This window comes from Lissotriton vulgaris, chromosome 9 (genome assembly GCF_964263255.1).
Source record: "Lissotriton vulgaris chromosome 9, aLisVul1.2, whole genome shotgun sequence".
Taxonomy (NCBI): Eukaryota; Metazoa; Chordata; class Amphibia; order Caudata; family Salamandridae; genus Lissotriton; species Lissotriton vulgaris.
In genome coordinates, this window is record NC_141697.1 from 561,805,736 (window position 1) to 562,094,093 (window position 288,358).

General features: G+C 46.0%; 1 protein-coding gene across 1 annotated transcript; it reads left to right on the forward strand.

Moving 5' to 3' along the window:
* The first annotated feature begins 79,204 nt into the window (after positions 1–79,204).
* On the forward strand, positions 79,205–217,424 carry PYGM (glycogen phosphorylase, muscle associated). The gene is made up of 20 exons (XM_086938092.1): positions 79,205–79,614; positions 126,397–126,498; positions 127,560–127,638; positions 127,975–128,078; positions 130,562–130,693; positions 139,307–139,418; positions 143,409–143,491; positions 143,802–143,945; positions 149,105–149,197; positions 150,008–150,154; positions 161,942–162,105; positions 173,907–174,021; positions 176,948–177,049; positions 177,314–177,461; positions 187,428–187,486; positions 212,998–213,139; positions 213,489–213,696; positions 214,489–214,623; positions 214,729–214,795; positions 215,928–217,424. The coding sequence occupies exons 1-20, from the start codon at positions 79,372–79,374 to the stop codon at positions 216,078–216,080; spliced, it is 2,532 nt and encodes an 843-aa protein (XP_086794218.1). The 5' UTR covers positions 79,205–79,371; the 3' UTR covers positions 216,081–217,424.
* The last annotated feature ends 70,934 nt before the right edge of the window (positions 217,425–288,358 follow it).

Below are 288,358 nucleotides of genomic sequence, written 5' to 3' on the forward strand. Positions count from 1 at the left end.
ATTACTGAGCCATTACTGGAATGGGGTAACCCAATGTGGTTTGAGGACCTGGGTGATCAATGATATAAGAAAGAAGGGGTCCTAACCAAATTGCTTCAACAATCAATATATGCACAACTTTAATTATTTCAGTGGGCTTCTTGAGTTGACCTGCTACATTGAATAAATCAAAAAACTTTTTTGCTACTGCCAACAGCAATACGCAAATGATAAAGTACCTGACACAAACCAGAGATTATTTGGAAAACATATGGAGTTTAATGGATTACTCCATCTGAAATAGTCATTTTTATATACATTTTTACAGTTATATACATTTTATTCTAACGGTAAAAATAGAGAGCCATCGGCTTCTAAAGGGGTGCAAGAAGAAAGAGAAAAGAAGTGATTGTGAAAGAAGGGTGTAAGCCTCAAAAGAAAAATGTGACAAGTGAAATATTTTAAACAATTTCAATGTTTTTGCAGCTGTGTTTAATTATTCAGCTTATTTAGCAAAAGGCCACAATAAATGACTGCTGTTATTTCATTTATACAGACATGTATGACATGTATAATGTTTTTCTAGAAGGTGGTCCTATTTGCCTGGATCTGAATCAGAGGATCGGTGTGGCGGAGGCAAAACGCGAGAAGGAAAGCGCTCAGCGGTTGCCCTTTAAATGGAACGGGGACTTTTGTAAAAACGCACGGAGGTTCCAGAGTCCAATTGGTATGACGCCCGGGCGACATATAAGTGCCTGGGACGTTCCCCCCTTCTTTTGAACTGTGTCTGTATCTACTTTGGAACATCTCACACAGACGCTAATCCACCCAAGTTGGGTGGTTTTTTACGTTTATCTATACCATACATACTATACATCTATCCCCGAACAGGAGGACAGAGGCCACCCATTAGCTAACAGTGGGTTAATTTTGAAGAAGTCTACGGTAAAAAAACGGGTCCGTATCAGTCCTGAGGAAGACCCGCAGGTCGAGGCTCCTAATCGCCCTTGTACCAAAAGACGGGTCGAAACGTCGACGCCCCCTTGTCATGTGCAAATAGGACCACCTTCTAGAAAAACATTATACATGTCATACATGTCTGTATAAATGAAATAACAGCAGTCATTTATTGTGGCCTTTTGCTAAATAAGCTGAATAATTAAACACAGCTGCAAAAACATTGAAATTGTTTAAAATATTTCACTTGTCAAATTTTTCTTTTGAGGCTTACACCCTTCTTTCACAATCACTTCTTTTCTCTTTCTTCTTGCACCCCTTTAGAAGCCGATGGCTCTCTATTTTTACCGTTAGAATAAAATGTATATAACTGTAAAAATGTATATAAAAATGACTATTTCAGATGGAGTAATCCATTAAACTCCATATGTTTTCCAAATAATCTCTGGTTTGTGTCAGGTACTTTATCATTTGCGTATTGCTGTTGGCAGTAGCAAAAAAGTTTTTTGATTTATTCAATGTAGCAGGTCAACTCAAGAAGCCCACTGAAATAATTAAAGTTGTGCATATATTGATTGTTGAAGCAATTTGGTTAGGACCCCTTCTTTCTTATATACAATTTATTACTGAAGCAAACATCCTGGATCCCTCACAGTACGGTTTCCGTGAAGGGCACGGCACCGAAACAGCCTTGCTGATGGCAGTAAAAGTGCTCAGGAGCGTACTGGACGCGGGGGGGAAGGACGCCTTGATATTATTAGACCTATCGGCGGCCTTCGATGCGGTGAACCATGGTACGCTCCTGGACCGACTAACAGCAGCAGGAGTCCATCAAGACGCAAGAAATTTACTGGCATCTTTTCTGGACAACAGGGTGAAAAAAATCTAAACCCTTCAACTCCCCCTGTGGGGTCCTGCAGGGGTCTCCGTTGAGCCCAACGCTTTTTAACCTATACGTTACACCGCTAGCTGTAATCATCAGGGCATATGGCTTTCTGCCAGTGTCATACGCAGATGACACACAAATTGTAGTCTCAATTAAAAACGACACCTCAGACATGGCAGATAACTTCAAAAATTGCATGAAGCAGGTCAGCCTGTGGATGGAGCAAAACTGCCTAAAATTAAACAGGGAAAAAAGCGAGGTTATGCTATTATGAACAAATGCAGGAATCTGGTCCCCAGACTGGTGGCCGGCAGATCTTGGCAATTGGCCATCACCGGTGACCAAAGTCAAAAATCTAGGCATCTTGCTAGATAACAGACTCACTTTTGAGGCCCAAACCAACAAACTAGTATCCACGATGTGGTTTATCCTAAAAATGATCAGGAAACTAGTGCCATACATCCCCATGGACTCCTGAAAAATGGTGGTGACCACCTTAGCCCTATCAAGACTCGATTACGGAAATGCATTATATGCCGGGATGCAAACCCAACACCTGACCAAATTACAATGCTTGCAGAACTCAGCAGCACGACTGATACTAAATATCCCGAGATCAGAGCATATATCGCACCATCTAGACACGCTACACTGGCTCCCCTTGGCAAAACAAATTATATTTAAATCACTGTGTTTAACATATAAGGCGCTTCAAGGTTCGGGATATCTGTTCCTTAGAACCCACCTAAAGCCATACGTCCCCACAAGAGACCTACGGTCCAGCCACGCAAAACTGATACAAGTTCCTAGGTTCGAAGAAACTAGATGGGGGGGCAGAAGCTTCCTACTACATGCTGCCAAAGACTGGAATCGACTCCCCCTCGCGATTAAAAACAGTACCTCTCTAATGTCATTTAGGAAAGCTGTTAAAACATGGCTGTTCAAGTCCCGATAAACCAGCTCTCACCAAGTTTCAGGACACCATGTCTTTTCTACAGTGCCAAGACGCCCAAGGGCATATGAGCGCTTTACAAAACCACAAATCAAATCAAATCAAATCAAAACCATTGACTTTCTAGGGGAAACGAAGAAGTTACAAATATGCAATTTAAGGACTCTTCCGAATGGACTAGGATGGAACCCTTTTAAACTAGGACACTTCGAGAGTCAAGACCCACAGGAGCACTGGAGTATTTGTGTTACCTCACCCAGGGAAGCCGGGTGCATAGGTGTCTTTTCGTGTCGGGTTTTGTCGTCATGTTCTATGGAGAGCTGCAAAGAAGTGCTGCAGGCGACCAGAGGAAAAGTGTCCGGGTGGATCCAAGGGTGGATTGGAGATGTGAAGAACCTGAAAGCAGAGGGGACAGAGTCTGGGTCACTAGCCAGTGACCAGGAAGGTACCAGGAAGGAACCAGGTGATGTCAGGCGCTTGAAGGTGAAGAAGGTGAGTTTGTCTCTTCAGCCGCGAGGTCCAGGAGGCATCGACGATGACCACGGGCTGGATTTGAGCTGTCCCACGATGGATCTAGATGAATGCGGTGTCGGTATCCGGATTGGACCCAACAAGCCTTGGCAACCGCAACCCATGCAGGATGTCGAGATTGGCTCTGTTGCAGACCAGCAAGGTCTGTGGCGCTTCTCCTTTTTAGGGAAGCTGGACCAAGCCTGGAGCAACCAGGAAAGCAAAGTAAATTCAAGATGGCGTCTTCAGGGGGCTCACTAGCCAATGGGCAAGGAACCGGGAAGATGCGTCAAATTCAAATGCAAAAGTGGGATCCATGGGACACTCGCGGAGCTTCAGTGCAAATGGTGCTCGGGGCTGGGGCTTCTCGGACCCCAATGCACAACTTATTGAGGCTTCAGGAAATGAGTGCAGGTAGCAAAATGCAGTATGTCCAAGATATCCGGTCCCACGTCTCTCGTGTCCACCACTGGTCTCAGCTTTGCTGTGGATGTGGGTCGGGGTCAGAGAAGTCTGGAAGTCCAGTTCTTGAGTCGTAGAGTCTTTGGGTTCCGACGGGAGCCTTGAAACTGCAGACCGGTGAAGTTGCTGTTGGTGCCTGTTTGCACAGGGTGGTCACTCCTTGACCACAAGGGAGATATTTCCCGTCTTCTAGTCAGAATGGAATGTCGAAGGTCCAAGATATGTCTTTCAAAGATTCGTCCAGGATAATCTAAAGTCCCAGGGACACAGCTCCTATACTTATACTAAGAATGGGGGCTGGATTACCTGACTAGGTCCCTCCTATGGGTGGACCTGATAAGGGGGTGGTTACACCCCTTTCCCTTTGTCCAGTTTCATGCCAGAGCTGGGGCTGGAGTGCCCCATCAACTGGTTTGAACCGGGCTATGTATGGAGCACCTTGTGTGCCCCAGGCAGTGTCTAGATGCAGTCACTGAATTAAGCCCTCCCTGCCCCAAAACACAAAACCCCATGTCTGGGGAGGTGCCAGCACCTCCCTGGACACGAAACCTATTGTCCAGGCCTCCCCTGCCGGAGTTTCGTCCAGCAACAGGAGGTCAGACTCGTGTCTGTGGCAGCAGCATCCATTTTGTGACGCTGAGGCTCTGTTTAACTTTTACCGGGTAAAGCAGTAAGCTACATGTCTTTTCCCTCTAGAAAGGTGGAATGCTACCCCCGCCGCCAGAATTGGCGGGGGGTAGTATTCCAAAGTGTTTGACACCTTACACGACATGTTTTGATAAAGCCAAACCAAAGTTAGCATTAACTGCAAGGATTATAATGCACTTAAGAGTATATGGTATGGCTATATCATAGAACAGCTATAAGGAGATGGTTCTGAAAGCTGCACAGGGGCTCAGCTCATGCTAGGGCACCCTCTCACATAAAACCAAGCACTCTGCCGCCAGGATTGTCGAGGCCTACCATAGGAGAGGCTTATAGGTGTATATGTGTCTATATATAAAGGTAGATATAGGTATACTATATCTAAGTAAAGGGTGATTACACCACCTTACCCAGGCTGTGTGAACAGACCTGTGGTGTGAGTTTGGAAGGCCAGCCAGGGGTGGCATAATACATGCTGCAGCCCCTGGTAGGCTGGGATGCACCTATGCCCTGGGTACCTATGGTACACTATACAGGGGCTCACAAGGGTGACCCAGTAACCAATCTGGTATGTACCTAAAGTACATGGAGTCCATTTTATAGAGAAAGCAGATAGACTGGGGCCCTGAATAGCAGGGTCCCAGGCCAACTAAGTCGGAAACCAGCAAAACACCAGGAAAAAAGTGGGGGTAACCATATAGCCAGATTCCACGTTTCTACAGTAAATCTCTTGTTGTAAATGGGCATTCCCAAGGCTGGAGCACAACAGAGACTCTCTTGCAGTTCAGTAAAAGAGTGCATGCAATCATCATGCCACGGTACCAGGTCTGTCAATTAACATGAAATATACACCTGTCCCACTCAGACCTTTCTGAACTGCCTTTATCTGAGCTGTCATCAGCTTTTCCTTGAGCTTCTTGTATTTCGAGTAAATTTCATCCCCACAATATTTCGCATAGCGGAGAATCTACAGGTTTACTTTGCCAACAAATTAAATGCTGCTGAATCATGCTGCTAATCTCAGGTCTCAGTCCGTACGCAAACCGATAAAAAAAATGTCCCATATCTTTTTGGACATGTTCTCCGTCCTATTGTACAGCTTCAATGCCTGCAATAACCTTTCATAGTAAGCATGAACTGTTTCCTTCAATTCTTGAGTCATCCTGTGTCAGCTGTTGAGATATTGAGATGCCCAAGAAAAACACTAGAAGGGCTGTTGTGGTCCTTTGTCTCTTTATTTCATCAACAAAATAAAGAAATAAACTCTTTCTTTTAGTATTAGACAGTGATGTCCATAGGAGGAAACAACAACAAGACTTAAAGTCGTCTTCTTTCTTTGCAGGGTCTCCGGAGGTCCTGTCTGCCAATACCTTTGGCAGAAATAAAATATAGGTAAGAATTCGTTCTTGGGGGATACTTAATTACTTCTGGTGGATTAGTAAAGGATTCTGGGTGGAGAAGATTAGCTTACTCTGCTATAGGATATGGCTAGTGCTGGTTAGTGGTAGGGAATGAAAAGGGAAGAGAAGGAGTTTCTTTGCGTTCAGGGTAAAGGGGGATTTTGCCTGCTTTTTCCTTCACTAAAAGGAGTTCCAAAACAAGGGTTCAGATATATGAAGTTTCTCATATGCTTTGTGGGTTTAAATTGTAATTTTTCTATTAGCCAGGTTTGGTTATTCCTTGCCCATCCCGTCACCCATAACTGCCCTCCGACCGTGGGTTTTTCATGCACCTGGTGCAGCCACGTCCCTACAGGGGCGTGGCGGGTCGGTGTGGCTCTAAGTGGACAGGAGGAGGCTCCTTTCTTCTTCTGGGATCTTGAGCCGCTGTCTCCGACATCACTTCTGCGCCTGCCCCTCTCCTGGGTAGGGTGACCAACTGTTATGGGTGCAAATTCAGGACGGTGACTGTAAAAATTCAGGACAAAGGTTCAAAATTCAGGACACAAATTCAGGACAGTAGGTCAAAATTCAGGACAAAACTTCAGGACAATTGGATAAGTTTTACAGACACATCAGAGGTCGCGCAATAGTATATAAGTAAGCCCAGCCATATCCAAACATATTCAACCATTTGCAAACCTATTCATCATGTATCCGTCCATCTATCATTTCACTCATCCATCCCTTCATTCATCCTTTCACTCATCCATCATCCATCCATCCATCCACCCTTTCACCCTATCCATCTGTACACTCATCCATCCTCTCTTCTACCCATCCATCCACTCATCCATCCAGCCATTTACCCTTTCACCCATCCAGCCATTCTTTCACTTACTATCCATCCACCCAGTCACTCATCCTTCCAACCATCCATCCTTTCAGTCATCCATCCATCCTCCCACCAATTTACTCATCCTATCATGAATCCATCCATTGACCCTATCACGCATCCATCCTTTCTCTCATCCATTTATCCTTTCACTCCTTCACTCATCTATTCATCCTTTTGTCCATCTACCCTCCGTTTCACTCACTCATCCGTCCTTGCATCCACCCTTTCACTCATCTGTCTATCCATTCACCCTGGCACTTATCAGTTCATCAATCATCTATCATTTCACTCATCCATCAACTCACTCACCATCCACGCTTTCACTCATCCAGCCATCATTTTACTGATCCATCCACCCTTTTACCCATCCAGCTACCCTTCCACCCATACATCCAGCTATTTACCTTTTCTCTCTTCCCTCCTTCCACTCACTCATCAATCCAGCCATCCTCTCTCATTATCTTTCAGTTCAATCTTTCATTCATCCACTCACCCTTTCACTAATTCATCCAGCTATCCACCCATCCCTTCACTTACTCACTCGCCGACCTTTTCATATTCATTTTGAGCTGAGCCTTTCTGAGAAGAGGCTCAACAAGAACTTCACCCTCGCTGCAGGAGCCTTTCAAGGACTGAGGACATTTGACGTTCTAAGGCCCATTCTAATTTCCGTTGTCTTTTGACCAAGTGTTGAATTAGAGCATCCATTCTTTATGGATCACTGAAATATTATCGACGGTCACATTATCGACTTACCAAAATATCGTAGAAAAATTATCGACGACAAAAATATCGACTTTCTATACTTATTACACAAACTACAAAAATATCGAGTAAAAAATATCGAGTACTAACTATATCGAATACATAAATATCGCTTAAATAAATATCGACTACAAATATATCGTTGGACATGAAATTAGCCCTAACACTAAAAAAATATTGACTACAAAAATATAGACTACCAAAATATCGGAAAAAAAAAATATCGAGTTCATGTTTGTACACTTTTATTTGTAAAATACCATCTTTATCATCAATAAAAGTCATTTCTCAATAAAAAATACATTTCACAAATAATACCTGTTACTTACATAAAATTACTATTAATCCACATTTGCTATACATTCTATTACATGCTTTTTATCTTTTTCTACATATTCTTTGCATTTAACTAACATTTTCATTACTTATTTTCACATATAAATATATTTCATTTAAACACGAACCTGCTTTAATGCGGGAATAACCACATACCACCATTCTCACATCAACAAACACTCCAATTAACTAAAAAAAATTCAAACTAGCCTATACTATGCTTCCTTACATCCTACAACCAATCAAATCAAAGCACACATAACACATATACTATAAAAGGGATACATGCATTCTACCATTTGTTGCTGCTACCTCTCTGGAAAGTAGATGCCAACACTCTGAAGATTTTGTTGCAGAATAAACATCTTTAAAGATCCAGCTCACTAGCTAATTAATCAAGTAAGTAACACAGCATTGTTGTAGAAAACAAATTTAGAAGTGCACTATTTTCCTTAAATCTCCTAAGTCTTACACTTATTTTATTTCCATCTCTTCCTACTTTTCTGATAGAAACTACTCCAACACAATTCCTATTACATGGTCATATTTCTTCACATGCAAAACGAGATAGTAAGTATATAATAATTCTCTGTTATTCACCAACTGCTGTTTTTAAACACTAATTTACAAGAGTATTTAATTTTTAAAAACATTATCTTTACAGATATACTGAAATTGTGCTATTTCTACAGCCAAAACGATAAAACTACACTAATTACACATGTAAGTATAGATGTGTTTGTTATAAAACTGCCAATTTCATTAATACACATTTCGAAACAACATATTTTGCTTTTTACATCTTCCCTATAGATCATTTGAAAGATCCAACATCAACTATACCAAAACACAAGAGTACCCTTCTGAAAAAGTAAGTATAATTGTAATTTGGCAAAAAGTGGGCACAAAAAACGCTAACTATATTCCTAACACCATGTTATATATTTTGAATTGCCTCTATAGATATTCAGAAAACATCATACATCTATTCTACATATCATATGAAAACATCCTACACAAAATATACCAATATACAAGAATAGCCTTGTAAAAAATGTAAGTATATTTGTCATTTCTCAAAAACTGCCGAAATTAACACAGACTATGTTCTTAACAAAATGTTATCTATTTTATATTTCCTCTACAGATATTCTGAATACATCATACAGCTATTCTACCTACAACAAAGAAAACGACATATTTAGAAGTTAGTATACGTTTAAATCTGTTACATTTCCAAACGGTTCCATATTAAAATTATAATATTTTGCTTTTATTTCTTCTATCTACTCTACAGATCAGACCTATACTAACTTGATGTACTCCAGCAATTACTACTATTCTACTATTTAAACAAGTAAGTATATGTAATGTTTACATCAAATGCACTAGTAAGCAAAAATGACAACAGCTTTTGAGTAGAAAATACGTTTGTTATGTGTAAACATTAACGTTGCTTTTCTATATTTTCATACCAACAGCAAATAAAGACATACATACAAGAACATCATTTAAAAGACATTTCTGCTTCTGTGACTACTACTTTGATTAACTGTAAGTATAAATGCATCAATAATGATGTTAGCACCACAAAAGTAAAAAAATGTGTTCTGATTTTGTTTCTTTCTACTCTTTCCTAGAACAAATAAATCAAAATGACTGAAGGTGCAGAATTTGTCATGTCTCAGAAAAATAAATTGCTATTATGCTACATGGGTTATGTGTATAATCAGGAGAGACAAAGTGGTAGGAAGGTTTTTTGGAAGTGTACCAAATATTACTCCAACAAATGTTATGGGAGGGCCACTACTGAGGAAACTAATGTGCTATTTACTAGAGAACATAATCATCCCCCAAATGTCACAGAAATTGAAATTAGAGATGCTTTAGAAAGTATTAAAAGTGCTAGCACACAAAGTGACAAACCAACCACTCAAATCCTTAAGGAAGAACTGGTAAAAATCCCAGCCCATGCTTCAGGTCAACTACCCTCTATTGACTCCCTGAAACGCACAATTGCACGCACTAAACGACTCACTAGCACAACCCAACCCAACCCAACTTGTTTTGAGGAAATTATTATTTTACCCGAAATGGCCATCACACACAATAAAGATAAATTTATTATTTTTGATAATGAAAGCAGTACTAACAGAATAATTATGTTTGCAACTGCAAGTAATTTACGAAAAATCCAACAGTGTCCCCAATGGATGATGGATGGAACATTTAAACCCTGCCCAAAACCTTTTTATCAACTGTATTCCATCCACGGTTTATACCATCATTCTAACATACCTTTCATTTACTGTTTGCTACCCAACAAACAGCAAACAACTTACACCGAAATTTTAAATGTTCTCAAAACGGAAATCAATAATTATTTTCCCGAAAAAATAATTATTGATTTCGAATTAGCTATGATTAATAGCATTTTGAGAACATTTCCCCACACAGCAATCCAGGGTTGCTATTATCATTTTAATCAGAGTATATGGAGGCATCTCCAAAAATCTACTTTAAGTATACTATACTCTACAGATAGCACCTTTGCCTATCAAGTTAAAAAGTTAATAGCCCTGGCCTACGTGCCTGTTACAGATGTTGCTGAACATTACAATTTATTAATTGACAGCGCATATTACAAGAGGAATGAGGATAAACTAACACCATTGCTAGACTATTTTGAAGACACTTGGGTGGGAAGGTTGCACAGATCTGGACATCGACGCCAGCCCAAATTCCAAATCCCTTGGTGGAATGTCTATCTTAGTACTTTAAACCAAGAGGCTAAAACCAACAACAGTGTAGAAGGGTGGCATAATGCTTTCCAAGCTACTACAAACAGAGGCAAACCCACATTCCACAACCTTCTAGAAGCTTTGAAAAAAGAACAAAGCTATCAGGAACTAAGAATGGAACAATCAGTGTCACAAATAGGTCCAAAACTCACTAAACAAACCAAACAAATGTTCCGACTACTTCAAAGTCAAGTCACACTATACCCTACAACTAGAGGATTAGAATACCTGGCAATAATAGCAAAAAGTCTACTATAAAAATGTAAACTAAATATACGAATGTCTTCTTACAATAATAGTAAAAATTACATGTAATAAACATATACAATGAATTATAAATAAAACATATTTGTTTGACAAACTTATGAAATTTATGTAAAAAATTTCGTAACAAATATGCAATGTTTATAATTGTTTAACACATACACATAACATTAAAAATCGACATTTCCCACCCAATGAAAATTGTAAAATAAATACTTACAATTTTTGGAGATGAGAGACGCAATCAAGGAAAAAGCAATCCATACAATCCAATCCAATATCTTACTATTCCAATATGGGAAACCCTCAAAAACCCGAAAATAAAATGTAAAACTTAAAAAAACGCTCCAGGAAATCCCGTAAAAAGTAGTGTGGACACTTTAGGATTTAAAGTTATATACACACAATTTAAAAAAAACGGTCACGCATATCAATGTATCAATCCGAATCGAAACCCTCAAAAAAACCCGAAAAAGGTTTAAAAAGTGTTAAAACCGCTCCTGGCAAACTTGAAAAATAGGAGATAACTGTCAAAATATAAGCATAATAACTTAAACATTTGTTTCTCCGTTAAAAAACACGCTTCCTTCCATGTAGTTTTCATGCGAGGAACCGAAACCTGTAAAAGAACATACATAACAAAACCCACCCACAAATACCCCCTTCACATGTGTAAATATACTAACAATTAACATTAACCATGTAAGAAGACATTTCCGAACACTTAAAATAAGACTTGAAGGAAAAAAAGCACGACACATCTATAACGGAGACTTTTCACCCAAACGCTACTTAAACTATTAATACATACACCATAAAACACTACAAAGTTCGATTATACCCTCAAACATGACCACTTACTTATAATTTGTAGTTAAAAATAACCTTACCTCTCTCCACGCGAAGCAACTCCCAACCGCAAGCTTCTCCAGTCCTGAATGGAGCGCAATAACCTTACGCGGTAAAAAAGTAGTCCCCTTAACCCATTTGTGTAAAAGGATAATAGAATAAACAATGTAATATGTAAAATATATAATACATACACATGTATAATGTAACAAATTAATACACTATACTCATGACAATTTTCCTTTATTATGAAAAATAAATATATTTAATATACATTAATATATAATATTTATTATATATTAATAATATTAAATAATGATGTAAAACTTTGAATAAAAGATGTAAATATTTTGTTATTGTGTATATTTATATGAAAAATGTTGTGTTTAATTTTAATTAAACATTATAAATGTTTATGTTAATAATTAATAATGATAAATAATATAACTTATTTATTGTTATTAATATAACAATTTGAACCATTTACTATATAAAGAATGGCCTGAAAATAAGTATCTATTTTATCAGTGAATGTATATATTTTTGAAAATAATAAATGAATGTTTATGTTTATTAATTTATAATAATAATAATTAATAAAATAATTATTATTTTTATAAATTATTACAAAACGTTTTATAATAATTTCTAACTATAACAAAAGTATATAATTGCTTTACTAATATTTGGTCAATACCAGATATTATAATTCAACATATTGTTTCCCTATACAATTATAAACTTTACAACCAAATCGATTTTTATGTTTAATGTAAAAACAACATTTTGTGAAATATACACCAAGAAAATATTTTTTTTGTATTTCTATTTATCCTAACAAATGTAATAATATTCATGTTACTTGTTAAAAATAAAAATGTATTATATATATTTAATTATATTAATATTTAATATTAACATTATTAAATATTAATGTAAGAAATGTATAACAAATCATTGTTTTATGTATTTCTATATAAATACTTTAAACTGTAAGTGACTGATGGGAATATGTAAAATTTACCGAAAGAATGTTGTAAACAAATTTATTTTTTTCATTGACAACATGTATATAAATGTGAAGATGTTATTCTGTGAATACTAAAAGTCAAAAAAATGTGAAGGTATATTTGTTTGTGATTGTATTGTAGTACACAATAAAAAATAAAAAAATTGTTTAATAAAGTTATTTGAAAACATCCATGTTGCATTAATTTTTAATATTAAAATACAGTAATGAACAAATGTATACAAATGTGCTGCACACTGACCAATTTTATATGTATTATTACTACTCCAGTCAATCTAATATCATAGAAGCTGCAGGACACTAGCAAAAAATGATTTACTATTCCTACTACACTCAAGCTAATACCATAAAATGTGGTGGAGACTGACCAATGTTTATTTTTTAATCTAACTCCAGTGTAGGTAATATTACTGATGGTGCTGGACACCAACCAATTAATAATTAGAATTCCATCTCCACTCTAGCTACTGTCTAGAAACATGCGAATACATATATTCTTTTGATGAAAATAAAACGTACTAATGTAAAGTTATAATATTGTCTATTTTCGTGTAATAGATTTAATGTATAAATGTTTTATGTTACACTATACATCAGCACTCTAAAATACCCAAAACTGTCCCAAAACACTAAAAATACCCCTTCACCCTAAAGGCCCAAACTGACCCAGAACCCTACAAATACCCCTTTATCAACAAACTTAAAACTGACCCAGAACCCTACAAATACCCCTTACCCACAAACTGAAAACTGACCCTGAACCCTACAAATACCCCTTTACCCACAAACTGAAAACTGACCCTGAACCCTACAAATACCCCTTTACCCACAAACTGAAAACTGACCCTGAACCCTACAAATACCCCTTTACCCACAAACTGAAAACTGACCCTGAACCCTACAAATACTCCTTTACCCACAAACTGAAAACTGACCCTGAACCCTACAAATACCCCTTTACCCACAAACTGAAAACTGACCCTGAACCCTACAAATACCCCTTTACCCACAAACTGAAAACTGACCCTGAACCCTACAAATACTCCTTTACCCACAAACTGAAAACTGACCCTGAACCCTACAAATACCCCTTTACCCACAAACTGAAAACTGACCCTGAACCCTACAAATACCCCTTTACCCACAAACTGAAAACTGACCCTGAACCCTACAAATACTCCTTTACCCACAAACTGAAAACTGACCCTGAACCCTACAAATACCCCTTTACCCACAAACTGAAAACTGACCCTGAACCCTACAAATACCCCTTTACCCACAAACTGAAAACTGACCCTGAACCCTACAAATACCCCTTTACCCACAAACTGAAAACTGACCCTGAACCCTACAAATACCCCTTTACCCACAAACTGAAAACTGACCCTGAACCCTACAAATACCCCTTTACCCACAAACTGAAAACTGACCCTGAACCCTACAAATACTCCTTTACCCACAAACTGAAAACTGACCCTGAACCCTACAAATACCCCTTTACCCACAAACTGAAAACTGACCCTGAACCCTACAAATACCCCTTTACCCACAAACTGAAAACTGACCATGAACCCTACAAATACCCCTTTACCCACAAACTGAAAACTGACCCTGAACCCTACAAATACCCCTTTACCCACAAACTGAAAACTGACCCTGAACCCTACAAATACCCCTTTACCCACAAACTGAAAACTGACCCTGAACCCTACAAATACCCCTTTACCCACAAACTGAAAACTGACCCTGAACCCTACAAATACTCCTTTACCCACAAACTGAAAACTGACCCTGAACCCTACAAATACCCCTTTACCCACAAACTGAAAACTGACCCTGAACCCTACAAATACTCCTTTACCCACAAACTGAAAACTGACCCTGAACCCTACAAATACCCCTTTACCCACAAACTGAAAACTGACCCTGAACCCTACAAATACTCCTTTACCCACAAACTGAAAACTGACCCTGAACCCTACAAATACCCCTTTACCCACAAACTGAAAACTGACCCTGAACCCTACAAATACCCCTTTACCCACAAACTGAAAACTGACCCTGAACCCTACAAATACCCCTTTACCCACAAACTGAAAACTGACCCTGAACCCTACAAATACCCCTTTACCCACAAACTGAAAACTGACCCTGAACCCTACAAATACCCCTTTACCCACAAACTGAAAACTGACCCTGAACCCTACAAATACCCCTTTACCCACAAACTGAAAACTGACCCTGAACCCTACAAATACCCCTTTACCCACAAACTGAAAACTGACCCTGAACCCTACAAATACTCCTTTACCCACAAACTGAAAACTGACCCTAAACCCTACAAATACCCCTTTACACAAGAACTGAAAACTGACCCTGAACCTCAAATATATATAAATTTGATTAATTAATATTGTTTAATTCCAATTAATTAATTAACATCAACATAAATTTAAACATTACATTTAAATGTATCCAATTAATGTAATTAAGTCATTATTAAAAATTAATTACCAATTAATTATTAAAAAAATATGCAATATATTAATTAGATCATTAACTAATTATAATTAATGTGTTAGCAATTTATAAATGTAAATAATATGCTAATTCTTAATAAAAAACAATAATTATTAATAATTAATCACCAATGTATCAATTAAAATAATATACAAATCATATTATAAAAACAATAATTAATAATAATTAATTATTCAATTAATCAATTACAATATATGCAAAATACTTAATTAAACAATTAACTAATTAATATTAATTAATTACCAATTAAAATCTAATTAAAACAATTACCAAACATATATTAAATCATTAAATATTATTAAATTACTTCCCACCCTATTCCCCTATAAACCCACAACCCGCTCCTAAACATTAAGTACTATTTATGCAAAATACTTAATTAAACAATTAACTAATTAATATTAATTAATTACCAATTAAAATCTAATTAAAACAATTACCAAACATATATTAAATCATTAAATATTATTAAATTACTTCCCACCCTATTCCCCTATAAACCCACAACCCGCTCCTAAACATTAAGTACTATTTATTTATATATTATATATATATATATTTTTTTTATCATTTTTTTCTAACATTTTCTCGATATTTTTTACTTTCAATATATTTCAATATTTTTTCTGGTCGATATTTTTGAGTCGATATTTTTGTATTCGATATTTTTTTTTCATTTTTACAGTCGATATTTTGTCCAACGATATTCCTATTGTCGATATTTAGTTAATGTCGATATTTTTCCGTCGATATTTTGTCCATTCGATATTATGTAGTCGATATTATGTCCAGTTACCATTCTTTATCAATGGATTATATCGCCTGCATTCTCCATCACTTGTCAGCTGTTGAGATGGTGAGACGCCCTAGAAAAACACTAGAAGGGCTGTTGTGGTCCTTTGTCTCTTTATTTCATCTACAAAATAAAGAAATAAACTCTTTCTTTTAGGATTAGTCAATGTTGTCCATAGGAGGAAGTCTACAACATGAGTTAAAGTCGTCTTCTTTCTTTGTAGGGTCTCCAGAGTTTCCTGTCCGCCAATGCCCTCAGCAGAAATAAAAATGCAGGTAAGAATTCGTTCTTGGCGATACTTAGTTACTTCTGGTGGATTAGTAAAGGATTCTGGGTGGAGTAGATTAGCTTCTTCTGCTATAGAATATGGCTAGTGCTGGTTAGTGGTAGGGAGTGAAAAAGGGAGAGAATAGGCTTTTTTGAGTTGAGGGTAAAGTAAAGGGGGATTTTGCCTGCTTTTTCCTTCATTAAAAAAGGAGTCCCAAAGCAAGGGTTCAGCTATATGATGTTTCTCATATGCTTCCAAATTCTAAATTTGCTTTATTCGATAAACCAATTATCATAAAAGCATACTACATATATATAAAACCACATTTTAGGATCTTAAAAACAGTTTTCATAAAAGCGTACAGCATGTATAAAAGATCATATTTTAAAATCTTAAAATAGAAAAACAATGTCCTGTATATGAAAGTTATTTTTGTACAATTTTGCAAAAATAGACATGCAGTTAAATCCATAAGAAGCATCTGTAAGGACAGGTCATTGGCAATGTAGGATCGATAGGTTACTGAGATAGCAAGGATCGGAGCTTGTGTCTAATTATCCAAGCATAGCCCAGGTACTTGGCCACTCCACAAACCAAAGTTAGAGAGACAGTGTTGGTTTTTAAAATGCGTAGTGCGACACGATAATTCGTGCAGCCAAGTTCTTTGCATACTGGTTTGAGCCATATGGCCCTTGCCGACCTATACGCAGGACATGCAAAAAGAAAATGAGGGATGGATTCTTTTGGAGCAGCATAGCCTGGGCGAGATTCAAGTGATGCATTGGATCTATTCCATGCTCCGTTCATTGTGTTGAGTGGAAGTGTCCCTACTCTCAACTTCATGAACAGAGCCCTGTCCCTAGGAATTTGTATAAAATCTAAATAGGGTTCTAATCTATGAATGGATTTGTGCTCGAAGAACTCCTCAGTAAGTTTCCCAAGCTTGGGAGTACATATTTCTCTATTCTGAATCTGAACCCAATTCCAGTAGGCTTTTTTAAGGTCCTGCTTGGTCGGAGGAATCTGGCTGGCCCAAGCCTCCCCAAACCAAATGTCAGCTAAGAGCTGCCTAAGGTTGGTCAACTATCGAACCCTGTTCCCTGTGTCAGCTAATATCACTTCACTAAGTGCTGCTGCATAATTGGCAAGCTCTGGGACCCTTCTAATGCGGGCCCAGAAAAGTAATGGACGAAGACGTGCAATGTCCTGAATAGAACGCCTTCCCATATCATAGTAAAGGGGTTTTAGCGGAGTAGATATCGGAAGGGAAACGAGATCTCTAAGAAATTTGTTCTCAGATTTGACAAGCTCGCCAACATTTTCGAAGCCCCATAATTCGGCCCCGTAAAGGGCAGAAAGCAACTGCGGGGGCTACTGGTCTACTCAAGGAAAGATGTTGCTCTCGTGCTATGGACCCCGAAACCCGTTTATGACTGAGGAGTATTTTGGCTAGCTGGGAACTCCATATCATACCATTGGAGACCCGAATTACCAGGTAGTCAAAAGACTCGACAGTGTTTAATATGGTATTGTTAAGAGTGATATTATTTCTAATGCGTTTGGATGGATTGATTGCCATGAGCTTTGTTATTGTCAGCCCACGGGATTCACAGAAGGAACTAAACCCTTTTTAAAAGTTTTTGGAGGCCGCCTGGTGTTTTGGAAATCAGAAGAGTGTCGTCGGCGAAGAGAAGCGTTGGTGTTTTTTCCCTACCAAAATAGGGGCATCTGCGGGGTCCTCTCTGAGGTGGCTTACCACCCCGTGTATATATAGAGAGAACAGGGTGGGAGCCAACACACACCCTTGGCGCACGCCCCTGTTCACTTCTATCCTCTCTGTCAACTGGCCCTGAGAACCCCACCTGACTCTTGCATAGATGTCCTTGTGCAGACGTTTTGCAAAGTCTAGGATCTGTGGAGAGATGCCCATTACCTGTAGGACCAACCAGAGCTTGTCCCGTGGCACTAAATGGAAAGCAGTTTTGAGATTGATGAATGCCAGGTACAAACTGCCCTTTCCAATTGTCACTACTTTCCAATTAATCAAGAAGAGCCTACAGATCTGGTCCATTGTGCTAACTTTTTGCCTAAAACCCACTTGGTAATGGGAGAGAACTTTTTCGTCCTCAATCCAGGACCTTATCATCATAAGGAGAACCCTGCCTACCACCTTCTAGATCACATTGATTAAGCTGATCGGCCTGTAGTTGGCAGAGTCCTCCCTATCTCCTTTTTAGGTCTCGCTAGACCTATTGTTACCGAGTTCCTTGTGAAGCGACCTAGATCTGGCCACGAGCGCCGATTACATCTCGTGGATGCGCCCCCTCTGGCCCCGCCCCCCCAGCCGTGCACATCTCTTGCTCCAACTTTGCACAGCCAGTCAGCCTTTCAATCGCGCGCGCACACACACACACACACGCACACACCACACACCATACGCACACACCATACACACCTCACACACAGGTGCCAAGCCCCACTTACCGCCTCAGCCGCCTCTCCTGACTTCTGCTGCCATCCACTCTGAGGGCGCGGGCTTCTCTCAAAGTCGGAAGTCCCGCCCCACGACTGCCGTGAGCGTGCACATCCCGAGACCGGAAGTTCGGGAGAGTGCACGCTCGCGGCTTTTTTTTAATGTGCAAATGATCCTTTCTCGGCCGTGCAGCTTTACTGCTGCGCAGCCAATGCTTGTTTTTTGTGCGTGTGTTTGTCTGTCATTGTTACCTCGTCTTTTCAGCAGTACACGCAGCAGTTTACAGCTCGGGGCAGACAATCTCGCCTTTTATTTATCTTATGGCAAAACGTAACTATTTCCCAGCACATCAAGGTACACTAGTGGGGGGACATACCCACATGCCAATTCAAATTGTCCTCGGCAGGGAAAATGTTCTTCGGAGCAGTGAGAGCAATAACGCCGGGCCTGTGCACCAAATAGCTTTTAATTTGGGGATTAAGCAAATCGGGCTATTACGGAAGCATGGTGGGGGGCGGAGGAGGCAGCGCTTTGGTGCAACGACGTGAGGTGGTGGGTTTAATTTGCTTGTTCTTCTATGTTCACAGCGTCGTGTCACTGGTCCATTAGACACAGAAGGGGGACAACTTTATTCGTGAGCCTCCGGCCTGGTACTGGGGTGGAGTGGTGACGTTTCTCTGCACAGCCGCGGCCATTGAATTTGTGACGCCCAACAGAGGCAGGCGCCTGGGTGGAGCTCCCAGTTCCTATGTTCTCCGTGCACAGCCTTGTTGTGTCAGTCCGACGGCGCGCCCGGGAATGCCAGGCTCTTGCTTTGCGGGATGTATTAGAACACACTGACCTCGTCCAGATGGATGCTGTTGGGAGTCTGGCAGAAAGCGGCTCTAAAGCAGGCCCAAGTAGCGGCCCAGCGGCTGCGGGAGCTGCTGGGCCTCGGTTTACATCACACACAGTGAGCTAGGACTTGATCTGGGACTGGAACCTGCATACTTCCCTTCCTGGGCGCTTCTGCTGGTGACCGCGCTGCTGCTCAGTCTGATATTCTTTGTCGCGGCCTGCGCAAGCAGGAGGAAGAGCCGGGCCAGCCCGACTGAAGATGTCAGAAAAGTCTCAGCGGGGTCCAAGAGCACTAAGAGCGAGGAGGCCAGGAAGAAGAGCAAGAGAAAGGGCCCCGAGAAGAGTAAGGTGAGGGTCTAAGACAAAGTAGCTTTGGTACACTTATTTAATAGAGCCTCCTTTTCAGGAGTATTCCGCATTTATTTTTGGTACAGATATGGCTAGTTTTGAGTGTAAAATGTATGCTTGTAGTGCAGTATATTTCAATGGGACTTTGAAGGGAAGAGCCAGTTAAACGTAGCAGGGCCCCAATTGCAAGTGTAAATGAGATGTATCTCTGCAGTAGTACTCTTGCTTTGGAGGTGATGATATACGGGGGCAGTTTGGTCCTGCCTTATTGGTATAATGGGTCTCGGGTAGTTTGGGGCTACCTTATCGGTGTGATGGATCTAGTAAACTAGTCCTAAGCGTTTGAAAGTGTTAAAAGCTGATTTTGGGTGGGTGAGTGGCAAGGCATAAAAGCAAGTGGCTTTTTTCAATCAAAGCAAATGGAATTTGTTCTCCAGTTTGTTAATTTGCTTCCAAAGATCCACCATTGGACAGTTATTTTGGGTGACAGTGAACATATTTGACCACGCATGGGACAAGGCCAGTGTTCAGTAAATCTCTGCATGTTAGCGAGTGGTACGGCTGCTTTTAGGGGAGGAGGTTCATAGTGGAATTCTAAACCGTCCATAGAAATCCAATCCGACCGGTGTCAGGATGCGTGCCCTCTTTAAATGCGCACCAGGTCATAGGTGTTTGAAAATATAGCTGTACCCATCCCTAAACAACCCCCCTCGTCCCTCTTTATTATGCCCTAGTTGTGATGCGCACATGTTTGATTCAGAAATTAGGTATGTGTTAGCGAGCATGTGAAGGATTCCTGTGGTTTACCCTTGTGAGTGTGGCAGATGGGTTTCTTCCACTTTCAGGCCTTCACCAGTTCGTCTTCCTTTAGGATTCCATACCAAGATAGGTAACATTGATGTAGTCCTCAGCAGTGTGCAGTCAACAGTATAGTATTTCAGCATCTGTGGTCCTGTCAGGATTCGTTTCTGTTTTTAATTAAACAAATTTTGGGGTATTTTTACCATTCAATTTGAGATACCGTTGTTCTACTTACATTTAGGTGAACGAGCCAACAAAGTAGGTCTGCCCTGTTCCCATGATGCACTGGGCAAGGGACAGACTAATTTGCATATAGCCAGGTTCTGAGCTGTGATGGTGCAGAGAGCTAAAAAACGGTGATGGATCAAGCCCTGATCTTTCGACTGGGTAAGAGTGGTCTGCTTAATTCAGACACTCTGTTCATCACCACCCCCTTTTCAGAATCGTCGTGTCAGCTAAAGCATTTCAATAACAAGAGATCCCCATGCTCCGGTCAAAAGTGAAAGCGGACTGTGCTTATTTTTATTGAAATGCTTTAGCTGACATGACCAAATTAGGGTGGTAGAAACTGTATGTAGCACTGAGTCTTTAAAAAATAAACAGGCATGTTTTTATTTTAATATGGAGTCAGAATTGATACTGGTGGATGTCTGTATATTGTGAAGTATCTGTGAAGCAAGTGGGTGGGTGATATTAAAAGAGCTCCTGAGAACAGCAGGTATGGGGAGAGGCTATGCTGTTATCATACTTTATGCAATGTTTTTAACACCCCTTCAGCCCCCTTCCTTGCCCTCCCGTCACCTGTGGACTTCTGCTGGCACATATCAACAAAACCATCATCCGCGTGCAAATGAACAATCATTAAAAATGCAATAGGTCTCACCTTTCATTAAGTTAAAGCCATTTGCTTTGCCATACAATACCATTAGCAAAGCAAATGGCTTTAACTTAATCAAAGGCGAGACCTATTGCATTTTCAATGCTTGTTCATAGATTGGGACGACCTCAGCTCCTCTCCATGAGTCGGGAATTGCAGCTCCCCTGGCGATTGCATTCATTAAAGATAGAATAAACTGTACCCAAGGCTTCGGATCTTACAAGAGAAGGTCACCAGGGAGACCGTCAGGGCCGGCAGCTTTTTCAGGAGCGATGCTATTTACTGCTAATTGTACCTCATGAAGATCAGAACAATCTAGTGGAGAAGAGGTTAGGGGAAAAATAGTGTCGGCCCCTATTTGGACTGAGGGGAGACCTTCATTGCCAGAATATAGTTTAGTGAAGTGTGCTTGCCATATCTGCCCAGTGATGTGATTCCGGATGGGATCTAATCCTTTCCTCTCTCCCTTTTTAAGTAGATCCCAGAATAAAGTTGAATTCCTTAATTTGGATGCCTGTTTGAGTTCCTGCCAGTGGTCCTCATTCCAGCTACGTTTAGCTTCAGCAAGTGTCTTATTGTATACTTTCCTTGCTGATCGAATCGCCGAGGGGGCTTTCTTTTTAAGCTCCTCAGTCAGAGCCTGCCTCTTCGCCCTGCACATATGTGTATACCATAGGTTTGTAGTCCGGACAAGATCTCTATTCAGGCCTTGTTTCCCTTTGACGATAAAAAGGATCCTATCTTTTCTGTTGTTTCTAGATCGATCGCAGGGACTTGGGGTAAGCTCTCGACTTCTCTAGGCAGCTCTTCAAGCTCTGTAATCTTTTGTTCCAGGATTTCCCTAATGCTTAGTATTTTGGATTCTTGCTGTGACACTCTAGGCCACTTGAGCCGTCTATTGCAATGTGAGGGGATTACTTCTCTTGTGGACATTAAAGGGGTTATGTGAACGCCTGGGATAGAGGGTGACCAGACATTGTTCATTTGGAGACAGATCGGATTGTCGTCGCTTACATCAGTTGGTTTAACAACTAGGTCCAAAAGGTCCCTCCATAAACGAACATCAATTAAAATATAGTCTATCCAGGACGGGGAGCTTATCCTAATAAAGCTATTGGAGCCCATGAGATCGCAACGTGCCCTCCCATTTACAGCTCTTAGGTTGAATTCCAGGGTGAGCGCATTAATTTGAACTGCCATCTGCGACCATTTTTTAATTGGGGCTAGGGTAAGAGTCGGAATGTCCCATTTGCTATCCTCCTCGGCAATTCCTAAAAGGTCGTCTGCACTCAAGGGTTCGTATGCGCAGTTCAAGTCGCCAGCTACTATGATGTTGGCGCTTGGGAGAGTGTTGGTCAACTGTTGCTCCAGTGCTGACATGGTCAAAGATGTTTGACCTCCCACAGTTCCCCTAGCATATACATTAAAAAGCTCTAAAATGTGTCCATTTGGTGGCCCTCTGATAGTCAGGTGAAGGATGTCTGGAGACAGGCAGGTGTGTGGTGTGACTGACCAATTCAATGAGATACTAATCCAAATTAATAAGCCCCGGAACGGGCAACCCTTGCCTGTGCTGGTGGCTGGCACGAAATAGGAGGTATAGCCAGATTTATATATAGGAACTAAACTCCAAGTCTCCTGAAATAAACAAACATCGAAGTTCTCGACGAACTCGTTCCAGTCGGGCAACGATACGTTCTTCTGGAGCCCCACTATATTCAAAGAAAGAAGTTTAAGCACATTTATGTTTGGCATATCTACTGGACCTTCACTGCATGGAATACGACCCTGAGAGCATTACTGGGTGTCGGACCATACCTCTCCAATGCTTCTTGCCATAGGAGAAAAATTCGGACTTGGAATGGTTATCCTTCTACTGGCTGCATTAGATTCAATAGCATTAGTCTGGTTGGAGCCCTTATTTAGTCAGTCGACCACGTTCAAATCAGACTCGCCTCCCTACATTCCTAATCTTCCTGGGCTTCGGAGGTACGGAACCATAAGGCCAGCAAATTATCAGCTAAGTTGGCATCTGTCAGGGTCAATTCTATAGAATCACAATGAGAATTGTACACTGTGAGTCTCCTTGCTCTGACTATATCATCCCGGATTATGGACCTACATCCCCGCACATGACGTATCCAATGTACTGCTTTGTTTCGTAAGGACTTGTTACTCTCGAACCTGTGCGTAGCAGAACATTTTGGGAGTTTGACCATATACACCTTTGGAGGATTACCCCCCTGGGGTGTGGTGAGCAGTTAAGTTGCCGGTGGTGGTGGGAAGGGCTGGAGTAGGCAGCTGCTTTGCCCCACTGGATCCTGGGGTCAGAAGTCCTTTGGCCGCAACAACAAAGAAGCCCCCAACTAGGCTGCTGGCGAAGTGTCACCCACGGAGTGGGTGGCGTGAGCAGTTAAGTTGCCGGTGGTGGTGGGAAGGGCTGGAGGCAGCAGCTGGTTTGCCCCACTGGATCCTGGGGTCAGAAGTCATTTGGCTGCAACAACAAAGAAGCCCCCAACTAGGCTGCTGGGGAAGCGTCACCCTCATATGCTTTGTAGTTTACTTTGTAATTTTTCTATTCGCCAGGTTTGGTTATCCTTTTCCCACCCCCTCACCCAGTTCTTCATGCACTTGGTGCCGCAATGTCCCTTCAGCAGCGTGGCGGGGTCGGTGTGGCTCCAAGGGGACAGGAGGCTCCTCTCTTCTTCTGGGATCTCGAGCTGCTGTTTGACGTCACCACTGCGCTGGTCCCTCTCCCGGGTAGGTCCGCTTCCTCCTCACTTGACGGATTGGCAGCTTTGTTACTCTGCAACTTCCCCGTCTTATGTCTTTTCTTCTTCGCGCGACCCAGTCACCATTGCTAGCGTGTCCTCTCCCAGTTTTACGGCCTCACGTAGGGTTCCTTGACTCCTCACTTCCGATTGACTTCCGGGTCGAACGAGGAGGATCTGGTCAGTTCCTGTCTCCGGAGCACTGGGGATATCAGGTCGGTGACCTCCTGTCAATTTTTACCCAATCAATTTCTTTAGGAGAAATCTTCCCTTTCAAATAGGTGATGGCTTAGTTCTATTTCATCATCCCCTCAGGAGAAGGTGCACCTGTGCAAGCATAACTAGCTGGTTCTGTTTCAGGCCAATCAACAGCAATTTTACATTCTGCCCACAAATAACTTAGGACTACGATGTCAAATAAGGTATCCAAATCCTTCAACAAAACCTTTGATACCTTCACAAACAGTTCAACTTGTCTCTACCATTTAACAGGATTCTCTCTCAATTTCGGTAAAACATTTGTAAAGGAGAATATGTCTGGTCTAGTCCAAGGGACTTGCACATATCCTCCTCCAGGCACCTCTCTCATGGGAAGTATCCTCACTCTCTCACTCCCATCATCCTCAATGACCGGAAACATTTGCATAGTAACCCTCTTTGTTTCCTTTTTTTGGCCAATCGATCTTCCCATTTTTCTAGCTCTCCCCATTTCCTAACAGTAGCCAGTAACTGTAGTCTCATTCCTGAGGGAATCATGTGTTTGATATCCTTTTCACTATAATCTACTCTAGTGTTTTTGCAATTTTTTTTTGATCGTTGTACATCCACTCTGTATTTCTGTGTCACTTCAAATAACTTTTCATGTGTATTTCTAACACGTCTTGTAATGTCTTTGCAGAAGAACAGTAGTTCATCATCCTGAAACATGACTATCCTAGCAGGGGTTATGGCTCCTATATAATCATTTCTTTCAATTCCACCTTCAGCCTTGCATCATCAAGGGGCCCATCCTTTTTCGTTCATGGGGTATTTGTCCATTAATTCCAACACCTATGTCATTTGCAAGAGTAGCTATACCTTTAAGCCAGTCATTGAATTCTTGAGAAGTTGGACCTGTTTGTACTTCTGGTGCATTCCCTAATAAATCCTCATGCTGACCTTCCGTACTTGCAACAGGTATAGAATTTAAAAGGGACTCTTCAGAATCTGGTGTTTCACTCAAAAGAGTATTTCCATTTTGTTCTGTGTTACCTTGGTGGAATTACCATGCCATTCTCATGTAAAAAGAAAGTTTGGGCCTCTCCTGTCCTTACACTAGAAGAATTTAATCAAGTGGAACACACACTCAAATCAGTGCTAGTTCCACAAGGAATATCAGCTGGAATTGGAATTACAGGCATCTGGGTGGGCTGTCTCAATCTAGAATCTGCAGGAGTAACGGTTGAACCATTTACCATGGTATGGACCTTCAATGCATGTATATTTTCCTATTTATTCCCAGGCTGATATATAGGAACTAATGGGCCTATAGCCACTTGGAAAGTCAAAGCATCTGGTGCATTCAAAACAATCTGACTGTTCACATCAGGTATCCCTGTATTCCAACCCACTAGTGTGGAACAGGCTCAACTGGCACAGCAGGAGCATCAGGAATTATCCCCGAATAAGAGTTTGTTAAACTCTGGGGTTGGTTTTCATTATAAGGTGGTGGACGACTTGGTAATAATTCATTAAGGAATTCAACATCAAATTCATTATCACCATCTCCAGCCGGATTTAGTATTTTTGACTCTTCAAGATGTTTTTCTTTTCCTTATGCTTATGGAATACATTCTAGTGCCCTCTGCTATATCTGTGCTCCATGCCTTCTGTTGGGCATCCGATCTAGCCTCGACGTATCGGTTTAGAGTATTCTAGTACCTTCCATTTCTGTTTCTCCTTTTGATGAGCTACTTGTACCCATTCACTAAGTGCCTCGAACGGCAGTTTAATCTCATGTAATTGTCTCCTCAAATTTTCAAGAATTTTGACATTAAATGTTCCATATTGCGGGAAAGCTAATGGTCCGTCATTTTCAGGGTATTTCATCCAATTTTCAAGCCATATACACTTGTGAGATCCTTCTCTTGAGTCATATATAATGCTGTTGTACCAACGGGTGGCATTGGTACCCCTCCCTGACTGGGTATGGGTGCATCCCCTTGCAATAAACTCTTCAAATTTTTCAGAATTCTCATTTTTCTCTACATATTAAAAGTTCACCCTTTACAGAAAATTCTCCTAAATCTAGTTCCCCTAATCTTCCTTGTTTATCTCCCTTACAGCCAATAACAGCTAGGCACCCTGTGACTTCAACCTCACTCCTCACAGCGGCTACCCCTCCTTTACAATCCTTTGTGTGCGTTCTCTGTAAGCAAAATCTGCACACAATGCAAGCTTATTTTAAAAACTCTGACTGCTCCACTAAAAAATTATAGATCCTATGACATAAGAAGTGTAGACAAGTACAATGGTCCAATTTATTTTCCCATACACTTCAAGTGAGATCTAAACCAGAGCAATCTCACTCAAGCTGATGCAATATGTTCCTCGTACACTGAAAACAATTGTGCAACCCTCACTCCCACAAAGAAATTGCCCTTCTGAGGTAATATGAATTTTCATGGTCAATTGTGTCCCCTAACGTAGACCCGAACGGCTCCATGTACGTGCTTCAAGTACATGTATGTTCCCTCCACAACCAGCTATGAAGACGCAAATACATTTGCGTCCAACGTTAACATGTCCTCTTTCAGATCCACCATGAATGGGTCGGATATTCGGTTCCTAAGTGTGCCTTGCCAACGTCTTTACCTGGTGCACTTTCATGTTTTACTAGCTCTGGTGAGTTAGGCCCTGATTCCTGCCATCGAGCCCTTTCTGCTTTCTGTTTCTAAAAGCTGCAGTCTGCTGCTTCCTGACCCTTGCCTTACTCCCTGTGCGGCGAGCGGTGCCTGGCTCGACCTGCTTGCCTGCCAAGACTGTATTTAGCCTTCAAGTTATCTGCTCCGCTCCTCGAAAATACATTCCTGTCTAGTAGTTTAGGAAAACATCCTTCCCAGCTGCAGAGCAAAGGGCCCAGCCTTTCTGTCTCCATGCAAGTAATTCATAGCTCCTGTTACCATGGTAGGCCCATGGCCCCCTTGCTTTACACGTAGACACGAAGTCACATATGCACGCACTAGCAGTTAGTATAGAATAGCCTCTGCCCGAGAGACCTTTCCTTCTAGATAATACAGTTCCTCAAACACAAGATATTAGATATGATTTGGGATTAGGTTGTTCTGACATCCCAGACTTCTGTCTCCTCATGTAGGGCTAAATGTCAAGTCCCCTTCACCCTCTGGTTCCACGTCAATCACACGTCATGCTGCTGCGCGCGCATCTCTGCCATGTATTTCTGCTGACACTGCAGGATTCGTCTATGGATCCACCTACCTGTGATACGTTTCAAGTGACGTTGTCTAGCACACACCTCCGTGCACGCCCTCATGCACGCTTTCTGTTACGTACATGTGTTCTTATCTCGTTTCTCTCAGCTGTTACGCCTTCTGCATTCAACACTACTGTATGCATTGACTATATATATGATATCCTGTTAATAAAGTATTGTACATGTCCATGTCCATTCCCTTCCTGAACCCTTGTGGTGATGGAACATGATACCTGGTTCGAACCAATTCCTTTTTAAGGAATAAAACCTTCATAAAACTCAGATGCCACGGACTCTGCCTCTTATTTTTTGACTGAGTTATTCTTATTGAACTTTACCGCATAAATTAAGTATAGGTAATTTAAATTTACCACATAATTGGCGCCCAAACAGGAACCCCTCCGACACCTTAGGCGCCGGCGGTGCGTTGCAGGCCTAGCCCCCTGCCACAGCCGGACGGACAACTACGCGTACCCGCAGGATTTCCTGTATCTCCCTCAGGCCAACGGAGGTGACTGAGGCTGCGATCGACACCCAGACGAGGCGGTGAGGAGTGCGGAGGATCCCGACCAGAGCCTAGCTGAGAGAGCAAAGTCCGAGGTATTCAGAGGCCCACCAGTTCCGAAGTTCCGAAGTGCCTACGTCACGAGTCGAGTCGAGTCCAGTCGAGGTCCAGTCCAGTGTCGAGTTTCCGAGGCCTTCTGTTCCGTGCTTCCCGGTGAGTACCGTTGCTGGGGACGCATCTAGACGGGTGCATTAGTTTGTGCCCGGTCAAGACGGGTTTGGGTACACAGACCCGGTCTGCACTGTTTAGCGGTGTATCTGTACTGTTTAGCAGTATATCGAGTATGCAGGTAGCTAGTTTTATTCTAGTTATTATTGTTCGTTTTTCAAAATGTTTAAATGTGTTTTAATGTCGTGGTATGAGTGATTGTTCGATCTACATTATCGTGTTTATTGTGTTAGTTGTGTCCGAGTAAGTATCAAGTACCAAGTAGCACGGCTGAAACATGCCGCTGTTTTCCAAACTGAAACAGATAGGAACTAGAAAAGGGATACTCGAGGAAGCTGTTCCCATTCCACCCAGGGACACTCCAGGGTATTTTATGTACCACAAACACGGCTTAGATGCTGTATTATATCTCGACTTGTGGGTGGATTACACCAAAGATCTAGCAGAGAATCAGAGATGGCCTGCTACAGGGACATGGGATGCCGAGTGCATCATGAGAGTAGAAGAAGCATTATGGAAAAAGAAAGCCAGACAGTCACAGAAAGATGCCATTGAATTATGGCGTAAAGAATCACACAGACGTACAGAGAAAGAATTCAGAAAAGCAGAAAAACATAGAGAGGATTCAGACAAAGCCCGAGAAAACGTATTAGTTGAAGAGGGGATACGAGTAAAAGCAGAACAAGTAGACCGACAACGAAACACTCTTGTGAATGGTATGTATCCTCTTCTGGCCGAGGGTTTACCTAAGGCCACTCCGGAAATACCGAAGGATCTGCCCCCTCCATTGGTTCCGACTAAATTACGCCACAAGACCTCAGCAGATATTTTCCTTTCTTCCTATCTAGACGATGTAGCTCCCTCATATACTTCTGCACCTGCTCATGTACCCGTACCACCTGCTCCTGCTGACATCTCCCTACCCCTACAGCATCAGCTCCCAGGTCCGCAACTGCAGATTCCTCCGGGTCCGCTGCCCGCACCTGCTCCCGTTGTTCCCCCCGGTATTCAACAACTACATCCATTCAATCCTTTTGGGACTGGCGTGGCCCAGGACCCAACCCAGCTACAGCCAGTACAGTCAGGTTATGCTCAAGCCTCCGGTTCAGGAGGTGCTACGGGAGGTTATCAAACACCCCCACAGATACACCGAATTACGATGAGAGATTTAGCAAAGGCACGGACACCGAAAGGCGTTCCGGCCGAACTACTTAGAAGAGAGCTCACAGACTGCAGATATGACCCAGTGCCTGGTACGTCAGGCCCCATGTTACTTGCGTCCCTACGTTTGAGACGCGTTACAGACTATTTAATGTTACTACCAGGAATGCCAGAACATCTAGACAAATTGTACGATTTTATTAGAACAGGAGAAGGGCCGGAGTCTGTTGCTGAAGTCATGTCACGTCAGAAAGTTGAGACTAAAGGTTTGATAATGCGATTTTTGGTTAATTGTTTAATAAGAGAACACGATCAGGCAGGTTTTCCGCAAAGTGAGATGGATAGACTGATTAGATGGAGCCAGAATATGTCGGAGGGTAAACATGATAAGGAAAACCAAGTACATCATATGGTTAGAAAGCTCCGTAAAGAAATAATAGAAATACATGCCCAGCGAGCACCTGACGAAGATCTTGAATTAGACGATCCAACTTCCTCGCAAGAGGAGGAGGAAACAGAGGATCTAGCAGAAACTTCGCAACAGTCAGACAAAGGGACAATAGCATATGTAGGTAAGGGAAAATACCTTAAGAAAATAATACGTCCAGAAAGCAAAAGACTTTTTCTCTCTGCTATATCAAATCCGAAATCTCCTGAACATATGTTTCAGGCTACCGATAAAATACTTCAAGAACGAATGGGGTACCATGTACTCGATTCCATGGATGAACAAGAATTGGCCAGGTCAGCAGTACAATGGGCTGACAATTCTGATAAATATAGTGATGACGCCTTAGCGCAGACCTTTTTGAACCTTTCCCCTGATGAACAGAAATTAGCTGGAATATATATGATTCAGCATCTCATTACGTTGTTCAAAGGCCAACACTCTGATCCAGGTCCCCTACCTGATATTTTAATAGAGCTACTCTCGAATAGATGGAGAGGTCTAGGTACCGACTTAATTAAAGTAATTCTAGAACATCGACACAGGTATAATGCTTTTCTGAATACACAGTTTGTTCCAGCTCCACCCGTAGAAAGAAAAATGTATTACATAGACAGACAGAATCCCTTGCGAGAAGTGCATCCAGTTAGGAATGATGATAATACCTTTAGACGTGTGTTTGTGTACACGCCCATAACAAAAATGGAACTGTTAGAAATGAAGAAACTAGTGCCTAGCCATGACAAAGACCCAGCAGGTTTTCACCGTGAAATAAAAGACATGTTACTCATGGGTGATTATACCTATCCCGACATCATGAAAATATTAAAAGTATTATTGCCTGCCGGTATTTACGAGAAACTCAAAGAAAAAGAATGGGAGGTGGGAGAGCAAAAGATTGATTGGGCTGCATTAGAGAACGAAGAAAATACTCGAACCCCAGGCCTAGGGCTTGGGGACAAAACTAAAGCATTACCAGGATTGTTAGTACAAGTATTGCCACGTTTATTAGCAACGAAAAAGGAGGACTGGGATGCAATCTCAGCCTGCAAACAGAAACCCGATGAAGACACTAGTGATTTTTTTTCCCGATTTGAGAAATGTTTTGTTATTAATAGTGGCCTGAAAGCAAGTAGCGAGTCATATCCACACCTTTTTGTATCCAAATTGGTCGAAAATTCTCTGCCCCAAGTTAAGAATCGTGTACTAAAAGTCGAGAGCACATGGCAAGCAAACACGCCTTCACAAATGTTACAAATGTTACAGTACCACCAGAACAGAATTAGAGAAGAACATGATCACGAACAAAGACGTATGAAAGACACGAAAATGAAAATGTTAGTTGCTCAGTCAGTTCCAGCTGACGGTCAGAAAAAGGGCATGACACAGTCCAACAATTCAGCAGCCCCTGTTAAAGGGACATGCAACTATTGTAAACAGCCAGGTCACTATATAAACGATTGTGCAGTTTTGAAACATAATATAGCTACAGGTAAAACTAAAGAAAGACCGCGTCCTCCTGGACAGGACCAGGCCCAACAACAAGTATCACAGAATATCCAGCCTATGCAAGCTTCACAACAGACAGTACAGACCATAGCAGTACCACAGCCACAGCCCATTGCCGCAACACAACATGCAACGCAACAGATGTACCAGTATGCACAAACAGATTATCCCGATTATCAGCGATACACATGAAACAGCCTAGAGAGGGAAGTTGGCTTGCCTCTTATTGAGGTTCCTGTAGATCAAGAGGGTCCTTATGTACATAGCCAAGTATTAGGGAAAGATAGAAAGTTTTTGATTGATACAGGGGCAAGCAGAACAACGATAAGTCATGACGAGGTTCCAGGGGCACCCCTCTCAGGCTCCCAGAATGTTTCCCTTGGATTTTCAGGCAAACCTATTGTAAATGAAGTATCGAAACCAGTACCTCTTTTAGTTGGTCCATTGTCTCGCACTACAGATTTGTTATTAACGAAATCATGTCCAGAAAACTTGTTAGGTATCAAGACACTGAAAGCTCTAGGAGCTGTTATTTGCTGTTCTCCGGAAGGAGTAAGATTGTTCTTACGTGACTTTAAGGGTCACTATGTGTTGAGAGATATTGATCCCAGATTACAGAATGTTCCTGCGAATTTATGGGCACAAGGCCCCACTGATGTAGGTTGTATGCACATTACACCATATCGAGTCACACTCAGGCCAGGAGTAGTCTTACCACGAATCCGACAATACAAGTTACCTCCAGATGCTGTAGCGGCTTTACTGAAAATCATTGACGAGCTCATTGCACAAGGAGTGGTTGTAGAAACCGACTCGAATCTATGTAACTCCCCCATCATTCCAATTCTTAAACGTACTGATCCAAATGCACCCCCAGTTTATCGATCTGCGCGAATTGAATAAATGCATCGTACCACAGTACCCCGTGGTCCCAGACATCTCGTCTTTATTGACTGCCATTGATTCCGAAGCAACGTTCTTTACTGTAATTGATCTGAAGAACGCCTTCTTTAGTGTCCCAATTGATCCGGAAAGCCAATAACTTTTCGGATTCTGTTTAAATGGTCGAAGCTTCAAATTTGCACGCGCACCTCAAGGATTCACAGAAAGCCCCAGCATCTATAGCCAAGCACTGAAAAGACAACTAGACAGTATACACATGCCTGACAACACTGTCCTGTTACAGTATGTCGATGATCTACTGATCACCGCCCGCAGCGAACCTGAATGTGAGCAAGCGTCACTGACGGTTTTGCATTTCCTGGCTGACAAGGGACACAAGGTGTCCCCTTCGAAGCTGCAATTCTGTGTTCAGCAAGTGGTTTACCTTGGGCACTTGCTGTCCAAAGGGGGGAGACAGCTAACACCTGACCGCATTCAGTTAATTGTAAACATGTCACGGCCCAAGACACAAAAGGAGGTATGAGCCTTTATAGGCCTCACTTCTTACTGTAGACAATGGATCCCTCAGTATGCATTTCTAGCGAAACCACTCATACAGTTGACAACCCAGGAGGCAGCGACATCGACTGCCCTCCCTTGGACTCAGGAACACACACAAGCTTTTGACGACTTAAAGAAAGCCTTATGTCAAGCACCAGTTTTAGCGACACCATGTTACAGCAAGCCTTTTACACTTTTTGTCACAGAACGTGAAGGTACCGCATTGTCAGTACTCACTCAGGATCAAGCAGGTTCACACAAACCGTGTGCTTATTTTTCTAGTACATTGGATCCAGTAGCCCAGGCGCTGCCTGCGTGCTTGAAATCAGTAGCAGCAACAGCTCTAGCAATCAGACAAAGTGATTCCATAGTGTTAGGACATCAATTGACAGTACAAGTTCCACACTCCGTGGAAGTTCTTTTAAACCGAACACAGACTCAGCACTTGACTATAGCAAGACTGACAGGTTATGAATTGACATTGTTTCAGCCACACATAGAAATCAGACGTTGCAACACATTGAACCCTGCTACACTTCTGCCATTAAGTGAGACAGACCCATTGGCACATGATTGTATTGAAGTCATTACCATCACGACGAAACCCAGACAAGACTTGACAGACACCGCATTACCAGATCCAGACCTGACACTTTATGTGGATGGTTCATGCATGAGAACAAGTACAGGAGAATTAGTGGCCGCCTACGCAGTCAAGACAGAAACTGAAGTCATAGAAACGGATTGTATAGACACCCTGTCAGCTCAAGCAGCAGAGCTCATCGCTCTGACTCAAGCCTGTATTCAAGCAAAGAACAAGAGAGTTAACATATACACAGATTCACGTTATGCATTCGGAGTCGTACACGACTTCGGTGTCCTCTGGCGAGAGAGAGGTTTTTTGACCTCTCATGGAGCCAAAATTCAGCACGGTCCCCTCATTCAAACTCTGTTAGATGCAATACATCTGCCTACAGCAATATCCATCATGAAGTGCAAAGCACATACAAAAGTCACAGATACAATTTCCCAGGGTAACGACCTGGCAGACCGAACAGCAAAGCATACAGCCCAGACTCAGACTCACGCAACTGATCCGACAAAGACAATAGTCCAGACACCGACACATTGTATGACAGTTAAGGATCCCGCCCTAGATGTAATTGATATACAGACACATGCTACACCAGACGAAATCAAGAAATGGATTGAACTAGGAGGGGTCCAGACAGAACAGGGATGGATGACGAAGGGAAAATCTACATGGTTTCTCCCCGACTCTATGGTCCTAGTAATCATTAATACAGTACACAGTCCTGCACATTTAGGAGAAAAAGCCATGTTAGACAGTATTCAAAACCTCTGGTTCAATAAACATTTACGAGCAGCAGCCAAACAGAAAGTGCGTACTTGCATGATCTGTTGTCAGTTCAACCCAGGTAAAAGCATTCCCGTAGAGCAAGGTGGATTTCATCCTCCCGATCACCCTTTTGAAGTCCTCCAGATGGATTATATCCAGATGGAACGTTGTCGAGGATTCAAGTATGTCCTCGTAGTTGTATGTGCGCTCTCCCGTTGGACAGAAGCATATCCAGTCCCTGATTACACTGCTCCGACCACTGCCAAGCAGCTGGTTCGTGAATTCTTCCCCAGATATGGTTTGCCCCGCATCGTATACTCAGATAACGGTCAGCCATTCTCGTCCGAGCTTATGAAGCAGGTATCTCTCCTGCTCGGCTATCAATGGAAATTCCACTGTGTCCGACATCCCGAGGCAGCAGGTCTCGTGGAACGTCATAATCAGACTCTGAAAATTCATCTTGCCAAGATCTGTAGAGAGAAAGGTGTCGACTGGATAGTAGCTTTACCAGTTGCACTCTTTTACATGAGAATGGTCGCACACTCAAGAACAGGGCTATCCCCGTACGAGGTGGTCTTTGGTAGGCCACCGAATATGTGGGGGACGCCTCTGCCTCGCAAAATCACTGATGTTGACTGTAACATGCTGACAGATTACCTTGCTTCCTTGATGTCTGCACTACAATCATGTCGTTCACAGGTCGCTGCAGCCTTTCCCGACAACACCGAGGTGAAGCCGTATGAGGTTGTTCCGGGGGATCTCGTCTTCGTAAGGAACTTTGACAGGAGAAGTCCGCTGGAGCCCCGTTGGCAAGCACCGAAGCTAGTACTTTTGACCACAAGGACAGCGATTAAAGTCGAGGGCCCCAAGGGCTGGCTTCACTCGAGTCATATTAAGAAATACCATGGACTGCCGCCAGATCTAGACTCCCAGCCCTGCCCTCCTCCACAGACTGACTCAAAACTCCCCCTGGTCGAGAAAACTTCTTCTCAAGAATATAAATTAAAATTGAGGTCTAGCAAGTCAGACAGTTTAATTGTTTAAGTCCTCCCCTAGGTGAATCGGTTAGACGAGTTTCTGACATGTATCCCCTAGACCCCAACAGAGAGAGAGATAGACAGAAACAGCTCAAGAAACGTGAATATTGTAAATCTCTTCGCAGTCACTGTATTGTGACACTTTTGATTATGTTTTTTCTGAGTCTTATGATTATTGCTGCAAGTGTACTGTTACATATATATTACCCTATTTTCAAGCGTGCACATTCTTCCTTCAATGTCACTGCCGAGCACTCTTTCAGTGAACTGCCCCCGCATGAGTTATCTTACCGACTTGCGCTGCGCAACAACACATTCATTAGTATGTTACATCATTCCCATCAGACCAGCAATGCTACCAATTGTTGGATATGTGGCCGACTCCCTCCCTATCAGAAATACAAGGGAGTTCTGCCCCTCTTCCCGTACCCGTTCACACACAATGGTTCCTGTGGTGCATGGTTTAGTTTAATTAATTCCTTAGATTCTGATTCCATAGTTTATCAGGGCAATTGGGTATGGGGAAATCTGAACACAGTTCTGCATAAAGTATGTTTCCCTGACAAGGAGGGTCTTCCTAAGAGGACAGGGACCGATCTAGAAAATGAAGTATATGGATTAGGTAACTTTACACTTAACCTCATGATACTGAGTGTTGAATCCGAAACAGAACCAGTCTTGCCCGCTATGTCCGTACTACCAGTCAAAGGTGAATTATGTGTCAGAAAGAATGGTTCAGTACACCTGGGTCATAGTAAATGTACTACTGTGATCGAATTCAGTGATAAGGGCAAGTCTACGTTTAAAGCTTCCCGTCATTCCTATTTCATTTGTGGTCATACCGCATATATACGCTTACCTCTAGATTGGGATGGCACCTGTTACATTGCATTCCTTCTGCCACCCGTTTTCCTAGCCCCTCCTGATTACCATAGGGACACCCATCTAGTACACAATAGACCACAGAGAGATCTCCCGATTGTCGACTACACTGAAACGGCATGGGAACAATACACAGACTTCAATAAAGGTTTCTTTCCCTACTTAGGTGCTGTCTTTAATAGTAAATTGATACGTAAATTAACTAGAACCCTCGAAGCAGTAGTGAATGAAACTACTTCCGCCCTAGGTAACTTAACGGAGGAGCAGTCCGCTATGCGGATTGTTGTTCTTCAAAATCGTCTTGTCCTTGACGTCATCCTGGCCGATAGGGGCGGAGCTTGTAGAGTCATCGGATCGAGCTGCTGTGTTTTCATTCCAGAAAACGCGCCATCAGTATATAGAGCCATAACCCGTCTTCACAAGATTGCAAGTCAGATACACCAGAATCCAGGCACCTGGACTTGGTCCGGTTGGTTCTGGAGCGTGTTATCAGCCTGGGGATGGAAGGTCCTATCCTTCCTAGGTATTGCCCTTCTCATAGTATTCAGTTGTTGCCTATGTCTGCAATGTGGGCCAGCGATTTGCGGCTTGTGCGCCACATCATGTATTCCGCATTCAAGTACACCTTCAAAACACCGTAAGAAGAAAGAAGAGCAAATGATGTTACATGAACAGATTGATAGATTAATGAGGATTGATATCTCATGAAGGGTCCGTAGGGGACAAGGAGGGATTGAGGTAATATGAATTTTCATGGTCAATTGTGTCCCCTAACGTAGACCCCAACGGCTCCATGTACGTGCTTCAAGTACATGTATGTTCCCTCCACAACCAGCTATGAAGACGCAAATACATTTGCGTCCAACGTTAACATGTCCTCTTTCAGATCCACCATGAATGGGTCGGATATTCGGTTCCTAAGTGTGCCTTGCCAACGTCTTTACCTGGTGCACTTTCATGTTTTACTAGCTCTGGTGAGTTAGGCCCTGATTCCTGCCATCGAGCCCTTTCTGCCTTCTGTTTCTAAAAGCTGCAGTCTGCTGCTTCCTGACCCTTGCCTTACTCCCTGTGCGGCGAGCGGTGCCTGGCTCAACCTGCTTGCCTGCCAAGACTGTATTCAGCCTTCAAGTTATCTGCTCCGCTCCTCGAAAATACATTCCTGTCTAGTAGTTTAGGAAAACATCCTTCCCAGCTGCAGAGCAAAGGGCCCGGCCTTTCTGTCTCCATGCAAGTAATTCATAGCTCCTGTTACCATGGTAGGCCCATGGCCCCCTTGCTTTACACGTAGACACGAAGTCACATATGCACGCACTAGCAGTTAGTATAGAATAGCCTCTGCCCGAGAGACCTTTCCTTCTAGATAATACAGTTCCTCAAACACAAGATATTAGATATGATTTGGGATTAGGTTGTTCTGACATCCCAGACTTCTGTCTCCTCATGTAGGGCTAAATGTCAAGTCCCCTTCACCCTCTAGTTCCACGTCAATCACACGTCATGCTGCTGCGCGCGCATCTCTGCCATGTATTTCTGCTGACACTGCAGGATTCGTCTATGGATCCACCTACCTGTGATACGTATCAAGTGACGTTGTCTAGCACACACCTCCGTGCACGCCCTCATGCACGCTTTCTGTTACGTACATGTGTTCTTATCTCGTTTCTCTCAGCTGTTACGCCTTCTGCATTCAACACTACTGTATGCATTGACTATATATATGATATCCTGTTAATAAAGTATTGTACATGTCCATGTCCATTCCCTTCCTGAACCCTTGTGGTGATGGAACATGATACCTGGTTCGAACCAATTCCTTTTTAAGGAATAAAACCTTCATAAAACTCAGATGCCACGGACTCTGCCTCTTATTTTTTGACTGAGTTATTCTTATTGAACTTTACCGCATAAATTAAGTATAGGTAATTTAAATTTACCACACTTCTCTTAGTGGCACTGCTGATGACGTCTCACAAACAGCACCTTCGAAACACAGCAGACAACTTACTCAGCATATGCCACACTGAGACCACCCGTAGGTGTATATCTCGGGATCTTAGGTCACGATGGACCGGATAACACCTTCAACTTTCCTGCACAAAGTGCTTCAATTAAACATGGACTCAGACCACTTTGCATAACCTCATACAGCCAATTCACAACAACACACTCTAAGCTTAAAGCATTTGTAACGCACAACCCTATTGATACTCACACCACTGCTTTAAACCGTCTTCGTCGCACTCCTCCGTCGGTACCGGCATTTGTTCTCCTTCAACTAGGTAGAGCTTTGAGCTTGGGCTTGGGTGGGCAATCTTTGGGCAGGGGACTTTAATAGGTATCTCAGAAGGGACCCCGCTATATCCTAACTTCATCGGACACATAAACCATCCGACACGCTACAAGAATAACTGTTGTAGCGCCACTGGGCCCATTTACTTTGTCTCACTTTACCTCCTGACACTACACCTCAAATTCATTTAATTGTTCCTCCGATGGACCTTGAATCATGCTAAGAGGGGTCGGATACAGGGGATCCAATTCAGTTATCCAATGAGGACCAGGAATGGGGTAACTGACCTACAAACTCAAAATTAGATTAATAAATATGCCTCTCAAAATTACACTATAGAAATTCAGTATTATCACAGCTAGGCCAAATCTCCTGAAGAAATTCACCCAAACTAGAATCATGCAAACCAAACAATTCAATTAGAGCTATGCAGAATAATAACAGTAGAATCTGCTGTCCATTGGTCTCTCTATTTAGATTTCCATTCCTCACTAATACTATACTCAATTGGAATGCACAATTAATAATTTGAGACAAATCATGGTGAGACAGAAACAGGATTTAGTTAAAGGTAGATTTGTATCAGTAAAATTAAGAAGAGTAAATACATCACTGTCAGGCATTAAGTTAAGGAGTACAGAATAATCAAATGAATCTCTTAAGGGCCATCAATTACCAAAGTTCTAGAACAGTTCAGGCAGGGAGCTGAACCATATCAGCTCAAAAGTTATCACCCATAAGGTAAGAAATCTGGGAATAGTGCACACAGGGTATGCATCAACCAATGGAAAGCTAATTGAGTCTGCAAGGAAATGAATGATGTATCTCTCAGTCAGCAAAATAGCAAGATGTCTCTGAAGAAACAGAATGAATGAATGATTGTTCTTTCCATTACTTCAATGTACAATATAATTCCTCAAGTTCCGAGGTGACACATCCTGGGACTCCCCATCTGGTTAGACCACTCAGTCCATTGGTCAATTCGTATAGGGTGATTGTTGTTAGACTCCTGCCCAACCCACACACTGCAGGAACGAGGAATGTCCCAGTCCACTTCCCCGACTCACCAGCCACTCACAGGATGGTGCATATGAGTAAGCTGATGACCCAGAAAAGGGGGTGGAATATATACAGGCACCAAACCTTCCACCCCTGTGAAGTACAGTATGATGAACACCCTCCTCCTCCTTCTGCACCTGCATAAACAGTGAGACAAAAGTACACCTTTTGATAATCCCTCAGTCCCCAATCCTACCTTTGCACAATATGACCTTATCCAAAAACAACAACCACACATACACTTACCAGAAGCGAATGCAGGGTTTGCTTCGGGGAGGTTCTAGTCCAGAGTAACGCTATCCCAAGATAACTTCTCTTGGGCTTAATGAAAATCAGGACTGGTCTTTTGGGTGCTTGGTTTGGGCGAGTAAGAAATGCAGGGTAAAAAACACGCCGCATTAGATGGCATGAACAAAAAACCCCTGTCCTTCTTGTAACAATAATAGGGTCTAAGAGAATCCAGGGAACGTAATAACTCTCTCTCCGTAATACTCGAATGGCAATACCCAGCCGGGTTTCCACTCGCGGAATGGCCCAAATCGTCACTTCCGCTCAAAACGAGGCGGATAGGTTACAATCTAACCAAATGTACCGCGCAAAACCGCGCGTACAAAGCTAACCTCTCAGCGTCTCAGAAAACATAAAATAAGACGCGGAAAAGGCAACGAACACCACAGGAGCCCCTGGATGTTGTTGACAATGCAAAATAAAGGGCAAAGGGGGAACGGGACAAAAAACGAAGGCACGCTAACTGACTACCTACAACCTACAAGGGACAGACTCTAAGTAAAGGGAAGGGAGGGTAAGGACAAATACAATAACGGAGCTCCAGGACACGGGAATAGGCAAAAAGGAAGAATGAAAAGGGAAAACTCCAATGTCTCTTCACGAGCCCGTGAAAGACAGCAACAGCCAACAGGATACACAGGAGCCAGGATGCAAGAACCCACAGGTTAGCAATAACAAGCATCAACATAATAGTAGGACTCTCTTTTATATTTTATTATTTCTTTTTCTGTGTAACCATCTCTGTTTGTCTAATAGCTATTGCTCTCTCATTTTGCGCCTTTCCCTCTCTTTGTGCTTTCGTTTCTTTTAAGTAACTCAGGTATTCTTGTGCCACTACCTCTGAAAAAAAAACTCTGAACTGGCCGTTGTGACCAACTTTAAGTCGGCATGGAAACATTAGGTACACTTCACACCCCATATTCTGAAATGGCGTTATTAACTGCCTCATTCGCCACCTCCTTTCCACAGTCGTGTGGCAAAAGTCCGGACGGGTGAAAAATGTTATACCATTATATGAGCGCTTAGCCGTAGGCTTTGCTTTTTTAATTATCTCCTCTCTTAATAGGAAATTTCCAATATATACTAAGATAGCCCTTGCTTTCTGATTTGTACCTTTCTTCTGTGTTAAGGGAAACCTATGTGCACGCTGCACCTCTTTGTCCCAATCCCACTTATCAAGTTCTGGAAATGCTCCCTTTAGCAACTCAACAACAAACCCCCTTATGTCCGAGGCTTCTTTCTCTTCGTCAACGCCCAAAATTCTTATATTATTTCGCCTCTGCCTGTTCTCAAAGTCTTCAAGTTTCCACAGGACATCAGACGTTGTTTTTTCTTGATCATCCTTAAACTCTTGTAGCTTTACCACTTCCTCCTCCACTTTACCTGTCCTCTCCTCAACCTCCGCCAGCCGCTCAGCCATTTCTGTATACAGTTTATCCACCTTACGTAAAGACCCTTGTATCTTTTTATTCGCCAGTTCCGCTCTTTGACTCTCCTGGCGAGCCTCTCCCTGAATCTGCTTTAGCGTCGTAAACAGAAGCTCAAAATTTGCCGCATTATTATTTTCCTTTATCTGTGGGCATATGTGTGTCTGGGGGTGTGATCTATTTGACTGATCAAAACCTCCAACTGCACCTTCAGGATGTACCTGTGAGGTTAGTGCATGATCCCAGTCCAGCTTTTTCGCCACCCCGGATTGTGTTGCGCTTCCTCTTTTCTTTGTTCTTCTAGAAGTTCTCCCCTTAGCACCCTTTTTCCTGCTCAGCTTAGATCCCAGATTTCGTTTTAATATAGTGTTAAGTTCTTGTGTTGGCTCAGACTCTAGTTCTGATGTATCTGAATCTGATGCACTTTCTGCACTTATATCTGTTTTATCAGAGGATAAATTAGGAGTCAACTCATCTGACTCCTCAGATTCCAGCTCCTCCCTGTCATCGTCACTCCCAGTAAAGAAACAGTCATCGCTGGGTGAGCCAGCCGCTACTGGGAGAGCCACATCTTTTCCCTCCATGTATTGATCATCTACCCTTCTGACAATTCCTTCGGGACTATCCTGTAACCCCTCCACATACTTAATGGTAGCATTGTCCTTGGTAGCCCCCTCATCTTTCCTCATAGGGGTATTTGAAACAATCTCATTTATATCAGCGGCGTCGCTCATGACGCTAATCATAGGTTCAGACATAATTGTTGCTCCGTTGTTACTATCCAACTGTAACCGAAGCTCTTTTGAGTCAGGAATACCTTTATTAGCGCCTTTGTCAGTACCAGACACGCCCTCTCGCTCCTTACCTACCGACTCAGCCGCTGCAGTCAGCAGAGATACAGGCTCCATTACCCCTCGAGTGGTCAGATCCCTCGCACCAGTCGTTTGTTCAGAGAAAGCCATCAGATGTTCTGCCTCCTGGGGTGCGCCAGTCTCTGTCAAGCCTGCCTGGATTTCATTCCTATTTCCTTCCTCCAAAGCTGACGATGCTATTAGCAATAAATTCTGTTTCTGCTCCATATTTACTGCCAGGCCGGTTTCCTTAAGATTTCCCGCATACTCGGCATTCTCAGCGCGTCCCGGTATCCCAGCCCAATCCAAAACCTCACTTAGGTTGTCCCTGACTTCCGCCTGTCCTTCCGCCTGACCTTGACCGGCCGTCCAATTAGGAGACTCCATTCTTCCTCCACCAATAGGATTATCCGCAGGCACCACCGAGGGCTGTAATTCGCCAGAATCCGCTACAAACCTTACTCCGGAGATTTGCTCTGTAACCTCCGTCAGAAGAGTACAACCACCACTCGAACCAGGTATGCCGGGGGTGTCCTCCGTTCCAAACCCCGGGAATGTTTGAAACAATGTCTTTTGGCGGAAGGATATTTCCTTTGCTTTTACTGAGCCTGCTTCTATATTCCTGCCGGCACCTTTCTTTAGCGCTTCTCTTTTTTTTCTCTTTTCCGCGGCCTTGTCTTTGTCTTGCTTCCTTCTCTCTGCCACAGAGATTCTTGACTCCTCCCGGTCTTTTAGAGTCTCCCTCCTTAACTGTGCCCTGCGTCTTGTCCTTACTTTTAGGGCTACCGAAGGGTTCTCAGTCTCGCTGAATAGTAACTCCTCTTCCTCTGACATATCCTTGGTGGCTCGTGTCAGGTTTAAAGGCATATATTTCTTCCTTTCATGCCAGGTCTTCCACGCTCGCTGTATTGGTACCCCTATTAACAGCCGCAGGTTCCAATATTCTTTCTCCAGGTACTCCAGAGCTTGTGAAGCAGACCACTTAAACCCCCTGGCCCAAGCCCAAGCTGGTAAAGTCATAAACATACTCCAATATCACTTTTCGATTTTTCTCCCACATCCATATGGTTGGTGTGGCTGCTCCTTTTTTTTCCCTCTCTGTGCTCTTCATTCATCAGGGTTTTGCAGTTTCTAACAGTACATCCACTCAAATTCGCTTAGAGATCCGTATCACCTCAGGAGAGCGGACAGGAGCTGCTACCTCCTACGGACCGTCGGCGGCCATCTTGCCAACAATATAGAATATAAAGAAGAATATAAGGGTGGAGCAGGGTGGAGCAGTACAAGAAATGATATTAAGGATATAGATTGTTTAAAATGACACCTCGGGAGGGTGGGAGCGGAGAGGCCTTCCGGTGGGTAGCGGCTGTCAAATAGAGGTCATTATTGACCTCTTTGCCAGTAGGGAGGGTGGGGGGGAGGGGTGCAGTCTTGGGGTGGGGGAGGGTGGGGAGGAACAGGGCACGGCAAGGCAAAAAAGACAGAAAAGACAAAAAAGATTTATAAAATTGTTATTGAAAGCAAATACAGAGACAAGAGAAAAAGACAAAGTAGATACAGACATAGAAAGATATGAGATAAGTGAAGCTATGTTGCAAAGAAGTAAAAGCATAAGAACAAAAAGATATAGAGTGTTAAAGTTTGAGTATGAATATAAGTGTAACTGGGTAAATAACAGAACTGTAGAGAATCACTGATGGGTACGAAATACGTCACATGGAATGTATGTGGGCTAAACGAAGCCCAAAAAAGACTTAAGGTATCAATATTATTGAGGCAAATGAATGTGGACTTTATTTTCATACAGGAAACACATGTCTTGAGTTCACAAGAGTTTCTTTTAAAGCAATTGGGATTTCTGGTCCTGGTGGCTTCGCACCAAAATGTCAAAAGAAGGGGTGTGGCTATATTAACCAGAGATAAAAATATTTGTGTGAGGAAAAAGGCACAAGACCAATGGGGGAGGTGGGCAATGGTGGAATGTAAGATCGATGGGGAGTGGACAACGTTAATAAGTGTATATGGATCGACTGAGGATGACCCGGAAATTTTTCAGTATTTGGATGTGGAACTGGCTACTTGGGCTCCAAAAATTATAATGGCTGGGGATTTGAATATTAACGGGGCTGATGGTCTGGGTTTAGACTCATTAGGTAGTTATTGTGGCAGGAAAAAGCGGATGTGTCGCGCTCTTCAAGAACTAGCAAAAAATAATGCTTTATATGATGTATGGGGGAAAAAAATGATAGGAAATAAGGGTTATACATATTATTCTGCCCCACACAAAATATGTGTGAGATTGGATTATTTTTTTTGCTTCAAATGAAATCTTAACAGAATCTAGGATGGATAGGCTTCCCCGAATTTTAAGTGACCACAACCCGCTAATTCTTTCGGTGAGAAAGCTAAAAACTACCAAGCAGACAACTCAATGGACTTTTGAAAGAGCATTGCTATCAGAAGAAAAATATGTGGAGCATATGAAGGCATGGATAAAAGAATTCTTTGAGAATAATAGGGGTAGCACTTCTGTGGGGGTAGTTTGGGATGCATTTAAGTCAGGGGTACGGGGAGAGACTTTAAGCTTTAGCTTATATAGGAGAAAGCAGGAGCAGAGGAAGAATGCAGAGATAGCGGAGTTAGTGCTGAAGGCTGAGGAGGGTTTAGAGCAATGTATTTTGAGTGGAACCCCTGTAGAAAATGCATATTTGAAACTGTTAAAAGTGAAAAGTGAAGCCGAAGGAGAGATTGCTAGAAAAGCTGCAAAAATTTATATTAGCAAAAGGGAAAAATGTCATGAGTTTAGCGAAACAGTAGGAAGAACTTTAGCAGTTCGCACAAGACAGCAAGAAGCATTAGGTAGGGTGAGGGAGATTAAGGACCCCTCTGGTGCGATGCATGTAGAGACGGGAAAAATTAGGGAAGTCTTTAGATCTTTCTATGAGGAGCTATATGAGGAGCCGATAAAGACTGACCTCGGGAAAATTAGAGATTATCTACATGACATTCCCATAGCTAGATTTACGGATGAGGAAGCAGATGGGCTAGATGAGTCCTTTGTGGAGGAAGAAATAAGAAATGCTATAGCAAACTTACCATCTGGAAAAGCAGCTGGCCCGGACATGATACCAATAGAGTTTTATAAAGTGTTCTGGGAGGTTTTAAAAATAGACATGCTTCTGACAATGCTAAAAGCACAAAGCGGGGACTCAATACCTAAGACCTGGGGTGGTGCCGAGATAGTTATAATTTTAAAAAAAGGGAAACCCCCAGAAGAACCAGGCTCATACAGGCCCATCACGCTAATGAACACGGACACAAAAATTTTTTCTAAAGCATTAGCAACAAGATATGCCAGGATTATAGATAGAGTGGTGAGCAAAAATCAGCATGGTTTCATACCCGGGAGAGGTACCACCCATCACACGCGTAAAGTGATTACATTGCTTGATGCTGCAACAGTCTCAGGAGACCCGATCGCAATTATGTTACTAGATGCGGAAAAAGCATTTGATCGGGTCTCCTGGGACTATCTGTGGTTTACACTGGAAAGGGTAGGAGTCAAAAAGGGTTTCCTTAAGGCAGTACAAGCGCTATATGTAAACCCTGCGGCTTCGGTTAGGGTGAACGCGGGGGTTACCACACAGTTTGCGATAAGGAGAGGCACAAGACAGGGCTGTCCTTGCTCCCCATTGCTATTCGCAATGTATATGGATCCTTTAATTCGAAAAATAGAAGCAAGTCTCTTAATAAAACCCCTACTTACTCGGATGGGCCATTGTAAAATACTGGCATATGCCGATGACGTTGCGGTTATTACACCAGACCCAACGGAGGCTATACCCCAAGTAGAAGCGGAAGCCATGAAATTTGGAAGAATTTCAGGTTATAAACTCAACATTACTAAGACGCAGATTATTAAGAACTCCCACACCCCATGTATAGATGGGCGAGTAATTAAGTCTGGAGTATATTTAGGGGTGACCATATCGGCGGAATTAGATACCTTAGTAGAAGCAAATATAAATCCTTTAATAAATAAGGTACGAAAGGACTTAGATAGGATAGATAATTTGCACCTAACAATCCTGGGGCGGACTAATGTGATAAAAATGTTGGTGTTGCCGAAATTTTTGTATTTTTTTAGAGCTATTCCTTTACTTTTTGAGAATAATATTTTCAAGAGAATAGAAAATATGATCAATAGGTTTATATGGTCAAAGGGGAAAACCAGGAGAGCACTCAGGTTTATGGTCTTGCCAAGGGAAAGGGGTGGATGGGCATTGCCAGATTTAAGGTTTTATTACTGGGCAGCAGTTTTTCAGAATATGTTGGGTTTGGTGGGTGGGGGAGAATATGAAGTAGGGAATGAGCTAGGTTCACTGGCAATATATGGGTTGTTGTTGGGACCAGAAGCGGAAAATGCCTTGCTGAGGTTCACTGAACCCAGTTACTACAAGAGAACAAGATTCAAGACACTCATTGCCGCACATACAGTATGGAAAGCTTTTACAAAAAAATTTGGGCTAGGTCGATACAATGCCTATACAAGATTGAAAGGAAATCCGAATTTGTCTGAGGAAATTACGTCGGGGAGTGTATTGAGAGAATGGGAACGAAAAGGACTTAGAAAGGTTGGTGATATCATGGGACAACAGGGAGTCTTCCAGTTTTTGGAATTACAAACTAAATTTGCATTGGATAGAAGGCAATTTTTTAAATATTTACAAATTAGGAGCTTTTTGCATGACAAGAAGGGCGGCCGGCTAGGATTTAATAAAAATGAAATTATGGAAGTGATACAGGCAGGGGAGGATTGTACTATCAAGAGATTGTATGCAGAATTATTAGCTTCAAGAGAGGATGATATAGAGAAATGGTCAAGCAAGTGGAAACTTAGCTTGAACATTAGTGAGGAAACTTTTGATACTTCCTTAGAAATGGGGTGCACACTGTTGTGTTCAGCGCCCCTACAGGCACAGCACTATAAAACATTATTTCATTTATATCATACACCTGCAAAAATTGCCCAGTGGGGCGGTATAACGGGAACTAATTGCTTTAGGTGTGGGGATTCCGATGCAGATCTACTACATATTTTTGCAACATGCCCTCATTTACAACCACTGACAAAAAGCATTGAGGGTTTTTTTCAAAATCTAGGAATAGACCTGATTATTACAACTTCAATTATACTCTTGGGGGTAAAAGAAGAAGGGGAGGAACATCAACAAAGTAGCTGTAGACCTGGTGAGACATGGAAATATTTTTTGTTTATGGCTATGGCAGTATTAAGACTCACCATTGCATCGGCATGGCTGGATCCTAAAGCTCCATCATACCACCAATGGCTGGCAAAGTTGCTTTCAATATATAATTTGGAGATAGAAATTTACGCAAGAAAGGGGAAAAGGCGTAGGAAAACTGGTAAACAGATCTGGGGACCTCTTATACGATGGAAAGAGGAGAGTCTGGATTGAAGAACGTAGTCAGATATCTTTGTTAGAAGGAATAAGATAAAAAAATGCTATGAATCTTTGTTATCTATTGAATGTACAAAACATTGTATTTTTTGCCTAATTTCTCTTGTATATATTTCTTTATTATTTCTTTCGTTTTTCTCCCTTTTTCTTTTTTTATGATTAGATGTCTGTAAAGTAAATGCTATTGTCGTGCCCTGTCTGTAATGTAAAATATGGGAAAAATTTGCCAATAAAAAAAATTAAAAAAAAAAAAAAAAAAAAAAGGACTCTCTTTTATGCAACTGGCGTGTCATGTGACGGCTAGGACATGGTCAGCAAAAGAGGACTGGGGACCGAATCCTAACAGTACCCCCCCCCCAATGACCCTCCCCACAGGTCGTGGCTTTCGGGGATGCTGTCTATGGAATAGCCTCACCAAACGAGGCGCATGTACACCACCAGCTGGTTCCCATGTCCTGTCTTCCGGGGCATAACCCTTCCAATCTACCAGGTAATACAACCTACCCCTCCTTCGCCTAGAATCAAGAATGGCCTGTACTTCGAACTCCTCCTCGCCATCCACCAATACCGGGGCAGGAGGGGGCAAGACCTGATCTGACGGAACAAAGGGCTTCAGCAATGAGGTGTGGAATACTGGATGGATTTTATAGTCCGATGGCAATAACAGCTTCATTGCCACAGGGTTGACTACCTGTACAACCGGAAAAGGACCTACATACCGGGGCTGTAGTTTGCGAGACCCCTGTAGTCTCAGGTTACGTGAAACCAACCATACTTGATCGCCCACCTTATAACTAGGGGCCGAGGCTCTATGGCGATCCGCCTGTACCTTCATAGCCGCCTTGGCTTCCTGTAATCTGCCCCTAGCCACCTCCCAGATGTCACCCAATCGTTTACACAATTCGTCAATGGCTGGCATGTGCCCAGTGGGTTGGATAGCTAGGGCTCTAGGATGGTATCCCATAGAACAAAAGAAAGGTGTCATTCCCAGGGCCGTGTGGACACTATTGTTATAAGCAAATTCTGCTATGGGTAAGGCCATCACCCAATCACACGACAGAGACGTAATCAAGCACCTCAGGTATTGTTCCATTGTCTGGTTGGTGCGCTCTGTCTGCCCGTCTGACTGGGGATGATACGCAGATGACAAACGTATATCCATCTTGAGCACCAGACAGAGCTCCGTCCAGAAATGGGACACAAATTGCGCCCCCCTATCTGAGATGACTGCTGTGGGTAACCCATGTAACCTTACGATCGAAGTCATAAACTCCAAAGCCATTTCCTTAGCTGTGGGAATTTTCCTAAGTGGTATAAAGTGAGCCATTTTGGTGAACAAGTCTACTACCACAAGAATGGCTGTGAAACCGGAAACCAAAGGAAGGTCCGTGACGAAATCCATGCTGATGGTATGCCACGGGGAAGGGGGTACCGCCAAGGGCTGCAAAAGACCAGAGGGCTTACTATGTGAGGGCTTATTGATGGCACAAACAGGACAAGCTGTCACATATTTCTGGATATCCTGTGCCACAGTCTCCCACCAAAACCACCTCATGCACAACTCCTTTGTCTTCCCTATTCCTGGATGTGCGACCAATGAGGAAGAATGACACCATTCCACCACCTTAGGTCTCAACTCGGGTGGAACGAACAACCTATCACCCTGATATAACAACCCCTCCCGGACCACCACCTGAGACAGCTGTAACCATGGGGCCAAATCCATCTTGCGCAACAGATCTTTCACCCTGGAAGCAAACTCTTCCACCGAAGCCACTCCCACAATCCTCCTGCTATCAAGCATAGGTCTACTTTCCTTCCCTGATTTCACTTCCTCCGGATCAATATGAATCCGAGACAGTGCGTCTGATTTGATCTGTTGAGCAGCGGGTCTGTAGGTTATGATGAAATCATATTCGTTAAAAAACAAGACCCACCGCACCTGTCTTGGTGTCAACGCCCTGGCCGATCTAAAAAACTCCAGGTTCTTGTGGTCCGTATAAATCGTGATGGTATGACGGGCCCCCCACAAATAGTGACGCCATTCCTCAAAAGACAGTTTCACTGCCAACAACTCGTGTTCCGCCACCGTATAATTGCGTTCGGCAGGCAACAGTGTTTTTGAAAAATAGGCAATAGGATGCATATAGCCTGTGCCCTCCTCCTTCTGGGACAATACCCCACCCACTGCACTCGCGGAAGCATCCGTCTCCACAAAGAAGGGAAAAGCAGGATCAGGATGGGCCAACACCGGAGCGGTTGTAAAGGTCTTCAACAATAACCGAAAAGCGCCCTGAGCTTCCTGGGACCACACAAAAGGAACCCCCTTTCGCAACAACCGTGTCATCGGTGCCACGATATCTGAAAAGTGAGCGATAAAGCGCCGGTAAAAATTGGCGAACCCCAAAAGTACCTGTATGTGCTTCACCGTAGTTGGTACTGGCCAGGTCAAAATCGCCTGTATCTTTTTTGGGTCCATCCGTATACCGTCAGCGGATATGAGGAATCCCAAAAATTCCACCTCCACCGCATCAAACTGGCACTTTTCAAGTTTGGCATAGAGCCGATGTTCACGCAACTTCTGCAACACTTGTTGCACATGTGTATGTTCTACTCTGGTCTCTGAGAAGATAAGGATGTCATCCACGTACACAATTTTTTTTTTTTTTTTTTTTGGAAAACCTTTATTGTGCATCAAGAAAAGAACAAATACGGGCCCACAACCAACAGGCCGGCCACGGATACGTCTGAAGCACCAAAGCATGCAATACGGCGACACAGTAACATCTTGTTACAAAAGCAAGCATTTGAAAGTTATACTATCGGTCATAATGATACCGTGTCCCAGGAGTAATAAAGGTTCGTTTTATATTTTTTCTTGCAACCATTAAGTTCAACATTCGTGAATTTAGCATAAACAAAATAACTAAAAGAGCGGAGTCCGTGCAGGCGTGACGTGACAGTAACAACAATATTACTATGCAATCGTCTACCCAAAACTCAATTCCTCCCAGGCGGCAGAGCGGCTCTGAATTTGTACAACAGGGTTACCATGTCTAGCGTCATAGACAATGTTCATCGCCACCCACCCATCAGCTGTCCCAAACACGGACCCAAGATAGAATGAAAGAAAAAGAGACGAAGGCGAAGAGAAATAAGAAGAAAAAGAAGAAAAAAGGGGAAAAACAAGGCACCATAGAAACCGAAATCGAGAAACTAAAATCCCATCCCCCCAACCCCCCACCCTACACGCATGCAGAGGCTACGGCCTACCCCCCCCCCCCCAGCAGTGTGTCTGTCGCCCCATAAACCCAAAATATAGATCAAGAAGAGGAGGAGAAAAGAAGAAAGAATTATAACATCTGAAATATAGAGAGTAAGAAAAGATTATTCTAATCTATAACTCCCATAAAAGAAGAAAAGTGGGGAGGAGCCCAACGAATATTAGGTCTCCCGGACACCCCAGCCATACAACACCTCCTACCCCATATACAATAACAAAATTAGACAACATACAGTACGGAATAAAATAGGGAGAGGCCTCACATATCACAACAGCACGCATTGAGGAAGTGTCCCATCCCGAATCACCACCCGCCAATCAGATCCAAGTCGTCACCCCCCCTCATGTGTATCAGCAAAAACAGTGAGCTGCGAGTGTATTATAAAGTGGGGAGAGTCACTACAGTCCGCACCATTACACTGTAAAGAAGCGCCTCAATCTGAGACCTCACCGGCCAGGAATGCACAATTCACCATGGTAATCCTCTAACCCTGGCCAGTCCGCACACGTCCCCCCGACCAGAACGCTCGTAGGGCAACCCCCAGTGGCAGAACGAAGGAACAAAATGGCCGCTCTCGACAGGGAGATGTTGTTCCGAGACAAAATGGACGGGTCCATTCTCGACCAGTTCCATGAACCCAACGGAGTGATGTTAATAGGTGCTCCCAGTGTTGCAAGATGACATAGGACAGAAGCAGGGCCAGCTGAGTGTGGGCAGTCAAGCTAGCTAGATGCAGCGCCTGCGGCGCCGTCCTCGAGGGCAGCAAAACCACTGCAGGGATCGTGAGCTCCAACAGGGGTGGAAACAGTGTAGCGCTAGTGGAGAAAGCAGGCAACAAGCCGCGTTCGCTAACACTGCCGGAGAGCTGAATTATAGAGCACTCGTGCGGCAACAATGTAGCCCGGGCAGGAGTCAGGATAGGCAAGGTGTTACAGTGAGAAAAGCAAGCCGGCGGTGTATCCTCCACCCTGGGCGCATCAGCCTCAAGTCTCTCACACAGCGATAGGAAGTCTTCACACATTTCTGCCCGCCAGTCGGCAAGTGCAGCGAGGATCGAGCCATACGTTAGAGCAGCCGGGGGTTCCATCCCCTCCATGATCACAGGCTCGGCTCCCAAGTCGGTACAGTGCCCAGGGCCTCGCGGTACAGTCCCATGCTGACCCGAGGCATCGTTAGTAATCACCGCGCCCGGACCAGCCATCTTTGAAGCTCCGCCGGGAGAATCACAGGGGCGCGTGGGCACAACCAGCACAAGACGAGAGGGACTGAGGTTGCTGTACCAGTCGAGGTCTTTTGGCAGCGGGCGATCCCTAAGAAAGCCACCCGTAGATCAGAATCAGGCTTGTGGGGGAGCTGCGGTAGTCAGATGTCCGCCATCATGGGGGAGGCGCAGCGCACCTCACCTGTAGGTCCTGGCAACAGCGGCACCCTCGAGGACTCCCGGTCGGCAGGCACGCCGATTACAAGTTAAGGGCAGGCGCGGACAGTAACAGAGATCAACACCGGTCAGGACGCCAGGGTCGCTCCGCATCCGTCACCCCTCGTGACTCCAGCAGCCGCCATCAATGCATCCCATCCTGGGTCTCAGTCACGGGGGTAGAAGCGGCCAACCCGGACAACTCGATGGGAACTCAGGATCGCAGACAGGCAGGGACACCGGGGGAACACCAGCCAATGCGGCGCACTTTCGCCGTTCTCCCGCTATGACGCGACGGCAGGATAAAGATCAGGATGTCCGTGCGGGGAACAGAGGCTCGAGGAGCCGAGAGACTACACGTCCGTTCCCGTCGCCATCTTGGCTCCTCCCCAAGTACACAATTACAGTCTTATCCAAGTACTCCCTCAGGACCTCGTTAATGAAGTACTGGAACGCCGCTGGCGCATTGCACAGGCCAAACGGCATCACACAGTATTCAAACAATCCGTGTTTAGTTTTAAAAGCCGTCTTCCACTCGTCCCCGGGCCGCGCACGGATCAGATGGTAAGCTCAGCGCAAGTCCAGTTTAGTAAACACCGTGGCCTTGCGGAGTTGATCCAGCAACACGGAGATGAGAGGAAGAGGGTACCTGTTCTTCACGGTGGCCTTGTTCAATGTCCGGTAGTCCACACACGCCCTCAGGGTGCCTTCCTTCTTCGGTATAAAGAAGATTGCTGAAGACACGGGCGAAGAAGAAGGACGAATGAACCCTAGTTCTAGCATCTCATCCAGATATTCTTTGAGATGTTTCTCCTCCGGTTCGGACAGAGCATAGACACGACTACAGGGCAAAGGACCCCCCTCCACTAGATTGATTCTACAGTCAACAGACCGATGTGGTGGTAAACTCTGAGCGCAGCCCTTATCAAAGACATCGGCGTACTCCACATACTGCCTTGGAACCCCACTTTCTTCCATGGCTGCACAGTACAACGGAGGGACCTTCTCACTGGCCTCGCTATAACAATGCTTCAGACAATAATGTGAATCTAGAGTGACTAGACGTTGCACCCAATCAATCCTGGGATTGTGCTCCTGGAGCCAAGGCACCCCTAATACCAAGCCGAAGGAAGGTGCATCTATCAGATCAAACACCACGCACTCCGAGTAACCATTGTCACATACCAACCGTAGAGGCATCGTCTGTCTGGTGATGCACCCAGATGACAACTCTGTTCCGTCAATCGCTCGTACCGGCTCCGGTTGTTTCTTATACTGACAAGGCACACCTAGCTTCTCGGCTAGGGAGATATCAATAAAATTGCCAGTGGCACCCGAATCTAACAACACAGATACAGGCACCCGTTTATGCGCTGCCAGTAGAAGCTGGGCAGAAATAACAAAATGTCTGGGCGCCAAGTCCACTGCCCCCAACACCTCATACTGACCCCTTCTATGCTCAGGAAGAGGCGACCTTTCCACCTGTACGTATGCCACCTTTTTACCATAACCTGCTCCTGATGGTTTAACGGGACACTCCCTTGCGAAATGACCACCCTGTCCACAATAGAGACATAGATTCTTATCTCTTCTTCTTTTCCTTTCTTCCGGAGTCAGAGGCACCCTTACTCCCCCTATTTCCATTGGTTCAGGCTTTGTTTCCCCAAGGAGCTGTTTCACTTCAGTCTTTATGAAGTTTCCTCAGGACACCTGAAAACGTCCACGATCCCCGCGTCGCTCTGACAGCCTATGGTTCAATTTAACTACTAGGTCTATAAAAGCGGCGCACTCCTCCGGTGGATCCACTACCTGTGACACCACGTCCTTCAGATCATCATTAAGACCCTGGTAGAACAATGAGGTCCGCTTATCGGCTGGCCAATGTGTCTCTGAGATCAACCGGTTAAAGGTCGCTATATATGTCAGGAGATCCTGTCTACTCTGTCGCAATTTCAGCAATTCGGAGTCGCTGGCTTGCATGAATGCATGTTTGGCAAATAACCCCCGCATCAATTCCTTGAAAGCATCATAATCCCGCAACACCTGATCATTGCCTTCCACTAAGGGGATAGCCCACTGGGCAGCAGTACCAGCCACATATGAAAGGGTAAAGGCTACCTTCGCTGCATCGTCAGGAAAGGCACCAGGCCTACACATAAAGTGTAATTGACACTGATTCATGAACATCCCATATTTCCCACTGTCTCCATAGAATCCTTCAGGTTGAGCCAGGGGAACAGGAACAGGGGATGTCACAGTGATAGCGACAGGGGTACCGCCTCCAGGGTTACTCTGTCCCGCCCCACCATACTGGAACGTAGCCGGCTGTATAAGGGGGGTTGGAGCTCTAGGTTGTACATGCTCCCGCGCCCTCACGGCAACCAACTCTTGTCTCAACCCTACGTTCTCCTGTCTCAAATCCTGCACCTGAGCCTGTAAAGCAGCTAGGGCACCCATTACGTCAAGCATGGTGGGGGCTTCAGCCCCTGCCATGGTCCCTGTATCCACATCCATCCAAGTTCGGGCAGTGTAATTAAACATGGGCTTGTTATTCTGTTAGACTCCTGCCCAACCCACACACTGCAGGAACGAGGAATGTCCCAGTCCACTTCCCCGACTCACCAGCCACTCACAGGATGGTGCATATGAGTAAGCTGATGACCCAGAAAAGGGGGTGGAATATATACAGGCACCAAACCTTCCACCCCTGTGAAGTACAGTATGATGAACACCCTCCTCCTCCTTCTGCACCTGCATAAACAGTGAGACAAAAGTACACCTTTTGATAATCCCTCAGTCCCCAATCCTACCTTTGCACAATATGACCTTATCCAAAAACAACAACCACACATACACTTACCAGAAGCAAATGCAGGGTTTGCTTCGGGGAGGTTCTAGTCCAGAGTAACGCTATCCCAAGATAACTTCTCTTGGGCTTAATGAAAATCAGGACTGGTCTTTTGGGTGCTTGGTTTGGGCGAGTAAGAAATGCAGGGTAAAAAACACGCCGAATTAGATGGCATGAACAAAAAACCCCTGTCCTTCTTTTAACAATAATAGGGTCTAAGAGAATCCAGGGAACGTAATAACTCTCTCTCCGTAATACTCGAATGGCAATACCCAGCCGGGTTTCCACTCGCGGAATGGCCCAAATCGTCACTTCCGCTCAAAACGAGGCGGATAGGTTACAATCTAACCAAATGTACCGCGCAAAACCGCGCGTACAAAGCTAACCTCTCAGCGTCTCAGAAAACATAAAATAAGACGCGGAAAAGGCAACGAACACCACAGGAGCCCCTGGATGTTGTTGACAATGCAAAATAAAGGGCAAAGGGGGAACGGGACAAAAAACGAAGGCACGCTAACTGACTACCTACAACCTACAAGGGACTGACTCTAAGTAAAGGGAAGGGAGGGTAAGGACAAATACAATAACGGAGCTCCAGGACACGGGAATAGGCAAAAAGGAAGAATGAAAAGGGAAAACTCCAATGTCTCTTCACGAGCCCGTGAAAGACAGCAACAGCCAACAGGATACACAGGAGCCAGGATGCAAGAACCCACAGGTTAGCAATAACAAGCATCAACATAATAGTAGGACTCTCTTTTATGCAACTGGCGTGTCATGTGACGGCTAGGACATGGTCAGCAAAAGAGGACTGGGGACCGAATCCTAACAATTGTCATGCTGCAGGACATATTGTAGCAAAAAGGTGGTGATCATCACATAAGCTGTCGAACCATCCAGTATGTTTAGAGCAAGCGAGTTCAAGAAGTCAGTTTCTCACGGCAGATGTTCCCAAAGTAACGAAAATGTTGCGAGGAGTCCTAGCATGCACATGAGAACACTCCCTCTGAGACATTGGGCCTCACGTCCGCCAGCCATCGTCTCGGAACGGGAACCGACCACCCACGAGGTGACCTACCCACACTCCGAATTACAATGCGACTGCCGCCATGGCGGTCGCATTGCCTATATTTTGTATTTTGGCAGGGATGCGTTCAGCAGCCCCCACCACAATACAAAAAATAAATTGATTACATATCCCAAGACTGTGGCAGGCACCATGTGGTGCTTGCCACATGGTACAGGAATATGTACCGTAGGTGCCTCCCAGGGGCCATGTACCATCACCATGGGGTAAGGGTGGCCTGCTACAGGGTCCCAAATTTGTTTCCGACAGCCGTTTCACAGCAGGTTGACCGCCACAGACAGAACGACCGTAGGAAAGGGATATTGCAATCCCCCCGGCCGTGCCTGACGGTCACTGCTGCCATTCTGGGGATGGAGTTGGTCTGCCAGGTGGTCAGAATGCTTCCGACCAACGGGACCATGTCGGTCGGTCTTTCTTATGGTGGCCTCCTACATTTCCCCCTAAGTCTTTTCATGACCTGTTTTATAAAATGTTTAATGTATCATTAGCACAGATGGTGCATGTTTGACATTTTTCTTTCAAATTGTTAAAATCGTTTTTGTTTGTCAGCTAAGGGATTCAGCAGTTTATCTGCTTCATCAGTCCTAAATGCCCAAACAGCATCAAGATACATAACGGATATAACTCTTACCTGTGTAGCTGTACACGTCCTTTTGACACATATGAACTCTTTATATGTGATCTTCTGAACTATTATGCGTATGCGTATTAATAGTAAATACTTTTGTACTTTGAGTTTCTGATTTTCCTCATTGACCGTATTGTAATTCGGTGTCACCATATTTGACCTTTTTACGTATGACCAAATACAATACAAGCTTGCAAAATAGGGAGAAAAAAAGCACACCACTAAAAAAACACCAGTTCCCTCTGTAAGGATGACCAGCCAGGCAAGTAAGTTGTAACACCTTTATTCAAGTATAGTCCTGACACCAAGGCACGTCTGTGTGCAGTCACCACTCAAGGCAACTGTCAACTCTAAACTGTCATCCTGCCGGTGGTCAGGTAGAACACCCTGACGTCACAACGCACCGGCAGGTCGCGCGTGCAATGAACATGTCGCGCGTGCATTACATTAGATGAAAGCACAGGCTTAATAAACATAACACATCTCCCTTCCCAAAACAACAAGAAGGACCGTGGGTGCACGACTGAAGCTTATAGGTGAGGAGGGAAAACCACAGCTAATCACATATGTAATCTTGTAACTTAGCTGGAGGTTTGACCACTCTCCCATATCTGCTCACAGTGGGTTCATCCTCACAACTGACGTCCTGTGATGTAACATCTTCATAAACAGAATCATCTGAATCAGAATTAGTATCGCTGTCGGTCTGATACCTGTACTCTTCCGATGTCTCCTTGCTCTGCCTACTACTACTGTCTTCCACCCGTGAGGCATCAGACGTGTTCTCACTCTCAGAAGATACTTCGTTTGTACCTAAGGATACAATGTTAGTACCATCTGGCCGAGACCCTTCAATTTCTTCACGGTCCAGAATCCAATCGTAGTCTTGAGAACGGGAAACTTCATTATATTCCGGGGTGAATTGAGAACCAACCATTCCCTTCCCCTCTTTGCACAATGATAAAGCAGAAAAATGCCAAGTTTTTCCATCACTCAAAAGAGCGGAATTACAAAACACTTTCTTTACCTGCATTGGTTGTGAGTAGTGATTCTTTCCCTTGCAAGTACTTCTGGTATTTTTCACTCTCACAATGTCACCTGCTTTTATGACCACCTTTTTACATGCATGCTTATTGTCATAATATTTCTTTCCAATGGTTTGTGACCTTCGTAAATTCTCTTTTATCTCCTCTGGGGACCAATTCTCTCTTTTGGGGGTAGCCCAACCTACGTTATCCTTGGTAATGGGAGTCCTCCCTCTCAAGAGTACAAAGGGACTGGTACCTGTTGATACACATGGTGTAACCCTGAATGACCAAATATTTTTGATAAGTTGTTTTCTCCATGACATGTCATTCTGATTTGCTAGTTGAATGATTCCTTTAATCACCCGATTGAACCTTTCAACGGCACCATTAGCTGCAGGATGATAAACAGACGTGGTTTTGTGTTCTACCCCATGTTTCATCAGAAATTCTTTGAACATTTTTGACGTGAACTGTGGGCCATTGTCTGACACAATGCAATTTGGAAGGCCCTCTCTTAGGAATAGCTTGCGCAAAAAACTTACAACACTTTTAGCTTCTGCGTCTTGTACCACTTCAACCTCTGGCCATTTTGGAAAATGGTCTACCAGTACAATAAGATATAACAGTTCTCCTTGTTCACAAATGGGCTCGCAAATGTCAATACCTAATCTGGCCCAAGGCATGTTTGGACACAATAGGGGTTGAAGAGGTGGTCTAAGTGTGTGTTTTGACTTGTCAGAATTTTCACAGGCTGTACAATTCCTGACACTACTTTCAATTTCTATGTCATAACCTGGCCACCAGTATGAATTCCTGACTCTACTCTTGGTTTTACCAATGCCAAGGTGCCCCTCGTGGCAAATATCAAGGAGTTTGCTGTGTAGACCCTTGGGAGGAACAACCTTGCCATTTCTCAAAATCAAATCACCTTCGATAGACAACTCGTCCTTTAGTTCCCAAAATGGTCGCAATAGAGCAGGTACTTTTTTCTTATCAGGCCAGCCCGCTCTTATGTATTTCTTTACCTCAAGTAGAACATCATCCTCCTCCATATGTTTTGACCACTCTGCACCAGAGATACATGGCATTTCTTCTAAAACATTAGCTATGCAGAAAGTGTCAATGTCTGAAGCCTGATCTTCTTTGTTTGGTAGAGGTAAACGGCTTAGACAGTCCGCAACCTTGTTTTTCATACCAGGAAGATGTTCAACTTCATAGTTATATTCTAGCAGTTTCATTGAAATTCGTGACAAACGGGGGGAAGCAACTTGAAGTCCCTTTGTAGAAAGCACTTTTACTAAAGGTTTGTGATCACTTCTAAGGGTGATTTTGTACCCCCAAATGTATTGTCTAAAATGATTCAAGCCCCATGCACATGCTAGTGCCTCCCTCTCAATCACAGAATACCTTCCTTCTGTGGGCGTAATTGAACGTGAGGCAAAAGCAACGGTAACTTCTTTACCTTCTCCGTTAACCTGTGAGAGTACCGCTCCCAACCCCTTATTGCTTGCATCAGTGGTCACTATGCTTTTTAAAGAGGGGTTGAACCCTTGAAGGGGTGGGGCATCACAAATGTCCTCTTTTATCTTGTTAAATGCTTCTTCACAAGTAGCATTCCACTCAAATTTACTCTTCTGTTTTATGAGTTCTCTTAAATGTAAGGTTTTTGAAGAAAAGTTCTTTACAAATTTAGCATAAAATTCTGAAAGACCTAGGAATGCTCTGACCTCTTCCTTATTTTTGGGTGAGGGGGCTTCCCTAATTGCTGATAGCAGCTCTTTTTTTGGTTTTATGCCATTACCATCTATTTCATGCCCCAAATAGGTGACTTTATTTGCGGCAAATTTGCACTTAAGCAAAACCGCTGTAAGCCCATGATGTTCTAGCAACCCTAGGACTCTGTTAAGTTTGGCATCATGTTCACCTCTGCTTTTGCCTGTTACCATGATGTCATCTTGGAAAATTAGGAGATTTTTTTTCCCCTTAAAGAGTTCACTCATCAACCTCTGAAACATGGCCGCAGCAGAGGCCAGTCCAAATGGTACTCTCTTAAACCTGAAACACCCCAAAGGGGTTACAAATGTGGTAAAGCTCCTGCTTTTGGGATGTAAAGCCACTTGGTGGTAGGCAGAACTTAGATCAATGGTAGAAAACCATTTAGCACCATTAGTATGGGACAGCATCTCACTAATTTTTGGCAAAGGGAATTGATCCACCAGAATGTTTTTATTTAGCTCGCGTAGATCAATGCATAGACGGAGCTTGCCGTTGGGCTTCTTGGCGATAACTAATGGCAAAACCCACTCTGCTGATTCAACCGGCTCAATGATGCCCTCTTTCTGTAATTTTTTAAGTTCATCTTCTACCTCACTAATGATTGAAAACGGTATGTTTCTAGACTTGTGTATACAAGGCACAGCATCTCTTTTAAGTTTAATTTCATGGACAAAACCTTTAAGTTTCCCAATGTTCTCTGAAAACACTTTTGGATACCTTTTCTTGAAGAAGTTATTACATTATTCCTCTGTTTGTAAGATGAGGACGGGATCCGGACTGTTAGGATCCAGAATTATACCTAATTCTCCTTGGTCAATCCACCCTAACACAGAAGGACCCACTTTGGAGACATACAGCTTTCCAACTGTTTGGCGAGACTTAAATTGGAACTGTAGTTCCCTTTAACCTAACATTTCAATAGGATCAAAATTAAATGATTTTGGGAAAATATCTGAGTTCTTTAACTTCTTTCCAATGACTGGAACAAATTTCTCTAACCATACTTCTTCATTTACTATAGTATATGATGAGCCTGAATCAGCAACAATAGATATATCTACCCCGCCAATGTTCATGTCACATACAGGTTTCTTTTTTCTGTTACTACCATCTTCCACATTCAACACAAATAAGTTCATATCATCTTCATCAGAAGATGTACAATTTTCTTCATCTTCATAAATTACTGCTTTTACATTCCTTCCCCCTTTTTGTTTTTTAGGACACATGGCACTGAAATGTCCTACCATACTACAATTTGAACATTTTTGTCTTACCGCTGGACACGATCTGTCGTTAGCCAAATGGTATCTACTGCCACATCTATAACATTTCCTGTCATCAGAAAGCTTTGCTTTATGGCTAGAGTCTCTTTTCTGTACATAACTGGAATTAGGCTTACTATTTGCTTTTCTAGAACTAATGACTTTTGCCATCATAGATTTGTCCTCCGTAAAGGATTTTTCTTCCTGTAACACAGCCTTGGCACACCTTCCAGTTAATTCAGTACATTTTACAATTTCTACTACTTCTTCTAATGGTAATTCACCTTTTGCCCACAGTTTCTCCTGGACATGTTTATTTAAGGATCTCATAACGACCTGGTCATGAACCAGCTCATCATGTAATGCCCCAAATCTGCAAGTTAGTGCTAAATTTTTCAACGCAGCAACGTAATCTTCTACAGACTCTTCAGGGGCTTGCCTGCGTTGAAAAAATTTGAATCTGTTGACAGAAATAAAAATAGTAGGTTTGAAGTACATGGTCAAATCTTCTAATGCAACCGTATATACATCACCTGGCCTAGTTTTTTTGTTGATGCGGTTGTAAATTTTCATTGCCTTTGCACCTAAACAATGAAGAAGAATTTTCTTTTTCTTCTCAGGGGTCAATGCTTCATCCCCCTCAAAAGTGGACAAATAGTTCTCAAAGTACTCCCTCCAGTCTTCCCATTTAAGGGCATCATCGCCTGTAGAGGGTATGAAAGGTAAGGGTGGAGATAAATTCCACACATTACCTGAAGCCATGGCTAATTAACTTTTATATTTCAAATGAGGACAGATTTTGAAGTAAGTAATATTTTTTTCCTTGTAAATACCAATTTCAGACCCACAAGTACAATTCTATGTTTGAACTATCTTTTAAGATTATAATCCAAAAACTAGTAAATGTGTTTTTTATATAATTGTATCCAGACAATGCTTCAATGTTCCAAACCTTGGGGATAATAGTAGTGTTTCTGAACAGATAGTTCTAAGCTTCCAAACGCATTCTTTTAATTGTGTGCGCGTCACCGCTTTGAGCAACACGCGATTCCCACCCTATTAGCTTTTTAGTGTTTATTTACGATCAAAAGACATTTATTAGCGCTAGAACCAAACGCTTGGTTAATGAGGACTGGTGTTCGTATCACCGTAAAAATTACAAGCACGAAACACAGCGTCCGACTTTTCCAAGATGGCCGCCCGACGTCGTTGAACGTTGCGTTCCACTGACGTCACATTGATGGAGCAAGGATTCGCACGCATAGCGCCTTGCTCGTATGCAAAACCCTCGTCTATAATTGCATAATAATATTAACACCATTGTTCGTCATTTGTAAAGTGTTTTCCCCTACACGCGGGTGTCCCTAGGATGCTTGCTTGTTTGTCTTTTCACGTACTAACGAAGCTTGCACTGAAAATGGCTGCTTTGCCGCAAATTCAGTCTGCGCATGCGTCGGTCATACCCATGTGATGTGACGCACTCGCATTCTGGAGGGATTCTGTGCTCATGCGCATTGATGCTAAATATGGCCGCTTGTCTCTTACCACGCTCTCTGCTTACTGCAGCAGCTTTTAGCCTATCTATTCTTTCGCATTAATCTTTAACGCTATAGTCATTATAAAGTAAGGGTTGGTTAAGTTTTAGCTTGGTATACAGTGCGATCATTTTATGTATGATTCTAATTTGTCTTCGCTTACTTTTCATGTACCGCGTCTTTTGGGCTGGGGTGATCATGAGCGGAGCCATGCTTGAGGCTCTGCTGGGCACCGTCACGTGACCGGAGAAAGTTCCAACTGCGCAGAAGCTAAACCTAGCCAGCTGGCTCCTGAAGCACAATGCGCCTGGGAACCTCGCTGGGAATACGGAGTCTTACCTTGAAAGAAGCGATACTGTTGCTACCTATTGTAAAACTGTCCTGTACTGCTGTATTCTATGCATGGGAACGTGAACCTGGGGGGCGGGTATACAAATTTGAATATCAACATGTGAAAACTGAATTCTAGGAGGTGGTAAAGACCGCACCACCTCTCCTGACCAATCACAATGTGGGAAACTGTCACTTGCAACATTAGTGGGTGGTCTAAGGGTCCCCAAACTGTATAACTACCCTAGTTTAGCTTAGGAAAATTGTCCGACTTGTCCGAGTAGCAGACCTGTCACTGACCCTACGATCTCAATAGGTGCTCATTCTGAAAGTGCTGCGGAGCACTTTGTCCATACTTTCCACAATCTCCTAAGGGGTGGAAAATCCTAAGTGCTGGCGAAGCACTTTGCTGGGGAATTCGAAAATCCAATCGGGGTTTCTGGCGGATTACTTGCAGGAGGGGGTAACGCAGGCGTTGCTGTCCGAAGCTGTGGGTGTTGGTCGTACCCTGGGAGGCCCAGTCCTTGACCTGAACCTGAGGGGTATCCTGTCCTTACTGTCCGTGAGCTGTACCTGCTCGCATTCTGGCATTCCTTTTCTGAGGGTCCCTGTCCCCGTCTTTCCAACTGACCCGTGGCCAGGGTTGGTCTTCAATCTGATCTAGGTAAATATAGATTGTGGGTTTACGTCTCTCTCTCTCTCTCTTTCTCTCTCTCTTATCCGAACTGGTAAAGCATTCTTACCTGTATTTTTGCTTTATTGCCATTGCAATTATATGTGTCTGAATTTTAGTTGGTTCCTTCTCTCCCCCCCCCCCATCCTTTAGAGAACTCATTGATTTTATAAAACCATAGCATGTTCCCGTTTTTCCCCCTTTCCTTTAGTGGTTTGCAGTGAACTTAGCAAAGAATAGCTTAAATACTTAGGTTAAGTACATGTTCTAGGTCATTCCCAATCCTATGTTCTAGTATAAAATTGCAGTGACTAGTTTTGCTCTAAAACTCCTACCTTTAGTCTCCCCATATATCCTAATGGTCATATTTTTGATACAAAGCTACCTATTGGTGTTGATTTTAATGTTAGATATATTACTCTGTGTATCGCTTATTATCCTGGCATCTTCTCTTTGAATACTTATATAAAAATTTTAACTTCATCAGGTGTCTGTGGTCATTTTACAGAATTGTGGAAAGTATATTACTGATTTTAAGTGTATTGGATGTTAGGCCTGTCTACTATTTTCCCTAATAGCTCTAGGTCCGTCGGAAGAATTGTGCCTGTGGTAAGTCAGGTGCATGGTAAGCAGAGGTAAATCCAAACTTTATTACTCTTAGCAGCGTGCAGGAGGAGAAATCCTCACCCGGATCACCCAATAAAATTAGTTAAATAATAAATAGTGTCTTTTCACGCTAAGGGCCCAGTGCGTGTGAAGGAATTGGTAACTCGGGTGACCTGGGTAAAACTGCGCGCTCTAGCAGTAATTTCTGGTAGCAGAGGATGGTTTGGACTAGTTAGATTAGGTAGACAGGATAGGCATAAACAAACCGTGAAAATAAAACGTGCTGCTGATTTCTACTGTATTTTTTCAAAATTTATGAAATGTGTTTTTTATATATATAAATGTACATGATTTTGCATTACTGCTATAAATATTGCATGTTGAATTAACCCAGAATTGTTTGTAAATGTTCAGTGTAGTCCGAATCCCCGGGGAAGTATTTTAGCTAACGGTGAGTAGAATCCGGTTAGCTGTTGAAGTCACTAAGTTTGAAGTATTAGTGCAGGGTTAAGGATAACTGGAAGCACTAATTAGGACCTTTTTGTTTCTGGAGTGAATGATAGCTACGAGTCCATTATAAAACTTTCATTGCGATATCACCTAGTAAGGGTCGCATACGGAAGGAGTAGTAGGGTCTCCGAGGCTTGTCTGGTAAGTAAAATAGTCCGCTGGTGAAATCCTGGCTCAGTACATATCCCCGATCAAGGTGGATGAGTCAGAAGAATAACGGGTTCTATATTTACTAGTGTGAAGGGACAGGCAAAGAAGTCTATCCAGAGTGAATGAAAAGTAGACAGAAGTGGTTTACTAGTAGCGAAAGAAAAGTCTTTTCTCTCTTTAGAACACTCAGACATAGTGGCAAACGTTGTGTGTTATTGACTAAAACTTGCACTCGCACTTTAGAGAGAGTAAAAAGTTTCCGTTACCTTGTGAAGGAGGGAGTCAGTCGGAGAGCTGCTCTGACGTCACTTCGTGCCGCGCTAGTATTGGTCAAGGTAGCGGAGCTGAATTTGTAAAGGAGGGGTGAGTACCGAAGCGTGAGACTCTGTCTTGCGAAAAGGCCGCGCACCCATTGGTTAACCGTAGTTGTATTCTCGGACCTGATTGGGTGGTGCGAAATAAAAATCGCGCTAGCATTGGAAGCACAAAGGTAAACAAAATTAATCCAGCCGAGATAGAAGCGAATCTGGAGAGTTGTATGTGGTATCCAGATTTCATACCAAATCCAAAATACCTAGGATTTTATAAGGAGCAGACTTTACGAGGTAGACCGCACATGATGTATGGAATAAAGAGAAAATTGTCATTCTCGGATAAAGTAAAGAATTTTTTCAAAACTGACAAGCCCATTAGAACGAGGGAAGGCGTACTCATTCCCCCGCCAAATACCCCTGCCTCTTTCATGTTGTTTGATAAAGGGTATCACACTTGTGTCTGGCTAGAAAATTGGGCAAAGTATACTGTAGATGACGGAGTCCTAGCATTCCCTGTTGAAGGTACATTTAATGGTCGGATCCTGTTTAACTTAAGGACCCGCATGAACGAATTACACCCTAGACCTAGGTTGACCCAGTACGAAGCTTTGGAGGAATGGGAAATTGAGGCTGCAGAGCGAGATAAACCACGAATGGATAAGGGAGTGAGTAAGTGGTATCCCAGACTTCCAACGCCAACCAAAGAGCAGAAAATGAAACAGTGGAGGCAGTCTATGTTAACTGAAGGGCTGTTCCCCATGATGGGGGTATTAGAGGAGAAAAGAGGAAAATGTAAAGAAAAGACCCATCACCTAGCACCTATGGGGGATATGGAAGATGAACACCTGGAAGACTTGTTAATGAAGGATCCACCTCCCTACGTAGCAGAATCAGATTCGGCGCATTCCCAAAACTCTGTTACCAATTACCCCCGAAGTAGGAGGGAAAGTGATTCAGACGGGACAGCTACAAGCAGTAAATATAGTGGAAGGGATGAGTTTTGCAGACCTAAGCCCACAGTCCCGAATTATCAGCCATTCGGGGAAAGTCCCCCTCGATTGGTTGCCCCGACTGCCCCGAATATCTATCCGTCCTTAGTACCTCAGGTATTGCATGGCAACTCTGCTGGAAGGGGGTTGCAGGAAAAGGAGAGAGAAGCCCTGACTAAACAGCGAGAGGAATTAGTCAGAACCATTGCCCAGATGCATCCCCATCCTGAGGCCTTGACCATTCCGGTAACTATTGGTCCTGCTATCCCAATGTACAAAAATGACTTGACTAGTCCCCTTCCTCCTGTTATCACCCCAATACTGCCTACTCCTAGCTTCCAGACCCCGAGGAAGGAAGTATTCATAGATGAAGATCAGGAAAGTGAGTGTGAATCTGGAAGTTTGATGGATCTGCCCATAAGGGAGTCAAGGGCCAGTGTAGTAGGGACAAGAAGTCAGCCCAGGCAAAAGGAAGTGGTGATTGAAAGTGCATCTGGAATTAGGAACGCCTCTTTAGTCTCCCCTGAAGAATTAGACAGATGGACAAAGGAGATAGAGAAGGAGACCGCTCCCCAAACTAAAGCATTGGAAATATATAAATTAAGAATAGAAATAGAAGAAATGATGGCTGGGAATGTGGGAGTTGAGCGCCTGAGCTCGTATAATGAAGAAGAGTTACTATTCATCAGTAAAAATCTTACCCGGAGTGCTAGGGTGCTCCATGAAAAGATAATGGATGCCGCCACAGAAATGGGAGTTGATGTTAGTCGCTCAAAAATTCTCCAGAAACCTTACAGAGTAGACTTCTCAGACAAGGATTTAGAAAGCCTGAATGTGATGGGAAAACAGATCCAAGTAAGAGAATTGTTGAAAATCTTGCAGAAATGGGGCGAAGTGGGAAAATGGAGAACCAGGTGGGCAAAGAAAAAGGAAGGCAGCAGGGCTGGGTCCGTAACTTCAGAATTCGTATTAAAAGAAGTAACCCCAACAGAAAAATTGTGCCCCATGAGAGAGGTCCCGGGAGGAAAATATGTCCATGTCCCTTGGTCCAGACAAGACATTGTGTCATTTACAAACGACTTCCCGAAACTACGTGAGAAACCAGTTGACTGGTACAGACAGGTGGAACGTTTCATAAAAGTTCAGAAATGTCTGCTGAAAGACCTGGATGGGTTTTTCGACATTGTGGTCCCTGTAGATCTATGGACCGAATGTAAGATAGAAATTGATTGGCCAAATGATGAATATCCCAGAGATGAGAGAACGGGGGCCCCTTCACCGGATGTAATGAGGAAATATGACCAGGTCATACAGTACCTTAAGAAAAAGGTGCCAGCAAAGGAAACAGATTGGACCAGAATAGATAGAACCACCCAAGAACGGGATGAAACAGTGCATTCATTTTATGAAAGGTTACTGCAGGTATTCAAAACTTACAGTGGTATCGATAATGTAGACATGAAAGACATGACGCATTTCAGTTATAGGTTTGTGCTAGGATTAAGGCCTGAAATCTCACAATGGATTCGAGATAACAAAATCAGTTGGCAGGGGAAACCAATAGATGATGTCCTGAAATATGCAAAATACTGCGAAGATGAAATCGAAAATAAAAAGAAAGCCCTCAAGGAGAAAGTGATGTGGGCTCAGGTAAAATTAGCTGAACAGCAAGAAAAACAGTTAAGTAAAATTACTTCTGATAATAATGTTCCGAATACCAATTCTGGGGGGGGAGGAAAGCCCAGACCTAAAATGAGTCGTGAAGAGGCCATGAAAAAGTTTCCGTGCCATGGGTGCGGCCAGATGGGGCATTGGAGAGACGAGTGTCCACACCTACAGGCTGGTAATGCCCCTGTAAATGGTTTAAATCCACAGGTGCCGAAAGAGGGGACAAGAAAAACCCAGCAACAGGTAAAATTACCTCCAGTACCTCGCGCTCCTAGACAGAATTTTAAGAGTCAGGGTCAGCAGAATGAGAGGGCGGAAGTATGGGAGGTTGAGAGTGAAAGAAATGCAGTCATTCCACAGTACTTGCTAAGTGATACCTTCCTTTGTGAAGATCAAGATTGACGGGGCCTGAGAGGGGAGGATGAGGAGTGCGTACTTGGCGCCTCCTTACCGGTAGACCAGACTGGACCATACATTGAAGGAAAGGTTGAAGGAAAAGACGTCACCTTTCTGTTGGACACTGGTGCTACCAGATCTACTGTAAGAACAGTGGATGTTCCTAACCTACCCCTCTCGGGAGAAGCGATCCAAGTAGTGGGAGTCTCGAATCAGATAATACGTACCCCTGTAACTGAACCCATGGAGATTTCCATAGGAAATTTCAAGGAAATGCACAGATTTGTGGTCTGTGATTCCAGCCCTGTAAATCTACTGGGACGTGATTTGTTGTGCAAGATGCGTTGTACCATTTACTGCACACCAAATGGCGTTGAAATTCAGACCCCCGATGAAGATGGCCTGTACAAACTGATGTTAGTCAGACAAGATGCTGATATCAAGCCTTTGACAATTGAGGATTTACCTGAGGAACTCCAGCTAAGAGTAGTACCTGAAGTGTGGGATTTCACGGGAAAAGATGTAGGCCTGATGGCAAATGTGGACCCGGTTAAAATAGCAATAAAAACAAATGCTGTATACCCCAAAACCAGACAGTACAAAATGAGTGCAGAAGTGAAGGCAGGAGTAGCGACTGAAGTCACGAGGCTGTTGGAAGCAGAAATAATAGAAGAAGTGCTGAGCAGCCCCTGTAATTCGCCTATCATTGGGATCAAAAAGCCTAGTGGGAAGTACCGGGTGGTGCAAGATTTGCGCAAGGTAAACCAAATTGTTGTGCCTTGCTGTCCTATTGTACCCAACCCTGCAGTGATACTCTACCAGATTCCTTGGAACGCAGAATGGTTCACTGTCATCGATCTGTGCCACGCATTCTTTTCCATCCCATTGCACCCAGAAAGCAAGTTCCTTTTCAGTTTTGAATTTGACAGTCATATCTATGTCTGGAATCGTGTCCCTCAAGGGTACACTGAAAGTCCATCGATTTTCAACCAGATACTGAAAAAGTGCCTTGAATCCCTAGTGCTGCCAAGAGAGTCTGTTTTGGTGCAGTACATAGATGACCTGTTAGTGGCATCTAAAACCCAGTCTGACTGTGTCACTGACACAATTGCCTTGCTGAATCACCTAGGAAAAGGAGGACATAAAGTGTCGCCTGACAAATTACAATTCTGTAAAAACTCAGTAAAATATCTGGGGCACCAGATAGAAAAGGGAATCAGGAAGGTCACTACCGAAAGGATCAAAATAATTAAAGCAATGGAACTGCCCACCACCCAGAAAGAAGTGAGAATGTTCTTGGGAGTTGTGGGTTACTGCAGACAATGGATTGTAGGGTTTGCGGCTCTAGCCCGACCCCTGATAAATATGACAAAGAAAGGAGTGGAAGACCCCGTCCACTGGGACAGTGAGAGCATGAATGCTTGGGTAACTCTGAGAAACTGTCTATGTACCGCACCTGCATTGGGTATGCCTGAGTACACTAAACCCTTTGAACTGTTCTGTGACACCAGAGAAAATTGTGCTCTTTCAGTCCTGACCCAGGGGCACGGATCAGTCAGACGACCAGTAGCCTACTTTTCGGCCACCTTAGACCCAGTGGCCGCTGGACTGCCTGGCTGCTTAAAAGCCGTTGCTGCTACTTGTGTCAGTCTAGAACAGAGTGAGAGCATTGTCATGGGACATCCCGTCACTGTCTATGTTCCTCACTCTGTTGTCATCCTACTGACTAGAACTAAGACCCAGTACCTCACACCTAGTCGGCTGACTAAGTATGAGAGAATTTTGATTGGTGCTGAAAATGTAACTATTTCCCGGTGCAATGTCCTAAATCCTGCGACACTGTTACCTGTTCCTCTGGATGCAGAATCTGATGAGGACGGGGAACATAATTGCATCGATCTGACTGAATATAGCACCAAGCCCCGTCCTGACATCCGTGAAATAGCACTACGGGACGGGGATAAAACAATGTTTGTGGATGGCTCGTGTTTGAGACATGAAAGTGGGAGTCTGAGTGCTGCCTATGCTGTGGTTACACTGACAGGAGTCGTCGAGGCATCTTACATGCGCGAGGTGAAATCTGCACAAGTGGCGGAGCTCATCGCGTTAACTCGAGCATGCAAGAGGGGAAAGAACAAAAGAATTACTGTTTACACAGACAGTCAGTACTGTTTCGGGGTTGTTCATGACTTCGGCCAATTGTGGTTACAAAGAGAATTCATGACTTCCTCAGGCACACCTATCCGAAATGGGAAGGTGGTGCATGAATTACTTGAAGCTATCCAATTACCCAAAGAATTGGCTGTGGTCAAGTGTGCTGCTCACAGATCTGGAAATGATGATGTGACTGCCGGTAATAGGTACGCTGACCAAATTGCACAATTTTGTGCCCGTCACCAGATGTCCCTACAAATTGCCCGGTGGGATGGAACCAGCTGCCAACTTATGTTGTTTGATAATGTGTCAACGTGGGAAGAATTAAAAGAGATACAACAAGCAACAGACAGGCAAGAAAAAGGCAGGTGGGCCGCAAAGGAATGCGAATTGCGAGAGGATGGTGTGGTGGTAAGTCCGGATGGGGTGCCTGTACTGCCTGATAGTCTGATAGACCCCATGGTCAGAATGATACATGAGCCAACACATATGGGAAGAGACGCAATGTGTCGGGTGTTTGAACAGGTGTTCTGTAATTCAAAGTTCAGGGACCAGGCGGAAAGGCTTTGCCAGAGGTGCCTAGTGTGTCAGCAATTCAATGCAGGAAAGAAGACAGTAGTGAAACAGAGTACTATTGGAAAGGCAGTAGGTCCCTTCGTTAGAATGCAGGCAGACTTCATAACCATGCCCAGATGCAAAGGATATAGATATGTCTTAGTCGTAGTATGTCTATTCTCCAGGTGGGTGGAGGCGTATCCAGCTAAGAAAAATGACGCTGTCACCACAGCCAAATTGTTGCTCAGGGAGTTGATACCTAGGTATGGGATCCCAGAGACGATCGAAACAGACCAAGGTGGGCATTTTGCCAACGATGTCCTATTGGAACTCTGTAAAGCCTTCAAAATGAAGCAAAGATTGCACTGTGCCTACCACCCAGAGGCTTCTGGGGTAGTGGAACAAATAAATGGCACTCTGAAGTCCAGACTGGGAAAAATGTGTGATTCCACAAAAATGAACTGGATAGAAGCTTTACCCCTGGTGCTGATGAGTTTGAGAAGTATCCCGAATCGAAAGACTGGCCTGAGTCCCCATGAAGTGTTGATGGGAAGAGTGATGCGCCAGGCATGGGTACCCGGAAACAAACTGCTAAGCATTTCTGATGATATGGTGCTAGAATACTGCAAGCAGCTGGGTGACCAAGTGCGTTCTCTCTCTCAGCAGATTGGAGAGACTGAAGACGAGTGGCCAAAGACTCCAGCACACAACCTGCAGCCAGGAGACTGGGTGGTGTTAAAGAAACACACCCGGAGCAGCTGCTTGAAACCAAGGTGGGGAAAGCGACGACAAGTGATCCTCGTCACTACCACTGCTGTGAAGTGCGCTGGTGTACCGAAGTGGATCCACGCCAGCCACACAAAGCGGGTATCTGGAGAAAACGCGACTGGAGCTGAAGGCAGCACAGCTGAAGAGACTTCCGAGGAGGAAGGTCCGGAACTAGCTGACATCGAACTGCCGAGCACAAGTCGAGACGTTGAATGGTATCCCGCCGACGAACCAGTTCATGATCCAATACGAACAAGGAAATATTCCTACTTAGACAGTGAGTGGGATAGTCCAGGTGAGTCAGGAGTAGAAGGAGAAGGTCAGGTCAACGAAAGCCACAACACACCTGATCAGGACATAGGCCAAGTAGGGTCAGATCAAGATCTCGAGACTCCTCCTGAAACTCCGGAGCCGAGAAAGGGACAGTTAGAAGTTAGAGTTGACGTTCATGCAGAAGAAAACGAAGAGATCGAAGAGCATGAACAGGAACAGATAGAACTAGATCAAAGTGCTCAGACAACGGAAACAACAGTAACCAGAAACAAAAAGAAAGTGCGATTTGAATCTGAGCAGGGACAGAATAGGGACCAGGCAGAAGAAATAGACGAAAGACCTGGAACTAGTCAGACAGGCAGGGAAACAGAAGTGCCACATCAAAAAGTGAAAAGAGTGCACGAGGAAGGCGAAGTCTCCTCAACCACTGGGAGGCACGGAGGAAGAAGTGAACCCAGATACGTCAAGAGACTAAGGCTCAGACTAAAGACAGTCGGAGAAAACGATAAAGACCGAAAAAGGGCTCAAAGTGAAAGAAGTGCAGCCCAAGGAAAATCGCTGAGAAAAAGCGACAGAATAAAGAAACAGAACCGACTGTATCGGAGCCCTGAATGGACGTACTTTGTGTTGGAGGAGATTGACGAGCCTCACCACAGTGGCAACAGTGACAACGAGTCTATTGCTGATCGGAGTTCGGACGAAGACCCTCCGTAAGAGAACCCCTGAAGTGAGCCTTTGGTGCAAAGAAACGAAGAGGGGTAGCAAAAGCCACCTGTAAGCTAAAAATGTCTGATCCGAGTGTCTCTGGGAGATCCCGGTGTGGGTGTCTCAAAACATGTTGTAAGATATGCTTGTGTAGTGTAGCTATGCTAATAGTAATGTGGATAGGACTAACAGTTTTTCTGCCCTTTATGATAAGTAGAGATCCAAACTTGTCCCCTACTGGACCCGAAGCAGTAGATGTAGGGGTTGTACAGACTGCAGAAACACCACGTAGACTAGAAAGACGCGACAAAAGAGTAGGACTGACACACACACGACCTAATTTAGAAGCACCAGATGAGGATGGACTACATTTTCACAGAATGAAGAACAGGACGCATCTAAATGTTTTTGCTAACCTGTTAGTGCATTATGTAGAAGCTATGGAAATAGAGGACTGTTATGTCTGCATGAAGCTACCAACCTCAGTGGCTGAAGGCGTGACATACCACCATCTACCTTTGACCTATGGAATCTCCTGTAGTATATTAGCTAGCTTGTTCTATAGAAGCACCTTGCAGTACTATTATTCAAACGATGACGTAGTATTTTCTGAACTTCCTGTTAGAGGACATTTGAACCGTGTACATACTACAAGTGATGTGACCCGCTATATGGGAGAATATTTCCTGACTATAGGTAACATAGACTTAGATCAAGCAAGAGAAGACAATCTGACCTGTTCACTGCAAGAGCAGGAAAAGATGTTTATAAAGATGGCAGACAGAAGGAGAGAAAAGTTTCAGAAGAAGGCAAATGACGAGAAGGATAGAATCCCTAGGTGGGCTGAGCACATGGACAACACCTCAGAAGGCGAAGCCAGTCCTGCCTTGTTGCTGGATTTTGAAAGAAAGGGGAAACTTTGTATCCATAGGGAAAAGACAGAGTACTATAACAATGTATTCATCGGTTCCAGCGAGTGTGAACATAATTATAAGGTAATTGGAGGTTGGGGTTTCAAAAACGGGTCAGAACCTGTGTTTCCCGGAATATATTATATATGTGGGAACAAGGCTTATTTCAAATTGCCGGATCACTGGTATGGAAGCTGCTACTTTGGCATTGTTTTCCCGAAAATATACCATGTGAATAACGCAGCTGGAAGCGATGATGAAACTAATGGCTTAGTGCGTAGTAGACGCGAAAGTGTAGGCGAAATTGTAGGTGATATCTTCAGTGCACTGATACCTGGAATGGGGGTAGTTCTGAACACCCATAGAATCTGCAAACTGTCTACAGTAGTGGACCGGTTATCAACGGACACTGCTGCTGGTTTCCTGCTGGTCAATACTGAAATGGTTGCGATCAGATCAATGGTTTTACAAAACCGTCTTGCCCTTGACACCCTATTAGCGAAAGAGGGCGGAGTCTGTAGAATGCTGAAAGCGCAACATTGTTGCACCTACATTCCTGACAAAAGTATCGAATTAAAACAATATGTGAAGAACATAACTAATTTGGAAAGAGAACTCAAACCATTGGAGGTTGACAGTGCCTGGACGAGACTGACTGGAGGTCTCTCCTCTATAGGTAGTTGGTTTACTAATCTAGGTAGAAATATTTTGTGGAAAATACTGATGCCAATAGTCATAATAGGTGTGATTGTATTGATCATTTTTATCTGCTGCAAATGTCAAAGGTGTAAAAAGAAATATACAGTCAATCCGAGGGGGGTGAAAAGAAACATTGATGAATTAGAATTAGAAGAGCTGAAGAGTGCAATTTATAAAAAGGCGAAAAATCACCACTCTCATAGGGAAGCTGAAAGAAAACTAAACAATAAGTTTATTGAAATCGAAATGGACGATATGAATGAATGAGAAAAGTTGGCATCTGTTTCCTTCATGTAGTGATGATAGTAAATATCATCAAAGAGGGGATTGATGGAGCAAGGATTCGCACGCATAGCGCCTTGCTCGTATGCAAAACCCTCGTCTATAATTGCATAATAATATTAACACCATTGTTCGTCATTTGTAAAGTGTTTTCCCCTACACGCGGGTGTCCCTAGGATGCTTGCTTGTTTGTCTTTTCACGTACTAACGAAGCTTGCACTGAAAATGGCTGCTTTGCCGCAAATTCAGTCTGCGCATGCGTCGGTCATACCCATGTGATGTGACGCACTCGCATTCTGGAGGGATTCTGTGCTCATGCGCATTGATGCTAAATATGGCCGCTTGTCTCTTACCACGCTCTCTGCTTACTGCAGCAGCTTTTAGCCTATCTATTCTTTCGCATTAATCTTTAACGCTATAGTCATTATAAAGTAAGGGTTGGTTAAGTTTTAGCTTGGTATACAGTGCGATCATTTTATGTATGATTCTAATTTGTCTTCGCTTACTTTTCATGTACCGCGTCTTTTGGGCTGGGGTGATCATGAGCGGAGCCATGCTTGAGGCTCTGCTGGGCACCGTCACGTGACCGGAGAAAGTTCCAACTGCGCAGAAGCTAAACCTAGCCAGCTGGCTCCTGAAGCACAATGCGCCTGGGAACCTCGCTGGGAATACGGAGTCTTACCTTGAAAGAAGCGATACTGTTGCTACCTATTGTAAAACTGTCCTGTACTGCTGTATTCTATGCATGGGAACGTGAACCTGGGGGCGGGTATACAAATTTGAATATCAACATGTGAAAACTGAATTCTAGGAGGTGGTAAAGACCGCACCACCTCTCCTGACCAATCACAATGTGGGAAACTGTCACTTGCAACATTAGTGGGTGGTCTAAGGGTCCCCAAACTGTATAACTACCCTAGTTTAGCTTAGGAAAATTGTCCGACTTGTCCGAGTAGCAGACCTGTCACTGACCCTACGATCTCAATAGGTGCTCATTCTGAAAGTGCTGCGGAGCACTTTGTCCATACTTTCCACAATCTCCTAAGGGGTGGAAAATCCTAAGTGCTGGCGAAGCACTTTGCTGGGGAATTCGAAAATCCAATCGGGGTTTCTGGCGGATTACTTGCAGGAGGGGGTAACGCAGGCGTTGCTGTCCGAAGCTGTGGGTGTTGGTCGTACCCTGGGAGGCCCAGTCCTTGACCTGAACCTGAGGGGTATCCTGTCCTTACTGTCCGTGAGCTGTACCTGCTCGCATTCTGGCATTCCTTTTCTGAGGGTCCCTGTCCCCGTCTTTCCAACTGACCCGTGGCCAGGGTTGGTCTTCAATCTGATCTAGGTAAATATAGATTGTGGGTTTACGTCTCTCTCTCTCTCTCTTTCTCTCTCTCTTATCCGAACTGGTAAAGCATTCTTACCTGTATTTTTGCTTTATTGCCATTGCAATTATATGTGTCTGAATTTTAGTTGGTTCCTTCTCTCCCCCCCCCCCATCCTTTAGAGAACTCATTGATTTTATAAAACCATAGCATGTTCCCGTTTTTCCCCCTTTCCTTTAGTGGTTTGCAGTGAACTTAGCAAAGAATAGCTTAAATACTTAGGTTAAGTACATGTTCTAGGTCATTCCCAATCCTATGTTCTAGTATAAAATTGCAGTGACTAGTTTTGCTCTAAAACTCCTACCTTTAGTCTCCCCATATATCCTAATGGTCATATTTTTGATACAAAGCTACCTATTGGTGTTGATTTTAATGTTAGATATATTACTCTGTGTATCGCTTATTATCCTGGCATCTTCTCTTTGAATACTTATATAAAAATTTTAACTTCATCAGGTGTCTGTGGTCATTTTACAGAATTGTGGAAAGTATATTACTGATTTTAAGTGTATTGGATGTTAGGCCTGTCTACTATTTTCCCTAATAGCTCTAGGTCCGTCGGAAGAATTGTGCCTGTGGTAAGTCAGGTGCATGGTAAGCAGAGGTAAATCCAAACTTTATTACTCTTAGCAGCGTGCAGGAGGAGAAATCCTCACCCGGATCACCCAATAAAATTAGTGAAATAATAAATAGTGTCTTTTCACGCTAAGGGCCCAGTGCGTGTGAAGGAATTGGTAACTCGGGTGACCTGGGTAAAACTGCGCGCTCTAGCAACACCATAACCTGACAGGAAAATCTTCTCTTCAGGACGCGTCGTGTAGTTTGGTTAGGAAAGCGGCACACGCTTCGCATCCGAACCGCAAAGTTGTTTCTTCATTTAACCGATCCTCTCATGCCTTCGCTCCTCACCGATCCCCTCAGGCATCCACTCTTCTCCACAAACGGAGGGAAGAATCTCAACACAAGCAGAGCACACCGTCTCCACACCCACGAAAAACGCCAAACAAGCCAGAGGATGTGTGGAAAACAGGAAACAACTCCACCGACCGTGGCTCAAATCTCTTGAAACCTCCGGTGGTAATTTCTCAAAGCACAGGAGATCATTCAAACTTCCTCCACACTTCCCTCATTTGTACCGGAGGGGTGAACCATTGAAACCCTGACAGCGTGTAGGTCTAACTCAAGCAGCTGGACACATCCAACACCCGTTAAACAAAACGGTGTATAGAGCGACTTCCAGAATGCTGCCTCCAGGAATGTTCTTTTTCTTTTTTTTTGAACACGAACACTGTAGTGCCGCTTTTACCATCCGCGACTTCAACACCACACGCAATTCTTGCTTGGTGGAACAGCTGTCATCCTGGAGATTCCGCTAATCACCAATTCCTCCATAGCGGAACAAAGATGAGATGGCAACAATTCGCAGCACAAGACGCACCCAAACAACAGATTCCAAGGCTTCTTCGTGGTGTCAGGATACCCGTCACGTCGCCAACTTGTAAGGATGACCAGCCAGGCAAGTAAGTTGTAACACCTTTATTCAAGTATAGTCCTGACACCAAGGAACGTCTGTGTGCAGTCACCACTCAAGGCAACTGCCAACTCTAAACTGTCATCCTGCCGGAGGTCAGGTAGAACACCCTGATGTCACAATGCACCGGCAGGTCGCGCGTGCAATGAACATGTCGCGCATGCATTACATTAGATGAAAGCGCAGGCTTAATAAACATAACACCCTCCTCTTACTTGAAATAGCTTTGCCTGCCGAGAAGTAGCCATTGTTGGGCCTTAAATGGAAGAAAACACTGACCACCACAACATTGTCTGGAAACATTCCTGCATTCTGAAAAGGATGATTGCGTTCCCTCCTCAACCAAACTGCTCGTCACGCAGTCCGTTTTCAATGGTAATATACATGGAAGACAAAAAACTGCCCCCAGGGAAACCGATACATTTGCCAAAGTGGATATTTTTTAATAGAATTCATATTAACGGAAATATGTGCGTTGCGGGCGTTTTGTAGTTTAAAAAAAATAGTCTCTTTTTCTCAAGTTAACCTACACAATTCTTATTTTTTGCGAGCAATTAGGTTATATATCTTCTTAAAACCTATGGATGGCGTTTAAGTACATTCACAGATTCGGAATAGGAACTGGAACGACCTTGAGGGGTCGTTTGGTTCTGCATAATAAATAATGAACGCTGAAAGCGAAAGCCGATTGGCTGGCATTGGACAGGGACTTCACGCAACTGACAGCATAAAACGGTGACGTTCGGCGCCTGCGCACTACTGATTCCAGATGTAAGCAGCCTGAAGGCGTGGTCTTCGGCTGAATGAATACTTGTTGTCTGGGGATATTTTTATGTTTAACTAACCTGTAGAAAATCCGCACAGGTTGTTAACTGGCATATTTAATTTTCTGACTGTTATCCTGGGCTGGTCACAGCTATGCCTAATACGTTTTTGTGAGATTAATTACTTTATTTGTAGAAAACGAGCAATACGTGGTTCAAGTGTCAAAGCTTCCCCATTGCCCAAGCGACTTTATTTAATAGCAACAGCAGCAAAAATGTTCGGGAACGGCATGGTTTTGATAGTGAAGTGATGAAAAAAGTGACAACTGGCTAGAAGTGTGCATCGACTGAAGGAATGATATATTTTGTGTGCGATATAATTCGGACAAGAATGCGCGTGAGCTTTAGTGCGGGGGCGACCTCTACTGAATTGTAATTGGATTTATACAGCGTTTACTACCCCTGGCGAGTCGTCGAATCGCTTAACGGCGAGTATTTGCTGATATCACTTAATAACCACAACTGTTATTGATTATTGCATCCCCGTATGGATTCAGCCAGATATGGCAAGCTGTAATGCCGTGCTCATCAGCGATATATGTGTATTCTGTTGTGTAATATCCTGACTGTTTTCCGTGCGAAGCCTCCATTGGTCTCCAGTAGGACTCACACAGGGCTGTCATTGGTCAGGGATTCCTACGGTGAAGCTAGACCATGATTGGCGGGGCAGTGTCCAAGGAAAGTCTGTTATTTGTCTGGACTTGCTGCTCGCAGGGCTGTGTGACCTGGGTGGTTGTGGGCGGGGCTAAGTGCTGATTGGCTAGAGTTTCCTGCCCTGCAGCAGCCCGTGCTGTAATTGGACAGGGCTTGCTGGGCCAGGGGTATTCTTTAGACCCCCTTCGCTCCCTGTCTCGGTTGTCAGCTTCTAGTGCCTCCGCCGCAGTCGGTTTACCTCTGCCTCCGTGTCCTCCCCTCTCCAGCACCATGTCGCGGCCTCTGACTGACCAAGAGAAGCGCAAGCAAATCAGCGTGCGCGGCCTGGCAGGTGTGGAGAACGTGACAGACCTGAAGAAGAACTTCAACCGGCACCTGCATTTCACCTTGGTGAAGGACCGCAACGTAGCCACCCCCCGCGACTACTACTTCGCCCTAGCCCACACTGTGCGCGATCACCTGGTAGGGAGGTGGATCCGCACCCAGCAGTACTACTATGAGAAAGACCCCAAGGTAAGAGCCTTGAGAAGTGGGAGGTTAAGAGACCTGCTTTTGTAGACCGCAACCAGTCTTGGCCCATAACCTCTCATAGAGCAGTGCTGGTGCGAGGTGGTCCACCAAGAAAGGCTCAGTGGCGAAGTATTGAAGGGTCTGGCTAAAAACCTAGTAGCCGTCATCCCTACTTGTCCAAGGAAGAACATACAACTTACCCGCGGTAAAGTATTGCATCTCACCCCGCAAACTATACACCCCTGCGTTCAAGTGGAGGCTGGAGGGCATCTTTGCTCATCCTAGAGACCAATTACTACTCTGATTTCTAGCGGTGAGCCACCAGAGCACTCGTGTGTGTCTCTCTCTCTCTCTCTCTCTCTCTCTCTCTCTCTCTCTCTCTCTCTCTCTCTCTCTCTCTCTCTCTCTCTCTCTCTCTCTCTCTCTCTCTCTCTCGTATAACCATCCTTTCTTTCTCTACCCATTAGAGAAGCTTGGGGGGGGGGGGGGCGCAACCCTTAAAGGGGGCTCCGATTGAGCTCAAGGTATATCCGTAAGGTACGGGAGACGCGGGGTCCCCCCCTTCCATCACATTTTTGCAGGGGAGTCATCGATTTATTTTACACCACTGGCTTGAGGGCTACCTGGCGTATCCCCCGCTTGGCAATGGGCTTTCCGCCCAGTAGAACCTTTACGTTACAAGATTCACAGAAGAAGGAAATAAAGGGGGCATCCTTTAAGAGCACGTAGGCCAGGTCACCGATGCAGCACCTACATGGTGGTGGCGTTTTTTTTTGTTTGGGCACATTGGTCCTGGATAATAGGTCGCAGTGGATTTCACCAGCATCCCAGCACCACTCTCACGCGAGCCGTAGTGCTCAAGTTTTGCTCTGTGTTTGTCAAAGAACAACTCATGCACGTTTTCAAAAATGAACAAGTATGCGTTCGCGGATACAAACGAGTTTTGACACCATATATGGAATTGTGGTATTGGTTTGGGAAATCAGAAGGCACAGCTAGGTGGAATTCATTACTACTGTTAGGTTGCATTCGGGGTTCACAAGAGTATGAATCAAGGACATGAAGTGGCTACGATAGATGTATATTTTTTTTACGTTGTGATAGCGGAGTTTATGGGAAGAGGATGCCATTTCCCACGTTGTCTGTCAGCATTTAAGTGCCAGTCTCAACATACTGTCAACAGATCCCGCTTGACAGTGAAGGACTTGACAAAAAGGGTAAACGGTTAATACTTCTCAGATGGTGGTTTGCTCGAGATCACTGAAAATCCAATTTTATCATACATGTGCGTTTCTCGAGAAAATAGTTTGCAGAAATGGGTAGTATGGGATGGTGGGTTATTCATACTACAGTGTTACGTTATGATTTGGGCTTCAGTTTGGCAGGGTATTTTGCAGGTAGCTCCCTTCATTGACGGTGATGTCCCAGCATTTTGTATTTATGGTTGTTGTGAATATTCCTACGCAGAACCACGTATTTGATTGTGTACAGTGAAAGCTGTACCGGTGCTTACCCTGAAGCATTAGTGTACATGTTCACCTCCAGTTATCACTTTCTTGTGTATGTTACATGCTCCTCGATCATCTGTGCTGACTGCCGAGGAGCTGCAAAAGAGTTACACGCACTCAAAAACGTGCTTTTAAGCTGCTGGACTGCAGCGTTATATACCTTCCTTTTGTTGGGTCGGATGTTATGAACCCTGGGATTGCCTTCAGCCAGAATAATTGATCAAACCAGAAGACGTGAAAATTAGCACGCTGGATTAGGATAGTAAAAAAGTATCCACACATGCGTGATATTCTTAAACTCAGTCAGCAACATGGTAAACTTTTTGTATTCAGTGATTTGCTGACACTTTTTAGTCTGGCTTGTCTGCTCTGCGCTTTTTGAATATGCAGAGCATCATAAGACTTTAGTAGTGCTTTGCCATGGTACTCAACATTAATTTGCTTTGTGCGTTTGGTGTTCTGAATCCCCTGCTGGCAGTCCAGGTCCCTCCTTGGCAATTCGGGCTGGCCTGTTCCCACGTGGGACAAGGTCAAGACTGATTTGTTTATAGCTGGGACCAAACTGAGGTGGTATGCTGAGCAGAAAAATGAAGGGTTGAGATGCTACCCCGAGCGATTGCCATTGGTTTGGCAAATTGCAAGCATTCCTCCCATTATTTTTTGTGTGCTTCATGTGATGTCACACATGTCATGTTTGAGATTACCAATTTAGCAGTCTACTATGTGAGAGAAAACAATATGAAAACCTAGCATGTCATAGGTCCTTCTCATGAATGTCAGTCAAGTACTGTAAGTGGGTTAGAGCCTCTCTTCCCTGAGACTTGCTGCAAATATTACCTCTTTTAGAAACTGCTAATCTTTTGCTTTCCGTCGTTCCAACCCATTTGTTCCAGTCTCCCATTATGTCATATACGCAATTCTCAAATAGAATTTCATCGGTCTTCTTGCATTTGTGGAACCTCTGTAAGCACTGGGGTGGCTTCGGCCCAAAGAGTCTAATTGGAGAATCCTTTCTGCAATCAACACTTCAGGTTGGCATCTTTCCAGTGATCTCCGTCCCCTCAAGAGTAGCTTCAGTAGAGCATGACCTTGGACGTATGAGTCAGATTTTGTGTCATACGTGCAATCTCAAAACTATGGAACCACCCTAGAATGTCAGTGCCTGGTGCATAAATGTTTATCGGCTTCTGTGATGCCTTAAGGGTGGTTTCCTGGAATTTTGAGGGTGAATAGTCTTTCCCAGATGTATCCCTGTATCAGCTTCTAACCTGTGCTTCTCTTCTTAAGGGTTTTCCGCTCCTTCTCCAGTTACCGGTCTCTTTTCCTGCCTCTCTTGCTCGTTCATTCTTTCTCTCTCTCTGAGCTCACCCATCTTGCCTATTCATTTGCCACCCTTTTTTTCTGAACGGCTATCCTTAATAACTATCCTGCTCTTTCTTACCCTTGTGGCGCTCTAGTTCAAGTTTCGGGGTCTGAGTGAAATGTGGCCTACCTGAAGTTGTGATGCATGGGACAGGTGACATCGGGTACTGTAGAGATGGGTGGAGAAGACTCCCTGTGGTACACTCTGGAGAACAATCCTGGGGTTTACTGTGGGGAACAGTCTAGGGGAAATTCCACTTGGGGATTTAGAGCTTGTGTCCAGAGCACTGTCCTCTGGGGTATCATCTAGTGAGTCTTCCCTGGAGTTTCCTGCACTTGTTCCTTCTGTCTGTCGGGCTGCCTCAGACAGCAGAGGCTCACTCTGGTCGTAGTCCATATCACAGAGAGGCCTTACCACACAGGCATGGTTGTTGTATGGGCGTATGGATTCCGGGGAGAGGTCCGAGACAACACAGCTTGCTATGAGGAATACAAGACTGGTGTGCAGGCTTTCCAGAGCCATGCTTGCAACCCTTTACTGACCCCACATTCTTATAATCTGTTCCCTAGTCACATCCTCTGCTAAGGGTGTACCTGCCTGTGTGCATAGATGCCATGCTGTGTCAGCAGTCTTGTATCTAATTTACTGTCCCTTCTCTTAAGTCTCCCTCACTCAGCATGTTTCTCCTGCCACCACACTGCCAGGCTTAATTCAGTCTGTGGCCACATGTTTTGAGACTCAGACAATTGAACTTATGCCTTACGATATGTAATGTGCACCCTTTAGTGAGGTTGCATTCATTAGCTTCTGCTGGCTGTTTGGCCTCCTGCCTGTGATAATCTCGCCTACCCCATCTGCTCCCTTTCGGTGCATACTATCTTAACCTTTGCTGAACTGCTACCAGGCACTGCTGCGCCACCAAGCTCCGAAAGACTGTCCCTCCCAAGGCACCACATTGAGTTTTGCCTCACATTTATAGTCTATGTGCCTTACACCTAGTAACACTATTGAGATGTTTTCGAGAAAGGTCTTGCCTCAGAAGATTTTGATCAAATGCTGATAGGTATATTCCTTCAGGCATTCTAGGCACCTCACGTGGGAGAATATTCACTACAAGACTGGCATCCACAGGCTTTTCCTCGTCTTTCCAGTTGCACAGCTGGGGCAGTAGCTCACTCTGAAGTTCCGAGTGGCTGCCCTGACATACCAAAACTCTTAATTTAATTCTTTCTTCCCAATGTTGCTTGTTTGGTGCTATGTTTGCAGGTGCTACTAACTTCAAAGAGGCAATATGCTCTCTTCATAGCACACACTGCTTTAAGTGTTTCCTCGCTAGGTCTCCAAGTTGGTGATCTTGGTTAGAAGACTGATTTCCCTTCAGCTTTGTTTTTTTCTCGATTTGTTTTGGACCCTACCTCGGAGGTGGCCGGACAAGTCCATGAAGGGATCATGACAGACCACGAAGAAGTAGTTATGACTTCAATCTCTCTCTGCATTGGAGGTTCTAACGTTCTTTTATGTAGTGTTCGGGTGCATGTATTCCATGTCCGGCAGTTGGGCTACAGTTGGTTGGAGGGTAGCCAAGTGTCTGGCAGGCACCATAAAAAAAAAAAAAAAAAAAAAAGCTAATCTACACTGTGTAATTGTGTTATTGAGGGTGATCTCCATACTTGGCGATGATCTGCTAGCCACCTCCTGTCGGTGTGGCTAAGGACCCCTTCTGTGAAATAATGGACGAAAACTGGTCCGTACAGCGAAGCGCCAGCTTTTATGTTAGCGTGCTCAAGGACCAGTGTACTATCAACACAGCTCATGGCTGCTTATGGGCAGCGCTTGCCTCTTTAAAGCACAGACGGCATTTTGTGGTGGACGGGGGGGGGGGCGCAATTTCAGTGCAAGCATCAACTATTTTAAGGTTGCTGCACAAGGTGCATTGGAAATCTGGTTCTTTACTCTCCTCATGGCAACAGCATCCATTTTAATATATGTACAATCCTATCACACCAACTTTAGATATTTCACAAGAAACAATGTCACAAATTTCAATTCACAAAATTAATACAAATTGAATTATATATATGGTTCATTTAATCTTTAAGGCTTTCTCCAAGTCCAGCCAACACGTGTTTCGTCGAATGGGCAGGAACCCACGACTTCATCAGGGCTGGGAAAGAAAATCAGTGTTCACCTTTGTTATTTATTGAGAAATCATCCTCACCCCAGCTGTCGATCATGTGAAGGATCATGTGAAGGAAAGAAAATCACATATACGGAAAATCGTTAATGTTCCGTAATACCGTTGGTCTCTAACTTGGAGCATAATTATCTATTCTATTCCGATATCTTACCTTCCTATTTTGAAGTCATAAGGCGGTAATGCGGCTCTGTGTCGAGCAGGTTCTTCCGTATTTTGGAAAGCCCGCGTCTATTACCCGGAAGTATATATCCCTCGGGTTCGCCTTCCTGCGTATAGATACTAGACGGTCTATGTAAGACGTGTCGTTTCTGTCCGCCAACTACAAATAAAAGCATAGAAACAGAAACTGAAAGTGTGACTCGTGTAATACCAACAATACAAGATATTAGAGATTGTGAGATACTCCTATCTATTGTGGATGATGACAGAGACCATATGTCTATAGATGAACTATTATTTGACCATGATATAGATCCAGACAACACCATCTCAAGTGGTCTAATTATGCTCTAAGTTAGAGACCAATGGTATTATGGAACATTAACGATTTTCCGTATATGTGATTTTCTTTCCTTCACATGATCGACAGCTGGGGTGAGGATGATTTCTCAATAAATAACCACGATGAACACCGATCCCTCTAATAATTGGATCGGAACTTCAAAATATCTCGATCACGTCTGAGATTACATACTTACTACTAGTTGGAAGGTAAGCTCGTTACCCCATTAATGATATGAACTTAAGAATACACTAGCTGTACTTTAAACGTAATAGTATTCCACCTGGATAATACACATTATATACATTACATATCTCTCTACAGCTCGAAACAAAGGATAAATAATCGGGGTCAAAAGAGATTATCAACCCATGCCACGTGAGGCTGGGTCGGAAGTATAACTAGCCAGAAGGTACGTCTCTGGACTGGTTTATCTAATGAAACTATTATTCCGTCACTGTAATGTTGATCATGAATCTTGATATGAAATTCATTGTGCGTACAACCTTTGATAATTTACAGGCTTAAAATATACCACTAACGAATATCAGGTAAGCCTGAGTATTCAAACTCCGCCTCAATAACTATGTTAGGCACTTCACATTGGAGACATACACACCAATATTGCGAAAAACTAGATCCGGCACGGGCACCTATATAAATCACTTAATATGGCACGAAAAAGGTAATACTCGACTGTGGAAACACACCGCCGGTGAGAGATTGGAATTCTGGCACAACCTATGAAGTGAATGACTTCACGAACTGTGGGGCATCGTTATGTCTCTATAAATGAGGCAACCTTCACCCTTTCTATGGGAGATATCCTCTCTCTCCCACCTCTTTTTCCTAGAAAGTTTTTCTCACATAATGATAAGAGATATACAATATATCTGTCATGTACGGGAAATGCTATGTCCTTAAATATAAACATTCTCACTTGCATGACATGTAAATATCCAAAAAAGTAACAACATGTACAAATTGTGAACACGAGACAATGTATCTCGAAACTCCAATATTGTTTGTATTATATTTTCTTTCCCAGCCCTGATGAAGTCGTGGGTTCCTGCCCATTCGACAAAACACGTGTTGGCTGGACTTGGAGAAAGCCTTAAAGATTAAATGAACCATACATATAATTCAATTTGTATTAATTTTGTGAATTGAAATTTGTGACATTGTTTCTTGTGAAATATCTAAAGTTGGTGTGATAGGATTGTACATATACTTGAATCTACGGATTACTGGTGGGTAAGGATGACAACCCATACCTAGGCACCCAACAACCAAAAATAATAGTGAAGCTGGGATTGTTTTGCCTATATAGTGTTAAGCGCCAAAACCACCTAGAACTGTCATCCTTCTATTCCCTATAGCATCCATTTTAACGCTGCCTGTTTTCTTGGCTCATCAAGGGATCACCCCCCCGATTCCGTACGAGGATTGGATAGATATTTTTGAAAACCCTTTATTAGCTCTTGATGGTAACAGTTTCAATGCTGCTGGATAGAAAAAAGCTTTGTTATTAAGCGTGTTGGGGAGTGAGGAACAGCACACATTTAAATATCTACCTGAGGTATTAGGTGCTAACGAGCCTCCTGGCGATGTTTATACGGAAGCAAGGTCATGCCTGGAACGCAGATTTGCAAAAGACTCTAATATAGCTATGTTGCGATACAGATTCTACACCCATCCTCAAACAGGAGTCCATTGATGACTTTATGTCAAGACTGCGTGAGTTGTCTGTGAAGTGCCTGTTTGGTCAAATGACCGATGAACTAATAAGAGACCGACCGATAGTACAGTATCAAAGTAAAAAATTCAGGAAAGGGTGGGTAGCAAAGAATCCGTTGCTTAAGAATGCTATTAAGATTGCGAAAATAGTGGAGGTGTCAGATTCCTGTATGCGTGAAATGGGGAAAAGAGATAGGGCAGAGGGTGGAGGTGTTTCTGCTATATATAAAGATAAAGATGAAGAGGAACATGATTGTGCGGATGTGGTGAACAGGTTTAGGAAAATGTTTAGTAACTCTCCCTTTTCAAGGCTTACAAATTTTAGTGTTCAGTTAAATTTCCTTTCTTATTTTTGTTTTATATTTTTATGTATATGGTTTCGATATATGCTCTATTACAGTAAGGGAGAAAGATGTGTTATGCCTTCAATCTTTCTCTGCATTGGGGGTTCTAGCGTTTTCATGTAGAGTGCTTGGGTTTGTGGATTCCATGTCCTGCAGTTGGGCTACAGCTGGCAGGGCGGAAGCTTCGCATGCACCATTAAAATAAGTTAATCTACACGGAGTAATTGTGTTATTGATTGTGATCATTATAAGTAGCATCGAACTGCAGCCACTGACTCCATGCAGGTCACAGTTCTGGTAATGCGCACTGGATGGAATTCCAGGTCAACTACACATGGGATCATCTCCTAACCCCTCTTCCCTGCCTAACCTGGAGCAGTCAAGAGTGGTACATGTAAAATGGAAGGTCACCTACTAGGTATTGTAAGTAGGTCCACCCTCTCTGGATCAGGTCCCTCACTGCCAGGTAAGTGATAATGCCTCCCTTTTGGTTTCTGCCATTGAGCCAGGGGGAGGAATCTACTTCTTCATTCACCATAAGTGCTATCTAGCACTCTCGGGAGACCCTAAATTTAGCTAGTGTGTGCATGCCTTCTTGCCATGAGCATTATGGCCACCAGTGCCGTTGTTAAGAAGGAGACAGAAATTACCATGTATTCAAATTGCAACTTATGTACAACTATCCCTGATATGTGAAAAAGATGCAAGTGACTTAAAATATGTAAAATAACTTTTAATGTCTTTTCACGTTTCTGCTGGTAATAATAACCAGGTCTTTGTTATTTGTCTGAAGGGCATGCACAGTCAGGGTGCTGCTTCAGAGGACGAACATGTCAAACCTCTGGCAACGCTGCACATAAAACTGTACTCGTAGCATGGCACTTTATCTGTAATGTATTGTGAATCCGTGCTTCTGACAGAATATGTAAGCCTAGAGATGAACGTGCTACATTCTAACCATAAAGAAAAACAGCGGTAAATAGCTTCCTGAAGCAGCAACCCCGTTCCTGCATGGCAGTTTTGAGTTAAAGTTTTTAGATGCTTGCATTATTTGTTCAGTTTAGGCTTTTTTATTTATTTTTCTTAAAGCATTTACTGTTTTTTGGTGATGGGTAGATGAACATGAAGGTGTAGTTTGTTACATTGTCTATTACATTTACATACTTGAATAATGTACATTACAAAAAAGTGACACTCTCTATGACTCCAGCCAAGGGAAAGAGAATGTGGCAGCCATTCGTACGATGAACTTGTATCGTTTTAGGCCTGTTAAAATTAGTTCATATGTATTTTGGGGATTTGTTTCCGCTTTTCAGGTTCAGGGCAGACATCTAAGATGTTCAGCACTGATTTGTTTGTCCTATGCAACATTAATAAGTGGCTACGAGTTGCACTTTGTTGGGTTCCTTTGGCTTATACTAAGGCGTATTGTATAATATCCATTCTTGTAGACTGAACAATGCTCCCATTTATGGGCTGCCTAAATAATCAGTTCCTAAGGGTCCTGACACTACGGAGTGGGCTCCTTGGACGTATACTGCAGCTGATCTTATATGGGTAACTCTTCTTTTGCCTCGTGATGGACCTTTCAGGGCATATATTATGGCTGGTTGTAAATGTCCATGCTCCTTGTTGCTCTTAGATGGACTTCTAACGGGATACGCAGTGGTTAATCGCATATTGGCTATACCAGTGGATTGCTCATGTGAAGACATCAGATTGATGGAAGATTGCACCGCCCATAGAGGACACCCTTCCTCTTTGGGTATTTTCTCTCCTCCATGTTCAGTGTGGTTTTCACTGTATGTGCTGATTGCCCCAAAAATGATGGGCATCTGCATGTGTCACTGCATCTATTATTTTCTATTAGACCCACTTTGTTGCTGTGTCATGGTTTGATCAGGTCTACTGTGCACGGAAGACGTCCAAACACTTCTACATATGCCACACAGTGTCCACCCCATGTGTCCAGCCGAATGCCTTAGCATCCTAGCTTCCCTGTTCTCACCAACTCTGACAAAAAAACTAGAAGAGCATAATAACCGGTCCTCAAGCTTGACACTAAAACACCATCCATATATGCAACCTTTCTTGCTCTTCATTACCAATCCTTACAGTCCCATCAATCCTTGTCTAGGTAATGTTATAACATTTGGGATTTAAACTGCTTTGCTCTGTATACTCCCTCATTAGCATATTGGGCAGTGTTGCCGGCCAAGGTTAAGGTGCGCTCACTGAGCTGTGTGCGGGTCCAGTACTGTAATAACTGTGGACAATGACTGGGGTATTTTTAGGACTTCGCCAGGAAGGATTGCTTCAGTAAACAATGGTTGGATATTAGAAGAAGGCTGTCTGGGCCTCAGGTTTGATGCGCATAGGCTGAGCTCTGCGGAGCCCCAGTACTTTTCTAATAGGGCAGGATTGGGGCCCATTGGCTGAGATGTGTAGTGTAAGGAATGATACCGGAGGTCAGACCTGAGATGAATACTCTTGTCACCGCTGATGTTCTAGTCTCAGTACTGGACTAGCCGCGGGTGACCTGGATCAGCGCAGTTACATTACCAGATCTGTGTGTGGCTCCCAGTACCGCAGTAGCAGAGCATGGCAGGTCAGGACCTCGGCCCTTTGACAGAGGTGTCCATGGGTCACATTTTAAAATAACAGGAGGTGCAGTGGTTCCGGTTCACCCTAGTACAGGGGTATGTGGGTTCTATTTCAGGCACAGTCTCTTAGGGTCCCGGTGCGCTTTTCTCCAACCCTCTGCCCTGGAGCTGCGCCCGTGTCTCTGGAGGACGTCGGCTCCATTCGTGAATGTCTCTCAGATGTCCTTGGGGCTGATCGCTGTGCGAGAGTGTGGATTCTCTGGAGGTCTCACGCCGGAGACGTCCTTCCTGTTAGGGGCAAGGCCTCCATCCGTGCTTGTCACTCTCGCACTGGGGTGTGGGCCTGGGCTCGCGCTCCTGCTCTGCAGATACCGTATATAAATAGCAAGGGAGCATTACATGGAATTCTACGACATTAATAACTCAGCACTGGTGGAGGGAGGAGGGTCTGGATGGCAGAGGTTATCGAAGGCCTGTGTAGAACCGGATACTAAGAGGGGGCGGGAGGCTGTGCGCTCTAGCACGTCCTTCCCTGCTGTCTCCCTCGAGCATTTAATCGATATTGTAATATGTGTCTAAGACCACTGTACCGGAGTTAGCCAGGCACCTTCACCCCTCTATTTCTCTATATTATTATTTATCACAAGGAATGAAGGCCACCTCCGTTTTGATTCACTGGACACTTGATGAATTAGCAACCGCTCTGGCGTTTATAGACCTCCATCTTTTCTATCTCACTGGGGAGCACACCATGTGGTGTGTTTTTTTGTTGTATTTATTTATTTCTACCGTTTCGCCGCACTGGAAACAAACATTGGCAATGGCATTAGGCCTAGCCTATGAATGAAAGTGCCTTTTGTGTCCTTGATTTTGTTTAGGTACTCAAGCTGTCCTACATGCACTCTGTCGCTCATCTTTTTGCTCATACATTAACCCATTGACTCGTTCTTGCACTCACCCACTGACACAACCTCTATAAAACACACACAAACTGGGCAAAGTATGCAAGATAAAGTAAAGGATTATGGTAGAAAAAAATTATGCAGCTGTCTTAACAAAGTGGGCATATCCTTGCAATAATGGAGGAAAATAGCAGCTGTGTGTCTTGCAGAGATATTGCAAATAGTCTGTTATACAGTTGCAGCATGGCTGCAACATTTAGAACCAGCATGTTGGCCATTTTAGCATGGTAAACCGATGATACACTATGGACAGCAGCATTCCTGGTTTAGAGTAAATGGCCACAAGGGATGCGGTGCACTGCAGATAAACGAGCAGCAAGCAATCCATGCATTACCACTGCCTGGAGAGCTGTGCTACGCTTTTAAGAAATATTAAAGTAAAAAACAGGAAAGGCAAAGGGTAACTATAAAAGGAGAAGATTGAAATCTACAAGACTGGCCAACAAACCCTGACATGGACACTTGCTCACATTCAGGGGAATGTACAACTGTGTTGTGAATATGGCATAATTTACAGGGAAATCAAGCCAGTGATTTTTTTAACTAATCCATTCCCCTATGAAGTACACTGTCATGTATGGAAGCAGAGCATACATTATTCTCAGGCAGACAAATGGGAGTAAATACAATCCACCCATTAAAGCCTACTGCTTTTAACATATGCTTTACATAATCTGTGTCAGTTCTATTACAGTTATCATAACTTCATAATAAACTGATTTTACCTATGGCACTGGGGATATTTTATCCTTCCTAGTGAACCTATCTGGCCTCTGTTATTATAGGCTTGTATCCATAAACAAATGAGGCTCCATATACTGAGTTTAGGCTTTCTCTCAAGACCACCATCAGGCATACAGTCATAACTTACATTGTACAGACAGTTACAGCTGGCAAAAACTAAAATACTCTCTCTCCTGAGAGGGCCTAACAAATATTATGACCGTGAAAGTCCTTTAGACCCACGGTTTGTAAGAAGGGGTAACCAACGCCAAAACCCTAGCCTACTATGGCAATCTGTGAGCTTCCACTCACAAAATACTGACCTTCTGCAGTTGAAACTGTGTAATAACTAGCCACCTTAAATGTCTTTAATATAAGCTTTTCACAAGCAATATGTCAGGTCTACTGCCTTTATCATAACTTAATTCTAAACAATCAGGCTGATAACCTTTATCTTTGGCTTGCCACCAGAACCAACTCAGACCTACTGTGTTGCTCATACGTCTTCCCAGAAGGTAACCATCCGGTATATTATAATAAAATTAGAAATATGAACGAAATACAGTTGTCAAAACAATATGAAACCTCTTTCAATAGAGCCTAGTAAGGATTTCCATAGTCAGATTGTCTATCTCCATGATTTATTTGGGGTTGTCACCAAAACCCTTCCAGATTACTGTAATCTGTGAGATTCCATGTAAAAAAATACCTGCCTACAGGCATAAGCACAGTATATTAACAATCCACCTTTAAAAGCCTATTAGCTGAAACACATCCTTTTCACAGTAAGTAAGATATACTGCATTGTCATTGGTTTTCATTTTAAATGGATCATACCTAAGGAATCTGATATAACTTTTCCCTGTGAACCGATAAGGCCTCTAGCCTTTACCAATGGATTGACATTATATACAACACAGGTCAGGTCTACTGGGTTTGTCCCAATGATTCATTACAAACAGATCAAACAGAAAAATGCTTTTACCTTTCCGAATTAACTGATGAAGCTGTTACAATTCAATTTACTCCTTACCCAACACCAGCCTGTTCAAGTGCACAAAATCTGGCAAACCTCATGTGTATATACTTTTAAAATTACAAATATGTAGAAAAAATACAACTTTCAAAAACAGTATACAACCCCTGTCAAAAGGGAATAAGAAGAATCATCACAGGGAAAACCCTAGAGTTTGTCAGGGTGGGTGGCCGATACCCAAACCTACTACGGTAGTCTAAGAGAATACATGTAATAAAATAGGTCTATAGCCTGTAACACAACTGTTAAAGGCAAACTTGCTTGAACTAATGCTTTTCACAATTAATAAGCTAGACCAACTGTATTTGTCACATTTCATCACAAGCAGGCAGACCTATGACTTCAGACATAGCATTTCCCAGTGCACGAATCAGGCCTACAGTTTGCCGCCATAACCAACACAGGCCTACAATTTTGAGTGTAAGCTTTTCCACTAGGCAGCTAGCTAAAATACAATCATAAAATTAGGTAGGTTTACAAAATTAGTTAGTTAAGGAATATACTATCTCTACTAAGAGAGCCTAACAAGGATTATCACAAAACAAACCTGCTATATCCACCTTTTGTCTCGCGGGGTAACCAACACCAGAACCATTGCCTACTGCAGTAATCTGTGAGATTCCATGTAAAACAAAACTATCTATAGGCTTCAATATAGAGTAATAATAATTTACACTTAAATGCATTTTGACTTTAACATATGTATTTCACAGTAAATACATCAGACATAGTGCCTTTATTATAACATTTCATAGTAAACAGATCAGGCCGATGGTCATAATCAGTGGTTTTGCTTTGTTCGCCATAAGTTCGCAGGGTATGCCCAAACTTGGGTCCCTTGCTCACTTTGCCACTGGATTCAAGCTAGCCTAGCTGATGACGGCTGAATAGCCAGAAACTGGTCCCAGGATGCTTGCTTCCGGTCCAGGGAAGACATGGTTTGGTAGTTTGGGCTGGACTGTTCCCATGAGGCACAGGGTCAGACTGATTGCATATGGCCATGTCTGAACTGCGGTGGCAGAGTGAGCTAACGAATAATGATGGATTAAACCCAGATCAGTTGTCGGAGGTGAGTGCTTGCAATGTTCAACACTTCCTCCATCACCCCCTTTGGTTTTGCTTTGTTCACCCTAAGTTGTCAGGGTATGCCCAGACGTGGGTCCTTCCTCACTTTGCCACTGGATTCAAGCTAGCCTGGCTGATGACGGCTGAAAGCCAGAAACCTGTCCCAGGATGCTTGTTTCCGGTCCAGGGAAGACATGGCTTGGCAGTTTGTGCTGGACTGTTCTCATGAGGCACAGGGTCAGACTGATTTGCATATGGCTTGGTCCAAACTAGATTCAGAAAAGGGGGTGGTGATGAACAGAGTGTCTGAATTAAGCAGACCACTCTTACCCAGTCCAAAGATCAGGGCTTGATCCATCACCGTTTTTTAGCTCACTGCACCATCCCAGCTCAGAACTTGGCTATATGCAAATTAGTCTGACCCTGGCCCAGTGCATCATGGGAACAGGGCAGACCAAACTACCAAGCCAATTCTTACACTGGGAAGGAAACAAGCTTCCGGGGACCGGTTTCTGGCATTTCAGCCGTCTTCGGCCCGGCTTGCTTGAATCCTGATGGTGCAATGAGCAAGGGACTCACATCTGAGTATACCCTTCCACGCTTATGGTGGACAAAAATGATTCAGAAAAGGGGGTGGTGATGAACAGAGTGTCTGAATTAAGCAGACCACTCTTACCCAGTCCAAAGATCAGGGCTTGATCCATCACCGTTTTTTAGCTCACTGCACCATCCCAGCTCAGAACCAAACTAGGATGGCGGAGGGAGCTAAAGAATGATGATGGATTAAACCCAGATTAGTTGACTGGGGGTGATTGCTTGCAATGTTCAGCACTCCGTCCGTCATCTCCTTTGGTTTTGCTTTATAATCAGTGGCTTTCCATCATCATCAACTCAGTCCTGCTGTATAAACTTTGACTCAAGCCAAAATGTACAATGCAGTCAGTCTGTCCTGTAAAAACTCACAAATCCAGCCCAATTCAATGCTGTACTCTGGGTTACCAACATGTGGGTGGAGTTGAAGCCCCTCTCTCAGTAATACTCTGAAAGCTCTTTTGTTGTTCACTTTGTCTGGCGGTAGTTGCACTGTCAAGGCAGATATAAAAATCCATGTAGATTAGTACAGTCTGGGGCTTCCCATACTGCTCCCAAACACAAAACTGCACTCTAAAGTCTAAAGTTAATGATAGAATTGGAGAATGCTACGACTGCAATACCTACCTCAAAGCTGCCACTCCCATCTGAGTACTGTCTGAGGGGAAACACACACTGAAAATGACTTCAACAACATTACAATGTGTGCCCCTGAAATCTCAAGTAGTCATACTGCTGCAGGCTCAGGCAGCTGGATAAATAAATAAAATAATGACTATGATGAACCCCGTCACATAATTTTGTAACCGCGTAGGCATTTATTATTTTTATTTATTTACATATTCAAAATGAATTGGTAAATACAAAAAAGTATAGTGAATGTGGGTTTTTAAAATTTAGCTTGAAAGCACTTTTGAAAAAAATTAAACTGTTAACACGGTTGAGGGAGCAGGGGGTTGGGGAGGGTGTGTGAGTGAAGCAAGACTGCAGCATGGAGAAGCAGCACAAAGGGAGAAACCAGGGCTAAAGGGCAATGTGGGGCATGGAGGAGGTGGCACAGGCAAGAGTGCAACATGAGTGCAGGTGGCGATAAGCACATGGACGAGAGAGCAATATGGAGGGGCAGAAAGAAAAGCACATGAGAGAGAGACAGCTGGAAAACACATGCACGCCCCTGGAGTACTTGAAAAGGAAATAATGAGAAGTGGAAGCATAGCAGCCAACCCATAAGGAGAGATGGTAAAGAAGCTATGCTCCATGTGAAGAACAACACAAAATTGACTAGCTGGGACCTGAACACCCATTGAATAAGAAGGGTGCGAATGAGGGTGACCCCCAAAGCCAACCAATGGCAAGCAATGGGTGGGCTGACAGTCTATGTATGTATTTAGTAAGCCCACAATATGTCTTTTGCAATCGGACCGCTTTCACTGTCTGGTAGGCTTAACCAAGCAAGCATTTGCAGTGCAATAGATCTCACATTTGCAAGAGTTTAAGCTATTGACCTTGTAAATGACAATGCCTTTTATTTATCTGTTTTGCTAATTAACACATAAGTAAAAGGCATTGTCATTTACAATACCGATAGATCAAACTTTTGTAAATGCGAGACCTATTCAAAGAAGCGGCCGCCATTGTCCCGGGCTGCTTGGAAAGAGAAAGCACACATGGTGTGATGAATGTTGCAGGAAAGCATGTCATGCCTGCAGTAGGAGAAACTCATGAAAGAAAAATAGTGCTTACAGACTAAAAAAAACACCGTATAGTGTAACACCTGAAGTAAAAGGGCCAGTTCTCATGGGAGATTACAAATGAAGACAAGGCGGTACTGAGGAGAGACTAACAAGTCTATTAACGAATCAGAAGCTAGCTTTTACGAAGGGCAATTACAAATTCGCCACTGTATCACTAAGGGATTTGAAGAGAACCGACAGACATTTCTGTCCTTCAAAATAGCTGACATAAGAACACTAACTTGGTTTATCTCTTCAAGCATCACTACAATGAATAAAGGGCATGAAAGGTGTTTCAATGTCTTTAATCAACAAATGTCTCTAAATGAGGCTTGCAACGCCAAACAGGCAGTTTGGCTTCTCAAAGACGCTAACGCCAGAAAATATAAACTACTACAGGTTACAGATTAGGAACCGTGCATAGAGCACTGTTGAGTCGGGAAAGCCCATGGTGTTACAAATATCTGGAAGACAGTCAGCTAGTAGGAGAATCACTTAAGATTTACCAGGAACACGTGGAACCTGTGTCAACCAAGAGCACACCCTGCATTCTTTCTGAAAGCATTGACGACCTCTTAGCTTTCTTTGATAACGTTGTTGGTTGCAGTTATACAGACACAGGTCAGAACAACAGAAATTGTCACTCAAGGTACCGTTTAGCTCCACCTTTCTTCTCCCTCTTATTTCAACCCCAACATCTAGACCGAATGTATGCTGCCAAAATGTCTTGGTAAGTTACTTGCTTGCAGCTGACCTCTGTGATAATGAGTGCAAATCCGCTAGTATCACGTGGACCTTTCATGAATAAACTGAGCAACGGTAAGTGGGTTGGATGATACACCTGTTATTTTACACTACTTTAAAATAGTGAAACAGTGCCTCATGATAAAATGTTTTTAGTTTATCACTTAATTCAAAACTTCAGGTCCCAAGCAGTCTTAAATCTTTAAATATCCTAGTGTATTCAAGCCCAGCATCCTTCATAAAAACCTGTGCTCCAGGTATCTGAGAATCCTAGATTTTTGTTAATGGGTAAGAGTCCAGGATGTCTCAATAGTGCCCTCTAAAACTATTTCGACAGTAGCCAATGCCTGCGTCAAACACTTCTACCAGTACCAATTCCTTACACCAGCCACATTCTGGGAGGAGAGTTTAGCACTCCACTTTAGATGTAGGAACCCATTTGCTGTTCCACAACCGATATTAGGGTTGCTGAGCCATGTGGAACATACTCGTTCTATTTGACAAGAACAAGAGGGTTCTGGGACTACTTGACCTGTCACCAGCCAGTGCCCCATTGACCTTTGAATCCCACAGGACAGATTGAAACCTTGATTAAGGCTGATGGTCCTTCTGCTGGAAGGTTCATTGTCCCTCTCTGACCAGCCCAGCACATCTGGACTGGTTCCACTATGTTCTCAACACAATTTTTTATTTTTGCCCCATGTAGGTTTCCCTTCGCAGAGGTGACATTGCAGCCTATATCCTAACATGGAAATCCATATGCTCTGATTAGAGGTGGCGCTGTCTCAGTTAACTGCACTGAGTTTTAGAGGGCATTCGACTCTGGATAACACAAATTAACTCTTCCATAAAGGGGCCTACTCCTTGCGATGGTAGATGCTGCTAGTACAAAACCTATTGACAGGCCTCGGTGCCTTATCCCTCTGGGGAGTAAGCCCCCTCCATGCCCTTCTTCGTCTTTGCACAGAATAGATAACACCTCTACAGTTTCCTTTCTCACTATATTCGAGGGCGATATGAAGGATACCCTCGGACACTGTGGTCTGAGTGCATTGAAGAACATCCAGACATGTCTGCCCCTCTGTCTCACTGTATGACTGCTTGGAATGAAGACTGTTTCCGCTTCCACGTACTGGCCTGCATGAAAAACTCTACCAGACACTGCAACGTCACAGCATGGAATAAGAACAGCACATGTACGTTACTGCATGGAATCCAAACCATGCCTGTACAGTGCTTTCATGTATTGCTGCATTAAAAGAATAACTTCCCCCGACGTCTGCAGCTTTCTCTTGCGCTGCCTCTCTGCAAAGAATAAAGACGCCAACCCGTTTCTATCCCTCGTCCTGCATCAATGGAGGGAATCAAATACTTTTTCCCTTTCAATCTGCATCACCGCATGGTCTAAAGAACATTCCTAGATCATTCTTTTAGACTGCATCCCGGGGCTGAATTTAAAAACACCCCGGGCATTTCTTTCTCACTACACAATAAAGAACATTCCCAGACCTTTCTGACTGACCTTTGTCGTTGTGTCATTCTTCGAATAAAGGGAACTCTAGGCTTTATGGATCAAAGAAAACCCGAGGTACTCTAGGCTTCTGTCACACTGTATCACTGCGCGTAATAAAGGACACCCCAGACCCCTCTGTCCTCCTTTGCCTCACTGTGCATTATTCACGAATTAAAGAAACCCTGAGGCACTGTAGGCTTTTATCACACTGTATCACTGCATACATTAAAGACCATTTACAGACATGTCTTTCTCGCTCAACATGAATGGAATAAAAAACGCCCCAAGACATCTCTTTCACTGTGCGAGTTGAAGAAATTCACAGACATTTATGTGCTGCTTTGCACTGTAGCAGTGGACAGATTACAGAGAGGATTTATGGGCTTTGATCACACTGTGTCACTGCAACGTACATCCCCGTCATATCTGTCCCCCTTTCTTGGTGCGTCACACGGTTTCCCCGACGGCGCATTGATTCGGCGCGGTTCAGTCTCTGTCTAGTTGTGGATGCCCTCGTGACCTGCGCCCTTTGCTGTACCCTTACAGAGGTCGTACCCTAGAACCGCCCTTCGCGTTCCTTGCTGCCTGCCACCTTTCGTCCCTGTCCTGACACCGGCTGCTTCTTCAATGAAAGTTATTCATGTCTCGGATTGACATTTTCGGTGACCGCTGGCATTTGACGCTGGAGCCTCTTACAGGCCTGGGGGACTGACGGGACACCAGATACAGGGGCAGGTGTACCACTGACCCTGTCAGAAATAGTTCCAGTGACCCCCTTCAAAGGTCGGACTGAAAGGAGAGAAATGTCGACCTTGTAGGCAGACCAAGAGGCAGCTGGAGGTCACGGAGGGTGAGCAGGCAATGGGGCGCTAGATGGAGGTCCTCTGGGCTGAGGGAGGGTGATGGGGTGAAGGACAGAAAGATGGGAAGTTCGCTTTGGGAATTTCCCTTCGAGGGACTATGGCCTAGGATAAAGTGAGTATCATAGATGAGATCTTGTGAGACCAGGTCAGCGGGCATATGGATTGCTCACCTATTGGACGCTCCCTGTGCCACCCCAGGTCAGGGGGAGTGGCTGAGTAGAGATACAGATTGGTATTGGAGAATATTGGGTTGTGCGTAGCCAAAATGGTGGCTTAGGCTTCTCACTTTATGAAGTCAACCTTTAGTTCAGGCCGGAGACCATGGAAATTCATTTTCACTTCCTAGCAAGCAAAGTTATTGGGCTTACAGGTGTCTAGGCCACCGGGATTATGTGTCAATAGAAGATAAAAATATGCAGCTGTCTAATTATGGAGCAGTAAAAGGCAAATTAAGATTCCCAACGTACCACATTCTAAGGCAATTTTTCTCTATTTTGACTTTTTTTATTTAAAAAAATAAATATAATTTTGTTGCTCAGTGATTCATATAAATGTAGCTACTGGCCATATGCAGCCTGTCCTCACAAATCTCAATATGAGAACGTTCTCAGTGTTTTGCACAACAGATACAGGAAAAAGGGAAAAACTTATTCTCTCGCACTGTCCCACACCCCCTTTCAGCTTCTCCCATCCAGAATGGCAAAGGAGTTAGTAACTAACAGCTAGATTCATGAAGCCAAATTGCGATCGCAATAGCTGCGAAAAAGCAATTGCGATCGCAATTTGATGAAAAGGAATTCAAGAAAGTTGAAATCCAAAAATAGCGAAATTGCAATTTTTTTTGCGAAATCGCAATTAAATTCACAGAATCCCAGAAGAAGTCCGTTAGCGAATCTGTAATTGCGAGAAACCATGGATTCTGCTTATAAAACTGCGATATCGCAAATAAATCGCTATCGCAATTCATGAAAAATCGCAAATAACGAAAACCCCCAAAATCGCATTTTGCGACACGCAAATTAAGGAGAACCCAAACCAGGTGGTAACCAGTTAAAAAAAAATATTCACATCTGAAATAAACTCTAGCAAACTACCAACAGGTGCAGGCTTGACCAAACACACTTCAGGACATGCAGCTGGAGCCTGAGGACTCACACAATGCCAGGACTCTACATGGTGGTCAGGCGGCGAAGGCTACAGCGAGCAGCACGGAACAGAGGACGTATCCAGGAGCGGATATTCCGTCAGCGGGTCACCCTACTGGGCCAAACCAGGGATCAAATCTACGCCAAGTACCGGCTAAATGGGGCAATGATTATCAAGCTGATCCGGGACCTAGACCCCCCTCCTGCAGCACCCAACAAGGAGGACCACTTCCGTTCCTACCCATGCGCAGGTATTGTGCAGCGTGAACCTACTGGCCTCCGGAAGCTTCCAGGGTATAGTCGCTGTTGCAGGGGGAATATCCCAGCCCACCATGTCCCGCTGCCTAAGGAGTTTCCTGGAGGCCATGCTGATCCGCCTACACCACTACATATCATTCCCCACCAGCCAACAGGACTTGAATGACACCAAGCTGCAATTTAACAATGTAACACAATTCCCACACATCATAGGATGCATTGACTGTACCCACATCTGCCCACCAGCACAAACGGAATACATGTATCGTAACCGCAAGTCCTACCACTCCCTCAATATCCAGATGGTGTGCAACGCTAAGACTATCATCACGGACATAGTGGCACAGCACCCGGGGAGCACACATGACTCCTTCATATTCCGGCACAGTGGCATTAACACACGACTGGCCAGGGGAGACTTTGGTGAAGGACACCTACTGGGTAAGTACACATGCCACACAACAGTACAATTTGATAATGATGCTGCACGGCACAGGCACTCACCCTCTGCTACTATCATTCAGGTGACAGCGGCTATGCTCTCTGTGAGTACCTCCTCACCCCATACCTCAACCCTGCAACACCACAGCAACGGCGTTACAATGCAGCACACCTATGCACAAGAAATTGCATTGAGAGGACATTTGGACTTTTGAAGAGCAGATTCCGCATACTGCACAAGACTGGTGGGGCCATCAAATACGAGCCTGAGGTCTGCTGCCGCATCGTGGCCGTGTGTGCTACCCTCCACAACATTGCTACCAAGCGCAGGATACCTGTAGACATCTCTGGCAGTGAGTCAGAAGGGGACAATCGACCACCTGCACATGTGCGTCACGCACACGGCGAGAATCCTGCAGAAGGACACAGGCGCCGCAACCAAATCTGCATGAACTATTTCTAGTGCACCCACTCCACACACCCATTACTCAACTCATGCATGACAACATAAATAATGACATGAGTCAGATTAAGTCATTCAGAATTTTAGTAATTGTTACTGCACAATAAACTGGGCATTCTGAAAACTGGGAAATGAATGACATATTGCGTAATTTGTCTGTAGGGCATGCTTGTAGCGTCAGCATGTACCCTCATGCTAATGTACAACAGTTCAGTGGCGCCTCCGGGTAGTTGCCCCTGACCTCCTCTCAACGTCCTCCTCCTGATTCTGCCATGAGGCAGCAGAGGGCCTGCTGCTGTGGCAGGGTGCTACAACCGGTGGAAGGGACTGGCTGCTATGGCTTGATGTAGCCTCACTGGTGTCGTCTGCCCCCCCCTGCCTGGCCATGGCCGGTAGCCTGCATACCCTGCATAGCTGTTGATATGTTCTCCAGGGCTCTCGCGACGTCCTGGCAGCACTGGACCATTTGGACCTGCATGGCCAGGGAGCGTCGCGAGAGCTGGGAGGTGGCGTTCCCAATTATTTGGTTGGATCGCGTGTACGCCGACAGGCGGGTCAACAGTTGGCGGTGTCTGCGGCGATTGAGATCCCGCTGGCTGGACATTGCCTGTGTGTTGGCCTCCAGAGCTTCTGTCATCCTATCCATATGGTCAGACATATGTGCCACATTACGTGTGGTCTTGTCCAGTTGGAGGTGGATGGCAGCTAGATGTCGAGCCTGGGTCTGGTGCACACGTAGCATCCTACGCTCTATGGAGAGCACGCCTGCAGGCACGATTCTGCCCCTGCCAGCGCGGGATGTGTTGGTGCGTGGCTCCCTGACCAGTCCGCTTGTCTGGCTCCTCACAGCCGCTGTGCGGCGGGTTGGTTGGAGACCTGCTGCTGGTGTTGCAGGCCCCACTGGTGGCTGTGTGCTGCGTGGTGGTACAGCAGCGCCTGTAGTCACAGGGGTGGCACGGGCCACAGGGGCGGGTGGTGGGATGACAGCTTTTGCGGCAGCTTCCCCTGATGGTCCGGGCTATGATGTGTGTCCCCCTCCGTGTCCTCCGTGTTGTCCTCAATCACCAGGGCCTCGCTCTCTGTGCTGGGGACATCAGCGCCACCTGTGATGTAAAGCGGACGTTGATTAGTGACATGTTCCGTACACAGTTAGGCTTGCTACATGCATGCAGACTACCATTCCCTGACTCGCTGCAGGATTGACTCTCACTGGACATGTCAGGCTTAATGGTACAGGATGGTAATTGTGGGCAGACTACATGTCCCACAATGCAATAGCGCTATAGTGGTGTTCTTTGGCTGCATGATTGGGGTTTGATATGGGATGCACTGGAGTCATGGACATTGTTAGGGGACAGGGGGTCGCAGTCGCATGGCACTTACCTGGTGTGTCTTGGGTGAGTTGGGAGGAGTCAAGCTGGGTCACACCCACGCAGGCCTGTGGATTGATGGTCTCCTCCACTCGGTCCTCCAGTGGTGTGTTCGGTGGGACAGTGGGCTCCCCTCCACCTGTCTCCAATTGCTCCCCCAGCCTCTCAGCAATTTTTTTCCTTTGCCCGCCCTCTTAAGTCATACCAGCGCTTTTTCAGCTCGTCCACCGAGCGCTGGGTCACCCCCACGGAGTTCACTTTGGCGCGGATGCGCAGCCATATGCGCCTTTTGTCGCCCTCTGGCACCCTTTGGGAGTCTTTGCCAAATAGGCGGTTGTGGTCCTTTGAGACTCCTTCTATGAGGTGTTCGAGCTCCTGCTCTGAAAACTTGATTTTGCGCTTTCTCCCACTGGTGGAACCTCCTGCTGCATCCTGTGACATGCTTGCCACTGTGGTGTCTCCTGCTGTACTCCTGTAAGAACACTGGAGGGGAGCTCTGACACTACTGCCTGTACTTCAGCCTCTCACTGCTGAATGAGGGTGGAACCTGCCTACTTCCTGGTTGTGATGTCATCACTGTGCTCAGGATGCGACTTCCCGTTTTTGCGATCTCGCAGTTAGCAAGATCGCTATTTGCGATTTCGGTAATTGGGAAATCGCAATTTCAACATGGGTATCGGCGGATTCTGCGATTATTTACCGAATTCTGGGGGCTCGCAATCGGCGATTGCGGCCGGTTGCGATTCACATTTTTTTATCGCAAATGTTCATGAATGCCGTTCTGCGATTTCTAAATTGCAATTCGCATTTTCTCGCAATTTAGAAATCGCTGAATTTGACATTGATGAATCTGGCTGTAAGTTTTAGCTCCAGGAGTCAACTTATATCAGTAACATGCGGGATCAGTTCAAATAGTCACTCTTGTCCATCTCCTCGCACAGTCAGTGGAAAATATTCAAAGTTCTCAATCGTGGTGGGTGTACCTTGTGGGATGGACCTTCGAGAGAAAGTTGACTATTGGAGTCCAGCAGGCCTCGAATTCAAAGAGTTAATTTTTAATATTTCTAATTAGGCGCTCTATCTCTACTATTTCTCAGAGCCTCCCCCATAGCAGTGGTAAATCGATGGAGGATCTGCTTTCTTACACCACACTGCTATTGGCTAATTTCACTTCTAGACCGCTGTAGAGTATTGCTTTGTCACTAAGCATTATGCGTGTTTATGCTCCCGGTGTATAAGCCCCAGTAGAAATAAGACCGGTGTGAAAGATCATGGGACGCCTATGATCTCCTGAATGGCTTGACACATCTTCCCAAAAAGGTAGAATTTCTGGGAAGCGCCATCGGATATGTTCAAAAGTCTCTATCTGACCACACTTCCTCGATAACAACGGACTAGACCTTGGAAACCTTTTGTGAAGTTTCGAGGGGTAGAGGTGCCAGTTGTAGAGCAATTTGTAATGTATATCCTTGGTTTTGATGGAGATCGAACATTTGTGTAGGTCTGACCACAACCTGTCCCATTTCTTGTCAGTACTTGTTCAATATAGTGCTCTGGTAAGCCCCCCTTGTGCGTAGGACTGCTTCCCTCAGTGTTGTGTATAGTTTGGAAATGAGCCCTCTCTGTTTTCGTAAGCGAATTATTAGTTGGCTACCCAGTGTTTTAGCTGCGCAAATCTTATGCTTTATATTTTGGGCAACTGAAAGTCTAGTTTACATTTTGAGAAAGATTTGATTTCACCCTGGTGGAACAAGTCTGAAATGTATCTACAGGCCCCTAGGTGCCATCGCGGGAAAGGCAGTCCTTTCCAGTGCTGGAGTAAAATCTGGGTTTGCATATATTGGTGCTGATGTTGTTAGAATTTCTTGTCTATTAACCATGTCCCATATCCGACTGGTTGTTCCCACTGGTGTACTCCACGTCTGTGAGGTTTATGGAGCCAGATAACTTCTCTTAGTGGTCTTCTCATGACCGCTCTTTCCGTATGAGGCCATGATATGTCTGTCATCATTTGAGACCATTACACTAAGGTGCGCCATTGCAATAGTATAAATTATAATTTGGTATGGCTAGTCCCCCCTCATGGTTGTATGTCGGAACAACGAGTTCCTCAACCCTGCATACCTAAAAAAACGCGGTCTGTATAACAACCGTGTCTAAACTACGCATTGCTTTACCACACATTTTCATGGTAAAGACATGCATGGTAAATGGGTATGCGTGGCTAAGGTTACTACCCCCCTCCCCCGTCCTGAAGTGCAGATTCTCCTACCCCCTCCCAACCCCGACACTGTGTCCTCCCCCATGCCTAATACCCTGTCCTAAATTCTACCCCGCCCTCCCCTAAGCCCTAAAAACGTACCCAACCTCCCCCTGAGCTCTAAAAACGACACTCTCCCAATATCCCTAAAAACGACCCCTTCCCCTTCTCTGAGCCCTGAAAACAACCACTAAAAAATACACCAAAGCCCCCTGAAAACTGCTACGAACTCTCCCACCCCTAGAAACTATCCCGAACCCCCTCCACCCCAGGAAAATTACAGCGAACCCCCCCCCCCCCCCCACCACCCCTGACCACTACCACCCCTGAACACTACCTCAAACACCCACCACCCCGAACACTATCTGAAACCCCCCACTGCCACTTAAAACTATCCCAAACCCCCACCACCCCATAAAACTATCCCGAACACCCAACACCCTATAAAACTACCACAACACCTCCGACCTAGCCCCCCTTACCTTTCTGCATCCTGACGCTCCTCTTTTCCTGTTCATTCTGAACACTAGAGCGCATTTGCCTTAACCACGCATGTGCGTGGTTAAGGCCAAGTCATTGTTCGGGAAAGCGTGGTTACACTTGCAGGCTTCTGAAACTCGTGGCTCTGGCTTCGTAGTTCCGGATGTTCCCCCCCGCGCTTTGCTTTGCTGCAGCAACCTCGGAAGGATTCTTGGTATTGAATTCCTCCATATGAACTTAATTTATGGCAGTTTGTCTGAAGACAAAGAAAGACCTCAGTCGTGACCGAGAGGTCCTGGTGTGAGAAAGTACCATCTTTCTTGCATTGGTATGCCCCCACTTTTTAGGTCTTGCGCCTGCGATGCATATGGCGAAGCCATATGCCATCGCGCAGGCGCGATACTAATGCTGTCGGGTCTGCTTCCCAGGAGACAGGAGATGTCACGCGCACGCTCTGGAAAGCGATCGGCGCCGGCCGCGCGCGTGCGTTTCCCAATCTCCTGTCTCTCTGGGAAGCACACAAGCATGCCCAGCAAGCCCCGCCAAGGTAACTTTGAAATAATCTTTATTTCTTGTTTTCTATTCTAACTGGTCAGCATGTTCTTTCACAACCGTATCCTTCTCTGCATATTTCTGTCCGTGGGGCTACAGAATGCCAAACATCGGAGGTTTATAGCCTTTCCTAGTTTATCTTAACTTCTTCCCACACACTTCAGCCTTTCGTCCTGCCTAAGCCGCTCACACTTTTACCCTGCCTCCCCCTCCGCCCATCACAACATTCTTGCAGGTCTCCCCCTTTCACCACTGTCAGCCATGCCCTACGGCTCCACCCGGGCTCCCTCTACTCAACCACACATCCTTCGACCATTGGACCGTTCCACTCCTCCCCCCACCCCTTAACACTTTCCAACCGCTCATTCCTCCCCAAGTAGTCACTCCTCCGCTTTTCATCCCTCAATTTGTGCACTCACCCATCAGCCCTCCGCTCCCTCCTGCAGTCCCCCATCCACTTATCGCTCTCACCTCTGCACCCACCTCTCTCACTTTTCTTAACTGCTTCTCCTAATCATCTCGCCTCCTCTCTCTCCATTCTACCCGTCAATCACCCGACCAGGACTCTCGCCGGTCTATCCGTCAGTCCCTCACCTATCCACCGATTCCCTCACCCATCTACCCTTACGGTGTCTATTACTACCCCAAACATCTCTTCCCCACCCGCTTGTTTCTTTCTCAACTCATCCACCTCTACCTCCACACTGTCTCAATCCGAACTCCTCGGCCACTGTTCTTTATTTCTCTCACTCATCCGTCCGGTTCCTTTCCCTCTCCTGGTACCTCACACTATTGTTACTTTCTTAACTCTGCGCACTGTACCCCATCCCCAGCCTCCGCACCCCGCTCCTATATGTCACATCCACCTCACTATTGTCTTCCTCTCATCTTTGCACCCTCTTCTCATCACTCACCCTCCACCCATCTCTCACTTTCACCCTCTCCCGTTTCTCATCACCTCCAACCTCTTCTCACCCCTCCGCCCTGTTCCCACCTCACACCCTCCACTTTGTTTCGATCACTCACCCCTGCCCCCTCCCCCTGTTCCTATCTCTCACCCACCATGATTATGCTTGTTTTTCTTTCTGCTGCATGGTGGTGGGCACGCCCAAGGGGTTATGTAAAAAAAGACCATGCCCTTCCAGAACCCTCACCATTGGAGCTGTCTTATAAGTAACAGCGACAGGGTTTCACGTTTTATCTGAAATGTCTCCTTAGAAAAAAAAACACATCTGTAGTGGACCAGAGGCGTGATACGCCCACTGCGGAGATCTTTGTGGTCACACCTACAGGCTCCAACCCTTTAAAACACATGTGTGGGGGACTTTCAGCCACAGGTTCCAACGCAGGTAAAACATCTGAGCGGGTAGCCCCATCTACAGTGTGCAAGTAGCATGTTACAATGCGAGTCACTGCTCAAAGTTTCATCTTACCTCAGTTGATAAAATAAGCACTACTGCGTTGATTGGTAAAACCGGTGGCTATACACTATTTACGAAGGTTAGGTAGGAAACTGCAAAATCGGCGGCAGTGGCTCGCGCAGAATCAGTTTTTTAGGTGTATCTATATTACTTTGATATATTATGTTGTCAAAAATCGAAAATAAACACGTTTTCCTATAAATGCATTTCTCTACCTACCAGCAATCAAGCAGTTGTTTTCCAGTCTCTGTCACCGTGTTCATATAGGGCAGTTGTAACCTATGTAAACCCATTGATTTTATTTTTGTTTAAATGTAAATCATTCCATGTCAAGCCGTGTGCTTCCAGCCTGCAGGCGGCTGCACCGCTCTGCGACCAGACGTTTGAAGCCCATGTTTTGGGCCAAGCAGAACCCCGTCACATTTAAACACAGCCACGTGTATTGGAAATAAATAAAACAACAGAATGAGTCTTGTGACCCTAGAACTGGATGTACAGACGATTCAAGGGCTTCCAAGGGGTTTATAATCCTGCAGTGCCGGTCTAAATCTAGCTGCTATGAAGTGCAGGTGCGTCATTCATGCTGAAGTAACCAGGGCCTTCCACACATTGGACACTGCGCTGCCTCACACACACTGCGCTGCCTCACACACACACACTACGCTGCCTCACACACACACACACACACTGCGCTGCCTCACACACACTGCGCTGCCTCACACACACTGCGCTGCCTCACACACACTGCGCTGCCTCACACACACTGCGCTGCCTCACACACACTGCGCTGCCTCACACACACTGCGCTGCCTCACACACACTGCGCTGCCTCACACACACTGCGCTGCCTCACACACACACACTGCGCTGCCTCACACACACACACTGCCTCACACACACACTGCGCTGCCTCACACACACACACACACACTGCGCTGCCTCACACACACTGCGCTGCCTCACACACACACTGCGCTGCCTCACACACACTGCGCTGCCTCACACACACTGCCCTGCCTCACACACACTGCCCTGCCTCACACACACTGCCCTGCCTCACACACACTCTGCGCTGCCTCACACACACTCTGCGCTGCCTCACACACACTCTGCGCTGCCTCACACACACACTGCGCTGCCTCACACACACACACACACTGCGCTGCCTCACACACACACTGCGCTGCCTCACACACACACTGCGCTGCCTCACACACACACTGCGCTGCCTCACACACCCACTGCGCTGCCTCACACACCCACTGCGCTGCCTCACACACACACTGCGCTGCCTCACACACACACTGCGCTGCCTCCCACACACACTGCGCTGCCTCACACACACACTGCGCTGCCTCACACACACACTGCGCTGCCTCACACACACACTGCGCTGCCTCACACACACACTGCGCTGCCTCACACACACACTGCGCTGCCTCACACACACACTGCGCTGCCTCACACACACACTGCGCTGCCTCACACACACACACACTGCGCTGCCTCACACACACACTGCGCTGCCTTACACACACACTGCGCTGCCTTACACACACACTGCGCTGCCTTACACACACACTGCGCTGCCTTACACACACACTGCGCTGCCTTACACACACACACACTGCACTGCCTCACACACACACTGCACTGCCTCTCACACACACACACTGCGCTGCCTCTCACACACACACACACACTGCGCTGCCTCTCACACACACACACTGCGCTGCCTCACGCACACACTGCGCTGCCTCACACACACACTGCGCTGCCTCACACACACAGTATGGAGCCACACACTGCTGTGTGTCACTCACACTGTCCTATCACACACACTGCGCTGTTACACACACACACACTGCCCTATGACACACATACTACACTGCCTCACACACACACTGCGCTGCATCACGCACACACACTGCGCTGCCTCACACACTGCGCTGCCTCACACACACTGCGCTGCCTCACACACACTGCGCTGCCTCACACACACTGCGCTGCCTCAACACACTGCGCTGCCTCACACACACTGCGCTCCCTCACACACACTGCGCTGCCCTCCCTCACACACACTGCGCTGCCCTCCCTCACACACACTGCGCTGCCTCACACACTGCGCTGCCTCACACACACTGCGCTGCCTCACACACACTGCGCTGCCTCACACACACTGCGCTGCCTCAACACACTGCGCTGCCTCAACACACTGCGCTGCTTCAACACACTGCGCTGCTTCAACACACTGCGCTGCTTCAACACACTGCGCTGCTTCAACACACTGCGCTGCCACACACACTGCGCTGCCTCACACACACTGCGCTGCCTCACACACACTGCGCTGCCTCACACACACTGCGCTGCCTCACACACACTGCGCTGCCTCACACACACTGCGCTGCCTCACACACACACACACTGCGCTGCCTCACACACACACACACTGCACTGCCTCACACACACACTGCACTGCCTCTCACACACACACACTGCGCTGCCTCTCACACACACACACACACTGCGCTGCCTCTCACACACACACACTGCGCTGCCTCACGCACACACTGCGCTGCCTCACACACACACTGCGCTGCCTCACACACACAGTATGGAGCCACACACTGCTGTGTGTCACTCACACTGTCCTATCACACACACTGCGCTGTTACACACACACACACTGCCCTATGACACACATACTACACTGCCTCACACACACACTGCGCTGCATCACGCACACACTGCCCTGCTACACATTGCACTGCCTCACACACACTGCGCTGCCTCACACACACTGCGCTGCCTCACACACACTGCGCTGCCTCACACACTGCGCTGCCTCACACACTGCGCTGCCTCACACACACTGCGCTGCCTCACACACACTGCGCTGCCTCACACACACTGCGCTGCCTCAACACACTGCGCTGCCTCAACACACTGCGCTGCTTCAACACACTGCGCTGCTTCAACACACTGCGCTGCTTCAACACACTGCGCTGCTTCAACACACTGCGCTGCCACACACACTGCGCTGCCTCACACACACTGCGCTGCCTCACACACACTGCGCTGCCTCACACACACTGCGCTGCCTCACACACACTGCGCTGCCTCACACACACTGCGCTGCCTCACACACACTGCGCTGCCTCACACACACTGCGCTGCCTCACACACACTGCGCTGCCTCACACACACTGCGCTGCCTCACACACACTGCGCTGCCTCACACACACTGCGCTGCCTCACACACACTGCGCTGCCTCACACACACACACTGCGCTGCCTCACACACACACACACTGCACTGCCTCACACACACACTGCACTGCCTCTCACACACACACACTGCGCTGCCTCTCACACACACACACACACTGCGCTGCCTCTCACACACACACACACACTGCGCTGCCTCTCACACACACACACTGCGCTGCCTCACGCACACACTGCGCTGCCTCACACACACAGTATGGAGCCACACACTGCTGTGTGTCACTCACACTGTCCTATCACACACACTGCGCTGTTACACACACACACACTGCCCTATGACACACATACTACACTGCCTCACACACACACTGCGCTGCATCACGCACACACTGCCCTGCTACACATTGCACTGCCTCACACACACTGCGCTGCCTCACACACACTGCGCTGCCTCACACACACTGCGCTGCTTCACACACTGCGCTGCCTCACACACACTGCGCTGCCTCACACACACTGCGCTGCCTCACACACACTGCGCTGCCTCAACACACTGCGCTGCTTCAACACACTGCGCTGCTTCAACACACTGCGCTGCTTCAACACACTGCGCTGCTTCAACACACTGCGCTGCTTCAACACACTGCGCTGCTTCAACACACTGCGCTGCCTCACACACACTGCGCTGCCTCACACACACTGCGCTGCCTCACACACACTGCGCTGCCTCACACACACTGCGCTGCCTCACACACACTGCGCTGCCTCACACACACTGGGCTGCCTCACACACACTGCGCTGCCTCACGCACACACACACTGCGCAGCCTCACACACACTGCACTACCTCACACACTGCACTGCCTCACACACACTGCACTACCTCACACACACTGCGCTGCCTCACACACACTGCACTGCCTCACACACACACTGCGCTGCCACACACACACACACACACACTGCGCTGCTTCACACACACACACACACACATTGCACTTCCTCAAACACACACACGCTGCCTCACACACACACACTGCGCTGCCTCACACACACGCTGCCTCACACACAAACACTGCCTCACACACAAACACTACCTCACACACAAACACTGCCTCACACACAAACACTGCCTCACACACACACAATGAGCTGCCTCACACACACACTGCACTGCCTCACACACACACACTGCGCTGCCTCACACACACACACACACACACACACACACACACACACACACTGCGTTGCCTCACACACTGCGCTGCCACATAATTACCCAGCTCGCAATGCAACATACACTCCAAATACCACTCAGTGCCACATAATTATATGCTACATAGTTACACTGCACTCAATGCCATATACACTCCAAACAATACGACTCAGTGCCACAAAATTACATATTACATATTTACACTGCACTCCATGCAACATACACTCCAAATACTACTGAGTGCCACATAATTACACACCACATAATTACACTGCACTCAATGCAACATTCACTCCAAATCCCACTCAGTGCCACATAAGTACACTCTACTGAATGCAACATACACTCCCCATATTACCACTCAGTGCCACGTAATTACACCCCATATAATTACTCTTCTCAATGCAACGTAAATACACTTCACATAATACCACTCAGTGCCGTATAATATGCTACATAATTACACTGCACTCAATGCAACATACACTCCAAATACCACTCAGTGCCACATAATTACTCTACTGAATACAACATACACTCCCCATATTACCACTCAGTGCCACGTAATTACACCCCATATAATTACTCTTCTCAATGCAACGTAAATACACTTCACATAATACCACTCAGTGCCGTATAATTACACACCTCATACTTACACTACTCAATGCAACATAAATACACTCTATCTATCTATCGCACTTAATCTATCTATCGCCATCACTCTATCTATCTATCGCCATCACTCTATCTATCTATCGCCTTCACTCTATCTATCACTTCGCCACAGCATCACTCAGCACCACCACAGCATCACTCATGGGAAATACATCACTAGGCGCTACCACAGCATCCATGAACGCCACAGCATCACTCGTTGCCACCACAATATCACTCAGCGCCACCACAGCATCAATCTGTGCAACCATTCAATAACTGGTTCAAATATGTTCTCTCAATGTTTCAAGCTTTATTACAAATGTCATAAAAAGATGTTAATATTTCACTTCTGTTCTTGGATTTTCGTCAAAATAAAATACAATTAACATAATCTTCACAATTTTTTTTACAAAAGTTTAAGCTATTGCTATTATAAATTACAATAACTTTTATTTAAGTATTAATTATTAAAAAATGTAAAAGCCATTGTTATTTGAAATATCAATACATCTAAGTCACGTAAATACAACACATATTGCATTACAAATGCTATAGGTGTCACATTTGCAAACGTTAGAACTATTGGCATTGTAAATGACAAAGCTATTAAATTTGCTATTTTCAAAACCAACACATAAATAAAAAATGTGTCATTTACAATACCAATAGCTCAAACTTTCCTAATGCGAGACCTATTGCATTGCAAATGCTTGTTTCTGACTGCTGTTGTGCTTTGACTGAGTTTGGCCTGGGCTTCTGACAACCAGGTACAGAGGGCCTGTGTTCCTTCCCTAAAACTGTGTTGAAACTAAAACCCAATTGGCATCTCTGGCCACCTGTCAGTCCCTAGTAAATGGTACCCTAGGTACCCATGGCATGGTGACCAGAGAAGACCCCTAAGGGCTGCAGCACTTATTGTGCCACCCTTAGGGGCCCTGTACCCTGGCACCCACACACTGCCTTTGCAGGCTGAGTGCATAAGTACAGAACTAAACAAAGGGTCGTCATGGCACACATCCCTGTGTGCCATACCCACAAACCCTCTGCCCTGGCATAAATCAGTCACCCTAGCTGGGTGCCCTTTGCTAGTGGTGTAGGCACAGGTGCATGAGACCTGTGCCCCTACAGTACCCAGGGTCATTCCTGGGCACTGTAAGTGCAGTGATGCCATTAAGAGTATATGGTGCTATCAGGTCGACATTACGAACTCCACAACACCATAATGGCTACACTGAAGACTGACCAGTTTGGTATCCAACTTCTTAGCACATTAAATTCAAACTGATGCCAGTGTGGGATTTAATGAAAAAATGCACCACAGAGGGCATCTTAGAGATGCCCCCTGAAACCTCAATCCACGTCTGGACTGAGAAGCTGCCTAGGCTGCCACACAGCAGACATGTTGCTGGACCCCTGGGTGGAGAGCTACCCGCTCTCCTGGGCCTGCAACAATGCACATCCTGGGCGAGGTGCTAGGTCTCCTTCCCCAGGATGGTCAGGGGGAAGCTTCAAAGCCTCTGTGAGCTTCTCCAGACCACCAGTCCTGAGCCCCACTCTGGCGGGAAAAACTACGTCAGGAAGGGGGGGGGGTGCCTAGTGCTCCCTGCCCTTGCCCTACCTGTAACACCCCTAAATTCAGTATTTAGGGGCTCCCTGAACCTTCCTTCCTCAGATCCCGATACGAAAAGAAGAAGATCAAGAGGAGGAAGTCCCGCCGTGCAGCTGCTAACAGGATGACCACAACTGACTTGGCCCCAGCCCTACCGGCCTGTCGATCATGGAACCTGCTCCTGCCCAAACCTCGGCGAGCCAGCGGACAGCAACCTCTGGACACCCAGAGGACCTACCTGCCTTGACCCTCTTAAAGACTGGGACTCCCATCAGTAGAGTCTCTGCTGCAACAACACCCCTGGTGCCAGCCAGGAAGCTCCGGACCAGCCCACTCTGCACCCGCCGAGCCCGGCCCGTGCCCAAGTTATCCAAGACCACGAGGACGTCCCCCCGGCGACTGGGACCCGAAGTCCAGTGCCCAAAGACCCTCCTCGACGAACCAGACGCCGACTGCAGACTCAGAACCAGGGCCCCTCCAACAGCGACCAGCCGAGGGTAAGCTTTCTCGACAGCTAAAGACACTACGGCGCCCTACAGCCCCCTGTGCCTTCCTTTGGGGTACCTACCTGTGTTCCAAGATCCCAAATTACCTCTCAAAGTGGTGGTCGCCCCTGAAGAGTCTCTGTCCCCGAGCCTGCAGCCTTTGTGCTCAAAAGCACCCTGCACCCAGCCCCCCGAGAGCCGCTGGCCGTGCCACCTTTGCCCTATCCTACTTCCCCATTTGCCCTGAGTAAGTGACAAGGCACTTCGCTCCCACAGCCACATGGCCTGCTAGTCAGCAGCCACCAACCGGAGGCCCCCTGCCCCATAATGGATAACATTGGGCCTAACTACCTCTGCACCCCGCCGCCCCTGTGCCGCTGAGGGTGAAACAATTGTCCCTACCCGACACTGGGGAACCCCTGAGTCTATGCCCAGAAACTTAACTTCACCAATCGAGTACTTACCTGGAAACCAGTAACTCACTTACCTGGCATTGGATAACATTGACTGGTTTGACTCGAAAAATCTTTTAAGTGCCTACTTTTGAAAACTTTAAATATTCCTATAAAATCAGCCGAGTAACGAATTCCGAAGTACTCACCTGTGATCAGGAGAGAAGCCAATACTATACCTTGTAGCCCAGTATTGAACCCCAAAAGTAATCAGAACCGGGTTTACCCATAATCTGTATTTTCTCCATAGGAATCCATTGTCTGCTTTTCTATGAAATTTCTACGGTCTACTTTTGAAAACTTGAAATATTCTTTAAAAATCATATGAAATACTGAAACGTAATTACTTACCTGTTTTAAGTTGAGATCCCAGTGCTGGACCCAGGAGCCCAGTACTGGATTACAAAAGTAACGAGATCGTACTTTACCTGCAACCTGAATTTTCTCCCATTGGATAACATTGCCAGATTCATGTTGAAAAGTTTTTAAGTGTGAACTTTTAAAATGGCTTTATATTCCTGAAAAATCACTGCAACCACTAAAACGTTTTTACTAAATTGTTTTCAGCTTAGACCCCCGGACTGAATCTAGGATCCAGTCCTGGAACTACCAAAGTAATCTACAAAGTAATCAACTGTGTTTACATAGAATAAGTCATTGAGCTTAATGCTAAATTGTGTGTAGAATTGTGTTGCCTACTGCAACCCCTGTACCTATTGTGTTTACAGTCTATTGCCTTTCTGCAAAGTACTCATCTTAGTCCTCTCATATTGAGAGCAGTATATTTTGATACCTGTTGGTTCTAAACATAAAACCACTATATCTTTTGATATGAAAACAATTGGCCTGAAGGTCAGTCTTTGAGTGTGTGAAACCCTTTGCTGACTGAGTGCGAACAACTAATGCTTTACACTGTCCTCTGGTACTGCCTTACTGCTCGACCAAGCTACCACTTTAGAGAGTAAGGTCATACCAGGCTTTAACCTCTGTTATACCTCTGGGGTTTGTTTGTGGACTCTATACACACTGTACCTTGTTCTGGTCCAGTATATATAGAACCACTTTCTCACACCTGGACACCATGTTCATCTTGATAACATTCATTTTTCCCATCCAAGAAAGGAAGAGGGATGTCTGTTTCTGTAAATCCTGTTTAATTGTATTAAGCAGCAGTGGGTATTTGGTCTTCTACAAATCCTGGACTCTAGGCCTGAGATGAATCCATGTGGTATTTTCACAATTTAACCCACAATGTTGTTTTGGTCAAGGCTTCATGTTATTAATACCAATTAGAACATTTTAATGTTGAGCGCTCCATTGAATACAGTGGAGTGCTCCAGGATTTTAATGGGTGGTAGAAGCCCAGAGCAGCAGCATTCCAATGTATGTTCTCAGCTGTTGCTGTGAACAAAGGCTGGACGGAGCCCGAGGCAATTTCAATCCCTTTGGGCTCCGTGAGGCCTTTGTTTTACAGATTAGAACATTCTGCCCTCTAGAGGCGGAATGTTCTAATAGCCTTAGAGCCCTCCATAGCAGGCTCTGCCGGCCATTAAAGTCCTGTTCCCTTGTTAAAGGCCCTCTCCTTCGGCTCGGGGCTTTAATGCTGGAGCGGGCCCTTGATGGCAGAAAAGCCTGCTAAGGCAGGCTCTAAGGCTATATTACAGACTGAAATACAGCAAACAACAACTGAAAGGTGAGCAGTTAATTTTGCAAATGGATTGCCATTGAGTGAGTGACTGGCGCGTGGGATTACCAGCTCAATAAATCATACTCCCCTGGGCCCATAAACATTCACACCTTTGAACCGGTGCTTCTATTTCCTGCCTATCAGGATTTTTTTATTTCTTAGGACTTATACCTGTACACCATGACTTACTAATCCTTTATCACCTATGCTATAAGTCCTAGGGATCGAAAAGGGAGTTAGCATAATAGGTAACAATTTAATAATTTACCTTTACTCCAGTATTGGAACTTTCATAGATTCCCATTGCTTGTATCATTCTCCGTCGTCGGAATGGGAGCCTCGGTAATAATATATATATATATATATATATATATATATATATATATATACCTAGGTAAATACACCCTAATAGGTGTAAGAAATTAGGCCTAGGCCTCATTATCTTTTGTAGCCTATTGGTGTCATTATGTAAAAAGACCCAAAGTCACCTTAGCAACCAATCAGATCAGCCTCACCCTGTAGAACCTTCCTGAGAAAGCTCAGAGCCTCAGATTTTCTACCGCATCGTTGGTGACAGGGAGTCTCCTTAGAGCTCTGCTCTAACTTCTACTTGAGGTACTATTTAAACAGTTTTTCTGACAGGATTTCTTTCAACCTTGACATGGCTGATAAGGAAAAGAAGAGCCTTTTCAGGTCTTGTGCCACTTGTGGCAAAAAACGACTTTATGCTGAAGATCAACATAATGACTGTATATACTGTCTATACCCAGACCATAAGGTCGAGGGGTGTAGTATATGCAGGAGGATGCCAGTGAAAACCCTCCGTGATCGTGAAGGAAGGCTACTTCTGTGGCTCAGGAAGTTGGAAAGGAGGGAAGTAGTGGTTTCTGGTGATGAGGAAGATGCCAGATCATCATCTTCTAAGACATCGTTGAAGAGAGGTGGATCATCTGTGGAGGTTTCAACTGAACCCCCCTCAAAGGCTATGCGTGGGACCTCTGATAGGTCTGGCAAGCCAGGGCCTAATGAATCTCCTCACGTGAGTGTAAAGGAGAGGGAAAGGCAAGCACCACAGGTGCAAAAGGCTAAACTGGATGAGAGCTCGGCTGGGCCTCCCCACCAGGAAAAAGTAGCCAAGTCCTTCAAAAAACCGACTGTGGAGGCCTCTACAGTGGTCAAGAAAGACTCTAAAGCATCTGAGGTGAATTTTTCTCCTCAGTCGTCGATGAGCCATCCAGCGACGACGAGGACGACGACGACGAGAGCGTCAACGAAGACTTCGACGTCGATTCCGTCGACGAAGACTGGATCGACGACAGCGTCGACGACGATAACCACGTCGACGGTTACCACCTCGTCGACGAAGACCATCCCGTCGACTATGACTATTCCGTCGACGGTAACAATCTCGACTGCGACGATCGCGTCGACGACGACGAGCCCGTCGACGAGGACGGTTCCGTCGACGAGCCCGTCGACGATGATGAGCCCGTCGACGATGACAGTTCCGTCGACGATCCCGTCGACGGTGAAGGGACTCTCGTCGACGGTACCGTCGACGACGATTCAAAATAAGGAGAATGTGGATTTGTTTTCAACGCCGTCGACGGCAGGGGCTGCAGAAAGCATCAGGAAGAGGAGGATAACTCCAGATATGACTTCACCTAGAAAGGTGCCTTCATTACCTCCAGCCCTTTTGTTGGATGAGGAGGACTACTCAGAGGAGGAGAATGAGATGTATGGGGATGCATACAGTCCATCTCAGTTGAATCTAAAATACCATGATTCGGACTTGGATGAGGAGTATTATTATCAACAGGAACAGCGACCACAAAAACAGGTCCCATACCAGGAAACCCAACCACAGCAGGGCATGGTAACAATGCCTATGAGTCTTTTGACAGACTTAAGGGCAATGCTGGAGGAGTATAGGAGCAGGCAAGGGTCGCGACCAGTGGAAGGTCAAGCGCAGGTTCAACCGCAGGTGGTGGCAGCTCAGTCAGTACTGCCTGCACAGGAGGAACATGAGAGGGAATATCCTCGGCAGACGCAAGTCCAAGTTGATACCTCGGATGAGGATGAAACAGGGCAGAACCAAGATCAAGACCCTGATAACGAATGGAACCAGTATATAGCTCCGGATCCGGCTTCACCAGTGCCAGACCCGGTCGATTCGCCTCCGGCAGATGTAGGAGGTTTCTTCAGTTTGATGGAAAGAGCCACAGCACGCTTTAAGCTAACAATGCCTACAACATCTACGGATTGTTTCTTGTACGATTTTAAAGAGGCATACCGTAAGGCGGTGCGTTTGATTCCCATTGTAGAACACATATGGGAGGAAGGAAAAAAGGTGATGCAGTCCCCAGCGACGGTCATTCCAACTCTTCCGCGCTTGGAGAAAAAATATAAAGCTCCGGATGACAGTCCCGCCTGCTTGATTGTACAACCTAGACCAGACTCGGTCATATCGCAGGCGGCGCAAAAGAAGTCGCGGAATCCTTCGGCCACCCTCACAACTCCACCAGACAAGGAGGGTAGAAGGTTGGACAACGCGGGGAAGCGTTTTTCGTCGATGGCTAGCTTATTAGTCAGAGCGGCGAATGCATTGGCGATCCTAGCAAGATACGACTGCCAGATGTGGAGTGATGTGGCACACTATGTGGACCTTCTAGCGGATGATTCTAGAGCCGAAGCACAGAAACTTCTAGAAGAAGGGCAACGTTCCTCTTCGGAAATGATAGACTGCGCGATGGACATCGCCACCATCTCTTTCCGTGCTCTGGGCAGCGCGGCGGTTCTTCGGCGACAAGGGTGGCTGCGAGCGACTTACTTCCGGCCAGAGGTCCAGAATAGGATTTTGGACTTACCCTTTGATGGGGACATGTTATTTGGGAAACATGTCGATGAGACCCTACAGGGTATAAAGAAAGACACAGAGACAGCAAGGGCTGTGGGAAACCTACAATATAGGAAAACACCGTTCCGTGGAGCACGAGGAAGAGGTTTCACTTCACCAAGAGGAGGTTATCAGCAGCAGCGATACTCGCAGCAGTCGCAGTCGTACAGACCTCAGTACGGCAATCAGTACTATCAGCGACAGTCGCAAACCCAATCTTTCTCTCGTCAGAACGCTCGTGGACGACAGGGGCGTCAGGGCAAGGACGCTGGCAAGCGTCAATAGCGGCCTCCTGACTCTGCCAACTGTTCCTCCGCTTCTGGGGTCTCCAGTGGGCGGCAGGATATCACAACATCTGAGCAGCTGGGAAGATATTACATCGGATCAGTAGGTATTGAACATCATCCGAAATGGGCATACACTAGAATTCCAGGAATTTCCACCTACAAGAGCTCCCCACGCCACTACTTCGAAACATCTAAACCTTCTACAAAAGGAAGTTCAACAAATGCTTCTGAAAGGGGCTATCCAGCGTGTTCCCCTATCACAAAGAGGAGAAGGTTTCTATTCAAGATTTTTTCTGATCCGCAAAACAAAACAAAAGTGGTGTCCTATCCTGGACTTGAGGGAGCTCAACACCTATCTCATGAAGCTGTCGTTTCGGATGATTTCACTTCAGGACATATTGCGCCTCTTGAACCCAGGCGACTTCATGGCGACATTAGACCTGGAAGATGCCTATTTTCATATCCCGATCCATCCAGCTCACAGACGTTTCCTTCGCTTTACAGTAGGCAAGAGTCACTTCCAGTTCATGGTGCTCCCATTTGGATTAAAGTCCGCTCCTCGGATATTCACAAAAGTGCTGGCCCCGGTAGCAGCATTTCTGAGAAGACAGTCACTGGAAGTATTCCCGTACTTAGACGACTGGCTGCTGAAGGCTCCAAGCTTACAAGAGGCATCAAAAGCAGTGAACACATGCCTAAACCTCTTTATTCATCTGGGTTTACAACTCAACAAGGAGAAATCGGTTCTTCAACCGGCAGGTACGGTGAAATTCTTAGGAGCAATACTCGATACTCAGGTGTGCAAGGCCTTCCCATCGGAAGAGAGACAGATGAAACTCATGTCGTCAGCCACTCGTTTGCAGAAGAAAAGTTGGATGACAGTCAGGATGTACAAATCTCTTCTAGGGTCGATTTCATCCTGTATTCAATTGATTCCGCACTGCAGGCTGCGAATGCGCCCCTTGCAGGAAGAACTGGACCTTCAGTGGAGACAAGTGGAAGGGTCGTTCGACGACAGGGTGACGGTTACCCAGCAGATGAAACGGTCGGTTTCATGGTGGATGAAAAGATCTCACCTCACTGTGGGACTCAGTTTCAGGGCTGCACCGGCTCCTCACGTCATTACCATGGACGCTTCTCTTCAAGGTTGGGGAGCGGTCATGCAAGACCTCCAGGTCAGTGGTCACTGGACTCCGGAAGAACGTCGCTTACATATCAACGTTCTGGAGCTAAGAGCTATTCGATTGGCGATGTTGGCTTTCCTTCCAAGGATTGCAGATTCGGCAATCCTGGTGCGGACGGACAACACCACCGCAATGCATTACGTCAACAAGCAGGGAGGCACAAGATCGCCACTGCTTTCACAGGAAGCCCAAATACTGTGGGAATGGGCGATATCGCAGAACATCACGCTCGTGGCAGAACACCTTCCAGGAGTATGCAACACAAAGGCGGATACACTAAGCCGCCTGAGAGCAGTCTCGCACGAGTGGGAATTGGAGAGCACAGTGGTCAAGGACATCTTCTTCCATTGGGGGACCCCAGCGATCGACCTGTTTGCAACACCAGGGAACAAGAAATGCCGGTGTTATGCAAGCAGGGAACACCATCGAGGGTCACTGGGGAATGCCCTTTCGATGTCTTGGTCAGGCGCGTTTGTTTACGCCTTTCCGCCATTTCCCCTGATTCCTCGAGTCCTCAAGAAGCTCAAGATGGACAGGTGCAGGATGATACTAATAGCGCCTGCCTGGGCTCGCCAGTTTTGGTACAAGGAGTTGCTTCTTCTATCAGAGACACAGCCCATTCATCTGCAACCCAAACAGACACTTCTGTCAATGTACAACGGCCAGGTTCTTCACCCGAACCCGAGCTCGCTTCAATTAACAGCTTGGCTCCTGAATACAGAGAGTTTAAGGATTTAAACATCTCAGAAGAATGCAGGAACATCTTGGCACAGGCACGAGCTCCTAGCACTAATAAGACATATAGAGCGAAATGGAAGAGGTTCTATTTGTGGTGCCAGAGAGAAAAAGTACATCCATTCTCTTCAGCTCCGCATCAACTCTTGCCATACATTCTATCGTTGGCACAGGCAGGCCTGGCTCATGCTTCTATCAAGGTCCACTTGGCAGCTATTTCCAGATATAGAAGAACGAGATCGGGCCCTTCTCTATTATCAGCAAGAGTAATAAAACAATTCCTGAAAGGACTGTTTAGAGATTTTCCGCCAGTTAGGCCCCCGCCTCCGGTGTGGCACTTGAATGTGGTCCTGGCTCAACTGATGAGATCGCCATTTGAGCCAGTACATAAGGCGGACCTAAAGTTCCTATCATGGAAAGTGGCGCTTCTTTTGGCACTCGCCTCTGCAAGGAGAGTAGGAGAGCTTCAGGCTTTAACTATCAAAGAACCCTTCTTGCAGTTCAAGAATGATACATTGATCCTACGAATGAACCCCAAGTTCATTCCGAAGGTACCGACAGACTTTCATCTTAACGAACCAGTGGTTTTGAAGTCTTTTTTTCCTCGACCTTCAACCCAGGCTGAGAGGACACTTCATTCTCTGGACGTTCAGAGATGTTTGAAATTCTATCTACAACGCACAGCTGGATTTCGAAAGACACCCCAGCTGTTTGTGGCTTTCGGAGCCCCAAGGAAAGGATTTCCATTGTCAAAACAAGGGATTTCTAGATGGATAACAAGTGCGATCTGGTTCTGCCACCAGGCGGCAGGCAAGCCTTTGCAAGGACAGGTGAAGGCACATTCCACAAGGTCAATCTCCGCATCAACAGCGCTGTTTGCTGGAGTATCCATAAAGGATATTTGCAGAGCGGCCACCTGGAGCAGTACGCACTCATTCACGAGACACTACTGCCTGGAGGCGGCTGCAAAGGAGGATTCGGCTGTAGGACAGGCAGTCCTGAGAAATCTCTTCCAATAAGAGGTGAGCTTTCCTCTCTTCCCTCCTCCTGTTTTTTCAAACATTTCGTTTCTTATGCTTTTGTTACTGCTTTATGGTTGTTATAATCTGTGATATCATTAGTTTGTAATGATTCTGTAACTGTGCACGAAATGTTTGAGGTATGCTAACTGCTATCTACTCTGATACAAGCAATGGGAATCTATGAAAGTTCCAATACTGGAGTAAGAAACAAGTTACTTACCTGTAACTTTAGTTCTCCAGTATTGGTAACTTTCATAGATTCCCATGCGCCCACCCGCCTCCCCTGGGAAAGCTCACTTTAGGGCTAGGTGATTATGTGGCAAGACAACGGCTACGAAAATCTGAGGCTCTGAGCTTTCTCAGGAAGGTTCTACAGGGTGAGGCTGATCTGATTGGTTGCTAAGGTGACTTTGGGTCTTTTTACATAATGACACCAATAGGCTACAAAAGATAATGAGGCCTAGGCCTAATTTTTTACTTTTTTACACCTATTAGGGTGTATTTACCTAGGTATATATATATATATATATTATTACCGAGGCTCCCATTCCGACGACGGGGAATGATACAAGCAATGGGAATCTATGAAAGTTACCAATACTGGAGAACTAAAGTTACAGGTAAGTTACTTGTTTCTTCCTGAAATAACCACAGACTCAGGAGAAGTTTTAAACACTTTATCTATGCACGTTCTGTCAGCGGCCACAATACAGTGACCATGAATTTTACAAGTAAGAAAATGATTAATAGGACATAAAGTTTGCAAGAAATCACAGTAACACCTTTAGACATTGGTACCTTGGAAGGGTGAGAAAGGGAAATAGCACAAGGACATACCACATGGATTATATTTACCTAGAATGGTGCGAGGACAAATCCTGACCACGGGCTGGGGCAAAGAAAGGGCTCTCGACTAATCCCGTGCCAACAGGATAGGTGCAAATCAGGACAGGTAATCTCCACTAGTGCAATGCCAGCGTCGCACCCCCCCCCCCCCCTCTCTCTCTACGCCAAATTCTGATACCCCGATTGGGTAATCGATACTTCTTCCTCAGCAAAACGTCGATTCTTCTGACAGAGTGCTCCGCCAGCACCTCTGCTCTCGATCTCCTATAGCATGCGTTGGGTCAGTGACCGGTCAGGTAATCTGACAATTTCTCTAACTAAGCCTACCTTAGTTATACCATTTCCAGGGCAATGTACCACCCCTAAATGATGCAAATCTATGTGTTCCCCTTCAGTTCATTTGCCACCCGAGTGGGATGGGTATGCTCAGACGTGAGTCCCATGCTCGCCACACCACTGGATTCAAGCAAGCCGAGCTGAAGACTGCTGGAATGCCAGAAACGGGTCCTCGGAAGCTTGTTTCCGGTCCAGGGAAGGCATGGCTTGGCAGTTCGGGCTGGACTGTTCCCATGAGGCACAGGGTCAGACTGATTTTCATATGGCCATGTCTGAACTGGGGTGGTGTGGAGTGCAAAAAAACGATGGATTTAGGCCCAGAACTCTGTACTGGGGTGAATGTATGACATTGTTCTGCATTCTGTCCATCAACTGTGGTTTTTGCACCCCTTCAGTGATTGGCCAGAGAGATGAGGAGAGGTCATCACACCATACTAAGATGAGGTCATTTTCATTGACTTATATTGCTCAAGTTCCCGCCCATAATTTATTTTCCCATGAGTTTTATTCCACCCATCAATATTATTTCATTTTATTATACAAAGTTTCAAGTCTTTTCCTTTCCCAGGTTATGAATTCATGGTTTCCAGGCGCATTGCTGGAAAGACAGTCACTGGCACCAGTTCAATGCCATTGCTTGAGGCTTCTCAAAGTTCTCGGCTCATGCGCAGAGCGGTTTTCTGTATGGCTGTTCATGTCACCCTTAGACCCAAATACGAGCTAGTAACAGTCAAAGAATAAACGCATATTAGAATACAAAAATAAATGAATGCACTGTATACCACTCATCTCTACTCTAACACCATTACTTTATTTATACTATAGAATTAATAGTTAAGCAGAACAAACAAAGTTTAGTTGAAGCAATAGCAGGTGTTTAAATGTGTGAGACATAAGGCGGCCATCTTGGCACTAGTGCACAGCTGCAAGAAATTCCCACCAAGAGCAGAGATGCGTCACACCACATAGATGTGGCAGACGCATGCGCAGAAAGATGCCCGCATTTTCGGCGGCTATTTTAGGACACTCTGGTTACTGTTAGTAAAAGCACATAGACAAGCTTCCCTTAGATGCTAGAAATGTCGTGAAAATGCAAATATTAGTAAACAAAACGTCTTGATTAATTAGTTATATGTTCTTTCGAGAGGGCTGAATACAAGCAAGTTTCTGTACATATGAAACCTTGCTCCATCGTGACTACATGTGGCACTTGTATTTAGTAACCTTCCGTCTATTTGAGTTAGAAAGATTTGTTTTTGTTGAAATCCGCAAACTATGCAGTCGTTGTTGGATTATGAGGTAATTGTAAATCCATAATTATATGGAAATCTCCACAGAATTCCAGTGGCCCTGCAAAAGGTTATGAGGGTGAGGAACCCTATATAATATGAAGAATTGGCAGGGTGAGGGCACCGTTCGATAGAGGTGCTAAGAAGTGGAGGATTTTATTTGGAAGCTGGTTTAATGAAGGGAGAGAGTTGAGAGTTAAACAGAATATACTCACACCAGGCATTCCCATAGGACCAGAAATGCATTAGCATGATCCTACCCTGTGTACATAATTTGCCTTTTTACCATTTTATAGAGAGCGGTTTAGTTTTGCTAGTGTGATGATGGCACCCATCATTGCCCTGCTTGTTAAATATTTCTGGGATAACTCCATCGTGATTTGTGCAACCTCCTAAACGTTTCAGTTTTTGCATAGACTCCGCTTAGTTCTAATACAAATTGTTAAGGTTTGGAAATTGAATTTTTTGGTATATTCAATATCCTTCACCCACCCTGTCCCCGATGTTTTATAGTGTCTTGCACAGTTTTACATTTGCTGCTGTCTAGTTTCAACGGTCTACTTGCATATGCCTTTTTTTTTTTTGTAATGTGCGTAACCCCAATGATTTACTTGGTAACCTATTTTAGTTTTCACATCGGATGTGAAAAGGGACCCTGAACTAACAAAATAATGCTGTTACAATTGTGAAATACATCTGATGGTCTCATCTTCTGTAATGCGGGGACCTTAAAGTTGCCACTTTTTTGTCACTGTGACACAACAGTCTCAGTCTAACCACTAAACATGTTTTCAATTCACAATGTGTGTAAGGCCATACACAATTTTCAACACTAACCTGATAAGCAGCCTGGTCTGTGTATTGCTCTGATGCGGTGTCCTTGACTTTACTTCCATTCTCCTCCTGTCTTGCTGCAGGCGTGCCTGCTCACGTACTGTGCATGTGTCCCTCAACTTATCCACTGCCTGTCTTTCCACAGCGCATTTATTACCTGTCACTGGAGTTCTACATGGGCCGCACCCTCCAAAACACCATGGTGAACTTGGGGCTGGAGAACGCCTGCGATGAAGCCACCTACCAGGTAAAAGCACACCTAGGTGACTGTTCCTTCTTTGTACCAATGTTGAGGGGAGAGTGATGGTTATTTTACCTATGCTGATCTTTATGAGGGAAAGTTTGCTGCGAAGAGTGACTGCAGTGACCCTGTTGAAATTATGCTTCCATGAGTGCCAAAAAGCTATGTACTTGCTTTTGGGCTAGTCTGGGTGAATTGAAGAAGAGTTTCAGTTCCTTCCATGTGTGATGTCCTCTGAGTAAAACAAATTGTCACATTCTGGGCCTTATTACGATGAGGTCGGAGGCTTTCCAAGCCTAGTTGTGGTTTCAATTCCGACCGCCTAATTACAGTCTAGGTGGTCAGAATTGAAACTGGCCTGTCATTCGGCTGGATTCTGACTGGCTCAAGGAGCCCACGGCCAGTCAGAGATTGGCCTGTAATCCCTATGGATGGCGTTTCCGCTGTAGGGATTATGATGCTCGGTTTCCGACAGGCTTTCAGTGCCTGGCTCTCCAACATGGAAAGCCTGTCTGAAAGCGAGTTTATGGGCCCCTAGCAGGAACCCCTCCTCCTTGCGGCCTTCGATTGGGGGCCGAAGGGGCATCTATGGTGTCCCCCTGTTAATCCCTGCACCAGGTGGTGCAGGGATTGACACAAGCTCCCATAGAGAAATGGGCACCATGTGCGGTCACATTGTAATTGCGGTGTTGGGACCGGAGGCCGTAGGTCCCGAAACTGCGACGGTGTTGGTCAGAGTTGCCTCCGATATCGTAATTGAGCCCGCTGTGTTCAGTGCACAGACATCTGTGTTTAAAGCTTCCTAGTGCAGAGTGAAGTCCACTCTCTTTTTGTGGCTTTACCCATTGTTCTGGTTGGTCTTTTCTGCAGGCTGATCTTTTTAGAAACTGGAGCAGGAGTTGTCTTAGCACCTATAGAGGTGATATATGGGTCCTGATGCCTTTTTGAACTCATACGTTCATTGTTTAGTTGACCGTTACAGGTGTTTCTAGAGGAGCAGCCTCCTACCCTGGTCTGAAATTAAGCATTGCTTTCCACCCATTTTGTTTTCCCCCCTCCTTTCACAGCTCGGTCTGGACATGGAGGATCTGGAGGAGATTGAAGAAGATGCCGGGCTTGGGAATGGAGGTCTTGGGCGACTGGCAGGTATGAAGCAGAGGGGTTTGTTGCGTGCGTTTTACCTTACAGGCGAAGCCACCTTGCTATAATTCTGCTACAGTGGTGTCTAATTAATATATGCTAGGCTTGCAACATGAGTAAATGGTACAAAAACACACACACTCTCGACTGACACTGCCCATGGGACAAAAGAAGAAGCTGCTCGCTCATACGAGTGCTTCACGCACCGTGGTGAGCGATGCAAACTCTTAAGTGGTAGCCCATGTGTCTATTTGAATGGTCTTTCACCTGCGACATTTCTCAGCTTGCCTTTTCCTGCCCCCTCTGTAAGCTCTTTCTCTCTCCTTCCTTCTGTCGCTGCAGCTTGCTTCCTTGACTCCATGGCCTCGCTGGGTCTAGCTGCCTACGGATATGGAATCCGTTACGAGTTTGGGATCTTCAACCAGAAGATCTGTGGTGGCTGGCAGGTGAGGCAAAGGGTTGTCTGGGGGGTGGGACGCTGAATGGGGTTTTGTGGTTTGCTTGCAAGTGGGTGGTTGATTATGGATGTCGGTTTCTGGCAGAAAGTCAGTGAAGTTAACTTTCCCTGTGTGTACCTTTGAAGGAAGTGTAGTTGGAATGGTGGTATCTATCTGTACATGTACTCTACCAGTTCCGGAAGTAGTGTTCCTGCATGAAGTATCGTAGGAACAGGATTATCATAGCTGTCGGTCTTGTCTCCCACCTACTGAACAGCTTCCTTTGTGAAACTGTAGTAGGCGCTGCTGACCAAATGGACGCTGGCCTATGTTTATGGACGGGGAAAAGTAAAAACTGTGTTGAGCAGGCTATAATAGTTCAGGGGTGGACAGATATGTTTTTCATCCAGATCCTCACATTTTCCTTTACCGGCAGTGTATGTAGCACTATATCTCATGATCCATATTTTCTTGATTTCAACACACACACACCGTCAAGAGAAGAGGCAGGACTACTGCACATTCAGTCCAGTTCTACTCTTTGCTGCACCGGACGCATTCTGTGCAAGAGGGCTTCCTAGAGGCCTAGCACTTGCCATGACTGTCTCTCCTAAGAAAGGAAGTAAATATGCGAGAAAAGTGAACCAGATAATTTAGGAAGCTTCGAAATAGGTCAACCCTGTGATGAACTGGAACTTGTTCCTCACTGTGGTTAACTTTCATTCATTTAGTCCTCATTCCCACACCCCTACCCATTCTTTCACATGGCACGGATAAGCTTCCCCTTCGGGCATTCCCTCCTACCTTAAATTTTTGAAAGAAATACCCAAGAACATAAGCAGTTCTGCCCGCACACGTCCACATGGTATTCTCAGCCAGATGTTGAAATATTTTTAGAATTTGATGTGAACTAAGAGGGTATCTGCCAATTGCATTGGCTCTCCTTTTTACCTGTGGTGTGGAGACTTTCTCTCCATTTCTTGGCATTCTTGATGCCTTTCTGTGTGACGGGGATGCTGCTTTGTCTGCCTGCAAAGCAGCGCAGAACCAAAATATTGCTTCACTGTGCATAAAATGTTTTTTCCATAGCGGCTTGCATCCTTTCCCAGGGACAATGGAAACGGCCATTAGCCAATCTGTGATCTTACACAACAGCCTTGACCTGCTTGAGGGAGCCGCTTAACAGCTGCCAGTGAATACCAGGGCCTGGATTTCCCACCACTGATATTGCACCCCAAATGTCCCTGTCCAGAAGAAAGGCTGCAGTGGGTGCTTTAGGATGAAACCTTTTCTGCCTTCTTAAGATGGAAATTTGAGACATCCATGGTAAAGGGAGGTGTATCCATGGCAGCAGCCAGGCTTGCTGGACCTGTGCTTAAGGATAAAAAGGGTCTTGAGGTCCTATAATGAGATGGGGGGGGGGGGGGGGTAGTAAAGGTGTTGGGGGCGAAATCTGTTGACAGTAAGCAAAGTGGCTGCTTTTGAGGGCAATCAAGGGAGGACCTGTATTGGAGGAAGTGGTGTGGGTTCTGTTTGGAATAAGGTGACAGAGTAGTATGTCGTGAAGGGATTTGGTTAATAATATTGGGTGCCTGGAAGCAAGCGGAGGGTTTGGTGCAGGTAGTGTTAGTATTTGGGGGTATTTGTGTTTTTGGGACAGCAAAGCTACCTTGTGTGTACAGCAGCGGTGTTTTGTGAGTAGGTGAAGGAGAAGGATCGTCATTATATGGTCAGCGGGCCATTTGCCGAGATGTTGGTTTGTTTGTAGCTATATATTAGGTAAACATGGACATGTTTTGTTGGTGGGAATGTCGTTGTTCAATAAATGCTTCCTCGGTGGCAGGCGAGATTAGGACTTCTGCTGGCTAGCAAGCAATATGGGACTTGTGTAGAACTTAAAGCAGTGCTAGTTAATGTTGTACAGGAGAGTCTGGAGGCATAATGGATGGAAGCAGCAGATCCCTGGGATGTTCTGCCTTTGGGACTTTGTGCAGTAGATCATGGTGCACTGTGGCTGAAGGACCTTCTTTCATGAGGGATGTTTTGAGTTACTCCAAAAGCCTGAATTTAAGAGGTTGTCTGTTGGATTCCTTTCACACCCAATTGGTATCCCACCATGGGAAACCAGTATGGGATTAATTGAGGAAGCGTTCATTACTGTTGCAATTGTATTTCCTGTTTTTTGTTGTTGTCCCCTTGGAGTGGTGGTGCTCGCTTCCTCAGTCCCTTTTCTAAGACCCTTAAGGACCCTCATGTATCGCTGTTGGATATTGGAACCTTTTTGTCTTTTTTGCGCCACACCAGGTGGGGATAATTGTACTTAGTGCAAGTTTCTCAGTCTTATGCTTATTTCATATCACCTCGGCCTTCATTTAATGTAAACGTTATATTTAGAAAGTCAAAAATCTCTGAGCCTGCAATAAGATGTTTATTTAAATGTCTTTTTACTGGCCTGGTTTATTAACACCCCTTTGTGTATGTGCTTTTCATAGGTGGAGGAGGCTGATGACTGGCTGCGGTATGGCAACCCCTGGGAGAAGGCGCGCCCTGAATACATGCTGCCTGTTCACTTTTATGGACGTGTGGATCATACCAATGAAGGCATCAAGTGGGTCGACACCCAGGTAACGTGGAGCTTTTGTATTACTTGCTTTTCAGGGACTGTGTGAATGCAGGGGAGAAAAAGAGACCATTGAAGAGGATGGCTGGGTGCCCAGCCCAAGACTATTAGGTCGGATGGGCACCGACTTGGCATACATTCACCCATGGAGTAAACTCTTAGCTTTCATCATTGGAACTATAAATGTGCCTGCCAAACACTTCTTGGATTTTTTCTTTTAAGTCAGAGAATCATTTTACTAATCAATAGACAGAGCTAAAGCTGGGTAGTGGTAAAAAGATGCTTACATTACTGATCAAAAAAGCAGACTAAAAGATGGAAAGTGATGAAAAAAGATCGAAACATTAATAACCACAAACTCTCCAGTTTAGTTTCTACCAGTCCCCTTAACCTTTTGAAAATCGAGTCAAGGCATCTCCTTACACAATCGATTGCAGAGACCCAGTGGCGGTGAAAGATGAAGATGGTGTCTGCAGTCTGGGTATTATGGGTATTAAATTGACTTCATAGTGAGTTACACGCGACAGGTTAATGGTAGACATTTTTTTTTTAATTTAGGAAAAAGCAAGATAACATTTTGAGCCCCAACATCACATGGTGCCGGGAAGTACAAGTGACTGCTTTAAACTGAAATTGCAGTACTGTTGTTACAGAGAAGTAACTTTTCCTGTTTTACTCGTGTGTTCACCGATTGGAGCCACCAGACTTGTCCTTTGTATGGCAAATAGCTTTTTCCTTACTAAAGACCAAGCCAGAGTTGTGGGGGTATTGTTGACTAATCTTTACTAGGTATAAAACGTTAATATTGGGGGTTTAACTCCTTTAATTAACCCTGTGGGCATGTATTTCACAATATACAGAGTTGTTATGATCTGCTTCTATGTTAGCTGTCTTCTTTGTTCAAACATCCATTTCTTAAATCCTGTTTAGGGATGTTTTTTATTCCCAACCATCTCACTTTTGTCAATTAAAATGTCAGTGCAGGTGTGTTGCAGGGCTTTCTGAGTAGAGCCAGTTCAGCAGGCTCTGCAAACATTCAGAATTGCCAGCAGAAAACAGAAGTCAGACAGTAAACAAAGAGGCCACTTTGCAGTAAATAGCGTACTTTAGGAGGTCCTAAGTGCCTGAATTCCCCGATAACTTCCATAAAGCTTAATGGCCTTGAAAAACAAAGTTCATGCATGTAGGTAAGTGACATGTGTAGGAGAGTAGGGTCTGCTTCCTATGGTCACCCCCACTTTTTGCTGTGATTCTCTGGTTTTTCGACTTTAGTGTTGGTGTGGGCCTGCTAATCAGACCCACAGCCCAGCTGTTCTCTCTCTAAATTGATACCATGTACTTTAGGTACATACCAGATTGGTTACTGGGTCACTCCTTGTGAGCACCTGTTTAGTGTACCATAGTTACCCAGGGCATAGGTGTACCCTAGGCCTACCAGGGGCTGCAGCATGTATTGTGCCACCCCTGGGTTGCCTTCCAAACTGACACCACAGGTCTGTTCACACAGCCTGGGTAAGGTTGTGTAATCACCTCTTACTTAGATATAGTATACCTATATCTGCCTTTACATATAGACACATATACAACTATAAGCCACTCCTATGGTAGGCCTCGACAATCCTGGAGGCAGAGTTCTTGGTTTTATGTGAGAGGGTGCCCTAGCATGAGCTGAGCCCCTCTGCAGGTTTCGGAACCATCTCCTTACAGCTGTTCTATGATATAGCCATATCATATACTCTTAAGTGTATTATAATCCTCGCGGTTAATGCTAACTTTGGTTTGACTTTATCAAAACATGTTGTGTAAGGTGTCAAACACTTTGAAATACTACCCCTGCCAATTCTGGTGGAGGGGGTAGCATTCCACCCTTCTAGAGGGAAAAGACTGCTTTACCCGGTTAAAGTTAAACCGAGCCTCAGCATCACAAAATGGATGCTGCTTCCACAGACACGAGTCTGACCTCCTGTTGCTGTGGGAAACTCCAGCAAGGGCGGCCTGGACAATATGTTTCCTGTCCAGGGAGGTGCCAGCACCTCCCCAGACAGGGGTTTTGTGTATTGGGGCAGGGAAGGCTGCATTCAGAGAATGCTTCTAGACACTGCTTGGGGCACACAAGGTGCTCCATGCATAGCCCGGTTCAAACCAGTTGCTGGGGCACTCCCAGCCCTGCTCTGCCCCGAAACTGGACAAAGGGAAAGGGGTGTAACCACCCCTTCTCAGGTCCACCCATAGGAGGGACCTAGTCAGGTAATCCAGCCCCCATCCTTAGTATAAGTATCGGAGCTGTGTCCCAAGGACTTTAGAACTGGACAAATCTTTGAAAGACATATCTTGGACCTCCGACATTCCATTCTGACTGGAAGACAGAAGACCTCTCCCTTGTGGTCAAGGAGTGACTACCCTGTGCAAACAGGCACCAACAGCATCTTTGCTGGTCTGCAGTTTCAAGGCTCCCGTCGGAACCCGAAGACTCTGCGACTCAAGAACTGGACTTCCAGACTTCTCTGTCCCGATCCACAGCAAAGCTGAGACCCGTGTTGGGCACACGAGAGATGTGGGACCGTACATCTTGGACATCCTGCATTCTGCTACTTGCACTCCTTTCCTGAAGCCTCAGTAAGTTGTGCATTGGGGTACGAGAAGCCCCAGCCCCGAGCACCATTTGCACCGAAGCCCAGGCCTCCACACTCTGCGAGTGTCCCGTGGGCCCCGCCTTTGCACTCGATGCGTCTTTCCGGTTCCTTGCCCGTTGGCTAGTGAGCCCCTGAAGACGCCATCTTGAATTTACTTTGCTTTCCTGGTTGCTCCAGGCTTGATCCAGCTTCCCTGAAAAGGAGAAGCACCACAGACCTTGCTGGTCTGCAACAGAGCCGATCTCGACATCCTGTGTAGTTTGCGGTTGCCAAGGCTTGTTGGGTCCAATCCGGATACAGACACCGCAGTCATCTAGATCCATCGTGGGACAGCTCTAATCCAGCGCCTGGTCTTCGTCGATGCCTCCTGGACCTCATGGCTGAAGAGACAAACTCACCTTCTTCACCTTCAGCACCCAACATCGCCTGGTTCCTTCCTCGTACCTTCCTGGTCACTGGCTAGTGACCCAGACTCTGTCCCCTCTGCTTTCAGGTTCTTCACATCACGGATCCACCCGGACACTTTTCCTCTGGTCGCCTGCAGCACTTCTTTGCAGCTCTCCATAGAAAACGATGACAAAACCAGACACGAAAAGACACCTATGCACCCGGCTTCCCTGGGTGAGGTAACACGAGTACTCTGGTGCTACCGTGGGTCTTGACTCTCGAAGTGTCCTAGTTTAAAAGGGTTTCATCCTAGTCCATCCGGAAGTATCCTTAAATTGCATATTTGTAGCTTCTTTGTTTCCCATAGAAAGTCAATGGTAACCCGTGCCTGTGTTTAGACACTGGACGCGTCTCCCGTGGGCCTTCTACTTCCTAACCTTTTGGTTGTTTAGTGTAGCTCCAGCGATGCCCCAGGCCTGCTTTCTAACTCTCACGTGGTACTTATACCACTTTCTTAGTATATGGTTTGTGAGGCCCAGAGGGCATAACGTATACTGTGCAACTTATCGTATAGTAATTGTGTGACTTGTATTGTATTTCGACCTCTGACCTCATAAAGAGTGCAGAGGGGTTTTGTTTAAATTAAATACATATATATTTGATATATACCTTTTGTGGTGTCCTTTCATTTGGAATTCAAGGGATTATATATGGTAAAACAACTTGCTTAACTCGCCTACTGAAGTCTTAGCCTGAAGACTGCTGGTTCATGCTACCACTAGGATAGCTTTCTATAAGGTTGACTTTACAGCCACCATAAATAAGGGCTGATTAGACTGGTGCAAGGTGCCCACTAGAACTAGTGGACATCATATGCCAGGCTAACTTCTCACAACAAGGAACTATAGACTCATTCAGTTTATGATGAGCTGCTGTCTGAGAGTTTTGTCATGTCAGTACACAAGTGTGGCAAGTAGCCTTTTGGGGTTGTTCTGCTCATAGTGGTGACCAAGCTCATCTTGGCTGTAGTTTGGAGTTACTCTCAACATCCAACTCTATTCTACTCCCTTTGTTGCATTGACCGCCTTCTGTTTAAACGGTTGAAGTTTCACCTCTAAATTATGTAGGTGATAGATCAGCATACAGAGCAACTGGGTCATAGCTAAGAGGTTCTGCGGTTACTAGAGTTGGGGGGCTGTGGCAAAAATGAGTGAAAAGAACACCAGAAATCGATTTTAAGGGAGTAGTTGATGTCTGTATATTGTATTGTAATTATTTAGCACTTACTAACCCATACGAGGTGTTTAAGAGCTTTTCTGGTGAGTTGCATGCTACTCCGGAACCTATAAAGGATTAGTGTTGAATTAGTATAGTGAAATATGAAAGTCATTTGAGTGGTGGATAGTTTAGTCAGTTATTTGGATTCAGAAGGATAGCGGAGGGATAGAAGAGGGAAAAAGGTTTGCATTTATATAGTGCTTGCTACATCGGGGATGCTGTGCAACGAGGATAAAAACCATTTGCACAGCCAATAGGTCACCGAGATAAGACTGCTTGGCTTTGCGGAAGCTTGTATAAATTGTTAGAACAGCGCAGACCTTTTTTTATGATCAGAGATTAGCATAGTGCCTACAGGCCCCACATATGTAAGATTGTGCTTAAATGCAATGCCCAGACCCTGCATTGACATTCCTGTATGAGTTTGTTCTTTGCACGTTGTGTGATTAGTGACTAGTAGCAGGACTCTGTATTGTTTGTGAATGTGTAGCTACAGAAAGCATTGTGCCCCATTTTGGATACCACTGGTAAAATCGCATAATTTGGAGGTTGAAGTACGGTCTCCCAAGACGGCGGGAGTATATTGTTTGAAGACCTAAGAGGTTGTAGCCGCTAACAGTGAAGTATGGGAGAATGGAGAATTGACTGTTATTCAGACATGTTAGCAAGGATCTGACAATTGTGTTTTCTTGAGCGCTGCCACACGGGTGAGTAGCTGTGCTTTATAAACCCCTGATTGATTGATTGATTGATTGCCGTTCAGGTTGATGTTAGTGAAGGAGAGGTGAGTCAGCTGGTTCTTTTGTTCAGGAGAGGTCATATTCTAGGTAGTGCAGGCCCCTTTGTTACCTGTGTGCTACTCTAGGTGCAGTGTTGTAACACTTCATGGTGAATATGTTTTGGGTGCTTCTGTGGAGTCAGCTTCCTATTACCTGCTGTGAAAGCTGTCGCCATTTAGAATGAATGTCAGCTCTGCAAATGGAAAAATGAACCATGAAAAAGGAACTGCTTCAAACTGATTCCTGGATGTTACAGTGGGATCAACGTCCTGGAAAATGTTCATAAAAGTGGGGGACAAACTCTTCCCCCTCGGTTCCAGTTCTGAGTTCTTTCCTGTCCAAAGGAGGGAGTGCAATACAGAGTACTCGAATGGCTGCTGAGCTACAGGGCTGATAGTTTAGATAGCCAGTTTTGCAGCGGGGAGTGTACACCACATGAAGTCTGCAGATCTTGCTGGAGGGCTGTGGGTCTGTCCATGGCCTGCCTTGCTAAGAGAGGGGCTGGAGTTCCTGCCCCTCTAGGATTCCTTCAAGATGCGAAGCCCAGCTGCTGCACCTAGAGTGTGGACAGCCCAGAATGAGGGAAGTGAACTGGGGAATTTAACTAGTGCCGACCAGAGTCTGGAGCGCGTCTCCTGGCCTCCTTACCAACTGTGCAGAAGATTCTTCTGTCCTGGTTGAAACACGCTTCTAATGTTAAATTACATCTATTCTCCGGTGCCAAGGTTTCTTGTGTGCAACTGGAAAAGACCACTAACTTTAATCCTGGAACAATTATTCGTGTGAGCTAACACTGATGGTTTCCTTGGGTGCAGACCAGTGTAAAGCTTATGTCCCAGAGGGTACTCTAATAAACGCAAGTTGTAATCTAAACTTCACCAAAAATATTCAGTTTGTAAAGCGCTTTATTAATGTCAATTCATACATCCCAATTCTTTCATCATTCTCTTTTAAAAATAGATTCTGTGCAAATCCATTACTGTTTCCTTCAGCTTTTCATTTGCATTTCAGAAAGTTTGGCCCTTTGCCAGGAGGCTGTTGTAAACCCTCTCTCTTGCTAAATAATGAAACACCTACACTGCCCCTAGGAACAACCATCCAATGTTTTCTTTTTTTTTTAAAGCACTAACCTCCTAAATAGACTTGTGTTTTCATCTCGGTTACGTTACGAACCATCAGTGATGAGGATCAGAACACACATGCAACTATTTGATGCAAGTTGCGCTAAGCTCTAAAAATAAATTAAGTGCTTTTCTGGTCACTGTGCTTATTCCTGGATGTTTCCAGGCATTTCTTACACTCTAGCCAGCCTTGATACTGACCGATGGAAAGCCCTTGAGGCCGAGATTGGACGTTAAAGGGCAACCATGAGGGAAACATTCAAGAAGTCTGAAAGATTTCCTGTCTTCACTTATCCTGCAGAAGATGGCTCAACGGCAGGGTTTTTCTTGCTCTTTCCAGATGCTCATGCAGATTTGCTGTTTAGTGGTCTTTAGAAATGTTGTTAATTTACCATTTGAAATAGTCATGACTAACGAGCTGTTGGATCTGTGGGACAAGGTTATAAAAGAGGACCGCACTAGAATGACCAAGTTCATACATCAGACTAAGAAGGTTTACGAGTGATAGCACCTATCTTATTCACCTGCATCGTACGATTAAGAAAGGGAACAGCTCCCTCCCTTTATAGAATGATAACGGAAGGACAGCCCTTAAATGTTTCTCCCCAAGTTTCTTCCATTCCTACACATTGCATTCTGATAGAAGCAGGACTTTCAGATTGTTCAGCCTTGTATCTTCTAATGTATAACCTTCAGGAGGTATGGTAGGAAAAAGGTGTAATCTACTAGTTAAATCGTTTCGTATATATACTCCAGTCCTAATCCTGGCTTCGCAAATTGTCCGATCCTGAGTAAACCAGGTAGTCTCCCTCATCTCGGATTCCTCATCTGTAGAAATTGGAAATGGTTTGAAAAGGGCTCATATTAATTTAATCACTATGTTCAATTTAAGCTTGGACAAAACCCCCCCGTGCTTTAAATATGCTCACATTTGGACTGCCAGAAATGTCTCCTCGAAGATTCAAAGAGAAAAAAATAATTATTGAGTGACAAACCCATGCTAGTTCCGCTGGTCCTCAATAAATTGTTCACTAGAAACTCAAAATTGTAATTTTACTCATCAATCAAGATCCCTCCCATAGCTCATTACCTCTTAGGAGTGCCTATGTCCACATTCTAGTAGGAAAGAAACATAAGAAGTACTCCCAAAAAAGAGAACTATCTATTCCGCTGTTCATTTGCACTGACTTCTGCTTCGATTAGTTTCGCCATATTTGGCTGGTTTTTTCAAATGAGGCATTTTTTACACTTATCCTGCCTTATGCGATTGGATAAAAAAAGCATTTGCTGAGCAGGCAAAAGCATGAGTTGACTCGCAAGGACCTGGAAAATATAATTTGTTGGCCGGCCCCCTTGATGTTGCACTCCTTGTAATCTGCCAGTGCTTTTCATGCAGGAATTGAGCCTAGATGCTGTAGTGCTTGAAGTGCAGAGACTCTCTCAATTGCTAGATTCCTGTATCATTCTTCACTAGCCTTCCGCTCATCCCCATTTCCTGTGTTCCCAGGACGCATGAGCAGCTGCAGCTAATAATAGAACAACTGTCCTTTCAAAAATAAATTGACCTTTTAGCACCATCTGCATGAAAGACTGAAACTTCGTTCTGGGTCCTAATATCATTTGATTGCTTTCATATGAAGGATGATTATTCTACCAATCTGCAACATTAACAAAGCATAAAAAACATGATCCAGATATTTTATTTTCAAAACATCCATGTGAGGCAGTCGGATTTCTTTTTTTTTTTTTTTTAACTTTTATTTTATTGAAACATATATATAATCTCCATATAAAATTAAATGTATATGTATTTATTTTTATCACGCCTGCCAATAAAAAAAAAACAGAACAGATCCCACTTCAACGTTCCATATTGTGTCCATCTTTTGAGTTCTACACCACTTGTGAATTTAAATTTCTATCTTGAAAAGTAGCTCTTCTGACACAGAAAAGTCTCATAGTGCCATGGGCAGCAGGTCAACTCTCCCAGATTCCTTGGGAATTGAGGCTCAAAGTTTAACAGGCAGACAAGACCATTGTGTTTGTTGGGCATTTTCTGGCTTTGCTGCCTTTCTGGAGTTCACATCATGATCTATGATTTCCATCATGCTTTAAAAGGAATAAAGATGGCGCTTGGCGCACTTTGACTTTTATCCCTTCCCGGATATAATGAAGAATTACTGGAGGAAGTGTTTTTTCTTACTGACCGAAAAGCTGCACTAGTATTTTAAAACTAGATGGTCTGTTTTGGTATGTATAACATATATTTGTGTATTGATTATCGAGTCATGTGATGTGTGGCAGTTCCACTTCAGAAACCTTTATTAGTCTGAAATGTTCTTTCAGTTCTGGTTATCGCCCTGTAACTCTAGCTCCTCAACTGACGGTAACCAGCTTCTTTCCTGGTTTTCTTCCACAGGTGGTCCTTGCCCTGCCTTATGACACTCCTATCCCCGGGTATAAGAACAACACTGTGAACACCATGAGGCTGTGGTCCGCCAAGGCCCCAAATGAGTTCAACTTGAAGGACTGTGAGTGTGTCCACCTCTTCACCTGTCTGAAGTTGATGTTTTTGCAAAGACTTGTTTATTGCACATGTCCAAGTAGATACATTGATAAAAAACAAGCATGTGGGTCAGAGTGAGTTACCTTACTAAAAACAATAGTATTCATACTTGTAAGAGGCAAGAGAGTGGGCTTGATAGACATTTACACAAGCAGTGCACTCTTGGGAAGCGAGGGTAAGTGATGCTCTCTTCAGAGAATACATTAGTGCAAGTCAAATAAAAATGAGACTTTACAGGAATACAAGTCATACTTGAAGTACAAGATATGTTATAAAGACAAGAAGCAGGCTTGGAGACCGTGCCTAGATACCCTCAACGGTGACAAGAAGTGCTCTACAAATCTACTGATTGAGAAAGAGTCTTGCAAGATTCAGTGAAAAAAAGCTATGTGGTCAATTCCCTGTCTCTGAAGCCCTATTCATAACACTAGATGATGGGACCAGAGATGAGATTAGTTGTATTCAGGCATATTGCCGCCTCCCTTATCTAATAACTGATTTGACTAGTTAAACAAAGTTGTGACACCCTCTAATAATGTCAGGCACCTAATGGTACGCCGTGTTCTTCCTCTGATTCATTACAAATAAAACTGATCAGACATGACTGCACTCGACTTACAATATGTCTATGGTGTTACTGTTATCGCAACAGAATTTGGGCATACAGTGTTACAGTAAATACTAATACAGAGATTTTAAAGCAAAGAATAAAGAAACTTGCGACTTAACACATCGCTAATGAACAAAATACTGATATAAATTAAAAACAAACAGAATTCAATAAGCGCCTACACTCTAATTTCAAATAAAGTAGCTCCAACTAAAACTATTCATTTAAAGAAACCGTTCTCTACTGTGAATGGTTAAATCAAAAATTGAAGAGGGAAAATAATTCTTAAAAAATACAGAAAAGAACTAGAGGAAACATTACAGAGAAGCAGACAAAAACCTGTAAATCCAGTGCATGCGTAAATATAACAACATGATTAGGTAGCTAAAAATATTATTCTTCCAAGATCCAGACAGCAGGCAACGATCACAATAAAGTTTTTAAAAGAGTTAAGCTATGCTTGAACTCTGTAGCAACTGGAAATGAGATGAGACTTGGTCGAGAATATCTTCTACTTTATTTTTGAATAGCTGGAAAAGATTGAACAAAAATTTAATCATGCCACATTTCATCATTGTATTGAGAATCCTGTCAACAATTATGCTGCTTTCGAGTTTATTTCAACACCTTTCTATCAAAGAAGTAATTGAAGTTATGGAGTATATGAGAACCTCAGGCGCCCTTCTTAGACACCTGCCTGACACTACTGACAAGGAAATCACTTTCCATTGCTCCAATAGTTGCAGATATACTAAACGCAACATTTCCATACCCTTTAAAAAATATATATTCCACACGTTCTATTATTCCTCCTCCTATCTATATGTGGGCCCATTGTATGTATGTATTGATGTGGTATTTGTGTAGCGCAAACCTAGTCAGAAGGCAGTGGAGTGCCGTACGGTGTCAAAGGTGTGCACAAAGACAATGTAGCTGGGTTCTGGAAGTAGAAGCATACTGTTACTGTATTGCGATATAGTGTTCTTTAAAGACTTTTGTCTTCAACGTTTTCTTTATTGGAGCATCGTTGGGATGACCTTGATGGTTTTGCAAATGTTGTTCTTGACCTAGTGTATGGATTGACCAGGCCTGCTGTTTAGATGGTATTAGTCCAACGTATACAACTAATCAATATTGTCCCATATTAATATGCGGATGATGCACCTATTATCTTCAGTTTTTCTACTGATTAACCAAAGAAGCCAACAATGTGGTTCAAGCACTAAGCAAAGTTTAGACATGGATGTACTTCAGTTTGCCAAAAAACGTAGCCCTTTAAAAGCAGAGGTTTTAGAAGTAAAACATAAACTAAACACGTGGTCCCCATTACATTCCCCCCCCCAAAATATGGTTCCCCTTCCATTCCCAGCTAAGCCCATTACAGAAATCTGTAAACTCGGCATAGTACCAGGCTCTCAATTAACACTAGAAGCCCATATAGCATGTCACTAAAGCCAGTTTTCTCATCTGAGATCCCTGAAAATCCTGTTTCTCAGTTTTTCCCAAAGGATGGCTATTATCAATGCCATCATCCAGTCCAGACTGGGTTATGGAAGTGCATTTTTCCCCCAGTATGCCCTCTCACCAAGTTACATCACTTTCAGAAAGCTGCTGCTGCACTCCTGTTCTGACTGAATATGTTTGACCCTAAAGCTGCACATCTCTGCAAACTCAATTGATGCCCTGCTAAAAAGGGTCTAGTTCAAGGCAGCTGTACTGTGTACTTACTGTGAGTTTCATGTTAAGGGCTCCAAATTGTTCCAACAGAAATGTATTAAAAATAAACCTTACAGACCGCTTCACTTCATCTTTGCAATATTGTTAACCACTCCAAGATTTAGACTGGAGAAATTGGGAAGCAAAGCATTCAGAGAGGCTGCGACCAAAACTATGGAATAACATCTCCATAGAAATCCGCCTCAGCCTAACTTTATTGAAGTTTGGAAAAAAAAAGTTAAAACCTTGCTTTTTAGCTTGTCGTAAGGTACATTGTAGCATAGGTGCTTTACAGTAGAGATGCAATTCTGTTCCTACAGCGTTGGCAGACTACACGCGTGTAGAAGTGCTCAATATAAATTATATAACACAACACAGTACTATCTGTCACACAGGATTTCTAGAAACTTTACTATTTTAAGCAACTTCAATACCAGTCTCTGGCTGTTTATCCTGTGAAAAAAATACAGAAATAGACTGTTTATGCTACTGATCAATTGTGCAGGAATAATACGGACAATCTTTGTTGTATTTTTTTGAACATCTAATGTAGTTGAATTATATAGTGATATTTATTTGTATGAATGGATATTCATTCGTTATTGTTTTCAGGTTGACTGCCAAATAAATTGTACAATTTGTGTTTTTTTTTTTTTTTTCAATCTTTGAGAGTTCGTAAGTGACTGTGAGCATGACTCTTCCCACCAATTGCAATATCCTTTGGTATTACAGTTTAAATATCGGATTATATGAAGGTGGTTTCTGGGGCATATTACTGAGTGGATTTGTAGTCTTCACAGGATTACTCATATATACTTTAGGTAGTTATTATTATTATTATTATTATTATTATTATTATTATTATTATTATTATTATTATTATTTATTTATTTATTTATTTATTTATTTATTTATTTATTCAAAAGTTTTTTATAGCGCTGGCTAGACCAGGAGGTATCAGAGCGCTTTACATAAGGTTCAACAGAAATTATAAAATTACTTCAGTTACACGTTACATCAGTGACTAGAAAAACATTTCAACAGTGTAGAAGACAAAATAAATGGAGTTTAGAAGGGTAAGGGGGAGGGGTAAAGGGGTAGGAGTTAGATAGAATGGAGAGACGAAGGAGGGTCTGCCCAAAGTCCGGCTGGGTAGGTGACGACCGAGGGGGAAGTCCACAGTCCATCTCCTCTTTAGCTATCGGCTAGCTCCACCGGGCATCAGCCAAACAGCAAGGTCTCAACAGGAAAACAATTAAAGAGCAAAAGCAGCGGCGAGGAAGTACGGTCAGGAGAGACATCGGTGCCACAACATCCTCATTTATAGAACTATATACAGGCACTGGAGTTGAAAGTGTTTTAAGCAGGTTTACTGCAACTCAGTTCATATAGGTGTGCAGTTTAAATTCCTTTCCATAAAAATTGTACAGTAATGTTGGTCATACAGTTGCAGGTTATGAAGTAGCTCCACGCCCTGTAATGGGTACGTACATTAACATGAGTATACATACACAGGCCGTGAGATTAAGTTTTTTGCAGATTAAAAAAAATACAGTTGCTAAAAGTACAATGGGTGAAAAACTGACAATATTTTTACATTGAACCTTTTATTTTCTATTTGGTTGACAGTTAACGTTGGTGGTTACATCCAGGCTGTATTGGACAGGAATCTTGCTGAGAATATTTCCCGCGTGCTGTATCCCAATGATAATGTAAGTTTATGGAATGGTTATAGAACCGAGATCTAGGAACACTATTTCATTTGCACCACTGAACTTCTGAAACAGAGCCTTTTCCCATGCCTTTTGTGTGTCATTCGTGTTTCGGAGGTATGAAGTTATGGGTCTTGTATTACATATTTTCTTCCGACATACATGATCGAGTGAGATGTTTCATTTGGGGAGGTAATGCATACTTTCACTCTTTCCTCTGTTTCCATTCAATTTGGGCAAGCAACTGTAGTCTGGGTGTGAGATTGTAGTGTTTGACTCTTGTACGCTATTTTTCTCTGTCCTTTTGCAGTTCTTTGAGGGGAAAGAGCTTCGATTGAAGCAGGAATACTTTGTGGTTGCAGCCACATTGCAGGACATAATTCGGCGCTTCAAGTCCTCCAAGTTTGGCTGCCGTGATCCTGTCCGCACCTCCTTTGATGCTTTCCCTGAAAAGGTAAACTAATTTACTTACATGTGACATGTCCTTTGGTAACTTATGTACTACTGGAAGCTGTAAAAGCACTAGTCGATGCAGGTGGACCACTCGCTCTGTGGTTGTGAAAAGCATAGGGCACCTGCTGCAGGAGGGAATGGAATTGATGTGATTGGCGGTTATTGCTGTAGCAATGTTGCATGCTTGAAAATGGGTGTATATGAAAAAAATTCACATTAAAAATGCATTAAAATCCTAGGTTAGGGGATAACTGGCAGCACACAGCCGTAAAGCCCTTGGCCTGCTGGTCGGGAGGAACCACCTCAAGGTGTACCAAATGGAAAGGAATGCAGATACTGCAGTTCTAGGTTCTCAAACAGGACGTTTTTGGTTCTGAGCTATATTCTTCTTGATTTTTTTTTTTTTCTTCGGATGCAGTTTCTCTAGATGTTATGAGCCTTTCCTTCCTGTTGGTGTAGGAACCACATCTTCCTCAGGGTATTACTGCCACATTTTGGAGCTCGAGGGAGAGGCTTTTTCTGAAAGCTTAAGTTTGGAAATTTCTGACCCAAAGTTTGGGGGAAAGTTTACTCCACACCAGATTGTCAAATTACTTTGCACTCTATTCCACAGTGAGCACCTATGGGGTTTGGAAGAATCCCAGACACCAAGCTAGTGACTACCACGGTCCACTCCAATCCTCTTGAGCTCTCAAGTTGCCCCATTAGTTTGATTAGTCCTTCAATCCTCTTGAGCTCTCAAGTTGCCCCATTAGTTTGATTAGTCCTGACTTTGTCTTCTAGCTTTCATAGTTTGATTCCACATATTACAAATGCAGACCTACACGTAACAAAATTCAATCTGATTTCAGATAGAAATCAAGAGCTAACTAAATGCCTCACACATGACATAGGATATTATCAGACCCCTGTATCACTTCAGTTGTTAATCAGACCGCTCTGGGTGGTTGTGCTTCCACAATGCTGCTGTAAGAAATTGCCTCTTTTACATGGTTAGCCCCCACTTTTTGCCTGGAACATGATGTGGTTTACAATGAAAATGCACAGGGTCCCTGTCAACCAGGTCCCCTGTGCCAGATTTCTTTCCTTAAAACTGTACCGCAATTGGCAACCTCAGACTGCCCTGCAAGTCCCTAGTAAATGGTTCCCCTGGTACCTAGGGCATTGGGACTGAAGAGGGCACCATAATGGCTTCACTGAACCCCTGGAGTTTTTGGTACCAAACCACTCCTCTTCACAGACTCGCACTGATGCCATTGTTGGATTTATTAAAACGTATGCTCCGAGGGCAATTGGCGGGCGAACCGTCAGGAAAACTTAGTGAAAAAAGATGGTGTGCCCCCCCTCGTCAACTCCACCTCTCAGGTGCTGGAGACGAAGTGAAGCAAATTTATAGTGCCCACCATCTTGAAGCTGGTTGGACTTACCCAATTGGGTTGAGGGCTATGACCCCTCCCACAGGAGGGTGGCATAATCGAGGGTGTAGACATCCCAGGTAAGAAACCCATTGTTCCCTACCTGTAATGCCCCAAAATCTAGTATTTAGGGGGCATACCCAGACCCTGAAATCGGATTCCTGATAACCTACAAACACCAATTGCAGAAGAGCCGCCCAGTCAAGACTGAAGAAGGACCACTGACTCTGCACCAGCCCTGCCAGTCTTTCTGCAGCCTTTCTCCCTTGCTACAAAAGTTGACTCGTCCTGCAGGCTCAGTGACCTCCAAAACACTGGGGTTTGCTGCCTGCCTTCCATAAAGATCAAGAAACTCCAGTGGACAAGTCCAGAAGAAAACAACTTTAAAGAACAAAGAACTCTGCCCTGAGGAACCGTAAAACTGCCTTCGGACCCATCTCTGCACCTGACGCCCACAGCCCAGGTCCAAGTGGCCCACCAGTCCTGCTAAGGTTCCCCAGTGCTTCTGATAAAGAGTCTACCATGGGCTGAGCCCTGCCGGACTGTACCTAGACGCCTGCAGCCTCAATCCGAAGACCCCCCCCCCCCCCCCCCACCTGATCACGACCTGCCCAGTAAACTGTTCCTGATGCCATGGGGAAACTCCTGCACCGGTAGCCCCTGGGCCTTAGGAAGCTTGACCAACCGTGTCCCTGTGTTCCCTAGCTCCAGAACTTTCCTGGGCAGCTGTCTGCTGCTTGACCACACTACCACAAATAGAGTACTTTGGGTTTACATTGAGCCATGTACACGTCTGGGGTAATCTCTTGACTCTTTACACAATATATCTAGTTATTTGTATACCACATAAAGAGCCAGCTTCCTACAGCTGCTCTGAGTCCAGGGCATTGCTCCACAATTTCCTCCCCTGAAGACTGGATGTCTTAGGTGAGCATCCTCCTTCTCTAAAAGTTAGTGCTGTGAAGCACATGTTTCCCTTGGCCGGGTGCTTTGGTCCCAGTTTTGGGGAATTCTAACACTGCCCCTTCCTTGGTCTTGGAGAGGAAGGTTTGACTAGAGAGAATGTATTCCTTGGGATCTTAGTGCAAGAAACTGTACTCCATATTTAGGTTTAAAGTGGCAGTTTGAGGGATATTGCTTGTTTGGAGGTTTTGCCGCCTTTTAACCACAAAGCGGTGCTTAAAAACTAGTTAAGTGAAAAGAATGAAACCAGGATTCATAGAGCCAGAGTGGGCAGCATACAGGGGCTAATGGTGGAGGGAAAGAGATTACATTTGGAGTGGCTGAAAAGACCCATTCCGGGTTTGAGGTCAGATATTCTTACTGACAGAATGTTGAAATAAGTTAGAATGTTTAATAGACCTATATTTATAGGCTACTGTGAGGCCCCTTCTAGGGATCCTGGAGCAATCTGTGGTTAACAAGCATTTTATTGAGTTTTTACTAACCTTTTATCAGTGTTATCCCAAGGCCCTCAATACTAGGTTACAACGTTGTATGACTCAGTAAATAATACTAAGTAACATCAACGTCTAGTCTGTAATTTGTCTTACAAAATAAAATAATACTACTTAACATGCAGTTGTATGAATCATAACTATAATACATACAGAAAACCAGAGGATGCTAGTACCTTCTGTCTCCGAGTTGGGAAGTTGAACATTATTATAGCTCCTATGTGATAAGTTGCCTATAACACTGGCGTGATTGCCACTGTTGCCCTATGTGGCTACATAGAGATAAAACTGGCCTCTTTATTTTCTCCTACAGGGGATGTTTGTTTGGGCAGAAGATAGCGATACAAATATCAACTAAAATCTGGTATTGCTCTTACCTTTGGTACATCCCATTCTGTAGTACACAACATCAGAATAAAGTGACCTACAATATTACCCTATGCCCAAAAACCTATCACATAAAGAACCAGGATTACACCATAGTGAAGTCAGTGGTGTTCCTCCAAAGGTCTGGACATGAAGTCCATTAGGACCAGGGCTCCTGTCACTAATGTCTAGTTTGGGACACATTCCAGCGTCACTGATGTCACATAGCCAGTTAACAGCAAAATAGTTGTGATATTGTTAAATGGGATAGAGTAAATAGTGGTCCAGCGCATACTAAGGATTCCCAAGGACACCTAAACTCAAAACGTAATCTCTTACTCCACCGATTGTGGTCAGGATTCCATAACTTCAGCCAGTGGCTTTACCAGTTATTTCTGGGAACTGAAATTTAGGAGTAGGGCTTCACAAAATTTGAAAGTTAATATCTCCAGAACCACATGGGCTAGAGACATGCATGAAATGGTTCCAGGAGTGTTAAGGCAGACTAATCCATGATAAAGTCTCTCTATACGTGTAGGATGGTCTTGGAGTATGTTATTTTACTGGATCTGAAATAATAGGTGACAATGCACCTTCACCACCAAGATGATGACGTTTCTGGTGCATGGCTTCACCTGGCCAACTGGGATACTGGTGTCTTGTTGCTCATTAACAGACAGTCAGTAGAGACGCCTCAACGCAGACCTGCAAATCAGCTGGGCATTGTGCAGAGTTTTCTGGGGTCAAGCCGTCCTCTCTCCACAGTTGGCAGCAAGCCTTCATAGAGGTTTCCCAGACTTAGTCTCATCCTAGTGGGAGAGCAGCCACCCTACACAAGCTCCGTAGAGCAGCCACTCTGCACAGGCTCCATACATCAGCAGATGTCTTCTTCCTACACTGTATGCAGGCTTCAAGATGATATGCCTAGTATCAGTCAAGCTGGCCACTCATTTTCTTACTCTGATGGTCAAGCCTGAAGCCAAGCATGTCTGTTTCTATCTGAAAGTTCAAAGAGCTTCCCAATTCTAGAAAAGGATAGCCCTCCGCTGTCCTGTTCTCATGGCTCCGTCACAGCCATCATAACATTGGCTGGGTTGGGCACTGCAGCTTCCTTCATGAGAATTGTTATATATTTTGGCTTTGGGGCTGTGCTTAACGTGAGCCAGTGGGTTCCACTGGCACTCATTTTTGGGACCAGCAGTTATTTTTTCTTATCAGACATTGACCAAGAGCAAGAGAGGGGAAAACACACCAAGAGGAAAGGAGGAAGAGAAGGACAGAAAAACCATCACAAAGGGAGAAAGAAGGGACAAACAAGAGGTAGAGAAGGGCCAGGAAGCGTCTGGTAGTGGATTGAAGAGGCCAGAGGTGAATTTAAGACTATGCAGTCTTGGGATTTGGCGCACTGACATTTAATAGACCCAGCCATACCTTCTGAGATTAGATTTGGGCCCCACCACTCCTTCGTTAACAAATTAAGCTCAGCCTTGGTGTTCTGTAGATTGTGTTACTTGCATGCTGCCCTATGGTTTCTTCTGGACAATCTGAGATAATGTAGGCCTGTGTAAAACTAAGCCCAAGCAGGAGGCTTAACATCCACAGTGAAAAAAGGGACAAGGTGTTAGGTACTAGCAGCTTTACTTGATAGACCCTTAATGGTAGTTTACCTGCATAAGAATGCGATCACTTTAGATGGGGATCAAGATTAAGTCTCCTTGAATAACAAACCTTTGCCCCTAGTCACAGCTGGCAGGGGTTTTCCAATTGTGTTTACCTGAAACTGGAGTATTGTGGTCTAAGGTCCAGACATCTGTGTTGCAGGTTGTGCTAGCTTTTTGGGGGTAATGGCTTAGAACATTGGCAGTGCTGTGTTGGGTGTAGAACCAAAGTAATTAATTGTGTGACCTCTGACCCCTCTGCAGGTGGCCATCCAGCTAAATGATACCCATCCGTCACTAGCCATCCCAGAACTAATGAGGATTCTTGTTGACATTGAGAAGGTCGAGTGGGACAAGGTAAGTAGATTCATCATCCCCATCACTCCAAATGGACCTTAATTTAACCAACGAACGCAATCTGTGATGCAGACCCCTTCCATCCGCACCCCCACCCCACCCAGGAAAGGAGCAGAAGCCCTTAATTACCCTACCACGTGCATAAGCCAATAAATGCACCTCATCCTCTCCCCTCTTTCACACCCCGCTAGTCAGCACATTCAGTCACTACCTCTCATTTAACATCACTTCCTTTAGCGGTTGCATTCTTACCTCAATCCAACCTCAAATGTGACACAGATTCAACCAAGTATTTCATGGTAATCCCTCACTCCTAGCTTTTTCCATTACCTTTTTGTGTGGAACTTACTCTGCCTCTCCTATATTGCTACAGCTAATTTCTGCTCCTCGTTGGCCCACTGTATTGTTATTTATTTTAATTTTCCTGCTCCCAACATGTAGTCTATCTTTCACACAAGATGCACGCCCTCTGCATTATCCGTATATCTGTGTTTGGCACCTGCTGTTCTTCTTCTTTGTTTCCCTGGCACACAAGTGAATAGCTTCATACATTGTCTCACGTTGCTTGCACTTGTCGTGACATGACCCTGATTTAGAAATACCATTCGCTTTCTGCACCGAGGTAGTCTCCTGTCCCACTGTAGATGGGTCCCAAGTGATTGTCACCACCTCTTTCCATGCTACTGTGTTAGTAGCCTGTTTTGAATGCTGAAACTCCCACAGTCTCCCTCCTCCTTTCTTCCTTCACCCTGCTGCCTCCGTTTCCAGATCAACTTTCCAACCCTCACTTTGCTTCTTTCTGCTCCCCAGGCATGGGAAGTAACAGTGAGGACTTGCGCCTACACCAACCACACAGTGTTGCCAGAGGCCCTTGAACGCTGGCCTGTCCATCTTCTAGAGAACCTGCTACCGCGCCATCTGGCTATAATCTATGAGATCAACCAAAGGCACTTGACGGTGAGTCTTCGGGAGAGGTGATTAGTTGGGAGGACCATTGAAGTTATAACCAAATCCCCACCACTTACAATCTATTGTAAGTGTTGACCTTCTGAGGGCCAGTTCTAGAGAACCATTGGTAGAGATGAGTGGCATTTTATTCGGTTACAGTCCTGTGGTGCAAGCCTCCCCACCTTGCTACTGGGACTCAATCTGCTCTGTATCATAATTCTTTGAGACTTCCTGAATGTTTGGTAAAGATTTTAGTCCTTTAAATAATATTAATTTTCTTCTGAATCTTTCACAGTGATGCACTAATGTTGGTAACAATGTTATAGTCCTTCTACTCTACTGTCCTCTTTTCTGAGTTTTCCTCTCAGTACTAAACATTCTTCGGTGATTTTGCTTCTGATACAGTCCAGATATCAGTCTACCTTCTTAGCTTTGGTCGCTCGAGGCTTCCTCTCTCGAGTGTGCTCTACTGCTGCTGGTTCTGCTGCATTCCTTTACCTAAGCTTCTTTCCTGTATTCGCTGAATATTTTGTTACTCGTGCTGGTTCTTATTCTGTCTGGAGGACCTGCTACTGTCATCAGTGTCCCTCAGCCTTTGTCTCTGCGGTATGTGCTTTACTGATGCTGGTTTTGCTATATTCCTTAATCTATGTATCTTTCTTTTCTGATTTGAGAAATCTGGTACTAAGGCCGGTTCTTATTAGGGGTATGCGAAATTCGCTTTCGCGTATTTTCGTGAAATTTCAGCAAAATAACTGATAATTACATGATACGCCAGTCTGTCACATAGCACAATATTTTAACGCAAACTGTGTTCTTGTGCCGATTTTTATGCGAGACACATTTTGCGTCAAAAACTAATTTAAAAAAAAGCACCATGAACAATAGCAGCTTGTGTTCTGTTGTCCCTGCACGTTCATGTTACATTTTTTACTGTGAATGCATGTTTGCAGTCCCTTTTTGCCGCAAATAGTGTGCAATTACCCAATGTGACATTTCAGGAATTTCGTGTAAAAAGTGTCACACAAAATTTCAGCAGTGACACCAGCAGTTAGATTTTGCCCAGGCCTAGCTCTTATTCTGAATGGAGGCTCTGCTACCTTTTTCTTCACCCATAGTCTCCCCCTATCCGTGCTTAATATGCTGCACTAATATTTGTTCTGTTACTTCACTGAGCAGGTTTCCAGTTGTTCACTATATTTAAGCTAATGCCCATAAACAACTTTTGCCTTTGGATTATTAAAGTCCAGAAGCCAACAACAAATGCCCCCACAGATCATAGCGCATGCACGTTCAAATTATTGCTTCCTATTCGCTAGGGGATTTTTTGTTTTGTTTACTTGAACACCTAAGAATACATTAGGTAACCAATTAATCTCTTATCACCATTTGTCTCTGATCTGTTACATACAAGTCATAGAAATTGACTTGCACAGGAGTATGTAATGGTTTATATTCATATAAGCTTTTACTGTGTTGTGTGTGCTGTTGTCTCAGCAGTGGGACAAAAAGGCAATTCAAGGTATCTTGAGGCGTAAAAAGTTCAATGTCTTAAATAATGCAACAGGAAATACATTTTAAATGGTTAAAATTCTGCTGTTTACAGATTTTGGAATCAATGGCTAAAGGACAAAACCTAAGCTTCAATATGTAATTCTCCCCAAAAATAAGTGTTACATTTTTAAAGCTCATTCGTGATGAAGTGGACTGGAAAGCTGTTATGGCTGTGGCCCCGTTGCTGAGGCAGCCATGCGCATTACAAGAACAGTTAACATAACATAACATAAATATAGCAAAGATTCTGCCAAGCTTTACCTGTCCCCCAGTTGCATGGACTCTGTGTAATTTACATAATACATAGCCTGTCTGTTTTTATAATCCAAATATTCGAATGTCTTATGCATGCCTTTTCAGTACTCAAATATAGTGAACTGGGCAGTGTAAAACATTATATAAATGTAATAAAACTACAAATTTACAAAAACAATTTTATGGATCAAATCTGTTCTTATTTTTAAACTGATTATATACATGTACATTCATCTATATATTAAAGGCTGACAGGGACAGTTTAGAGTGAACAGTTACCAACTATAAACCGCCAAACACCTAATAAAGATATGGATGTACTAACAGAACCGAGACGAGTTAAGTTTAAGCGAGTGAGCAACCGATCTTCCCCCAGCTTGGGGCTCTAACCGCATCCACCACAAGACTAAGAAAGCCTCTATGTCCCTATGTTCACTATCTAGGCCTTGCCTAACACTGAGATTAGTATCAGAATCCGTAATTATTTAGAGCACTTGAGTTCACTGTATTAATTTGAAAGGAAGTGTAGGAGAGAAGCCCATTCATCTGCTAACTTCCTGACCTGTTTTCAAGTGAGTGGACCAGCTTTCCATTCCTACAATGTCCCAGTCTATACAGCCAAGATATATGGTCTTGAATGCCAGCTGAGCTCCACAGACCCGTAATTGCTTGTCTCGCCTCATCTAATCCCATTGCCATCTGCCTTCCCCCTCTATGAACCCAGCGGGAATAGCTGTTTATTGGTAAGTCCTAGAAATGAGTTTGTGTATAAACAAAAGGAGTATCGCCACTGGACCAGAGAGGTCCTAATAGGGTTGGGGAAATGGAGATAATCAAAAGAAAATTGTTCTTTTGATAAAAGACCCCTCACTCACCAACCTGGTTGGTGACATCCTTCATCGTCGGGGTCCCACCCGGTCAGCAGAGTGCCATCCGGGTGTGCTGCGACACCTGATTACAGTGGAGCAGGTAGATTTTGTTTTTGTTTTGAGTATGATGTGAAAAAAGTGAAATTAAAAATTGGCCAGTTATAACTTCGATGAACATTTTTTTTATTCAGAAGCTACTGGACAATGTTAAAAACAAGAATGTGATATTTATGTTGGTTAGATTGACCAACAGTATCTATGTGGGTGCAATAGGGTCTACATGTTTCAACCTGTAGAGGAAATTCCCAGGTTTTCTTCAGGACCAAGTGTAAAAGGACCTGGGCGGTGTACACACGCTAAGGTGTACCCAACGCTCGGTTCTAGTGGCCTAACTGCTACTTACAGTCAGGTAACCTTGCGTCCAAAATTAGGCGTAAGGAAAAAATCGAAACTCAATGTTCGAGTGGGATTAGCCCTATAGGAAACTGGGTCGGACTGGGACATCCGACACTTAATTTGTGACCGGATAGAAGGGGAGGCTGTTGTGCCTAGACGCCGACCTCAGATCCTCGAGTTTCCTATGGGGCTAACTCTGATGTTGAAGCCGAAGCACCCAGCCCAAAACCCAATGCCAAGGATCGCAGTGAGTACCACAACCACCACCACCACCTGTCCTGAGGCACCAGCACCTAGCTCTCATGCTGCTTCAGATGGTTCCGGGTCACCACTGCCTCAAGGCCATGGTTTGCAATGAACAACTGCGCCAGACCCCCAGTCCTCATAATACTTGACGCTGAAGTCCAATTTGAAGCCTTGACATCGAGCGCTGCTTTGGCGCCGAATCTGAAGATGTGTGCTCGTCCACTCTTAAAGCCGAAAGCTTCGGAGGTGACATCCACTTCTTGGCATTCTGGACGCCGACCCTCTTCAGCTCCATGCAAGCAATCTTCTGAAGAGTTTGACCAACCTAACCTGCATAGGCTCCAGAAACATTTAGATGCTGCCCAACAGAGGACCCACATATAGCCGGGCATGGGCAGGATCCTGGCTAAGCCTGCCCCGCCATCCAAGGATCCTAACAAGAAGAGACTCCCTTTCGAGGATGCCCTCAACCTTCTTCAAAGCAGACTCACAGAAAGCTTCGTCATCAGGGCAGATACTTCTCCACTGTTGCTTGGCCCTTCCATGCCTCCTTCTCCTACGCCTCCTCCTCCATCCCCTCCTATTCCCCCCCTTCCCCCCCCCCCCTTTCTGCCTGGGGACTGTCACACACATTCCCCACAGGGATCTCTATATTCAGGGGATGGGGACATTCCTTATGACCCCTTTGATACAGCCTATAACTGCAGGGCTGCCGATCCTTGGGATGACTATGCGGTAGACCACCCCACCCCGTCCCCCAGCAGACACCGGCCAGGACTTGTAACCTGCCAACCCCTCTCCCCCTAATGACACTACCTCTTACAATAAGGTTCTACACAGGGTGGCTGCTTTGCATAAAGCTGAGATGTATGTTCAGCCTGAGAAGGATTTCCTGCTGGTAACCCTTTACTGCTACGCAAGATCATTGCAGTATTTGCTCATGTTAAAAGGCATGCTCTAGCCAGTTGCGGATATCGTCAACGACCCTGTGAAAGCCAGAGTACTCATGCCCTGAGTTGGCAAAAAGTTTATGGCTTCTCAATCAGACCCACCCTACATCAAAAGGTAGTTACCCCCTGATTCTCTGGGGGTACACATGGCTAGGAAGAATCAATTCTCAGGACACAGGGGGCGTACCCCCTTCGGACAGGGAGAGCAAGAGAATGGATGCTGCTGGCAAACGTGTTGCAGTGCAATCCACCACACACTGGCACATTACCAACTCTGTGGGCTTACTATCCTAGTATGATCACGCCTACTGGGACCAGATCGAGGATCTTATCCAACATCTCCCAGAACAATACCGCAGGCGCGGGCAGGAGTTGGTAGCGGTAGGCAAGTTGATCTCCAATACCAACATCCAGTGTGCTCTGCATGCCACGGACTCTGTTGCTCGTGGCATCAATTTGAGTCTCCTTCGCCGCTGCCATGCATGTCTGTCTTCGGTTAAAAAATGGAGGTACAACAACACCTTAATGTACCCTTTGATGACCAGCATCTTTTACGTCCAAGTTGACGGGATGTTGGAAAAAATCGAAAAGGACATGGACACAGCTAAGGCCATGTGTGTCCTGCAGTCTCCCACTGCCGCGGCTCCTTTCAATGCTTCCTGTACCGCGGTGCAGCTAGGACAGTTGCCACACCTGATCTTTCCACCACATACACCAACAACAGCAGCAGGCCCTTTCACAGGGTTACTATGGGGTTGGGGGTGAATAGAGGGGTCAATGGCAAGGACGGAGACAAAGGGACAGCCAACGCCCAAAAACAGTGACACTCTCCACCTTCCACCGGACAATCCAACACCTGTCAGGGGCACGCTACAGAGGTTTCTGCCTCACTTGGAGGCAATTACCTTCAAATGGTGGGTTCTAGACATCATACAGAAGGGATATTGTTTAGAACTCACCCAAATACCCCCCAACATCCCCCCTCATGCACAAGTTGTCCACAGAACACCAGCTACAAGAGAAATGTAAGCACTACTTTCCAAAGGGGCCTTAGAGCCAGTGCTGCCACAATACTTTTGCAAAAGGGTGTACTCCCTGTACTTTCTCATTCCTAAGAAAGATGGCTCCCTCAGGCCTATATTCAACCTTCGGCCCCCTCCACAAAAACGTTATGTCAGAACCTTTCCAGCTGGTCACACTTCAGGATGCCATCGCTCGGTTGTGGCAAGTTGACTGCCCTCTACTTGAACGATGCCTATGTCCATACTCCCATCCACCCTGCCCACCGAAGATTCCTGCGGTTTGTTTGAGTGGACAACATTATCCGCTCCAGGCGCTGCCCTTTACGGTAACAACAGCCCCCAGAGTCTTTGCCAAGTGTCTAGCTGTGGTAGTACCATATCTCAGACAGGGTGGCATCCACGTGTACCAATACCATCAACTGGCTGATCAAGAGTGCCACACAACAGCAATGTGTGGTGCACATACAAACAACCATAGACCTTACTCACAAGTTGGACTGCACAATAAACCTAACCAAATCCCACCTCCAACCCCTTCAGGTACAACCCTTCCTTGGGGCTGCCCTAGATTTAAGAGAGAGAAAGGCTAACCCAAGTCTTGCCATGGTCAACGCTTTTCAAAGTCTTATACCTATTTTTCAGTCAGATCGTCAGCTAACGGTCAGCACAGTAATGTATTTGTTAGGCATGATGGCGTCTTGCACTGCAATAGTTCCTTGTGCAAGGCTACACGTGTCTCTTGCAGCAGTGCCTAGAAGCACAGTGGTCTCTATCGGAGGGTCAATGAGAGGATCTAGTGTTGATTTTGGGCTATACACATCTCTCTCTGCAGTGGTGGAACACCATGAACCTGTTTTGGCGATTGCCCTTTCTAGACCCAGTTCCACAGGAAACCATTACCATGAACGCCTTGCTCCTCTGATGGGGAGCGCATCTCCAAGAATACACAATCCACAGCTTGTGGACACCCACACAACCGGGCTTCCAACCATCTGGAATTGCTGGTTATTCAGTTTGCTCTTTGAGCATTCCTTTCACTCATTTTCCTCAGTCGTTCTAGTTTGAACAAGCGATACCAAAGCCATGTTCTAACAGTGGAAGCAAGGCCTATGCACTTGACCCAGCTGTCTGTTTTAGCCCAGAGAACCTGGAAGTGGACGATGCAAACAAGGTTCAGTTGGTCATACAGTACAGTTCTGGTCCAAACAATGACTTGGAAGATCAGCTCAGCAGGACGAATCAACAAGTCTACTAGTTGGAGCTCCTCCGTTAGATTCTTCTCTTGTATTTCTGGTGATGGGATTTCCTCACATAGACCTGTTCACCGCCACCGAAAATTAAAAATGCACCAACATTGTTCTCCATTCTGTCCATCAATTGTTCTTTTTGCATTTCTCACCCCGAGTGTGACGGGTGAGCCCAGACCTGGGTCCCGTGCTCTCCATGCCACTGGAGTCAAGCTATCTGGCTGATGAGGCCTGAAAGCCTGAAACCGGTCTTAGGATGCTTGTTTCCAGTCCAGGGAGGACCTGTCCTGGCAGTTCGGGCTGGACTGTTCCACTGGGCACATGGTCAAGACTGATTTGTATATGGCTGGGTCCAAACTCCAATGGCATGGTGAGCAAAAAAACGATGGATTAAGTCCCAGATCTCTGTACTGGTGTGAATGTATGACCTTGTTCTCCATTCTGTCCATCAATTGTTCTTTTGGCAGACCTGCTCAGCAGGACGCATCAACAAGTCTACGAGTGGAAACTCCTCCATTAGATTCTTCTCTTGTATTTCTGGTGGTGGGGATTTCCTCACATAGACCTGTTCGCCACCGCCGAAAATGCAAAATGCACCAACTTCGCCGCAAGGTTACTACATACTTGGTCCATGGGCAATGCAATATGGATAAACTGGTCAGGGATATTTGCCTATGCTGTTCCACCTCTCCAGCTTCTACTGTTTGTAGTTTGCAAACTGAGGCAGACATCTTACTCTCATTCTAGTAGCCCCAACCTGGGTTCGCTTTCCCACAGGCCAGACCTTCTAACTCAAAATCATGGTACCCTCCGACACCCTAATCCTCAGAAGCTCAATTCTGCGAAAGGGCCCCTGAGGTCTTAGGCTAAGGTAACCAAACTCTATCACAGGAATGTGTGTTCATTCATCGTGAAATGTGTAGACCTGCTACCGGGGGCTGCTCTGCAGCAAAATGGAAGCGCTTTGTGCACTATTGTCTTCCAAAACCAATCAATCTTCTAGCTCCGTTGGTACAAGACATTGTTTATTACCTCCTTCACTTTCAACAGTCAGGCCTTACCTATACCTCCATACAGTTACATTTGACTGCTGTGCTGGCTTACCTACAGAACAGGCAGTGCACTTCGCTATTCAGAGTACCAGTCTAAGGCCATAATGGAAGGCCTTAAGCAGGTTTTCCCACCCCAGACACCCCCGCTCCGGTATGGAATCTGAACATAGTACCAACTAGGCTCATGGGCCCTCCTTTTGAGCTCGCTTCGGTTTCATTCATGGTAGGAGGCCTTCCTTGTAGCTATCACTTCAGGGTAGTCAGTTAGGTACCCAATCTCACCTTAGAAGAGCCTTTTTTCCAAGTACATCCAGACAGGGTGCTTCTTAGACCCAACCCCACATTTTTCCCCAAGGTGGTATTTCGTTTTCATCTCAATCAAACAATTGAGCTGCCAGTTTTCTTTCCACATCCAGAGTCTGTAGCGGAACTTAACTTACATTCCTTGGATGCCAAAAAAACTTTAGGGCCAGATGTAAGCGTTTTACTCACTCTGTGTCTATGGGAACATGTGCTCGTACATAAGGTCCTTAATGTATTATGTGGATAAAACAAAACCTTTTCATAAAAAAACAGCTCATTGTGTCCTATTCTAAACGGCATAATGGCCGTGCTATTTCCAAAGCAAGTATTGTTTGTTGGCTTATCCTTTTGTATCCCAACTTGCTATACTAAAGCTAAAAGATTCCTACCTTTCCCTACCAGACCCCATTCCATGAGCAAAAAAGGGGCTTCTATGGCTTTTTTTAGGGAACATACCGCTAGCTGGCAACTTGGCTCATTACTGTGTGGCTGTCCTGGCTAGGCAACAAGCTAGAGTTGTCCATACTGTCTTAAGTACACTTTTTAGGTCGCAGTCTACCAGACAGCACGCTGTCTGGTTTGCTAAAGACATCTTGGAGACTTTCGGAAAGTTGACATAGGAATAATACATTCCCCCCATTGCTTACTATTGGCTCTCTAACTCACATTTTCGGGCTTTCTATTTGCTGGCTCTCCAGGTTCAGTGTGTCCCTTCCCTTGCCAAAACCAGGTTTACTGTGTTCTTCCACGAACTTGCTTTCTGCAAACATGCCTTTAAATTTTGTTTTTATTTTTCACATTTGATGTGCATTCAAAGACAGGGGTCAAATATCAAGCTGTGTCTTCGAGGGAGCCTGGTGTTTATTTTTCTTTTGGCTGACTTCAAGGTGGAATTGGAATGCTTTACACGAGGACCAGTTTCACTTCACAAGTGCATTTTCTGGCATGGGGCGATTAAGTGATTTGCCCGAATGACAGGATGTTGAAGTCGACATTAAGACTTGAATTTTTCTCTCATACCTCCCATCATTTCACGTTCTTCTGGAATGGTTGCCTTTTTGTTTGGTGAGGTTTTTTTTAACTATTGTTTTTTAGGAAAAGCACAATTATTTTTGCAATGTCACACCCCCTATGTCACCACAATATATTATTATTATGTTTTCACATTGGAAAGATAACCTCCCAAAAACATGAATTCGCCATTAGGTATGTACCGAAGAGAATGTGGGAGCACAGCACTGACACGCAGCTGCCTCTGCAGTGAAGTACTGTGGAGTCCCAGCACTTATACAACACCAGCTGGACTCCAAGGCAAGGATCATAACTCATGAAAAACCTGCATTTTAGTAAGTGCCATAGGAAAAAAATTAGGAGATTAATCTATCCACAAAAAAAGTTCGGCCTGAACTCCTGCACACATATTTACTTACTCTTATATATTTCATTCGCTCAACTTGCAAAAAATAATTTAGCTTGTTCTGCATTTTTGCGAAGGATTTGGCTTAGCCGTCAGATGGCTTTTAGTATGGGACACCAACAGCTAGTGCTGGCTGTCGAGCCAAGAGCTCTTTGCATTCTGTATTTTGTGTTTTGAATTTCCATATATGTAATTCACAATATGCTAAATGCTGTGGATTAAAAAGCCAGGACTAGTGAGGGTATCTCACTTTACACAGAGCCATTTGGCAGCTATGGTAGCACATTTATCAACACAATAGGTTGGTGTGTTCGAGGGGGGGCAACCAACAATACAGTAGCCGTCCCGTGTTGCTTGTCCTTACAGTCAAATAGCTCCTGCATACACAAGCTATTTCGCTTTCTCAATATTTTTCTGCCATTCTGTACATCTCCACAGCTGCTGTGCAGCATAGTTGAAAGTCAAAAAAAAGATCTGATGCAGTTTTACTTTCAGCCATGCTGCAGAGCAGATGTGCTGCTGTACAACATGGCTAAAAAACATTGACAAAGCCAATAGATCTTGCATAGGCAAAACCTTTTGGCTTTGTCAGTGCTTGTTCAATTTTTCTGCATCCTCCTCCTGCTGAGCTTCGCTTGGGAAGGACTGCTTTACAGTCTATACACTGCATGTGTATCTACAGCTACACTTGCAACAAAAGGAAAATGTTACCTACTCTATAAGCATTTGATTGTGGCATGTAGTGCTGTAGATTAACATGCACCCATCTTCCTCCTCCCTGGCCACCTGGGTTTTGTTGCAGATACTCTCATCCTTAATTCCTCACTTTCCATGGTTCTTTTCTGTATTTCTGTGCTTCATCTACATCTTCACCCTAGAGGCGGGATACACAATCTATGAAGCTGATGCCCATGCACATTGCCAACAATAGGTGGAGTCCCACCACCTTGTGACTCGAAAAAAACTTCTTCGAATAAAAACAAGCTCCCCTCCGTCGAAACCCTACACTCTACCCAACCCTCCTTATTATACTCAACAGCTGTGTGGAAAACAGTCTAACATGGAGTTGATGGCCTTGTGCATTGCCGGTCAAGGTAGGAGTCACAGTGCATCTGATTTGAAACACTTTATTTGATGAAAAACAAGTTAGTGAACAATCCAGCCCAACACTGGGTGGCAGAAGTATGCACAGCATGTGAATCTACAGCACTACATGCCACAAACAGATGCTTACAGGGTGAGTAACATTTTCCTTTTATATTGTCGAAGCAGCTTTGGATAAATCTGGCCTGACCTTGTCTTTCACTAAAATATTTGTAAAAGAAAAACCAGGCTATCGCATGCACGGGCGGTTAACCATTCAGTTCTTGTGTATTGATTCTTAATGTCATGTCTCATCTGATGTTTATTTGAGCAGAACATGGTGTTGCCCCGATTTCTTTCTTCTTTTTAACAAGTAGTACAGTAGGATGTGGCAGAAAGTGGATGAGTGTAGTTAAAAGAGTTGCAGGCCTCAAGATTGGGTGAAGGTAGTACAGGATAGCAGTGTGAAAGCATGGATAAGGTGCAGGAAGTGGATACGGCGACATGGACTACGCAAGAGTTGATCAAGGAGCTACTGGAAACCGGTGATGAGAGGGGGTGTGGTGTACAAGGGGGTATGATCTTAGAGTTACAAACTTTTAAATTCAGCTGTGTAGTTGACAGAAAAGTGTCACAGAAGTGCCCAGTCTGGAAGTTAAGAAAATAACTGCATCAATAACAACTAAATTGGTTTATATATCTGAAACACTCATCAGAAATTGATGGCTCATAGAAATAGGTATTTGGGCAATGAACATGTTCCTTGAGAGCCATTGGCTCCTTTGGCAAAAGCTTAGCCTTGTATTATAGACAAGTCTGTTCCACATTCCTTGCTCTGCCCTTGCATGGCTCGGCTCTCTTTACTGAATGTGCTCTGCTGATGTCTATCCTGCTGTATTTCTAATACACGGTTTCAGTGTTTCCCTTTCTTGCTGAATGTGATTAACTAGGTGTTTTACAGCCTGAGTCTGGGCTTTCTTCCTCCCTCTTTATCTGACCACCTGTCCTGTCCTCTGCTACACTTTTGCAGGCCATGATACATGTGCGATTCCCTGCTGCCTTCCTTTCTTAACCGAACTTCGTGCTGAACGTGCTCTAGTTCCTGTTCTTCTACATTTGTGATTTGTTGTTGCCTTCCCTTCTGAGTCTCTAACTCTCCTAAATGTGCTGGCAATATGTTCTTGCTACATTTGACAGTATTTGCTGTCTTCCTTTCATATTTCACTTTCTATCCTGAGCGTTCTGTACAGTGCTGGACCTGCAACATTCTTAAGATTGTAATTTTGCTATACGTTTGCCCTTGCTAGGTTCTCCGCCTTTGTATTGCCTTCAGTGAGCCAGCAACATGTTTTTAATGCGTTCTGGTAATGAATGGAGTTCTTTTTTTGCTTTTCTGCTGCAGAAAGTGGCGGCTGCATTCCCCGGTGATGTTGACCGCTTGCGCCGAATGTCGCTGGTGGAAGAGGGTGGTGTGAAGAGGATTAACATGGCCCACCTGTGCATCGTTGGCTCTCACGCTGTAAATGGTGTTGCTCAGATTCACTCTGACATCATTAAGGATACTGTGTAAGTACCTAGTATCTAAGAATTGGCACCTCCTTTTTAGGCCCGTGTTATTTGTATTTACCCTTGCTCCCACACTGAATGGTTAACTTTATGGGTGCTGGTTGAGATGTTTCTGTTCAACCGGCCAATTCTTATGCACAGAAAATTCCACAACTAACCCTCTCATTCCTTTCTTTCTTCATCCAACCCCTTCCAATGCTTTTAATTATGGAGGACCTTTTTGCATTTATCTCTGTATTTGGTACAGGAAATGTTCTACTTAACAAAATTATTCAAGACGGCAGTGTCCTGTTTCATCCTCTGACCTTTTTAGGTCTCTTTTTGTACCTGAAAGCTCATGGGGCAAGAAGTAATGCATACTTTTAATCGCGTTACTTTTCTTGATTAGGAGCTCAGATTTCGGCATGAACTGTAGTTTTTTTTAACTCATTTTTTTTTTTTGAAGTGTACTTGTTTTAGGACCATTTTTAAAACCGTTTCTTCAGTTTGGTGCCAATTATCCGTTTTATGAGTCACATCATGATCTATTTGCTGCAAGTAGTTTTTTACTTGTTAAGCATGAAAATGTTAGTATGCTGGAAGAACTGCTACTGGCGGGTAAACCGTGATGAAAGAACGAGAGCCTAGGTCTGGTCTTTCTGAGAGATAACCTTGAAAGGAAACCAGGTACGGTTAACAGATGTCTCAAGAAGGGCCTCTTGGAGACCATCTGTAGACCTCAAAGAATGCAGTGAGCTGCAGTGTTACTATGAAAGACGGAGTTGAGCGGCAGAATATCTTTGTCAGGGATACTGCCTAGGTCTCAGGGATTTGCTGTCCCAGAGCAGCAGTTCAGTAAACAATCTACATCCCCCTCTACTGCGAGGAACTGCGTAATCCGCTCATTACTGTCAATGCCATGACTTCGACTCCAAGGGATTGGAAGTAAGAATTCCTTCGAGAAGCAAAGCTGCTCCTTGCTTCTCTGCAGTTTCTCCATTTGCTTTGAAACCCTTAATTGTCTTGCTGTTAAGAAAACATGTTGTGTCCACAGCCTTTTAGGCAATGATTTATGCCAGAGTTTAAACAGTTAAAAGAAAATTAATCCAATCTAAAAAAATAATTCCTAATCCAATCTTTGTAGCTGATCTGGCAGATGTAAAGACCTCTCTTGGATTTTATGAGCAGGCATTCATAATTTATTGTTTTGTCTTATCTTAAGTTTCTCTTTCCCCCTATGGACCCTTACGCCCTCCCCTGGTCTCCCAAGACCTGTGCAACCCAATGGTCTACCTGTTTCATAAGAACAGTACATCTGTCTGAACTTCAGGTGATTGATAAATCTAGCATAGGTAAAAGTCTTTGCCCACAATGTCATTTCTCATTTCATGTCTTTTTTCTTGGGAGAGTGGAGCAAAGTTAACCGGTTCCTGTCCAGGACCCCTTACTACATTATTTTCGTCAGAGTTAAAGGGTCAACCCTCTTTTACACCAGATTAAGTAATGAACTTATTATGATACAGACCCTTACTGACTTCACAGAAAACTCCCTGATCTCTTTGCACACTTTTCTTCTATCATTATCGTGTCTTTCTCTTAGAATTTGTGGCTCTCGCAAACTGAATGTGCCTTGCCGTCACTTTAAGAAAACTGTAGTTTACTGCTCCATGTCTTGTAGCTCAATTCAAGAACCACCTGGGATCAGTAAGTCCTTAAAATAGTGACAACTAAGCAGTTTAAACACACTTCGTTTATTTCCATATTCTAGCTGTACAGTAGTCTGGTTTCCCTCTTGGTCACAGTCCTGAATCGGCACTCGTTGATATGAGAAGTTACACTCTTTCTGCTGTTGACGAAATCAATATGGATATCTTGGTAACCTTCAACACAATACTTTATTCTCCTTGAGCACCTTTTATGTTTGGCAACAGTTAAGAGGTGCCATTGAGTTTGGGTTTGATTATGTGCACAATGTGTGTGTATCTCCAGAGCAAATTAGGACCCTTCCTTTCTTACTACAGGGCTGTGCCCTTTCGAGTCCCATAGTGTAAGCCTCTGTCCCAGTGCATTTTTAACTTTGAGAGGCAATCTTTCACTTGTATGTATTTTTGCTTCTTTCTCTCTACAGTAGCCATCTTACACACAAACGATAAACTATTCCTTTTTAAGATTAATGGAGCTAAGTCCAATTTTGATCATTTGATTATCCAGTATTAGGGGTGTCTTTCATAGATTCACATGCCTGAATCATTCCCCGTCGTCGAGACGGGAGCCTCCGGTACATAAAAAAGTAATGTCCTATAGACATACATAGAGAAAAATAGGCCTAAGGGCCTCACCTTAGTAGCCTATACTTGTCCTTATGTAAAAAGGACCAAACTCTTAGAGTCAGCCAATCACCTATCCCCTCCCTCTAGAACCTTCCTGGCAGGAGCCTCAGTCTCTCAGATTTTCTACCGCACGTTGTGCTAGGGAGTCTCCAGCCTGAGTTCTCCTCAGGATCTCTTCAAACAAACTTTTCCATCTTTAAAAGTGAGTTCTGGCTTCAAAGTCTTGAACAGGACTGCGTCAAGCTACTTATCACTGCAGTAAGTGTTTAATTCTTCAAATTCTGGAATGTCTGAGACCCAGAAGAAAGCCCTCTTCAGGGCCTGCTCTTCATGTGGGAAGAAAAGACTTCATTCTGATGACAAGCATGACCTGTGCTTGTATTGCCTCTATCCGGACCACATATCTAAGGACTGTAAGATTTGTAGGTCTTTTCCTCACAAAACACAGAGGGACAGAGAAGGCCGACTGCTCATCTGGCTTGACAGACTAAAAGAGCGAGATAATGTGGAATCCTCGGAGGGGAGCTTTTCAATGGCCTCAGAAGCCTCCCTGAAGAGACCATGGGTGGCTTCCCCTGGCCCCTCAGACAATCCTCCTATGAAGGCACAAAAGAAGTCTTCAGAGGCAAGATCCACTAAATCTACAGTGTCTTTAAAGGATTCTCAGACCTTTAAGAAACCTACACAGTCGTCTAGCAAACTTGCGATTTCCTCGCAGGCGCAAAAAGGTATTGCGGCGCCGGTCTATGTCTCCACAGCGACGACGATTGTGTCGACGACGACCGCGTCGTAGGCGGTCTTCTCATCGACGACGACCACTCCTTCATCGTCGACAGCAGGTAAACCTATCCCATCTATAATACTGCTGAAACCGTCGACGACGAAGATTGTCCCGTCGACGCCGACATCGTCGATGAAGAGCCTCCCGTCGACGGGGGCGTCGACGACGAAGCCATCGACGTCGAGGCCGTCGACGACGAAGCCGTCGACGACGAGCGCATCGTCGACGAGGGAATCGTCGACTAGGGAATCGTCGACGAGGAAAATTTCGTCTTCAGAGGAACCGTCGACGAGGGTCAGGCCGTCGACGAGGGTACCGTCAACGGGGGAATCATCGTCGACATTGAATATTACTGAGCCGTGGAAGAAGTCCAAGCTCATAGAAATGTCATCTTTGACCCTGCCACCGTCAACAACACCGGAGACGACAGCGGGGGCTCCTGCAAAAGGTTCTGCGCCTGACAAACTGGCCAGGAAGCAGATTACACCGGAGACAACGTCACCAAGTAAAGCGCAAAGTCATCTGCCTACAGACATTCTCCAGAGTGAGGAGTCTGAAGAGGAACTCATGGATCAAGCAACGTCCCCTTCTGACCTTCATGTAAAATGTCAGAGTACGGACGAAGAACAGGACGAGATTAGCTACCAGGAGCATTCTTTCCAAGCTCATGTTCGCACAGAGGTCACCCCGATGGTATGCCTTCCTGTTTCAATTGTGAATGACCTTAAATACCTTATACAGGACTACAAGCAACGTTTCCCTGAAACACCGGCAAGTGAAATAGGGGGCCCGACACCTGTGACAAATACACCAGCGACAGCCCCAAAGCAAACTCTTCCCACTACTCCGGTCCGCCATGAGACAGTGCCACCTCAGGTGATAGACTCATCAGAGGATGAACAAGAAGAATTGGAAGAGGGGGAAGTGCATGACACCCAGACGGATCCCGATGAGGATGATGAGTATGTGGCATCTTCCCATATTGGGGGTTTCCATAGAATAGTGGAACGAGCGGCGAAGAGATTTCATATGGTAATGGAATCAACGGAAACAGAATGCTTCTTACATGACTTCAAGGAGCAAACAAGGAAAACGACAAAGTCTATCCCGATGATAGAATTTCTCTGGGACCAGGGAAAGAAACTGATGCAGACGCCGGCCTCTTTACCTGCGGTGGTTCGCGCCTAGATACAAAATACAAGGCCCCAACCACAGCACCGGCTTGCCTTAATGGACACCCGAAACCGGATTCGGTCGTAACACAGGCGGCCCAAAAGAATTCTCGCAACCCTTCCTCTCCTCTGTCAGCCCCACCGGACAAGGAAGGCAGGAAGTTGGACACAATCGGCAAAAGGTTTTCAACTACATCGGGCATGACCATCAAGATAGCCAACTCATAGCCCTGTTGGGGCGTTATAACCGCCAGCTTTGGGAAGATATTGTCCCATATATAGCGGAACTGCCGGACGCAGTCCAGGAGGAGGTTAAAGCACTCCTTACAGAGGGCCAAACATCGGCAGCTGAGATCATTGATTGTGCCATAGATGTCTCCATGACGGGCTTCCGGCAACTATCGGGGGCAGCCGTCCTGCGCCGCCAGGGATGGCTGAAGGCAACATCATTCAGGCAAGAAGTGCAGACGAGAGTGCTGGACATGCCCTTCGATGGCCAGCATCTGTTCGGAGACAAAATTGACGAAGCGCTCCAAACTATCAAAAAGGACACTGATACTGCTAGAGCACTTGGTACTTTGCAGGCAAGGAACCAGTCCTTTCGAGGCAACAGATCCAGAGGTCAGTCCTCCTACAGGGGATCCTATCAAAACAGGTCTTCGTATTCCTACCAGAATAAAACCCAGTACCAGCAGAAACAGCAACAAGGTCGTCAGACCTCTTATGGAAGATCACACTTCAGAGGTAAAAACCAGAGACGGGGCACTGGCGGACGCCAGTGACCAATTACTCCAGCCAGTCCAGCAACTATATCCCTCATTAAAAATTGGAGGAAAGTTGACCCATTTCCTACACAATTGGCATCTCATCACCACGGACCGGTGGGTCCTACAATTAATAAGATTCGGCCATTCCTTGGAATTCACCACCATCCCACCTGCGACCCCTCCACGCAGGCTTCCGCACAAACACCTGCGCCTGCTGCTCCAGGAAATATCTGCGATGTTAAAGAAAGGAGCGATCGAACGAGTTCATCCGTCTCAAAGAGGGAAAGGATTCTATTCCTGCTTCTTTCTTATACGCAAGAAGGAGAAGAAGTGGAGGCCAATACTAGACCTCAGGACACTCAACTCTTTCCTGAAGAGCCAGTCGTTCAGGATGGTGACGATCCAAGAAATACTAGGCATACTGGAAAAAGGAGATTTTATGACATCCTTGGACCTCCAGGATGCCTACTACCACATCCCGATACTCAGGGGACACAGGAAATTCCTGAGATTCGAGGTAGCAGGACAACACTATCAATTCACAGTCCTGCCGTTTGGCCTCAAATCTGCACCGCAGATTTTTACCAAGTGCCTTTCACCTGTAGCAGCTTTCCTGCTTCAAATGGGTCACCAAGTCTTCCCCTACCTCGACGACTGGCTGGTAAAGGCACCTTCAGCTGCAGGCGCGACCGAATCCACCAACGCCTGCACCACTCTCTTTCAACAGCTCGGATTGACTCTCAATTACGAGAAATCGGTCATGACCCCAACAAGAAACATCACCTTCCTCGGGGCGACCTTGAACACGGAATGTGCAAGGGCACTTCCTTCAAAGGACAGAAAAAACAAAATAATATCTCATCCCTCACTGCACTCAGGATGCGCCCACTACAGGAGGCCCTCACGAACCAATGGACGCAGAGTACAGGTTCTTTCGAGGACATTGTAAAAATAACACCTCTAATATCCAAGAGCCTGGTATGGTGGAAAAACCACAAGAATGTGTCTATAGGACTGCCATTCCTGCTTCCAGCAGCACCTCTGGTAATCACCACGGATGCATCCCTGGAAGGCTGGGGAGCGGTCCTCCAGGACCTCCAAATAAGCGGCAAATGGTCAAATCAGGAGAAGCTCCTCCAAATCAACCTCCTAGAGCTGAGGGCTGTGTATCTGGCACTACAAGCCTTTTTGCCACGAATCCAGACCTCCCAAGAGCTCGTCAGAACGGACAACACCACGACGATGCGCTATCTCAACAAGCGGGGGGGGGGGGGGGGGGGAGAGGACGCGCTCACTCTATCACGCGAGTCGCAAAAGATCTGGAACTGGCTTGTACTACATGGAATCACGCTCAGGGCGGACTATGTCCCAGGCAAGGACAACACCATTGCGGTCCCCCTAAGCAGGCAGAAATCCCTCTCTCACGAATGGGAACTCGACAGGAGTACGGTGGATCACATATTCTCGGAATGGGGGATCCCAGGAATAGACCTGTTTGCCACCAAGGAGAACGCCAAATGCCCAAACTACGCAAGCTGGCGTCCCCATCCAAGGTCACTCGGAAATGCTTTTTCCATAGGTTGGTTCAGCGTATTTGCGTACTCTTTTCCACCATTTCCGATGATTCCCAGGGTCCTCAGGAAGATGAAGGCAGAACCCTGTACCCTGATCCTGATTGCCCCGTTCTGGCCAAGGCAGCACTGGCTACAAATAACAGAGAGGGGAGGTAGAGTACAAAGATAGGATTCCTACTCCACTGGCACTGATAAATAAACAAGAAGAATCCCACTTCCAGTGTGCACCACAAGGATGGGGAACACTCAGTGTTGTGTAAAATACCCCTCACACACCAACAGGCCCCTTGGTGTCATGCTTCATCATCGGGGTCTTCGCATCCCGCTAAGGGGATGCAGCACGCTACGACCTGCGACTACGCGGGAGCGTTGACAAGGTTGACTATGTGTGGTGTGTGTTGAGTGCAAGTGAAAGGATTAATGTGAGTGAAGGGAGTGGTGAAAGGTTACAAAGTACCTGGCTAGTGGGTGATGCGAAAAAACTTTATTCCGTACCCCTAGCTGGTGCTATTAAAAAGGTGTGCAAAAAACAAGGTTGGTTGTCTTAATTAGGGACAAAACCTCTGGTGTGCGTCGACATGTTTCGGTACAGGTGTACCTTCTTCAGGACTGGGCACAACTTCCCAACCCTACTCACGTTTTTCTATATAAAAAATGTTATCTTAATTATCTAGAAAGTGATAACAATCTTAGGAAGGCTACAATGTGCCTACAGCGGTTCTTTCGGATCATGCAATTGCATGCCTCATGGTCATTGTAGTGTATTGCCTCATGAGCAAATCCTGGACATCAAGGTAGGTAGGTGGATCCACAATGAAATCCGCCTAAATTGGCATTTATTGCGCAGCACAGGGTGGTAGAAGGAGGCCAATTTAGGCGGATTTCATTGTGGATCCACCTACCTAGATGTCCAGGATTTGCTCATGAGGCAATACACTACAATGACCATGAGGCATGCAATTGCATGATCCGAAAGAACCGCTGTAGGCACATTGTAGCCTTCCTAAGATTGTTATCACTTTCTAGATAATTAAGATAACATTTTTTATATAGAAAAACGTGAGTAGGGTTGGGAAGTTGTGCCCCGTCCTGAAGAAGGTACACCTGTACCGAAACATGTCGACGCACACCAGAGGTTTTGTCCCTAATTAAGACAACCAACCTCGTTTTTTGCACACCTTTTTAATAGCACCAGCTAGGGGTACGGAATAAAGTTTTTTTCGCATCACCCACTAGCCAGGTACTTTTTAACCTTTCACCACTCCCTTCACTCACATTAATCCTTTCACTTGCACTCAACACACACCACACATAGTCAACCTTGTCAACGCTCCCGCGTAGTCGCAGGTCGTAGCGTGCTGCATCCCCTTAGCGGGATGCGAAGACCCCGATGATGAAGCATGACCCCAAGGGGCCTGTTGATGTGTGAGGGGTATTTTACACAACACTGAGTGTTCCCCATCCTTGTGGTGCACACTGGAAGTGGGATTCTTCTTGTTTATTTATCAAGGCAGCACTGGTTCTCGGATCTTCATCCCCTCTCCATCAGGACACCGATTCGTCTGAAGCAGTACCCGAACCTGTTGACTATGTCCAAAGGGCAGGTGCAACACCCGAACCTGCAATCGCTCAGGTTATCGGCCTGGCTCTTGAGCACAGAGTTCTGTCATCTAAACATCCCACAGGACTGCAGGGAGGTGCTGGCAAAAGCAAGGGCGGACAGTACCAACAAAACATACTCCCTCAAATGGAAACGATTCTGCATGTGGTGTTTAGAGAAAGGCCTGAGACCACTCCTTATCACACCCGAACAGATATTGCCATATCTTCTACACTTGGCACAGTCAGGATTGGCTCACGCATCCATAAAGGTGCATCTGGCAGCCATTTCACGATTTACCAGGACCTACAAGGGACCCTCCCTCTGGTCTAATAGACTTATCAAGCAATTCTTAAAAGGACTGTATAGATCCTTCCCAAGACCTAGAAGGATTCCACCAGCGTGGCACCTCAATTTAGTCCTCAACCAACTCATGAGGCACCCTTTTGAGCCCATTCACCGAGCATCCATCAAGTACATCTCATGGAAGACGGCTTTGCTGCTCGCTCTAACATCTGCCAGGAGAGTCCGCGAGCTACAGGCTCTATCCATTCAGGAACCCTTCATGTAGTTCAAACAGGACAGGGTGGTGCTGAGGACAAATCCAAAATTCATACCGAAAGTGCCTTCAGACTTTCACCTTAATGAGCCAATGGTTCTACGTTCCTTCTTTGCGAACCCTACAACCGCAGCGGAAAGGACGCTACACTCCTTGGACCTCTAAAGGTGTCTGAAGTTTTACATTGATAAAACAAAAGGCTTCAGAAAGTCGTCACACCTATTTGTGGCCTACAGTAGGCCAAGGTTGGGTAGGCCTCTGACGAAGCAGAGCATCTCTAGGTGGATCTCCTCGGCGATAGCATTCTGCCATGACCGGGCCGGACGGCCTTTGGGTGCTAATGTTCAAGCCCATTCCACCAGAGCAATGTCCACATCAGCAGCGCTGTTCGCTGGAGTGCCGATACTGGACATATGTAGAGCGGCGACGTGGAAGTCCCCGCACACCTTCTCCAGACACTACTGCCTGGAGGCTGAGCTTATGAAGGATGCAGCAGTGGGCCAGGTGAGGTGAGCCTTCCAACATCCCGCCATCCTGGTATGCACATCTTTCTATTATGATATGTTGATGTATGCTAATGTTTCGAAGTCACAGGGTAAAATGTGTATTCTCTGAAATGACTATATGGCATGGTTACATCAGAAATGTGCATAGTGTATTGCTAACTACTCTGATTCAGGCATGTGAATCTATGAAAGACACCCCTAATACTGGATAAGAAACGCGTTACTTACCTGTAACAGCAGTAATCCAGTATTGGTGTCTTTCATAGATTCACATGCAACCCTCCCGCCTCCCCTGGAAGGACTCACGTTCTCTATACCTGTATTACGCCTACCTAGCTTGGTGCGTACGAAAATCTGAGAGACTGAGGCTCCTGCCAGGAAGGTTCTAGAGGGAGGTGATAGCTGATTGGCTGGCTCTAAGAGTTTGGTCCTTTTTACATAAGGACAAGTATAGGCTACTAAGGTGAGGCCCTTAGGCCTATTTTTCTCTATGTATGTTTATAGGACATTACATTTTTATGTACCGGAGGCTCCCGTCTCGACGACGGGGAATGATTCAGGCATGTGAATCTATGAAAGACACCAATACTGGATAACTGCTCTTACAGGTAAGTAACGCGTTTCTTCCTCACGGAGATCAAAGCTTGGATGGCTTGGTACTGGTTGCAGGTTAATAAGGACATAAATGGCTTCATGTGTTTTTTATATTAAACCCAATATTTACTTGGCAGTGCCTGCTCTGTCACCTCGAACCATCTTCAGCCACACCATATCATTAATATCAAAATGGAGAAGTGTGTCTGTCGTCGTACTCTGTCTATGAAAGCCAACCACTTTGTAAAACCATCATGTTGTATCCTTCGTTCATTTAATAGGTTTTTTGCTTCATGCCAATTATCTTATGCCATATCATAATAATGTCTTACTGGGATATTGTAACTGGCTTCCCTGGCTGTTTTCCACAGGTAAATTTGCGCAGCTGCAGAGAACTCTCTGTGGAGATTTGCCTCACTTGGGACTTAGGAAGACACATCATGTCTCCGGTGCCTGAGCTTTCCTGATCAATTGCCATTGGGGGCTGTAATTCAGTGTCTCTTCATTCTACACAAATAGCTGAAAGGGTACGCTCCCTGCTACCTCTGGACCACAATTTGTGCACGTTCCTTCATATCTCTGCCGTATGCTGACCAATCCCTTTTCTCCAGATTCTTTTAAATTCTCAATGGCAAGCGATGACAGCTATCAGGGCCTGTGTTCTCGCCTTTGGAATTCTATTAAGACTCTCACTCGGCAAGATGCTCCTTTAGTCATAAACTTGATTCATTTATTTTTTTAACCACAGGCACCCTTTCACTTTCAGACTATGGCGCTCATTACGATGTCGGGCGGAAAGCCTCCTCCCTACAGTCAAACTCCTCGACCGCATCGGAGCCTTTCTGACCAACTTCGTAGGTTTCCATTTCGACTGCCCAATTTACGATGTTCGCGGTTGGAATGTAAACCATGCGGTCATTCCGAATCTGTTCTGAGCGACTCGCGGAGTATCCGTGCCGGTCGGAACCGCATCGTACACCCCTATGGACACCCCTTGTAGGGCCCCTATGCTCTGCAGTCTACAGTTGATGGCCGACGGGGTACCTGAGGGACCCCCCCGGAAACCCCTGCACTGTGTGGCAGGCACTGTGTGGTGCCTGCGACAGGGTAGAGGGTTTTCTGCAAACACCCCATTTTCCCATAGGAGCCTGTGTTACGGCTGTTTGTCGGGCGGAACACAAACTCCTACAGGGAACAATGGGACTCTGAGCGAACAGTGTTCAGTCACATCGTAATCCGGCGGTCGGAACCGCTGACCGCAAGTCGGTCGGTCCTGATTCTGAGTCTGTCGGGCGAGGGTTTCCGCCATATATCGTATTCGGCCCCTAAGTGTAGAGGCAGTTTCTGTGTTGGGGTACTGTATAACAAATGCTGCCCTAAAGCTAACCGTATCTTCAAATTGAAGTCTGCTTTCCTTTCAGTTTTTATGGGTATTTCAGGGTTCTCTAGTGTCCAGTTTACCCATTGTTACTGCAGTTGGGAAACCTAAATTTGATTCCGGACCTGCTGTGAAATAGGCTTCAAGATTCCCAAATTTGTTTTCAGCAATGCTTTTGTTAGCCACACACTGAATTTATAATGTAATGCACTGAACACATTTCTATACCCCATACTTCCTCACTTCAGTATCTTTACCATAGTGTCATCCCAACAAATGTAATTTACTTTTGATTGTTTCTCATTAAATCTCCATGATCATGGCAGAGCACAGTTTCCAGTCCCCTTGGTGACAAAATTACCACTTAGCAGCTCACACAACTTGTTTAGAAATTCTGATTGATTACCAATTCAGATACGTTTTCAACACTTTGTGCTTGTTGTTGCTCTGGTTCTCCTCGTTTTGGCTGTACACCCAAAAAGGTTCCTGATTCCAACTTATCCGTTCTGTTTTTGTGTCAGACATTTTTACTGTTTTAATTCCCTTTTCCTTGCATTGCAGGTTTAAGGATTTCTATGAAATGAACCCAGAAAAGTTTCAGAACAAGACCAATGGTATCACCCCACGCCGCTGGCTGGTTCTGTGCAACCCAGGCCTGGCGGACGTCCTTGCTGAGGTGAGGTTCTTATTCCTTCCAGATCTATAGAGTGTTGGTTTCTTGTCTTGCTCCAACACTTACCACTTAGGGACCCACTCCCTAGATATGTTGCTGATTAGATAACTGATCTGATAAGCAGAGGGTCTTTCAAGTTTGAAGATGGGCTTCCGAGGCTGAGATTGGTGTATTGGCAGGTTGGATGTTACTTTAGAGATGTAAATGACAGGAACCTTGATCTTTGACACCAGTAAGAGATTCATCAGGTTTCTGGTAGAGCATATGTGGCTGATATTGTTTAAATTGGTACAAGTTGGACAGGTCCATTTAATGTATTTCCACACCATTCTCCAGAATGCACTATTGCATCTTATTTAGATGACTGAACCAAAATCTCTTTCAGCGAGCAACTTGAAACATTTCCAAAGAAAACCTTTCAGCTAATTTACTGTCCTAGGTGGTGCCATTGAGTGATTTTGGCAGAAGTGCACTCTTCAAGACCACATACGAAAACCATGAGCTCAGACCTCTGCTGCTGTGCCCTCCAAATAATCTTGGAGTTTTCCAAGTTTTTTCCAAGTGTTTCTGAAGATTCACTTGAACATCTTTTGGATTTTCACATGAACAGTTTGGTAATGGAGGTCAAAATATGGAGTTTAGATCTGGATCACTGAATAGGATAAAAATAGTGCTAGACCCTAGATTGGGGAGCCACATGGCAGACCAGCTCTAGTGGGCTCCATCTCACAGCACAGGTCAGTCATGGCTTTGCTTTCTGTTTTAGCCTGCTTCCTCTGGGTGTTGCACATGCTAAGATTCTCCTGCTGCACGACCAGACACTCTCCCTCCCTCTCTCAACAGACCAGCATGCTTGTAGGTAGTAGGCAATTCATCAGCCCCTCCAACACAAACAACAGACTTTGCGTGATGTCACTGTACCTCTGGGAGGCTGGCAGACATTGCCCAGGTGAGACAGCAGCTCTCAGAGTCCTCTGGAAAATACTCCATTGGTCAAGAGCCACTTTGAACTGGAACAAAGTGGGTGTTTTGAATCACACTTTTATATCCATTTCCAGACGGAAAGTGGATCCACTGTCTAAGGTTTCAGAACCAGTTAGGTTCTCTTTCAAACCTCATTTCCTGGCTGCTGCTCAGGAATTGCTTTTGTGCTGGCTGATAGCTCTCGCAGCCAGTTCTATTGGAGATTAATGTCATCAGCCTTCCTGACGCTACAGTCGGGTAGATGCTAAAGGACAGGCATTGGCTAGGAATGCCCTCGCCTTAATAGCAGACTCTTCTATTCCACTACTCACTTGTGCTGTCTACAAAATAATAGTGCTCAGGAAGAACTTATCAGCAGCCCTTTGCTAACTAGGTCCGCAATTATTATTATTATTTTTTTTTTTTTGTCTCCATCCTCCCTCATGTCTCGGTTTCTACCCTCCTGGTTAAGGAATGCAGGCAATACACTTCCACTGTGTGTGGAAGCTGCTTTGATCCTCTATCTTGTGGCAAGCTAAACCAGGGCCATTCGAAATCGAACCTGCTGGGCCCAGTTCTCAGGCTCATACCACATACCAAGTCCTACTATTATATATATGCATCACATTCACTGCACACAAATGCACTGGATATGCATGCGGAGGTTGCAGCAGGGTTCTGCGGAATCACATAAATCCGCATTTTGCATGAAAGGGGTCAGTAGGCTGCATTCTCTGACACAGAGGAAAAATTTGTGGTCATACCTAATATTCAGAAAACACTGTATGCTTCAATCACCACTTTATATGATGCACTCAGGCCAAGGACAGTAGTTCAGTGGCCACTATGAGGATATCAAAAGACACACAATTGATGGACTGTTCCCATGAGGCACAGGGTCAAGGCTGATTTGCATATGGCCAGGTCTAAATTGGGGTGGCATGGTGAGCAATAGAATGATGGATTTAACCCAGATCTCTTGACCAATAGGGTACAGAACAGAATAGGTCTTTGCACACAGGCTAGATGGCCTGACTCCATGGCCAAAGAAAAAGCCAGACCTCCAGCTTCACATGCAATGGGGCACTCTGGCCAGAATTACATCCCCATTTACACTGCTGGGGACAATCCTGTCTTGACGAAGGCCACTAACTTGTTGTGCACTAGGAGGAACGACCAAAATGTGTTGACGTTCATGAGGCTGACCGAGTGATAGATAATCCTTCGTTATCATCCATTTTTCTGTTTTTAACTCTATCCGGACATCCGCTAATAAAATAATTTTTGGATAGCCCTAGATAGTTTTAATGGTTGTTTTACTCTGGCAAGTGCCCATTTTTTTAGAGGTACAATTTTACCATAAACCCTTGCTTTGCTTCCACGTATAATGGTAGAGCCTGCCTATGTCGGTGAGGGCCTTACATTTCCCAGAGATTTTTCTGTTTGCGTTGGAATGTTAGCAATTCCTTAAAGCCTAGGTTTTCATTTGTGGTGTGGAATCTCAATTGGGAGGACAAAGGTTTAGTCCTTTTTCTCTCTCCTTTCAATCGTGAATGAGGACATTCCTGTCCAAACAGATATCATATGTTAAAGTGGTATTGGGGGATGTTGGTCAACTTCTTCCTTCTGATTTTATTCAAATTAAACACTCCTTACCATCAACTCCACTGTTTAGCAAGAAGAAGTTGGTTGTAGACTTGTGAAAAGAGAAGACCGGATAACACCAAATGTGTCATATGGGGACCCTTGCATGCAAGGAATGCATTGATGAGGTTCCATTCTCATTATTGAATCTTTTATGCTGGAGAAGGGGAAAGTGGCAGAAAGGAAGGATGTTGCTCATTGAAATCTAATTAGTAATGTGCCACTCCATGGATGAGCATTTGCAGGGTTTGTGAGAGTGGGCACCATGTCTGGGTAGTCCGTCTCTTTATAACTCTGTTTTTCGGTATGATTGCCTCTCCAGCGAATCGGTGAGGAGTACATCTCTGATCTTGATCAGCTAACGAGACTACGGGATTTCGTGAACGATGAAGCCTTGATCCGGGATATTGCTAAAGTGAAGCAGGTGAGACCGGGGTTTGAGGGGGTACAGGAATTGGGAGCAAAGAGGGTATGCATTAGGCTGGTTTGCCAAGGTAATATTAAGCGAAGAGCCTCCAAGCCCTGGTGCACATCTTGTTCACCAACTGTGGAGTCATGGGGCTAGAGTAGTGACAATTTTTAAGTTGGGGATGGGGATCTAACGCCTGCATGAAAGTTAAGCAAGGTTGTTGGAAAAAAGACTAATGAAGTGTTGGACAGCAAGTGATGACTTCTTTGTCTCCTGCAGGAGAACAAGCTGAAGTTCTCAGTCTACCTGGAAAAAGAATACAAGGTGAAGATCAATCCAAATTCCATGTTCGATGTCCACGTGAAGAGAATCCATGAGTACAAGAGGCAGCTGCTGAACTGTCTCCATGTCATTACCATGTACAATCGTGAGTGACACCTGGCAAAAGATGGGACTGGAAACCCTGTCACATAATGGAGGAGGGAACTGTGGGATGGTGACTTTGGAGGCAAGAGAGGTCTGTAGAATGGTGATATTGGAGAAAGGTGGAGGACTGTGAAACAGTGACACCAGACAGGTGAGGAGAGAGTGGTACCAGAAGGAATTGATCATCGGCCCAGGAGTGAATTGGAGGAAAGTGGATCAGTAACAATAGCGAAAGTAAAGAAATGTAGATTTGTGACACCAAAGGTTGAATACATTGTTAAGGTGTAATAACAGAGTCCGGCGTGGACTGGGCAGCTGTAACTCTGTCCTAGTCTTACTAATTGAAGGGCATGGAGTTAGAGTTCAATGAAACCTCAAACTGTCAGTCCTCATGGTGCCAAAACACCTAAGGGTGGTGAGAGGACTGCAGATCCAGAGGGTGGAAATTGTTAATCCTTAGGTGATGAGGAATGAGTGTGTTGCGGTGCTACTTTACTTTAAAATAAGGGAGGTAACTGTATGCTGAGAAAATAGATGTAGCAAAGTACTATCAAGGCTGAACCCTGCGCTCATAGTGGTAGCTCACTTTTGATGCAAGCATGTCACTTTCATGAGACCTATTATCCCTTCTCAAAAATATAGTACTATTTGACCTGCCTTTTTTGGCTTTTGTGGCAATATGACCACATTTTGTTCTTGTTATCTTCTTGCAGGTGACAGATATGCCTTTGCTTCTGCTATATCTGCTCCCTTCTGCACAATCTCGTCCCGATTCCCATGAGTTCCTCATGTGTGGATTTCAGTTTTCCCTTGCAACTGTACTCTCCAGCTTTCTTCAAGCATGGCCAGTTCTGCAGGTTTCTGCTCTTTGTCTGCCTTTGTGCATCTCATTTCTGGTTGGACGCTTCAGCTACTTAACCATTGGGCTCATGAAAATGAAGGAAGAAATTCAGGCTCCATTGCCTTTTTCTTTCCTGCCCTGTAGTGCAACTCTTCCTGCCTGCTCCCCTTCACCATCTAGGGATACTGTTGAAAGACTCTGGGGACTGCTCTTTGCAATATGGTCCAGCACACGTTAAAGCTCTGGCTATAAATAGGATTAACAGGTATTTTTTGTGGTGAAAGTGTCTGTGTTGTTGTAGTCCTCTCTTAGTCATGGATTGTTTCCCTACCTCTGTAGCAGAGACTTATCTAAAAGAAAAGTGTATGATTATTTTTGGTGTGTCTGGGTAACGTATGATTTGTAGCATGTGTTGCTCTGCATACTACTTCCATCTAGCGTAGGGCTCTGATGTTTGCAAGTTGCTTTTCTTCAAGCAAAGTCTTTCGAGTCACAAGATTCACTGCGACTCCTCACTCAGATGGCAATGCACTAGGGCACTGACTCCATGTTAGGCTGTCTTGTTTTCTGCCATTGGTTTGGATGTGCACTACTGGGACTCCAGGTTTCGATGCGTTCCATGGTTAAGTTTGGGCCCAGACAGTGTAATTTGATTCTGATATTTGGATAAAAAAGCCTTTTTTGTCAGCATTCTCCATGACTACTGCCTCCGGTGACCGACTTTGTATGGACTTCGGACCATTAGGGCCTGTGGCTTTCTTGGGGGCCGGACGCTCTTCTTCGAAAAGTTTCCCACAAAGAATGCACTCACTGTGATGTAATGTATGCCTTTTCAATACTGTCTCAAATGCCATGCTAAATATCCATGGTCTGATTACCACGAGGTTTGCAACCTCTGCACCTCTCCCGACGACACTGCATGCCAAACCTGCCTTACTTTCTGCTCGAAGAAAACATTCTGGTGTTGAAGGAAAAGTAGGTGGGCCACGCAGAAAATACAATGGCAAGCCTCTGACTACACCCCGGACATCTTGGGAGAACAGGCCCTGCTCCACTTCGAGGAAGGTGAGTACTTTGACCCTCGAGCATCCCATACCATCAACCGTTGCCCTGTCCAGAAGTGACTTTTTACTTATGACTCAGACCGAGGGAAGAAGGGGTCCTGCTCACCTCAAACCTCCGGCCCTCACAGAAATACCTCCACATCAGGCATAGCACCGTCCTCCAGGGTGCCGGGCATTGATCCCTTCGACCACTTCCCAGCCTTTAGGGGCCTCTGTTGCCTTCGAGTTCTGCTCTGCAACATCCAAGGGCTTTGGAGCAGATGTAGCTCCAGATTTAAGGCATTGACCCTGTAAAGCCGTTGATGCATAATTTCATTCATAAGCCTTAAGCCTTCAACACTGGCACTGAGGCCAGTCCTCATCCCCAGGCCTCCATCGACTCTGAAACCACTGGTGCTGCCAAAACCATTTGACTATGAGAAAGGCAACCCTTCCGGCCCTGCTGAATCATTCAGGCACCATTCAACCCAGTACCCACAGATGACCCATGGGACCACTACGAAGTTGATCCTCTGGGGGATCCAGACTTGGATCAGCATCATGGTAGGGCATCTCCCCCAGACTACAACTTTCATACCAGGAGGTGATTTAGCCGGCGGCCACTTTCCACAAGGTAGATGTGCATGTCCTCCACGAAGAAGACTATTCCAAGAGTACTGTCACGTTCTTCCCAGTGTTGAAGGGTATGCTCAGATCACTCCTGACACATTCGAGGAGTCCATCAACACCATAGGTACAGAAATAATACAAATGTTCTCCTAGTGACCCAAGCTACATCAGGTGTCATGTTCCACAAGACTCCCTGGTTTTCCATACAGCGTGCAAGTGAGTAGGGCTTCGCCAACAGGGAACGCTCCTCCGTCCCATTAGAAGAGCAAGAGTCTGATTAAGGCTGGTAAAAGGGTAGCAGCTCGCTTCTTGCCGGAGGATGGCCCCTCTGTCGGCCTCCTTTCTCACTGTGACAAGACTTAGTGGGACAAGATGCAAGAATAAGTCCAGGTTCTCTCAGAGAAATAAATAAGAAGCGAGAACAAATAGTCGCAGAGGGGCATCAATTTTCTGTGCCACCATCCACTGCACCCTTGACAGAGTAGACACTGTATCTGGTGAGGTCAACATCAGTGTCCTCTTTAGACGCCACTCCTGGCTCCCCATTTCAGGGTTCGAGATGGAGGTCCAGCAACAAGTGCTTAACCTGCCTTTCGATAGAGTACAACTGTTTGACTCTGAAGGTTGATCAGATATTAAAGAAAATCAAGAAGGAAAGCAACTCTACCGAAGCCATCACCCAGGGGGTCCTTTCAACCAGATCCTACCCCTCATATCAGAAACCGCAGCAGTCATGCCATCAGCAGGTGTCACCAGGGTACACCAGCAGTGCATACAGGTGCATACAGGGGCAACAACAACAGGACATGGGCAAAGGAGGGTCTGCAAAAGGTGCCTCTACTTCCAAACATTAATTCTCCCCCCCCCCCCCCCCCCCCCCCCAATCCCCATATCACACAGCATCTGTCGTAGGGAGACTGCAGGATTTCTTCCCTTGCAGACAGGAAATCGCACCAGCCAAGCGATGGTTCACCTCGGCTACTACCTAGAACTTCTCACACCCACTCCCACCTGCAACCATACAATCAGCAATTGCCATCACATACTTACACAGGAAGAAGCACAAATGTTCTTCCAAAAATGGCCCATAGAGCCAGTGCCTCCTCACCAGCGGGGCAAAAGGTATACTCTCTTTACTTTCTCATCCCCAATAAGGACGGCGTCCTCCGAACCAATCTTGCACCTAAGGACCCAAAATCTCTGCATCCTCTCTGAACAAGTCATATAGCCACTCTCCAGGATGTCATTCCTCTGCTGCAACAATGTGATTACATGGCGGAACTATACCACAAAGATGCGAACTTTCACGTCCCTATTCATGCCTCCCACTTGTGCTAACTATGATTAATGGTAAGTGGTCATTGTTACTTGTTCAGGGTGCTCCCCTTTAGTGTCACCACTGCTCCAAGGGTCTTCACAAAGTGTCTAGCAGTAGTTCCCCAAATAAGAAGAGTGGCAGGGAATCCATGGTTTCCCCAACCTCGACGATTGGTTGAACAAGAGCACTAATAAGCATTCTTGCCTATCAGACAACCAGGCATGTGAATCTAAGGCTGCAAACCTATTCTTACAGGTAAATAACTAGTTTCGGACCATATCACTCCTACACAACTTCTAGTTTACAATACATTACACCAAATCCTACCTGCAACTCCCTCCAAATCCAGCCCTTGCTAGGGGCAGTGCTAAACTCGGTCACAGGCAAAGCCTACCAAAGCCAACAAAGTGCTATCATTACAGCAGCATTCACCTCATTTTCAGCCAAATTGTCAATTCTCAGACAGAACCTTTATGCACTTGCTTGGTATGATGGCTTCCTGTATCACCACAGTACCCCCACACCAAGCCCCACATGCTGCAGCCACAAGCCTGCCTTGAGGTTCACTGATCCCAAGCAGAGGGGTCAGTGGGAAGATCTATTATCGGCAAGTGCCAGTGCCCATTGCTGTCTGCAGTGGTGGAACAGCAACAATCTGCGGCATGGCAGCTCTCCCTATTCCCCATTCTACAAGTTACTATGAGAAAGTCCCTCTTTCGACATGGTTACCCCCACTTTTTACCGGGAAAATTCTTTGTTTTCAATTGTAGTGTGCAGGCCCCCTGTTCCAATGCTTCTTCTCTCTTCTCTAAAACGGTTTCACCATTAACAACCTCAGCTTCCCTATTAGTCCCTAGTAAATGGTACCTAGGCATGGGAACTGCAGAGGGTCCCCTAGGGACTCCGCTGCACGGCCACGCTACTTCCACTGCAGCTTGCATGCCTTGGTGCAGCGAAAAATGACAAAGTCGGCAGTATGCCATGCCAACCAGCACTGCCTAAGGTATAGGTAAAAGAAAAAATTGATAGACGGAATGCTGGACAAATCAAACATTCACCCCCAGTCACAAAGATCAGGGTTTAATCCATTATTTTGCTCACCACACCACCCCAGTATGGACCCAGCCATATGCAAATCAGTCTTGACACCAGCCCGAACTGCCAAGCCAGATCCTCCCTGGACAAGAACCAAGCATCCTGGGACCGGTTTCAGGGCATCACCCTTCATCAGCCAGACTAGCTTGAATCCACTAGTGTAGTGAGCACGGGACCCACGTCTTGGCATACCCTCCCACTTAGGGCGACGTGTGCAAAAAAACCAATTGATGGACGGAATTCTTGACAATGCAAACATTCACCCCCAGTCACAAGGATCTGGGTTTAATCCATCATTCTTTTGCTCCCCACACCACCCCATGTTTGACCCAGCCATATGCAAATCAGTCTTGACCCTTTGCCTCATGGGAACAGTCCAGACCGAGCTGCCAAGCCAGGTCCTTCCATGACCGGAAACTAGCAAGAGTGCATCCTTGACTCTGGAGGACCCCTGAGCCTAACCCCAGAATACCAACTCTCACAACAAAGTGCTTACCTTTGAACTGATAACACTATTTTCCTCCATAGGACAACATTGACTGTTTTTCTATGAAAAGTTTTTAAGTGTGGAGTTGGAAAATCTATGGAAACCTTTTACAACTATATTGTATAACGACATTGTAAGTGCCAGGGAAGCCATGAAGAGTACATGGGCAGGAAACTTGACAACTCGAGGTCCCCTCACTATGATAGCTTCTCTGAACCCAGGAGAGTTTGTTAACAAACACCTCCTCTCAATAATCCCACACTGGGGCCAGGGTTAGATTTATTAAACCATATATTTAGAGGGCACCTCAGAGGTGCTCCCTGAAAACCTACCAACCCTGGTGTGGTCTTTGACTGGTGTTAGGCAGCCTGCCACCACCAGACATTTTTTCGGAACCCTGGGTGGAGATCCTTTGCTCTCTGTAGCCAGAAACAAAGCACATCCTGGGCGGAGATGTCACACCTCCTCCCCCAGGATGGGGACAGTGCTCGAGAGGGAAACGTCAAAGGCTGCTGCCTTTGTAATGCAACCCCAGCTTCTGTTGCTAGCAGCAGATGGCAGCCCCCAGTTCAAACCCCCACTTTTGGCGTAAGAACCGTCAGGAAAACTTAGGAAGAATAGGAAGTGTGCCTTCTTCGCCAACTCTACCCCTTAGGTGCAGGAGATGAAGGAAGGAACGTTTTTAGTGCCCACCATCTTAAAGATGGTGGGACATTTTCAATTAGGGCTAGGGCTATGCCACCTCCCACAGGAGGGTGGCTTAATAGTGGGTGTAGCCACCTCATGTTAGGAACCCATTGGTCCCTTCCTGATACTCCCCACTATCGCCTCTAAAGCTAGTATTTAGGTGTCTTGCCTAAACCCTAGAACTACTTCCTGCGAACCTAAGAAGAGTGAACGAAGAAGAGCAGTGCAAAGAAGGCTGAAGACCATGATTGACTTGTCCCCAGCCCTACCGTCCTGCCTGCAGCTTCAAAGATCCTGCAAAAGGAAACCATGCCTGTCCTGCAGGCAGCGATCTCCAACAGCCCTGGGAAGATTGCCTGCCTTTAAAAACGACCAAAACTGACAGCATATCTGTACCCAAAAAACCAAGACACAGGACTCTGGTGCCCTCCGGGCTAGCGATTCCTGACCACTCTGCACCCGACGCCTTTGCCTGAGTCCAGGTAGCCCACCGGTCCAGAAAAAGTTCCCCAGTGATTCTGAGTCCAAGTCCAGCATTGGCTAACCCCTTCTGACTTAACGACGAGGCCTGCAGTGTGAATCCAAAGACTCCTCCAATCGCTAACCGCTCCAGTAAGAGAAACCCAACATCAAAGGACACTCTTTCACCCGAAGTCCCTGGACCTTGGAGAGCTCGACAACTGTGTCCCTGCGAACCACAGCATCTCAACTTACCTCTGCTGGTGTTCTTCGTGCAGCCTCCGGTTCACACCTGCCGCCTGTTTTCAAAACCAAATTCCTCCATTTACTTGCATTGGGCACCCAACACCATGTTAGCACCCGGCTGCCCCTGTGCCACTTGTGGTGTATGTTTTGTGGCTGCCCTGTGCTTGCTTGAACCCAGCAGCTGCTTTTACCTACCTGCAAGCAGCGTGTTTTCAGGAGCCCCCAGTCTCCATTGGTTAACATCAAGCCCTAACTCCAGATTGGACCGCTGCACCCGGTCGCCCCAGTACTGGTGGTGGTGCAGGGTTTGTACTTACCTGCACCTTCTCCTCTGCTGACCCTACACCCAGCAGGCTGAAAATGTAAGTTGTATACTCACCTGCAAAATCTCGTTATTAGTTCCTCACGTAGGTTAACATTGCAAAGACTGCACATTGCACTGTGTCCACTTTTGAAACTGAAAAGTATTTTTATTTTAAAACTTTTTTGCTTCTATGAAATTTTGGACTTAGTAAACCAATATACCAAAGTAGTATTGTTATAAATTGGTCTTGAATTTATTAATTGAGTGGGTGTCTCCTTGCCACTGTGTGTACAACAAATGCATTAACAAAACACTACCACAAAATAGAGCATTAGTGCTATCTATTTAGCCTCTGTACAACCTCTGGAGATCCCCTGGACTCACTACACATTATACCTCCTTTTGGTATAGTATATGGTGAACCAGCCCCTCAGTTACCATCACCACAGACACCGCCCAAGGGGACTTAGGGATTGGGGGTTACATCTTAACCAAATGACCATACAGGCAGTGTGGGCATCACCTCAGTTACATAGGGGTCCTTGCCAGGCATTTCACACTGAAAGCTAGCTTCCCTTAATCCAGGGAAAGATAGTACCAAACAAAACAGACAACATGACAGCCATGTAGTCCCTACAGAAACTGGAAAAAGTGGGTACTGCCCTGTCATTCCTGGTACAGAAGATGTTGCATTGGGTAATCTACTACTGAATTCAGGTCATGAAACAATTCCTTTATGGAGTGGAGAACAACTTGGCTGACCTGCTCAGTAGGACATATCCGCAAGTCCACAAGTGTGAACTCCACTTGCAAGTTCTACCGCACTGTTCAATGCTGGGGCACTCCACAAATAGACCTGTTCACCGCCACAATAAAACTCCGCGTACAGGTACCCACCGTCCAGGTGCAATGCTTCATGGATTAACCAGTCAAGGTTCTTTATCTATGCTTTTTACCTTACCCACTCCTTCCATTTGTGGTCCGGAAGGTAGACAAACCTCACAGACCATCATCTTTGTAACCCCCACGTGGGCGAGACAGCCTTGGTGCTCAGCACTCTTCGAGTTGACATTTAACCCCCATGTGAAGCTTTTCCACAGTCCAGAACTTCTCTCCAGAAGCCAAGATTAAATTTGCCATCCGGGCCCCAAACGATTAATCCAGTCATATGGCACCTGTAGTTCTAGAGTTCGCTTCTCCCACAAGAATGCTTAGACATTCTGTGGGAGACCCGCAGGCATAACACACGACCCTGCTATGCTGCAAGCTGGAGATTTGTCCATTATTGCATCCCTAAACATCTGTATCCCTTGAAAATTTCAGTCCGGGATATCATCTTTACTTGTTTCACCTGCTAAAGTCAGAGCTTGCCTACACTTCCACATGGCTCCATTCAGCAGCCATAGCTGTGTACATGCAAAACATGGAATAGTCCTCCCTTTTCCACATACCTGTAATTAAAGCCTTAATGGAGGGCCTCAAGAGGGCCCTGCGAGAGTTCGGCCCTCTCCAGGCTAGAACCTTAATATAGTTCTCACTAGATTCATGGGACCCTCTTTTGCGCCTTTGCACTCTTGCCATCTACAGTACCTTTTCCTGGAAGGTAGCTTTTCTTTTCTTGGACCTATAACCTCTTCTCAGACAATTAGTGAGCTGCAAGCCCTCACAGTACAAGAACCCTTCATTCAGGTTTATAAGGATATAGTGGTACTCGGAACTAATACAAAGTTCCTTCCCAAAGTGGTTTTCCCCTTTCACCTCAATTGAACCATAGAGCTCACAGTCTTTCGCGCTCAGCCATACTCAGTGGCAGAAAGAGACCCCCAAGCTCTAGATGTCAAACGGACCCTCATGCACTTCATTGACTGGACCAAGCTCTTTCACAAATCTGGCCAGTTGTTCAATGCCTTTGCCAAATCTCGCATGGTCAAGCCCATATCCGGAGCAGGCATTGCCACGTTGTTAGTTGAATAAATCTAAAATTCTTATCATAATTCTAAAAGAGCTCTCACTGTTATCCCTAATGCGCTTTCTATAGGCAAGAAGCCAGCAAACATGTTTTTTCTGGGCAATATTCCATTAGCTGATCTATGCTGAGCAGCTACTTAGTCAACCACAGCCACCTTCACTAAACATTATTGTGTGGACTTTTAGCCAGACAAGAGGCAATGGATGGCCAAATGGTCCTCGGGCACTATTTCAGACATCTCCATCAACCACACGCTAACCACCGCTTGCAGGAGGGGGTGTAGCTTCATAGTCTATGCAGAGCATTTGTATCTACAGCAACTCGTGCGACGAACTGAAAATGTTTCTTAACCTGTAAGCATTTGTTCGTAGCTTGTAGTGCTGTGGATTCACATTTGCCCACTGTCCTCCCCAGAAGCAAGTCGCTTTGATTACAGATCTCGTGCTTTACTAAATAACTTCATGTCCAATGCACATTCACAATATACTTTCTCTACTCCACGCTGCATATCATGCTCAACAGCTGTGCAGAAAACAGTCTAACATGCCCTTGTGGAATGCAAACCAAGCTAGGAGTCGCAGTGCATCTGACTCGAAACACTTTTTTATATGAATAAACAGCTTGTAAATATTCAAGCCCAACACTAGGTGGCAGGAGTATGCAGAGCATGTGAATCTACAGCACTACAGGGTATGAGCAGATGCTTACTGGGTAAGTAACGTTTTCCTTTCAAAGTATCTGCTCTGTTGATTAATAAACAATCTGGTTAGTTTAGGAACATTAGGGTTTGTGACCCATACTTGTAGAGTGAGATGAAGAAAGCATTTCTGGGCTTTAGAGTGTAGGTGGATTACAATGTTTAACCTCCAGTTATTTCCTTTTTCCAAGGCATCAAGAAAGAGCCCAACAAGCAATTTGTACCTCGCACTGTTATGATTGGCGGAAAGGTGAGCACCTTTGATCGATGTCGTTTACCCCCTAACAATCTCATCCATAGTAGGACTGAATGCAGTAGGATAAGTTTGTTTGAATATGTCTGCAGTATAATTTTCATTTTTGGAGGGACTGGGAAGGTGTTTGTTCGCAATCTTTGCTTCTGCATTTCTGCCTTAATCCGCATTTCCCAACTTCACATGACCCCAATTTTATAGTGACTATATATGGACTTCTGGTTACAATCACATAGATTCCATAATGCATCCAACTTCATGATTTTGCAGGAGGTGACAGTGACTCTTACAAGCATTATCTTTTAGAATTGCACATGGTTTATTAAATAGTTTAAAAATCTTCCTTAGGACGTCATACCTTCTTGCAAAGTTTAAGCTTTACCTTTTTTAACTGCCAGCAGAAATATTACTAGATTTTCATAATAAACTGACCTTATAAAGGACAGGACTTTCTGCTCCCTCCCCAGCACCTCCAGTATTTTGCTGTAATGTATCCACTGCTACTTAATGACGGAAACAGATAGGGCAACTTCTTATTCACCCAACATCATTTTGAGGAATGTGCTTGAACAAAAGTATTCAGTTCCCAACTTTTCTTTAGTCACAAAGTCACCCTTGTGCATAAAAGCAGGTCGCATATAGACCTCTTTTGTAGCATTTCTGGAGAGTTGCCATCTCCAGATTACTCTTGGGCAAGTTTAAAATCCATTATGTGCCATTTGAGGAAGCTTCTTGTTTACTGAACTTGAAAATTCCAGAAACATCACAGTTGTTTTGAGAAATGGATATGAAAGTCTGATTACAAAACAAATGTGCCTAGAGGAGAAAATCACGTCTGTTTTTCAATAATAGCGTGAGGTATCGCACGGTGGATAAACGTGAAAATCTACTTGTACTGAAATTTAGAAATGTGTGATATAATCTAATTTAATAAATAAGTTTTGTTTCCTGTAAGGTTTGACTACTGTTCTCTTCCCCTAAATGGAAGCATATTCCTGTGTCACTTTTTACTTCAAAAAAGTCTCCTCCGAGATCAAATATTTCTCTATGTTAACTTCAAAAGAAGTACTCAAAATATCTCAGGGGGCTTTTCATGATGGTTAATTATGTCTTAATTATATTCTCAAAACATATCATGCTGATGGATGCATTTCCCTGCAGATTCCTTATCTTATGAATACTCGTTTTATGATGGTCCCAACCACTCTGGATGCTGTCGCCACAAACTTTGGCCCTGACCCCTATGGCAGAGTTAAAGAAGGCTTAGGTACTGACTGCTACTCTCTCTGGCTCTCTTTCAGCACTGATTTTAAAGCCGATGATAATGAGTGTGAGGAAGAGCCCTCTTTCTGCATGGTTGCCCCCACTTTTTGCTGAATTGCTCATGTGCTTTGACTGAGTGTTCCCTGGGCTCCTGCTAATCAGGAACCCAGGGCCTATGTTCTTTACCTAAAACTGCATGGAAGCCTAAACCCAATTGGCATCTCTGGCCACTGGTCAGCCCATGGTAAATGGTACCACAGGTATCCACGCACTGTGACCAGAGAAGGCCTTCAAGGGCTGCAGCACCTATTGTGCCACCCTTAGAGGTCCTGTACCCTTACACACACTCTCACTGCCTTTGCAGGCTGCGTGTTCTGGTGCAGAACAAAGTGAAGAGTCGACATGGCACACATCTCTGTGTGCCATGCCTACAACCACTGCCCTGGCATAGATCAGTACAAAAGGAGCATCTGAATCAATCAAACACTCACACCCAGTCAAAAGATCTGGGTTTAATCCATCACCGTTCTTTAGCCCACTCTGCCACCCCAGTTCAGTGGAACCGAGTGGGCTGGGTATGCTCAGACGTGAGTCCCAGGCTCTCCACATCACTGGAGTCAAGCTATCCAGGCTGAAGAAGGCTGATAGCCAGAAACCGGTCCTTGGATGCTTGATTCCGGTCTAGGAAAGACATGGCTTGGTAGTTCAGCCTGGACTGTTCCCATAAGGCAAAGGGTCAAGGCTGATTTGCATATAGACATTGTCTGACCTAGGGTGGTGTGGAGTGCAAAAAAACGATGGATTTAGGCCCAGATCTTTGTACTGGGGTGAATGTAAGACATTGTTCTGCATTCTGTCCATCAACTGTGTTTTTTGCAACTGGCATAGATCAGTCACCTCTCTAGCTGGGTGCTCTATACCAGTGGTGAGGATACAGGTGCATGAGCCCCGCACCCCTACTGTGTCGAAGTCCAACCTTAGACATTGTAAGTGCAGTGATGCCATTAAGAGTATATGTTGCTGGGAGTTTGTCATGACGAATTCCACAGCACCATAATGGCTACACTGAAAACTGAGAAGTTTGGTATCAAACTTCTCAGCGCATTAAACGCACACTGATGCCAGTGTGGGATTCAATGAAAAATGCACACAGTGGGCATCTTAGGAAAAACCCCTAACAAACTAACCTACCACTAGTGTCTAGGCTGAGTGGCTGCTTTCATCTGCCGCCACCAGACATGTTTCTGGATCCCTGGGTCGAGAGCCTGCTGCTCTCTAGGGCCTGAAACAATGCACATCCTGGGACGAAGGTGCCAAGTCTCCACCCCCACGATGGGCAGGGTTCACGAAGGGGTAGCTTTAAAGGCTTGCCTCCTTTGTGAGCTTCCCCAGGCCACTTGCTGCTTTCAGCACCTGGTCCCCACTGGTTCTGACCCCCAGTTTGGGTGGGAGAAGCGGAGGGAAAAACAAGTGAGGAAGAGAGGTGTGCTCACCTCTGCCATCTTCACCCCTCAGGTGGCGGAGGCTAGGTGAAGCATGTGAGAAAGTGCCATCTTTCTTGCATGGTATGCCCCCACTTTATGCTGAATTGCTGATGTATTTTGATTGGCAGGGGCCCAGGGCACACTCAATCAGGTACCCAGGGCCTGTGTTCCTTCCCTAAAACTGTATTGAAACCTAAACCCAATTGGCATATCTGGCCACATGTCAGCCCCTGGTACATGATACCCAGGGCACTGTGACTAGAGAAGGCCCCTAAGGGCTGCAGCACTTATTGTGCCACCCTTAGAGGCCCTGTACCCCGACACCCACACACTGCCTTTGAAGGCTGAGTGTCTTGGTGCAGAACAAACCAAAGAGTCGACATGGCACACATCCCTGTGTGCCATGCCCACAATACACTGCCCTGGCATACCCCAGTCACCCCTTTAGCTTGGTGCAGTGTGCCAGGGGCGTGGATACAGGTGCATGAGCCCTGTACCCATTACAGTACCCAGGTCCATTCCAGGGCACTGTAAGTGCAGTGCTGCCATTAAGAGTATATGGTGCTAGGAGGTCGTCATCCCGAACTCCACAGCACTATGATGGCTGCACTGAAGACTGATCAGTTTGGTATCAAACTTCTCAGCACATTAAACCCACACTGATGTCTGTGTGGGATTTAATGTAAAATACACAACAGAGGGCATCTTAGATATGCCCCCTGAAACTAACCAACGACCAGCGTCCTGACTGAGTGGCTGCCCAGGATGAGCAGGGGAAGCTTCAAAGGCATGTCGCCTTTGTGAGCTTCTCCAGACCACTTGCTGTACTCAGCAACTGGCCCCCCACTGGTTCTGACCCCCACTCTGGCGGGAAGATTGGCGGGGTAACCTAAATGAGGAAAGGGGGTGTGCCAGCCTCTGCCAACCCCACCCCTCAGGTGGGGGAGGCGAGGTGAAGCTCAACTCCGGGCTCTCACCATCTTGAGGATGGGGAGACCTACCCAATCAAGACCAGGCTACTGCCCCCCTCCCACTGGAGATTGGCAGGATAGGGGGTGTACCCACCCCAGGAAAGGGACCAATTGGCCCTCGACCTTTATCTACCTGTAACAGCCCTAAAATTAGTATTTAGGGGCACCCTGAACCTTCCTTCCTCAGATCCCGATTCCGAAACTACAAAGAACAAGAAGACCTGCAGTGCAGCTGCTAACAAGAGAACAACACTAACTGACTTGGCCCCAGCCCTACCGGCCTGTCGACCCTCGAGCCTGCTCCTGGTAAACCCCGGCGTCTCCTGTGGTCAGCAACCTCAAAAACCCTGGAGGACCTGACTGCTTTGATCATCCAAAGACTGGGACTCCCACGAGCAGTGGTTCTGCTCAAAGACCTACAACCCCTGGTGCCAGCCAGGAACCGCGAATCCAGCACACTCTGCACCCGCCGAGCTCGGCCTGTGCCTGAGTGAACAAATAACCATGAGGAATCTTCCCCCACCCCCCACCCTCAGCGACTGGACTCAGAATCCAGCACCCAAGGACACTCCTCGATGCTCCTGACGATGCCTGCAGCCTCACAACAAGGGACTCCTCCAACTGTGACCACCTGAGGGTAAGATTTTCAGACGCCAAAAGACACCCCACAGCCCCCTGTGCTCAACTCCTGGGTGTCTACCTAACCTACAGCTTCCCAACTTACCTCTCGAAGTGGTGGTCACACCTGAAGAATCTCCGTCCCCGAGCTGGCAGCCTTTGTTCGTCTTGTAGCTTTCCCATTACAGCCCAAAAGCTCCCTGCACCCAGCCGCCCGAGTGCCACTGGAAGTGCAGCATATGTTCTATTTTACTTCCCCACTTGCCCTATGTAGTGACCAGGAGCTCGGCTCCCACAGCCGCGTGGCCTGCCTGCTAGCAGCCACCAACCAAAGACCCCCTACCCACCATAGGCTAACATTGGGCCTACTCTCTCTGCACCCAGCTGCCCCTGTGCCGCTGAGGGTGTAACTACTGTACCTATCTGAACCTGGGGGACCCCCGAGTCTTGCCTCAGAACCTTAACTCTGCCAGTCGAGTACTTACCTGAAAAACGATAACATACATTTTCTCCATAGGGTAACATTGACTGGTTTTCACTTGGAAATTCTTCGAAGTGTTGAGTTTTGAAACTTTGAAATATTCACTAAACATCACCCGATCAACGAAAATGAAAGTATTCGCCTGTTAACCAGAGAGATCCCAGTGCTGGATCTTTGTGCCCAGCACTGACCCTAAAAAGTACTTACAACTGTGATTTTCCGATAACCTGATTTTCCTCCATAGGATAACATTGGCTGGTTTTTGCCAGAAATTCTTCTGTCGATTTTTGAAACATACAAATATTCCTTAAAAATCGCCTGTTTTAAAAAACGATTTCTTTAAACTGTTTACAGGAAATACACCAGGGCTGAATCCAGGATCCAGCCCTGAGTAAGAAAAACATAAACAAAGTAATTGAAATTGCATTTATTTAAAAATTTCCATTGAGCTCAATGTTATAATTGTGTTTAACTTGTGTTGCATATTGCAACAACTGTATCTATTGCATTGAAAAGCCTATTGATATTTGAAAGTATTCAATCGTAGCATCTCATTCTGAGAAAGTATTGTTATACCAACTTGTGGTTCTAAAATAAAACAATATATTTTTATGTACAAAACAATTGGCCTAGAGTTCAGTTCTTGAGTGTGTGAGACCATTTGCTGACTGAGTGTGTACAAGAAAATGCTTTACACTGTCCTCTGATACTGCCTTAGTGCTCGACCAAGCTACCACGTTAGAGAGTAAGGTTGTAACTAACTTTAACCTCTGCCAAATCTCTGGGGACTGTGGACTCTGTGCAAACTGTACCTTATTTTGGTCCAGTATATACAGAGCCACTTTCTTACAAAGCACAACTCTCAGTCACTGCGATCTTGCAGATGGGGGGACTCAGTCAACAGGGACAGGCTCATGCCCTCCTCCCGCTGAAGGGTGGCATAATGTAGGGTGTACCCACCCCAGGGAAGGGACCCATTGGTCCCTGCCTTTTACCTACCTGTAATGCCCCATAATCTAGTTTTTAGAGGCCCCCCTGAACCTTGCTTACTCAGACAAGAAGAAACTACAGGAAGAAGGACCGAACAGCTGTGCAGCCGCTAACAAGAAAAAGATGCCCATTGACTTGACCCCAGCCCTACTGGCCTATCTTCCCCTCGAACCTGCTCCTGCGAAATCCCGGTGTGTCCTGCAGCCAGCAACCTCAAAAACTCTGAAGGACCTGCCTGCCTTCAAGAATGAACACTTTGTCTCCTGTGAACACCGGCTCCGGCTGGACACTGCGGATCTGCCTCACTCTGCACCCGCCGTCCACGGGACAAGTTTGAGTGGGCAAACACCACAAGGAGGTCCCCCCAGCGTTCCTAACCCGAGATACGGTGACCCCTGACCTGCCTCAAGCCTCCTGCCGACGCCTGCACCGTAAATCCGGAAGGCCCACCCTACCGCGACCAGGAGCTGGTAAGAAGATCTGACCCGAAAAGGCACCCCTGCACCCGACACCCCACGACCTTGGGTGACTAAACCGATGGTGCCTAACCAACCCCTAACTTCCCAACTTACCTTTCGAAGTGGTCGCACCCAGAAGACCTTCGTCCCCGAGCCTTTAGTGTGTTTGCAAATCGGAGGTTCCCCATTGAAAACAGGACGCCCGACGTTGAAACAGCACCCTGCACCCTGCACCCGGCCGCCCTAGAGCCGCTGAGGGTGCACCATTGGTGCTACTTTGTTTCCCTATTTGCCCTGAGCTAAAGTCCAGGAGCTTAGCTCCCACAAAGAAGTGGCCAGCTTGACAGCAGCCACCAAACGAAGGCCCCCTTACCCCCATTGGGCCTTACCACTCTGCACCCGGATGCCCTAGTGCCGCTGAGGGTGTAACTAAAGTGTATCCTTGACCCTGGGGGGGGCCCTGAGTGTACCCCAGAACATCAACTCCCACTACCAAATACTTACCTCAAAACTGATAACACTATTTTCCTCAATAGGATAGCATTGACTGTTTTTGTGTGAAAAGTTTCTAAGCGTGGAGTTTGAGAAACTAAAGAAATTCTTTAAAATTGCATTATCTAACAAAAAACGATTTTCCTTACCTGTTTTCAGGAAATGTGCCAGAGTAGGGTCTGGGTATAATACTCTGTGTAAGCCTAGTAATCTCAAATGTTACTTACCTGCTATTTCACTAAAAAGCCTATTCAAGTATAAGTACTGCATTTACTAAGTATTGCATTTCTCTGCATCCATACTGTAAATCAAACCTAAGTGCATATACAATTATCATTCAAACTGTATTTCAATTGCATTACTATTGTAAAGTATTTATTGCTTACCTGTGCCAGGTTTGCTTGGTTCTAGAAAATAAAATAACTAAAAGAATACTTTTTATACAAAAACAATTGGTCTGAAGTTTAGTCTTTGAGTGTGTGAATTCATTTGCTGACTGAGTGTGTACAACAAATTCTTAACACTGTTCTGATACTGTCTTACTGCTTGACCACACTACCACAATTCGAGAATGAGGTGCTATCTAACTTTACCTCTGCCTACCTTTGGGGATCCACTGGACTCTGTGCACACTATACCTCACTTTTGTATAGTATATACAGAGCCAGCTTCCTACAATGAGGTCCACAGAGCCAGCTCCAGTGCCAGGAAGGAGTCGACTGTGGAGAGTCTCCTCTGTGTAGCAAAGTAGAAGTCAGCACTAAATTAAAGATGAACAGTATTAGGAGCACCTCCTGATGGCCCAAAAGTGTACCTTCATGAAGGAGATCTTTGATTCAGATTTATATGCTTTGGCTTGGCTATTGAGGAATAGGACTCGGGGCACAAAGGGAATGATGACTCCAAGGCTGACCAACTAGTGCCTCCTTACAGTACTGTTGCTGTCATCTGATTACATTTACAAAATGCCAATGGCCTGGATACTTCACTAGAGTGGGACATCTATCCTTCTGATACTGCTTCAGAGGAGATATCATCTTTTTTTTCCAATGTAGGTTTTTCTTGAATTTCCATTTCACAAAGGCCTGCAACAAGAGAAAATAAAGTTGTATTGTACCAGAAGTAAATTTCAATGTGTTCTTTGATCGTTCTAAGTGTTCGTTTTCAGATGATTGTAATATATTGTGTATTTAATCAATATCCCCAACCCACTGGAGTAGGAATGGTTAGCGGAAAAAACCTGTGTTACTCCCAGTTTCTAGTGGACACCTTTTTGGATGTAGTCGTCAGGTGGGACTCTTGTACAAACTATATCACCCCCTATAACAGATTCCCCAAAACATTCTCCAAGAAAACTGACAAAGGACAACAGGCCTTGCCCTGTCAAACAAAAAATGCTGTAGAGCTAGGGGCCCGAGAGGTCGCAGCTTGGGAAACAAAGGGCACCCTTCTTCATAATCTAGCCATGCTAAGTATTTAGATCTGAGAAAGTGGAATTTGCCACTGTATTAGATTTTCAGTTCCAGAGGATGGCTAAAAACATGGCTTATTCTATGTTGGTCCATTGGAGCTGTTTGTTTATCGACACAAATGCCTTGCGTACTTCTCATTCTTTCAGCATGAGGCGTGGGTAGTGTGCAATTCTGGATCCCTCATATGGTAATTTCCCTCTCTCTCTTGGAAGGCTCAAAATCAAGTCACTCTAGTTCGTGCTATCACTGATCTGAGTGGTGCTACTGGTGCAAGTCTTGGGCCAGTGATCTATTGGCTCTTTCCACTAAGAAGAGAGGGTAGCTGATACAGTATACGAGGAACACTATTTTGTTCCTGATAAAATATAAAAAAGAACTTTACACACAAAATAATTTCATATCTTTCACAAAAATTACATTTTTACTAATAAAGATTTCTTCACCATTAGTAGTTCCAATCGATTTCTTCCTCTAACCATATGGTTTACTTTTTAGCGCAGATCTTCTTATCAGCTTTTTTGTTTAGTCTGTGTACGATAAGGTCAATCTGAACAGCTAGATTATCTAACTGTTGATGGCCTGTAGGTTTTTTCAATGCTCAGCAGGACCTGTGACTTCGTATTACTGTTGCCAGCATTAGTCTACAGGTACTCAGGAGACCTATGTACAGTTTTAGATGGATGCGTGCATCAAAAGAGAGTTTGGATTGTTCCCCTATATTGCGGAGTTGGGTTACCACCACCAGCAGCACTGTTACTGCCCCAGCAAAGGTAAGTGGCTCAAGCCCTGCCCATGGACCAACCACTGCATGAATGTAGATAACACGTTCCCTAATGTTTAATACATGTGCTCGGTCCCAATTGAAGTTTAGCAAGTTTCGCTTTGCAGTTTCGCAAAGCAATCAAAATATGGCTGTTTAAGCAAGACCTTAAAGTTCTGCCCAGCCTCAAACAACAACGTATCTCTTAGCGCTGGGAAGCCCTAGGGGAGCCATGAGCTCTACAAACCCTAAAATAAAAAATGTAATGCTGTCCAGTACTCATACATGGAATCGTAATTTAAGGGTAAGCAGAGTCCATGACCCCACTGCAGAGCACACAGATCATAGAAAGCTTTCAGTTACTCAAATAATGCAGGTAGAGCCATCACCCATTCCTTGGGCCAACTTCAGAACAAATGTGTGTCAAATATAGTTTGTGTGGGTGCTCAATCCCAGTTCGATATCTAATCGATAAAAAATCTCAATTAATGTGTTGGATAAACTACAGTTAGACCACCATGCGCACATGTTATATTCACCCATAGCCAGGGCCTCTGAACGTTTCACTGCCATTGCCCGGGGTGAAATATCCAGCACAGCTTTCACCACCAAGGCCCCAGCCTGCTGCTTGCCCACGGCAAAGCAACAACTACCACATAGTTACTCAACTACCTCTTTGCCTTCCACGGTAGCGTGCTTCCACACCAGAGGCATGTTTTTCTCAGACCCCATGGAGGCGTTTCAAAATTCCAAGTCAGGCAGCAGCATCTGTCTTCTTTTACCATAGCCATGCATACAGGCCACGGCACACCTGGCTCTACCTTCCCTTAGATCAGCAGAAGGACTCTACTTGAATGCTCTAATCATCCATCGTGGGCAGGTATATTCCCAAGTTGCTTGATGTTGGTTTTCAGGCATAAGGACTCCTCTGGGCAAATGGTTTTGGCAAATTAGTTGGGTGGTGGAGTGGAGCTTCAGTACAGTGTGGCAATGTTAACTTATGGCTCTCTAGTGCCCAGAGGTTTCATCTTTTACAAGTCATTCAAAAGGCTACAGAGGGCCTTCTGTGGAAGTAAAATCTAACATCCTGATGGAAATCTTGCAATCCCTCTGGCCCCCTTGCTTACTTTCATTGAGCTGTTTTATACCCTTTAATGTCTGCGTGAAAGAAACCAGTTCATGTCCATCAGTCCGTAGGCGATTGCCATCAGCCCAGTCCAGGTGACTAATTATTTTTGTATTCCCCACTCACTGTTCAAACTTAGTCTTCACAGCAGAACTCCAGTATATTTTCTACAGCTCCTCGGGCATGTAATCCAAGAAGCTTGATGTCTTGGGTCATAAAAGTTTTGCCTCATGTAGCTTGGCTTTATGCACATCTAATGACCCCTACCTGTTTGGCTGATGTGTTCATGCCTTTTGGGAATTATGTAAATGTAAATGTTTTTGTAATTGTATAGCGCACAGCTACCCGCAGTGGGTTTCCCGGCGCTTGTACGAATACCGCAAGGGAACCCTTCCTGGCTTTCCCTGTGAAGTGTCCACTCCTGGGCACCCCCATGGTGCAGACCAGGCATCCCTCGCGTTGTGGTGGCCGTTGTGGAGACTAAGCAAGCTATTGCCCAGAGTTGCAGCGTGAGACCCATGATCAGAATAGGCACTGAGGCGAGAATATCCGGTCAGGGGAATTAATGAGCCCGAGACCCGCCGAGGCGGGAATTGAACCCTGGTCCCTGGCCAGAGCTCTGCATCGAGGTCTGCCTGCTCTAACCATTGAGCCACACTTCTCCACATTAGCACATTTTATATTTGTCATTCTGTCAGACCATATGAAGAACCCAATATGTGGCCTGATTTGTGATGGCATAGATGCATCAGAACAGATCCTGAAGCATAGCTCCGACTTAGCAGACATCGCCCAAACACCACACCAGCTGTTGCTCCTTTCAAGGCATGGGTTGATCTAGAAGGTGATACCAGTAGCAACACCAGCAGATCCAATTCCCGCTATCCTCTGCTGACTCCTCTTCCTCAAAACCTCTCTGACATTTCTCACATCATCTTCTGGTGGAAAGCAGACAGTGGACCACAGGGTGATCTAGCTGGCCCTCTGTGGATGTGCTCTTCCCTTCTTATCCTTTCCCAGACCACCCACTTTCTTTCACATAATGCTAGCTGAACCAAGCAGTGATCCTGAAGATGGAAGTCTAGCTTGATGAAAACAGCCATTGAAATGGCGCCTCCAGAAGAGCGGGGAAATTATTTGACTCCCTTTTAAGTCTTTGATCTCATTCTTGGATGTCTCCCTTCTGAGCCTGCTCATTTGACAGGGATAGCTCGAAAGGCTGTCACCGAGCCAGGGTCTCATTGAACTTTGAACTCAGCAGATTGATTGATGTCTCTGGACCTCCAGGAGGCCTACTTTCATCCTCCAGTTCTCCCCTACATAAGTGCTATTTGACGTTCATGCTGGGGTTGATGCATAGAAACGCTTTCTATTTCAAGTTCCTCCATTTGGACTGACAATTGCCCCACAAGTCTTTACAAAGGTGCCAGCATCATGGCAGCTTTGCTGAGGAGGTCTGAAATTATGTACTCCTGTTCTTGAACAACCAGCTGGTGAAGGCAGAGTTTCTGGTGCTGGTCCACCTACATCTACAGCAGAAGATGGTTCTTTTCCCGAACCTGGGCTTCACCTTAAATGGCCAGATGTTTTACCTCATTCCCACCCACAAACTGACCTTTATTTTGGCGGTGCTCGACACAACACTTATGAGGGCCTCCTATCTTTAGAGGATTGTGGATGATTTCAATGTGTCTGACTCAAGCTCAGATCAAGGTTCTGCAGGTCCTATGCCTGTTCGGTCTCAGGGCCTTGTGCATCCTGTTGATACCTCACACCATACGGTAGATGACAGCCCTCCCGTGCTGTTTGAAGAGGAAGTGGCTGCAATACAAGGACATTTCTCGGCTCAGATGTCGGTTTTAAAGTCAGTAGGATAGAAAACGCACTGGTGGATGAACACTTTCAGACTTCTGAGGGTTCGCCCATTCAGGACAATGCAGGCTCAGTCTACCAATGTCTTGAATGTCTCTTGCACTGCTGGTGTGCTCATTTGGACAACATGACAGCACATGGCTTTTTGTTGGTTTTGGAGAAATGGCTGCACATAAATGTGCTTGAGGTGGGAGTGGTATATCTTGTCTTTCTCCCTTCCATCTTGGGGGCAAAGTCTAGACACCACCAGGACCTTAGATTATTTCAACAGATACAGCAAGTTGGGTTGTGGATCCTGTGCTGGGAGGTGCTTCTCTATCACTGTGTAAACTTCCAACGGCGAATCTTCGCAGTTGCAATCAATCTTGTAGGCCCCCTTCAATTTAAGACCAAGTGCCCTCAGTATTAAATCTATGTACAACCATGAGCGGGAGCTATACCCTGAAGTAACAGATGAGATGTCCAAGAGGGTTTTCTGTTTGTGCATCTCTTCCCGATGACTTGGAACATGAAGTACCCTCAATATTGTGCCAAACACTTCCCCACCAGATGGATACCTGCAGGGTCATCTGGTCCCATGGCCTGCTTTACGCCTTCTGCTAATCCTGCTTCTGTACTGTAGAAAGTAAGGGAGGATCTAGCACAGCTGATTCTGATTGCCCCAGACTTGGCAAGGTGGATCTGCTTTGATGTTCTGTTAGCACTCTTCCAGCTAATCCATTCCTGCACTGAGCGGGCCTACTCTAGGTTCAGAATTGTAATTTCCTCCACAACAAACTCCAGTTTCTGTGGCTGCATGCTTAGAGCATGAGCAGTGGTTGCAGGAATCCATTTGCCTTCCTGATGAATTGGGGACATTTTCTTGCAGCCAGGAATCCTGCTACCAAATCAATCTACTTAGGCCTCTCGACCAAATTTGTTAAGAGGTCTGAGTTGGAAGGTATTAAATATCATCTTCCCAATGTCGTGATTTGCACAGTCACTTGCTATGCGGAGTTTTGTGATGGCTACAGTTAAAGGACACCTAATAAGTCCATTTGTAAAGCGCCATGGTTATACTAATGCCAGTGTGTCCCCGTGCTGCGGTAAAGTCAACCAGAAATCAAAGCCCAAGCCAAACCTGACTTATCCTTGAGGAAAGAGAAATGTTTTTAATTTTTTCCTAAAGCATCTCTTCTGGGTCTCCATTCGGAGCTCCATCGGGAGGGCATTCCATTGTTTAGCCGCCAGTAGTCGAAAGGACCGGCCATCCATCCTGGCCTTTTTAATAGCAGGAACACGAACCAAACCTACCCCACCCGACCTCCGCTGACGTGAAGGAATATGCGGGAGCCAAGTTCAGCTAGGTACAAAGGGTCTTTCCCTGCAGAATCCGGTGGCAGACGCAGAGCGCTTTAAAGGCGACTCTTTCTTTAATCGGGAGCCAGTGAAGCGCTGCCCGAGCTGCCCTAGCCGATGACCTTCTCGGGCGCCTCAGTATGAGGCGGGCGGCTGCATTTTGCACTCCCTGCAGATGCAGCAAGCATCTAGCAGGGATGCCTAGATACAGAATATTGCCATATCTAGGCGTGAAGTCACCAGCGCGTGGACCAGCGTCTTCCTAGCCGCCATGGGTAGCACTGTCCGCATTTATGAGCCTTCCTGACCAACCTTCGCTGTTTGAATTGCCAATTGTGACAGAGTTTCTGAAAGGTTTAATTTACTTAATTGTATTATTTTCTGTTTATTGTTCTTCAGTGGGATTTGAATCTTGTATTGACTTTCTTGATGGCATCTCCATTCGAGACGATGCATAGTTAAATTATTTGTCTTCTTAATCCAAAGACATTTTTATTGGTTGTAATTATTGCTCTTACGATTTGGACGAGTTTGTGTTCTGGTGCAGTGCTTGGCAATTTTAGCCCCTCCAGGCAGAGTTATCTGACGTCTTACTTTGTCTTTAGCCCGACAAGGCCTAGTTAAAGGGTACCTTTTCATCTTTCAAACTTTTTGTGGTTGCCGTACAGTTGTTTATGTTTAGGTCTCCAGTTGTTATGTGCTTTTTGTAAAGTTTGCAACATTTTTTTCTTCCCTCACACTTTGTCGTGCCAAAGTGGGACTTCAACTTGGTCCTCACATTTCTAATATGCACTCCATTTTAGCGCTTCACGTCTGTTCCATGCGGCTCCTCACCCTCAAGACCATTGTCTGCCTTCCTTCCTTCATTCATTCCTTCCTTCCTTCCTGAATATCACCTCACCGGATTTCTATGCTCCGCCTCACCCCTCTGAGAACGAAGAGAGACTCCATCGTCGGACCCCAAGTGAGCGCTTAGCTTCTACATTGATTATACCAACAAACACTGAGTGGATGATCATCTGTTTATGAGGTTCTCTGGAGCATAAAAAGGCAAGGCTGTGCAGAAATGAACCGTCTCCCGCAAGGATTATGCTCTGCATTAAAATCTGCTACGATTTGGCCAAACATTAGCCGCTGGAAGGATTGTATGCTCATTTTCCCAGGGCCAAAGTTGCTAGCACACGGAGTTCCTGTCCTGGACATTTGCAGGCTGATACATGGGCATCCCTTGATGCATTCATGAAGCATTATTGTCTGCATAGTCTGCTTTGCATTTTCCTTGAGGGGTGTTTTGCCTGCTCAGTTCTGCAGGACCTTTTGGTAGGAGTCTATCCTCAGACCCAGATCCATATCAGTACTGCTTTCGTATCTATTCAAAAGGTGAGGTATCTGTGGTTCGAGGTCTGTATCAGAAGAACAAGTTTTACAGCCTGAATCTTTTATGGATTCACATGCTGTACATTATTCCGCCATCTAGTGGTGGAGTCCGGAATTGTAGTATTTTTTTTCTCTTTTTTTTTTTGTTGTTGTTAGTGGGTGTCGACATATCACAATTTGGTGTCCGTCTGTGACGTCGACGTGCTTCCTCCAACTTTTGGTGCCATCTTCAGATTATTTTTCTTCTCCGTTGGGTCTGGATTGATACGGAAGGTGCTCCTGAAAAATTGAAGAGAAAAGTCTACGAAAATAGTCTACAGAATAGGAGAAAAAGTTCTTCGACGTACTGGACTTCAATCCTAGGAGCCGGAGTGCGACGAAGAGGGAAAAACAAAACTTCGACAACCCACAAAGATTGTGCATGCAGGGGGCTCCCTGTGCGCGCTGTAATGGACAAGACACCGTTCAAGTTCTGTGACAATTGTCATCACAAATGCGCATAAAAGGATCTGCATCCAGTCTGCAACCTTTGCCTGCCGCTGGATCACCAAAGCGATGACTGCAACGCATGCTCAGCTTTCAACCCAAAGTCTTTGAGGGTAAGGGAGAGGCAGATCAGAGCCAACTATAACATGCAGGGTCAAGGCCTGCCACCATTGCTTCGAGACCTGAGCCTCTCCAGCGAAGAGGAGGACAACATCGCCAAAGGGCCTGAAGTCGAAGAGAACACAGATGTTCCAGTCGTAGAGGTCGAGAAGAAGACTCCAAAGGAGGTAAGATAACTGTCAACCTTGAAAAAGATAGGCGAGGCAAGCAAAAGTGACTCCAAGTCCTCAAGAGAAGCCTCAGCTTCGAGACACTCGACCGCAAGTGCATCCAAGGATAAACAGACCGTCTGTTCCTTAGACACGGACTCAGAGACGGCAAAGACCCTCAAAAAATCGAAGACGTTGAAAGACAGTCACGAAAAATATGGTTCGACGTCGAAAAGAGAGAGGTTCAAACAGGCTTAGTCAGCTGCATCAGCGTCGTCAAGCTCAAAAAGAAAAGCGGAAAGTCTTGTCACCGAAACTCTTGCGTCTGAGATGGAAAAGAAAAAAAAGAGGCTTGAAGCAGAAATTTAAAGCATCTTGCAACGCAAGAAAGATTTCAATGTAAAGATGAAACAATTCTAGATTCCGCTGAAAATTTCGACCGATGAAAGTGGTCGAGGAATTGCAGCCGCCAACAACTCCCGAACCACTCGACGAAGAAGAGAAATTCTTCTTCGAAGACTAGGAAGACTAAGAGGAGCAAAATTCAAGCATTCCTCTAAGGACCCTATGTACATCAAGGCCAGCCGACTCAATTATAACTTTTATTGCTTGGAAACGAGCTAATGTACCAACCAATGTTGGCCCACCACCAGAAAAAGAGAGCAAAGGATGGATCTCCTGGGGAGAATGGTCGAGAGAAGTGTGACAATTCAGTGGTGCATAGCAAATTCGAATGCATTGGTAAACAGCATTCATATCAACATTGGGCGGAGGTAGAACTGCTAAAACACCCGCCAAATCAGTTCCAAAGAAGGGAAAGCCACTTTGTGGAAGAGTGGAAAAACATGTATACATATGTTTAAAATCCACCCTAGATGCTGCAGAAAGTTCTAGCAGACAAATGCTGCGAATCACAGGTTTCAAGCCAGAGGTTCAAAACAACATTCAAAACTCACCGTTCAATGGTGAACTGTTTGGAAGTGATGTTGAAGAAAAATTAAACCAATTAAAGAAAGACTATGAAACTGCAAGGTCTATGGGTGCACTACAGTTCAGAGGCATGCGTAGAGGCACTCCCTCACAGAGACCAGTGGGCAGAGGTAACCACCAACCTACAACCTGGCACCAAGCTTTTCAACAAACTTACCAAGGAGTAAGCCAGGGACAGCAGCAGAATTGGCAATAACAGGTAAGGCAATCCTTATGAGTGTGCAGTCGGAGATGAGATCCGTCGCAACGAGGTGGACTGCAAACCGCAACCAAGTGACTGCACTCCAAAGCTTGTGCACCCTCCAAAGACATCATGGAGTGTGCTGCAAAAAAGAAAGAAAAATACAAAAACAAAGTCCTATAAGCGAACAGTTCCTCCAACATATTACACCAGTAGGAGGCAGGTTAACATACTTCCTCCAAGAGTTAAAGAAAATCACTTCAGACAAATGGATATTAAACATAATGCAGTACTGTTACTGCATAGAGCTGGCAAAGCAACCTCCCCTCCCCCCCAAAAAACCAAGAAGATGCATTCTAATTTTTTGAATCTCAATTACTCCAAGAGGTGCAAGAACTTCAAAACAAAGATGCAATAGAGCAGGTACCACACAAGGAAAGGAACAAGGGCATTTACTCCACGTACTTACTCATTCCAAAGGTAGACGGAACTTTACGCCCAATACGAGACCACGGACCACGGACCACAACACGGAGCACATGTGTGCACCACCGCTCACAACACTGCACTTTAAGACCAAAAAGTACATTCCACACCTCTCTCTACCTCTCTCGCCTTCAAATGCACATCCCACACCTTCTGTTCTTGGCAAGACTGTTCTACTCTGTGACAGCTCCCACTGAAAGCAAGATTAGAGGAAAGAAAAGAATCTGGCATATGCAGGACCGTCCTACATTAAGGATAGGGCAAAATAACACACTAAAGTCTGTTAAAATGGTGGTAGTTGAGGGTCATCATAGGGTGCCAAATCACAAGAGTGCCTTTTTTTTTACAATGGCCCACTCCTGTGCCGATGCCCCTGGCGCTGCAGATGCCCCACGGTGGCCCCATCCCCCATCATTACAGACTTTGACACGGACCCCGGACGGACATAGTCTGTGACCATGCGCTCCGGATCGGAGCCAGTGCCTTTTGCATTTGACAGGCCTGAAGAGGGAGTCAAATGGGAGGGGTCTAAGGTCCCTTATGGATACCAGCATCCCCTAGATGAGAATGAGGCCAGCTGGTATGAGGAACTGGCAAAGGTCTCTCTCTCCTACCATTGCAATGGAGGAGAAAGCCTCTTTAGCTATGGTGGTGCTTAAGGCGACTGAGGTCATGGCCCTTCAGCTACCCTCCACACCGTCAAGACAGAGGTGCAAGACTTGCAGGATGCATATTTCCACATCCCCATCTTGCCGGCCCACAGGTGTTACTCTGCGGTTCACAGTGGGCTAAGAGCACTTTTAGTTTGTTGTATTCCCCTTTGGGCTTAACAGCCCCCCTTAGGTGTTCACAAAAGTTATGACAGTGGTTTCAGCTCATGTGTAGAGGTTCGGGGTTCCAGTCTTTCCCTTCCTCAATGATTGGCTGTTGAAGGGGGGCTCGCCACATGCAGTTATCTCCCACCTCCAGACTATGGTGAACCTTCTGCACTTGCTGGGGTTCACTAACAACGTGCCGAAGGCATACCTGACTCACTGTCGCACGTTCCCTTTCTTTGAAGCTGTTCGGAACACAGAGCATTTTCAGGCCTATCCTCCCAAGGGGCTTGTCGGAGATATTCAGACTATAATACCTCAATCTTGGATTTCATTGAGAATGACCCTGAGGTTGTTGGGTCTTATTGCCTCCTCCAGCCTGCTTGTAACACATGCCTGTTGGCATATGCAGGCTCTGCAGTGGGATCTGAAGTCCAAGTAGGGGCACCATTGGGAATCTCTCTGATGTGGTCCAGATCTCAGAAGGAACTGCCAAAGATCTGCAGTGGTGGCTGACGAACTACGATTGGGTCAGTGGCAGACCCCTCTCCCTTCACCAAGCAGAGCTGACTGTAGTAAAAGATGTGCCACATCTGGGATGTGGCCACCATCTGGGAGAGGTGGAGATCAGAGGTCTCTGGTCTCTGGCAGGGTCTGGGCTCCAAATCAAACTGTTTAAGCTTCAGGAAATGTGCTTGGCTTTGAAAGCCTTTCTTCCTTTGATTAGGGGAAGGCTGGTGCAGGTGTTCATGGACAACACCACTGCAATGTGGCACTGTAACAGACAGAGCAGGTAGGGCTGTAGACCCTTTTGTCAAGAGGCTTTGCAGCTATGGATATAGCTATAGCACCAGGGCATTTCCCTGGTAGCTCAACACCTGGCTGGCTCTCTGAGCCCCAGGGTGATTAACTCAACTGATGATGCCTAGCGGACAACCTTCTATATGGACAAGCTGTTACTCCGGAAATGTGCCTCCTTTCCTCATAAGCTTGTGACTCCTTTCCTGTAGCCCAGAATGTAACCGTGCCAATCTTTTTTTTTTTTTTGCTCCATCTCACTCCTCCAAAGTGGAGAGGCTACTCCCACCTGGCCCGAAAAAGAGCGTTGTCATTCTCCCTTGATAATCCAAAAGAGTTCTGGGTGGACAATCCACTCTTTGTGGGGCCGGTAGGAACCAAGAAAGGGCAAGCTGTGCAGAAACGGACTATCTCAAATTGGATAGTTCTCTGCATCAAGATCTGCAACCTGTTTGTCAAAAAGCAACTCCCTGAGAGTTTGCGTGATCATTTCACCAGAGCTAAGGCTGCGGCCACTGTATTAGCCCACATAGTCTCTGTCCTGGACATATGTCAGGCAGCAACGTGGGCATCTATGCACACTTTAACCAAACACTACTGCCTGGACAATCGGGCCCGTCCTGACCACCACTTCACCTGTTTGGTCCTTCAGGACTTTCTGGTTTAAATTGGCTTCGCCTTCCCACCTACGGGAAGGCATTGCTTGGGGTTCTGTCCTAAGGTAAGGAATCTGCAGCTAGAAGTCTCTATCAGATGAAGAAGTTACTTACCTTAAGTAACGCCATATCTGATAATCTATCTAGCTGCAGATTCCTTACCGTCCCTCCCATCCTCCCGCTCTACTAGCTAATTGAAATACTAAAGCTCTGACAAGGGTGTCCCTTACACTACACACTGGTAGTCAGTTCTCATCGTGGCCCTGCGCTCCTGGCATGGGAAGTCGCAAAAGTAACTGACATCAGCTCGCCGGGGTGGTGCTTATATAGGTACCACGCACCTCATTTCCAGTGCGAATGATACAGAGCTGAACAATGGCTCCTATTGGGTCACAGGGGTGCTGCTCAAACTTCTCGATCCAGTCTGACGTCAGGGGTATATTCTAAGGTAAGGAATCTGCAGCTAGATAGTGTCTACCAGATATGGCGTTACAAAGGTCAAGTAACTTGTTCATCCCTTTAAAACGTGCAAAGAAAGCTTGAATTTCGCTGACCTTTGGGACTGATTTTTTTATATTGAAGCATTACTTTAATGAAATACCTTGCAAGGATGACCTTTGGATAGGGTTAAAAATATTGCTGCTCAAATATATAGGCACCTTGTTAATTTCTTAAAGAGGGCATAATCTGACAGAAAAAAAAACTTGCAGAGAACTTATAAAGAACCATTATTAGCAGGGGTTTGGAAAACGTTCTCTAGGCAGGACTCTTTCTACATTCAGTACTGGCAGATAAATGTACCTAAATTGAAGACTATCCGATGCCTGACCTCGCAAGATAAGCAGATGGGGTTTAACTTCTTTACATCTCAGTGAGCCATACCCTGCCTGAATGCACCAATTGCAGAATCTTTTCTAGTTGAAGGTGTGTTTGCGGGAACCGCAGGTACATCCCCAATGAGGCACACCGAAAATGATCACACAAAAGTGCTTCGTGAATTCCTTGAATTTATCACGTTTATTTTCTTTAAAGTTACTTCATTTGAGAATTGTTTGTTATTTGCTGATATTTAAAGCATATCAAAAGACAACATCATTGTGCATCCGAACTGTAATATCCTATGCATTTCGGGCTGTTTAGCCCTTGGTCACGGATAAGCTGAGGAGGAAGAGTAAAAAAAGGGGGGGTGTAAGGGATAATGCTCAAGCGTTTAACGTGAATAATGTGTACAAAGTGCTCATAGTGCTATTTAAACGGATGATCTGCTGTGGGTGGCGTGGGGTAGTTGTGACCAGAAAGGATAAAGTAATAACAAAACGATGCGGGCATGGCTAACTCATAGCGTCAGATGCTGAGATTCAAGCTGAAAGGTAACATGCAGGTCTAAAGCGAAGTATTTAAGCCGGCGTGGGCGTGCTCCGCGAACAAACGGTTGCGTGTGGGTTTAAAGCTTGCAAAATTGCGCGTTAGCATGCACTTACTTCAGGATGAGAAACATAGCGGCGTATAAACGCGTGCTCATTCGAGTGGCAGCCGGTTGTCTGTCGTGTCAGGAAAAGAAACGGGTAGATATATGCTTAGAGAAATAAAAGTGAAAAGTGAAGGTGGACTAACGTATAACAGTGAAGCTGGAAAAGTGTGGCAGCCATATTGGAATGGTGAAGTTATGATGGGAATAGGAACAAGGTACATTCAATGTGTGAGCGATATCAGAATATACATGGCAGCGTTGTAAACACTATGTACCAAATTATAAAAAACAACTTAATTCAGTACGATCATTAAGCCCGTTCGGCTTAAGAGTCTGTAGCATGTAAATCCATTCAAGTTCTCTCTTAAGTAGGAACTTGGTGTTATCAGTTCCTTCTCTTTTCAAAACCGTTTCAAGAATGATAAATTTCATTTGAGCGATGGTGTGGCTAGCCTCAATGAAATGCATGGCAAGGTTAGATTTTTCAGATCTTAGTCTAATGTTAGACTTGTGTTCGTTGAGGCGTACTTTCATTTTCCGTTCTGTCTTGCCAATGTACAGTTTGCCACACGGGCATTTCAATGCATAGATTACATTGGCAGTATCACATGTCGCGTCCACCTTGAGTTTTACGTCGTGACCTTTCATAGGATGCTGTATAGTATTTCCTTTGATTGCACTGTTACAGTGACTGCAATTACGGCATGGTTGGGTGCCGCGGTGGTGTTTTAGTGGCTCAATGGGTTTAGTCAGGATTTCTTTCAAGTTGTTACTTCTGGTATGAGCGAAGATTGGAGGTTGCTCGAAAATTCCCATAAAATCGGGTTCATTTTTTAACACAGGCCAATGTTTGCAGATGATCTTTTTGAATTTGCAACTAGCTGTAGAATACTTGGACACAAGCACCATACATTGTTTTGAATCCTTTTGAGACTTGGTCATACTTTCTGTTCTTGAGATGGTGGTGACACGATCGCGTGCTTGTTTCAGAACGTTGTGAGGGTATCCTCGTTCGAGAAATCTGTTTTCCATTTCTGTGATACGTTCTTCAGCCAGCTGTTCATCAGACACTATGCGTTTGACGCGTAGCATCTGGGAAAATGGGAGGTGTTTTTTGAGGGAGCCTTGATGGAAACTAGAATAATGTAGGGCATTGTTTCGATCAGTACTTTTCCTATAAAGGTCGGTGACCAATCCTTGTGAGGTATTTTTTATATGTACATCCAGAAATGCGATATCAGTATCGCTGATGAGCCATGTCAGTTTAATGCGTGGATCTTTATCATTAATTTCAGTCATGAGGTCATGTAGGGTTTCCTTGGTGTCTGACCACAGAAAGAAAAGGTCATCAATGTATCGTGTGTACAGTTTGGCATGCTTCTGGAAATTCGGGTTGGTGTATATGTAGTTCTTTTCGAAGTTTTCCATATATGTATTTGCGTATGACGGGGCAGCACAATTCCCCATGGCCATCCCTGAAAGTTGTAGAAACCATCGATCATCCACTTTGAAGTAAGAATGGTAAAGGGTGAAAATCATTAATTCAATTGCTGCCCCGTCATACGCATGACTGAAATTAATGATAAAGATCCACGCATTAAACTGACATGGCTCATCAGCGATACTGATATCGCATTTCTGGATGTACATATAAAAAATACCTCACAAGGATTGGTCACCGACCTTTATAGGAAAAGTACTGATCGAAACAATGCCCTACATTATTCTAGTTTCCATCAAGGCTCCCTCAAAAAACACCTCCCATTTTCCCAGATGCTACGCGTCAAACGCATAGTGTCTGATGAACAGCTGGCTGAAGAACGTATCACAGAAATGGAAAACAGATTTCTCGAACGAGGATACCCTCACAACGTTCTGAAACAAGCACGCGATCGTGTCACCACCATCTCAAGAACAGAAAGTATGACCAAGTCTCAAAAGGATTCAAAACAACGTATGGTGCTTGTGTCCAAGTATTCTACAGCTAGTTGCAAATTCAAAAAGATCATCTGCAAACATTGGCCTGTGTTAAAAAATGAACCCGATTTTATGGGAATTTTCGAGCAACCTCCAATCTTCGCTCATACCAGAAGTAACAACTTGAAAGAAATCCTGACTAAACCCATTGAGCCACTAAAACACCACCGCGGCACCCAACCATGCCGTAATTGCAGTCACTGTAACAGTGCAATCAAAGGAAATACTATACAGCATCCTATGAAAGGTCACGACGTAAAACTCAAGGTGGACGCGACATGTGATACTGCCAATGTAATCTATGCATTGAAATGCCCGTGTGGCAAACTGTACATTGGCAAGACAGAACGGAAAATGAAAGTACGCCTCAACGAACACAAGTCTAACATTAGACTAAGATCTGAAAAATCTAACCTTGCCATGCATTTCATTGAGGCTAGCCACACCATCGCTCAAATGAAATTTATCATTCTTGAAACGGTTTTGAAAAGAGAAGGAACTGATAACACCAAGTTCCTACTTAAGAGAGAACTTGAATGGATTTACATGCTACAGACTCTTAAGCCGAACGGGCTTAATGATCGTACTGAATTAAGTTGTTTTTTATAATTTGGTACATAGTGTTTACAACGCTGCCATGTATATTCTGATATCGCTCACACATTGAATGTACCTTGTTCCTATTCCCATCATAACTTCACCATTCCAATATGGCTGCCACACTTTTCCAGCTTCACTGTTATACGTTAGTCCACCTTCACTTTTCACTTTTATTTCTCTAAGCATATATCTACCCGTTTCTTTTCCTGACACGACAGACAACCGGCTGCCACTCGAATGAGCACGCGTTTATACGCCGCTATGTTTCTCATCCTGAAGTAAGTGCATGCTAACGCGCAATTTTGCAAGCTTTAAACCCACACGCAACCGTTTGTTCGCGGAGCACGCCCACGCCGGCTTAAATACTTGGCTTTAGACCTGCATGTTACCTTTCAGCTTGAATCTCAGCATCTGACGCTATGAGTTAGCCATGCCCGCATCGTTTTGTTATTACTTTATCCTTTCTGGTCACAACTACCCCACGCCACCCACAGCAGATCATCCGTTTAAATAGCACTATGAGCACTTTGTACACATTATTCACGTTAAACGCTTGAGCATTATCCCTTACACCCCCCCTTTTTTTACTCTTCCTCCTCAGCTTATCCGTGACCAAGGGCTAAACAGCCCGAAATGCATAGGATATTACAGTTCGGATGCACAATGATGTTGTCTTTTGATATGCTTTAAATATCAGCAAATAACAAACAATTCTCAAATGAAGTAACTTTAAAGAAAATAAACGTGATAAATTCAAGGAATTCACGAAGCACTTTTGTGTGATCATTTTCGGTGTGCCTCATTGGGGATGTACCTGCGGTTCCCGCAAACACAACTTTCAGTAGTATCTAGTGGTGTGCAGACGGACAACACCACCCGGTGAGAGCACCCTAAAAACGCAACAACTTTCGCATTAACCTCCTATGTAACTTTGCTGTGCACCTCCCACACCCTTGCTAGTTGAAGGTGTAGCACTTTCATGCAGAAGGTCTTTTCTTTAGGTTCTGTAGGTCTAGAGGCAGATCTGTGTTGATGATTTAAGGGCGCCTGAGGGTATCTCGTAAGTCATTAGGTTGGTTGGTTGAACAGGGGTTGTATTTGACAACCACAATCACTCTGTACTACTCTGCCGCACTTCACATTTCATAGGGTAATGCTGCAGTAAAATAAGCCTTTTCTGAAGGTGTGTGGAAAAAATGATGTCTCCTATTGGTTCTGCCCTTCTTTGTTGTTAGAAGCAGGATGTGGTTGCGAGGGGGCTTAGCCCCTTTTGAAAGCACTTAATCATGTTGCTAAATTAATGTTATAGTTAAAAGTGTGTGTTAATTGCAGCAGGGACCTTTTACAGCTTAAGATGATTTCCATGCTTATGTCAAGTTCAGATATAAACACCAGACTGCAGGACTACATAAAACATAAACATGTAGGACAGATAATGAACTAAACAATGGTACTGTTAAATTACTTATTTCTGGGTGTGCATTCCTTCTTTGACCTCTTACTGGCTTTTTATGTCCCTCCCTTTTTCAACACTGGAGTGAGCCCTGTCTCTTATTGCTTGGTGCATTTCTTGTGGCTCCTCGCTATATTATTATTCTCCCGCGGAGGGATTGTGGAGATAGTATATACTTATTAGCCTCTTAAAAAAAAAAAAAAAAAACTTTTTGAAATTATTGTAAATGTATAACGAACAGGAGTTCATAATCACCTTAACATGATATATTTGTATACTTGTAGCTAATATAAATGCAAACGTAGTGAGTGAGGTTCTGCTATTGTGTTTGAACATTGAAACAAAGACACAAACACACGGCCAGGTATCGCCAGCCTCACCCATAAGGCTGCCTTCTTAGGGATTCGACTATGCTAGTAGCGGATAAGGGGTGGATGTCCAAGGTCCGATGGGCCCCACAGTTCCCACCAGTCTTGCCAGGGTGGAGTATTTCTCTTCCCGGAGCCCCCTTCAGCATTTTCCAACTCAGTAGCAGTCTTATTTTGTATCTTGGATGACCCTACATGTTATCCTGCTATTTTCCTTATATTTCCCTTATTTTCTCAATATTCCTCCCCTCCACAGGCAGCCCCTGGGTACCATATGGCAAAGATGATCATTAAATTAATTACGTCTGTTGGAGATGTAATCAACAATGACCCTGTGGTAGGAGACCGCTTGAAGCTCCTGTTCCTGGAGAATTACCGTGTGTCTCTGGCAGAGAAAGGTAAGCGAGGCACAGTATGTTCTGTAGGGGCGGCGGTAGAGTTCGACTGGGTTTAGAAGTGGATGCCTTGGTGCGAGCCTTGTATTGACTTCTTAAAGGGGGATCATTTTAAATCTGAAGGGCAGCATACTTGGGATGGTCCCTGAAAATGAGCGGGCAATGCAACAACTCCCTATGTTTATCTTGGACATTTCAGAATTTCCTCAAGCTTTTACGCCTGTGGCATGGGGCATGTGGTGGTTGGTAAAATGTCCTGCTTGAATGTTGGGAATTCTGAGGGTTATCTGTTGGGGTTTCCTTTGTGTTTGATACACCCTACTCTTTTCTCCAAACCCTCCTACCTCAACAGTGGTTCCTGCTGCTGATCTGTCTGAGCAGATCTCCACCGCAGGCACAGAAGCATCTGGAACAGGCAACATGAAGTTCATGCTGAATGGAGCCTTGACCATCGGCACCATGGATGGGGCCAACGTGGAGATGGCCGAGGAGGCCGGTGAGGAGAACCTCTTCATCTTTGGTATGCGAGTGCCAGATGTGGATGAGATGGACAAGAAAGGGTGAGTATGGGACAAGAATGACCTCCCTCGTAAGCTAGTGTTCGCTAATCCCTTCAGTCGCTCTCTGACTCCTCTCTTGCGCTGCTTCTGTTCATGTATCTAGCTGTGTTCTCTCTTCATTCATTGCAGAACACTTTTATGCGTGCTCCTTCACTGTCGTGGTGCGTGGCAAAAGCAGTCCCTTGCTTTAACTCCACATGCTTAATTTCCTTGCTATCCAGTATTTGTAAAGCGCAATCAATTACCGCAGGGTGTCAAGGCACTCATATTCTTGGCATTGGGAGAATTGAGCCAAACTGGTGACCAAATGGGCAGTTCGCTAGCTTGAATATTGAGCAGGTACTAAAGCATTTGGAATAAGAAACACCACAATTTTGGGTATTATAGCACTGTTAAGGGTTATACCTATCAATGGAGATTCATAGCATAAATGTGTTTGCGGACTGATGTCTTCTTGGTTTTTCTCCCATTTGGTATGTTTTTTCCTGATCTGTTCTGACATGCTTTCACTTTAAAACACGTCTATGAAAAACACGTAATTGCACTTTTGCTGCATATCTTGTAATCCTGATCCTGATTCGAATGGAAACTACTTTTTCTGCCCAAATCCGGATTACTGAAACGCCTATATAGGGGTTCTTTGTATCGTGGAGTTGCACTGAATTATTCTATATAGCTGTTTCCTGCTTCATTGATCTCTGAGCTTCTGTTAAAGCGGTTTCCTTTCTTTTTTCAATCTGCCTCTCAGCCTTTGTTCCTTTGTTTGACTCTTGCTGATTTGTATTACTGCAGTTATAATGCGAAGGAGTATTACGACCGAATCCCCGAGCTCCGTCAGGTCATCGACCAGCTCAATAGTGGCTTCTTCTCGCCCAAGCAGCCTGACCTCTTTAAAGACATCGTCAACATGCTGATGCATCATGACCGGTGGGTGTCTTGCTGGGACGGCCAAAAAAAAGCAATGTGTATCAAGATTAGGCTTGTGCTTCCTCTTTTGCATTCAGTTGCTTATCTAGTCTCTCTCCCTTCCAGGTTTAAGGTGTTCGCCGACTATGAGGACTACATGAGAGCACAGGAGAAAGTCAATGCTCTCTACAAGGTGAGCACATGCATGGCGTGCAAGAGAATGGGCTATGGGGGTTCTGCCAGTATGAGAGTAGTGGTAGCATAGTTATGAGAAGATGGGCATATGTCGGATTATCAGCAAAAACATCATCTGACCGAAATATTGTTTTCTAAATATAGGCTACACAAATATTGGCCCATTGGATGTCATTTTTTCATGGTTGGCTCCAACGATGGTGATGTTTTTTAAACAATACTTAGGAGAATGAGGACCAGATATAGGAGGACTAGATTTATCAACACTTTGTGCTGGTGCAAAGTCGCCAAAAGTGAACCAAACAATTGCAAAGTGTGTTGATTTGATATCTACTTTCCAGCACAAACCAACACTGGAGAGTTGCTTAAAAGTAAACCAGTGCAGTGCTTTGCGTTAAATTCCGTCCCATAAGTGGTGCACGGGTATTGCTGTGAATCCAACCATGGTTTTTGACAAAGCCCCATCTTCTAACATTTATTTGTAGTCTGGGCTTTGCACCAAATAATGACTCCTTCTTGAGGCAGGTGAATGGAAGGAGAAAAGTTTTGTTTTATCCAAAATTTTATAACTTTGCACATGAGCTACACAGCATGCATACAGAGTGTGAACATTGTTAACGTTAGTGTGAACATAGTCTTTTGGTATGGAAGGGTACCCATCTAGGACAAAAGCAATGCTAGAGTCACACAGAAACTGCTCCAGCGCTTCAGTAGAGAGCAGCACTGTCAGATCTTTGTAGTTATGGAGCTGTGTCTCTCTCTCTTTCACATACTTCAGTGCAGCAACTTTGTACATGTGGCTGAATATTCCTGTCTTGCAACATTTTGGTTACAATGTTCTGGTACCTTTCGACACCATGACAGAATCGAACGTCTGCTGTGGCAACACTAGCTAGCGCCCTCCCCGTAGATGTCTTTCTCTAAAGTCGAGCTCTGCCACTTCCTGGATAGAGACTAAGGCTATCCATCCCCTGCTTGGAGGTCCACGTCCCTTGCCTCTGTTATGAAGATCTGGCTGGTTAAATGCCCAAACTGTAGAGCTGCAGCCTTCCACTCTGTTTTTACTGATTGCTCTGCTTTGTCTTCTTTACTGGTTCCTCATTGTTTTATTTTTACCTTTAATTTCTCAGAACACCAAGGAATGGACCAAGAAGGTCATCATGAACATTGCAGGTTCTGGCAAGTTCTCCAGCGACCGCACCATTGCTCAGTATGCCCGTGAGATCTGGGGTGTCGAACCCAGCACCCACAAAATACCTCCTCCCAACGAGCCACGTGAATAGATGATCCTGCCTTCGGTGCCGCCTCCTTTGCCCCAGGTGCTCCAGGCCCTGACTGTGGATCATCACAGGATCAGAGAGGGGTGTATGAGAATGAGGGGCATCAGGTTCGAGGGAGGGTAGTGCCAGCTTCCTAGAGACTTTCAGTGATGCTGCTTGATGTTTCTTTTGCTTTGAGTGTAGTGGGAAGCGGAACGGTTTCAGCAATTACTCGGAGGATGAGGGTTGGCAGGGGCAGTATTCAGAGGACAGAAAATATGCCCCCCTTTACATCATTTCCTACAAGTTGAAACGCCCCTTGATGAGTTGCTTGTGAGGATAACTCCAAAATATTCCGGTCCCAAAGCTAGTAGCCTGGCTTGTCACAGTGGATCGGTCCTTATGTGACGCCAAGGGCCTGCCGGGGCATATATATTGAGGGTGGATGGCAATGTTTGCCATCCTTTTCCTAAATGGTGCTTTAATTGCAGATGAGGAAATCTTGCTCAGCATGGCCCTCAGGGAGACCACCTGGCCCTGTTTTCCATCCATTTTCTCTTAAGCAGATGGGAACAACTAGGACAAAAAAAAAACCTACTGATCATGGTTCGATTGAAATCATGTTTTTTAAGTACCTTTTAACCAAGATGATGGATCTTATAGAAGAGCTGTCTTTATTTAAGAATGTGCCCTTTTGTGTGGGGTGTCAGGGCATGGAGGGAAACACCTGTTCTGTGCTCCTGTTCTTGGCGCCCTAGTGAGCTGTATGTGTATTGATGGAATGTCTGATTTTAAAATGAATTTTAGTCGAGATGGGATGACTGTCCTGTGCCATTTGTATGACGTTATCTCTAGCTCACGAAGTGCAGCGTTTGTTCCTACATGCTGTCTGGTAAAACGATCTGAAAGTCTAGGACCCAAGCTGGAATCGGTCTTGCATTTAGTATGGGCATCACCCTCTCCTGTTAACCGGCCCGCCCCAGACTCTCCACCAATCCCGCGCGACCATGCCTGCGTTGGACATTCCTGCATGCTGAATGTCAAGTGGAGGAGAAGTTTTCAGCAGAAGAGCGAATATGCAAAAATATCCCCCAGCCCAAATGCTGCAACAAAGACACGAGGCAAAGAGCGGGCCTGCCTACACAAGCTGCCCCGTTCATACGGAGAAGGGGCACCTGCCAGCACCTCTTGCCGTAGCTCGCATTGAAGGTCGAGGTGGGGAGATTAAGTTGGGGGTGCTGGTGTCTGCCGCCTTGCCGAATAAAAAGTGCGTCAAAGACACTGAAATCTTGGGTGAGGAGTGCGGCCTCTTCACTATGTATAATTATATTCTTCCTGTTCAATAAAGTATTCAACTATTGGAATGCACAGCTTGTGTTTGCGTGCTCTTTTTTCTGAACGCCACCAGAGGGCGCTGTCCTCTTGCTACATAGGACTGTAGGAAGCAGTTATTGGATGCCTTTTAGAGTTAGTATACCTTTTTAGGTCTCGCGACCTATCAATGCGCTCAAGCGCATTGAGCGTAGCGAGAATTCATTTCCTCAAAACGCTCGTGAAACCAAGGGTTTCGTTTGTGCGGTTTTCTCTAAGTTCACGTGAATCACGTGACCAAACAAGCACGCGCATTCACGGCCGCACAGCACATCAAAGGGCTTCGCCCAGCGTGCGCTCTGTGGCTTCTCCTCCCCTAATTGAATCATGGTCGGCCGCAGGCCGGCCGTACTTTCAGTTTCCTGTTCTAGTGATCTGTTCCTTCACTGTAGGTTTGTTGATATTTCTAACTGACTCAGTTGTTTCTACTTTGGGTGTACATCCACAAGTCAACATAGGCATTCATGCACTCCAAATCAGAAAATAAAACTGATCCCAGGGTTTTCAAACGCACTGCCAGCTTCTCCTCCTTTTCAACCTGAGAGCATTCACGGCCGCACAGCACATCAAAGGGCTTTGCCCAGCGTGCGCTCTGCGGCTTCTCCTCCCCTAATTGAATCATGGCCGGCCTCAGGCCGGCCCTACTTTCAGTTTCCTGTTCTAGTGATCTGTTCCTTCACTGTAGGTTTGTTGATATTTCTAACTGACTCTGTTGTTTCTACTTTGGGTGTACATCCACAAGTCAACATAGGCATTCATGCACTCCAAATCAGAAAATAAAACTGATCCCAGGGTTTTCTTCTTATAACAACTTTTTTAGATTGACGGATAAGAAATGTAGAAACAATAAATTAAGAGAAAAAGAATTAACAATGCTTGCTTTTAGGCCTTACTACAACCGTGTCATTTATAGAATTACAATGTGCTGTGCTGATTATTTCTTATTACAAGACAGCTAAGCTCATCTTGACACCGAAGACTGTACTCAGAACAATCCTTCTACCCTTAACTCCATGCCACTTCTGCAACACGGACTATATCCACGAAATGTTACATACCTTACAAAAAAGGAAAATAAAACATTCAGTGGGCAAATAACGTAGTGAGCAGAGCAAAGATTGTATTGTAATGCTCTCTCACACAAGATTCACTGAACCTAGGTCAGAGAGAAGTACCCAATGAGATAACATTACAAACCCCACTGAGCACTACCAGAATGACTCCCATTTAAAACCTCAAGGAAATGGCACATTCTTTTGCACCAGTTAATACAGCCCATTCACAGCAGTAACATCTGCGGGTTGTTTTGGGACAGGGCCCCTGCTGCCGAACTGTCTTTCTCTCTTCCATACCCTTAAGTGCTGTTAAATTCATTTGATTGAAAGTCAACAGGCCACAAATCTCCAAGTGCCTCTCACATTGACCAGTGACAGAAGTATTCTGTCTCAACCTAGGAGAACATTTGTGTGCCCCTCTGTTCGGCCACGTAGGCCATTTTAACTCAGCTGCCTCCCTATTCTCTCCTAACCAGGGGGACAAATTGCCCGATGGGGCTTCCTTTCAGAGGCAGCCCAGCGCGCGAGGAGTCGTGACTGAGCAGAAACACAGGGAACAGGCGCATAAAAATTCATCACTTTGGCCCCTTGACCTCTCGCTGCCGGGCTTGGCACACCCTGTCTCAAACAGGAGCACCAGGGGAGCGCTAAGGCGGTCGGCCGAGTGATATTGCTGACGGGAAATATCTTGGATACAGCCAAAGCCCACCAGATGCTGCATTGTCTTTGGGGAGAAGTGGTGCTGAAAAAGGGGCGGGGCTTCTGCATGCGTAATTGGGTGCAATAAGTCAAGTCATTGTTTCAGGGCAGCTCTGTCACTTTACTGACTGCTGTACAAAGCGGTGTAAAGCAAAATGTAATCCTGACTTTTTAGTCAGCAGATTAAAACCAATCATGCCAGATGTCCACAAGACTGTTTAACATACAGAAAGCCTTTTCATACTCTCAAAATACAGCCAGCGCCTTTATTCCACTCGAGGTGCGGCTTTTCTCTTTAAATGTTGGGATGAACATTAGGAATTTAAGTGAAGTGACTTTTGGCAGATGCCAGCGATATATTTATGTTGAAGGCTGACAGGGTCAATCATATTGCTTGAATACAAAGAACATAAACAAGCACTGGCGTTGCCAATAGGTCTCGCAGTAGGAAAGTTGGAGCTATTACAATTGCAAATAACAATGCCTTTTATTTTTGTTTTCATTTTAAAAACATAAAGGGCTTTGTCATTTACAAAACCAATAGCTCCAACTTTCCTACTGCGAGACCTATTGGCAACGCCAGTGCTTGTTATAGCAGGGGTACTCTAACATTTTCCCAGGGGGCACAGAGTATGGTCTGTGGTGTGGCCAAGGGCTGCATTGATTCCAGCAGGGTAGCGTTTTTAAATTCATGTTTGAAAACTGTCATTTAAAAAATAATACCTCTCAATGCAGTGATCTAATCAGATATACTAAAAGGAAAATGTTCTGCAGTTAATGAAGTACACGCATTTTAATTTTGAAGAGACTTTATCATATTTTTTACACGTTTTCTGTAAGATGTTTTTAAGAAATAAAGGTGTTTCGAAAATTGAGTGGTGCAGGATGCCTTGGTTACATCCATTCTGAATGTTATTGCTGAGTCAAGTAAACAGCAGACTAGTCGGACCCCCCAGGATAATGCGGCATGGATTCGCAAATTTAGCAGCACAAATATGGAAATTTAGCTGCATTTTTGCGGCACTTTATTTTACTCATAATCATTCATTTTCAGCCTGAAGTTAATGGAAACCGTTTTAGCAGAGTATTCCACTTTGAAGTAGGCATGTTTTCTAGGTATAATAATTGCCCTGGAGAGAAACTGATACAAAGTACCCCTCAAGCGAGTTCCTGCCTACCCCACTAAGGGCGGTTCTTGGGGTCCTTACGAGACCAGCCATTTTGAGGCCAAGCAATCGTCTCAGTGTAGCTCTCAAGTGTTTATGTAAAAATCTGGGGGAAAAACAAGAAATTCGCACGACTAAACAGATACTAGGACACAATTTAATTTCAAAATCGCGCTGTACTTCAATGAGCGTCACATGTAGAGTTCAGCACACAAAAAGGTAAATTGGTATGACAGATTCTTCTTTCTAACAAACATACAATAAAAGTAAAAACTCATAATTGCTCCTACCTCGGATAGGAGTGTCTTCCGTTACTAAAACGAGAAAAAAAAGTGGGGAGGTATAGGTTCCTTTTTGCAGTTATTTTGGGTGCAGTGGCACCAGTGCTTAATTTGTAACTGTTTAAGTGCCAGGGCCCTAATCAGGAGGGCACTTCAACCACTGCCCCTGCCAGAGCCACCAATGACTGATCAAACACAACTACTAAACATTACCCTACAAATGGGACAATTCAGACTTTTCGAGGCCTCCAAACTTATAAGAATGGCTTGGGCAGCAAGGATGACTCAATGTTAATGTATATTAAATAAAAAAAATAACTGTTGTTGTGCTCCTCTCTAACTTGGACAAACCGTGCCACCATTAGTGCATGGGTTGACAATTAAGTGCAGATGGCGAACGCCAGAAACCACGACCTCAAACTAAGCACTGGGGTAGACTATCCACCAGAAAGTACTTGACCAAAGGTAAAGTAAGTAGTTTGTGAACACCAGTGGATGGACTATCATCTTTTGTGCGTTTGGTGTTAGTTTAAGTTCCTACCTCAATTATTTGCTAGGTAAAGGTATTGCAGTACCAGCGGTTGACAGTGTGTAATACTGGACTTACTATTGTTTCGGTCATTTTTGCCTTCGTAATTTTAAGAGTTCAATAGGAAAGGGCGTAGCTCTTTTGTGGACGAGTGCATGTACCTCCCTCAGTCGGGGCAGAGAGCTCAGCAGTGAGGCTACAGATTTCCAAGCATAGGATAAGAGGCGGAGCCCTTTGAAGCATTTCGTAGTACATGAGTCGACCTACTGTAGTACCACTAAACGTATTACAAGAGGTGGCTTGCGAATAGGGCCCTAAAGTGCGCACCAGTCGCTTCCTCCTCCTGGCCTACCCAGACACCACCTACCCTCTCCCACACAACTTGCCTCAACAACAAAAAATAGTCGCTCCACAAGATGCCACCAAAGCAATGGCAAACTTGCCACCCACTGAACCCTCTTCCGGCAACAGTTTAGCACCCACAAGACTCATGCGAGAACAACAGAGGGCACACTCACACCACCAGAGTGGTGATGCCTCTGCAGCAGCAGAGATTAAGATCGAAGCCTGACAAAGGCAAGGACCACCAAGAGAGGCTAAGGAAAAAAATGATCCATGATCGGGTCTAAGAACTGTATCTTTTTGTGTTTTTATAAGTGTTTTGCACAGCAGAAGATGCTTTTATTGCCTGATTCAGTGCTCAAGTGCCAGAGTCAAACCTATTGGCTTTGACAAGGCTTGTTCCTCGTAGCCTTCAAATTCAAACGTGTGTATACTCTCCTCCTCCTGTTGTGAGCCCGAAACACGGCACACGTCTTTTCGTGGAGAGGTTGTTTTTTTTTAACACTTTGTTCACATCACTTCCTACCAATGAGGTCCCCTTCAATGTTACATCACTTCCTGTTGTCCTAGCTCGTAGAGGGCACCTGAGAATGACTTAAAATAGTGGAGTAAGAAAGTCTGTCTAATTACAGCTTTAAAAGACCAGGCCAAACAATATACTTTAATTAAAACACTCTTGCAAGCCTTGTCCAGCCCTTGGTGAAGAGCAGTGTAGGTAAGCAGTAGCCAGGAATGTGGTTTCCTAGAAACTTTCAGTTTATGGTTGTTCATAGAATTCCCTTTTTCCTAAGTAAACTACTTTAAAAGTGTGAAACTTGCCTATTTGATTTAGAGGGAAGTTAGCACTTGAAAAAAATGTGGACCATTGTCTGAGACAAGACTGTATAACAGAGCTTTCAGATATAATATAGCCACCGTTTCTGCAGAACCAGCTCTTGACTCTCTTTGGGCAACATACACAACACATCCCTTTCAACATCTCTAAAGCTTTTAAAGTCAAGCCCACATTGGCCGGCAGTAGGATGCCATGCTTCTCAGTGAAGTACTTCACACCATGTCTCGGGCAACACAACTTTCAAGCGATCATCCAAGGGAGCAACCACTGGTTCTGGTATATGTACTTGTGTAAAAGCTGTGATGAAACCGTCTCTTTCAGAGAAAAGGTTTACGTTACTTTGTATTATGTTTTTGAGGGGCTGGATTATGTGGTTAAGACTCCAAGGGAATGATTTCATGGAGGCACCTACAGGTGCCTATAAAGAGGTAAAAAAAATATATATATATATATATATATATTTTTTTTTTAAATCCTATTGTCCAAATTTCGTGGGCAGTTTTTATAAAAATTGCGGCATTTTTACAAAACTGCAGATTTTGCAATTTTTTTGCAAATCGCGAAATCCTGGAGGGTCTGACTAGTGCTACTGTTCACCAAGGGGCTGCACGGAAAATTCAGGAGGGCTACTAGCGGCCTCCGGGCCATACTTTGAGTGTCACTGTTTTCTGTTTCCAGTCACTACATAGTAGGTTCAACGCTAGCGAGCATTTGGTTAAACAGACCCAGTTTAGTGGACTGTTACTTTTATTAGTCTTGTATTTTAAATTGAGCATGGACTATACAATGCAAAAAGACACACACTCATACAATAAAAGTGCACAATAGTTAATAAAGAAATAATTAACGCCTCCCCCCCCCCTCTCTCAACGGGTTGAGAATTGCCTGTGCCAGCAGGTACAACAGTAAATAGTATTTGCAGAAAGCACTTTGTTAGTGTACGTGGAGCCCTCCACTTGCAAGCCTTTCCCTGCAATCCTCCGTACCTTCCCATTGTAGATAGTTCAAGTTCAAGTTCAGAGATTTTTATAGCGCACTACTCACCCAGAGGGTCTCAAGGCGCTTGGGGGAGGGGGGGGGTAGTTTACTTATCGAATATCCAAGTTTTTAGCTGCTTTCTGAAGGAGAGGTGGTTCTGTACAAGGCGGAGGTGGGTGGGGAGAGAATTCCAGGTTTTGGCCGCTAAGTAGGAGAAGGATCTTCCCCCCCCATGGTGGATCTATGGATGCGCGGAATTGCGGAGAGGGCTTGATTGGACAATCGTAGTTGGTGGGTGGGGGTGTAGAAGGACAGTCGCGTGTTGAGGCATTCGGGTCCTAGGTCGTAGAGGGCTTTGTGTGCGTGGGTGAGGAGACAGAACGTTATTCTTTTGTTGACGGGGAGCCAGTGGAGGTCTTTCAGGTGATCGGAAATGTGAGCTTGACGGGGGATGTCCAGTATGAGTCTAGCAGAGGCGTTTTGGATGCGTTGGAGTTTTTTCTGTAGTTTGGCTGTGGTTCCGGCGTAAAGGGTGTTTCAGTAATCCAGTCGGCTTGTGAGCAGTGCATGGGTGACCGTCTTTCTTGTTTCGGTGGGGATCCAGCGGAAGATTTTTTTGAGCATGTGTAGGATGTTGAAGCATGAAGATGAGACGGCGTTGACTTGTCTGGTCATCGAGAGGGAGGAGTCCAGGATGAAGCCGAGGTTCCGTGCGTGGTCCGTAGGTATGGGTGCGGTTCCCAGGGCCATCATGAGTCGTCCCAGGCAGAGGGGGATGATCCTAAGATGAGGACTTCCGTTTTGTCCGAGTTCAGTTTTAAACGGCTGTTCTTCATCCACTCGGCTACTTCTTTCATTCCTTCGTGTAAGTTGGTTTTGGCGGTGTTTGGGTCTTTGGTGAGGGAGAGGATCAGCTGGGTGTTGTCTGCGTAGGAGATGATGTTGAGGTTGTGTTGGCGTGCAATGGATGCGAGGGGGCTCATGTATATATATATATATTTTTTTTTATAAACCTTTATTTGGAGACAAGCAGGGAAAAGGGAAGTGCATACACAATACATACAGTCACATATGGCCATTACAGAGGTACGTCAGAACCAAAAAACGAGATACAAGCAAGGGCAGGATCGCGGACCAGCCAATACACGGAGCAAAATCGGAATGTACAGTGCAAATTAGAGAGCAATGATCCAGCGTGTACAGGCAAGCTAATTAAACAATACAGTATGGACACATTCTGTTAGCGTATAGCATATAAAACAAAGGAGCCTCAGACAAAAGGGACACATAAAACAAAGATACCTTACAGGGATACGATCTCATTTCCTAGCCACACACTTGTCGTAAAGGGAACCCCAACCCCCAAGAGCTCGCATATAGAGGAGACCACCCAGCCTCTCCCCCGATACTAGGAGATCAGCAGGTGTAACATAACATCCCAGCCCACAATGCTGCCATTAACCAATCCCGTCACGGTCCCCAACTTCAGAATCAGAGTCCTGCACAGCTCTGGTCAGGAGGTACACCTGGAGCGGACTCCAAAAGTCCTTCGGTCTGCATCGGACAGGCATCAAGTCAGCGTAGACATTGTATTGATCCTGACAATATATGAGGTCAGTCACCCAATCCTGAAAGCGCGGCACTCTGCCACGACCCCAGCAACAAGCAACCCTACGCTTAGCCAGTAGCAAGGCCACATCAACAAATCTACGGTGAGAGGCAGGCACGTCCTTAGAGTAGCCCAGCAACATTACTAAGGGGCCAAAGGCCACCCCATCCTCCGCCATAATCTGCAGGGCTTCATGAACCTGAGTCCAATATTCCAGCACCCCCGCGCAGCTCCAAGCCAAGTGCAGGAAGTCAGCGCCTTCCGCACGACACCTAGCACACCTGTCATCCTCCGCTAAATGAAACCGTAGTTTCCTCGCCGGGGTGTAATAGTACCTCTGAACAAACTTGTAATGGATAATTTTAAGGCGACAACTAGAGGAAACATTGGCCGTGAGCCCGCAGCAGTACTTCCATTGCTCATCGGTAATAGGGGCTCCCAACTCAGCAACCCATTGCTCGCGCACCCGATTGGCTGGGACCGAACGCTGTCTGCGAATAGCCCCGTATAATTTCGACACCAGGTGTCGCCCATCTGAAACCAAAAGCACGTGGAGGGGGAGGGTAACCCCAGGCTCCGAAGGGAAATCCGGTAGCAGAGCACGCATGCCCTGCCGTAAGCGGATAAAGTAGAACAGCTCCAGAGGGGAGCAAGCAGCTACTCCGAAGAAATGAGCTTGCGTGCGGAAGGCGCCTTCATGAAACAAGTCGCCCCACGTGAGGACACCGAGCCGACGACACATTCGTTGAAACCCCGTTTCCAACAACAGCGACAAATCAGGATGATAAGACAGAGGCAAGGTCGGCGAATAAAGAAAGGAAACGCCCAGCAATTGAGCCACCCGTTTCCAAGCATCCACCGTGCACGTCACCGTCGTGCGAGGCGTCTCCACATCTGACACCTTGCCCAAAACCATCCCCTCCAGAGGGAGCGGGTGGGCAACCCAATGTTCAGCAGCAATTTGGGGCATAAACGGCGTGGGGCGCATCCAGTGATAAGCGTAATGCGCCTGAGCGCTAAGATAATAAAGTTCGAAGTCAGGGACGTCGAAACCGCCATCAGCATAAGGCAACGTAAGAGTAGCCCAAGCCACCCGCGGCTGCTTGCCCCCCCAGAACAATCTTATGAGCTCGGAGCGAAGTCTGCGAAAAAAATAAGCACCAGGATGATACGGAAGGTTTTGAAAGAGGTAAAGAAAGCGGGGCAAAACTACCATCTTGATAAGGGACGCCCTACCGGCCATAGAGAGAGGCAAGGACATCCACCTAGTGACGTCATCCGCAAGCTTAGTAATAGCCACTCCATAATTAAGCCGAACCGATTCTTCTCTATCCAAGGACACGACAATGCCGAGATATCGCAACTCCGAATCACACCATTCCAGAGGATAGTCAAGGGGAAACCTAGCTACAGCAGCAGTGAGGGGGAAAAGCTGAGACTTCCGCCAGTTGATATGGACACCGGAGACACCTCCAAAAGCGACCAGCTCCCGCAAGAGCGAATTAAGGTTGTTCTCAGGGTCTTTAACATAGAGTGTTACATCGTCGGCGTATAAAGAAATACCGACCTGCCGCTGAAGACAATTAAAGGCGCTCTGCTGGTGAAATTGACGAATCCTGCAGGCCAGCGGCTCAATGGCTATCGCAAACAAGAGGGGCGAGAGGGGGCATCCCTGTCGGGTCCCTCTCGTGAGAGGGAACGAGGGGGACAACACCCCATTCACCACTACCCTCGCCATCGGATCAGTATATAAGAGCTTAACCCATGAGATGAAGATCCTGTGGCATCAAGAAAGATAGCGGCAACCGAGACAGTAGGAGCAATGGTCGACACAAGCGAAAACAAGGTGCGAAGATTGTGGGAGGTAGCACGGCCGGGCACAAATCCCGACTGATCGGGCAAGACAATAACAGGCATGAGCTCGGCCAGTCTGACTGCCAAGACCTTCGTGAGAATTTTAACATCACAATTGAGCAATGAGAGGGGCCTATAGGAACCCACATCAAGCGGATCCTTACCCGGCTTGAGCAGCGACGTAATGGCGACCTCACGCATGGAGCCCGGCAGCCGCCCCTCCTCCAGGGACTCCTCAAAAACCTCACGGAGAACAGGGGCCATGGTGTCCACGTAACACTTGTAAAATTCAGCAGGAAGGCCATCCAGACCGGCGGCCTTCCCATTAGACAAAGACATGATGGCATTCCTGACCTCCTCCACCTCCAGGGGCCTGCCTAAGAACTCTCGATGGCCATCCGATAACCAACAAAGTGCCAGCTCGTCAAGAAAGCCACCATACCGAGTCTCACCAGTCTGCTGTGTCGTGTAAAGGTGCGCATAATGGTCAATAAAAGTACGCTGAATCTCCGAAGTGTCCCGACAGCGAGTGCCATCCGGTGACACCAATTCCAACACGTCCGACCCATGCCTTGGGTGTCTAGTAAGGGCAGCAAGGACCTTACCGGGCCTCTCCCCTTCACAGTATCGCCTCGCCGTCCAGTACTTCCCCCTATGCTTAGCCTCTCTAGCAGCCTCCTCCTCGTACTCGGAGAGTTTAGTACGGAACTGCACCAGAAGATCGGGATCAGAGTCAACCCGCATCCTGCGTTCTAAATCCCGCAAGTCAGCTTCCAAGGTCTCGAGGGTCCGAACAATCAGTCGAAGTACTCCACAGCTCTTAGAAATAGTGACACCCCGGATCGTAACCTTGAACGCCTCCCATATAACCTCGACGCTGTCCACAGAGCCCTTGTTTCTAGGGAAGAACGCCTCTACCTCCACAATAAAAGCTCCTCCTTGAACACCGGATCAAGCAAAGCAGTTGGAAATAGACGCCAAGGTGGGCGCGGCCTATGCAGCCCGGGGACGGATAAAACAACCTTCACCGGACAGTGATCAGAGTACGTCCGAGCCAGATGTGTAGCCTCCCGTAGGCCAGCTACCAACCCTCTAGAGAGAAACACATAGTCCAGTCTCGCCCATGAACGAGCATGTGTGGTATAATGAGTGCCCTCCTTGGTGGCAGGGTGGGTGTACCTCCAGCTGTCGACCAAACCAGCCTCCTCCACAATACCACGCAACACTTCTCTAGCCTGTACATTATACTGAGGACTCCCCTCCGATCTGTCCGACTGGGCATGGAATGCAAAATTGAAATCTCCCCCCCACACAATGTAAGTGGCATCCACGGCAAGAACATGACCCCACAAAGTGACAAAAAAGATTGGCGTATCGACATTAGGAGCATAGCAATTAACAAACAGTACAGTGTTCTGCCCAAGCCGCCCCCACAATAGCACATAGCGCCCCTCAGGGTCCCCCACAAATCCCAGTTCCTGAACTGCGAGCGATCTTTTAACAAGGATGACAACCCCTCGAGCATAGGAAGAATAGGAAGCAAACCTCCTGGCCGCAGCCCACCGCCCGCCAAAGTTGGGGGAAGGAGCGGGACGCAGATGCGTCTCCTGGAGGAGAGCAACATGAATAGCATGCCTGTCCAGATATTGGATCACACTGCGACATTTCCTGGCATCATTAAGTCCCCGTACATTCCAGGACAGAATCGATATCTGATCTATAACAGCAGTCGACATTACCCAGTGTCAGGGCCCCACGGGACCCAACAAGCAAATACAGGACATCCAACTACCAGCAACAGCCAGTGACAGGTCCACACCCCAGGGCGCGGACACCCCCCCGCATACACTCCACACATTCCCCAGCCATCTCCAAACCGAGCAACCAAAACCTCAACAACCCCCCCCCCCAGCCAAACCATCTATGCAACAAGCACTCAAAACATACTGCGCACCGCACGCTGCCAATCCAGCTTACGCGACCCACACCTCGCATACGCGCTACTCTTGCAAAGCGCTCTACGTCACGTGGCAGCCTAAGATGGCGGCCGGTGCACTCGGGCCCACAGCGGACGGGAGCACAGGCCCCAGGATCAGTTCCGTCAGATAAAGAAATGGACCAGCCTAAACAGCGGGCACGATACCACACCTGTGCACACAGACAACAGCAGCACCTCTCACACCGACCCGCGAGTCCCGGGCAAACAAACATGGACAGCTTCATTCCCGCCCCACCCACCCACCTGATACCACCCCAACTATCAGGCCATACGCACCCCCGCCCCCCCCGTTCCCCAACACACATCCAGTCAAACAACAAAGGACCAGAATCCAAACCAAAGGTACAAATGGGGCACACCCTCCGGGGAACCGTCCAGAGGTGCACAATACCACTCCCTCACGCCACGCCAGTGTCCGAGCCAACGAGCGTCAAACGGCCCCAGGCGCAGCGCGGGGGGGGTGGGTGCCCAGAGCGCGACACCAGATAGCACCAACCTGCAGTGCCATACCGACCCCAAGAAACAAAAAACGCACTCACTCATCTCAATAAGGACATGACCCCAGCCCCAACAAAAGTAAAAGCGGGCAATAGGTAGGCCGCAAATGCGGAGAAAGAAGGCAGTAGAAGTCAATATAAAAGGAAACCGTCCAGAATACTCCAAAAATAATAAAAGGAGAGACAAAGACCAAGGTCACCACAATCAGGCGACCTCCTCCTCAGCCGCCGAATGCTCATCCTCAGGATCTCGATCGCCTCCACGATCCGCAGCTGCTCGCTCGCGCTGGAGGCGCTTCGCAAAGTCCTCAGCATGCTGTGGGTTGGTGAAAAAATGTTGTTTAGCCTGGTGCGTCACCCGAAGTTTGGCAGGATACAGCAAGGCGTAGTCCACTTGTAGATCCCGAAGTTTCTTTTTCACCCCCAGGAACTTACGACGCTGGTCCTGTACCATCGGCGTGAAGTCGGGGTACATGGTGAAAGACACCCCTTCGAAGGAGAGGGCCCTATTAGTGCGGGCAGCCTGCAGGGCGGCGTCGCGGTCACGATAGTTCAAAAGGCGCGCAATGATGGGGCGCGGTGCAGCCCCAGAGGCCGGCCGAGGTCCCAGTGTCCGATGCGCTCTCTCAACGATGAACTGAGATGAGAACGCTGCCGCCCCAATGGCGCCCACCAGTAGCCTCTCCACATAAGTCTCCATTTTGCCCACATTTGTGGACTCCGGCACACCTACGATGCGGACGTTGTTGCGCCTACTCCTCGCCTCCAACTCCTCATTCTTAGCGGCAATGACGCGCAAGATATTGTCCATTCTCGCCAGTTGGGTGGTATGGGTGGCCGCCGTGTCGTCGTGGTCCGAGATGCGCTGTTCCGCCGCAGTCAATCGCTCCTCATGCACGTCCAGCTTCTGGACGACCGCATCCATGCGCGACGATATTTTGTCCACCTTGTCCACTATCGTGGCAAACCCCTGCCTCATCTCCTGCATCATTTGGGTAAAGTCCGGTGGTGGTGGTTGCGGGACACTATCAGCGGCGTTCGGGGGGGGGGACCGCGAAGTCCCGGCTTCCTGGAGCAAACGCGTCCCCCGCCTAGCCCCTCCAGAGTCAAAGGACAATTTGGATTGTTTAGTGTCCGGCTTCCCCATAGTGGTGCGCTAGCGATGCAATGGGGGACCAAGGCAAATAGGAGTCAGGATATAGTTCGGACAAAGGGTACGGCCAAAAAAGCCCGAATCGTGGGGGCACGAGCAGGCCAGCGCGCCCTGCCACTCCCAACGACGAGAAAATGGCTGTCTCCGCTTCCAGATCAAAGGGGCGAGCCCCCAGAAGGCAAGAAGAGGATCCGCTGCGGCTCCGTGGGCAATGGTACCCGGGCAGGCAGATGTAGGATCCAAGGGATCAGTCCGACAGCAAGGGAAAACCAAACGGTCTGCCCGGCTAGCGAGCAGGCCCGGTGGAGAGGGGCGGAGCAAGGCCTACACCCCACGTGCAGAGCCCCGGACTGGCATGAACGATGATACCGGGCCAAGGGGCATCAGACCTCCAGAGCGCAAGTCGGGGAAACTTGGGATCCTCGTAACTTCGGCCAGCAACCTCCGAATGGCCCAGGAGTTGGACCGTGGGTGGTCAGTCGATATCCCAGTAGATCTGTGGGGTCAGATCAGGGCGCAGCGATGGTTATCAGGATCCCTAGACGGATAATAGCTCCGGGCAGCGGGAGCCTCACGACAGTGCGGCCATTCCCCAGTGCGCCCTCTAGCGCCCCCGGCTCATGTATATGTTGAAGAGGGTGGGACTGAGTGATGATCCTTGTGGTACGCCGCAGATGACTTCGGTGGCCTCTGATCTAAAAGGGGGGAGGCGGACTCTCTGGGTTCTTCCGGCGAGGAACGAGATGATCCAGTCCAATGCTTTTCCTTGTATTCCGATGTTGCTGAGGCGTTGTATGAGGGTGCTATGACACACTGTGTCGAAGGATGTGGAGAGGTCATGTAGGATGAGGGCAGCTGTTTCTCCGTTGTCCAGTAGAGTTCGAATGTCGTCTGTTGCTGCGATGAGGGCGGTTTCGGTGCGGTGTTTGGCTCGGAAGCCGGACTGTGAGGGGTAGAGGGATTTGTTGGATTCGAGGAAGGCGGCGAGCCGACTGTTGGCGGCTTTCTCAATACCTTTGGCAGGGAATGGGAGGAGCGATATGGGGCGGTAGTTCTTAAGTTCAGTGGGGTCTGCTGTGGGTTTCTTCAGAAGGGCGCTGAGTTTGGCGTGCTTCCAGCTTTCCGGGAAGGTGGCAGAGTTGAGGGAGCAGTTAATGACGTCTCGGAGATGGGGTGCGATGATGGAGTCTGCTTTGTTGAAAATGTGGTGGGGACCTGGGTCGGTTGGCGATCCTGAGTGGATGGAGTTCATCAGGCGGATGGTGTCTTCAGTGGTGATTGGGTTCCAGGCGCAAAGGTTGTTGGAGGGGGGTTTAAGTTCGGAGGTGGGTGCAGTGGACTGGTCTCCGTACTGGTTTTTAAAGCTGTTATGTATGTCGGCGATTTTGTTGTAGAAGAAAGAGGCTAGGGAGTCGCAGAGGTCTTGGGAGGGAGTGATGTCGTTGGTGCCGGCGGTGGGGTTGGTAAATTCTTTGACGATGTTGAATAGTTCCTTGCTGTTGTGGGCGTTGTTGTCAAGTCGTTCCTTGAATGCTGATTTCTTGGTGGATCGGATCAGTTGGTGGTGTTTGCGGGTGGCGTTCTTCAAGGTGGTCAGGTTGTCAGTGGTTGGGTTTTTTCTCCAGGCTTTCTCGAGGGTGCGACATAACTTCTTGGATTTCTTAAGGTCATCGTTGAACCAGGGGGCTTTTTTGCTACCTTGCTAGATTTGATGGTTTTTCAAGGGTGCTAGTTCGTCGGCGCTGTGGGTGAACCATTGTGTGAGGTGGGTGGCTGCTTGGTTTGGGTCCGATGTTTTGGCAGGAGGGTTTTGGTGAAGCGATGTGAAGAGCTGGTCGGTAGTAATTTTGTTCCAGTTTCTTCGGGGAATAGGTTGTGGGGGGTTGTGGGTCGTGGTCTTTTTGTAGTTGAAGTTAACGCAGCTGTGGTCCGTCCAGTGAAGAGCTGTGGTGTGATTGAAGGAGATGTGCTTGCTGGAGGTGAAGATTGGGTCGAGTGTGTGTCCGGCATAGTGGGTGGGGGTATTGACAAGTTGTTCGAGTCCGAGGTTGGCCAGAAGGTTGGTGGTGTTGCAGTCGTTTTTCTTTTCCAGGTGGTAGTTGAGGTCTCCCAGTAGAATGTAGTCCTCGGTGGGGAGGGCATGTGGGCTGATAAAGTCAGTGATGTCTTCGCTGAATTGTGTGCGGGGTCCTGGTGGCCTGTAGATGAGGGTGCCTCTGAGTGTGGTCTTGGGGTCGGTGTGGATCTGGAAGTGAAGGTGTTCGGCGGCAGAGAGGTGGTCGTCGGAACTGGTCGTGATGCGGATGTTGTTGTTATGGACGATGGCGATGCCTCCTCCTGTTCGGTTGGTGCGGTCCTTTCGGATGATCTTGTAGCCGACCGGGATGGCTATGGCGATGTCGGGTGCTGATGAGGCGTTCATCTAGGTTTCTGTAAGGAAGGCGACATCCGGCGATGTAGTGTCGAGTAGGTTCCAGAGTTCAATGGCGTGTCTGTGGTTCGTGCGGGTGTTGAGCAGAATGCACTTTAGGTGGTTAGTGTCGGAGCTCCGATTGGAGTCTGTGGATTTGGTGTGGGTCCTGATGCAGTCGAACTTGCAGGAGTGGCAGGTGAAGGGTCCATGGGTGTGTACTGGGACGGCTTGGTAGCAGTTCGGTGGGTGGCCGGAGTTAAGGGCTGAGAGGGTGGCGGCGTCGTATGTTATGCGGGCGGAGTGTATTTTGCGGGGGCCAGGGGTTCTGGCGCTGGGCGCGGTCCAGGCGCGGACGGGCGTAGACGGGCTTACCTTTGGCGCACCTTCGGCGCGCATGGGGCGCTTCCACTGCGCGTGAACGCTGCGCGCAAAGGCATCGGTCATAAGTGGATAGTGGATAGTGGAGGGGGGAGGGGCGAGGGAGGAGCAGCTGGGAGGCGGGAGCGGGGTGGAGAGGACGGGCTCCGAGGCACAACAACAACAAAATGGCTGCAAAAGCGAAACCGGAACAGGTTGGGGCACAGATAGGAGTTACGCTGTGGGCAGAGGCACTGGCACAATCGGGCGGTATGAATTAAAATCTATCAGTCAATACGAGCGCTACGCTATAAACTGGCTACACACTCTTAAAGGCAAAGCGGGCTATTTACACCAAAGCGGGCAATTTACACAATGGCAAATATATCTAAAGAGGCAATGCGAGCAATGCAGGTACCAGATCAATTTAAATGCAGCAAAGCAATGCGAGCACCACCAGTCACCACACCAAGTTCCTCTTTTTTTTCTCAGCTTATCAAGTAGAATTGGTTTATCTGGTGCTTCACCTTTGTTGAGCAGAGCTGTTTATGTTTCCCATTTTTGTTAATGCTTATTCTCATTGCATTGCTCAACAGTTAGTGATGGACAATTTCCATGAGGAGCAGGGTCTGCACTGATTTTGATAAGGCGGGCCTCTGTCTTGAGGGGCACAGTAGGCGAAAAACGAGAGCCTGGAATTTTACCCCGAGCAATTGTGAGTGGTTAGGCCATTTACAAGACCCCCCCACCCCCTCCCATCACCTTTTGTGTTATTTGTGTCACAGGCTCAGTTTGTTATTTTGACTTAAAGCTGACATGATCCAAGAACACCTCATGGGTTCCTTTACAGTATTTCTTTACACGTTTTCTCCAGAGGATTTGATCTGTTCGCGTTTTAGTCAGTGTCTTATACACACACAAACGCACACATGCCTGAAGCTTCTTCCTCGTCTTTATTTCACCTTTGAAGAGTATTTTCCACAATCTGGCTTCACTTTTTGCAAAATGCCCCTTCTTTATGTGTGGTCTGCTTATCACCCTCGTATTCGGTGAAGGAATGCAAACTGAAAATTTCAGGGCAGAGGAAGGAAGGAAGGAAGCAGCATGTAGGCTGGCTAGAGAAAGTGCCTTTTTTGCTCTGCTTCCATGCACACCTGAGCAAAGATTGCTGAAGAGGAAACTTGAGCAAGAAGAAGCAGTGTTACAACCACCATTCTTGCCTATCCCACCATTCCGAAAATAGCCACTCAAAATGTATTTTACTGTCTTAGCAAGGATCTGCATCAATGTACTCTGTCAAAGGCTAATTGAGACACTGGTACGAAAAATACGCCTCTTTCACAGCACGAAAGTTGTAGAAATGGAACCACTGTGAAGACATTTGATGGAAACACTAAGATTAAAATACTCGCTGCCAAGGAAGTCTACGTCAATACAGTTCCGCACTCTCACCTTCTGGGCGTCTCCCTTTCTCACCATCACCACCAGTTTTTACCAGTAATGCCTCTTAAGATAGTGATTCCAGAAGCGGATTCACTTCTTCCCCTGAACCACCAAGACCAATCTTGGTTACAAGGTGCACTTTGATATCCCCTATCCGGAAGATTATGTAGTAGTTTTATTCTCTCCATCTAGGGCCCATAATTGTCTCCTACCAGAGATTTATCCATCTTGCTTCAATCTTTCCTAGATAACACAAGAGGAAACTATCTTCGTCTGTATCTCCTCTGAGGCACTATCCCTTGGACTCAGACTCTTCAAAAACCTCACACACACTCCAACTTACTCATTTTTAAGGTAATCTCCTATGAATGACATTATCACATTCCAGGGTGTGTTACTGAGGGGTGCAGCAAAATCTGAACACCCAAGTTGAAGAGTTTCAGATATCTGTTTATATACTTATGGAGACCTTGAGGGGGAGTGTCCTGACAGGCAACGATAGTGGTTGCTCCTCTGTGAAGCTCCTGGCCTGCCCAGTTAACCAACTTTCTATCCTAGTGCGGACAGGTGGCATGGTTGCACATCTCTTCATTTTGATTTGATGGCCTGCTGCAGATTCTGTTTCCCGGCTGGGATAATACCCTGTGGGGAGACCCCAGCGGAACCCAAGAAGGAAGTTGCACAACTCTTTGATGGCCATCAGAGTCAATCTGGGTGTATGAGCGCAGAAGGGCGCAACTACCTCATGATGGGCCCAGTCTCCGGATTACAGCGGCTACTCTGTCTTAGGCGTCTGATTCGCTCACCCGTAGACCTCTGTGTGAGCAGTGCAGACAAATTTCTCCTGGCGCCCGGCACAGGGGTGAGTTGGAAGGGCCGCTAGAACTTACTCCGTGGCAGTTGGTTACTTCTGCACTGGGCTGCGGCATGGTGGTCCTTCACCTCTTTCTCTCCTGAGCATCCTTAAGACAAACCAGTGCAGACAGACACACAAACACCCCAAGGGGCTGCACCTTGAACTACTCATGAGCCCTCCCCCTTCCCTATTTCTTTTTCTTGGAGAGACCCCACATTGGCTGAGCCCAGCTGTCTTGGACGCTGGCCGGATCCATGCAGACAACACCTCCTTTTGGCCTTGTTGGCGGCTGCTGAGCGTTGTGGGGGTGCATGCCATTGATGGGGTTTTGTGACCCTGTTGTTAGTCCTTCGGCCTTGGGGGATTCCCCACCCAAAGTCCTTGGCTTCCCTGTAGGGGCCGCCACATGAACTGCCCCCTTCTCTAGTGGAGTGTGGTGGCTGTGGGAGTGCCTGGAAACAATTGCAGTTAGGTGAACTGTCGTCAAAGCTGCTTCCTGTGCCCTCATGACTAGAGAGAACTTAGCTTGGGCCTTACCTGAATCTTCCCCTCTGAAAAGCGCGCTGGGGTGGCTACACAACTCCTGTTCTTTTGCTGCGGATTTCAATTAATTGAGCGTTCGCACATCTAATTTCATTGTTATCCTGTTTTCTCTTGATCCAGTGTAAGTGGTATAATTATTTTTAAGTTTAACTTTCAATTCTCTACTTACTTACTTTGTCCCTCCAGCTGCACTGGGCCCTTTACAATTAAACAGATCACAACATTACTCTTACCACAGAGGCGAATGGTCCTCTGATTGATTTTTCTCTGCCAATTAATGGTTCTCATTGGGGGGTTAACTCAAATTTTAATAAGGTTCAAATACACTACCATCAGAACCATACTGTAAAAGTATAGTATCACAACAGGGCGGCCCAATCTTCGAAAGAAATATAGTCCAACTAGAATCATACAAACTAGGATTTCTGCTATTGCAACATAGAATAAAAAAGCAGAACTTGTTAGTCTAAAAATATTAGCTGATTCTCTGAACTACGCATTTAGAACAAAAGACTAATTTATACCCGTTTCAAATAAAGACCATCACGATACAATAATAAACTTAGGCAATGTAGATAGTTCAGTTATTTTATGAATATTAAAAAATTGATAGATAAGAAATTTCATAAGCACATAGATCAAGAATATTAAAGCATGTAGTGCAAGACTACACATTTAGTCAGAAGTTCAAATCCAAAGAGGATGGTTTAATACAAACATCCGATACAAGGTAACAAATCCCGATCGCCATTAGAAGTAGAAGAAGAGTTTGATCCTTTTTAACAACATCTAAAGGTTTAAAGCAAAGGGATAAAAATAATCTGTTTTAAAGTCCTCTAAGAGCGAGTCCAGGAGCAAAAATAGAAAAAAAAAAGTCAAGTAGTTTGGCAGAGATGGATTCCGGGTCAATTGTCCCGCCAGACATCTCCACCATGGCCAGGATACGCAGCAAGTAAGAGTTCTACTTGCTGAGAGAGTCTGTTGACGTCCGAGTTGGGCCTTGCCTACATAATTAGATGCCATCTTGCCTGCTCCAGATGCTGGTGCTACATGTATAGCTGGTTAGCTGACTGTATGGCCTGATTATTTGTTTGATTGTTATTTAATTTTGCACCTACTATACATAGCAGAGTGACTTTCAACTTTGGTCCTGGTGAATGCTTTGAACTACACAGTCATACATGGCAGACATATTTTGACCGCCAGATTGGGAATATCCATATTCCTATTTTCACTACGCTTTTAATTCCTATCCATTGGTGCATTTGAATAAAGTTTGTCAGCCACCAATGAGATAGTTTAAATCACCTTTTCCTTTAGCACTCTGCTCCCATAGGTAGTAGTACCACCTGGGCTATGGAACATCCCTGATCCTTTCCTACGGGAAAGTCATAGCCCACACTGGGTACCTTGCGGTCCCAGTGTGCAAAGGGGACCCTATGATTAAGCATGTCACCCAAGAGTGAGTGAGGGTTTTTGTCCTAACACCACCAGTGCTCCACCTTAATTTATTTCTCTATATTTCTACTCCCGTACATAGGGGGTCATTACGATCGCGGACGGACTTGAGTCCGTCCGCGACCCCAGAGCATGAGGGAACGTCCGCATGGGCTGCGGCGTTCCCTCTGTGCAGATTAGGATGCGACCGCCACCCTGGCGGTCACATCCTCTATTTTAACATTGCGGCGGGTGGAGCTTCAAGCTGCACCCGCGGCAATGTTAAAAAAGCATGCACAGCATTTGCGTGCACAAAGCGGCAGGCACCGCGCGGTGCCTGCTGCATTGTGCACGCAAATGCAGGGGGGTACCATAGGTACCCCCCCGTGTGCACCCCCCACTACACCTAGGGGGCCCGCAACGGGCCCCCGCAGTGCAGTTACACATGCTTTTCCACGGCGGAAAAGCCGCTGCGGAAAAGCATGTTCAAAAGCACATCCTAATCTGGCTGACGGTGTCTGAGAGACACCGTCACCATTTTAGTGCTTTTCCGCCGCGGTTGTAAGCCAGCCGCGGCGGAAAAGCTGCGGACCTAAACCATGACCCACCACCCATCCTAATGTGGCGGTGGGTCCTGGTGGGTCCGCAGAGGATTTTCCGCATCCTCCGGGCCGGAGGGTGCGGAAAATCCTCCATCGTAATGACCCCCATAGTGTGAGTTTTATAAAGGCATCAGCAAACAGGCAGTCCAAAATAGGGACCAATAGTGGTGTTGCGTGTAAAGAATAAAATCAAAAGCATGATAAGTTGTGTACAATAGAAAGAAAATAGCATTGCGAATCGTTGTGGATCAAAAGCCATTGAGTGTTGGCGATGCAGTACTTTTGGGGGGTTTTCTTTTATAGTCTCTATGATGCCTTAATGATGTGGTCATCATAATCAAAGATTCTTTATCCATACTAATATAATAAAGAGAGAGCCCAAACCTTTGAGGTGGGTAATCTCAGGAACCACAGCACCAATCACAACACCCAATACAGAGTTGGAAAGGGCAGTTGCAGCAGAAGGACATAGGCTATGCAGACCCCCATCCATATACATTTAAAAGGTAAAAGAACCGTGCCAGCAAAGTAGTCCCTTGTGGGCGTGTCTGCGTTGTGCTGTGGGCGTGTGCTGGGGGCGTGACAAATGCTTGGGTGTGTGGTACGTTCCGCCCTTCATGCCATGTCTCATATCGTGTGCTAATCCCACCATGCTCCCTTTAAAGACCTCTGCACTCCATTATCATAACCCACCCTTACTCCTTAAAATACCCCAACACCCTTAAACACTAACCCATCTTAACCCTATAAATATACCCTGTACCCCAAAACCCAAACCTATGCCTAAACCCTAAAAATACCCCTGTACCCCAAAACCCAAACCTAGCCCTGAACCCTATAAATACCCCTGTACCTCAAAACCAAACCTACCCCTGAACCCTAAAAATACCCCTGTACCCCAAAACCCAAACCTAGCCCTGAACCCTAAAAATACCACTGTACCCCAAAACGCAAACCTACCCCTGAACCCTAAAATACCCCTGTAGCCCAAAACCCAAACCTAGCCCTGAACCCTTAAAATACCCCTGTACCCCAAAACCCAAACCTAGCCCTGAACCTTAAAAATACCACTGTACCCCAAAACCCAAACCTACCCCTGAACCCTAAAATACCCCTGAACCCTTAAAATACCCCTGTACCCCATAACCCAAAACTATATCTGAACCCTTAAAATACCCAAACAACCCAAAACACATACCTCAGTACCCCAAAACATATACCCCTTTACCCATATTTACCTTATCCAAACATTAAAAAAAAAACATGCTTTTACCATTCATGCATTTAAAACGAATTTCGTTGTAAATGTATCCGTGGTAAAAGCATATAAAATGTAATTCCATGCGTTATAATGGCATTGCGGAGTCATGGTACTTTCGTAATGAAAGTATGCGGAGTGATGGTATGCGGAAAGAAAGTTGAGGAATAATGGGTGTTTACCCTCCCCCTGTAAGTTCATTGGTGGCACAGCGGCCCACATCTCCAGCAACATAATCATATTTTTTCACCACCCATTTGAAAAATGCACAGGTCTCTCTCATTGATGGCCAGCACCGACATACACTTTTAGGTTTAAAGTATTTTATTGAAGCAGGGTGAGGAAGGCAACAACATAACAAACATAGAACCACAGGTGCCCCTCAGAATCAGTGCGCATGGTACAATAGATACATAAAGGCAGTCCCTTTAGCACGGTGGACACAGTTGTGCCTGGATCTCACAGCTCGCGCACCTGTGGGTGAAAACAAAAGGGGGAAGAAAGGAAAAAGGAAAAAGGGGGAACAACCCTTCCCCTCCCCCTACCCAGCCAACTACCCCCCCCCAACCCCCAAGCCCCCTCCCCCACCCCCTGTACTGTGCCGTCAACCACTCGCTCTTCCCCTGTGGCAACCTATTGTCTACCCCCACCACCAGTTGCCAGCTTGGGCCGATTAAACAGGCGGATCTGGCGGCGGTGTCAGCCGCAACAGTCTAAGATACCTAGGGCAAGTTATTTCTTTGAATTCTGAGCATAACAAATTATGGAAGGGTGCCCACAGCTCCTCAAAAGTGTCTACGTCCCCCGCCACCACTAGGGACAGCTTCTCCATGCCAAGGACATGCCACAATCTGTGTAGCCAGCCGACAACAGTGGGGAGCGTGGTGGAGCGCCAGTGAATGAGTATGTTCTGTACTGCTGACCCCAAAGCTATCGCTGTCTGTCTACCCCTTTTAGATCTGAGAGGGTACATTAATCCATTCGGCAAACCCAGTAGGACATAGGCAGGGAGGCGGGGTAGTTCTATTCCAAAGCATTTGTCAACCTCATTAAGGACCTCCTCCCAGTAAGGAGCCAGAAGGGGACAGTCCCACAATATATGAGTAAGTGTGCCGTGTGCCAGTCTGACCACAGTTGCGCCAGCATGTCCCAGGTATCGAGCGGTCCATGTCATGTAATTTCTCAGGAGTGCGATACCAATAGGTTGTGATTTTGGTGAAGGTCTCTGTGAGCCCGGTGTGATAGGCGGAGTGACGCGCTCGGTAGGAGATGTGGTCCCATTCAGTATGGCTCAGCACTCGACCAAGCTCCCGTTCCCACCGCTCCCTACCCGGGTTGTAGATGTGAAAGGGGGGGGGGTTTGCAGCATCTTATACAAGTCAGAGATGAGCTTGGCGTCCGACGAGCGAGTCACTAGCCAGCGCTCATACGCCGTGATCGTCCGGTCTGCCGTCGCGCGCACCTGAGGCTGTAGTGCCCAGTGACGTGCCTGCATATACCGCATGCGTTCCGTCTCGGGGAGGCCATAATCCCGATGCAAGTCCTGGAAGGGAACGACACCCTCTGGGCCATATAGATGATATAAAGTGAAACATCGGGCCGCCCGCCAGTGATCATAGGCTCCAGGCTCCATACCCGGGCCAAAGTCCGGGTTACCAAACAGTGGCGTGAAGGGAGAGGGAAAGGTAGTGAGTTTGTGCTTGGTAGCCACAGAGTCCCACACACGAAGCGGGACCCGCGTCACAAAGGAGGCATAAAGGTTAGGGGGCCGATGGGCCCTCCTCAGGAAAGGCACCTCTTGTAGCGTTCTGCCTGCTACCGCCTGGTCCTGAAACAGCCAGTGTTTATCCGATTCCCACCGGCTCCACTCCACCAAGTAGCGCAACTGAGCGGCCTGAAAATACTTCTGTAGGTCCGGTATCCCAAGTCCACCAGACTCCGGCGCCAGTGTAGCTATGGTCCGTTTGATCCTAGGCCTACGGCCCTGCCACACAAAACGTGCGATGGCCGACTGAGTCTCCGTAAGCCATCCTTTGGGGGGCTGTAGCGGGAGCGCCCTGAACAGGTACAGGACCTGTGGCAGGAGGGTCATCTTCACTGCGGCCACCCTGCCCAACAGCGACAACGTGCCCCTATCCCAACGGGCCAATTCCTCCTTGATCTTTGCACTCAAAGCTGTGTAATTGGCTGTGACCATCGCAGGGAGAGAGGGTGCCAAAAGGATCCCCAAGTACGGAATCCGGTCCCCAGACCAGCTCAAGGGGAATAGCCTCTGCAGGTCCGCTCTGGTGGCGCTAGTCAGCGAGATATCAAGGGCCGCAGACTTCCCAAGGTTCACCTTGAAGCCCGCTACCGTAGCAAAGAGGTCCAGTTCCGCGATACATGCAGGCAGGGACCTCCGCGGGTCATCGAGTGTCAGTATTACATCGTCCGCATAGAGGCTGAGAGCATGATGGAACTCTCCCATCCGGACTCTTATGATGTCGGGGTTCTGGCGGACCCTTTGAGCGAACGGCTCCATATAGAGAGCGAAGAGCAGAGGGGACAGTGGGCACCCCTGTCTTGTACCACGCTCTATTGGAAAGTGCCGAGAGCTGCCCCCGTTCACCCGGACTACCGCAGATGGGAAACGGTAGCAATTGAAAACCAGGTGCCGGAACTTCTCGCCGACCCCAAACTTGCCCAGGACCTTCTCCAAATAAGGCCAGTGCACCCTGTCAAACGCCTTTTCCGCGTCAATGGAGAGGAGCATGCGTTCCCCGGGAATCCTCGAGGCCTTCTCAAGGATATGAGTCACTCTCTTCGTATTGTCCACAGTCTGCCTGCCTGGTACAAAGCCGGCCTGATCCGAGTCGACCATGCCCGGGAGATGAAGCGCCAGACGTGCCGCCAGAATGCTAGTGAAAACCTTCAGGTCTGTGTTCAAAAGTGAGATTGGGCGGTAGGACCCGCAAGCAGTCCGATCATTGCCCGGTTTCGGAATCACAGAGACCGTAGCCTGAAGAAATTCAGGGGGAATGGCACCCGGCTCCGAGAATGTATTAAAAAGACGCGTCAAAAGAGGCGCAAGCTCCTGGCAGAAGGTCTTGTAGAAGAGAGGGATAAAACCATCTGGTCCCGGGGCCTTACCAGTCTTGAGCCGGGAGATCGCCGTAACCACCTCCTCAATCCGGATCTCCCGCTCCAGATATTGGGCCTGATCCGGCATCAGCGACGGGAGCGACACCGAGTCTAGATAGTCTGTTTCAGCTCGTGTGGAGGGGGCCTCGCCAGCGTAGAGGTCAGCGTAGTAGTTGCAGAAAACTTCCGCGATCTGCCCCTCCTCCGTGACCGACCCCCCGGTAGGGGTAACTAACTCCTTCACCCGGTGCTGTTGGTGTTGCACCCTGAGCTTGTGCGCCAGGAGCCGGCCGCACCTGTCCCCACCGGTGTAATACTTGTGCTTCAGGCGAAGCACCGCATACTCCGCTCTGTCTGTGTCAAGAGCGGACAGGAGTTTCCTGGCGGCCTTCAATTGCCTCCAGACTCGGGGGGCGCCTGTTCTGTGATGTACCTGTTCCAGCTCCCGCACCTGTCGAGTAAGCTCGTCTCTTTTAAGCTGGCGATCTTTGTTCTCCGCCGAGGAGATAGCAATAAATTCGCCACGGAGCACAGCTTTCAGGGCAGCCCATTGCGTCGCGCGGGTAGTGTCGCCGTTGTCGTTTACACGTTGAAAGTCCGCTATGGCCGCACGGATCTGTTGCACCATCGATCGCCTGTGCAGTAACGTATCCCTAAGACGCCAGACCCCCCTCGGACGAGCCACTGGAGGTAGACGGAAGGTGCCCTCCACCGGTGCATGGTCGGAGAGAGAGAGGACCCCCATGTCGGCATTCGAGGCCAGTTCGAACATCGGGCCCGTCACTAGAAGATGATCCAGCCTCGCGTAGGACTTGTGGGCGTGGGAGAAATAGGAGTATGCGCGAGTCGCGGGGTGGAGGCGGCGCCACATGTCGTGCATATCAAGCTCCTCCAGTCGGGTACGAACCGAGCCCGAAAGCTCCCCCGACTGGTGGCGCCGCTGCACAGACCTGTCCAGAGTCGCATCAAAAACCACATTCAAGTCCCCCCCAAGTACAATGTGCCTGTCAGGAGTGGATGCCACGTCTCCCAGCGCCCTGTGCAGAAATTGGTCCTGATGGTCATTGGGGCCGTATATGGAGCCTACAGTAAACACCAAGCCCCCCACCTTGATCCTATATGCCAGGAGTCTCCCCTTCTGCTCCGCTACCTTCTGCAAAACCTCCCCCTTGAACCCTCTTGATAACAGAAGCGCCACACCTGCTGTTTTAGAGGCACTGGAAGAAAAGAGTTGCGTGGGGAACTTAGGGGTGCGCATTCTGGAACAGTCCTTGGCCAGCAGGTGGGTCTCCTGCAGTAGGCAGATGTCGGCCTGGGAGTTCTCTAACAGGGACAGGACAGCCCGCCGTTTAACCGGATTATTCAGCCCCTTCACATTCAGAGTAACAACTTTAAGGGCCATCACGGAGGGGAACACCAGAAACGCACATGAAGGCGGGCAAGGCCCACCGGGCAAAACTCAAAGGCCACAGCAAGAAGCATAATCGCACAGAGAAAGCAAACCTCCCAACGGCACAGTACAGTCCCCGAACCCCAAAACACCCCAACTGTGTGAACCCCCCCCCCCCCGAACCCCGCACACCCAGCCCCACACTCCCCCCAACCCCCCCCCCAGCAAACCCCCAAACTCGAAACTTCCCCCACCAACTCCCCTTCCTCCCACCCGCCCCCCAAGCCATTCAAAAGCGTCATTGTCCCAGTCCGGTCCTTATCGGACAAGGCCGTGGAAAGTCGATCAAGTGGACGTCCAGCCACCACCACCAGCACCCCGCCTCCCCCTACCCCTAGAACCCCCACACCTGCAATGATGAAAAGCTAATGTAGACTCCCCCCGGAGTAAGTTCAGGCCGTCATGGCCACATCGCCGTTCGTCGTCGCCCTGGAGGCCTCCTGGATGGCGCTCGACATGTCTGCTTGAATCGTGGGCGAGTCAGGCCTCGCAGGCGGCGGGGATTGCCTCTCTCCGATCTGTTGCCAGCCGTCTCGAGTGCTTCGCCTGCGGCGAGGCACCGGGGTGTCCGTGTCCGAAGCCGTGATCCCCAATACTCTGCAGACATCCTGGAGGGACCGGAGCTGATGCAATGTTCCATTCCACCGGAAAATCAATCGGAAGGGGTGCCCCCACGAATACTGCGTTTCGTGCTCCCTAAGGAAGTCCGTGGCAATCTTAAATGTTTTCCTCTTCTGTAACGTGATCGTGGATAAGTCCTGATATAGAGCCACCGGGTGATCTCTGAAGCGGAAAGGCTGCTGCCGCCGCTCCTCGCGGAGGATCGGCTCCTTCAAGGGGAAGTCCGGCAAGAAGGCCAATATGTCCGGGGGGGGCGCCGAGGCCCTGCGAGGTCGGCAAACCCTGTGCGCCCTGTCGATACGTATTTGGAAGTCCTCAGACTCTCCCAGGATTTCGCGGAATAGGGCTCCCAGGTAGGCGGCCACGTCCTCACCCTCTTCGTTGGACGGAACACCCCGGACCCTGATGTTGTTCCGCCTGGACCGGTTTTCAAGGTCCTCGGCGTGGGCCTGTAACTCGATCTGTTGTTCCCGCAGCCGTAGGACCTCTTGCTGCAAGTGGGTGATCTCCTCGTCCCTAGAATGACCAGCCGCCTCCACAGTGTTAACTCGCTCCCCCAGGGAGTCCACTTCTCTTCGGACTTCCCGGACCTCTCCGGCCACCTCCTGCTTCAAAGTCTGAAAATCCTCCCTCAAGGAGCTAAACAGGGACTCCAGGAACGACCGGGTTACTGGGGGCTCTCCGCCGTCAGCGCCCCTGGAGTTGGCCGGGGGGCTCGGGGCAGGTGGGGCCCTGTCGTTGCCAGGGCACCGCGTCCCAACATGTCCGGCAAAGTCCGATCGCCTCTCCTCTGCCCCCTGGCATTCGACATCTTGGAGAGGTGGGAATCGCCGACGTCCACAGCTCGGCGAGTAGGCGCCACAGGCCGGGGCAGTTGAGCAGCAGAAGCTGGCCGGTCCCTCAGTCGCTAGTAAGGGAGCACTGCAGTCCAGAGGCCCCGTTCGAGGCCGGGCGGCTGCTCCGAGTTCTTCAAAATGGCCGCCCGTTACAGGCAATGGGGCCAACGCCCAGGAATCGAGGCCGACCCCCGTCACGGGTCCAAATGCAGGGCGTACAGTCAAAGGGCAGGCTCGCAGGGCGCGAGGCAACCAGGGCCGGCTCGCCGAGATGTGCAAGTACGCTGGAAGCACGACCTCACTCCGTTGCGGCCACGTGGAGTAGGCCTTCTCGAGCCCCGGTCTTGCGTAGTTGCCGTAGGTCGGCTACGCCTCCGCGGCTACCGTCTATTCAGCTCCGCTCCGTCGACGAAGGCCGTTTCGGCACCCACCCAGGCGCCGTGTCACGGGCACGCCGGGAGGCCACTCGCAGTCGCTGGATCACCTCGCCAGAACACCAAGCCTGAAGGTCTCGCGGCTCTCGGGCCTCCCGTAGGTCTCTCAGCGGGCACCGCCTCGGTCAGCGCCCGAGCAGAACCACCGCCGCGGCGGGACAACTGGGGCTCACCGACTGCTGGGCACCACCACGGGGATCATCAGGTGTGGTAGCCGCCCGATCTGGGGGAGATCAGCGGCTGTGAGCGGTGCAGGGTTTTCAGGGGCTCGGGAGCTCTCGGCAAGTGAGTCCTCTCAGCCCGCCATCTTGGCCACGCCCCCGACATACACTTTTAGACACACCTCCCGCCACAAGTTCTAGAATTGCGAACTTTAGAGCTGGGGAGCTACGTTTGAATCTCGGCATCAGCTCAACATCCTGTTATTCCAGGCAAATCGCTTTGTCTCTCTGTGCCTACCACAAATTAATGTGTTCTTCTGTAATGTAAATTGTGCTCATGCCATGTTGTCGAGTTCGCGCTATATAATATTGCAAGGAAAAATAAAGTAGGGAAAATAGAGTTCACACACTACTGAACGCGCACTTTTAAGTGCATCAGCAGTGCACTGTGAATCAGAGCGTTTCACAGGCCTGTCACAGATAAGAAATGCTATCTAAATGAAATCCTACAAAACAATATACTACTGGCCGGCAGCAATTCATACCCAGAAAACGTCGGGATGGGCTGCTAGTTCTGCTTATCAAAGCCATAAAAGCACAGAGATCAAAAACAGTTGTACCAAAAGCGGTTATACAAACAAATCATAAAAGGACCATAGATATATAGCGGGTATGAATTTATCTAAAACTATATTTTCGAGGTATGTGAGCTGTAGAACACATGCTTTGCAATCTAGTGTTGGGTCTGAAGGTTTGCACTTTGTTTTTCTTCGAGAAGTCTTTCCCAGTCACGAGGTAGGTGACTCCTCCTTTCGGTGATAGTGTGCATGGGCATCAACTCCATTGTTAGATAGTTTTTTTCCACCATCGGGTTCAGACGTAGATTGCTGCGCTCCGGTTCAAAACAGTTTCTCTGGTTCCTTTCGGTGCGCAATCCACTACCCTAGACGGTATTTCTCGATCGCGTTTCCCATTCTCCTCGTATCGTATCGTTCAGAAAATCTTCGATCAGAAAACTTGTGGTTGGCTGTTGGGCCTACCCGCTTCAGGTCAGCTTGCAGTCTATGGAACGCAGTCTTTGGAACAGACTGCATTCAAATTCTGTCCTGGTGACGCGCTAAGTATCCGCGCAAGGACTTGCATGAAGTGTGCAACTTGTGTCTGACCCCGTAACATGACGAGCATAACTGCACCGCGTGCCAATCTTTTTGATCAAAGAAGACGCTCCCCGATCGTTGGGCTCGGAGTCACAAAATGTACCAACAGGACGGCTCTGGTCCCAATCTGTTTGGTAAAGATTCCGAACACGAAGTCTTCAACGCGCAAGGAGCCGAAGAAGAGGAAGAATATGCCGACTTTGACATGGAAGAAGACGTTCCGCAGAGTCATCGTATCGAGAGTACTGATGCTACCCTGCCCCAAAATATGCCCAAGAAAAAGGCTCCAGTCCCTCCTCTGCCATCGGCCAAGGTTGGCGCCAAGAACAAGTTTCCAACGCCCAGCATTCTGGCTCGGCATGAAACACCAGCCAAAGCCTTCCAGCTCGTGACAAAGTCGGCCCCATTCGAGTACCGAACTGAAAACTTCAGCACCGAAATCCAAACACGTCATTGTGACAATCTCTTCAATGCCGAAACATAAGGCTCCGGATACGAAAGCCTCGGCGCCGAAACCTTTCACACAGAAAATGTCGGCACCGAAAAACAAAACTACTCCTTCCCCATCTAAAGAGCCGCATTTCAACGTCCCGCCTTCCAACACAGACCCGAAGCAGAAAGAACTTGTCATTAACCCTAAAACTGGTCATATTCATGTAAAATTACCAGCTAAACGGAAACCAGAGATGGAGGAAGCTTACCCCATTCCCCTTAAAAAGAAAAACGTGGGTACTAATCCTTCTCCTCCTCCTCCTCCTCCTCCTCTTGATCCCCCTTCCCCACTTGATCCTAATTTAATCATTACTCCTACTAATTCACCACAACCACAGGCTCCTGACCACCAAGGTGACTGGGATGGAGATGCGCCGGAATACAATAGTCCTGATGCATGAGATGATTACAATACAGACCCCAACACTGACAGTGACCCAGATTTCTACCCTTCAAACCCCTCTCCACCTAACAACAATGTAGGGTACATAGAGTTAATTAACAGGGCTGCTCAATATCACTGGGTTCAGCTTCACAAGGAATCTCTGTAAGAGGATTTTCTTTTTGAGACATTAAGCTCTTCTCAAAGAGCAACTCTTACATTACCCATGCTTAAAGGCATGCTCAAGCATGCAGATGATATTTTTAAGGACCTGGTGCATGCAAGAATACTAACACCACTGGTAGATAAAAAATACAAACCTGCACCTACAGACCCTGTACAGATTAAAGGTCAAGTTCCTGAGTGGTTTCCAACACTTGCAAAAGAGCGAACTCTCAAACAGGAGATGCCCCTCCTCCAAACTTATAGATGCCTCTGGCAAAAGAGTAGCTGCACAGGCAGCCAATCACTGGCTTATTGCCAATACCCAGGCCCTCTTAGCAAGATATGACAGGGCTCACTATGACATATTGGAACATTTACTCCAATTCATGCCAGAATAACATAAATCAAAGTCACAAGCTTTAATTTCAGGACGGGAGGCGGAAAACTAATTTCCAACACTTCCATTGGGTGTGCTTTAGACTCAGCTGACACAGCGCTATCAACACTAGTGTTCTTTTAAGATGACACGCCAGGCTAAGATTTTCAGGATTTAAACTCAAAGTCCAGGCTTCCGTTTTAAACCTACCCTTCGATAAAGAACACCTCTTTGGTCCTGTGGTGGATATTACCTTAGAAAAAATAAAAGAGGACACTCTGATCTCAAAATCCATGGGAGATGTGCAGTCGCCATCTGTTTTTTTTCCCTTTTTTTTTCCTTTTTTTCCCCCTTTTTTTCCCTTTTTCCTTTTTTCTTTTTCTTTTATATCCTCATTTGCGTGCATAGCTCCAATCTATCCAATCCGGAATATGCCACAGAGATAAGAAAAACCGGCTGTGCTTCAGTACCATCTCAGCGTTAGCTGGGAGGGAGATCTTTGTTGGAGGGAGTGAAAACCAAATCCCATCAGTACATTCACACAGGCCTGGAAATTCCCATTTAGGGCTGTTCGTTGGAAGATGGTGCCCGTGACACCGTAGCCCCATTTGTTCCTTGTTAAAAACGATGGTTGGCAATGCTCGCATTAATCATAGGACTCCTGGGGAAAAAAAAAAAAACCCAGGCTCAATATGACCGTGCCAACTGTGTCCAAAAAGCTCTTCTACTTGGATTTCCACCTCTAGCTAGATCTAGTTTAGAGATCTGGAGTACCGACGTTCGCCATTCATGAATTGTGGGAGGCTGGGCGTCCTTCCAATGTCTACAGATCTCTCTGCGAGCTGCCAAAATGGAGTAGAATATGAGGTTGGCAGCTGCATTACGTACTTTGTTCTTCAGGCCAAAAATGACAAGAGCAAAATCTATGGAAAGGTGAGAGCCCAATGCCAAAGATAAATCATTTCCTATTGACTCCCAATATGTTGTAATTTCTGGGCATTCATAAAACATATGAATATCAGATGCGGCAACCATTCGGCATCTTGGGCACGAAACCGAACCTGTCGATGAAAATTTTGACAGTCTCAAAGGGGAATAATAGGCCCTGTGAATTGTGAAGATATGATTCCGACGTAGCCAAGCTGGCTTCACCAGATCCCACAGTACCTCACACGAAGCTAACCAAAGCTCCTCCAAATCTATATCTGGCAATGCATCGGCCCATAATGTTGCTGGGAGGCAAAAGTTACCATCTAATTCCTCCATGATCTTCTTATACCACAAAGATATTTCCTTTTTTGCAGGGGGGCTATCTAGCAGACACGTTACTAAATCGCTAATGGCTCCTATAGGTAAACTGCTACTTCGGGATGTCTGTGTGTTATATACATGAGACCAGCTTGAGATTTGTATAAATTTGAATCTGGAGAAACTTGGCCCCACCTTGTTTATTAAGTAGTCCCAAGGGAGTAGTGTGCCGTCCATAAACAAATCACCCCAGGTATTGATGCCAGCCGCTCTTAATGGTTGGGTTAATGTATCTTCTGCCCAAGCTGGGGGAGATGGTAAATCCCATATTGGAGCTCTCTCTGGATAATACCCTAGTTTAATTGCCTGCCTCATTCTATACCATGTGGAAGCTATCCCCTTTAAGGTCTTTAGTTTTATTTATTTTTTTAATTTTGGGTCTCCGAATTTGAACAAAAAACTGCTCTGTCCGATTCCTTCGCAGTTCAATAACATAGAGAACATTTGGCCTACCCCTGTTACTGCTGGTACTTTTAGCAACATGCGAGTGTGTGAGAGCTGAAAAGCCCATGCATAAATCTGAAGATCCGGTCCCGCTAACCCTCCCTTCTCTCTGCGGCGTCGTATTTTCTTCCAGGAAATTCTTGGATTTTTACTGTTCCAAATGAACGTTGAAATCGCACTTTGTAGTTTAGAAATTAATTTGGAAGCAAAAAAGAGTGGGATTGAATTAAATAAGAAAGAAACCTTAGGTAGGATACACATTTTTACTAAGTTAACCTTGCCTAGGATGGTAAGTGGAAGATGTGACCAATCCCTCATATTTTTACGACACTGTGCTGCTATTGTAGAAAAGTTTAAGGAAGCGATCCAGTCAATGTCTTTAACTATATTTACCCCCAAGTACCGTAATTGAGGTCTAGATGACTCGTTAAAAGTAGTTAAGACTGTGTTCCAGGCCATTGATTCTGTTTTGGAAGCGTTAACTTCGTATCCAGAAACTTTCCCAAATTTGAGAGCAAGATCTATCGCTTCTGGATAAGCTGTATTGATGTCTGACGTGAAAATCATTATATCGTCGGCATAAAGTGCCACCTTTTTTTCCCAATCACCAAAAATAAAGGGTTTAATAAGTGTGCTGTCTCTTAATGTTTGTGCAAAAGGTTTTATGTACAAATCAAAGAGGAGAGGAGATAAGGGACAACCCTGCCGGGTTCCTCTGGTTACATTAAATGCCGCTGTAAGGCCCCCATTAATCAAAATTGAAGCGGAAGGGCTTCGATATAACAGATCTATTGCCCTACGAAATCTATCTCCAACGTTGAACCCCCTCAAGGCCTCCGACAGGTATAACCAGTTTACCCTGTCGAAGGCCTTGGTGGCGTCCAACGTCAGAACAGACAAAGGGAGAATCTCCTTAATAGCCACATCAATAGATCCTATTAGCTCATAAGTAAGCTCATTTAGTTGTCTCCCTCTTATGAACCCTTTTTGATTTGAATGAAGTTTATCAGGAGCAACCTGGCCAAGCCGTTTGGCTAATATAGTGGCAAAGATTTTATAGTCGGCATTTAAGATTGAAATAGGCCGATATGAGCCACAGTCGGAAGGGGGTTTCCCTGGTTTTAAGATAAGCGTTATAGAGGCTTTATCCCAAGAGGCTGGCAGTACTACCCCTTCCCTCAATATTTGGTTAAACAAGACTGTTAAGATTGGGGATATCTCTGAGATCAGATGTTTATATACCTCGCTCGGTAGACCATCGGTTCCTGCCGCCTTACCCCCTTTAGAACCTCTTCTGGGCTGCTCTACCTCGGCAACACTTATTTCCTTTTCCAAAGATTTGCTCTGTTCAAAAGACAGAGAGGGAAGGGAAATGCCCTCTAACCAGTTGCCAATATCTTTAGTATTAATATTAAGATCTTCCTGATATATTGACTGGAAGAATGTTTTAAAGGTCTCTCTAATTTCAGCGTCACTGGTGAAGGTACCCTTATCCGATGTAATTGAGGCGATGTTATTACGAACCCGGTCTGATTTAATTTTCCAGGCCAACAACCTTCCCGCTCCCTCCCCATACTGGAAATGAGAGAGTTTGCTTGCCTCCCATTTCTGCAAGACTCTCTTCTCCATTATCGAGGACAAGTTGTTTTTAAGCTCATTTAGCTCTGCCAGTTTCGGGGACAGGTTATGATTGTCTAGAGATCTGTCAGTATCTATACAAGACTGGATATCTGACATACTATTCTCAATAGAAGAGATTTCTTCCCTATACTGCCTTCTTCTGTGAGCTACCCTGTTTTTGACTGTTCCTCTTAGTGAACATTTAAAGGCGTCCCATACTATGCCTACTGGGGCTGAATCCGTGTTGAAGGTGAAGAATTCGCGGGTCTCGGATTGGAGGAATTCTATATCTTCTGCTGATGTGAGAAATGACCTGTCAAATGACCAAAGTTTCGGGGAATAAGACTTAGTTCCCCACTCCATTTCCAGCTTCATCGCTGAGTGGTCCGATAGATGAGATGGAATATAATCTACTGAAATAATGGAGTCGACCAGAGATCTACTTGTTAGGATAAAGTCTATTCTTGAGCTGTGTCTGTATTTTAGATTTTTAAAAGAAAAACACTGTTTTTGGCCCTCTCTCAGCCTCCAAATATCAACGTAACCATATTGTTTCATTAACTCCATGGCTGCTAGAGCAATTCCCGCTGGGTGCTGAAATATTCAGAAACCCATGCTCCATGACGAGCTCAGCTCGTCATGAGTGTATGAGAGGTGTACATCATGACGAGCGTCAAAGGTGTTAAACCCAATAAGCAATTTCTAGATTTGGAGGGAACTTGTTGTCTGCTATTTGTAGACTTATCCAGTAAAGGGTTGATAGTGATATTGAAATCGCCAGTTATGATCACCGGCTCTGGGAAATTCAAGAGGTGTTGAAATAAGGATTCTAGTGCGGAAGGATCATCGCAATTGGGCCCGTAATAACCAGCCAGTGTTATAGCCGCCCCTCCTATCTCTACAGCTGTGATGGCCCATCTCCCTCCCTTATCCACTTTTTGTTGAAGAATCTTTAAATTTAAGTTTGAAGATTTTTTTTTTAAATTGTAACCCGCGCGTGTTTAGAGATTGAGACGTTGAAATTGAGGAATTTATCCACCTATTTTCCTTCACTAACTCGGATATCTCATTTTCGGTTAAATGTGTCTCCTGGAGTATAATGATCTCGGCATCCACATCCAGAAGGTACTGTATGATTTTGTTAGCTCGAGGTTTGGTGCGGAGACCATTAACATTCCAGGACAAAATCCTAGGCCTACTCATGTTTTTTAAAATGAAAGTTGATTATCAAACATATCAAGCATATCTGTCTATTGCAAAAAAGAACGGTTGGAAGAAAATAACTACAAAGTATGTCGACTGGAGCATTATCGATAATAGACATTTTTATTTTTTTACTACCACCCCCTACCCCCCCGTGACCCCCTCTTCCATGGGAAACCCCTGAACTCACTACCCGGAAAATTCCGGAAGTAAGTACTCCTAGCTCTCCCCCGACCCCCACCTCATGTGTCTCACTATTTATTATAATGTGGTAGCTCGCCCTGTTATAAATAAATATAACAAGCATGAATTAGATAGTGCTATACTGTTTGATTATTAAGTGACGATATATACATTTATGTATTTTTATTTTATTCCCTTTTCCTTTCCCCTTCCTTTCCTTTTTTTTTTTCCTTTTTCCCTTTTCCGTTTTCTAATTCTTACTTTTTTTTTTTTATTTTTTTAAAACCTTTATTTGTAAAATGCACAATACACAGCGTCTGCCTACAACCCCTCGGGGCCGGCCGCTATGACATATGGGGAAAGGATACGAAAGAACCAATAGGACAGAACGCCTCTAAAGCAGTCCATGAGCGAAGAGTATCGTGTAGAACATAGAACCATAATATGAGGATAGGAAAAGGTTTAATTTTATGATTTTGTCGAGTACAACGTGGAAACCACGAAGAGAGTCAAGGCTAATCACTGACCAGGATAGCCATCATCGTTCAAGGAGCACCCTGAAGGAGGCATAATAGAGGAAGGCATTTGTCAGGAAACAGGAGGCCACCATCAAGGAACTAAGACCAAACGCTATGCAGAGAATGTTACAACACAATAAACTCCCTAAGAACACTGAACCCCGACCCCAGAAGAAACAAGGAAATACAGAAGAGAAAGAAACAGAAGAAGAGAAGAAAAAGAAAGAGGGCCATAGAGACAAAGAAAAACACGAAACACATCCCATCCCCCCACCCTGCATACCAGCGGAAGGCCACGGCCCACCCCCCCCCCCCCAATAGGCATGCCTGTCGCCCCAAAAGAACCCCAAGCGGGAAAGAGAGTATAGAGAGTGAGAAGACCATCTCAATCTCCGACTCTCAGAAGAGGCAGGAGGAGGAAAGTTCAACATACTCCCGGTCACCACCAGCCCCGTAAGCATCCCCAACCTCAAGTATCAGCAGCACAACAGAAGTAGCAAGCAAAGCTGGAGGTGGGGAGAGTCAATTCAAAATGTGCGAATAAATCAGACAATAAGTAGTCCCATCCCAGTCCCCGCCCGGCAATGCGTACAGCACACTAAAGAAATCTCCCAGCCCTGGCCCGATCTCAGGTGGCCCCACTCATCCGCCCCCCGTGGGGAGCCACAACCGTCAGAAAAAAGGAAACAGCCCGCCCCAGAGAGAGCAAAGAGGAAAGCAGCGTTAGAGTAGACTGGATGCAGAAAAAACGTCCCAACCCCGGCTCAACCAGCAAAGAAGCTGTTAACAAAGAAGCAGCCTAGCCCTGGCCCGATCGTGGATACATCCCCAAATACGCTCCCCGGAAAAAACCTGCCCACTGTAAAACAAAGAGACAATATGGCCGCAGAGAGAATGAAAGTGTCTTAGAAACATAAAATGGCCGTCGAAAGTCACCAGAAAATCCACCGACTACAATAGGGGGTTCCTCAGAGACTTGCAGAATGTACGAGTTCTTCGATAACAAAGTCGGAGGATATAACCCAGGAGCTATCGTTAGGGTCAGCAATGTTGTGGATAGGTTCCAAGGCACTCGCGATGTAAAATCCAACAATGTAGCACTCTCCGATGAAAGGGGAGACAAAGTATCCCAGACATCGTTGTCAGGCTGACGGTCTCGGGCGTCCATAGAATGGGAGGCGGGCAAATCTGTCCGGCGGGCAGAAGGTAGCACTGCATCCCCATGGGACGCAGGCAGAGACGAATGGAGGGTTTGCTGGATCAGAGCGTTGCATCCCTGCCGCAGCGCCGACGCCATATCGTTCAGCTTCCCTCCAAGTACCTGGTAGCCTTGGTGCATGTCGGCACGGAAGTCGCGCAGGGCATTCAGGATGGTACCGAAAGAAAGTGTGGGCTGAAGCCCATGTCTCTCACTTCCAAAGGAAGGCGCCTGAAAATCGGACCCCATCTCAGGCGGGGCAGCACAGTCCACTGGCAGGGACGGGCGCTCTCCCCCAAAACACGGAGCACCAAACAAAGCCATTATGGCACAAATCCAGGGTAATCGCCAGGATAAATGTGGCACAGGCGAGCGTCAATGTAGGACTTCAGTAGCACCAAAGACAATGTCAGTGAGTATCACATCGCGGAGAGGCGTCCCATACCGGAGCAGGGTAGTGAGGCTTGGGGTCAGGCAACCGCGGGCAAGCAAACATGGCCGAGCGACCCTCTCCGCATACGATCTGTCCCAAACAGAGGATCCGTTTCGGATTAGTGCCGCATTGGAGCAAGCGCTCACTTCTCACCGCATATTTCAAGTCTTCTCAAGCGGCGCCACACGGACAGTGCCTCACGAGGTTCCCACCGGTGCTCAGGTCTTCAGCGCCGATAGGGTAGGCTGGCCACCATCAGTCCTCCGGGGCACGGCAAAGAGCGAGTGTGCAGGCGGGGTCCAGGGCTGAAAGTCGTCTCGGAGCTATCTCCGGCTGCCGGGCAGGGAGAGACTCAGGGAAAACACCGCTGGAATCGGCACCGCGCCGCACGCGATCAGGTATTAAATTTCACCAGGATATATGCCAGGATGTCGGTGCGGCGGACAAAGGCTGGCGGAGCCGGGAGCCTACAGGTCTGCTCCGATCGCCATCTTGGCTCCTCCCCCTTCTAATTCTTACTTGTAGGTTATGTGCATTTATGAATCATTTCCTTTTTATTTCTTTCCTTTTCGCAGTCCCGAGCTGGAACCCTTTATTGCTCCTTCCTACAGTCGCCATCTGGTTGAGGTTCCCCTTGCCACTCTTTTACAGAGGGGGCTAAAAATGTATTCACAGACACCTCCTCTCCCTATAAGGCAACAATCAGTCATTCCCTTCCAGAAGGTACTTTAGAGGAGGATGGATTTCGATGCAATAATGGCAAAGGAAGGGCCAAAAGTAACACCACCTGTACTTCCCTTGAAGCAAGCAAACAGTGACTTACCTCCTCTTCCCCCAATCATTCCATACCCGTTGGGGGCCGTCTTTCCCAATTTCTTCCCATGTGGAATACAATAACTTCAGACAGCTGGGTCCTAGAAATTATTCATTGCCTGGAGTTTACCGACAATACCCCACGCATTCCTCCGCAAACACACAAAATGTCACTAGGGCATCTGGCGCATCTCAAACAAGGGGTTCACTCTCTACTACAAAAGGGAGCTATAGAACCCAGCCCATTACAATACCAAGGTCTCAGGGTATACTCCCTATACTTTCCCATACCCAAAAAGGATGGATATTTTAGGCCTATATTTGACCTCAGAGACCTAACCTCTATTTTCAGTCAGATCATTTTCACATGGTAACACTCCAACACGTGCTCCCACTCCTTCAGCAAGGCGACTTTCTGTCTACTCTAGACTTAAGACGCATACTTCCATATTCCAATACATCCTGCACATCGCTAATTCCTCAGGTTTGTGGTAGCCGGACAACATTACCAGTTCAAAGTATTCCCTTTCGGAGTCACCACTGCTCCCAGAGTCACCAAATGCTTGGCAGTCGTTGAAGCACATCTGCGAAGACAACATATTCACGTCTTCCCATATTTAGATGACTGGCTCATCAAAGCAGGTACTCTCACAGAGTGTCTACAGCACACTTACAGACAGTACATTTACTGCATGACCTGGGATTCACAGTAAATCTGTTGAAGTCCAACCTCTAACCTTCCGAAACGCAAATGTATTTAGGATCCACTGTAAATGCACAAAAAGCTCTAGCATGTCCTAATCCAGCCAGAATACACAATATTCAGGCTCTAATTTCCAGGTTCCAGCCCGACCATGCATTACCGGCTCGGGTAGTCATGCAGCTACTGGTGGCGTCTTGCTTCGTAATTGTTTCCTATACAAGACTTCAAATGCGTCCCCTTCAGGAATGTTTAGCACGTCAGTGGAATCAGTCTCTGGGTCAGTTGACAGATCTAGTGTTGGTGGACATCCTTACTCATTTCTCTCTTTAGTGGTGGAATCCACAGAACCTTTCTAAAGGGCTGCCTTTCATCGACCCAGTTCCACAAACAGTGCTAACAGCAGATGCATTGCGCAATGGTTGGGGGAGCTCATCTCCAAATTCACACTATTCAGGGTTTGTGGAGTCAAAAGCAGAAGCCTCTCCACATAAATCATCTAGAGCTGCTAGCAGTATTTCTAGTGCTCAAAGACTTCCAGACTCACCTTGTAGGCAAAACTGTCCTGATACGCACAGACAACATGATAGCCATGTATTACATACAGAAACGGGGGGACACTCTCTCTGTCACACCTTGCACAATCCATTTGGAGGTGGGCCATTCATCACAAGATTTATCTCCTAGCGGAACACCTCTCAGGGGTAAAAAATCCGATTGTCGATCTGAGCAGCAGACAAAGACATAAGATCTACGAGTGGGAACTCCACCCTCAAGTTCTCCCGTTATTCTAGATTTAGGGCTTCCCAGACATAGATTTGTTTGCCACACACCAAATCGCAACATGCCCAAACTACACCTCCAGATATCCACAACCGTTATCCAAAGGTAATGCTCTGTGGATGAACTGGTGAGGGATATTTGCCTACGCTTTTCCGCCTCTCCTACTTATTCCACTAGTGGTTCGGAAACGCAGGCCAACATCCCTCACATAATCCTGGTAGCTCTCAAATGGGCCAATCAACCCTGGTTCACTACCCTGTTGGAACTCTCAGTAGTTCCAAAACTACATCTCACATCCAGTCTCCTCACGCAGAACCGTGGAGAGATAAGACAGCCAGATCCCAAGCCTCTCAACCTTGCGATCTGGCTCCTGAAATCATAGTTTGGTTATCTGAGTCTTCCACCAGACTGTTTGAATATCATTAAAGAGGACAGAAGGCTACTACAAGAGCTTGCTATGCAGCTAAATGGAAGAGGTTTGTTATTTGTATGTATTCCGTTTATTGTAATAACAACCACATCAACCCGCTTGATACTTCAGTTCAAAATATAAATTATTTACTACATTTGCAGCACTCAAATATAGCATATATATTTATACGCTTACATCTCGCAGCAATAGCTGCAGACCTTCAAAAGCCACAACATCTGTCTCTTTTCAGAGGGCCTGTTATCGCGGCTTTTATGGAAGGACTTAAGAGTTATTCCACCAAGACTTCCACCTGCCCCAGTGTGGAATCTTAATATTGTCCTTACCAGATTAATGGATCCACCCTTTGAATCATTGCACAAATGTGATCTGCAATTTCTGACTTGGAAAGTTGCTTTCCTCATTGATATTACATCACTGAGAAGAGTGGGTGAGCATCAGGCATTAAGTGTAGAAGAACCATTTTTACAAGTGCACCAGAACAAAGTGGTTCTTCGCACTAACCCTAAAATTCTACCCATAGTATTATCTGCCTTTCATATCAACCAATCTTTTGAGTTGCCTGTGTCTTTCCTCAACCAGATTCAGTGGCAGAACGTGCTCTACACACCTTAGATGTTAGACAAGCATTACTTTATTACATTAAAAGGGCAAAACCTTTTCATAAAATTAAACAACTCTTTGTTGCTTTTGCTCCATCTCACAAAGGTAATCCCATTTCTAAATCAAGTTTTTCAAGGTGGATAGTCAAATGCATTCAAACATGCTATGCAAAAGCAAAGAGAACTTTACCAGTTCCCCCCTAGAGCGCATTCCACTCGCAAACTAGGGGCTTCTAATGGCCACGTAGCTGAGAGGCTCTGCTCTACCGAGCATGTTCGAGACGAATCCCATCCTTTAATCAGTTTTAATCCTCACTTAAATGTTCACCAACTGCTTCAGAACCTCCATAGAGCGACCCGATAGTGAAAAGGATGAAATCTGGTGAAGGAAAGCGGAGATCGTCTCGATTCTGTCCTGAGTTGAGCCAACAACACTGCAGCTGTAGAGGAGGAGGTGCGCTGCCAGATCCAAGGCAGCGGCGAACCTCTGAAGACCAACGTCAGAAGACCCCCCCCCCCCAAAAAAATAACTTTGAGACATCCCATAACTGGCAACCTCCCGACGTCTATCCCGGCTGAGTGGCCAGATGGCGGGCGAACAGCAGTGACAGAGCCCCGAGAAGAACCATGTCAGCGTTTGAGACTCACAGGGTCACAACCGGGAGCAGCAAGCGCTGGTAGGTGCCAAGGCACGACGGATTGGCTCAGGTGAGGCCGCCTGTGCTGCGGTCTGCACCCCCTACCCACAACGGCCAAGCACAATTAATGGCCCGAGAGACATGCAGTCAGCAAAGCAATCGGTGGATCCGTAAAGAGAAATCAAACTTACGGCTTGCACTGGCTCGGCTGCCACCTTTAGTAATTCAGCAACTTCCTGCACAACACACGAGCCGACCTACACACAAGATAGCGGCCGGGCAGTTTCGAAGCCAAGACCTTCATGCAGCAGGGAATCGAGCTAGCCTGCCAGTGCCACGACCACTGGCTGAGATGGCGTCGGACTCTTAAGACGCCCAAGCCTGTGGAAAGAGAAAGCCAATTAGTCTTAATGAGAGTGATAGAGATACAGGGGGCACCATGCCTAATCCTAAAATGGCAGCAGGTTCTCCCCTTTGTAGCTTTAACACAGCAATACTCTCCTCCTCGGGAGGCGAGTGGACACTGGCTATGGCCTCTCACTGCGCCATTGCTCAACAAACACCCGCCTACGAGCTAAAGATATTAATGGGTCCGTCAGAATGTAACACCTTGCTTAGTGGCTGCCACAGTTGTCCCCACCATGTTATGCTACGACTCCAGAACAAAAACTGGACTTTGACCTGTCTTTGAACCTATCCCTCATCCTGCTTACCCATTAGGACTCAGAACATGTTGATCTTACCTCCGATAATGGAGACCTACCTTTTTTTGGCTGATTCCTGGTGGAGCTACCTGTTAGCTATAGAGGAGATAGGCTGTGGACTTCCCCCTCTGCCATCACCTACCCATCCGGACTTTGGACAGACTTTCCTTTGTCTCTCCATCATATCTACCTCCTACCCCTTCACCTCTATGCTCCATTCTTCTCGTCTCCTATGCTTATTATATGTTTTCCGTTGAGACCTAGCTATTTGGCGGATGCCCGGTGGAGCTATCTGATAGCTACAGAGGAGATGGTCTGCAGTCTTCCCCCTAGGCCCTCACCTACCCAGCCAGACCTTGGACACACTTTCCCTTTGTGTCTCCGTCGTATCTCCCTCCTACCCCTTTTTCCTACCCCCTTACCCCTCCTCCCTCCTTTGACCTCGCACTATATAATCTTTAAATGTGTTTCTTTTAATTTGTTGTGTCTTGCAACTGATGTAATTTTGTCAACATTATGGAACCTCATGTAAAAAGCTCTGATAGCTCCGGGTCTAGCCAGCGCTATACACAACTCATAAATAACTGACATCTGTAAAGCTGCAGCATGGTCTACACCTCACTCATTTACAAAACACTATTGTGTAGATGTATTAGCCAGACAACAAGCTATTGTATGCAAAGCAGTTCTAAGTACACTCTTTCAAACCACTGCAACAGCTACAGGTTAGCCACTGCTTTGGGAGATTACTGCTGTATAGTCTATTCAAAGCATGTGATCTACAGCTCGCATGCCTCAAACGGAAAATTCTACTTACTCAGTATGCCTCTGTTCTTGGCATGTAGAGCTGTAGCTTCACATGCGCCCACTTGCCTCCCCTGGTACCTGTACCTGTTCCAGTACTATCGTACTTAGATACATAAGCATGGACATTCTACTCTTACTAACTCCATTCTCACCCTCTGTGGGAAAACAATCTAACAATGAAGTTGATGCCCATGCACTATCACTGAAAGGAGGAGTCCCCTACCTTGTGACTTGAAAAGACTTCTTCAAAGAAAAACAAAGTGCAAACATCCGAACCCAACACTAAATGGCAGACTAATGCAAAGCATGTGAAACTACGGCTCTACATGCCAAGAACAGATGCATACTAGGTAAGTAGCATTTTCCTTGCAAAAAAAGTAAAAATATGACTCATTATGAAAAGCACATACAAGTAACAATTCAGTTTATAAATTTCATTAGATAGTGTGAATTCAGCTAGACTAAAAGCATATTCCTCCTGATTCTTATAGCACCTGAAAAAAAAAATGCAACCCCAAAGCAAATTATGAGCGAGGGAAGCATCTGTAAGTATAATAATTCAGGCCTTACTTGAACAAAATGGCCTGATCTCAAAAGCGAAAGAATATGTTTTTCCCCAGAGACATACAATTCACAGAAAAAGGTAGAGTGCAAAGTGTCCAGATCAGAAAAGTTGTCACATGGACATGGCTTTAAATCACCCAGCTTCATGAAGCCTTTTGGAAAGGCTATTGTTAGATCTGGGGGTATCTATTTGGCAGGGGTAGGTACCACTGTCCGAATAGGGACCCTTGCTTCTAGTCAGGGTAAGGGGGATACACTCTTTAGAAAACCCCTGCTCACCCCCTTGGTAGCTTGGCACGAGCAGACAGGCTTATCAAAGGCAATGTGTAAAGTATTTGTACCACCACTCACAGTAACACAGTGAAAACACCACAAATGGACTCCTCACCAGTTTAGAAAAATAAAGTTATTCAATCTAAACTAGACCAACACGACAAAAATCCAACATACACAGTTCAAGAATATGATTTTAAAAGAGTTCTAGGGTTTGCGTTAAAATAATCCACAGTTGCATTCCGTTTAGCCAAAAGTACCTTTAGATGCAACAAAAGTTTCAAGTAAAAGCTGCTGCATTGAAAAACAAGCGATGCGTCACTCCTGAGACCCTGGGGAGGCGATGCGACAGCCCCCGCTGGACGCAGTGGGCGTGTTGCGATGAATCTGGTCTGTATGGGGAGGGAGGCGATACCTGATATGGATTCTGGTGCGCAGGTTCCGTAGGAAGCGTCTCGCAAATGCACGATGTGACTATCTTCGGGGCAGCGATGATCTCGGGTGCGGCGGCGATGCGCAGCATCGATCTTCTCCTCCCGCGGCCCCTCGATGCGATGGCTCTGCAACGACACTCGCAGCAACGAGATGCGATCCGCAAGCAAGCGGTGCGGCAATCTCACCCAGGCACGACAGGTTCTGCGACGATACTCGCAGCAATGGTAATCTTCCCGCACTGGAGCGATGCATTCCGCAAGCGAAGGATGCGTTGGTTCTTGCAGTGGCAACAGGCGCTGCGACGATCTCTATCTTCGCGGCGGCGGGAATTTCCTCGCACTATCTGGGATGCGCTCCGCAAGCGAGCGATGCGTGAAAATTTGCAGATTGTCTTAGTTTCTCCTTGTCCAGCTTCCCAAACAACAGGTACAACTTCCAGAGGCCCCATAACTGGACCAAGCACTCTAGGAAGGACAGAACTCATACAGCAGAGTTCAGGAGGAAGCTGGGGGTGAAGTCCTTTTATTCCTGCGACTTCTTTACATGGAGCCAGCTCTTCTCAGGCCCTTGGAGAGATATCTTCAAGCAAGGGGACACAGCACGAAGCAAAGTCCTTCCCCTCTCCTTGGCAGCTAAGCAACTGCAGGTCAGCCCACAAACACACAGCAGGACGGTCCTTCCTCTTCAGTCTTCCAGCTTTCTCCTTGGCAGAGGTTCCTTCTTGTTTCCAGGATGATATAACTTTCTGTAGTCCTGTACTTATACCCAAAAAGTATTTTTTCCCTTTGTGCAGGAGGGCTCTGAGCCCGTTCTGAACCAGTTCTGGGTGTTCCTACAGCACTTTGTTTTCCTGGCTTCTCCTTTCCTTTCAGAGAGATGGGCACGGTCGTCAGCCGCTCAGCAGGAGGCGGAGCCAACATTGTGGAAGGCAGGCACAGCCCTATTCAGGCCCAGGTGCTACTCCCTCCCACCACTCTAGATGCAGATGGAGCTGTTCAGCTCAAGGATCGCCCACTCAGCCTCTGGGAGTCACCCAGCCCCTGTCACTCACAAACCAGACAGTCAATTCACAAACAGGCCAAGGCACACAGAAAGGTCAGGCAAGAAAGCAGCCACTTTCTAAAAGTGCTGTTTTCAAACACAGGATTTAAAAACCATCTTTCCGAAAAGATGAGCTATTAAATTCTGAGTTCAGGGATACCAGACTTTTAGATCCTATCTTGCTCCTATAGGAAGATATGCAGGTAACCACTGTACACAGCATTCCCTATTATAGCCTATGGGCAAGATAGCCTTACAATAGTGAAAAACGAAAATGGCTGTAATTCACTACCAGAGCATGTCACCCACACTAGTACATGGTCTACCTTTCACATACACTGCACCCTGCCCAGGGGGGTACGTTAGGCCTGGTCAGTGGGGACACTGGCCAGGTTGACATGGCAGTTCACTGACTGCACACAGGCACTGCGGTGGCAGGCCTGAGACACCATTTTAGGGCTACTCAGGTGGGTGGCACAATCAGTACTTCAAGCCCCCTGATAGCATCACCAGCCCTGGCACACACAGTGCACTTTACTAGGGACTTCCTGGTAAAATAAATATGCTAATCATGGATAACCAATCACAATAACAATTTACCGGAGGAGCACTTGCACTTTGACACTGATCAGCAGTGGCAAAGTGCCCAAAGCATCTAAACCAGCAAAAACTAAATCCAGCACAGCATCAAAAATACAGGAGGTAGAGGCAAAAAGTCAGGGAAAACCACGCCAAAGATGCCAGGTCTAGCAGTTAGTAACCAGTGAATAAGATTCAATCTGATTCTGGTTAGCAGAGAGCGGTGATGAGCGTTATTGACAATTGACAAGTAGGGGTACGCCTGTGGGCTTGGACTTAGTGTGATGACATTTCTCACTGTGGCCTCAGCAATTTCTTTACCCTCCCTGTCCCTCTTTCGACTGGTAAGAAACAGATGCTTAGTGTTTTCGGTGTCAGTTACATGAAAAGGTCTTGGATAAGTGTACAAATTGAAACAGACTAGCCATCTCCTCTGGTCCAAAATGTACTTAAACCATGATATATGCTGGACTCCTCCCTCTCCATGACCAGGCAAGTCAACGCCGTCTCCTCGTCGTGCTTCAACATCCTACGCATGCTACGGAAGATCTTCTGGTGGATCCCCACCGAGACCAGGAAGACTGTCACCCAGGCCCTCGTCACTAGCCGACTGGACTACGGCAACGCCCTCTACGCCGGTACCACCGCCAAGCTCCAGAAGAGACTCCAGCGGATCCAGAACGCCTCAGCCAGACTCATCCTCGACATCCCACGAACCAGCCACATCTCCGGACATCTGAGAGACCTTCACTGGCTCCCCGTCAACAAAAGAATCACCTTCCGCCTCCTCACCCACGCACACAAAGCCCTACACGACCAAGGCCCGAGCTACCTCAACAGCCGGATCAACTTCTACGCTCCCAAGCGCCACCTCCGATCAGCCAACCACGCCCTCGCCGCCGTCCCCCGCATCCGAAGAGCGACCACAGGAGGAAGGTCCTTCTCCTACCTGGCCGCCAAGACCTGGAACTCCCTCCCGACCGACCTGCGCCTGACCCAAGACCACCTCTCCTTCAGGAAGAAGCTGAAGACCTGGCTGTTCGAGCAGTAGCGGCACCCCCCCTCCCCCAAGCGCCTTGAGACCCTACGGGTATGTAGCGCGCTCTATAAGTGTCATTGATTGATTGATTGATATATGCACAGCCCCCTCCAGAGCCATACAGTCCGCTATAACAAGTTGATTCAAGGTGGAAACTGGGGAGGACCGAATTCTCAACCAGCGCACTAAGGGCACAACTGCAATGTAATTGTAAATGTATCCTGTGCCAACCTCCTCATGCAATGTAAATGCAGGGGTGCAGGAGGGGACAGCGAGGAGCCTATGTAAATATTTATTTTCCACCACCTGCAAGTCTATCACGTCCTTATACCCCTACACATTACAACCATAGGTGGCCAGAGGGACACATTTATCTCTTTACATCTTTAACAGTGCAGGTACAGGCTTTGTTCCTGGTCTTTTTGAAAAGTACATGGTTGCCCCCACTGCCCTTGCCAGGATGTTCTTTTTGTATGCTCTTTGCTCAACCTCCAACCCATTATCGTCATACAGCACACCTAAATAAGAAAAGGTTGAGACTTTAGTTAATTCTACCTCCTGCAGAAAAACTTACACCTAACGGACTTCTTAGTGCCGATTGTCAGGGTATGAGATTTAGAAAAATTGGTTGCAAGGTCAAGCGAGTCCATAAAATCTATAAAAGCGTCAACGTTTTTGAAGGCCTACACCTGCTGGCAAGCAACACCGCATCATCCGCATACAGAAGTGCGGGAATAAGTTTGGAGCCATCAGGATGTCTTTCCTATTTGTCGAGAGAGCGTCCCCTAGCTTGTTGATATACATCATGAACAGCAGGGGAGCCAGAATACAGCCCTGCCTGACCCCTCTCTTGACATCTCAGGAAGATGACACACAACCATCCTCATTGTATCTCTGCAGACATCAACACCACAGCTGTGGAAAGTGTAGAAAGGCCACTAGGTCTACATCCAGACCCAGCTCTAGAAGAATCGACCATAATTTGGATCTGTTAAAACGGTTGAATGCTGATGTTGGGTCCATAAATGCCATGTGCAGAGACCTCTTCTTGGCTAGTGTGTATTTCCCCACCACCAAATGTAGGTTAATACACTGATCTAACGTCCCATTGCCCTGTCTAAAACTGTAATGTAGGTCTGAAATTATTTTAAAATTATCTAACCAAGAGGTTAGCCGGTCCAGGACCACTTTCCCGATATTTTTGCTGCCGAGTCTAAGAGGATAATCTGTCACTAGCACGCTGGATCGCCCTTAGAGTCCTTTTTAAAAATAGGTAAAAAAATAGCCATTGACCAGGAAGAGATGGGAGCCCAAGAATAGGCTGCATTAAATACTTGTGGCCCAAGTCAGAGAGTCTGCTCTATACAGATCCGATGGGACCCCCTTGGTCCCTGTGCCTTTACCCCCTGCTGTGGCCAAGAAAGCTTAATGTCCCATTGCATTTTAATATAGAAGAGGTACACAATCTGTGCCGATGTCCACACGGTAGGTCAGACCCCCCCTGCATCGTCACCACTATACATCCCTTCAAAATGGAGAACCCATCTTTCAGCAGCTATAGTGCAATCTGTTCTGGAGTTTGTTGTATCTGAAAAAAGGGGCTGTGGACCACTTCCCAGAACTTACTACTGTCTCTCAGCACACTTGCCTGATCAAGGGCATCCCATGCCTGAACTCTAATGGTCTTCTTCCTCTGTTGGATTGCAAGTTTGCAGGCTCTCCTACAAGACATAAGCACTGCCTCATCCCTCTGGGATTGCTTAAAAGCATGCATTACATTCTTGTGAACCTTAGAGCATGTATCGTCGAGCCACCTTATCTCCTTAGAACCTTTGGATCTGCAGTTAATAGATAAACTATTGAATATATGCCTTGTTAGTTTATCAAAAGCATCTAAAATAGCTCTATCCTGCGATCCCATATCCAAACAAAGCAAGATCTCATCTGCACACTGTATTCAGACTCTCTAGAAAAGTTCCTGGTATCACCTTTGCCCATGTTAGCCTGCGTGCTTGCTCTTTTGTGCTAATAACAGAATTTGGGATACTCCTACCCTCCCCTCCATGTGTATCAGTTCAATGAACCAATTCAAGCATTAGGGGGTTTTGATCGCTAGGGCTGGACCAAGAGACACTCGGCGTGTGGACTGCGGAGGCTAAGGGTGCAGAGGTCATTATGAAATCAATAGTACTAAATAAACCCCTGCCTATGAAAGTACGAACAGCAACATACATTCCCAACTGTTCTAGACAAAGCAAATTGTTGACTGCAAGGAGCTCTTCTATAAGATGGCCTTTTTCCGTGTGTTCAAAGTGGGCAGCCAGAGGTAGAGGATCTACATGACCGATTGCAGAAGTACAGCCCAAATGACAAATATGTGTGTTAAAATCACCTAAAATTATGACCTCATAAAAGGAATGCTTCATCTCACCATATTGTTCGAGAACCCTCTCCTGTACTGCTAAATGCTTGATGCCAGAATTTCTGCAATAAATATTATAAAAGTTTACTATTTAACAGGGAGAGATGGTTAGTAAACTAAAGCTCTACTGCTAACAGCTGGGATGAATGACACTACAGTTCTCACGGTTCCAGTTAGTTTGAGTGAGACCAATAAAAGAAGTCCTCCCTTAGCTCTGCCCACTATGGATGGAGATGTGCAAATAAAAAATAAAGTGAAACCGTCCAGGAAAAAAGTCTCTGTGATATCCCATGTTTCCTGCTGAGCAATTATATAGCAGCACACAACCAACCTCTGCCATGATCATCTCTTCTGGACCTTTGGCCAGCTTTATTCTAGGACAAAAGCTTCATACAAAAGGAACCTGGAGTAATGGGAGTTGGTTTAGGGAGAAGAGAGAATGTGTTACCTACCTGGCCCACAGGCCTTGGACCCAGCAACTCTGATTTAGCAGATGGTAGTCAATCATTACCATCCAGCCCATCTAGGTATAACAGGGGATCAAATCTATTTTTTAAGGGAAGAGCAAACCTACCAGTATCAGCCTGGGCCGCCCTAGCTGACCTTAGGATGGGCTGTCTGGGGCAATTAGGACGGAAACAGTTAGTTGGATAAAAGTATTAAAGGGTACAACCTCGATTGATGTTTTGGAGACTTGCATAAATATACTTTAGACAAGTGCTTTGGCGTGTGCAGGACGTCTTACATTGACTACTACGCAGTCCCCTGCCACATTTTCCTCACCCAACCCACTCTTCTGGCCAAAACCAAACTATAATAAAGAGTGTGGTGCTAGGAATTAGACACCCTCTACCGATAACTTAAGATTGGTTTGGCGAGGAGTTAATTATACAGATCTTTTCTCCAAGATGATTAGGGACTATCCGAGTCTCATCGATTCATGTCAGTCATTACAGGATTCTAATCTGGTGGTAGTTGGTGACATTGCAAAATTATGTGAGGGGAATAAATCTATATTATTGAAACCAATGTCGAGAGGGGAATTCAGGTCAAGGTGGTTTAATGGTGAATGCTCGTTAATTAATAGACAGCTGCGTGGAGCATTTTCAATAACCCCAAGACACTTTCCTTGGTTAAATCCTTAAGGAAAAAGTATACGGTAGCTGTCTCACGAAGGAAGGAAGAGCTTATGAGCAAGCGTTGGGATGCCCTAGCAGAAGCCGCCCTCTTAAATAATGGGAATTCTTTTTGGGCTGCAGTTAAAAATATGAGATCTCTCGCTCAACCAGAATCTTCTATAAGCTGTAATGTAACAAGTGAGGAGTGGGAAGCCCACTTCTCGATGATTTATTCACTGCCATCACGGAGCGAAGCATTTTCAGAGCTTGAAGACCCTCCCGCAAACGCAATATCTTTGCAGGAAGTTGAAGATGCTGTTAACTAAAGTTTGATTAATAAAGCCCCAGGACTTGCTGGACTGCCTATTGATTTGATTAAGTCTAAACCGGAGTTCTGGGCGCCCCTTTTATTAAATGTTTTTAATAACCTAATTAATGCCCCACTCCCAAGTACCTGATCTACAAGCATTATTGTTTCCAGTTTTAAAAAAAGGCGATCAATCCCAACCTAACTGTTATAGGCCAATCTCCCTAATAAACAATACAGTGAAAATTTTAGGGAGGATTTTGAATAACAGAATAAGGACATGGGCCGAGGATGACTGTATTTTACAATCGCGCCAATTGGGATTTCGAAGTAAAGTGGGCACTATCGAAAAATGTTTGAACCTCAATTTAATCAGCTGGAAATATACCGTAGCCCAGCAAACCCCTGTATATTTGGCTTTTATGGATCTTACCTCTGCTTTTGATTTTGTTAATAGGTCCCGTTTATGGTCCATCCTTTTAGAATACGGCTTAGATTATATTTTAGTCAAATTTTAGCATACTTACACAGGGACCTGCAAGCTCGTGTAAGGCAGGGGTGTGTTTTGGCCCCCCTTCTCTTTATTTTATATATTAATCTGCATAAATGTCTGATCGGACTTACTGATGATGTTCCCAAAATTAACGGCAAATTAGTCCCCACCCTATTGTATGCTGATGACGTTGTTTTAATGGGACGAACACCGAATGCTCCACGCATTTTAATACGGCGTTTTGTGGATATTATGGGTAGTCTAGATCTGTGTACCAATTTAAAAAAAAAATCATTATTTCCTGTGGGCCAAAAAAGTATCTTTACAACATTATTATAGTAGATGATCAAAACCTTTCTTGCACCAGCACTCTTTCCCTACCTTGGGCTTTTTTTCTCCGCCTATGGTTCTTGGGTAGACCATGTGACATGTAGCAGGAATACGTTTTCCAAAGTTACTAATTAAATCATTAGTTTACCGCAGCCTAAAAAAGACTGGGATAGTACTAGCACTCTTGAAAATCCATAAAACACAGTGCATTCCAGCAGCGACATATGGGGCAGAAATATTTGGACACACAAAGTGCAATCGTATTCAACTTGAAGAAAACATATTTTGTCAGAAAGTACTGGGAGTCCTGCTTTTCACCTCACAGTATATTTGCCATGCTGAACTAAAATTACACTATGTTGAAGATTACATAAAGTCAGGACTCGCTCTTTTTTGGCTTGCGATCTGGAAGAATCCTGCAGCGTCACTGACCAGAGAGATTATTGGAGACTACCTTAAGTGTGATAAGGGAAAAGAAATGCCCTGGCTTGCCACAGTAAGGGATAGTTTGAGTAGTATCAACCATGCATTGATTTTACTAACTTGGATGAATCTGGTGATCCGAATTAAAAAGTGATGTGGGTAGCTTTATATAATCACTACAGAACACTGATTTTAAAGGGAGGTCCAGAAAAAGTCAGTTGCGGACTAATCAAATACCCCATCCAGTTACCTCTTAAAGCCAATTGGACATTGGGAGAGAGGATTATTGTTTTGTTTAAGGGCTCGCACAGTTACATTTTTACTGTTTATTCCTTTTGGGTATATTGCTAATCTGGATCAATTACCTTGCCCATGGGATGATAGGAGTGGGCAGACAACACTCCACTTTTTATTTTTTTGCAAATTTTACAGACTATACATTAAACAGTTTTTGATTCCATTTATTAAGAGTACTCAACCTATACACCTAGAGGAAGCTTACTTAATAATCCATAAGTTAGAAGATGATGAGCTAACTACTCGTGTAGGCACCTTTCTAAAATTGTCGGTGCGCGCTCGAAATTCAATGTGCACCTTATGATGTTCTGTTTTTATTGATTCACTAGTAGTTGTTGTGGTTATGCTCAATATGAATTTGATGGAATCTGTTTTTATATAGTTAATTGGCTTATAATATCTAATTGACTTATGAGGTCTTCTGCAAATATTTGTTTTTATGCTTAATTGATTGTCATGTATGATTTTGTTTTAATGTGTCTATGTTAATGGATTGTTATATTCCCCTTTTATTATGAAATGATCTGTGGTTTTATGGATATTTTATATCCGAATAAAGGTAAGTAAATAATATGGGGAGACAATGTACATCTACTACATTTCTGTCACACCAATGAGTCACCTAATGCATAAGATCTAATGTAGATTCTTGGGTTCCTTGGGTGATTGGGGAAACTCCTAATAAAATTGCCAATAGGGGCACTGATTCAGGGGGCAGTTTTAGGGAAGTGACAAGTCCTGCACCGGGCATTCGGGGTGTATTCATGATCAATTAATGAATTTGGGTCCCCTTTGATGATGGTGCCTCTGGCAAATGATCCTCCTGATTGGTGGTATCTGGTTTAATAATGGCATGGGTATTTCCAGACCCTTGGACCTCTCTCTGAGGCGAATACTTATTAAATTGAATCACCCGGTTTGAGCTACAGGATACATCCATAGGAGCCCCGGTACTGTTCAATCCTGCATGAGTGGTCACATTCCCACGGCTGAACCCCACAGCTGCGGGCTACATGCCAAGGGTTCGAGCCCCAGGTGCAAGCAAAGAGAAGTACCTCAATGCCTTCCAGCTGTGACAATATGGAGGCTATCAGAAAGCTAAACACGGATTCCAGCCTAGAGAGTAAAATGCCTAAAAATTGCTCCAAATCAGTATTAATTTCCCAATTTGCAACTGGTGTACCCCTGTAAGTCCCTACTATTTGGATAAGGTACCCAGGGCATAGGTACCCCAGGGGTCTCCTATGGGCTGCAGCATTTATTATCTTACCCATGAGAGACCACTCAAACTGTGACCACAGGCCTTCCATTGCAACCTGTGTGAGTTGGTGCTAGCACCACTTACGAAAGATAGAAGTTACCTTATATCTGAGGTCACTGCACTTATAACCTATAAGTCACCCCCAAGGCAGGCCTTTGAATCCTGAAGGCAGGGTGCTGGGTTATAAGTGTGAGGGTGCCTTGCATGAGGAGGGCACCCCCTACAAACCGCCAAGTCAATTCTCCAGACTTTGTAAGTGCGGTCAGCCATTTTCATACATATAGTGTCCATGCGTCATTATGTGATGGCTAACTATATATTGACTATGCCAACCCTGAACAATTTTGGTATCAAACATGTTGGAATCCTAACCCAACACCGTTACTGATGTTGGAAGTATGATTCCATGCTCTGGGGGCTTCTCCAGGAAGCCCCCAGTATGCCCTGTAACAGCCTTCCATGGTCTGCCAGCAAGCTATTGCTGCTGCCTACCCAGACACAATTCTGACCTCCTGCTGCTGATCTGAGCTTGAGCAGAGCAAGGTAGAACAATAGGGTTCCTGTCACAGGGTGGTGTCACCACCCTCTGGACAGAACTTAGTGTATCTGAAAGAAACAGGTTAGTATTAGATTCCTTACCTTATAATATCCCCAGGCGTCAGACTGGATCCGGAAACTTTTGCGTAGCAGTACCCCTGCACGTCGGTAGGCGTCGTCTGTGGCTCCGCGTGCGTCGTTGGTGTCGGGATGACGTCGCCGGAGTACTTAGACGCCGCCCTCGCGCGCTGACATCAGTTCTTCTTTTTTCCGTGCCAGCAAGCTCAGATCCTGAAAAAGTGGTACCCCTTAGTCAATTTTTTACTAAACTTTTTCAATCATTTTTGATCCTTTTCGAAGTCTAACGACTCCGACGGTGCCGGTAGGGATGCCCGGGTTTAAACCCTGCGCCGACTGCGACCGACTAATGTCTGTTACCGACCCCCACCGCGGTGTCTTGATTGCCTGGGCCTCGACCATGACGACAAGGCCTGCTCCGACTGTCGAGCACTGACGTCTAAAGCTAGGCGGTAGCGGTCCCGCAAGCGACTCGAGCTCCGGCAGTCTGCCCCGCGCCGCTCGAGGTCCCGGTCCGCGAGGAGGTCGAGGGACTGGTCGCGGGGTCGGAGCCACCATAGCTCCGGGAGTCGCCCTCGGTCTTCGGGCTCGAAGTCCTCAGGTAAGCACAAGAAGTCAAAGAGACGTCATGGCTCTTCCGACTCCCCCGACGCTCGCGTGACGCGGCTGGGGTTCGGGCGACACCGCCCTCGCGGCTCCACCGGTGCCGCGGGCGTCGCGACCTGCTTCATACCCGTCAGTCCCTGGGCAGAATGTGACGCCAGAGGAGATCGAGGCCTTCCTCACGGCCATGAGATCACTCACTCCTCCGTCTGGCTCCGTGGCGCCTTTGGGCCCAGCAGCCCCGATTGGGGGTCCCAGCGGGTCGGCGCTTAGGCCCCAACGCCGTCGGGTGCTTCGGTCCCGACGCCACTGGTGACTTCGGTCCCGGCGCCGCAGGCCCCCGCAGGACCCGGGTCCGGATCCAGGTCGTCGCCGGTCGACCTCGCCGGCGCCGGCCCCCAGGCTGTCGCCCCCGGCACCGCCTCCGGGCGGTGCCGTCCCCGATCCCTCCCTCGATTCGAGTCGACGCCGATGGGAGATTTCTACTTCTATGACCCAGCCCCATCCTTTGGTCCTGAGTCTTAGGAGATGGGTGGCGAGGGGTATTGGGAGGGGTCTGAGGACCCTCTGGCACAGAAGTGCCAGTCTTATCAGGACTGAACAGGTGAGCTAGGGGAGGCCAGTGGTCTGGACACTTCGCCAGACAATGGTTTTGTCTCCCCTCCTACCATGGCTACGGAGGAGGGGGCTGTCTATAGTGTGGTGCTGGCACGGGCGGTCAAGGCCTTGGGCCTGGAGCTCCCTGTCGGGGCCGTGTGGACTAACCTCCTCACTGAGGTCCTTAAACCGCAGGCAAGCTCGGCTGAGCCTCTGCTGCCGTTTAATGAGGCCTTGTCTGACGTTCTTCTAGGCACTTGGTCCAAGCCCGCAACAGGTCAGCCTGTAGATAAGAACGTAGCCAGACGCCACCGCCTGGCTCCGGGCGACCCTTCCTTCCTGTCCACCCATCCCACCCCGAGACCCTGGTCAACCAGGCCTCTAACTCCCAGACCGCATTCCTGACGGCTCCCCCGATCGGGAATTTATGAGGTACGAGCAATACGGGAAAAAGGTATTCTCCTCCCTGAGTTTAGGGCTGCGGTCAGTCAACGCCGCGTGCCTCTTGGGCCGTTATACCCACTCTCTGTGGGACACGGTTGCGGACGTGCTGCCACAATGTTCGGTGGAGGTCCAGACTAAATTCACACAAGCTCTTGCGGAGGGTCGAGATGCAGCACGGTACTCCATCCGGTGTGGACTGGATACCACGGACTCACTGGGCAGAGCGATGGCAACGACAGTGGCGATTCGTCGCCATGCCTGGTTGAGGTCTGCCAACTTTTCAGCTTATGTACAGAACACCCTTATGGACATTCCGTTTGATGGCCGTCGCCTTTTTGGCTACAAGGCAGACCATGCGCTTGAGCGCTTTAAGGACTCCAGGGCTACGGCCAAGTCCTTGGGCCTCTCGGCCCTGCGCCAGCAAACGGCTGCTTTTCGCTCCTTTTGTGGCCAAGGAAGGGGCGCCCCCACTCGTCCTGCCAGCCACCGGCCGCAGACTACCATCCAGCGCGGTGGCGGACGTGGAAACCTCCGTGGTGGCGGTCGAGGACAACGGCGAGGCCAGTCCACACACGCCCCTGCAGCATCCGCCTCAAAACCTTCCTAGTCTGAGCTTTCAGGTCATGTGACGCCAGTGGGGGGCAGGGTTCGCCATCACCACCTCCACTGGCACACTGTCACATCGGACAGGTGGGTGCTGCAAATCGTCTGAAGGGGCTACTCTCCCCTTCGAGGCGACTCCTCCAGCCATGCCACTGCGATACCACCGCGTGTCTGGGAATCACTTGACACTTCTACGAGAGGAAGTTAAGGCCCTCTTGGCCAAGGGGGCCATCAAGCGTGTTCCTGGGCCAGAAGTAGGGTGTGGTTGGTTCTCCCACTACTTTCTGGTACCCAAGAAGGGCAAAGGGGGCCTACGCCCTATCTTGGACTTGCAGAACGTCAACAGCTTCCTCCGGCAGGAGAAGTTGAAGATGCTGACACTAGCTCAGGTCCTAGCTGCCCTAAACCCAGGAGACTGGATGGTAGCGTTGGACTTGCAGGACGCTTATTTTCATATCCCCGTCCTGCCGGCCCACCGACGTTACCTGCGGTTCACGGTAGGCCACGAGCACTTTCAGTTTACCGTACTCCCCTTTGGCCTTACCAGCGTCCCACGGGTGCTCACGAAAGTGATGGCTGTGGTCGCAGCTCAGCTGCGCAGGTTAGGGGTTTCAGTCTTCCCCTACCTCGACGACTGGTTGTTGAAGGCGGGCTCGCCCCAGATGGTCGTTAGCCACCGCCAGACTACGGCCGACCTCCTGCACTGCTGGGGTTCTCCATCAATGTGCCGAAGTCACACCTGTGTCCCTCTCAGAAGCTCCTCTTCATCGGAGCGGTTCTGGACTCTGCGCAGTTTCGGGTTTATCCTCCCGAACAGCGGGTTCGGGATATTCGGGCTCTGATTCCGATCTTTCAGCCGTTATCCCGAGTCTCAGTCAGGTCGACGCTGCGGCTTCTGGGGCTGATGGTCTCCTGCATCCTTCTGGTGCATCACGCCAGGTGGCGGATGTGGGCTCTGCAGTGGGACCTGAAGTTTCAGTGGGCCCAGCATCAGGGCAACCTGTCCGACCATGTCTTGATCTCAGAGGGCACTACAAGACAGTTGCAGTGATGGCTCACGGACTGCAATTGGGTCAGCGACAGATCCCTCTCCCTACCCCAACCGGAGCACGTAGTTGTGACAGACGCGTCCCTCCAGGGCTTGGGAGGCCACATGGGAGAGGTGGAGATCAGAGGCCTCTGGTCTCCGGCGGAGTCCGGGCTCCACATCAACCTTCTAGAGCTGCAGACGATCCGGCTTGCACTGAAGACATTCCTCAACTCTGTCCGGGAGAGTGTAGTGCAGATGTTCACGGACAACACCACCGCCAAGTGGTACTGCAACAAACAGGGCGGGGTGGGGTCGTGGACCCTATGCCAGGAGGCTCTGCGCCTCTGGCAGTGGCTGGAACATCAGGGCGTAACCCTGGTGGTTCAACACCTGGCAGGTTCTCTGAACGCCAAGGCGGACAAACTCAGCCGTCTGTGCATGATGGATCACGAATGGCATCTGAACTCGGACGTGGCGCAAGGCTTCTTTCAGCAGTGGGGAGAGCCTTGGTTAGATCTATTCGCCACAAAAGAGAATGCGCAATGTCATCAGTTCTGCACGTTGGAATTTCCAAGGCAGCACTTGCTCGGAGACGCTTTTCGTCGCGAGTGGAGCTGCGGTCTGTTGTACGCCTTTCCGCCTATACCACTTCTGAAGAAGATCAGGCGCGTTATCCTTGTGGCTCCGGACTGGGCACGAAGATACTGGTATGCCGAGCTACTCAGTATGTCTGTCGATCCCCCGATTTGTCTGCCTCTGCAGGAGGACCTTCTGTCGCAGCAGCAGGGGACGGTCCTCCACCCAAACCTGTCCAGTCTCCACCTCCATGCTTGGGGATTGAGCGGCAACAGTTGAGGCCATTTGACTTGCCTCCTGAAGTTTGTTATGTGATTCTGGCAGCCAGGCGTCCATTCACAAAGTCGGTATACGCCTGCAGGTGGAACAAGTTTGCGGCACGGTGCACAGCAAAGGCTGTGGATCCCTTTTCTGCTCTGGGCACTATCAAGGGCTACCTTTCTGCCCTTTCCACCTTCTTAAGGCTACCTGATCAGCCTTCTTTGTTCACGTCCCCGGTTGTTAACAGATTCTTAAAAGGCATCACTCATATGTTCCCCCCTGTTCCTTTAGTGATGACTCAGTGGGACTTGAACCTTGTACTTACTTTTCTAATGTGCGCTCCCTTCAAGCCACTTCATAACTGTCCTCTCCGTCTTCTTACCCTTAAGACTGCTTTCCTGGTTGCCATCACCTCTGCCAGGAGAGTGAGTGAGCTCCAGGCTCTTTCATCCAAGCCTCCATTCCTTTCTGTCTATCCAGACAAGGTTTTGTTGCGGACAAGACCCTCTTTCCTGCCCAAAGTAGTCACAGCCTTCCACATCGGGCAGTCCATCACCTTGCCCACCTTCTTTCCACCTCCACATCCCTCTAAAGAGGAAGAGCGGCTCCACCGTCTGGACCCAAAACGTGCGCTCTCATTCTATTTGGATCGCACACACCAGTTCCGGGTGGATGATCAACTCTTTGTTGGTTACTTGGGCGCTAAGAAAGGTCAGGCCGTGCACAAGTGGACCATCTCTCGGTGGGTCGTGTTGTGCATCAAGGTATGCTACTCTGTGGCTAAAAAGGAGCCTCCTGTTGGGCTGAGAGCCCATTCCACTCGGGCCACGGCGGCTGCTACTGCCCTGGGTCGGGGAGTCCCTTTACAGGACATCTTTCAGGCAGCTATGTGGGCCTCGCTGCTCATGTTCGCAAGACACTACTGACTGGACAGCCAAGTCCAGAGGGATGGCTTTTTGGGCCGTTCCGTCCTCCAGGACTTTCTGGTGTGATTATTGGATTGCAGACCCACCACTGGGGTTGGTATTGCTGGGGTATCTATTCTAAGGTAAGGAATCTAATACTAACCTGTTTCTTTCAGATGCACAAGTTACTTAGCTTCGGTAACGATATATCTGTAAGAAACAGTAGTTAGTATTAGATTCTTTACCGCCCCACCCATCCTCCCTGTTCTGCGAACCGATATCTAGGGTTCAGGTCATCCCCTTTCAGGCCCTAGTTTCATGGCACCAGTGTTGATTTTTATCATGGCTCTGCATTTCTGGCATGGAAAAGCTGTGTGTAAGAACTGACGTCAGCGCGCAAAGGCGGCGTCTAAGTACTCCGGCGACGTCATCCCGGCGCCAACGATGACGACGGACGCGGAGCCGCAGACGACGCCTACCGACATGCAGGGGTACTGCTACGCAAAAGTTTCCGGATCCAGTCTGACGCTTGGGGATATTCTAAGGTAAGGAATCTAATACTAACTACTGTTTCTTACAGATATATTGTTACCGAAGGTAAGTAACTTGTGCATTGGGCTGGGGTAGGGATGCTTGCCAGCGCCACCAGACTGCTTTGAAGGGCACATTTGGTGCCCTACTTGTATACTTCAATTTGATCCAGTTCAGGGAGCCCTTGGCTCCCGCTCTGGAGCAAAACTTGAAAAAGAACATGGGTGTATTCTCCCCTCTGTCCAGCCCCTCCTCTGGGAGGGACCCTTGAATCTTTCCAACCCTTTCCCTAGGGTACTTAAGGGTTCACCTGTGGGTGTCTCTTCAGATTCATCGTGGGACCAGATTCAAACCTGAAACCACTTCAACTTGGACCGTTTGGATACTTTGGACTTTGCTGGACTCCCTGTTCTGCAAGTCTTCTTCGTCTGTGCCTGTGCTTCATCCAGGTTCCTCTCCAGGCCTGTGGGCATCAAAGACACCCGAAGGAATCTCCCTTGGAGTGAAGGAGTCACGGCAACAAAGCTGACAGTTCTGCTGCTCCTGACGTCCCACAGACTCCGAAAGACTCAGCAACACAGGTGGTGGTTCTGCAACTCCCTCGAGGCCTGACCTGTCCGCTCAGCAAGTTTGAGGCAATCATCCCACGTCGGAACTGCTAGAACAGAACCCCTGTGCAACGCGCTGACTTGCAGTTGCCAAGGCTTGTTGACTCTGTACTCCAGAGATCTTCGGGCTACAAGAAGTTCCAGCATCTCTTCTGCCAAGATCTTCATCCTTACCACATCCTCTGCACCGTGGGCCGGCATCTTTGGTGAGTTGTTCGAGGTCCTCTTGTGACTCCTGGGCCTGTGATCTGTGGGTCCTCCTGAGGGTCCTCTTTGCTTCAGTGGGCTCCCCTGCTTGCTCAGGCCCGCTCTGCCTCTCCTGCAATTGGGAGTACCTTGGACCTTGCTGGTCCCAACTTTGCTCCTTTTCCTTTTACCAAGTCTGTTGCTGCTCCCAAGGCTTGTTGGTGCTCCAAGGCAGACACCGACCCCCTGGTTCTTGACTCTATACCTAAGTAGCTCTATCCCTGCTTTTGCTCTTAATAGTATAGCTATCCCTATGGTACAGTGCATTTGATCTGTGAAGACCCAACATCCTTTCGCTCTTTGTTTTGAGAAGAGGTCCTTACTTTCCCAGGAGATGCCTTTCTATGATCTTTTAAATATTGTGCAATTACTCTACCTTTTTTTTTTAACTCATAACTCATTCACATTCCAACATAAAATTGCCATGTCTTTTTTATTCTTATTCCCTAATCCTTCTCTTCCCCCACCTGTTAACTTTACATTCTTAATTTATGATTTCTCTCTAAATTTTCTTCCTTGACCTGAGAACAATATTTTTAAATGTTGTCCCTGTGCTCCCCACCACTAGTGCTCCCTCCCTTTTAATTTGTTAGGCATCACTACTGCCTACTGAGATCATTTTGTGGAGTGCCTACATTGCCATTCCTTCCTCCATTTATCAGCTATCACTTGTCCGGAGTTCCCTGTTTTGCCTCCAAACTGAATTTATCCACCTCTTCAGGATCTGAGAAATTATGCATCTTGTTCCTCCACGTCACCTTTAAACAAGCATTGGCATAGCCAATAGGTCTCGCTTTTGGGACCTTATAAGTATTTAGTTTTGCAGCACAATATCCTTGGTGTAACAACATCAGCTGTTGCATAGCTAAACCTTGTACCTAATAAGTGTTTAGCCATGCAACAGTTGATGTTGTTGCACCAACCATATTGTGCTGCATAACTAAATACTTATAAGGTCCCAAAAGCGGGACCTATTGGCAATGCCAATGTTTGCAATTTAGTAGGCTGGACTGGACACAGGAGAGCTACTTACAAGTAGCTGGAGAGCTACCAGTAGCTCACAAGCTACTCCTTACAGACGCCTGCACTAGCGTTTTTATTTATGTTGAATCTGTTGAAAAATAGTTTAGTTCCTCTAAGTATTACAAGCACATAAATAACCCATACCCTTTGTCAAAGATGGTGACTTTAAGAATGCTTCAAAGTCTTTCCTGGAGAAAAGTAATGCCACAACAGACTTTTTTCCCTAACAGTCCGGCCCCGCCCCCTGGCCCACTTCTTGAGGAGTTTGTGGCAATGGTAGGCTAGTCAGTCACAATATGCACTGATCCAAGGCGCTTGTGAGATCTGACCTCTGTGTCCCTCGAATAAGACAGACTCTCCCCTTTGATCTTTGGCTGCTGAAGTAGGGATGCGAGATTGTTGTTGTTGTAAGGCCTACACTGCTCACTCACTTGATACCAACCAAAATTCATTACTTTGCAGAGGGTCGCATTCCTGGGCCCTCAAAGAGACAAAGCAAAAGACTGCAGCAAAGGACCTGGGACGCCTCCTCTGTTCAGAGGGCACCGTCGCATGTTTTTAGGTTAAATTGTCGACCCCTGTTAAGAGCAATGTCAATGGAATGTCATGAAAACAGAGCCAAATGTTTGAACACTGTGTACCACCAGCACCCCACTTGTTGCAGGAATATATCACCAGGGAAGTAGAGTTTAGCACTCAAGAAATACATTTTGTAATAGTGTGCGGGTGTGGTTCGCCTCTGTCCCAGGTGAACTGCATGTGCTCTGCTTCAGGAAATCCACAGAGAGTGTTTTTAAGAGGGTCTCAGGATAACTGCATTCTCTCGTTCTTCACCCAAATCACTATGGTTGTTTCACTAAGGCTTCATACTATTGGTGGGATGTATGTCTCTGCTTTTAGAGAAATGTTTGGAAACTTAGGACTGGACAAAAAAAGAAAAAGGAAAAAAATCAGGGCTAATGCATCAAAAATGCGTCTGCAGCATGTTTGCTTTTATTTTATTTGGGAATCGAGTACATCGTTTTTGCTCCAAACAAAATTTTTGCACAGGTGCCAATCGTAATCAAAAAATGATTTCATGCTATTTTTGATGTGTATAATAAGAGAAAATAAATGATCTCTGTTTATGTATATAAAAAGCGGAACTAAATTTTAGGCAAAAACACTTTGTTGCAATTTTTATAAAAGTAATAAAATTGCAAAAACCGTTGCCGCTGTTTCTTAAGATTATTCATGGGCTAGCAATTCTTTGCTAAAATGTCTATTACACATACGATGATTTATAAGCAATGAGCTTACGTTCAACATTTGGCAAATGTCCAGCAATCACTTGCGTGTATTTTTTCACTGATGCACAGATCTTTCTGTAACTTGGAGTGATGCAAAATGTGTTTGTTGCAATTCCAGTTACACAGACAGCAACATAATGCAAAATGGTTTCGGTAGATTAGCCCAGTATGATTTGCAAAGTTATTTTCGGGGCCCATATTAAAGAGACTATTAGTTGGTACAAAACAATAAATAGTAGTGTAATTCCATTTACACTTTTTTGCTTGTGCAATATGGAATGGAACAAATTACATTTGCCCAAAACAAACATTTAGCACCAGGGCAAAGCTCAGAGAAAACTGATTACACACTATTATTGTTTTAGTTTTTAAAAATAGATAATCGAGAAGAATTAACATTTTGCCCATTTTTCAAATTTGAGACTGTCTACCTTGGGAAAAAAACAGTTATCCCACTTCTTGTTACATAAACGACACAAATAGTTAAACATATATTTACTCTTCATTTTAAAAAATGTTCATGGACTAGAGTTCCCATTAGAAAACCTCTGCTCAGCATATATAACGATATGTAAGCTAAATATGTTATATGTGTTTAGTAATTGTTCCAATTTCAACTCCTCAAGGTTTTTCCCGGGTGCAAAAATATGCTGGCAATAAATACATTTGACACATTCCCTATTACACAAACACAACTGTAATTTGCCATGTTTTGCACTAGTGCAAAGTTTCTGTAGCGTGGGGGCCCAAGGATTTAGATTTTTTCTTGCAGTTTGCAAAGATTGCGAATAATGGTCAGACATTTGCTTGTGAAGATTTCTATTGTATGAGCTTATTTTCGTTGGTATCTAAATTTCTGATAGATACATCTGCCAGTGGATTCCTCACCTTGTGAATATCCCCTTGCGTCAGCAACATTCGGAAATTCTTTTTGTAGCTTTGCGCCGACGTGGACGACGTCATAGAGGCACGGCATCGCGCGCGACTCCGCTGACGTCACCAACACCATAATAGACCCACGCCGGCGTGATGACATCAGTTCCGCCCTTTTTTCGGTGCCTTCGAGGCACCCAGAAGGATCAATGACAGTAGATATACATATATACAGTGTACATAGTACATACAATTCAAAACTGCACACATAGTGCGTAGCAAAGGTATGAAAAACCCAATATAACTACAAATATAAATATACATAAAGATACATAAAATCAGGTATAGTAGAGTGGACAACGGGGAGGCGGGTGGGTCAGTGAGGAATCCACAGGCAGATACTGTATCTACCAGAAAAAGCATTACCGAAGGTAAGTAACTAGTTCTTCTGATAGATACATCTGCCAGTGGATTCCTCACCTTGTGAATAGAGTCCCACAGCAGTCCCCCACTCCCGGAGGAGGGTGTCCACTCTCCTATACCAGAAAATCTTGGAGGACAGAGCGCGCAAAGTGGCCATCCCTCCTCACCTCGGTATCCAAGCAGTAATGCTTCGCGAAAGTGTGGAGGGAGGCCCAAGTCGCAGCTCTACAAATATCCTCAACAGGTACACCCCTGGAAAGGGCAGATGTTGAAGACTTAGCTCTAGTAGAATGAGCCCTTATACCCTCTGGAGGTTCCCTTTTTTCCACGTCGTCGACGCTAACAGTTTTCAAGGGATCGTCTGTAGCTGTTACAGTAACTTTGTTACTCTGTGATTTTCTCTGTGTTCTATTTGTCTTCTGTCGAGATGTTGTCTAAGAAGACCGGATTTAAAGCTTGCGGGGAATGTGGCAACACAATGTCAATCACTGATCCGCATGAGTACTGCGTCTGGTGTCTGAGCTCTGACCATGACGTCGAGGATTGCCCTTCTTGCAAGAAGATGACACCGAAGGCCCTTCGAGAGAGGGAGACGAAGCTCCTCATTGCAAAACTTAAAAGCAAGAAAGATAAGAAGACTTCGAAGTCACGAACTCGGCGTTCGAGGTCGAGGTCTCGTTCGAGGTCACGCTCAGAGTCATCTTCTGCTCATGCTTCGAGGTCTTCAAGGAAGAAGCACAAGAAGAGGAGCCATGAGTCGCGACATCACTCAGGCAAGGACTCGAGTTCGAGGCCGAAGTCGCAAGTGAAGCTACTTCATAAAGAAGCGGTGGCTTCGGCTTCGGAAGCCCAGGACTCGGAGGGTGAGGCTTCGCGTGCGAATTCGCCTGAGTCACCGAAGCAGCTAGCGAACCCTTCTCCGGACCTGTCCCATCCTTCTGGTCAGGAGGATTAAGGTGAGGTTGAGGAAGTTGGTGAAGTCGAGGTTCCGTTGCCTGCGGGTCCGTCGACTCCGGTGCATCAGCCTGAAGAGTAGGTCTACGTCGTGACCACTCCGCTCCCTCGGAAGCAGCCTGGAGGCTCATATCCTGCCTTTCCGGACCCAGGTCAGGATCCGACGCAATTCCTCAATGCCATGTTTGGTGTCTACTCCAGGGCAATGTACCCGTCTGGTGCACCTGTTGGTCCCACAGGCCCTATGGCGTTTAGTCTGGGTGTTCCCCAGGCCTATGCTCCTGCGCCCTTTATGCCTTTCATGCCGGCTCCAGCACCGCATTGGCATTTTCTGACGCCGGCGAAGCCTTCGACGCCAAAGCCGTCGACGCCGAATCCATCGACGCCGATTCCATTGACGCCGGTACCCTCGACTCCGATGTCGAATCCGGTTCGACCTCGAGGTAAGCTGCCTCGCCCGACTTCGGGTTCGACGCCGGCTCCGAATCCAGCGGAGCCGGTAGTGGATCCCTTGGCTTACTTTGTAAAGGAGAGGTCGAGGCGTGAGGCACAGAGGCTTTTGGAGGAACAGAGGTATCTGGATGAAGAAGTGGAGGAAGGTGTGCTTCAGGAGTCTGAGGATCCTTTTGATGACTTGAGGGAGGCTAGTGGCCTGGAACTGTCTCCTGAGTGGGATTTGGCTCTACATCTGATACACCTTCTAGAGATGTGACTCCCTACCATGTGGTGATAAGGAAGGCGGCAGACTTGTTAAACATCACTCTGCCTACTGCTGAGTACAAGTCGAATATTCTGACGTAGGTCCTCCATTCACCTTCCTCTGTAATTGAACCAATGCTGCCATTCAATGATGCTTTGGCTGAGAAAATCTATGAGGTGTGGAATAAACCTTTGTCAGCCCCTGCTGTTTCAAAGGCGGTTGCGAGGCGATATAGGGTGGCTTCTAATGACCCTGACTTTTTATCAACACACCCCCTGCCTGAAAGTTTAGTTGTACAGGCTGCCTGTTCTAAGAAGTATGCAGGAGCTTTTCCGCAGGTTCCTGGGGAAAAAGAGTCGAGAAAGCAGGATCAGGCAGCTAAGAAAGTCTTCTCTTCAGCCAGCATGGCATTAAAATCTACTAATGCGACTTGCTTGATGGGACGTTACATCCATGCCCTGATGGATTCTGTAAAACAGTTGGTGCCTAAGATTCCTGAAGGGAATAGAAAGGACTTTCAGGAGGTTATATCGGACACTCAGGCTGCAGCAAGGCAGGTAATCCAGAGTGGGCTGGACACGGCAGATTCGGTGGCGAGAGTCATGGGCTCTTCGGTGGCCACTAGGAGAGCTGCGTGGTTAAAGTCATCAGAGTTCTCAACAGATGTGCAGTCTGCCTTGATGGATTTGCCCTTTGATGGGTCTGGATTGTTTGGGAAGAAGGCTAACATTGCTTTAGAGCGTTTTAAAGACAGCAGAGTGACGGCAAAGTCGTTGGGCCTTCAGACGAGAGGAACATTTGGGAAGCGCTTCAGAGGATTTGGCAGGTCTTCCTTTCGAGCCTACAAACAATCTCAACAACAGCCTCAGCAGCAGCAAAATACGCTGTACAAGTCTTATACGGGCAGACAAAGAGCTCGTCCAAGAGGTCGTCAAGCCTTCACCTCCTCCTCCTCTTCCCCTTCCCAGCCCCCGCCAACGCAGCAAAGCACCCCTAGATCCGCCATTCCGGATCATGTGGGCCCAGTGGGGGGTCGGCTTACCCATTTCCTACGAGATTGGGAATTGATTACATCAGATCTTTGGGTTCTCAATCTTGTGGAGAATGGGTATGCTCTTCCTTTTTGGGAGTTTCCCCCAAATTACCCTCTTTGCCAGGGTTTTTGTTTGGAGGACCACCTGCTTCTCCTGCAGGAAGAAGTCCTGGCACTGTTCAGAAAGGGTGCGATAGAGGTGGTTCCGGAGAGGGAGAGGGGTCAGGGATGCTACTCCCGATATTTCCTGATCCCCAAGAAGGATGGCAGACTTCGTCCAATCTTGGATCTCAGGATTTTGAATCTTTACCTGAAGCAGGAGAAGTTCAAGATGCTCACCCTTGCACAAGTTCTTCAAGCGCTGCTGGAAGAAGACTGGATGGTGTCGATCGATTTACAGGATGCGTATTTTCATATTCCCATCCTGAAGTCGCACAGGAAGAATCTCCGTTTCACGGTTGGTTCGCAGCACTACCAGTTTGCGGTCCTTCCGTTTGGTCTTACTACTGCGCCTCGAGTCTTCACCAAGGTGATGGCCGTGGTGGCTGCGCATCTCAGAAGATCTGGGGTACCGGTATTCCCGTATCTGGACGATTGGCTGATCAAGGCAGAATCTCCAGAGATAGTGCTCCATCATCTGCAAGAGACAACTTAGTTGTTGTACAGGTTGGGTTTTTCGATAAATGTGCCCAAATCTCACCTGGTGCCCTCCCAGCGCAACCTGTTCATAGGTGCTGTACTGGACACAACTGTGTGTCGTGCATTCCCTCCTCTGCAAAGGATTCGCGACATACAGGAAATTATACCTTTATTTCACAATGGGGCGGTCGTTCCAGTCCTGAAGGTCCTTCGTCTGCTCGGTCTGATGGCTTCTTGCATTCTGTTGGTCAACCATGCACGCTGGCACATGAGGGCACTCCAGTGGTGCCTCCGCAGGCAGTGGTATCAGCACAACGGAGATCTCAGGAAGTCAGTGAGGATCTCCAGAGAAACTGCAGCGGATCTGTCTCGGTGGGGCGTGGAAGGCAATCTGTCTCAAGAAAAGCCTTTTCAACTGCCTCCATCGGTGCCCACAGTGATAACGGATGCATCCACTCTAGGGTGGGGTGCTAATCTGGGGGATCTGGAGGTCAAGGGTCTTTGGTCCCCAGAGGAAAGGTTGCTTCACATCAACCTTCTGGAATTGCGGGCCATACGTTTGGCACTCAAGACCTTCCTCCCTTCCCTTCGCGGTCGGTCGGTTCAAGTCCTGACGGACAACACGACCGTGATGTGGTATATCAACAAGCAGGGAGGAGTAGGGTCGCAGTTTCTCTGCAGAGAGGCTCTGCGTCTCTGGTCCTGGGTTTAGGACCATCAGATTTGTCTGATGGCAAATCATCTGGCCGGGGTTCTGAACGTACGTGCAGACAGTCTCAGTCGGCAGTTCTCGGCCGACCACGAGTGGAGGGTTCACCCGGAGGTGGTTCATTGCGTCTTCCGGACGTGGGGAACTCCTCAGGTGGACCTGGTTGCCACTCACGAGAATGCTCACTGCCTGTCATTCTGCAATCTCCAGTTTCCGATGCAAGGAGCACTGGGGGACACGTTTCAGTTGAGTTGGGACTCACAGCTCCTTTACGTGTTTCCTCCCATACCCTTGATTCCTCGGGTTCTGAGGAAGATTCGCCAAGACCGGGCCCAAGTTTTATTGATTGCACCGGATTGGTCAAGAAGGGTGTGGTACACAGATCTTCTCCACCTCTCCTTCTGCCTTCCACTCCGTTCCCCTCACAGGGCAGATCTCCTCTCCCAGAGGGAGGAGCAGGTTCTATACCCCCACCTCCATCTGGGAGGTGGGGGTGTGGAACCTTCATGCCTGGAGTTTGAGCGGGGCAACCTGAATTCCTTTTCTCTCCCACACGATGTAGTGGATGTCATATTATCGGCCAGGCGTGACTCCACCAAGTCCATTTATTCTTATAGATGGTCTAAATTTGTTACTTGGTGTGGGGAGAAGTCTATAGACCCTTTAAGGGCTCGTTTGTCCAATATTCTTCAATTTGCACTTTCTTTGGCCCAGCAGGGTTTTGCGGTGGCAACTATCAAAGGTTATTTATCAGCCTTATCGGCTTTCCTTTGTTTGCCAGATCAACCCTCTTTATTTAAATCTCCTATGGTATTACGATTTATCAAGGGCCTTACCAATAAATTTTATCCAACACCTTTTATTGTTCCTCAATGGGATTTGAACCTTGTGCTTACGTTTTTGATGGGTTCGCCTTTCGAACCTTTGCAAAAGTGTCCCTTGAGTCTTTTGACTTTCAAGACTGTTTTTCTGGTGGCAATTACCTCGGCAAGAAGGGTAAGTGAGCTTCAAGCTCTTAGTTCAAAGCCCCCGTTTTTATACATTCATGTTGAACTAATGGTTCTCAGGACCAGGGCTGCTTTTCAGCCGAAGGTGGTACCTCCATTTCATCTGGGGCAGTCCGTTACCCTCCCTACCTTCTATCCTCCCCCTCACCCTTCCAAGGAGGAGGAAAGGCTTCACCGCTTGGACCCTAAGAGGGCGAAAGGACGAGAGAGTTCAGGTTGGATGACCAGCTGTTCGTTGGTTTTGCTGGCTGCAAGAAGGGGAAGGCGGTGCACAAGCGCACGCTCTCGAGATGGATTGTTTTATGCATCAAGATCTGCTACTCCCTTGCGGGTAAGGAACCTCCAGAGGGTATAAGGGCTCATTCTACTAGAGCTAAGTCTTCAACATCTGCTCTTTCCAGAGGTGTACCTGTTGAGGATATTAGTAGAGCTGCGACTTGGGCCTCCCTCCACACTTTCGCAAAGCATTACTGCTTGGATACCGAGGTGTGGAGGGATGGCCACTTTGCGCGCTCTGTCCTGCAAGATTTTCTGGTATAGGAGAGTGGACACCCTCCTCCGGGAGTGGGGGACTGCTGTGGGACTCTATTCACAAGGTGAGGAATCCACTGGCAGATGTATCTATCAGAAGAACTAGTTACTTACCTTCGGTAACACTTTTTCTGGTAGATACAGTATCTGCCTGTGGATTCCTCACTGACCCACCCGCCTCCCCGTTGTCCACTCTACTATACCTGATTTTATGTATTTTTATGTATATTTATATTTGTATATATATTGGAATTTTCATACCTTTGCTACGCACTATGTGTGCAGTTTTGAATTGTATGTACTATGTACACTGTATATATGTATATCTACTGTCATTGGTCCTTCCGGGTGCCTCGAAGGCACCGAAGAAAGGGCGGAACTGATGTTATCACGCCGGCGTGGGTCTATTATGGTGTCGGTGACGTCAGCTGAGTCGCGCGCGATACCGTGCCTCTATGACGTCGTCCACGTCGGCGCGAACCTACAAAAAGAATTTCCGAATGTTGCTGACGCAAGGGGATATTCACAAGGTGAGGAATCCACAGGCAGATACTGTATATACCAGAAAAAGCGTTACCGAAGGTAAGTAACTTGTTCTTTAGTTTCTGCTCCGTCACCGGAAGTAACGAGAGGCACAGCTCGCGAGCCTGGTTGAGAGCTCCTTG

What these genes read in the sequence shown, in the direction of transcription:
- PYGM (XM_086938092.1), top strand. Translation starts at nt 79,372, where the DNA reads ATGTCGCGGCCTCTGACTGACCAAGAGAAGCGCAAGCAAATCAGCGTG. An exon ending in AGGTCTTGGGCGACTGGCAG is followed by an intron (nt 127,639 to 127,974) that starts GTATGAAGCAGA and finishes CTGTCGCTGCAG; the next exon opens with CTTGCTTCCTTGACTCCATG. An exon ending in GACATCATTAAGGATACTGT is followed by an intron (nt 162,106 to 173,906) that starts GTAAGTACCTAG and finishes CTTGCATTGCAG; the next exon opens with GTTTAAGGATTTCTATGAAA.